General features: G+C 47.9%; 1 protein-coding gene across 5 annotated transcripts; it reads left to right on the forward strand.

Moving 5' to 3' along the window:
- Positions 1-259: 259 nt before the first annotated feature.
- nos1 (nitric oxide synthase 1 (neuronal)) lies at positions 260-234801 on the forward strand. Of its 5 annotated transcripts, none has more exons than XM_072496887.1 (29): positions 260-438; positions 101204-102089; positions 112725-112836; positions 115915-116052; positions 117668-117813; positions 124416-124578; positions 126041-126132; positions 144869-145010; positions 145127-145266; positions 146339-146513; positions 151102-151203; positions 151290-151484; positions 154865-154950; positions 158213-158357; positions 159755-159859; positions 163724-163782; positions 180928-181044; positions 181481-181655; positions 185015-185153; positions 185243-185321; positions 189679-189872; positions 191290-191459; positions 192853-193063; positions 196900-196987; positions 213609-213730; positions 214636-214784; positions 217923-218117; positions 220704-220822; positions 231015-234801. In XM_072496887.1, exons 2-29 carry the CDS (start codon positions 101380-101382, stop codon positions 231028-231030), a joined length of 4284 nt encoding a protein of 1427 aa, XP_072352988.1. In that variant the 5' UTR covers positions 260-438; positions 101204-101379; the 3' UTR covers positions 231031-234801. The 5 variants fall into 5 exon arrangements, with proteins under 5 accessions (XP_072352988.1, XP_072352958.1, XP_072352978.1 ...); XM_072496857.1 differs by lacking the exon at positions 260-438 and adding an exon at positions 1389-1618; XM_072496877.1 differs by lacking the exon at positions 260-438 and adding an exon at positions 1389-1603.
- Positions 234802-288358: the final 53557 nt, after the last annotated feature.

The raw sequence follows: 288358 nt of genomic DNA on the forward strand, positions 1-288358 counted from the left end.
TCCCATTTCTTTTTCAGCCCCGTGTTTCTTTCACAGCGAGAACCGTGTTGATGCAATGTTGCATTATTTATAACGTCGTTTGGGTTGACAACGATCCAATAACTTTCTGACCGCGCTGCTTTCTTAATGCGGGTTATATCGTTCTACACCAATCATAAAAGAAACTGCTTGGACGTCAAACTTAATTCGCTCAGTGATGACAGGGGGAGAGAGGCACATTAACTAATGCTTCCTCACGACCCTCGGCAAAGGGTGGAATTGCTGCATACTTATGCTGCTTCCAACATCTCGAGAGAGAAAGGCAAGGGGAGAGGGAAGGAGCTTGGTGAGTGTCAGGTTGACAGGACAGGCAAGTCCATCTGCACCAGGCTGGACCTCACAGGGGCGACTGAGGCGGCAGAGACAACTGGACATCACAGGATATCGCCGAGAAACTAGGTAGGTTGCTGCGGCACACCGGTATCTGGCCGTGTGTGTAAAGAAATGAAAGCGCCGACTATATTGTACTTTATTTCCCGCTTTTAGATCCCCCGCTGGAAGGCGAAGGAGGATGTGCAGGGGGCCAATACTGAGAGAGCACAATAGACAACACATGTTGACTGGTGGTCAATGTGAGGTTCCGTTTTGGCACTGGGAGGTTGGGCGATTCCGAACTCCAATTTTTGGAGTGAAATAGAGGGACGGATTAAAATTTGTGCAACCGTTATCCTGTTCAACTGGTCCTTCGTTAACTGGCCAGGAATGGGAGGATAAAACACGATTACATTATACAGCGAGGTGGTGATGTATTTGCGCCTGAAAACCCCAGAAGCAAAGCGCTGTTAGCACACACTTATTACAGTGCTGGGGAATGTGACACATTTGTCTCTTTTATTTGGGGGGGGGGGGGTGATTTATCCTTGTGCAAAGTTAAATTTTGAAAGAGCAGAACGTACTCCCGCAGAACACAGGGATGGCAAAGCTGTGGAAACATTCTACCCAAGTTTGCTCACTCCGTCAGGGGCTTTCATCATAAGAGTTGTCGAAAGAAGGGAACCTAGATTCCTTTCTGGTCACTTTTGCTTCACTCGATCTTGATGAGGTGTTACACACGCACACAGACACACAGAGAGATACACACACACAACCAGACACAGTCACACAGAGAGAGACAAACGCAGACACGCACACACAACCAGACACACACAGACACACACACACAACCAGACACACGCACAGCCACACACAGGCTGGGAAATTCATTATTTGGACCCAGCAGTATGATGTTGTCACTGGGGCTGAGAGTTCTCCTGCTGTAGGAGTGTCCGCTAACTTGGCCGTTCAGATGGTCCTGGGTCACTGCCTGCGGGGGATGGGCGGGGCATCAACTTCATAAACCTTCCCTCTGCAAAGGACAATGCTGAAGTTGATGTGCTGGCAGCTTCTGTCTTGCTGAGCCCCGGCTGCTTCCAGAGACGGTGGCATGTTGGCAATGAAGGCATGTTGCAAATGAACTGCGCCTGAATTTATTCTGTTGTGTTGCTAAACTTTCTGAAGGTGCCGGTACCCCAAAGAGGCCGATCTGAAAGGAAGACCGGGACATTTATTTTTGCACCATGTTTAAGTGAGTTTGCGGAAGGTAAGCCCGGAGCGGATCACTTTCTAGTTGCCAGCAAGTTGCATTTTTGTAGCGCCGGTGGTCTGAAATCTCCGATGGAGCCTCGGAGAAAGCGTTAACAACCAAAGAGGATATAGAGCCCAAACGACATGAGGGCAGGAACGCTAGAGTTTGGTCAGAGAGGTTGGCTTTAAGGAGTGCCTTCATTGAGGAGAGGGAGAGGAGGTGGGGGAAGCTTGGGGTCCAGGCACCCCAATGCGCCACCTGTGTTGGGGACATGGAATTGGCGATGACACAAGAGGTCAGGGTGGAAGGAAGGCAACGTTCCAGGTGGATTCTGAGAGGAGTCTGGAGATGACGGGGGGGTGGGGGGGTTCTGAACATGAGGATGGCCGTTTTAAATTCAAGGCGGTAAGTGAGAAACCCAGATGCGCCAAATTTGTACCCGGTACCATTGATGATCCTGTGTGTAAGTGTTTTTTTAAATGCCCTACGCCACACTGATTTTTGACCAGAAGTTTATTGAATCCCAGCCTTGCTGGGCCGTGGACTGAGCATCATTGTGTTGTTAAATTCACGGTCGGTTCGCAGTACATTCATTGTCCTGCGCAGCGAGTAGAATCGGTTTAAGATGCAGCTTTGAAAGTAACTTAAGTTCCAGGTACAAGGTGCAATTTAGCAGTTTTGCAATTTAATGTTGAATGAAAACAGGAGAGCACATCAGACACTATGTGCAGAAAGATACTAACATCAGACACTATGTGCGTGCAGAAAGGAGTCACACTTCATTCTGAAGATTAAACATAGACCTGCAGAAAATGTTGGCTTATTCTGAATAGCCAATCCCATCATTTCTCATTCGAATTCTTCCCCAATTGTTTGCACGTTTCCAGCATTCTTGCGGGTCACCTTTTCCAGTATGTTTGGTCACATTTTACTTGGCACCGGCTCACCGGATACCACACAAGATCTGGACCATTCTCAGCGGCGAGTTCAACCCCGCCAGCTGGCATTCAGCGTGACTCGCCAGATAGAATACACTAACAAAATCAAACATTCGGGTGCTCTTGCATTCCCCAGATCCTTCGAGGTTGTCAAGGATGTTGCTTACATCGAGATTGCTTCATAAAGGCAAACGTTTGGAGATATTTCTGACCGGTGGAAGTTGTGAATGGTGTCAGTGCTGTATAAATGAATGGGGCAGTCGGATAAAAAGCTCTCGGGATGGGCGGAATTGTTCCTCTTGCATAGAACCAGAGAGTAGCAGTGAAATTTTAAACCTGCCTATTAAGATGAATAGGGACAGGGTTAGGGCTAGTTGATGTCCAGCTTAGTCGAGTGTACAGGTGATACCATAACAGCGGGCATAGTTTGCGCCAAATTGACTGGCATTTCCGGGATTTACAGGTGACAAAGAGACGGGGGGGGGGGGGCCTTCTTGACTGTAATTACTTTGCAACTGTATAGTTAGAAAATCAATAATGGATTGTCAGGCGATCCATCAATTTATTTGAAAAGTTTACCTTTCAACCATGTTGTCCTGGGTCAAATTCAAAATTCTGCATTCTTCACTTTGATTTGACTACATTCTACACTAGCATAGAGGGCGATTAAAGGGCGGATGGTTTGAGTTTTCTCAGGTTAGGAAATACACACCGTTTAGGGGAAAACATTCCCAAAAGTGAACTTTTGCCTCTTCAGTAACAATGCGCCCTTGTGGCGAGTGGAAGATCAGGCGGAGTCTTCACGGGCTCCTTTCACACCGTCCTATCTTTTCCACACCATTTTTTAACCTGGTGTTGTAAGACTTCTTACTCTACTCCTTTCACACCGTGAGGGGTGGGCAACAGGTGCCAGCAACAGGATGCTGGGTGAACAAGGACATTCTGGTTTGAAAAGTTGTCTTTTCAAGTTAACGAGTGACTATTTTCGTGTGATTGGCAAAGGTTGCAACTGATGCTGTTCGGCAGGTGTCTTGGGAATGGAGCTGGTTAAACATTTATTCTAATTGCGGGAATGTACATTCTTAACATTTCGAAAGATGTTATTGCCCTTTAACAGAGATGCAAAATTTAACTCAACCCACACCGTTTCAGGGACATGTGTATTTGCCGTCTTACACCTGTATACATTTGCAATATGTTTATGCAGAGTAAAGCTGCCTGGACAGTGTACGATGATAACATTGAAGGAAGCATTGCTGCCACCAACTTTGGGAAAAGAGTTGAATTCTTATCGCAATGATAGTGCTTTCCACGGTGATTTAGTTAAAATCATTAAGATTAATTTTGAGAGATTAATCGAGGATAAATGGTTTCCGCTGGCAGAAGGGACAGTGCTCACCGGGCCACACATTTCAGGTAATTGACAAAAGAACCGAAGACGACACAAGGAGGTTCTTACTGGCAGCATGCTGTTATAATGTCGAATCTACTATCTGAAACGGTTGTGGCAACAAATTCGACAGCAGGTGGGGCAGTGGACTAATAATCTAGCAACCCAAGATAATGCTCTGGGAACGTAGGTTCGAATCCTATCAGGGCAGATGGTGAAATTTGAATTCCATAAAAATCTTGAATTTGAATCCACTGTTGTGAAAGCCCATCTGTTGCACTGATGTCCTTTCGTGAAGGAAATCCGTCATCCTTACCTGGTCTGACCTATATGTGGCTGTTGTTATGACCTCTCTTGGTGTTCCTACCAGAATGGAACAGTAACATCTCATTTAAAAACAACATGCAGGAACAAAGTCACAGGACTGCCAACCAGTGTTTTTTTGACAACGAAAAATAAATAAATATAAAAAGTGTTACGGATCCCTGGTCAGCTCTCAACAGTGGCTAAGACACTGAACCAGAGCCATAACTTTTTTAAGTTTTGACCGTGGTGTGGAAAGATCGATTCATTCCAGAAGTGATAACATAAGAAATAGGGGTTGGTTATATTATAAACAAACATTACTGAGACAAAAGAAAAACAATATTTCAACTTTTATAAGTCAACCCTAACAATAACAGATTACATGCAGTTTCTTAATCTTAATACACTAGTTCCCATTAAACAACACTTTAAATTAACACGCAGCTCTCACTCCACCTACACAGGCAGGCAAAGGCACAAAGCAATTTTTCTTCTGTTAGGGAAATTCTTTCAGAACCCTTTTCCAAAGCCTGCCTCAGTGGCAACTTTCATGACCTCTCTCAGTCGCTTTCCAATGCCTTCTCACTGTGCCTGTTCAAAAACAGGATTCTCTCTCTCTCTCTCTCACTCTCTCTTACCTCTCCCCAGCCCCACAAACAAAGGTTCTCTAATGGGGTTTCCAGACTTGAACCCACAGCTGTTTGATTGCCGACTCCCATTTATAGAAAAGAACAAAGCCATGCTATTGATATCCCATTAATGGGCAAACAGGCCATCAGACTCTGTTATGGGCTAATAATTGGTCAGATAGGAGTGTCCCAAAGGAAAATGGATCTTGAGAGACTCACCCTTGCTGAACAGGGACATCCTGTGCATTCCCACCAACGAGTTTAAGTCTGAATGGGACAATGTATCTCATGACAGATGTGGGAATATCCCTCGGACTATATGCTGGCAGTTTTCCCCCTCAGTCTACTTAACCCCTAAATTGCCTGCTACATCTTCGATCTCATTTCTGGATACAATTTCCTAATAGCTCCCTTGTGCAAAAAAGTTTGATTATAATATTGTACTCCTTCACTTCCCCTTAGCTTCACAAATGTACACATATTTCAAGGATAACACCACTCTCTGAAACCAAATAGCTGATGTCACTCAACCTATCTTCTGTGGATTCTCCTCAAATCCCCCGAAGCTCCAAAATTCACTCTCAAAAAAACATTGAGTGGGATTGCTGAGGGAAAGAGAGGGCATATGGACAATGTCCAGCACCACCATACTTCGCCAACAGTCATGCCGCTGGCCGGGGGATTTCTACCAGGGCCGGGAGGAGTAGTGGGGGTGGGCTGGAGGTGGGCTGTGGGGTCGGGGTGAACAGGTATGCAACACCATTACCGCAGCCGGCAAGGCAGCCATGCGGCTGACAGCCCTCTTTAAATCTGGTGCCCTGGGTCATACAGGTGACCGCGCAGGGCATCCCCGCAGTGCCCTCTGGCCCCAGCCAACCCATCAGCTGGATAGGCACTTCAACACAACCTGTCCCATCTTTTCATCTTTGATAAATGTGTGTGTGTGGGGAGTGTATGTGTAGCACGGCTGCAGCTTGTTAGCCCTGCGAGTGTATGGTGAATCCCGTACCGTTTTCCATGGGATTTGATGGTGTTCCATCTGGCACCAGCACTAGCCCCTCACTGGTAGTGGAATTGGGGCCGGTGCGGCGCCACTTTTCCTGTTGTAGAAGTCCACGGATTCTCCGTTGGCGTCAACTCTTAGTCACAGAAATGGAGAATCTGGCCAATTGCTTTAAAATCTTCATCCAAACCAATGCTTTCTCTCAGCTGTTTCATCAAGAATCCAGATTTTCCAAATCTGCTTTCAGGATTCCTTTGTCCTGAATGCTTTTACACAAACTCTGAGATATTTCTGCCGATTGCCCCAAAGATGTGCAGGTTAGGAGGATTGGCCATGCTAAATTGTCCTTTAGTGTCCCAAAGGTTATGTGGGGTTACTGGGTTACGAGGGTAGGGTGGAGACGTGGGCTTAAGTGGACGGTGCTCTTTCCAAGGGCCAGTGCAGATGCGATGGGCCAGATGGTCTCCTTCTGCACTGTAAATTCTATGATTCTATGAATTATTTCAACTAATGTCTCGCAAACTGTAATAATATATCACAAACCTTAGAACCACATCAGATTATGTTCTGGCTTCCCCTAGCCAAACTCTTCTCATCACTGCCTGTGACTTTATTGAACAGTATCATGTTCTACTTTCAGTTTGTTCTGTTCCTTTAAATTCACGCTTTCTGAAAACTTGTCTTCATTTCTTTAATTTCCTTCACTAGCTGTCCTTTATGTTTCTGGCACTTGCCTTATTTGTCCCTTACTCCATTGTATGGCTTTTCTTCTAGCAGCTCTGAGGGATGTTCCCTCCCTTCCTGTGAAGCTCCTGCTCCTCTGGCTTCCAGTTAAAAATTAAACTAAAAGAGTTATTTTTCCTAAAGATGTCCAGGTTGCTAAGAAATATCTCTTTCCTTCTCCAAACGTTTATTTACTTTACACACCATAAACACTTGCAGCACAATAGAAGCACAGTTTTAACTGAAACCAAACCCCCACACATGCAAAGACCTTTATCCAACATGAATATAACTATAGTTTTACCCTTCCTAACACAGGAACACTAAATTAAACCTACTTAAATCTATACATGATTTCTATCATGTAACAATAGAAATATAGAGCATTTAAAACTACCTCTATTTTCCTAACATTCCAGCAATGTGGTTGACCCTCAAATGTCAGCAAGCCACTCAGTTCAAAGGCAATTAGGGAGGCACAATACTTGCTGTCTCAGCTAGCCACAACAACATCCCAAGAAAGATTGAACAAAATAAGAACAGAAGCCTGGATTGGAGGGTAGGTCTTATGAGGAAAGGTTGAGGGAGCTAGCGTTTTTCTCATTGGAGCGAAGGAGGATGAGAGGTGGCTTAATTGAGGTGTATAAGATGATGAGAGGGATAGAGTGGACGTTCAGCTACTTTTTCCTCGGGTGCATGTAGCTGTTACAAGGGGGCACAACTATAAGGTTCATGGTGGAAGATATAGGAGGGATGTCAGAGGTATGTTCTTTTCTCAGAGAGTGGTTGGGGCATGGAATGCACTCCCAGCTATGGTAGTGGAGTCGGACACTTTAGGAACTTTCAAGCGGCTATTGGATAGGCATATGGAGTGCACTAGAATGATTGGGAATAGGTTGATTTGATCTTAGTTTCAGACTAGTTCGGCACAAAATCGGGGCAGCACGGTAGCATTGTGGTTAGCACAATTGCTTCACAGCTCCAGGGTCCCAGGTTCGATTCTGGCTTGGGTCACTGTCTGTGCGGAGTCTGCACATCCTCCCCGTGTGTGCGTGGGTTTCCTCCGGGTGCTCCGGTTTCCTCCCACAGTCCAAAGATGTGCGCAGGTTAGGTGGATTGGCCATGATAAATTGCCCTTAGTGTCCAAAATTGCCCTTAGTGTTGGGTGGGGTTACTGGGTTATGGGGATAGGGTGGAGGTGTTGACCTTGGGTAGCGTGCACATTCCAAGAGCCGGTGCAGACTCGATGGGCCGAATCGCCTCCTTCTGCACTGTAAATTCTATGATAATCTATGACAACATCGTGGGTCGAAGGGCCTGTACTGTGCTGTGCAGTTCTATGTTCTAAGAGAATCTTGCATATCGCCAGGATATGCAAAGTACTTTGCAGCCAATTAAATACTTTATAGAAGTGTAGCACTATAGTAAAGTAGGAAATGCAGCAGACAATTTGTGCATAGCAAGATCCCACAGACAGCGATGACACAATTATCTGACAAGTCTGGTTTTTTTCAAGGGATGTGCGTTGAGCGGTATTAGCCAGGACACCAGCAAGAGGCTGTCTGGTTGTCTTCAAATAATGTCATGCCATGTTTTATCCATACTTGAGACGGCAGATAGAGCCTTAATTTAACGTCATATCTGCTGACATTGACACACTCCCTCAGTACTGCTACAATGTCAAGGCACTGCTTTATTCCAAATGCTGCTCCCTCCACTCACCCCAGCAGAAGCAATGTTGAAATATTTTGGACAGTTGACCCCACAAATACATGCATATTAACTGTCTCTCACTGGCCACTCCTGGTGGCCAATATCCTTCTTAGGCTTTGTTTTAAGGTTGCTTTTCTTGTTTCTGAAAGATAACCTTGGGGAAATCTACCCTGTGTCTCTGCTGCTCCATTCTCAGTTGTTCAGATTTGGGTGAGGGAGGGGTGACTGGGTGTTATTGTGGCCCCATCTAGGCTACACTCTTGTGCAGTACTACAATGGATGCAAATTCTTCGGTCACAAATCCAATGAACAACTTCTTTGCAGCAATCTAACAATTATAATATTGGCTAACTGATTTGCATAGCGAGGTTACCTGCTTCTCTGAAAACAGCTGTGTGAGATGTATTGGAAACTAACCAGAGAAAACGTTTAACCAGTAGTATAAATTGCATTCCATAGAGAGTGTTTTGCGAGGCACTTCAAAGTTAGTCTGGTTATAAAAAGGATTCAGGCCATTCTTGAAACCAAGAGGTTTTGTCAGTTGCAAGATAATATATATCTTTTAAAAATCTAACTGTCGTGAATTAAATGGAAGAAGGGAATAAGAAGGGCGGCACAGTGGTTAGCACTGCTGCCTCACAGCTCCAGGATCCCGGGTTCAATTCCAGCTGTGTGGAGTTTGCACTTTTCCCCTGTGTCTGCGTGGGTTTCCTCCGGGGGCTCCAGTTTCTTCCCACAGTCCAAAGATGTGCAGGTTAGGTGGATTGACCATGCTAAATTGCCTCTCAGTATCGAAAAGGTTAGGTCGGGTTACTGGGTTACTGGGATAGAGTGGAGGCGTGGGTTTAAGAAGGGCGCTCTTTCCAAGGGCTGGTGCAGACTCGATGGGCCGAATGGCCTCCTTCTCCACTGTACATTCAATGGTATGCCAGGAAACTAGTTAATTGGCAGACGTTCTGACGGTGAAAGATCTGGCGCCACAGCTGCTGCCTGACCTGCCCAGATTTTGCAGTATGTTCTCTTTTGTATTTTGGCAGATTTCCAGCATTCGTTTGCTTTTGTTTCATTGTCAGACAGTTAGACCTGTGCAACTTGCTCCAAAGACGGATATGGAAAATATGCCTTTCGAACAGATTACCTGAGTGAACCTTGGCAGATGTTGCCACGCCATTGAAATTGCGAACACGAAAATCCAATCAGTCCCTTTGGTTTCGACCGATGAATGTGACGTAGCATCGTTTATTTATAATGAGGACTTTTTTTCGATATGCGCATTAGCTACATGAAAATAATCCTGACAAATTTTGATCCCTGGATAAACTTTTCTATGTTCCAGTGCCTTATTTTGTAGGAGCAAGGGTTCCTGACGTAAGAGCCACACTGAGGTGTACAGCAAAATATAACCAAACCTACAAAATGCTTCTCTTTCAGGAGAGCTTTTTAGGAGGAGGAACAATGGGTAAATTGCAAAAGGAGCAGAGGACGGATTTAGAGCTAAATAGGTGTCTGGGCAGCTGTTTTGAGCCGTGCAGTTTTGGCATTTTGAGGTGTCCAGCATCCAGTCATGTGGGAACTTGGTAACGCCTCAATTGCCCGGCTGTCAGACATTTACAAATCTTTGTTTCGGTCTTTAGATCTGATGCGACCATCAATTCATTCGAGACAAGAGTGAACCGTGACTTTAATCAACTTAGAACAGTGCCTGCCTGCGACTGATCCAATACTGAGAACCGCTTACAGGTCGACTGCTCTTTATACCTCCCTTCAAGGGGAGGAGCCATGAGCGGAGCCCATACAGGCCCCAACATGTTCCCTTATGGATAATGCCATACAATGGCCCATAGGAGGAGCCCACAAGGGCAACAGCATAGCACAGATACAGATACAATGGTGGCTTATTGGCATAATACATTCACCGCATTCACCCCCTGTTAAAAAAATGAAGTTCGGCGGGGGTGACGGGTTCATAAGTTCAGCCGGTCTGGTGCACGGAATGTGCGCTGTCATCGCTGAAGCTCTGGCGTTGTTGTTAGTCCGGGTGTCGAGCTCGTCGGTGCTGGCATCGGTAGTGAGGGCGCCGGTGCAGGTACAGATGTGGACACCGGGAGTGTCTCTTCTGGAGCTTCATTCCTGTGGACCGGTGAAGGGGGGATGGCGGGCGGGAGGGGGCACGGGAGCCATATAGGGGCGGGGCGCTGGTCATGGTAGGTTGGTCGGGATATGGTGGAGGGGCAGTGGTGGTGGTGGTGGTGGTGGTGGAACTGGCGGGCGCCAGGTCCCGGTGGTGGAACTGGCGGGCGCCAGGTCCCGGAGGGAGACCGTATCCTGTCGGCCATCGGGGTGTTCAATAATGTTGATTTGGCCCCGCTGCGTATTATCGAACATGAAGGCTACCGATCGTTGGTCGGTGACGAGGGTAAACCTCCTACCAGCGAGGTAGTGCCTCCAGTGCCGTACGGCTTCCACGATGGCTTGGGCCTCTTTTTCGACTGAGGAGTGCCGAATTTCGGAGGTGGTGAGGGTGCACGAAAAAAACACCACCGGTCTGCCTGCTTGATTGAGGGTAGCGGCGAGAGTGACCTCTGATGCGTCGCTCTCCACCTGGAAGGGGACGGACTCGTCCACCGCGTGCATCACAGCTTTGGCGATGTCCGCCTTGATGCAGCTGAAGGCCTGGTGGGCCTCAGTCGCCAGTGGGAAGATGGTGGCCTCGATTAGTGGGCGGCTTTGTCCGCATAGTTGGGGACCCACTGGGCATAATATGAAAAGAACCCGAGGCACCTCTTCAGGGCCTTGGGGCAGTGGGGGAGGGGGAGTTGCAGGAAGGGGCGCATACGGTCAGGGTCGGGTCCTAGAACCCCATTTTCCACGATGTAGCCGAGGATGGCTAGTCTGGTTGTGCGGAAAACGCATTTCTCCTCGTTGTACATGAGGTTTAGGGTTTGGGCGGTTTGGAGAAATCTGTGGAGGTTGGCGTCGTGGTCCTGCTGATCATGGCTGCAGATGGTGACATTGTCCAAGCACGGAAATGTGGCCCGCAGCCCGTACTGGTCCACCATTTGGTCCATTGTTCATTGGAACACCAAAACCCCGTTCGTGATACCAAAGGGGACCCGGAGGAAGTGGAAAAGGCGGCCGTCTGCCTCAAAAGCTGTGCAGAGGCGGTCCTCCGGGCGGATTGGGAGCTGGTGGTATGCAGACTTCAGATCCACCGTGGAGAACACCCGGTAGTGTGCAATCTGGTTTACCATGTCTGCAATCCGGGGAAGTGGGTACGCATCGAGTTGCGTGTACCGGTTTATGGTCTGGCTGTAATCTACAACCATCCGGTTCTTTTCCCTGGTCTTGACGACCACCGCCAGAGCTCTCCAGGGGCTATTGCTGGCCTCGATGACTCCCTCCCGCAAGAGTCGCTGGACCTCGGACCTGATAAACGCCCTGTCCTGTATGCTGTACCTCCTGCTTCTGGTGGCAACTGGTTTTTAGTCGGCGGTGAGGTTTGCGAAGAGTGGGAGAGGGTCGACTTTTAGGGTCGCGAGGCTGCATATGGTGAGTGGGGGTAGGGGCCCCCCGAACTTCAGGGTTCGGCTCCTGAGTTTGGATTGGAAATCTAGTCCCAATAGGAGAGGAGCGCAGAGGTCTGGGAGCACATATAATTTAAAATTGGCGTACTCGGCGCCCTGTATTGCTAGGGTTGTGGTAGTGCACCCTCGGATTTGCACCGAGTGCGACCCAGAGGCGAGGGAGATGGTTTGGTGTGCCGGGAAGATTGGGAGCAACCAGCGTCTTACCATGTCCAGGTGAATGAAGCTCTCTGTGCTCCTGGAGTCGAAAAGGCAAGGCGTCTTGTGCCCGTTTACCCGGACGGTCATCATGGAGCTCTGGAGGTGCTTGGGTGCGACTGGTCCAGGGTGACCGCGCTGAGTTGCGGGTAGCCGGCGTGGTCGGAGGTGCTGGGGCGGCTCCGTGATGGCTGCCCTTGTTGATCGTACGCATCGAGCAGTGTAGCAGATGGCGGCCAAGGTGGCGGCCAAGGTGGCGGCCCCCATGGATCGCACGTGGCCGGCCGCGTGGGGGAGGATGGCCAAGATGGCGGCCCCCGTGAGTCGCACGTGCTGTGAGGGCTGGAAGATGGCTGCCCCCACGGATAGCACGAGACTGATGACGCGTCTACAGGGGGCGGAGTCGGCAGACACGCTGCCACACTGCGGGGTCTGCAGGCCTGTGACCCTGAGGATTGGGCCTGCGAGTTAGAGTTCTTGGACCTGGCCAGGCCAATTTTGGCGAAATGTCCTTTTCTGCCGCAGCTGCTGCAGTTTGCGGTACGGGCCGAGCAGTGCTGCCGGGGATGTTGGGACTGGCCGCAGAAATAGCAGGGTAGCCCCCCCATGGTGGGCAGGCGGCCGCGCGGCACAGGCCTGCGGTAGTCTTTTTTCTTGGGTCCACGAGGGGGTCGTGTGGTCAGCCGGGAACGCGTTAAGGATCTGGAACGCTACTTCCAGAGTGGAGGCTAACTTTACCGTCTGATCCAGGTCCAGGGCCCCCTTTTCGAGTAGGCGCTGTCTCACGTAGTTGGACCGGACTCCCACCACATAGACATCTCAGAAGGGCTTTGAGGTCACGTAGGTAGTCTTCTAGCGATGCCCCAGGGCGCTGGTGGCGAGTGGTGAGGATGTGTCGCGCGCAGACATGGTAAGGCTCAGACCTCGTTCACGGGGCGTACATAGAGGCGTTCAAGCATCGCAATGGCATCTGGCTAGGAGGAGGCCTTGTCGAGTTGATCAGAGATTCAATGGCTCACCCGTGCATGGAGGAGGCTCAGCTTCTGTTCGTCGGTGATGGAAGGCGTGGAGGAGGCTGCGAGAGAGGCCTTGAAGCAGTAGAGCCAGTGCGAAAAAATTTATTTCGCCTCCGCGGTCTGCGGATCGAGTTCCAGTCGGTCAGGCTTGAGGGCCGATTCCATAGTTGCGTTTAAGTTGATTAAATTGATGCGACCATCAATTCACTCGAGACAAGAGTAGAAGTAAACCGTGGCTTTAATCAACTTAGAACAGTGCCTGCCTGCGACTGATCCAATACTGAGAACCGCCTACAGGTCGACTGCTCTTTATACCTCCCTTCAAGGGAAGGAGCCATGGGCGGAACCCATACAGGCCCCAACATGTTCCCCTATGGATAATATAGAACATAGAACATAGAAAATACAGCACAGAACAGGCCCTTCGGCCCACGATGTTGTGCCGAACCTTTGCCCTAGATTAATCATAGATTATCATTGAATTTACAGTGCAGAAGGAGGCCATTCGGCCCCCTGAGTCTGCACCGGCTCTTGGAAAGAGCACCCTACCCAAACTCAACACCTCCACCCAACACCAAGGGCAATTTTGGACACTTAGGGCAATTTATCATGGCCAATCCACCTACCCTGCACATCTTTGGACTGTGGGAGGAAACCGGAGCACCCGGAGGAAACCCACGCAGACACGGGGAGGACGTGCAGACTCCGCACAGACAGTGACCCAAGCCGGAATCGAACCTGGGACCCTGGAGCTGTGAAGCAATTGTGCTATCCACAATGCTACCGTGCTGCCCTTAAGAACAAATAAATCTACACTATATCATTTTACCGTAATCCATGTACCTATCCAATAGCTGCTTGAAGGTCCCTAATGTTTCCGACTCAACTACTTCCACAGGCAGTGCATTCCATGCCCCCACTACTCTCTGCGTAAAGAACCTATCTCTGATATCCCTCCTATATCTTCCACCTTCACCTTAAATTTATGGCCCCTTGTAATGGTTTGTTCCACCCGGGGAAAAAGTCTCTGACTGTCTACTCTATCTATTCCCCTGATCATCTTATAAACCTCTATCAAGTCGCCCCTCATCCTTCTCCGTTCTAATGAGAAAAGGCCTAGCACCCTCAACCTTTCCTCGTAAGCCCTACTCTCCATTCCAGGTAACATCCTGGTAAATCTTCTTTGCACCTTTTCCAAAGCTTCCACATCCTTCCTAAAATGAGGTGACCAGAACTGTACACAGTACTCCAAATGTGGCCTTACCAACGTTTTGTACAGCTGCATCATCACCTCACGGCTCTTAAATTCAATCCCTCTGTTAATGAACGCGAGCACACCATAGGCCTTCTTCACAGCTCTATCCACTTGAGTGGCAACTTTCAAAGATGTATGAACATAGACCCCAAGATCTCTCTGCTCCTCCACATTGCCAAGAACTCTACCGTTAACTCTTTATTCCGCATTCATATTTGTCCTTCCAAAATGGACAACCTCACACTTTTCAGGGTTAAACTCCATCTGCCACTTCTCAGCCCAGCTCTGCATCCTATCTATGTCTCTTTGCAGCCGACAACAGCCCTCCTTACTATCCACAACTCCACCAATCTTCGTATCGTCTGCAAATTTACTGACCCACCCTTCAACTCCCTCATCCAAGTCATTAATGAAAATCACAAACAGCAGAGGACCCAGAACTGATCCCTGCGGTACGCCACTGGTAACTGGGATCCAGGCTGAATATTTGCCATCCACCACCACTCTCTGACTTCTATCGGTTAGCCAGTTTGTTATCCAACTGGCCAAATTTCCCACTATCCCATGCCTCCTTCCTTTCTGCGGAAGCCTACCATGGGGAACCTTATCAAATGCCTTACTAAAATCCATGTACACTACATCCACTGCTTTACCTTCATCCACATGCTTGGTCACCTCCTCAAAGAATTCAATAAGATTTGTAAGGCAAGACCTACCCCTCACAAATCCGTGCTGACTATCCCTAATCAAGCAGTGTCTTTCCAGATGCTCAGAAATCCTATCCTTCAGTACCCTTTCCATTACTTTGCCTACCACCGAAGTAAGACTAACTGGCCTGTAATTCCCAGGGTTATCCCTCGTCCCTTTTTTGAACAGGGGCACGCCATTCGCCACTCTCCAATCCCCTGGTACGAAAAGATCATTGCCAACGGCTCTGCAATTTCATCTCTTGCTTCCCATAGAATCATTGGATATATCCCGTCAGGCCCGGGGGACTTGTCTATCCTCAAGTTTTTCAAAATGTCCAACACATCTTCCTTCCTAACAAGTATTTCCTCAAGCTTACCAGTCTGTTTCACACTGTCCTCTCCAACAATATCGCCCCTCTCATTTGTAAATACAGAAGAAAAGTACTCGTTCAAGACCTCTCCTATCTCTTCAGACTCAATACACAATCTCCCGCTACTGTCCTTGATCGGACCTACCCTCGCTCTAGTCATTCTCATATTTCTCACATATGTGTAAAAGGCCTTGGGGTTTTCCTTGATCCTACCCGCCAAAGATTGTTCATGCCCTCTCTTAGCTCTCCGAATCCCTTTCTTCAGTTCCCTCCTGGCTATCTTGTATCCCTCCAATGCCCTGTCTGAACCTTGTTTCCTCAGCCTTACATAAGTCTCCTTTTTCCTCTGAACAAGACATTCAACCTCTCTTGTCAACCATGGTTCCCTCACTCGACCATCTCGTCCCTGCCTGACAGGGACATACATATCAAGGACACGTAGTACCTGTTCCTTGAACAAGTTCCACATTTCACTTGTGTCCTTCCCTGACAGCCTATGTTCCCAACTTATGCACTTCAATTCTTGTCTGACAACATCGTATTTACCCTTCCCCCAATTGTAAACCTTGCCCTGTTGCACGTACCTATCCCTCTCCATTACTAAAGTGAAAGTCACAGAATTGTGGTCACTATCTCCAAAATGCTCCCCCCCTAACAAATCTATCACTTGCCCTGGTTCATTCCCAAGTACTAAATCCAATATTGCCCCTCCTCTGGTCAGACAATCTACATACTGTGTTAGAAAAGCTTCCTGGACACACTGCACGAACACCACCCCATCCAAACTATTTGATCTAAAGAGTTTCCACTCAATATTTGGGAAGTTAAAGTCACCCATGACTACTACCCTGTGACTTCTGCACCTTTCCAAAATCTGTTTCCCAATCTGTTCCTCCATATCTCTGCTACTATTGGGGGGCCTATAGAAAACTCCTAACAAGGTGACTGCTCCTTTCCTATTTCTGACTTCAACCCATACTACCTCATTAGGGTGATACTCCTCGAACTGCCTTTCTGCAGCTGTTATACTATCCCTAATTAATAATGCCACCCCCCCCACCTCTTTTACCACCCTCCCTAATCTTATTGAAACATCTATAACCAGGGACCTCCAACAACCATTTCTGCCCCTCTTCTATCCATGTTTCCGTGATGGCCACCACATCGTAGTCCCAAGTACCGATCCATGCCTTAAGTTCACCCACCTGATTCCTGCTGCTTCTTGCGTTGAAGTATACACACTTCAACCCATCTCCGTGCCTGCAAGTACTCTCCTTTGTCAGTGTTCCCTTCCCCACTGCCTCATTACACGCTTGGGTGTCCTGAATATCGGCTACCTTAGTTGCTGGACTACAAATCCGGTTCCCATTCCCCTGCCAAATTAGTTTAAACCCTCCCGAAGAGTACTAGAAAACCTCCCTCCCAGGATATTGGTGCCCCTCTGGTTCAGATGCAACCCGTCCTTCTTGTACAGGTCCCACCTTCCCCAGAATGCGCTCCAATTATCCAAATACCTGAAGCCCTCCCTCCTACACCATTCCTGCAGCCACGTGTTCAACTGCACTCTCTCCTTATTCCTAGCCTCGCTATCACGTGGCACCGGCAACAAACCAGAGATGACAACTCTGTCTGTCCTGGCTTTTAACTTCCACCCTAACTCCCTAAACTTGTTTATTACCTCCACACCCCTTTTCCTACCTATGTCGTTGGTACCAATGTGCACCACGACTTCTGGCTGCTCCCCCTCCCCCTTAAAGATCCTGAAGACACGATCCGAGACATCCCTGGCCCTGGCACCCGGGAGGCAACATACCTTCCGGGAGTCTCGCTCGCGACCACAGAATCTCCTATCTATTCCCCTAACCATTGAATCTCCTACAACTATTGCTTTTCTATTCTCCCCCCTTCCCTTCTGAGCCCCAGAGCCAGACTCAGTGCCAGAGACCTGGCCGCTAGGGCCTTCCCCCGGTAGGTCATCCCCCCCAACAGCATCCAAAACGGTATACTTGTTTTGAAGGGGAACGGCCACGAGGGATCCCTGCACTGTCTGCCTGTTTGTTTTTTCCCCCTGACTGTAACCCAGCTATTCTTGTCCTGTACCTTGGGTGTGGTTACCTCCCTGTAACTCTTCTCTATAACCCACTCTGCCTCCCGGATGATCCGAAGTTCATCCATCTTCAGCTCCAATTCCCTAACACGGTCTTTGAGGAGCTGAAGTTGGGTGCACTTCCCGCAGATATAGTCAGCGGGGACACCGGTGGTATCCCTCACCACCCACATCCTACAGGAGGAGCATGCAACTGGCCTAGCCTCCATCCCCTCTTACCTGACAGAATATAGCTGCCCTGTGGACTAACTAGATCTCTGCCCTCTGACTCTGCTCCCAGTCAGCTACACTTTCTGTAAACTCCTAGCTCTCTTCTCACTCTTTGCGGAAACGTCGGAAACAAAATGAAAGGAGCACCTTACTCCCTCCTCACCTAACTCCCTCGGTCACCAAACTCTTACTATAGCACTCAAAGTGCACCAAATTCAGCACTCAGTGCAAACAAAGTCTGCACTGTCGGGGATAACTTTTATACTGTGAATCTAGCCTCTGAAAACTTGCCTAATCCAATTCACTAATTAACAAGCTCCAGCTGCAAGTGCCTACAAGTAGAAGCTTGTTTAAAGCTGATTAAAAATTCACCTTCTTCTAAACCAAACAGCAACTTTTAAGTTAATTAACTAAATAAAAGAAAGACGGAACTTTAGATAAAAAGGAAGCCTTATATTCCCTCGGTCACCAAACTCTCACTATCGCACTCAAAATGCACCAAATTCAGCACTCAGTGCAAACAAAGTCTGTACTGTAGGGGATCACTTTTATACTGTGAATCTAGCCTCTGAAAGCTGGCCTAATCCAATTAACTAATTAACAAGCTCCAGCTGCAAGTGCCTACAAGTAGAAGCTTGTTTAAAGCTGATTAAAAATTCACCTTCTTCTAAACCAAACAGCAACTTTTAAGTTAATTAGCTAAATAAAAGAAAGACGGAACTTTAGATAAAAAGGAAGCCTTATACTCCCTCGGTCACCAAACTCTCACTATCGCACTCAAATTGCACCAAATTCAGCACTCAGTGCAAACAAAGTCTGCACTGTAGGGGATCACTTTTATACTGTGAATCTAGCCTCTGAAAACTGGCCTAATCCAATTAACTAATTAACAAGCTCCAGCTGCAAGTGCCTACAAGTAGAAGCTTGTTTAAAGCTGATTGAAAATTCACCTTCTTCTAAACCAAACAGCAACTTTTAAGTTAATTAACTAAATAAAAGAAAGATTAAACTTTAGATAAAAATGAAGCCTTATACTCCCTCGGTCACCAAACTCTTACTATAGCACTCAAAATGCACCAAATTCAGCACCCATACAATGGCCCATCGGAGGAGCCCACAAGGGCAACAGCATAGCACAGATACAGATACAGATACAATGGTGGATTATTGGCATAGTACATTCACCACAAGATCATTATCTCAAAATCCCAACCCCTCCCTACTTAATCAAAGCACTGCAATGTGGCAGTACTTGGCAAACCAGTTCAATCTGCTTTCTTCGGAAGAAAGAATGGCTTTTTAAACTGTAATCCTTCAACTAATTTAGGAGAAGGACTGCAATAGCGCCCCATCTTCCCACGGCATGTTTTGCAGTGACGGCCAGCCATTGGCCGGCACTGGGATCCTCCGGCCCCTCCACTGTCAACAGGAGTATCCCATTGCTCACACCCTTCACCGCTGGAGGATCTGCGGGACCGGCAGATCCCAACCCATGTTCCTGTCACACGGTAGGCTCCACACGTTGGCCCACACCAGAATTTCACTGACGAACAGAAATACAAGAGATATAAAGTCGCCTTACTCAATCCACCCTTAAGTGTATAATTTTGTCTGTGAACATGACAGTGCTTCCTGATCTAATCCATACGATTTATTCAATCACTGCAGTGGCGTTTTCACCCGCTATTCAGCTCTCCTGTATTCGTAGGGGCAACATAGGTCCTACAACAGATATCCGGCAATAAACGACTGCGCAACAACATTTTGTATTTGGAGAGTTAGGACACTCTCTGCAAGTGCGCTGTCAATTCCAGCCCCACTCCATCCGGAGTCACAACACAAGTGAATTAACCAATAATTCTTATAAAAATACCCCACGTTTTTGACCCTGAGCTTCCCAATAATTACAGTCACTAAGTTTGTACGTTTAAACGCAGTTACTGTTTATTTACAACAAGAACGATCGTGAAAAAATACTGTAAATACAACTGGTTAACTATCACCTAATCCCTGACTCCCACTTTAACTGCCCCATTCTCTGCTCACACACACAAGACAGACACACAGAGGGGTGACCGAAATAATAAAATGAAAGTCAAAAGATAAGAGTCTTTGCCACAGATGGTGGCTCATTAGCACACTTTCTTCACAGCAAGCACACTGATTAAAGTCTCTGGTTCACGGTCAGTAATGGTCTTCTCTATAGAGTCATTCTTTCAGAGTCCCTGTAGCTTAGAAAATGCAGTCCTCATTGGTAGCAGGCTTTCTGGAGAGACACTTCATTTCCCATAAAGTTGGGCCTCCAGCTCGAGGTTCACATTCAGGCCTCTATCTTTTAGGAGAGAGAGTCGGTCGGTTCTGGACTCTGCCTATAAATCGATTCATCCAGGCTCTCTGCCACTTCAGAAATACAGCCTTCCCGTAGGAAAATGAAAAGGAGACGATAGCAGCGCCGCCCATGGGGCTGCCAAGATCAAAGCTGAAGCCAAAACCTAAGCCTTGGGACTCAGAAAAACATTACAGTGGGACCAGATCCAATCACCAGCCGTCACCAGGCAGAGCACAGCTGTTTGGACCAATTCCTTGGCGACCAGTCAAATCAATCAAACCAAGTCCCAGCAATCTCTGTCATTGGTCCCAGTCAGTCCACATCTCCACTTTGAACCAGCGCAATGATCTCTCCTGTTGCTGAAATCCTCTGCTTGAATTTAAGGCATAGGCCACTTGCTTTACAGACACATGTCCATTAATCCTTCATTAATCCGAATCTAAAATGCAACAGCAAAATAAAAGAAAGGGAAAATAAGGGTATAAACAGGAAATAAATGGGAAGAATCCTATGGGAAGCTAAGACCAATGTCCCCCCAGTGGTTATTGTTGCCAATAGCTGGTATTTTAACCTTCTTTGGTCTTTTGTTGAAGGATATAACAATGTTTGTTGGGAGTGTTAACCTTCTGTAACAATTCTACAAAATGTTCAGGCAGTGGGCTTAAGTCACACCCAAAACAGGTAAAGTGCTCATGTAGCTGTTCTTTCAAACCATCCCTTCCAGTAATATTTACCTGTCCATGAGCATAAATGTTCAATAATACCCCCATGTGTAGTCTGACGATTGGAACTGAGGTAAAACAAAATGTTCCACCTGGAATGGGACAGCTCAGATCCTATGTTCTGCCATTCCCAGTGTATGGCCATCACTTAGTATTCCCACTTTCCTTTATCTGCCACGTGTTAAGAATTTCTCCCCTTGGTTCACCAGTATGGTACAATTGAATGCTTCATGATTACAAGTGAAGCCACACAGGATGGTGCTGAATTTGCAGTTACATGATACAGGAAAACAAAACAATCCCCTTTCCGAACACACCAAGACAAATATTGAGCTACCAAATGATCCTGCCCAATTGTGCCAGATACCTATTGTGTTGGTGGTCACAGCGTGATGTGTGGTAATGATTTTCACCCCAATAATGTTCAATTTGCAGAAGAGGTTTAAGTTTCTCCCTGCCCTTTAGCATGGGATTGTGTAGAACCAACCCATTGGAGGCCCATGCTACTGTTCCCTAGCGGGCACTCTTGTTTCATTGTGTAAACCCGTATCTGTCTTCTGATTTCACAGACTCCAGTGGTAGGTTGATAAGTGGACATGGTTCATGCTCCTCCCTCTGGGATATCGGAGTGGAGATAGTGAGCAGAAACTCTCAGGGTCTAACCTCTTCACCTCTTGTTCATCCTACCTGCCTCTGCTGTCTCACAAATAGCAGTGGGTTAACTTTTGCATTAGCTACATTATCCCCCCCCCCCCCACTGTTGTGGCATTTGTGGGGGCTCCTCACGATCCCACACAATTGGTATGATTTGACCCACCATGCATATAACAATTTCTGGATGACCAGGTTCCTTGCTTTGGGGCGTTGCTAACTTCATGTGGTTAACGTGGAACCCTTACCCACTGAGGCAACAGTAAAGTAAAGTCACCATAGTCCCAGACGGCTATAGGCTGCTGTCTCCTTTGAGGGGGAGAGCTGACTGGTGCTAATTTAACCTGGGGATCACCACACCTCAGGCAAGGGGCAAGGTTGAGAAGTTGAGGCTTTCATGAATAACCTCAGCCAGAACGGGAATTGAATTGAACCCGTGCTATTGGCCTCGCTCTGCATCACAAAGCATCTGTCCATTGGAACTGAGCTGAATCATTAAAATCAGCCTCCCGATGTACCAATGGATAAACTAGCGAATAAGGCATAAGGCCATGAAATCATGTTAAAATGGTGCACACCTTCACACATAGCTAATGCTCGTACAGCAAGCAAAAATCTCGGATAAGATCTTCGCGCTATGTTTGGGTGCACACCGAAACATATCTCCCCCAACTCCAGTCAGACCAGAGGCATCAATTACACATTATGATATCCTTTGAGTACCTTTGCAGAAACCAGTCAATGTTTCTTTATTTCCAAAATAATGAAGAAAAAAATGACAGAAAAGATTCACAAGGATATTAGAGGATATTTTATATTTATCCACAAGATGCAGAAAATCCCCCAAATCCGGCACAGTACAGAGCGATCATCATTCCACACATTTATACAGAGAGGACCAGCACACATTCATACAGTTGGTTCAGATTATAATTATTGCGGTCAGTGTTTCCCAACACACTAACAATGACAGGATTAAAATATACTACCAAGAGCAGAGGATCCAAGGATAACAGGACACCAGGATATAGTCATGAGCAGGTGGCCCCATAGTACATGTTCCCTCACCATAAGGCAAGAAAGGAAAATGCTGCTCATTCAAAACCTCACAGCCTCCCAAGACACACAGGCCAAGAAGGAACATCCCCAGCAAAGGGACAGAATACCAACCTCAGTGCAAGACAGGTCTTGGCATTGTACACTCTTGTATACAGGAGCCAGTAAACCACAATTACCCACACATGCTAAGGCTCACTACACAACTAACCTCACTCCTCTCTAGCCACATCAGAGGCACCGCTCTGGCCCCATCGACACTGGAAGATTTATACCACCCTCCACTGAAAAACCCCACCAACAAGGAGAAGAAGACACCCACCAACTGGGCATCTTCTGACTCTCTCCCCCTCGACAAGATAAGGGAAACCCTCTGAGACACACTATACTAAATTGGAGCCTATATTAGCACCCTACTTACCCAAGGAAAGGAAACTCCAAAAAGGGAGGAACACCCGGATTAGCTAAAGAACACCAGACAAGGTCTAGTACTGTACACTTTCGCAGAAAGGATACTGGGGCAGAACAGCATAGCCTCACCAGAAATATGATGCTGCATCCCCAGGGGAGCCCAAGCCCCAAGAAGGAAGGCAATCTGTAAGCCTCCATATAAGACCACTTGGAGGGGTGCACCTAATTTTCCTGTCCAGCCTCCTTTCGGACAGAAGGAAGACCCCAACAATGCTGATTCACAGAACTCACACTCAGACCCTGCAGCCCGCAGGTTACTGCCTCCCCATGGAACCCATCTTGAGAAAGAGAACAGACCAAGAGCCGCCAAAAGAGGACAATTCAGTGAAGGGTAACCTACTCCACCACCCAACATACCCTACACCCAACTCAGCTAAATAGTTACTTGTGCCCTCCTGCCCGAACCTACTTGATCAAGTGACTACCACCACTACACACACAGTCAAGTAAACATTGAAGACCAGCCCATGGAAGGCTAGTCAATCAAGGACAATCACAAGCAGGCATGCACCATTACATATTTCCCCTTCCTCCAACAATGCCAGAGATGCCAATCACAAAGAAGAATCATCAGGAACCCAGTCCACTCTAGGATACATGATCAGTCTGGACCTTTATTGGAGACAAGCCTCTGTGCCCATATATCATACACTCTTGTCATAAAAGACAATACACAAAATCAGCAGCAGAATCACAAGGGAGATAAAGTTCAGGATAAATGATGAACTACAAGAAAATATCACTGTCCACAAGCTTAGAAAGGCCAAAGCCATGATAGGATCGTTGAGCAGCATTCAGGATCCCTCCAAAGTTCCACTGAAGCCCCTGCATCTCCATCATCTCCTCAACCCGAAGCCCAGGTAGTGAGAACATAGGCAACAGCAGGAGGCAGTGACTCATTGCATTCAATCGCCTCCAACCGTACTTAACGAGCGTCGAGAGCAAGGCATGCCAGGTCCCGAATACCTGATACAATGTGTTCCGTTGTACTCGCAACGCCCAGCCTTCAAATCGGGATTGTGAAGCACAGCAGCCAACTCCCAAATTCGGCCGCGAGTTCGTCCCCAGCTCCCTTCAGAAGACTGAGTGCACGAACATTCCCTGTCTGGTCCCATCTCCCCAAATTGATCAGGACGTTGAGATACCGTGAGCCAGATTCTCCGACGCTGAGGCTAAGTGTGGAGGATCTGTGGTGTTTTACATGGAAAAATTGATGCTGCGACGGGAGGGGTTAGCAGCCACGCCACACAAAACGCCCGGCCTCCACAAAATAAGCGGTTGGAGAATTGCCGGCTCCGTGGCCGTGCATGCGATGACCTGCAATGGTAACACTGTGCATCATGGCGGACCCAACCTGCCAGATAGTGCCTCCCGAGACATTCGCTCGCCACCCCCTGGTGACCCCCCAACAATCCCCCCAGTCCTCACCGAAGCTCCCGCCACCCCCCGCGCCCCCCCCAAACCGGCTAGCAGCTCCCGCCACCCCCCGCGTCCCCCCCCCAAACCGGCTAGCAGCTCCCGCCGCCCCCCCCCCCCACCGGCTAGCAGCTCCCGCCACCCCCCCCCCCCCCCACCCACCCACCGGCTAGCAGCACGGCTCATGCCCGGTGTGGCGGCGTTGGATACAGTCCGCAGCCACCACGCTGAGTTCCCGCACGGTTGGACCACATGTCCCCCGCACCGTCATGAACCCGGCCCATTGGGGGTGGAGCATCGGGAGAGGGGCTTCAGGTGATGTCCTGAGGCCGTCCCAATGGCGTGCAGTGCATGCCACGATGATGCCGTTTTCGAGGGGGCGGAGCATGTGAAAATGCATAAAACAGGCGCCACTCCCGATTCTGTCATAAAAAGGGATTCTCCGCCCGATCATCAATTACGAAATCAGCATCGGGAAATGGAGAATCGCGCCCCATGTATCAGGACCTCGAAGGACAGCACGGTAGCATGGTGGTTAGCACAACTGCTTCACAGCTCCAGGGTCCCAGGTTCGATTCCCAGCTTGGGTCGCTGTCTGTGCGGAGTCTGCACGTTCTCCCCGTGTGTGCGTGGGTTTCCTCCGGGTGCTCCGGTTTCCTCCCACAATCCAAAGATGTGCGGGTTAGGTGGATTGGCCTTGCTAAAATCGCCCTTAGTGTCCAAAATTGCCCTTAGTGTTGGGTGGGGTTACTGGGTTATGGGGATAGGGTGGAGGTGTGGTCTTGGGCAGGGTGCTCTTTCAAAGAGCCAGTGCAGACTCGATGGGCCGAATGGCATCCTTCTGCACTGCAAATTTTATGATTCTATGACTGAAGGTGAGCCTCCACCAAGGAGACTGCTCCATTGACCAACAGGAATCTCCTCTCAGTCTCACCCACTCTCTTAAGGATATCTTGCAGTTCATCTATGTGGGCACCAACAACCTGCACCAAGAAACAAAGACCATTTCCCACTACATCGTTCACATTGGCAGCCATCATCTTGAAGCCAACAGTATTGCTGAAGTGTAAACTCGCTCACCAACAAATCCACCACTGCGAACTGCCTCAATCAAACAATTTAACAACACTCGGCTCCACTCTGGAACATTGCCAAATTCTAGCCAGGATCGTCCTGGAACCGGAGCACAGGACTTACACATCAGGAACAAATAAAGATGGGTTGTGCATTAGGATAAAATTAAAAAAGGATTAAAAGAGGAGTAGTGTGAGAGCTTGTTAAAACACCGCCACGCCCATGTCCACACCATCCAACCCCCCAAGCAAGATTTATTTAAGTTGTAGTGAAATTTTTTAACAATATCAGAGGAAGAACTCCAATGGTTCCCCCCAAAAACTATTAATTTCTGGAAAAGGACTCGAACCCAAGACCAGCCCAACACAGGTTTAATCATCATCACTTCCAACAACCCAAATCCCAATTTGTACTGTCTGTAGTCAGAATTCATCCCAGTGTTCTCCACACTCCATGGGCGCGATTCTCCACTCCCGCGCCGGTTGGGAGAACCGCCTGGGCCGCCAAAATTTCCCAGGACGCCGGTCCAACGCCCTCCCGCGATTTTCCCAAGCGGCGGGAACAGCCTGGTCGAGTTCCGCAGGCTGCAGGCCGGAGAATCGCCGGAGACACCCAAAATGACGATTCTCTGGCACCCCCGCTATTCTCAGGCCCGGATGGGCCGAGCGGCCAGGCCAAAACGGCGGGTTCCCCCCGGCGTCATCCACACCTGGTCGCTGCCGTCGGGAACAGTGCGCGAACGCTTTGGGGGCGTCCTGCGGGGGGGGGGGGGGGGCGCGAGGGGGGGTCCTGCACCGGGGGGTACCTCAAATGTGGGGTGGCCCGCGATCGGTGCCCACCGATCATCGGTCCATCCTCTCTGAAGGAGGACCTCCTTCCTTCCGCGGCCCCGCAAGATCCGTCTGCCATCTTCTTGCCGGGCGGACTTAGAGAGGACGGCAACCACGCATGCGCGGGTGACGCCAGTTATGCGGCGCCGGCAGCGTCATTTATGCGCCGCTGCCTTTACGCGGCGACAAGGGCTGGCGCATGTAGATGACGCGGCCCCGATCCTAGCCCATTGTCGGGGCCTGAATCGTTCGGGATCGGGGCCGTTTCGTGAACCTCGACAGCGTTGACGACGGCGTGGGCATTTCGGCGCGGGAGTGGAGAATCCCGCCCCATGTTCCTACCATCCTGTGAGCTCCACACGCTAGTCCATGCCACAATTGGGCATGTTTTCTTACAAACAGAAATGCAAGTGATCGCAACAAAGTCTTACAGAAGGAGTGTTAATTAGCTTATGTTACGGACAGGAGACAGAGGAAAACTGAGCTTCTCCAGTTTTCTCTCCATCTGTGCTTTAATGTTTGGAAATTGGAGCGTTACCCCAAACCCAGTCATTGTGAATTTGATTCCCAGCAAACTCTCTTTTGGGGTCATTTTTTAATTCATTTGTGGGATGTCAGTGTTGCTGTGTTGTCTGTAAAATGCCAGACACTTTGGCCAATTTATTACTCAAATGTTTTACCCAGGTGCCCTTATTTGCGAGATGAACAAAGGACAAATACAAGTTTTTTTTTTAGAAAATATTTTAATGAGGCATTTATAGGTTTAACAATTTTAAACATCAATTTTCAACAAAAACAAAATCACAATAATATAACCAACAAATCCCTAGAGCACAAACTCCAGCCAACATGGCTTACACAAACAGTGCCTCCTTCCCCAACCACCCCTCCATTGGTTCTCCTGCCCTTACTCATCTCTCCCTTTTTCCCCCCTGCCCCCTGCTGGCAGCTTAATTTTTCTCAAAGAAGTCGAGGAATGGCTGCTACCTCTGAGCAAACCTCTGTAACGAACCCCTCAAGGAGAATTTAATTTTCTCAAGTCTGAGAAACTCCATGTCGCTAACCCACACCCTGATTTTGGGGGTTCTGAGTCCCTCCATCCTAGTAAGATCCGTCTCCAGGCCATCAGGGAGGCAAAGGCCAGGATGTCGGCCTCTCTCACCCCCTGGGCTCCCGAGTCTTCCGACACACCGAAGATCATCACCTCTGGACTCGGCACCATCCTCTGACATGACATCATCAAACCCCCGCCCGAAACCCCTCAGCCTTGGACATGCCCCGAAACATATGGACATGGCACTCACATCTATCCTCCAACTCCTCAAAGAACCTGCTCATCCCGGCCACAGTCATGTGTGCCCTACGGACTACCTTAAACTGTATCAGGCTGAGGCTGGCACACGACGAGGATGCAATAACTCTCCTCAGGGCCCCTTCCCATAACCCGGCCTCCAACCGCCCCCCCCCCCCCCCCCCAGCTCTCCTTACCACTCTCTCTTCACCTCCACTATTGGGGCTCCCTCCCACTCCATTAGCTCCTTCTAGATCTCTGAGACCTTCCCCTCTCCTACTCTTGTTCTCAACACCACCTTATCCTGCAATCTCTGGGGTGGCAAGTGCGGGAAGGTCGATACCTGCCTCTGCACAAAATCCCTCACTTGCAGATACCGGAACCCATTCCCACCTGGCAACTCCAACTCCTCCTCTACCTCCTCCAAGCTCGGGAAACCCTGTTCAATAAAGGGACCCCCAAATCTCTCGATCATTGCCTGCTGCCACCTCCGAAACCCCCGGTCCAGGTCCCCCAGAGCGAACCAGTGGTTATCACATATCGGTGCCCTCACCGACGCCTCCATGTGCTGCCTCCGCTGTCCCCACACCCTCAGGGCTGCCACTACTACCTGGCTTGTGGAGTACCGAGCCGGCGAGAATGGCAGAGGTGCCGTTAACAGTGCCCCCAAACTTGTGTCCTTACATGATGCCACCTCCACCCGTTCCCATACTGAGCCCTCCCCCACGTCCTGACCATCGCAATGTTCACCGCCCAGTAGTAATTAATGAAATTTGGAAGAGCCAGCCCCCCCCCCCCCCCCCCAAGCCCCCGCTCCAGCAGCACCTTCTTCACCCGCAGGGTTTTACCCGGCCAAACAAATCCCGAGATCACTGCATTCACTTTTTTGAAAAATGCTTTGGGGCTATTGGGAGGCTCTGGAAAACAAACAAAAACCTCGGGAGGACCGTCATTTTAACTGTCTGAACCCGCCCCGCCAATGACAACGGGAGCACATCCCACCTCCGAAAGTCCCCCCCATCTGTTCTACCAACCGACCCAAATTCAGTTTATGCAGCTGCTCCCACAGCTGCGCTACCTGAATACCCAAATATCGAAAGCTCCCTCCCTCCACCTTGAACGGCATCTCACCCAATCTCTTCTCCTGCCCCCTCGCCTGGCGAGCAAGACCTCACTTAACCATATTCAATTTCTACCCCGAAAAATGGCAGAGCTCCTTTAATATCCCCATAATCCCTCCAATCCCCCCAGTGGGTCCGATATGTTCAGAAGTACGGGGCAGCACGGTAGCATTGTGGATAGCACAATTGCTTCACAGCTCCAGGGTCCCAGGTTCGATTCCCGGCTTGGGTCACTGTCTGTGCGGAGTCTGCACATCCTCCCCGTGTGTGCGTGGGTTTCCTCCGGGTGCTCCGGTTTCCTCCCATGATAAATTGCCCTTAGTTTCCAAAATTGTCCTTAGTGTAGGGTGGGGTTACTGGGTTATGGGGATAGGGTGGAGGTGTGGACCTTGGGTAATGTGCTCTTTCCAAGAGCCGGTGCAGACCTGATGGACCGAATGGCCTCCTTTTGCACTGTAAATTCTATGATAAATTCTATGATAAGTAGATTGTCCACGTAAAGCGAGACCCTGTGCTCTACCCCCCCCCCCCCCCCCCCCCCGTACTATTCCCTGCCTGACCCTCGACGCTCTCAGTGCCATTCCCAACAGCTCTATAGCCAAGGCAAACAACAGTGGGGAAAGTGGACATCCCTGCCTCATCCCCCGGTGCAACCTGAAGTAATCTGATCTCACCCGATTCGTCCGCACACTCGATACTGGTGCCTGTATAGCAAGCGGACCCAGTCTACAAATTCCTGCCCAAACCCAAACCGCCCCAGGACCTCCCATAAGTATTCCCACTCCACCCGATCAAAGGCCTTCCCTGTGTCCATGGCCACCACCACCTCAACCTCGTACCCCTCTGGAGGCATCATAATTACATTAAGCAACCTCCTAATGTTGGTCGCCAAAGGCCGCCCTTTAACGGACCCCGTCTGGTCCTCTCCTATTATCCCTGTGATGCAGTCTTCAATCCTCGTGGCCAGGGTCTTCGCCAATAGTTTGACATCCACATTTAACAGGGAGATCGATGCCTGTGACAACGTCGTGAAGAGCACTCCCAACTCCTTTGCTTTGTGGGCAGCACGGTAGCACAAGTGGATAGCACTGTGGCTTTACAGCGCCAGGGTCCCAGATTTGATTCCCCGCTGGGTCACTGTCTGTGCGGAGTCTGCACGTTCTCCCCGTGTCTGCGTGGGTTTCCTCCGGGTGCTCCGGTTTCCACCCACAGTCCAAAGATGTGCGGGTTAGGTGGATTGGCCATAATAAATTGCCCTTAGTGACCAAAAAAAGGTTAGAAGGGGTTATTGGGTTACGGGGATAGGGTGGAAGTGAGGGCTTAAGTGGGTCGGTGCAGACTCGATGGGCCGAATGGCCTCCTTCTGCACTGTATGTTCTATGTTCATTGAAGGCCCTTACCAACAGCGGTCCTAACACCCCAGAGAATGTCTTCTAAAATTCCGTACCCGTCCGATCCTGGGGCCTTGCCGATTGCATCTCCTTCAACCCCTCTACTACTTCTACAAGCCCAATTGGGGCCCCCAAGCCCTCCACCAACTCCTCATCCACCTTCAGGAACACCAGCCCTCCCAGAAACCGCCTCACCCCTCTTCTCAGGCTGGTGGTTCTGAGTCGAACAATTTGCTATAGAACTCCCTAAACACCCCATTCATTCTCACCGGGTCCAAGATCGTATTCCCGCCTGTGTCCTTCACTTTCCCAATCTTTCTCGCCGCCTCCTGCTTCCTCAACTGGTGCGCTAACATCCTGCTTGCTTTCTTACATACTCATTTACTGCCCCCTCTCACCCTTCTCAACTACCTTACCTATGGATAACAGCCTGAATTCCTTTTGCAACCTCTGGCGTTCCTTTGGCAGCCCTTCCTCCGGGGCCTCTGCATATCTCCTGTCTAACTGCATAATTTCCCCTAGTAGCCTTTCTACCTTCCCCCTATGTGCCCGAATCAAAATAAACTCCCACCTGACCACTGCCTTCATTGCCTCCCAAATTGCCGACACCTCCCATGTATCATTAATCTCTACATAGCCCCGAATGGCCTTCCTCACCCGCTCACACACCTCATCCTTCGCTAACAGTCTCACATCCAGCCTCCATTGCAGGTGCTGGGCCCCCTTGCTCACTCGTAAATCCACCCAGTGCGGGGTATGGTCCAACACCACTATTGCTAAATACTCAACCACTACCACCCCTGCCAACAACGTCTTATCCAATATGACAAAATGTATTTGGGAGTACTCCTTGTGCACATGGGAGTGAAACAAAAATTATTTCGCCCTCGGCCTCCCAAAACTCCGCGGATCCACCCACCACCCATGTGCTGCATGAACCCCAAAGCTCCTTAGCTGCAGCCGACACCCTGCCCAACCTTGAGCTCGACCGGTCCAGCCTCGGATCCAGGACCATGGTGAAGTCCCCCCCCATAATCAGCCGATGAGAGTCCAGGTCCGGAATCCTCCCCAGCACCCGCCTCATAAATTCCACATCGTTCCAGTTCGGGCAAAGATGTTTACCAACACCACCGGCATCCCTTCCAATTTCCCGCTTACCATAACGTACCTTCCCCCAGGGTCTTGTCCAACCCATCCCTTCTTCAGCCTAATCTGGCCCCGCCTTCAGGTGGGTCTCTTGTAGCATGGCCACATCTGCCTTCAATCGGTTTAAGTGTGTGAGCACACGGGCCCTCTTGACTGGCACATTCAATCCTCGCACAATCCATGTGATCAGCCTGGTCGGGGGGGCACCCTGCACCACCCTCCCCTGCCAATCAACTATAGTCCCACTTAGGTCAGCCTCTGGCCCGCGTCCCGCCCCTCCCCAGGTCCGCCCTCTGCTATTGATCCTCCTCCCCTTACACTTTAAATGCCCTATCCCTTTCAGCAGGTCTTTCCCCCCCCCCCCCCCCCCCTCACCCCACCACCCCAAAATCCCCCAGCAACAACCCCTGCCTGCATCCCCCCACAGGCCGTCCACTAACCCCCCATTGCGCTTCTGTGAACTAGCCCGCCCAGCTAGCCTGGCAGCCCCCGCCCACGGCGCCTAGCACCCTACCCCCTATTGATTCCCCTCACGCCCCCGCTCGAACATTAGTGCAAACAAGCAAAAACAAAAAGAAGCAAAAACAACCCCTCCCCAAGGCCAAACAAAGAGACCAACCCCCCCATCCCTGAACAAAGAACAAAAAGAGCAAACTTGAAGCCGAAAAATAAAGAAATGACCCTAACATAAGGTAACAGCAAGAAGTCTTACAACACCAGGTTAAAGTCCAACAGGTTTGTTTCAATGTCACTAGCTTTCGGAGCGACATCGAAACAAACCTGTTGGACTTTAACCTGGTGTTGTAAGACTTCTTACTGTGCTCACCCCAGTCCAACGCCGGCATCTCCACATCAAGGTAACAGCAGCATCACAGCATCTCCACCAAAGTTCAAAGTCCTCATTCTCCTGCCAGTCCATTGTCTTTTACAAATTCTACTGCCTCCTCCACCGAACCAAAGTACAATTCCCGGCCTTCGTAGGTCACCCTCAGACCTGCTGGGTATAATAGCTCAAACTTCACCCCCTTCTTGTAGAGGGCTGCCTTGGCCTTATTAAGACTCATTCTCTTCTTGGCCAGCTCTGCACCCAGGTCCTGGTACACTCGGATTTCACTGCCCTCCCAGGTGCAGTGCCTAGTCTGTCTGGCCCACCTCATAATTTGCTCCTTGTCCAGGAACCGGTGCAACCGCACCACAATCGCCCTCGGCGGCTCATTCCCCTGGGGCCTCCTCATGTGAGCCCTGTGCGCTTGATCCACCTCCAAAGGCCGTGCAAACGCACCCTCTCTGAGCAGCTTCTCCAGCAGCCTCCCACATACGTGCCATCATCAGCTCCTTCACTCCCCTCCGGCAGGCCCACGATCCTTATCTTCTGCCTGCGCGATCGGTTCTCCAGATCTTCAACCTTCTCCTGGAGCCGCCTCTGCTGGTCCCGCATCAGCCCCATCTCCACTGCCATCGAGGCAAACTGCTCCTCGTGTTCCCCCGCCATCTCTTCCATCTTCTGGATCGCCTGACCCTGGGCCGGCAACTTCGTTTCCACGCAGACGACCACCGCCTTGATCAAATCCACCGCCCGGGCCAGGTCCTCCAGACTCTCCTTTCGTTGCTGGGTGAACGTCTCGGAAAGGGGAAACTATGATAAATCCATGTAAATAGTTAAAACTGATCTCGATGTAAATAACGCTATTGGCACTCCCTAAATACTCTCTTGCGTAACTCTCACTGTTCTGTTCGTAGTTATATTTGTTATGTACACCAAAAAAAAGCATTTATCTAAAATTATAATTGCCCTTATTTAAGTTCAAGACACTGGTTATGGACCTATGGCACTCACCCTCAAACTGTATCTGGAATTCTATCATAATGTGGTCACTACCTCTTAGGATATCATTCACCTGAAGATCCCTTATTAATCCTTCTTCTTTACAAAATAGCCCTTCCCAGGTGGTTCCACAATGTACTGCTCTAAAATGTAATCCCTAATGCCGTCCACAAATTCTTCTTCTACGCTACTCTTGCCTATCTTGTTTGTCCAAACAATATGCAGATTAAAATCGCCCATGATAATTGCAGTTCCCTTCAAACATACTCTTGATATTTCCCCATTTATGTTCTGACCTCTTGAGAATCATATTTTGGTTGTGTTTTGACTTCGCCCACCCTTGTCACTGTTCCCCTGCTTTTCATGATTTGAACCCAAACCAATTCTACATCCCTATCCATTGCCTTTATATTACTGCTCAGCACTGCTCTGAAACCTTCCTTGATTATCAACGTTCCCACACCTCCTTTGGCCTGTTCTTTTGAAACATTGCTTATCCTGGACTGTTGAGCATCCAGTCTTGGTGTTCCTGCAACTAGGTTTCTGTAAGAGCTAATGAATCATATTCATATGTTGCAACCTGTGTCATCAACTCATCCATGTCCTGGCAAATGCTTTGTGCATTCAGATAGAGAAGTTGTTTACAACTCTGGATTTTCTCTGTGTTGCACATTTTTGTTTGCTTTTCCTGCCCCGGCCTGTTACAGTATGACAGTCAAGATCCCCCTCACTATCCTGTGCCACCATTTCCTCATATACCTCTGATGTTTTTCAACCTTTTTCCTCAGGTCCTTTCCCCCTCCTAGTTAGGGCTCTTGTGTGAGTCATCGGTGTAATATAATGTTCATATGATCTGTCCCTACCTACTGTTTTCTGTTGACAGACTGTTCACTAACCTGCACACCTACCTTTCATTCTGAACCCTCACTCCCATTCTTTAGTTTAAACCCCGCTCTACTTCCCTGGTTGTACACTGTTCAAGAGCACTGGTCCCAGCATGGTTCAGATGCAGGCCGTCCCAACGGTACATCCCCACTAGCCCCAGTACTGATGCCAATGTCCTACAAACCGATACACACTTTTCCCACACCAGCCTTTGAGCCACGTATTCATCTCTCTACGTTTAAGTGCCCTTTGCCAATTTGCACGTGGCTCAGGTAATACTTCAGAGATTATGACCTTGGAGGTTCTGATCTTTAATTTAGTTTCCTAACTGATCTGCTGGGCTTTGCCATCATTGAGGATTGGGATATTTGTGGAGACTCCTCCTCTAGTGAGTTGTTTAATTGTCCACCACCATTCATGACTGGAAATGGCACGACCGCAGAGTGTAGATCTGACCCATGAGTTGTGGGATTGCTTAGCTCTGTCTATTACTTGCTGCTCCTACTCTTTGGCATGAAAGTGTTCCTTTGTTGTAGCTTCACAAGGTCTTGTAAAAAAATTGTTTTTATTCAAAAATGTTCAATACTTTCAATACAAACCACTACAAAAAGAAAAACAACAAAAAGAAAACATAGCAATAAAACTGAAAACAACTTAACCATTTAACAATTTAACAAAACAAGGTGGGGTATCTGCCCGTTACAAATTAAATCCATCCACCGCCCAAACCAGCCACCCCCCCCCACAGCCCCTCTGGTTTGCTGCTGCTGCTGACCTCCACCTAACGTTCCGCAAGAAAGTCAAGGAACGGTTGCCACTGCCCGGAGAACCCCTGCAAGGACCCTCGCAACGCAAACTTTATCCTCTCCAACCTGAAAAATCCCACCATGCCACTGACCCAAACCTCTATGCCTGGGGGTTTCATGTCCCTCCACATTGACAAGAGCCTTCTCCGGGCTACCAAGGAGGCTAAGGCCAGGACTCCGGCCTCTTTCGACTCCTGCACTCCCGGATCGTCTGATACCCCAAATATCGCATCCCCCAGCTCGGTTTTACCTGAGTATCCAAGACCTTGGACAAAGCCTTTGCGAAGTCTTTCCAAAATCCTGTAAATGCCGAGCATGCCCAGAACATAGGGACATGATTTGCTGGGCTCCCTGAACACCTCACACACCTGTCCTCCACCCCAAAGAACTTACTCATTCTCGCCACTGTCATATGCGCCCGGTGCACCCCCTGAAACTGAATCAGGCTGAGCCTGGCGCAAGATGAAGAGGAATTGACCCTGCCCAGGGCGTCAGCCCACAGGCCAGCTCCTCCTCCCACTTGCCCTTCAGCTCCTCCACCGGGGCCTCCTCCACCTCCTGCAGCTCCTGATATATTTCCGATATCTTGCCATCCCCTACCCACACGCCCAAGACCACCCTGTCCTGTAGCCTCTGGGCAGGCAGCAGCGGGAATTCCTCCACCTGCTTTTTCACGAACGCCCGAACCTGCATGTACCTAAAGGTATTCCCTGGGGGCGACCCAAATTTCTCCTCCAGTGCCCTCAGACTAGCAAAAGTCCCATAAATAAACAAGTCCCCCATCCTTTTGATACCCGCTCCGTGCCAGCTTAGGAACCCACTATCTATTCTACCTGGAACGAACCTGTGATTGTTACATATCGGGGCCCAGACTGAAGCCCTTGCCTCCCCCCAGTGCCGTCTCCACTGCCCCCAGATCCTCAATGTTGTCGCCACCACCGGGCTCGGGGCATACCGCGTCGGCGGAAGCGGCAACGGTGCCGTTAGCAGTGCCCCCAAGCTAGTATCTTTACAAGACGCCGCCTCCACGCCGCCCCCTCTCCCTCCATTACCCATTTCCGAATCTTAGATATATTCGCTGCCCAGTAATAGCTGCAAAAGTTCAGCTGCACCAACACCCCCCCCCCCCCCCCCCCCCTGCGCTCCAAGAACAGTCTTTTAACACGTGGGGTCCTGTTTGCCCACTCAAATCCCGTAATAATCCTATTTACCCGCTTGAAAAAGGACTTGGGGATGAGAATGGGAAGGCACTGGAAGATGAACAAGAACCTGGGGAGGACCGTCATCTTTACGGACTGCACCCTGCCTGCCAGGAAAAGTGGCAGCATGTCCCACCTCCTAAAGTCCTCCTCCATCTGATCCACCAGCCGCGCTAAATTGAGCTTGTGCAGGACACCCCAGCTCTTAGCCACCTGAATGCCAAAGTAGCGAAAGCTCCTCTCCACCATCTAAAGCGGTAGCGCTCCCAGTCTCTTTTCCTGGACCCTCGCATGTATCACAAAAAGCTCGCTTTTTCCAACATTCAGCTTATACCCCGAAAAGTCTCCAAAATCCCTAAGAATCTGCATGACCTCCCCCATCCCCTCCACCGGATCCGCAATGTACAGGAGCAGGTCATCTGCATACAGTGAAACCCGATGCTCCTCACACCCCCCCCCCCCCCCCCCCCCCCGCCCCCGAACCAGCCTCCTCCAGTTTCTGGACTCCCTCAACGGCCAGCGGCTCGATCGCCAGGGCAAACAACAGGGGGGACAGGGGGCACTCCTGCCTCGTCCCTCGATGTAATTTAAAGTACCCCGACCGCAGCCGGTTCGTCGACACACTCGCTACCGGGACCTGATGCAACAATTTGACCGAAACCTCCCCATTATCATTGGTCTCCACATAGCTTTGGATACACCTCCGAACCCGTCCACAGACCTCCTCATCCGCTAGTAGTCCCACGTCCATTCTCCACAGAGGGCGTTGGCCTCTCTCCTCCCCCAGCCCCAACTCCACCCAATGCGGGGCATGGTCCGAGATCGCAATGGCCGAATACTCCACCCCTTCCACTCTCGGGATTAGCACCCTACTTACCACGGAAAAATCAATCTGCGAGTACGCCTTGTGCACATGGGAGAAGAAGGAAAACTCCTTCGCCCTTGGCCTGGCAAATCTCCACGGATCCACTCCCCCCATCTGGCCCATGAACCCCCTCAGGACCTTGGCTGCTGCCGGCCTCTTACCCGATCTCGACCTAGACCGATCCAGTGCCGGGTCCAGGACTGTGTTAAAGTCCCCCCCCATTACCAAACTGCATGACTCCAGATCCGGAATCCTACTCAACATCCGCTTCATGAACCCTGCATCGTCCCAGTTCGGAGCATACACATTCACTAGCACCACCCGGGCCCCCTGCAACCTGCCACTCACACCACCCGGGCCCCCTGCAACCTGCCACTCACCATAACATATCGACCCCCTTTATCCGCGACAATACCCTGCGCCTCAAATGCCACCCGCTTGCTCACCAGAATTGCGACCCCCCTGTTCTTCGCATCCAGCCCTGAGTGGAAAACCTGTCCCACCCATCCCTTCCTCAGCCTGATTTGATCCGCGATCTTCAGGTGCGTTTCTTGTAGCATTTAGCCCCTTTAAGTGCGAAAACACACGGGCCCTCTTGACACCGGCCCATTCAGGCCTCTCACGTTCCATGTGATCAGCCTGGTCAGGGGGCTTCCTCCCCCCTCCCCCCTCCTTCCCCCGACTAGCCATCTTCTTTTTTAGGCCAGCCACGTGCCCGCGCCTCCCGCACCCTCCAGCCCCCCAGGCGGAGGCTCCCCGACCCGACTCTCCCCTTTAACATCGATTCCCCCTCAGTCAGCACAGCAGCATCCCAGCCCCCCCCTTAACCCCCCCCCAATCAAGCATCCGCTTAACCCCCCTACCCCCCCATTGCACTCCCGTAAGTCAGCTGACTCATGCTGACCGTGGCCGGTCCCGCCTCCACCTCCAATCCCCTGTGGGTTCCCCTTACAAATCTCCAACCCCCCCCCCCCCAACCTAAGTGGGGCAGACAGAGTCCCCCCCCCTACACCCCGTGTGAACAGAGAAAGAAAAACAAAACAAAGTGCCGTACACTCAAACCCCCAGCTTCAGGTGCCACCCCCACCATTGCGTGGGTACACCGCGCTCCCTGTCTGGGCTGACCCCACCTCCTGTGACGCAGCTCTTCCCAACTGCGACCTCGCCCAAAGCCCCGAGGGCCCAGGGCAAAGGGGCCACAATAACACAAGAAAACACGGGGAAAACCCCAACATAACACCGCCTCCTCCCCCCACCAACAACCCCCACAACATACTGCAGTCCATTAACTGCAGGTGGATTGGCCATGATAAATTGCCCTTAGTGTCCAAAATTGCCCTTAATGTTGGGTGGGGTTACTGGGTTATGGAGATAGGGTGGAGGTGTTGACCTTGGGTGCTCTTTCCAAGAGCCGGTGCAGACTCGATGGGCCGAATGGCCTCCTTCTGCACTGTAAATTCTATGAAATTCTATGAAACTCGAGTCCAGCTCTCATTCTTGATGAAAGTCCACCCCTCGTCCGGCGTGTCGAAATAGTGGTGCCGGTCCTGATATGTAACCCACAGCCTCGCCGGTTGTAACAGCCTGAACTTCACCCCCTTTCCGTGGAGGACCGCCTTGGCCCGGTTGAATCCCACACGTTTCTTGGCCAGCTCTGCACTCTAGTCCTGATAAATTCGGATCTCGGTGTTCTCCCACCTGCTGCTCCGCTCCTTCTTCGCCTATCGCAGGACACACTCCTTGTCGGTGAAGCGGTGGAATCTTACCACCATAGCTCTCGGCGGCCCGTTCGCCCTCGGCCTCCTTGCCAAGACTCTGTGTGCCCCATCCAGCTCCAGGGGCCGCGGGAAAGCTCCCGCGCCCAGCAGCGTACCCAGCATCGTGGTCACATACGCCCCAGCATCCGACCCCTCCACGCCTTCAGGGAGACCCAGAATCCGCAGGTTCTGCCTCCTCGACCTATTCTCCAGGTCCTCCAGCTTCGCCTGCCATTTTTTGTGCAGTGCCTCATGCGCTTCCACTCTAACCACCAGGCCCAAAATCTCATCCTCATTATCAGAAGCCTTCTGCTGCACTTCCTTGATCGCCGTCCCCTGCATCTTCCGGGTCTCCACCAACCTTTCAATCAACGCCTTCATAGGGGTCAGCATCTCTGCCTTTAAATCCGCAAAGCAGCTTCTTAAAAACTCCTGCTGTTCCCGTGACCACTGGGCCCACGCTGCCTGATCTCCTCAAGCTGCCTGCTTGCTTTTTCGCGCCCGTTCTCCTCTCTTCTCTAAAGCTGCTTTTTTGACCGCCCCACTCCTGGTCCACTCCATACAGCGCTGGGGGACCCTCACTGTTTCCTTCCCACACCGGGAATCATCGTCAAAGTGCCGCTGGAGCTCCTTAAAAGGGCCCAAAAGTCCGTTATCGGCGGGAGCTGCCGACCGTGCGACCTACCTAGGCATAACCCAACCGGAAGCCCGTAGCTTCACAAGGCTAACACCTCATGTCTGCTTTTGCTCCTGACTTGCTCGTCAACATTCTTCATTGTACCAGGGTTAATTCACTGGCTTGGTGATAATGATAGAGTGGGGAATAGTTTGAGCCATGAGATTACAGATTGTGGTTGAGTACAATTCTGCTGTTGTGATGGCCCCCAGTGACTCATGTTTTGCCAGACGTGTGTTGCTAGACCTGTTCAAAGTCTATCCCATTTGGCACGGTTAGTGCCACACAATACAACCAGGGGTGTCCTCAATATAAAGGCAGGAACTTGTCTCCACAGGCACTCATGGCAGGGATGTTGATGGTGGTGTCTGGAACATTACCTGCAACATATGGGGAGGGATTCTCTTGTATCCGATGCCGAAATTGCGTTCGGCGATCGGGCGGAAAATTCCCATTCACAACCGAATTGGGGGCAGTGCCGCATTTGCGATGCTTCGCCCCCTCCAAAGCAGCGTACTCGGAGAGTACAGCACGCAGCATATCGACAGCCTCAGGCCATTGCCTGAGGCCCACCCACTGATGCTCCGTCCCCGACCGGCCAAGTTCCCTACGGTGTTGGTCACATGTGGTCTTATCCGTTGGGAGCTCAGCCTAGCGGCTGTGGACTCAGTAAGGCGCTGCCACAGCTGGGGGAGGGCCGATCCACAGACAGGGCGCGGTAGCTGAAAGTCTGGCGCACATGCAACTGGCCCTGGACAAAGCCGAAAGCGACTGGAGGCCCAGCAAGCGACGATCATAGACCTGGAAAGGGCCGCAACGGACCAGAGCGACCGGATCATTGCCCTGGAAGAAGAGGTGGCGAGGCTAGTCATGACACAAGACAGCCTGAAAGGAAATGTCGAAGACCAAGTGAATCGGTCAATGTGACGGAACTTGCGAATCGTGCGCCTACCGGAGGGGATCGAAGGTAGGGACCCCACAGATTATCTGGCCCAAATGCTGGGCAACCTGGTGGGAAGGGAGAGCTTCCCCAATCCACCAGAAATAGACAGAGTACACCAATTGCTCTGACCAATGCCCAAAGCCATGGACCAGTCAATGGCGATAATTGCGAAAATGCACCAGTACCAAGACCAGGAGAGAATTTATTTGAATATTTTTAGAATTTACAGTGCAGAAGGAGGCCATTTGGCCCATCAAGTCTGCACTGGCCCTTGGAAAGAGCACCCTGTTAAGCCCACGACTCCACCCAATACCCATAACCCAGTAAGGGGGAAAGTGCCAGGCCGAGGGGGGACAGATAACGGGGATGGGGAGGCAAGTGGGGAAGAAGCAGGGAGAAGGAGGAAAGGGAGGAGTGGGCTAAGGGAGGGGGGGAAGAGGATGGGGGTGAGGGGAGTGAGGCACCATAAGAGAGAAATAGGCAGGGACAGATGGAAGACGGTAGACTAGCTACAGCAGGTCACATGTGGCGACTTGGAACAAAATGGCGCTGCAAGCAACCACCTAGAAGGGTCCCTGGGCAAAGGGAAATCCTGGAGTGCAGGGACTTATCCATATGGAGGACGCACAGTTGGTGGCCATTTTGGGTGCCCCTGGACAAAGGGGAACCCCGGAGCCTCCAGGTAAGTATGATTAATCCCATAGGAGCAGGGGGCCAAAACGCCCCCATCAGGATAGTCACCTGGAACGTTAGGGGACTTGATGGCCCAGTGAAAAGATCCAGAGTCTTCACCCACCTGAGGAATATGAAAGCCGACATAGTCTTGCTCCAAGAGACGCACCTGAGGGAGAAGGACCGACTGCGGGTAAGGAAGGGCTGGGTGGGACAGACCTACCATTCCTGCTATGGGACGAAGGCCAGTGGTGGTAGCTATTTTTCTAAATAAGAGGATGATGTTTACGGTGACAAGGACAGTTCCGGACACCATGGTCAGTGGTGTCCTGGACAGGGCACCTGTAGTTCTCGTTAACGTGTACGCGCCCAACTGGGACGACATGGGGAGATTATAAAGAAGACCATGGCGGAATTCCCCTACGTAGACACGCATCGACTGATCACGGGAAGGGACCGTAATTGAGTACAGGACCCACGGACGGATAGGTCGAATCCCAAAACAGGAAAGACCTCCAACGAGGCAAAAAAACTCGGCCTTTTTATGGAGCAGATGGGGGCAGTGGACCCATGGCATTCACCCACCTAGGGAAAAGGAGCTTTTCTTCTTCTTCGTATTCTCCCAAGTGCACAACGTCTATTCATAGATACATAGAAGATAGGAGCAGGAGGAGGCCTATTGGCCTATCGAGCCTGCTCTGCCATTCATCACGATCATGGCTGATCATCCAATTCATTAGCCTAATCCTGCTTTCTCCCCATCGCCTTTGATCTCATTCTCCCCAAGTGCTATATCCAGCCGTCTCTTGAATATATTCAATGTTTTAGCAAAAACTGCTTCCTGTGGTAATATATTCCACAGGCTCATCACTCTTTGTGTGAAGAAATGTCTCCTTATATCTGTCCGAAATGGTTAACCCTGAATCCTCAGACTGTGACCCCTGGTTCTGAGCACATCCATCATTGGTAACATCTTCCCTGTCTAGTCCTGTTAAAAACTTCATAAGTCTCTATGAGATCGCCCCTCTTCTTCTGATCTTCAGTGAGAACAATCCCAACATAGAACATAGAACATGACAGCGCAGTACAGGCCCTTCGGCCCTCAATGTTGCGCCGGCCTGTGAAACCACTCTAAAGCCCATCTACACTATTCCCTTATCATCCATATGTCTATCCAATGACCATTTGAATGCCCTTAGTGTTGGCGAGTCCACTACTGTTGCAGGCAGGCATTCCACGCCCTTACTACTCCCTGAGTAAAGAACCTACCTCTGACATCTGTCTTATATCTATCTCCCCTCAACTTAAAGCTATGTCCCCTCACTCTAGACATCACCATCCGAGGAAAAAGGCTCTCACTGTCCACCCTATCCAATCCTCTGGTCACCTTGTATGCCTCAATTAAGTCACTTCTTAACCTTCTTCTCTCTAACGAAAACAGCCTCAAGTCCCTCAGCATTTCCTCATAAGATCTTCCCTCCATACCAGGCAACATTCTGGTAAATCTCCTCTGCACCCTTTCCAATGCCTCTGCATCCTTCCTATAATGCAGCGACCAGAATTGCACGCAATACTCCAAATGCAGCCGCACCAGAGTTTTGTACAGCTGCAACATGACCTCATGGCTCCTAATCTCAATCCCTCTACCAATAAAAGCTAATACACCGTACGCCTTCTTAACAACCCTCTCAACCTGGGTGGCAACTTTAAGGGATCTATGTACATGGACACCGAGATCTCTCTGCTCATCCACACTGCCAAGAATCGTACCATTAGCCCAGTACTCTGTCTCCCTGTTATTCCTTCCAAAATGAATCACCTCACACTTTTCTGCATTAAACTCCATTTGCCCCCTCTCAGCCCAGCGCTGCAGCTTATCTATGTCCCTCTGTAACTTGTAACATCCTTCCGCACTGTCCACAACTCCACCGACTTTAGTGTCATCTGCAAATTTACTCACTCACCCTTCTACGCCCTCCTCCAGTTCATTTATAAAAATGACAAACAGCAGTGGCCCCAAAACAGATCCTTGTGGTACACCACTAGTAACTGGACTCCAGTCTAAACATTTCCCATCAACCACCACCCTTTGTCTTCTTCCAGCTAGCCAATTTCTGATCCAAACTTCTAAATCACCCTGAATCCCATGCTTCTGTATTTTCTGCAGTAGCCTACCGTGGGGAACCTTATCAAAAGCTTTACTGAAATCCATATACACCCCATCAACTGCTTTACCCTCATCCACCTGTTTGGTCACCTAGTCAATCTCTCCTCATATGAAAGTCCCGCCATCCCTGGAATCAGTCTGATAAACCTTCGCTGCACTCCCTCGCGAGCAAGAACATCCTTCCTGGATCGACTTCTTTGTAGTCGGGAAAATGGTGCTTCCATTGCTGGTTGGGGCGGAATACTCCGCGATTGTAATCTCCGACCATGCTCCACATTATATGAATGTGAGGTTGGAGACAAGCAGTGCCCAACACCCCTCATGGAGGTTGGATAGGGCCCTCCTGGCCGACAAGGTTTTTAGTGAGAAAATATCACAGGCCATAGACGAGTATACTACTAACAACCAGAATGCGGAGATCTCGCCCTCCACATTCTGGGAGGTGCTAAAAGCTGTGATCTGGGGAGAAATTATCGCTTTTAAAGCACGAAGAGACAGGGAAGAGCGGGCGGCTAGGCAACAGCTAGTTGACTCCATACTAGAGGTGGACTGGCAATGCACCAAGGCCCCAAGGGCAGCATGGCGGCGTAGTGGTGGCACTGCAGTCTCACGGCACCGAGGTCCCAGGTTCGATCCCGGCTCTGGGTCACTGTCCGTGTGGAGTTTGCACATTCTCCCCGTGTTTGCGTGGGTTTCGCCCCCACACCCCAAAGATTTGCAAGGTAGGTGGATTGAACACGCTAAATTGCCCCTTAATTGGAAAAAATGAATTGGGTACACTAAATTAAAAAAAGTAAATAAATACCCCGAGGCCCTGACCGTACAGTTCCTGGCAGAGAGGGAAAAGCTACAGGTGGACTTTGACCTGCTCTCCACGAGGAACCTATGCGAACACAGAGACAAGGCCAGCTGCCTGCTGGTGCACCAGCTGAGAAAGCAGGCAGCCACAAGGGAGATTGCACAAATTAGTGATAGTGGAGGCACACTAGTAATGGGTCCAGACAAGGTACCTTTGAGACCTTCTATGAGGGGCTGTACACCCTGGTAGACTCTAAACACCTTGGAGCCCCCAGCAGGGGACTCGGGAATGAAGCAGTTCCTTGATGGACTGGACATGCTGGTCATGGGGGAGGACAGGAAATGGGGCCTGGAAGCACCACTAGAACTGGGAGAGGCCATGGAAAGTATTAGCTCCATTCAGGCGGGGAACGCGCCAGGACCGGATGGTTTCCCGGCGGACTTCTACAAAAGATTTGCGACAGCGCTGGCCCTGCACCTGCGGGAGATATAAACAGACTCGCTGGCGAGGGCCACACTGCCGCCTATGCTGGCACAAGCCTCAATCTCGCTGATACCTAAGAAAGACAAAGGCCCAACACAGTGCGGTTCCTACAGACCCATCTCGCTACTAAATGTCGATGCAAAAGTACTGGCCCAAATCCTAGCCAAAAGGCTAGAGGATTGTATAGCAGAGGTGGTTGCAGAGAACCAGAAGGGCTTTGTCAAAGGTAGACAGCTAACCTCAAACATCAGGCGCATGCTGTACGTGATCATGACCCCATCCGGGGAGAGAACACCTGAGGTGATCATCTCCCTGGACGCAGAATAGGCCTTCAACAGAATCGAATGGAAGTACCTCATAGAGGTACTGGAACGGTTCGGGTTCATCTCCTGGGTGAAACTCCTGTATAATGCCCCCACCGCGAGCATACGGACAAACACCACCAGCTCTAAGTACTTCCAGTTGTACAGGGGCACGAGGCAGGGATGCCCGTTATCCCTGCTGTTGTTCACCTTAGCGAGCGAGCCATTAGCAATCGTGCTCAGAGCGGCAAAGAATTGGAAGGGGATCCGAAGAGGACGCAGATGATGACCTACCCCTCGACATCTTGGACCCACAAAGCAGCATGGAAGGAATCATGGTGCCCCTGAAAGAGTTTGGAGTATTATTGGGCTACAAATTCAACGTGAGCAAAAGCTAGATCTTCCCGGTGAACCCACAAGGAGGAGGGGCAGAGCCGGAAAGGCTGCCATTTAAACAGGCCCGGCACAAATTCCGCTACCTGGAGATCCAAATCGGCCACGACAGGCTAGGGGGTCCACAAATGGAACCTGGCCAGCCTGACGGAGGAAGGAAAAAATGAACAGCAGAGATGGAACACACTCCCACTTTCCCTGGAGGGGAAGATGCAGACGATCAAAATAAACGTATTGCCCAAGGACCTCTTCCTGTTTCGAATCATCCTGATCTATATCCCCAAGGCCTTTTTCAACTCATTGGACAAACTGATTATGACGTTCTTGGGGGGGGGGGGGGGGGGGGGGGGGGGAACTGGGGGGGGGGGGGGGGGGGCACCTATCCACGGTGGCACTCTCGTCCCCACCCAAGAAGCATTCAACCAACCCAGTGGTGCTGACAACACTCCATCGTGGAATCAACTGCGACAACATTTCGGCCGAACTGAAATGTCCGACAAAGCCCCCATCTGCATCCGCAATAACCTTGGCAGGTTCATGCCAGCGCTCATTGACGCCTTCTTCAAAAGGTGGAGACAAGACGGGGATCGCTGACAGTTATGGGCCTGTACACCAACAACAAGGTAACAGAAGAGCTGCCAGAAGATTCCAACTACCAGGGGGCAATGACTTCAGGTATCTACAACTCAAAAAGTTTCTGCAAAAAGAAACAAGGACGTACCCACGACCACCATGACAGTCACCACTAGAAGAACTGCTGGACGAGGCCATCTTAGGGAAAGGGAACTGTAGTGACATTACGGATGACTGCTAAGGAGGGCCGACATTCAACTGGGCAAGACAAGGGAAAAGTGGGAGGAAGACTTGGGGTTTGAAATAGGGTGGGGACTCTGGAGCAAAGCACGGCACAGGGTCAACTCCACTTCACATGCGCAAGGAGCAAGGATTAACCTAACACAGCTGATGGGGGGGGGGGGGGGGGCGGGGATGGGGTTGTTTTAGCACACTGGGCTAAATAGCTGGCTTTGAAAGCAGACCAAGGCAGGCCAGCAGCACGGTTCAATTCCCGTACCAGCCTCCCCGAACAGGCGCTGGAATGTGGCGACTAGGGGCTTTCACAGTAACTTCATTGAAGCCTACTTGTGAGTCATCGGTGCAATATAATGATATGATCTGCCCTACCTATTGTTTTCTGTTGACATTCAGACTGACCACTAACCTGCACACCTACCTTTCATACTGGACCCTCACTCCCACTCTTTAGTTTCAAGCCCCCTCTACTTCCCTGGTTGTACACTGTTCAAGAGCACTGGTCCCAGCATGGTTCAGATGTAGGCTGTCCCAACGGTATAGCGCCCACTTTCCCCAGTACGGATGCCAATATCCCACAAGCTGAAATCCACTTCTGCCACACCAGTCTTTGATCCACGTATTCATCTCTCTATGTTTAAGTACCCTTTGCCAATTTGCACATGGCTCAGGTAATAATTCAGAGATCATAACCTTGGAGATTCTGATCTTTAATTTAGTGCCTAACTCCTCAAATTGCCTACACAGAACCTCCTTCCTCATTCTACCTATGTTGTTGGTGCCTACATGGACAATTGGAACCTCCCCCCCTCCCACTGCAAGTTCCTATCTAACCCAGAGCAGATCATAGGTCATAGAATTTACAGTGCAGGTGGCCATTCGGCCCATCGAGTCTGTACCGGCCCTTGGAAAGAGCACCTTACCGAAGCCCATGTCTTCACCCAATCCACATGACCCAGTAACCCAACCTAACCTTTTCGACACTAAGGCTCAATTTAGCATGACCAATCCACCTAACTTGCACATCTTTTGGCTGTGGCAGGAAACCCACGCAGACGCTGGGAGAAAGTATAACCTTCACACAGACAGTCACCTGGGGCCGGATTTGAACCGGGGATCCTTGAGCTGTGAAGCAGCAATGGGCAGCATGGTGGTACAGTGGTTTGCACAGTGTGTGGAGTCTGCACCTTCTCCCCGTGTCTGCGTGGGTTTCCTCCGGGTGCTTTGGTTTCCTCCCACAAGTTCCGAAAGACGTGCTTGTTAGGTGAATTGGACATTCAGAATTCTCCCTTGTGCACCCGAATAGGTGCTAGAATGTAGCAACTAGCGGCTTTTCATGGTAACTTCATTGCAATGTTAATGTAAGCATACTTGTGACAATAAAGATTATTATTCAAGTAGTCATAGTTGTGGATAGTATAGTCAAGGGAATAGACATTGTTCTCAGTAACCAGGGCCAAGAGTTCTGAAGGTTGTGATGCCTGTCCAGTGGACATCAGGATGGCACAATAGCACAGTGGTTATAATAATAATAATCTTTCTTGTCACAAGTAGGCTTACATTACACTGCGATGAAGTTACTGTGGAAAGCACCTAGTCGCCACATTCATAGAATCATAGAATCATGGAATTTACGGTGCAGAAGAAGGCCATTCGGCCCATTGCGTCTGCTCAGGCCCTTGGAAAGAGCACCCTACCTAAGACCACGCCTCCACCCTATCCCCGTAACCGAGTAACCCCACCTAACCTTTTTGAACACGAAGGGCAATTTAGCATGGCGAATCCACCTAATCTGCACATCTTTGGACTGTGAGAGGAAACCGGAGCAGACTCCGCACACACAGTGACCCAAGCTGGGAATGAAACCTGGGACCCTGGCGCCGTGAAGCAGTAGTACTAACCACTGTGCTACTGTGCCGTCCTTGGAAACATGGTCGCTGTGAAACGCAATGGAGTCCACCAGCTCCCACATGTTGCAGCTACAACAAATCGACTGGCCCTGCACCCTTATTTAATTTAATTAGAATTTATTTAATTTAGTTTATACTTATACCACTAGATTTTACTTCTGTAATTTTGGTTTTCCTACCTAGCCTTCACTTCCAAAGTCAGAAAGGTAGAGGAGGGAAATACTCATCTACTTACCTGTGACATTGCATATAATCAACCTGTTTGGCCACGTTACGAAGACACCTTTCATGGCCATAAAGTCCTGGAGTAGGCCTTGGACCTGGAGCTTCTGGCTAAGAGGTCGGGATACTACCCACTGCACCATTAGACCCTCTAGATGTGGCATTTACTAACCTTTGCCACTTTTGTAAAGGTATTGAACTTATTATAGCACTGGATTCATGTCCTTGGGTCTTGACTCCTGACATTGAGTGTCATTGCTCTTTGGTTCCATTACCTCCACAAGGTTATCTGCAGGGACGCCTGGTCCCCGCTACATGAGTAACTCCTCTCATTCCCTCCATCTCCAGCACCCAGTGCAGTGTTGGAGTATCTTGGATCCCACTCTCTACTATGTGCTGCCATTATTGAATGTTCTCTGTGTCAGCCACAATGCACCTCCCCTATAAGTAGTGCAGGCTGGGTAAATAGTGCTGACATCTCGTCATTTGAGGCCCCTGCTCAGGAAGGAAGCCAATAATCAATGGCGTACTGAACACTGGCTCATGCTACCTGTGCTAGTATTCAAATTTGTAACTGCCTTTACTGGAAGGAACAGATGCGGAGTAATATCAAAATGTGATCGACCACCTGCTTTTGGGCCCTGTTTGATGTCATGACCTGAATGTCAAGGCAAACAAAATATTATGTAATTCCAGTGACATTTTCTGTACATTGTGTTTGTTGTATCAGATTGTGACAACCTGTTGCCTGTTGGTACCCAGTGCAACTATCCTCCCACAGTCCAAAGATGTGTAAGTCAGGTGGATTGGCCATGCTAAATTGCCCTTAGTGTCGAAAAAGGCTAGATGTGTTTACTGGGTTAGGGGGATAGGGTGGAGGCGGGGGCTTAGGTAGGGTGCTCTTTCCAAGTCTAGTGCAGACTCGATGGGCCGAATGACCTCCTTCTGCACTGTAAATTCTATGAATCAATGATTCTACGAATATAGCGATTAGGAGCTTTTCACAGTAACTTCATTGCAGTGTTAATGTAAGCCTACTTGTGACAATAAAAATTATTATTATTATAACCACTGTGCTACTATACCGTCCTGATGGCCCGAACCCTGGCACTGGACAGGCAACACAACCTTCAAACCTCTTGGTCCTGGTTACAAAGAACAATGTCTATTCCCTTTACTATACTTTCCACAACTATGACTACTTGAACTTCTCCCCCAACTTGAATGGCTCCCTGAACCACGGTGCATTGATCAGTTTGCTCATTCTCCCTACAGTCCCCTCTGTCGTCCACACAAGGAGCAAGAATCTCGTACCTATTGGACACAGACAAGGTCTAAGGCTTCTGTAGTATTATCCCTTAGATCCCTCCAACTGCTTCAAATTGCAGTCACACCCTCCTGTCCCTGACTATTGACAGAATTTAAGGTGTTAATCTAAAGTATGTGACTGCCTTCTGAAACACTGAAAACAGGTAACTCTCCCGCACCCTGATGTGTCGCAATGTCTCAAAGTCAGACTTCAGCTTATTAATTCTGAGTCAAAGTTCCTCAAACAACTAACACTTGATACAATAACAATCTTTATTGTCACAAGTATGCTTACATTAACATTGCAATGAAGTTACCATGAAAAGCCGCTAGTTGCTACATTCTAGCACCTATTCGGGTGCACAAGGGAGAAATCTGAATGTCCAATTCACCTAACAAGCACGTCTTTCGGAGCTTGTGGGAGGAAACCAAAGCACCCGGAGGAAACCCACGCAGACACGGGGAGAAGGTGCAGACTCCGCACAGACAGTGACCCAAGCTGGGAATCAAACCTGGGACCCTGGCGCTGTGAAGCAGCAGTACTAACCACTGTGCTACCGTGCCGCCCTTGGTCACATGGTCGCTGTGAAACGCAATGGAGTCCACCAGCTCCCACATGTTGCAGCTACAACAAATCGACTGGCCCTGCACCCTTATTTAATTTAATTAGAATTTATTTAATTTAGTTTATACTTATACCACTAGATTTTACTTCTGTAATTTTGGTTTTCCTACCTAGCCTTCACTTCCAAAGTCAGAAAGGTAGAGGAGGGAAATACTCATCTACTTACCTGTGACATTGCATATAATCAACCTGTTTGGCCACATTACGAAGACACCTTTCATGGCCATAAAGTCCTGGAGTAGGCCTTGGATCTGGAGCTTCTGGCTAAGAGGTCGGGATACTACCCACTGCACCATTAGACCCTCTAGATGTGGCATTTACTAACCTTTGCCACTTTTGTAAAGGTATTGAACTTATTATAGCACTGGATTCATGTCCTTGGGGCTTGACTCCTGACATTGAGTGTCATTGCTCTTTGGTTCCATTACCTTCACAAGGTTATCTGCAGGGACTCCTGGTCCCCCCTACATGAGTAACTCCTCTCATTCCCTCCATCTCCAGCACCCAGTGCAGTGTTGGAGTATCTTGGATCCCACTCTCTACTATGTGCTGCCATTATTGAATGTTCTCTGTGTCAGCCACAATGCACCACCCCTATGAGTAGTGCAGGCTGGGTAAATAGTGCTGACATCTCGTCATTTGAGGCCCCTGCTCAGGAAGGAAGCCAATAATCAATGGCGTACTGAACACTGGCTCATGCTACCTGTGCTAGTATTCAAATTTGTAACTGCCTTTACTGGAAGGAACAGATACGGAGTAATATCAAAATGTGATCAACCACCTGCTTTTGGGCCCTGTTTGATGTCATGACCTGAATGTCAAGGCAAACAAAATATTATGTAATTCCAGTGACATTTTCTGTACATTGTGTTTGTTGTATCAGATTGTGACAACCTGTTGCCTGTTGGTACCCAGTGCAACTATCCTCCCACAGTCCAAAGATGTGTAAGTCAGGTGGATTGGCCATGCTAAATTGCCCTTAGTGTCGAAAAAGGCTAGATGTGTTTACTGGGTTAGGGGGATAGGGTGGAAGCGTGGGCTTAGGTATGGTACTCTTTCCAAGTCTGGTGCAGACTCGATGGGCCGAATGACCTCATTCTGCACTGTAAATTCTATGAATCAATGATTCTACGAATATAGCGATTAGGAGCGTTTCACAGTAATTTCATTGCAGTGTTAATGTAAGCCTACTTGTGACAATAAAGATTATTATTATTATAACCACATGTGCTACTATACCGTCCTGATGGCCCGAACCCTGGCACTGGACAGGCAACACAACCTTCAAAACTCTTGGTCCTGGTTACAAAGAACAATGTCTATTCCCTTTACTATACTTTCCACAACTATGACTACTTGATCTTCTCCCCCAACTTGAATGGCTCCCTGAACCACGGTGCATTGATCAGTTTGCTCATTCTCCCTACAGTCCCCTCTGTCGTCCACACAAGGAGCAAGAATCTCGTACCTATTGGACACAGACAAGGTCTAAGGCTTCTGTAGTATTATCCCTTAGATCCCTCCAACTGCTTCAACTTGCAGTCACACCCTCCTGTCCCTGACTATTGACAGAATTTAAGGCGTTAATCTAAGGTATGTGACTTCCTCCTGAAACACTGAAAACAGGTAACTCTCCCGCTCCTTGATGTGTCGCAATGTCTCAAAGTCAGACTTCAGCTGACTAATTCTGAGTCAAAGTTCCTCAAACAACTAACACTTGATACAATAACAATCTTTATTGTCACAAGTATGCTTACATTAACATTGCAATGAAGTTACCATGAAAAGCCGCTAGTTGCTACATTCTAGCACCTATTACGGTGCACAAGGGAGAATTCTGAATGTCCAATTCACCTAACAAGCACGTCTTTCGGAACTTGTGGGAGGAAACCAAAGCACCCGGAGGAAACCCACGCAGACACGGGGAGAAGGTGCAGACTCCGCACAGACAGTGACCCAAGCTGGGAATCAAACCTGGGACCCTGGCGCTGTGAAGCAGCAGTACTAACCACTGTGCTACCGTGCCGCCCTTGGTCACATGGTCGCTGTGAAACGCAATGGAGTCCACCAGCTCCCACATGTTGCAGCTACAACAAATCGACTGGCCCTGCACCCTTACTTAATTTAATTAGAATTTATTTAATTTAGAATTTCAATTTGTTTTTACTTATACCACTAGATTTTACTTCTGTAATTTTGGTTTTCCTACCTAGCCTTCACTTCCAAAGTCAGAAAGGTAGAGGAGGGAAATACTCATCTACTTACCTGTGACATTGCATATAATCAACCTGTTTGGCCACGTTACGAAGACACCTTTCATGGCCATAAAGTCCTGGAGTAGGCCTTGGATCTGGAGTTTCTGGCTAAGAGGTCGGGATACTACCCACTGCACCATTAGACCCTCTAGATGTGGCACTTACTAACCTTTGCCACTTTTGTAAATGTATTGAACTTATTATAGCACTGGATTCATGTCCTTGGGGCTTGACTCCTGACATTGAGTGTCATTGCTCTTTGGTTTCATTACCTTCACAAGGTTATCTGCAGGGACTCCTGGTCCCCTCTACATGAGTAACTCCTCTCATTCCCACCATCTCCAGCACCCAGTGCAGTGTTGGAGTATCTTGGATCCCACTCTCTACTATGTGCTGCCATTATTGAATGTTCTCTGTGTCAGCCACAATGCACCTCCCCTATAAGTAGTGCAGGCTGGGTAAATAGTGCTGACATCTCGTCATTTGAGGCCCCTGCTCAGGAAGGAAGCCAATAATCAATGGTGTACTGAACACTGGCTCATGCTACCTGTGCTAGTATTCAAATTTGTAACTGCCTTTACTGGAAGGAACAGATGCGGAGTAATATCAAAATGTGATCAACCACCTGCTTTTGGGCCCTGTTTGATGTCATGACCTGAATGTCAAGGCAAACAAAATATTATGTAGTTCCAGTGACATTTTCTGTACATTGTGTTTGTTGTATCAGATTGTGACAACCTGTTGCCTGTTGGTACCCAGTGCAACTATTCTCCCACAGTCCAAAGATGTGTAAGTCAGGTGGATTGGCCATGCTAAATTGCCCTCAGTGTCGAAAATGGCTAGATGTGTTTACTGGGTTAGGGGGATAGGGTGGAAGCGTGGGCTTAGGTAGGGTGCTCTTTCCAAGTCTGGTGCAGACTCGATGGGCCGAATGACCTCCTTCTGCACTGTAAATTCTATGAATCAATGATTCTACGAATATAGCGATTAGGAGCGTTTCACAGTAATTTCATTGCAGTGTTAATGTAAGCCTACTTGTGACAATAAAGATTATTATTATTATAACCACTGTGCTACTATACCGTCCTGATGGCCCGAACCCTGGCACTGGACAGGCAACACAACCTTCAAAACTCTTGGTCCTGGTTACAAAGAACAATGTCTATTCCCTTTACTATACTTTCCACAACTATGACTACTTGAACTTCTCCCCCAACTTGAATGGCTCCCTGAACCACGGTGCATTGATCAGTTTGCTCATTCTCCCTACAGTCCCCTCTGTCGTCCACACAAGGAGCAAGAATCTCGTACCTATTGGACACAGACAAGGTCTAAGGCTTCTGTAGTATTATCCCTTAGATCCCTCCAACTGCTTCAACTTGCAGTCACACCCTCCTGTCCCTGACTATTGACAGAATTTAAGGCGTTAATCTAAGGTATGTGACTTCCTCCTGAAACACTGAAAACAGGTAACTCCCCCGCTCCTTGATGTGTCGCAATGTCTCAAAGTCAGACTTCAGCTTACTAATTCTGAGTCAAAGTTCCTCAAACAACTAACACTTGATACAATAACAATCTTTATTGTCACAAGTATGCTTACATTAACATTGCAATGAAGTTACCATGAAAAGCCGCTAGTTGCTACATTCTAGCACCTATTCGGGTGCACAAGGGAGAATTCTGAATGTCCAATTCACCTAACAAGCACGTCTTTCGGAACTTGTGGGAGGAAACCAAAGCACCCGGAGGAAACCCACGCAGACACGGGGAGAAGGTGCAGACTCCGCACTGACAGTGACCCAAGCTGGGAATCAAACCTGGGACCCTGGCGCTGTGAAGCAGCAGTACTAACCACTGTGCTACCATGCCGCCCTTGGTCACATGGTCGCTGTGAAACGCAATGGAGTCCACCAGCTACCACATGTTGCAGCTACAACAAATCGACTGGCCCTGCACACTTAATTAATTTAATTAGAATTTATTTGATTTAGAATTTCAATCCGTTTTTACTTATACCACTAGATTTTACTTCTGTAATTTTGGTTTTCCTACCTAGCCTTCACTTCCAAAGTCAGAAAGGTAGAGGAGGGAATTACTCATCTACTTACCTGTGACATTGCATATAATCAACCTGTTTGGCCACGTTACGAAGACACCTTTCATGGCCATAAAGTCCTGGAGTAGGCCTTGGACCTGGAGCTTCTGGCTAAGAGGTCGGGATACTACCCACTGCACCATTAGACCCTCTAGATGTGGCATTTACTAACCTTTGCCACTTTTGTAAAGGTATTGAACTTATTATAGCACTGGATTCATGTCCTTGGGGCTTGACTCCTGACATTGAGTGTCATTGCTCTTTGGTTCCATTACCTTCACAAGGTTATCTGCAGGGACTCCTGGTCCCCCCTACATGAGTAACTCCTCTCATTCCCTCCATCTCCAGCACCCAGTGCAGTGTTGGAGTATCTTGGATCGCACTCTCTACTATGTGCTGCCATTATTGAATGTTCTCTGTGTCAGCCACAATGCATCTCCCCTATAAGTAGTGCAGGCTGGGTAAATAGTGCTGACATCTCGTCATTTGAGGCCCCTGCTCAGGAAGGAAGCCAATAATCAATGGCGTACTGAACACTGGCTCATGCTACCTGTGCTAGTATTCAAATTTGTAACTGCCTTTACTGGAAGGAACAGATGCGGAGTAATATCAAAATGTGATCGACCACCTGCTTTTGGGCCCTGTTTGATGTCATGACCTGAATGTCAAGGCAAACAAAATATTATGTAATTCCAGTGACATTTTCTGTACATTGTGTTTGTTGTGTCAGATTGTGACAACCTGTTGCCTGTTGGTACCCAGTGCAACTATCCTCCCCCAGTCCAAAGATGTGCAGATCAGGTGGATTGGCCATGCTAAATTGCCATTCGTGTCCAAAAATGTTAGGAAGGTTTACTGAGTTACAGGGATAGGGTGGAGGCGTGGGCTTAGGTAGGATGCTCTTTCCAAAGGCCAGTACAGACTCTATGGGCTGAATGGCCTCCTTCTGCACTGTAAATTCCATGATTCTATGATTCTATGAATGTGGTGACTCGGAGCTTTTCACAGTTACTTCATTGCAGTGTTAATATAAGCCTGCTTGGGACAATAAAGTTTATTATTATGATAACCACTATGCTCCAATGCCGTCCTGATGTCCCGAACCCTGGCACTGGACAGGCAACACAACCTTCAAAACTCTTGGTCCTGGTTACAGAGAACAATGCCTATTCCCTTGACTATACTATCCACAACTATGACTACTTGAACTTCTTCCCTTACGTGAACGGCTCCCTGAACCACGGTGCATTGATCAGTTTGCTCATTCTCCCTACAGTCCCCCCTCTCGTCCACAGAAGGAGCAAGAATCTCGTACCTATTGGACACAGACAAGGTCTAAGGCTTCTGTAGTATTATCCCTTAGATCCCGCCAACTGCTTCAACTTGCAGTCTCACCCTCTTGTCCCTGACTATTGACAGAATTTAAGGCGTTAATCTAAGGTATGTGACTGCCTCCTGAAACACTGAAAACAGGTAACTCTCCCCCTCCTTGATGTGTCTCAATGTCTCAAGCTCAGACTCCAGCTTACTAATTCTGAGTCAAAGTTCCTCAAACAACTAACACTTGATACAATAACAATCTTTATTGTCACAAGTATGCTTACATTAACACTGCAATGAAGTTACCTTGAAAAATCGCCACGTTCTAGCACCTGTTCGGATACACGAGGGAGAATTCTGACTGTCCAATTCACCTGACAAGCACATCTTTCAGGACTTGTGGGAGGAAACCGAAGCGCCCAGAGGAAACCCACGCAGATACAGGAAGAAGGTACGGACTCCGCACGAACAGTGACCCAAGCTGGGAATCGAACCTGGGACCCTGGCGCTGTAAAGCAGTAGTACTAACCACTGTGATCGCTGTGAACTGCAATGGGGTCCACCAGCTCCCACATGTTGCAGTTGAAACACATCACCTGGCCCTGCACCCATATTTTATTTAATTGGAATTTATTTAATTTAGAATTTAATTTAGAATTTCAATTAGGTTTTACTTATACCACTAAATTTTACTTCTGTAATTTCTGTTTTCCTACCTAGCCTTTCTTCTATTACACTCCTGTATCATCTTTTATTACACTTATTTGTGTGTTTTGATATACTACGGTGTGTAATCTGTGTTACTCAAACCTTGGTTGCTGATGAGGTTTTCTGAATCTCGATGAAGAAGACTCGAACTCGTCCAATAGTAACAAAAGGTTTATTGAGTAACTATAACAGTAATTGCGTGTGTTCTTTACTTTAACATTGATACTAGTGATAAGATTAACAAGATGTAACTACAGTAACTATGCTTGACTACACTAACCATCTGAGCTAATCTGATACTCCTGTCCTGATCACAGTACATCCAAAAGAGAGAGAAAGAGCCACAATGTGGTTGCTTTTATACCCCTCAGGTGGCCCGGAGGAGTAAATTCTTCGGGCTGGAGGACAAGTGTGCCAGATGTGCCAGTAGGCCGGCTAATGACGTGCACATGTTCTGGTTGTGCCCTAAACTCAGGGGGTACTGGCAGGGATTCGCGGCCATCATGTCCCAGGTTTTGAAAACCGGGGTGGTAATGAGTCCTGAGGTGGCAATCTTTGGGCTGTCAGAGGACTCGGGAGTCCAGGAGGAGAAGGAAGCCGACGTCTTGGCCTTTGCTTCCCTGGTAGCCCGGCGACGAATACTGTTGGCATAGAGGGACTCAAGGGCCCCGAAGACCGAAGTATGGATATCGGACATGGCGAACTTTGCCGGTCTTGAGAAAGTTAAGTTCGCCTTGGTAGGTTTACTATCAAGGTTCGCCCGGAGGTGGCAGCCATTCATTGACATCTTCGCGGAGAATTAATCGTCAGCAGGGGGGGGGGTGCTAGGATGGAGTACAGTAGGGTCCTTGCGAGAATGGAGTTGTGATTTGTACAATGCATTATTTGCTTTTCTTTTTTGTATGGTACTACACAATTTAATTGTTTTATATGCCAAAAATACCTCAATAAAATTGTTTATTAAAAAAAAGTATCAAAAACAATTAGACAAATCATATATAGAATATAGTTGAACAAACATATTTATTATATAAGCACACGCATGTATATATCCATATATATGTGTTAGAAACAGCTCCAGAACTAATAATTATGCCAGCGATAATACTAATAAAGTCATTTTGGAACAAATGAAGAGGGCACAGCAAAGAGCATATCTCCGCCATGTTGTTAATTCAATGTTATTACAATCACATGGCTTGAGAATTTTCCTGACTGGTTGATGCTCTGTAACTACGAGGCTGTCAAATGAAAGATTTTATTAAGAAATTCCGTTTCACAAGGGAAAAACCTGCACTGAAAACTCTGCCCACATTTTGATAGCTTTGACATGGTCCACCACAACAAGTGCAACAATCCACACTATGCTAAAATGAGCAGAAATATTGTTTATTCATATATTCACCCCTGGGTGATGATCGTTGCAACTACGTACACACACAAACAAGCACGCAAGAAGGAGATAGGAAAGTAAAGAGTTTTATAACTAGGAATAAAAACAAAAACAGAAACAAAGATAGGGATCTTAACACACATGAATGTTAGAGTCCAGAATGTCAAAGTCTAGTTAGGGTTCCTTCACATAGGCGTTCAAGTTCAGATAAGTTCAGCAAGCTGAAAGTAGGAGTTGCAAAATTCCGACACTATTGTTGATAACACTGACACAGCAGGATGAGGTTGGCATACAGAGACTTGGTCCGCTCTACAGGCGATGGCAGTAATTTTCCAGAAAAGTAGGTTTTGTGGGGCTTAGACTTGAGATAGGCTTTGTTGTCAGACTGGAGTCTTGCTTCAGTGTTGACAAGCTGGATGTTCACAGCAGACTGCTGTGGGAGTCCAAGAATTCTTTTTTTTCATTCATGGGATGTGGGCATCGCAGGCTGTGCCAGCATTTATTGCCCATCCCTAATTGTCTTTGAGGGGGTAGTTAAGAATGAACCACATTGCTGTGGGTCTGAAGTCACATGTAGGCCAGACCAGGTAAGGACGGTAGATTTCCTTCCTTAAAGAACATTAAAGACCCAGATGGGTTTTTATGACAACCAACAATGGTTTCATGGTCATCATTCGACTTTTAATTCCAGATTTTTATTAATTTGGATTTTACCATCTGCGGTGACGGGATTTGAACCTGTGTCCCCAGAGTATTACTCTGCGTTTGTGATTTACTAGCCCAGTGATAATATCACTACGCTACCGCCTTCCCAAATGTAACATTAAAACCTTTCCAAGGTCAAAGGATCTTGGGTCATGTGTTAGTTTCAGGTTAACAATGTCGCTGGTCAAAATCCATTGCTCACCTTATGAGATAGATGCTGGATTTTGGTGCTTCCGTGGGTACATGAGATTTGATGGCTCTCTCAGGCTGCATGATAGCACAGTGGCTAGCGCTGTTGCTTCACAGGGCCAGGGACCCAGGTTCGATTCCCATCTTGGGTCATTGTCTATGCGGGGTCTGCACGTTCTTCCCGTGTCTGCGTGGGTTTCCTCCGGGTGCTCCAGTTTCCTCCCACAAGTCCCAAAAGATGTGCTTGTTCGGTGAATTGGATATTCTGAATTCTCCCTCAGTGTACCTGAACAGACGCCGGAGTGTGGCGACTAGGGGTGTTAATGTAAGCCTACTTGTAACAATAATAAATGTTATTATCTTTGTTAAAAGTCCAGGCCGGGGAGACAGACCGTCTGCTGCTCCCTTGTTTTATTGATTGTATTGGGTCCACACAATGATATCTGTGAGATTTCACAAGGATGAGGGCTGAACTTTGCCCGGCAATTCTACTTGGATGTTTCCAGAACTGGAGTCAACTTAAGAAATGAGGCAACATTGGTCACCTCAATTTCTCTGCTCCACTTACCCACTCCAGCCTGTCTCCTTCTGAAGTTGCTGTCTTCCGTTCCCTCAAATCCAACTCCGACATTGTTATCAGACCTGCCAATAAGGGTGGAGCTGTTGTTATCTGGCGTACTGACTTTTACCTTGCAGAGTCTGAGTGCCAACTCTCAGACACTTCCTGCTACCTGCCCCAGACCAGGGCCCCGTCACAATACATCAACCATTGTTTCCAGGACTGTCACTGACTTCATCAACACTGGTGATCTTCTCTACACAGCTTCCAACCTCAGTCTCCCCAACCTTACTAAGCCTGCTTCTGACTCATTCCTAAAATCCACAAACAGGACTGCCCAGGTAAACCCATCGTATCAGCCTGTTCCTGCCCTATTGAACTAATTAATTCCTATCTTGACTTCATCCTCTCTCCCCTTCTCCAGTCACTTCCAGCCTACAATGATAATACCTCCGATGCCCCACCGCACATCAATAATTTCCAGTTTCCAGCCCTGACCACCTTCTTTTCTTTCGGGACATCCAATCCCTCTACACCTCCATCCTCCCTCAAGCAGCGTCCTGAACAATCCACATCTTCCATTACTCTCTTCCACCTAGCTAAATTTGTTCTCTTACCTAATTTCTCCTTTAACTTGTCTCACTTCCTGCAAATAAAAGGCGTGGTTATGGGTACCTGCATGGACCCCAGTTATGCCTGTCTTTTTGTGAGGTACTTGGACATTCCTTGTTCCAAAGTTACTTTAGCCCTCTTTCACAACTCTGTGTCCTTAACATTGATGACTGTATTGGTGCTGCATCATGCTCTCATCCGGACATGGAAAAATTAATCAATTTTGCATTCAATTTCCACCCCTCTCTCACCTTCACATAGTCCACCTTTGACACTTCACTTCCCTTCCTTGGCCCTCTGTCTGCATTTCTGGCGATACACTGACCACCAATATTTATTACAAACCTACTGACTCCCACAGTTATCTCTCACTCCGCTCCCTGTAGGAACTCCATCCCAATCACCCAGTTTCTCTCCCTCTACTGCATCTGTTTAGATGATGCCACCTTCGAAAACAGCACTCCTGACATATCTGCCTTTTCCCTCAATTGGAGATCCCCTCCCCCGGTCACACTGTGGTTGACAGGGCACTCAACCATGTCTGACCTATCTCCCACACCTCTACCTTCACACCTTTCCCTCCCTCCCAGGCCCATGACAGGGTCCCCTTTGTCCTTACTTTCGACCTCCACTGCCTTCACATTCAAAGGAGCATTCTTTATCATTGCTGCCAACTCCAGCATGATGCTACCACAAAACACATCTTCTTCTCAACCACCCCCACCCCCCGTTCCCCCAAGTCAGCATTCAGCAGGGACCACTCCTGCCACAACATCCAGTTCCACTCCTCCATCATTCCCAACCCTCCTTCCCCTTCCCATGGCACTTTTCCATGCCATCGCAGAAGGTGCAACACCTGCCCCTTTACCGCCTCCCTCCTCACTGACCAAGGGCCCAAACATTCCTTGCGGGGTAAGCACAATTTCACTTGTGTTAAGAACCCAACTTCTGTCACCAGTAAAAGTGTCTCAAAACCCCAAAGGATAACTCGAAACACTGGTTCTTAGTGGTGCATTTTTGTTTGGAATGGCGTGAGGATCCATGTGCAACCCAATGAGGAACCAGCCCAATCGTTGTGTAAACAATTAATGCAGAATATGTCTTCAAGTAAAAGAAAAGAAAAAACACACAAGAAAAGGCTAATATACACTATGACACTTCAATGTATGAATAACTAAACACACCATTTTACCTGAAGTTACCTCATGTTCCCAAAATATACCCACTTTCCTTGAACTCACTCAGACTCCCTTTTCCCCAAGCAATATCCAATTTTAATAACTCCGTATGTCAAATCCAGCTAACAGTACCGCTTAGGTGCCCAAGTCTGGGAAAACATTACTTCCTGGTTCAGCGAATACACAAAACTGTGTCTTTTAAGGGGAAGTATCTGCAATCTGACGTGGCTCTAAACGTTAGATGGAACAGGCCTCAGTGGCTCGGATCACAGATGGAACTGGTCTGTCTAAATGTTGGATGGAGAACTAGCCTCCTTCTCCAATGAGGTTGCTAACAGTTATACTGATCAGTCTTTTTGATTTTCCTCTCTGCGGATTCTGCTGTCCACCTCTCTCAAATTCCTTTCCTTTAGAAGTTACCAATTGTGTAGCCCGACTGATCCTTGGTAAAGGATTTTCTTTTCTTCCCTTTTCTTCCCATGTACCTAATGATCTGTTGAGCTGCTCGCAGAAAAATACTTTTCACTATACCTCGGTACACGTGACAATAAACAAATCCAATCCAATCCAATGTTTTTGATATGGCCATTAATGCCTCAATGTCTCTAGACTTCTGCTTGTTGTTACTGGGCAACTTGCATCCCATTATTTCTCTAGGTGTCTGCTAGTGTTGTTACTTTTTTGTTATTTTATTTTCATCTCAAATTCACTGTTAATCTCATTAACCTTCCATATTCCTGACACTTGCACCTCCTCCTACTGTATTCGCTGCTCCCAACATTGGGGAGACTAAAATCAGACTGGGTGACCGCTTTGCGGAAACCTTCACACTATCCGCAAGCATGACTCCAATCTTCCTGTTGCTTGCCATTTCAATATAGCATCTTGCTCTTATGCCCACATGTCAGTCCCAGACCTGCTGCAAAGCCCCAGTGAAGCCCAATGTAGACTGGAATAACACCTTATCTTCCAATTAAGCACGTTACAGCCTTTTGGACTCAACACAGAGTTCAACAGCTTTAGACTGTGAACTTCCCCTTCATCTTGACTACCTGCCCCCCTCTTATTCCCTGTATTCAGTTTCCCTGGCCTGCCCCAAACTGTAACCACCCTTCCCCCACATGGCCACTGTTCCTTGTCTTTCGCCCACTGAGGACTAACCTGTTTAAAAAAATATTTTATTGGCAGTTGGAATTAGGACAACAGGATTTTGTGTATAAATAACAATACAACACAACAGTAATGGCAAGTGATAAAATAGAAAGAGCAAAACACGAGCCTCTCGCTGTCACCATAATAGTGGCAGAGGTCCCAATACTATTTTACATTTTTACAGTAGTGTTAATTTTTACAGTGTTTTGATGGGTTCTTACTGGGGCTCCTTTCGTTCAGCAGCAGGAGTTGCACCCAGTGTTACACATATATTTACACATATTGCTGGGATCCTTCCCCTCACTTACCAGTTGTTTTCATTTCGCTGGTGTGGGGGAGGGGGGGGGACCTATTCCCCCCTTGAGCTTTTGAGGAAGGTTGGGTTGGTTTGTTTCCCCGATTCAGCCCGTGTGGGAGGGGTTTGTGTTCCCTTCTGTGGGAGCCCTCCTCCCCGCTCCGTCTCTGTTCTTCGCGAGCTCCCCTACTTCCAAGCAACATTCCCATCCCCCTTTTCTACCCCCCCCCCCCCCCCCCCCCATTCTTACCCCACTTCACTAAAAAAAATTTTAAAATTAGTGTTTTAGGCGGGAACAGGAAGTCGACCCGCGGACGTCTGGGAAGACCCTCACCAATAAATTCTGGTGGAGAGGAAACCCGAGACCCTACACGTGTAGTGTCTCCCACCCGCCCTCCTCCTCTAACCTAATAATAAAACCCATTGGTCTGAGGTAAGTACCATATTTTATTATATTATTATTTTTTATAAAAAATTTAATTTAGTTGTTAGCCAGATCTTGGTAGAAAGTTAGAGGAATGGCAGGGAAGGGAGTGCAATGTTCCTCCTGCAGGATGTTTGAGGTGAGGGATGCAGTTAGTGTCCCTGCTGATTTTACCTGCAGGAAGTGCTGCCATCTCCAGCTCCTCCAAGACCGAGTTAGGGAACTGGAGCTGGAGTTGGAAGAACTTCGGATCATTCGGGAGGCAGAAGGGGTCATAGATAGCAGCTTCAGGGAATTAGTTACACCAAAGATTGGAGATAGGTGGGTAACTGTAAGAGGGACTGGGAAAAAGCAGTCAGTGCAGGGATCCCCTGCGGTCGTTCCCCTGAGAAACAAGTATACCGCTTTGGATACTTGTGGGGGGGGGGACTTACCAGGGGTAAGCCATGGGGTACGGGTCTCTGGCACGGAGTCTGTCCCTGTTGCTCAGAAGGGAAGGGGGGAGAGGAGCAGAGCATTAGTAATTGGGGACTCTATAGTCAGGGGCACAGATAGGAGATTTTGTGGGAGCGTGAGAGACTCACGTTTGGTATGTTGCCTCCCAGGTGCAAGGGTACGTGATGTCTCGGATCGTGTTTTCCGGGTCCTTAGCGGGGAGGGGGAGCAGCCCCAAGTCGTGGTCCACGTTGGCACTAACGACATAGGTAGGAAAGGGGACAAGGATGTCAGGCAGGCTTTCAGGGAGCTAGGATGGAAGCTCAGAACTAGAACAAACAGAGTTGTTATCTCTGGGTTGTTGCCCGTGCCACGTGATAGTGAGATGAGGAATAGGGAGAGAGAGCATTTAAACACGTGGCTACAGGGATGGTGCAGGTGGGAGGGATTCAGATTTCTGGATAACTGGGGCTCTTTCTGGGGAAGGTGGGACCTCTACAGAGAGGATGGTCTACATCTGAACCTGAGGGGCACAAATATCCTGGGGGGGAGATTTGTTAGTGCTCTTTGGGGGGGTTTAAACTAATGCAGCAGGGGCATGGGAACCTGGATTGTAGTTTTAGGGTAAGGGAGAATGAGAGTATAGAGGTCAGGAGCACAGATTTGACGTCGCAGGAGGGGGCCAGTGTTCAGGTAGGTGGTTTGAAGTGTGTCTACTTCAATGCCAGGAGTATACGAAACAAGGTAGGGGAACTGGCAGCATGGGTTGGTACCTGGGACTTCGATGTTGTGGCCATTTCGGAGACATGGATAGAGCAGGGACAGGAATGGATGTTGCAGGTTCCGGGGTTTAGGTGTTTTAGTAAGCTCAGAGAAGGAGGCAAAAGAGGGGGAGGTGTGGCGCTGCTAGTCAAGAGCAGTATTACGGTGGCGGAGAGGATGCTAGATGGGGACTCTTCTTCCGAGGTAGTATGGGCTGAAGTTAGAAACAGGAAAGGAGAGGTCACCCTGTTGGGAGTTTTTTATAGGCCTCCTAATAGTTCTAGGGATGTAGAGGAAAGGATGGCGAAGATGATTCTGGATAAGAGCGAAAGTAACAGGATAGTTATTATGGGAGACTTTAACTTTCCAAATATTGACTGGAAAAGATATAGTTCGAGTACAATAGATGGGTTGTTTTTTGTACAGTGTGTGCAGGAGGGTTTCCTGAAACAATATGTTGACAGGCCAACAAGAGGCGAGGCCACGTTGGATTTGGTTTTGGGTAATGAACCAGGCCAGGTGTTGGATTTGGAGGTAGGAGAGCACTTTGGGGACAGTGACCACAATTCGGTGACGTTTACGTTAATGATGGAAAGGGATAAGTATACACCGCAGGGCAAGAGTTATCGCTGGGGGAAGGGCAATTATGATGCCATTAGACGTGACTTGGGGGGATAAGGTGGAGAAGTAGGCTGCAAGTGTTGGGCACACTGGATAAGTGGGGCTTGTTCAAGGATCAGCTACTGCGTGTTCTTGATAAGTATGTACCGGTCAGGCAGGGAGGAAGGCGTCGAGCGAGGGAACCGTGGTTTACCAAGGAAGTGGAATCTCTTGTTAAGAGGAAGAAGGAGGCCTATGTGAAGATGAGGTGTGAAGTTTCGGTTGGGGCGATGGATAGTTACAAGGTAGCGAGGAAGGATCTAAAGAGAGAGCTAAGACGAGCAAGGAGGGGACATGAGAAGTATTTGGCAGGTAGGATCAAGGAAAACCCAAAAGCTTTCTATAGGTATGTCAGGAATAAGCGAATGACTAGGGAAAGAGTAGGACCAGTCAAGGACAGGGATGGGAAATTGTGTGTGGAGTCTGAAGAGATAGGCGAGATACTAAATGAATATCTTTCGTCAGTATTCACTCAGGAAAAAGACAATGTTGTGGAGGAGAATGCTGAGCCCCAGGCTAATAGAATCAATGGCATTGAGGTACGTAGGGAAGAGGTATGGCAATTCTGGACAGGCTTAAAATAGATAAGTCCCTGGGACCTGATGGGATTTATCCTAGGATTCTCTCGGAGGCCAGGGAAGAGATTGCTGGACCTTTGGCTTTGATTTTTATGTCATCATTGGCTACAGGAATAGTGCCAGAGGACTGGAGGACAGCAAATGTGGTCCCTTTGTTCAAAAAGGGGAGCAGAGACAACCCCGGCAACTATAGACCGGTGAGCCTCACGTCTGTAGTGGGTAAAGTCTTGGAGGGGATTATAAGAGACAAGATTTATAATCATCTAGATAGGAATAATATGATCAGGGATAGTCAGCATGGCTTTGTGAAGGGTAGGTCATGCCTCACAAACCTTATTGAGTTCTTTGAGAAGGTGACTGAACAGGTAGATGAGGGTAGAGCAGTTGATGTGGTGTATATGGATTTCAGCAAAGCGTTTGATAAGGTTCCCCATGGTAGGCTATTGCAGAAAATACGGAGGCTGGGGATTGAGGGTGATTTAGAGATGTGGATCAGAAATTGGCTAGCTGAAAGAAGACAGAGGGTGGTGGTTGATGGGAAATGTTCAGAATGGAGTACAGTCACAAGTGGAGTACCACAAGGATCTGTTCTGGGGCCGTTGCTGTTTGTCATTTTTATCAATGACCTAGAGGAAGGCGCAGAAGGGTGGGTGAGTAAATTTGCAGACGATACTAAAGTCGGTGGTGTTGTCGATAGTGTGGAAGGATGTAGCAGGTTACAGAGGGATATAGATAAGCTGCAGAGCTGGGCTGAGAGGTGGCAAATGGAGTTTAATGTAGAGAAGTGTGAGGTGATTCAGTTTGGAAGGAATAACAGGAATGCGGAATATTTGGCTAATGGTAAAGTTCTTGAAAGTGTGGATGAGCAGAGGGATCTAGGTGTCCATGTACATAGATCCCTGAAAGTTGCCACCCAGGTTGATAGGGTTGTGAAGAAGGCCTATGGAGTGTTGGCCTTTATTGGTAGAGGGATTGAGTTCCGGAGTCGGGAGGTCATGTTGCAGCTGTACAGAACTCTGGTACGGCCGCATTTGGAGTATTGCGTACAGTTCTGGTCACCGCATTATAGGAAGGACGTGGAGGCTTTGGAGCGGGTGCAGAGGAGATTTACCAGGATGTTGCCTGGTATGGAGGGAAAATCTTATGAGGAAAGGCTGATGGACTTGAGGTTGTTTTCGTTGGAGAGAAGAAGGTTAAGAGGAGACTTAATGGAGGCATACAAAATGATCAGGGGGTTGGATAGGGTGGACAGTGAGAGCCTTCTCCCGCGGATGGAAATGGCTGGCACGAGGGGACATAACTTTAAACTGAGGGGTAATAGATATAGGACAGAGGTCAGAGGTAGGTTCTTTACGCAAAGAGTAGTGAGGCCGTGGAATGCCCTACCTGCTACAGTAGTGAACTCGCCAACATTGAGGGCATTTAAAAGTTTATTGGATAAACATATGGATGATAATGGCATAGTGTAGGTTAGATGGCTTTTGTTTCGGTGCAACATCGTGGGCCGAAGGGCCTGTACTGCGCTGTATTGTTCTATGTTCTATGTTCTATGTTCACGGAATCACTGAATAATACAGTGCAGAAGAGGCCCTTTGGGCCATTGAGTCTGCACCAATGCATGAAAGACACCTGACCTGCCCACCTAATCCCATTTGCCAGCATTTGGCCCGTAGCCTTGTATGTTATGACGTGCCAAGTGCTCATGCAGGTAATTTTAAAGGATGTGAGGCAACCGGCCTCTGCCACCCTCCCAGGCAGTGTGTTCCAGACTGTCGCCACCCTCTGGGTATAAACATTCTTCCTCAAATCCTCCCTGTCATGTACGTGTCCCTTTAAGGAAGGTTTAGTCTGTTTCATGTGACTTGTAGCACATTGGGCTGTGGCTGTGAGGTGAGAGGGGGTTGCAGTTTCAGTTTGACTGCTTTGGACTGCAGAAGGAGAAAGTGTTTTCCCTGTTTTTCTCTGTCTTTGTTTAAAAGGCTGTTCCAGTAAAAAGCCCATTGGTTGTGGCTAACTGCCTGGGTAACTTTAAAGATGTAGTTGCTTTGCGGAAGGAGTTTCAATCTGCTGGTTGAAACTGGATCCGAATTTCAGGAAAAGAATCAAACCCACTCAAGTGAGCAGACAGGGTGCTGGGTCACGCCCTTGAAAAGGGTTTCTGGTTTAATTGGATTTTGTTATTGAATTGGAACAGCTAAGGGAAATTCATTAAGTGTTATGTACATAGATTACTGTAGCTGTGTGGTGTCTTTATGTTTGTAATTGATAGAAATTCTTGCTGTGTTTATATATATATATATATATATATATATATGGTAACTACATTCTTGGAATAAACCTTGTTTTGATTAAAGTGTCCAGGAAGTCTGATGAATCACACCTGCAGTGAAGGCTCGTGTGCTCATCCTAGCCAAATTCAATGTAAAGGTTGAATTCAACGTAAAGACCAAACGTATGAAGCTCTCAGAGAAATTATACTTTTGGAGGAGTTTAAAAATTCAATTCCTGATGCAGTGAGAACTCATGTGGAAGAGCAGAGGGTTAAGACTGCGAGATTAGCAACAGAAATGGCAGATGATTATGTATTAGATCATAAATCAAAGTTTGGTTTCCAATATCAGTTTCGGCCTGTGAGGGAATGAAACTGGGGAAAAGCAAAATACTCAGGTGTTTAAGGTAAAGGAGATCAAATGAGAGATAATAAGGAGAGTGTACCTCAGATTAAAAAAGAAATCCAGGAGGGTGGAAAAGAAATGAAAAGTTTCACATGTTTTTACTGTAATAAACTAGGCCATGTAAAGTCACAGCGTTGGTGGTTGAAGAAATGCACAGGGAAGGCTGATGTGGTAAAACAAGATAAGCCAATTGGGTTTGTTAAAGTGGTAAAGGAAAGATGAATTGAAGCGAAGGAGGCGCAAAAGAATGTAAAACCTGATCAAGAGGTGATTGATAATAAGGTGCCAGATCTCTTAAAAAAATTTACTTGTGTGGGTAATGTTTACGCATATGTACCAGGAGGAGTAGGTAAGGAAGTCACAATTTTAAGAGGTACGAGTGCCAGTCAATCTTTGATGGTAAGAGATGAAGAGATACGTAGTTTGGGAGGAATACTGCCAGAAAAGGTGATAATATGTGGAATTCAGGGTGAGAAGAGTAGTGTTCCATTATATAAGGTGAGGTTGGAGAGTTCAGTGAAGAGTGGTGAAGTGGTAGTAGGAGTAATAGAGAAATTATCTTGTCCAGGAATACAGTTCATCTCAGGTAATGATACAGCTGGATCGCAGGTGGGAGTGATGCCTACTGTGGTTGATAAGCCAGTGGAAAATCAAACAACTGAATTGTTGAAGGACGATTATCCTGGGATTTTTCCTGATTGTGTAGTAACAAGGTTGCAAAGTCACAGGTTAAGACAAGAGGAGAAATCAAAGGGTGAAGATAAAGTTGAAGTTCAATTATCAGAAACAATTTTTGATCAGATGGTTGGAAAAGAACAAGAACAGGTGGAGGATGAGGCGGATATTTTTTTCAGGAAAGTTGGTAGAGTTACAACAAAAAGATATAAAAATAAAACCGATTTATCAGAAAGCATATACGGAAGAGGAATCTGAGTGTATACCAGAATGTTATTACTTGAAAAATTATGTCTTAATTAGAAAATGGAATGTTTCTGGAACATACCTCTTCATTCACCTGAGGAAGGAGCAATGCTCCGAAAGCTAGTGTTTGAAAAAAACCTGTTGGACTTTAACCTGGTGTTGTAAGACATCTTACTGAGAAACTGGAGACCTTTACACATGCAGGCGGATGAAAGGTGGGCAGAAGTTTATCAAATAGTATTGCTGGTAGGGTATAGAAAGGAGGTGTTGCGAGTAGTACATGAGATACCAGTAGGAGGTCATTTGGGAGTATTGAAAACTCAAGCTAAAATACAAAAACATTTTTATTAATCACCGGTTTGCCCCGGGAAATATGGCAGGTGGGTTCCAAGCATGGTGGAGGGCTGGACTTGAGAGGATGGGGGATTTGTTCTTGGAAGGGAGCTTCCCGAGCATCAGGGCGTTAGAGGAGAAATTTGGGCTGGAGAGAGGGAATGAGTTCAGGTACTTGCAGGTGTGGGACTTTCTACACAGACAGATTCCATCCTTCCCACACCTGCCACTTAGGGGGATCCAGGACAGGGTAGTGTCCAGTGGATGGGTGGGGGAGGGGGATGGTCTCGGATATATATAAAGAACTTATGGGAGCAGAGGAGACGCAGATCGAGGAGCTGAAGCTTAAGTGGGAAGAGGAGCTCGGGGGTGAGATGGAAGAGGGCTTATGGGCGGAGGCGTTGAGTAGGGTAAACGTGACTCAACATGCGCTAGGCTCAGCCTGATTCAATTCAAAGTCGTCCGGATGAGTAAATTTTTTGGATTGGAGGACAGGTGCGCCAGATGTTCGGGAGGACTGGCGAACCATGTCCACATGGTCTGGGCATGTCCAAAACGCAGGGGGTACTGGCAGGGATTCGCGGACATTATGTCCTGGGCACTGAAAACAAGGGTGGCTATTTTGGGGGTTTCGGAGAACCCGGGAGTCCAGGAGGAGAGAGAGGCTGACCTTTTGGCCTTTGCTTCCCTGGTCGCCCGGCGACGAATTCTGTTGGCATGGAGGGACTCAAAGCCCCCGAAGTCGGAGGCCTGGCTATCGGATATGGCGAGCTTCCTCGGTCTGGAGAAAGTTCAGTTAGCTTTGAGAGGGTCACTGTCAGGGTTCGCCTGGAGGTGGCAGCCATTTATCGACTTCTTCGCGGAAAATTAATCGCCAGCAGGGGGGGGAGGGGGGGTTAGAGTAACGTAGATTAGGGGGGTAGTTAGGCTGGTTCTTGTAGGAGGGGAGCTGGTTTCCTTGCGCTATATTGATTGTTCTTTGCACACTGTTTTATATTGTTGTTGTTTACTATGCCAAAATGTCTTAATAAAATTGTTTATCAAAAAAAACACATTGTTATTGGCCTGGACTACATAAAGATGTAATTAAATTTTTTTGATCATGTCTGGTTTAGCACAGTGGGATAAACAGCTGGCTTGTAATGCATAACCAGGCCAGCAGCGCGGGTTCAATTCCCAAACAGGCACCGGAATGTGGCGACTAGGGGCTTTTCATAGTAACTTCATTGAAGCCTACTTGTGACAATAAGCAATTATTATTATTATTACATAGACGATCTGGTAATTTTTAGTCTGACATTTGAAGCATCTGATGGAGTTCTTCGATCAATTTCAGGAGGCGGGTTTGGTGGCAAACCTAGCCAAAAGTGAGTTTGGAAAAGCCCAAGTCATGTTCCTTGGCCATACAATTGGACATGAACAAATGGTCCCAAGGGATGTGAAAACAAAAATTATTGGGGAGTTCCCAATACCCTCGACATGAAGGGAAATAATTAAATTTCTTGGCATGTGGTTTTTAAACCATAAATTTGTGCCGAATTTTAACAGCGTGGTTGCTGCACTGATGGACTTTGCTTAAGAAGCATAGCAAATTTCAGTGGACGGCGGGGTGTGAACAGGTATTTGATGGCCTGAAGGCTGTGTTAATCATTGCTCCAATGTTGTCCACCCCAAATTACACAAAACCATTCAAGGCTATCGATGTGAGCGTCGGTGCTGTGCTCTTGCAAGAAGGTTGCAATGAAGGAATAGAGCGGCCTATTGGGTATTTTTCCAAAAAAATAAATGATCACCCGAGGAAGTATTCAACAATTGAAAAGGATACTTTGAGCTTGGTATTGGCTTTGCACCATTTTAACATTTATGTTACCAGCAATTTGTATGAAACAATTATATATACTGATCATAATCCATTACTGATCATAATCCATTAACGCTTTGGGAGAAATTCAAGAATAAAAATGCCAGACTGTTTCGATGGAGTTTATTATTACAGATATTTAATTTAAAACTTATACATGTGGCAGGACGAGAAAACATCATAGCCTATGCTTTGTCACGAATGTCATGAAGAGAAGCAGGCTTGATGGTGGAAGACAAAGAACTAAAATGGAATGTATTATTGTAAATGTTTGCATGTTTTGATGTTTTTAAATGTATGTATGTTTATTGTCAAGTGTTAGGAATGGGCAAGTGAAAAGGTGAAAAATGAAACCATCTTTGAAGTTAATGGTTTATTTTGTTTTCTTGGGGGGAGGTGTCATGTGAATGTCCCTTTAAGAAAAGTTTCGTCTATATCATGTGACTTGTAGCACATTGGGCTGTGGCTGCCAGGTGAGAGGAGGCTTCAGTTTCAGTTTGACTGCTTTGGACTGCAGAAGGAGAAAGAAGTGTTTTCCCTGTTTTCATTTAAAAAGCCCATTGGTTGTGGCTAACTGCCTTAGTAACTTTAAAGATATAGTTGCTTTCCGGAAGTAGTTTGAATCCGCTGGTTGAAACTGAATTTCAGGAAAAGGACCAGTCCCATTCAAGTGAGAATACTGTGTGCTGGGCCACATCCTTGAAAAGGGGTTTTGGTTTAATTGGATGTTGTTCTTTATTGAATTGGAAGAGCTAAGGGGGAATTCATTAAGTGTTATGTACATAGATTACTATGTACTAAGTGGTGCCTTTGTGTTTGTAATTGATTAAAAAAATTCTTACTGAGTTTATATTGTTATGGGCAAGGTATTTTCAGAACCCCAAAATGTATCATGGAGTTCAATCAACCTCTCCCTTTAATGTATTTGTTGCTAGTCCTCGCACAAGGCTTTTTCCCTAGGTGTGGTATTACAATTATGGACACATGGGTTTTTAAACACAAAACACTGTTTATTCCATGAACTTAACTTAACATCTTAAATAAACATTGGATCTCTTAACACCCCTTACTTCAAAGATAACTCAGAAAATATTGCAACAGTAAATAACTCCTTAAAATGTTCCTTCAAACTTCCAAGAGAAGTAACACCTTTAAACAAAATCACATCAGGTTAAAGGCTTCACTATTATAAGTTTAAATCATCCAAATGATCCAGAGATGGTCTTTTATGGGAGAGATCCAGCTCACTGCAAAACACGGACACACACCCAGCTCTTTTCCAACTGGCTTTCTCCCTGCAAGCAACACACAGCAAATCAGAACTTCTCAAGCTGCTGTTTCAAACTGGCTTTCTCCTTTTAATCAGCTCACAGCAAAACAGCCAGGCACTTTTAAACTGCTCTCAGCAAAACCAGCCAGGCACTTTTCAAAACTGCAAAAACTCCAAAATGGCTGAACTGAGCTGAGCTCCACCCACTCTGTGACATCACTGGTTTCTTAAAGGTACATTGCTTAAATATCGTGTCTTAAAGGTACCCTCACATGACACCTCGTCCCAAGAAAAAAAATGAACCATCGCCTTCAAGATGGTTTCATTTTTCACTTTTGCACCATCCACTATGAAATGCACACAGTAAATATACATTTTCATTGCAAGAAAACAACACATGCAAACAGGTATAATAATATAGTCCATTTTTCTTTGTTCTTCTTCCTCAAACCGAAATCCTTCCTGGTTGACAGTCTCTTCGAACAAAGTCTCTACACGATCCATCCATTCCTCTACCCCTCGGCATTTCTCTTCAGAATCAGATAATTTAGTTCAATCTGACCACAGAGTCCCTTGTAATTCTCCAATACAGGAGCATTGGTGATCACAGCTTTCAGGCAGTCAAATGCCTGTTGAAAGTCCGCTGTCCATTGAAATTTTTTACATTTCTTCAGCAATTCCATCAGTGGAGTAATCACGCCACAAAACCTTTGCACAAATGTTCAATCAAATCCACTCATGCTAAGAAATCGCATTATTTCCCTTTGTCTTGAGGATAATGGACACTGCACAAGGAAAGTGATTCGGGCTTCTCCAAATTCACTTTCGGCGAGGTTCATCACTAAACCGCCTCCTGAAGTCGATCGAAGAACTCCATACGATGTTTTAAATGTTCTTTCCATGTCTAGAAGTTGGAAATAAAAGCAGATTGTCCCACTTTCTCCATGCAATCCTTCATTGGTGGGACAGGATAAGAGTCCGTTCTTGTAACTGCATTCACCTTTCGATAGTCCACATACAACCGTTGGATACCGTCTGGTTTAGGTACCATCACTATGGGTGAGCTCCATTGGCTGCAACCCACTTCAATTATGCCATTCTTCAGCATACTCTCAATCTCTTTGTTAACCTGTGCCAATTTTAAAGGGTTAAGTCAATATGGATGTTGTTTGATAGGAACAGCATTTCCCACATCTACATCATGTGTAGCCATTTTAGCACTTCCCAATTTATCTCTACAAACTTGCCATTGTGATATCAATAACTCTTTCAGGTCAGTTCATTTTTTCTCTGGAAGGTAACTTAACAATTCATCCCAATTTTTAAGAACATCCTCATTTTCCAATTTAATTTGAGGTATGTCAAATTCACAGTCATCTGGATTTGCTTCATCACTTAGAGTTAGAATCATTAAAACCTCCTCCCTTTTCTCTCCTTCCCTTTCAAAGAACCTTTCAAGCATATTCACATGACACACTCGGTGAGTCTTCATTCTATCTGGTGTTTTTACCACATAATTCACCTCACTTAATTTCCTTTCAATCTGATATGGTCCACAAAACCTAGCTTTTAAAGGCTCCCCTACCACTGGTAACAACACTAAAACTTTATCCCCACTCGCAAAACTACGAACTTTGGATTTCTTGTCCGCTAACCGTTTCATCACATTTTGTGCAACTTTCAAATGTTGTCTAGCCAATTCGCCTGCTCTATTTAATCGTTCCCTAAAATAGTGTAATTTCCGATTTCTCACCCACCAATTTTTCCTTAATCAATTTAAGTGGTCCTCTTATCTCATGACCAAACATTAGTTCAAAAGGACTAAATTTGGTAGACTCATTAGGTGCATCCCTAATTGCAAACAATACGAATGGGATTCCTTTATCCCAATCCTCTGGATAATCTTGACAATACGCCCTCAACATTGTCTTTAATGTCTGATGCCACCTTTCTAACGCTCCCTGCGATTCTGGATGGGTCGCAGTTGATTTAAATTGTTTTATTCCTAAGCTATCCATAACTTCTTTGAATAACTTTGAAGTAAAATTTGTTTCTTGATCCGATTGAATTTCTGTGGGTAGTCCATATCTAGTAAAGAATTTAAGTAACTCCTCCACAATCCTTTTAGCTGTAGTATGACATACTGGAATGGCCTCTGGAAACCTACTAGACACATCCATTACAGTCAAAAGATATTGATTTCCACTTTTTGTTTTAGGAAGCGGTCCTACACAATCGATTAGGACCCTTGTAAAAGGTTCCACAAATGCTGGAATGGGTATTAAGGGCATTGGTTTTATCACTGCTTGAGGTTTCCCTATCACTTGACATGTGTGACATGATTGACAAAATTTAACTACATCTACATCAGGGGCTGTTTAGCACAGGGCTAAATCGCTGGCTTTGAAAGCAGCCCAAGGCAGGCCAGCAGCACGGTTCAATTCCCGTAACAGCCTCCCTGAACAGGTGCCGGAATGTAGCGACTAGGGGCTTTTCACAGTAACTTCATTTGAAGCCTGCTTGTGACAATAAGCGATTTTCATTTCATTTCACCTTCATGTAATCCAGGCCATTAAAAATGTTTCTGGATTTTATCTTGAGTTTTCCTTGTTCCCAAATGACCTCCCACTGGTACCTCATGTGCAACTTCTTTCTATACCCTCCTTTCTATACCCTACCGGCAATACTACTTGATGAACTTCTGCTCACTTTTCATCCGCCTACATATGTACAGAGAACATAGAACATAGAAAATACAGCACAGAACAGGCCCTTCGGCCCACGATGTTGTGCCGAACCTTTGTCCTAGATTAATCATAGATTATCATTGAATTTACAGTGCAGAAGGAGGCCATTCGGCCCTTAGAGTCTGCACCGGCTCTTGGAAAGAGCACCTTTCAGGTCTCCATTTTCTCATCAAGGCATAATTATTATGGTAATAACACTCTGGTATACTCTCAGATTCCTCTTCCGTATATGCTTTCTGATATATCCGTTTTATTTCTACATCTTTCTGTTGTCACTCCGCCAATTTTCCTGAACTAAAAATATCCGCCTCATCCTCCACCTGTTCTTGTTCTTTTTCAACCATCTGATCAAAAATCATTTCTGATAATTGCACTTCAACTTCATCTTCACTCTTTGATTTCTCCTCTTGTCTTAACCTGTGACTTTGCGACCTTGTTACTACACAATCCGGAAAAATACCAGGATATTCATCCTTCACCACTTCAGTTGACTGATTTTCTAATGGCTTATCAACCACAGGAGGCATCACTCCCACCTGCGATCCAGCTATATCATTACCCAAGATAAACTGTATTCCTGGACAAGATAGTTTATCTATTACCCCTACTACTGCTTCACCAATCTTCACTGGACTTTCCAACCTTACCTTATATAATGGAACGCTACTCCTCTCACCCTGAATTCCACATATTATCGTCTTTTCTGGCAACATTCTTCCCAAACTACATAATTCCTCATCTTTTACCATTAAAGATTGACTAGCCCCTGTATCTCTTAAAATTGTGACTTCTTTACCTGCTCCTCTTGATACACAGGAGTAAACGTTACCCACACAAGTAAATTCTTTGAAGAGATCTGGCACCTTCTTAACAATTACTTCTTGAACAGTCTGTACAATCGTTTGCACCTCCTTCGCTTCCCTTGGGCTTTCCTTTACCACTCTAACAAATCCCACTGTCTTATCCTGTGTTACCACATCAGCCTTCCCAGTGCTTTTCTTCAACCACCAACACTGTGACTTTACATGGCCTAGTTTATTACAGTGAAAACATCTGAAACTTTTCATTTCTTTTCCACCCTCCTGGATTTCTTTATTAATCTGAGGTACACTCTCTTTATTGTCTCCCATCAGATCACCTTTACCTTTACCACTTGAGTATTTCTCATGTCCCAAGTTTCTATCCCTGATAGAAACTGATGTCGGAAACTAATCTTTGATTTATGAACTAATTCATAATCATCTACCATTTCCGTTGCTAATCTCGCAGTTTTAACCCTCTGTTCTTCCACATGAGTTCTCACTACATCAGGAATTGAATTTTTAAACTCCTCCAAAAGTATAATTTCCCTGAGAGCTTCATACGTTTGGTCTATTTTCAAAGCCCTTATCCACCTATCAGAATTACTCTGTTTGAGCCTTTCAAACTTCCATGTATGTTTGACCAAATTCTTTCCTTAAATTTCTAAACCTTTGTCTGTAAGCTTCAGGCACTAGCTCATATGCACTTAAGATGGATTTCTTGACCTCCTCATATGTTCCAGATACCTCCTCCAGTAGTGATGCAAACACTTCACTAGCTCTACCTACCAGCTTTGTTTGAATCAGTAACACCCACATGTCCTGTGGCCACTTCATTTGTTTAGCTACCTTCTCAAATGAAATGAAAAAGGCTTCCACTTCCTTCTCGTCAAACCTTGGCAATGCTTGGACATATTTAAATAGATTCCCACCAAGTCTTCGACTATGATGCTCTTTCTTACTTTCCTCATCACTATCATCCAACTGTACGTTTCCCTTTACGTCTGCCAATTTTAACTGATTGTCATGTTTCATGGCCATTTTCTGAAGTTCAAACTCCCTCTCTTTATCTTTTTCCCTGATCTGTATCTCCCTTTCTTTTTCTTTTTGTTCTGCTAGGGCTATTCTTTCTTTTCTCCTTTCTTCTCTCTCCTTTTCTTTTTCCTCTCCCTCTCTTTCTCTTTCTTTTTCCTCTCTCTCACCTCTTGTATGCCAGCCTCTTTAATTCTTTCTCATGTTCCATTTGTGTAATTTGCAACTGAATTTGTGCCATTTCCAATGAGTCAAACTCTATCTCAGGCAACTTTAAATGCTTAACCACCGTCATAATTACCTCATCTTTTCGCATTTTGTCAGGTAATGTTAACTGCAATGTTCTTGCCAAATCTAACAGTCTGCTTTTCGTTTCTGTCCCTAAACTACTACGTGTGACATTCTCCACCCCCACAAACTTCTGAGCCTCTGAAAGAGCCATTGTTCACAACACTCTCCCCACTTAAACTAAAATACCACACTGGAAAAGCAACAATCCTTCACTGTCTTTAAGTTCACAAAAGCCAATCCAATAAATAGACTTTTATTCCCCTGGAGCCCCCAATTGTTATGGGCGAGGCGTTTACAGAACCCCAAAATGTATCATGGAGTTCAATCAACCTCTCCCTTTAATGTATTTGTTGCTTTTCCTCGCACAAGGCTTTTTCCCTAGGTGTGGTATTACAATTATGGACACATGGGTTTTTAAACACAAAACACTGTTTATTCCATGAACTTAACTTAACATCTTAAATAAACATTGGATCTCTTAACACCCCTTACTTCAAAGATAACTCAGAAAATATTGTAACAGTAAATAACTCCTTAAAATGTTCCTTCAAACTTCCAAGAGACGTAACACCTTTAAACAAAATCAAATCAGGTTAAAAGGCTTCACGATTATAAGTTTAAATCACCCAAATGATCCAGAGATGGTCTTTTATGGGAGAGATCCAGCTCACTGCAAAACACAGACACACACCCAGCTCTTTTCCAACTGGCTTTCTCCCTGCAAGCAACTCACAGCAAACCAGAACTTCTCAAGCTGCTGTCTCAAACTGGCTGTCTCCTTTTAATCAGCTCACAGCAAAACAGCCAGGCACTTTTAAACTGCTCTCAGCAAAACCAGCCAGGCACTTTTCAAAACTGCAAAAACTCCAAAATGGCTGATCTGAGCTGAGCTCCACCCACTCTGTGACATCACTGTTTTCTTAAAGGTACATTGCTTAAACATCATGTCTTAAAGGTACCCTCACATGACAATATATATATGTTAACTACATTCTTGCTGTGTTTATATATATATGTATGTTAACTACATTCTTAGAATAAACCTTGTTTTGATTAAAGTGTCTAGGAAGTCTGATGAATCACACCTGCAGTGAAGGCTTGTGTGCTTTCCTAGCCAAATTCAACATAAAGGTTGCAGGCCAGGTGAACTTCATGATACACTTTGGAGTTTCAAAGATCTGGCCCATAACACCTATAAACCTCCTGCCCCTCACCATGAACTTGTGCTCCCTCGTAACTGACCCTTCAACTTAGGAGAACAGCTCCCTATCCACCCTGTCCATGCCTCTCATAATCTTGTACGCCTCGGGCAGCACGCGGCACAGTGGTTAGCACTGGGATTACGGCGCTGAGGACCCGGGTTCGAATCCTGGGCCTGGGCCATTGTCCGTGTGGAGTTCGCACATTCTCCCTGTGTCTGCGTGGGTTTCACCCCCACAACCCAAAAGATGTGCAGGTTAGGTGGATTGGCCACACTAAATTTCCCCTTAATTGGAAAAAAATAATTGGATACTCTAAATTTTTTTTTAAAACCTTGTACACCTCAATGAGGTCACCCCTCAGTCTGCACTGTTGCAGCGAAAACTACCCTATCCTATCCAACCTCTTGTCACATCTTAAATACTCCATCCTAGACAACATCCTGGTGAATCGCCTCTGCATCCCCTCCAGTACAATCACATCCTTTCTATAATATGGTGACCAGAATTGCACAGAGTACTTCAGCTATGGCCTCACCAAAGTTCAATACAACTCCCTGCTTTGGTAATCTATACCTCGATTAATAAAGACAACTGTCCCATATGCCTTTTTCACCACCCTGTTAACCTGCCCTTCTACCTTCAGAGATCTGTAGACAAACATGCCAAGGTCCTTTTGATCCTCGAAACTTCCCAGTGTCAAGCCATTCATTTTTTACTTCCTTGTAAAATTACTCCTTCCAAAGTGCATCTCACCTTTTCAGGGTTAAATTCCATCTGCCACTTTTCTGACCATTTAACCATCCCGTCTATATGTCCCTGTAACCCAAAACACTCAACCTCACTATTAACCTCACTATTAGGGGCTGGTTTAGCACACTGGGCTAAATAGCTGACTTGTAATGCAGAACAAGGCAGCAGCGCGGGTTCAATTCCTGTACCAGCCTCCCCGAACAGGTGCCAGAATGTGGCAACTAGGGCTTTCACAGTAACTTCATTCAAGCCTACTTGTGACAATAAGCGATTATTAATTAACCACCTGGCCAATCTTTGTGTCATCCACAAACGTAGTGACCCTACCGCCCCCCCCCCTCCCACATAGTTATCTATATAATTTACATAAATGACAAACTATAGGGGTACGAGCACAGATCCCTGTAATACACTACTGGACATTGGCTTCCAGTCACTAAAGCAGCCATCTGTCATCACCCTCTGACTCCTATAGTTAAGCTAATTTTGAATCCATTATCAAGTTATCCTGTATCCCATGTGCATTTGCCTTCGTTATGTGCCTCCCATGTGGGACCTTGCCAAAGGCTTTGCTGAAATAATAATAATAATAATAATCGCTTATTGTCACAAGTAGGCTTCAATGAAGTTACTATGAAAAGCCCCTAGTCGCCACATTCTGGCACCTGTTCGGGGAAGCTGGTACGGGAAATGAACACGCGCTGCTGCCTTTATCTGCACGTACACACCTTGTCACATGCTCAAAAAATTCAATCAAATTTATTAGGCATGACCTCCCTCTGACAAAGTCACGCTGACTATTCCTGATCAAACCTTGCCTCTTCAAGTGGAGATAGATTCTCTCCTTCAGAATTTTCTACAATAGTTTCCCGACCACTGATGTGAGTCTCACTGGTCTATAGTTCCCTGGCTTGTCTCTACAACATTTCTTAAATAGTAGACCACATTAGCTGTTCTCCAGACCTCTGGTACCTCCTCCGAGGCCTGAGAGGAATTCAAAATTTGGGTCAGAACCTCTGCAATCTCCTTCCTCGCCTCCCACAGCATCCTTGGACACAATTCATTCAGACCTGGAGACCTATCCACTTTAAAGCCTGCCAACACCTCCAATACCTTGTTACTCCCGATGACAATTTGCTCAAGAACCTCAGTCTCTCTTCCTGAGTTCCATATCTACCTCCTCATTCTCTTGGGTGAAGACAAATCTGAAGTATTCGTTCAACAGCTTACCAATGTCCTCTGACTCCACTCACATAATTCACCCATGGTTCCTAATGGGTTCTACTCTTTCCCTGGTTATCCTCTTCCCATTGATATACTTATAGAATATCTTGGGATTTTCCCTACTTTTACCAGCCAGAGCATTCTCATATCCCCTCTTTGCTCTCCTAATTGCTTTCTTAAACTCCATCCTGCACTTTCTGTACTCCACCAATGTCTCCGTTGATTTGCTCCCCTTGTACTTGCTGAAAGCCTATTTTTTCCTTCTCATCGTATCCTGAGTGTCTCTGGTCATTCATGCTTCTCTGGGCTTGTTACTCCTTCTTCTTATTACACCAGAGGGAACATGTTGAGTCTGTACCCTCCCCATTTCCTTTTTGAACTCCCCCCATTGCTCGTCCGTGGATTTCTCCACAAATAACTTTTTCCAGTCTATCTTTGAAAGATCCTGCCTTATTTCACTAACACGGCACCCCCCATGTCCAAAACCTTTTTAAAACTTGTCTATTTCTTTGTCCACAACAAACTAAAATTGTACCATGTTGTTGTCACTATCACCAAAATGCTGCCCCTCAACATATCAACCACCTGTCTGGCTTCATTCCGCAGAATTAGGTCCAGAACTGCACCGTTCCATGTTAGACCCTCTACAAAGCTCTCCTGTATACACATTAAGAACTCCAGTCCATCTAAGCCCTTAATACAATGACTATTCCAGTTAAGTAAGAAGTCTTACAACACCAGGTTAAAGTCCAACACGTTTGTTTCAAATCACTCGCTTTCGGAGCACTGCTCCTTCCTCAGGTGAATGAAGAGGTAGGTTCCAGAAACATATATACAGACAAAGTCAAAGATGCAACACAATGCTTTGAATGTGAGCATTAGCAGGTAATTAAGTCTTTACAGATCCAGAGAGAGGGGTAATCCTAGGTTAAAGAGATGTGAATTTTCTCGAACCAGGACAGTTGGTAGGATTTTGCAAGCCTAGGCCAGATGGTGGGGGGTGAATGTCAGGTGCCTGCCCTTTACAAATCCCGTCTGATCCTCCCCAATTATCTCCGGGACACAATCCTCTATTCGAGTGGCCAGGATCTTTGCCAATAATTTGGCATCTACATTCAAGAGGGAGATTGGCCTGTACGATCCACAGCTCTCCGGATCCTTTTCATGCTTCAGGATGAGAGAAATTGATGCCTGTGATAATGTTGGGGGGAGTACTCCCAGGACTCGTTGAAAGCCTTAACCAGGAGCGGCCCCATTAACCCTGAGAACTTCTTATAAAATTCCACTGGGAATCCATCAGGTCCTGGGGCTTTACCCAATTGCATCGCCCCCTGTCCCTCTATCACCTCCCCAAGCCCAATCGGACGCCCAGGGCCTCCACCAGCTCCTAATTTTCCTTCAGGAACTCGAGCCTCTCCAGAAATTGATTCATGCCCTCCTCCCCAACCGGGGGTTCTGACTCGTATAGCTGGCTATAAACTTCCCGGAATACTTCATTCACCGCCCCTGCGTACATCACCGTCTTCCCCCCTCAAATCCTTTATTTTCCCTATTTCTCTCACTGCCTCTTGTTTCCTCAGCTGATGTGCCAGCATCCTGCTAGCTTTCGCCCCATGTTCATGTATTTCCCCTTTTACCCTCCTCAGCTGGCCCCTCCGCCTTTCCTGTGAAAAGGAGCTCAAACTCCACTTGAAGTCTCTGACGCTCCTTCAGGAGCTCCTCATTTGGAGACTCCGAGTATCTCCTGTCCACCTATAAGATTTCTTCTATCAACCTGTCCAGCTCCGACCGCTCAGTTTTATCCCTGTGGGCTCGAATCAAAATACATTCCCCTCTAATGACGCTTTCAGTGCCTCCCAGGCCACCCCAGCTGCAGTCTCTCCCGTGTCATTGATCTTCATGTATCCCGAATGGCCTCTCTCACTCGCTCACAAATCTCCTCATCCGCTAACAGCCCTGTATCTAGTCTCCACTGTGGGCATTGGGACATTCCCGTGTCTGCCTGTAGGTCTATCCAGTGTGGTGCATGATCTGAGACCACAATTGCTGAGTACTCAGTGTTCTCAACCCTGCTAACAGTGTTTTATCTAGCACGAAGAAATCTATCCTGGAGTACGCTTTATGTACATGGGAGTAGAATGAATATTCCCTGCTCCTTGGTCTGTCAAATCTCCACAAATCCACCCCTCCCATGCGCTCCATGAACCCCCGCAGTACCTTTGCCCTTGCTGATAGCTTCCCCGACCTAGCATTCGACCGGTCCAACCTCGGGTCCAGGACCATATTAAAGTCACCCCCCCATGATCAGCCGGTGCGAGTCAAGGTCTGGGATCTTCCCCAGCACCTTCCACATCATCCCAGTTTGGGGCATATATATTCACCAGCACAACTGCCATTCCCTCTAGCTTCCCGCTAACCATAATAAATCTGCCTCCCAGGTCTACCTCTATCCTCCCCACCTCGAATGGCACCCTTTTATTAATCAGGATAGCCAACCCCCTTGTTTTAAAGTCCAGTCCTGAATGAAACACTTGCCTGACCCATCCCTTCTTTAATCTAATTTGGTCTCCCAGCTTCAATTGTGTCTCCTGTAACATTGCCACGTCCGCTTTTAACTGTCTCAGGTGTGCGAACACACGAGCTCTCTTAACCGGACCGTTCAGTCCACGAACATTCCATGTAACCAGTCTGGTCGGGGGGGCTTTCCCCCCCTCCCCTGTCGGTCAACCATGATCTTTCCTAGGCCAGCTCCTAGCCCATGTTCCGCACCTCTTTTGAGGCGCCCCTCGTCGGCGACCGCCATCTGATCTCCATCTCCAGTCTCCTAACTGTCCCTTACCCGTCAGCAGTACCCCCCTCCCGCACCCCCTTCCCCCCCACTTCGTCTTTCCTCATCTCTCCCCCCACTTTGCTCCCGTGAACCAGCCATCCAGCTACCTCAGCATCCCCCACCCTCTGGCGTCAAAAAGCCTGCCGACTGCCAGATTCAATCACACCTAGCAATAACATATGCACTCAACACAGTAACAACAATCCAAAAAGCAAACAAATCATCCCCCAAGCACAGGCAACAAGGCCAACCCCTCCCCCTTTAACCGATTCTTATCAGTCCTATCACCTTCAAACAGAATCCAACACAAAAGAAGAAGCTTCAAGCAGCTTAAGCAAAATTATGCATGAAAGAATCAACCATCCTACTTGCAGAAACTAAAACACCCCATCGCATCTTGAAAGTTCTTTCCTCTGTGATCCAGTACATAAAGCAATAAATCAAAATAAAATTACACAAGAAGAGAGGAAAGAAAAATAAATAAAACACCAAAACCCTTTTCTTCCCGAACATCGCAACTTAACTCACAGAATTAAAAGACCAACATTTTAAACAAGACATAGCAAAACACAGAACCATTTTCTTCACCTCCCCGCCATCCTGTCCCTTCCCCCAAACTGAGACCACCACAGTTTGAGTTTAAACGTCGTTACACCAGATTGCCAGGTTCTACCCCTCCCCCTTTGACCAATTCTTATCAGTCACATCACCGTCAAAGAGAATCAAACACAATAGAAGAAGCTTCAAGCAGCTTAATCAAAGTTATGCATGCAAGAATCAACCATCTTTGTTTCAGAGAATAAATCAAAATCAAATTACACAAGACGAGAGAAAAGAAAAGAGAGAAAAACACTTTAAAAAAAAAATAAAACACCCAAACTCTTTTCTTCCTGAACATCACAAATTAACTCACAGAATTAAAAGACTTAAATTTTAAACAAGATAAAGCAAAACACAGAACCATTTTTCTCTCCTCCCCGCCACTCCATCCCTTCCCTCAAACTCAGCCCACCACAGTTAGAATTTAAGAGTCTTTAAGCCAGATTATTGTCTTTCATGAAAGTAACCTCCTCTTCCGGAGAATTAAAGTTCTCGTAGGTCACCCAAAGACGCGCCGGGTATAATAGTCCAAATGTAATGTCTTTCTCAAACAGGGCCGCCTTAACTTTGTTGAAACTTTCTCTCCTCTTTGCGGGTTCTAGTCCCCAGTCTTGGTACACCTGGATCTCTGATTCTTCCCACATGTACCGTTTCGTCTGCCTGGCCCACTTCATGATATGCTCCTTGTCGAGGAATCAATTTGGCCCACCACCATGGCCCTCGGGGGCTCACGACCCTGGGGCTTACGTACGAGCACCCTGTGCCCCCGGTCCACCTCCAGCGGCTTGTCAAACACATCAGCCCCGACCATCTCCTGCAACACCTTCCCCACATACGCTCCCACATTTAATCCCTCCTTCCCCTCTGGCAGTCCGACGATTCGGATATTTTGCCTGCGAGACCGGTTCTCCAAGTCTTCCACTTTATCTAGCAGTCGTTTCTGGCTGTCCTGTAGTATGCTAATTTCCAAAGCCATTGCAGTGGACTCCTCCTCTCGTTCAGTCGCCAGCTTCTGCAACTTTGGAATCTCCTGTCCCTGGGTCGTCATTTTCTCCTTTACGCGATCAACCACCTCCTTAATCGAGGCTATCATCTGGGTTACATCTTCTGTACACTCCTTGCGATGCCTGACAAACTTCTAATCCAGGTACTCGACCCATTGCTCCATCGACCAGTGAGCTGGCGTGGACACGCTTTGTCTCGTTACCATTGAGCTCGATGACCTCTGATTCTTGCTTTCGCTCATCTTTTGGTTTCTCCATTTTCGACTCTTATTTGGACACAATTCCATAAATTGAGGGTCACCTCCTTTTCCTCTCCCTTTGATCAACTTGTGTTGAGAAATTTTCTGAAAAATCCGACTTAAACACCATTAAAAAAAACACTAAGGGCGAGAGCTGCTGAATGTGTGACCGTTTACTCATTAAAGTGACAGAGTGACAGTGGTGGGAGCTGTCTGGGCCGGCTGGCTAACTGAGAGACAACAGCAAGGACAGTGACAGAGTGACAGTGGTGGGAGCTGTCTGGGCCAGCTGGTTAACTGAGAGACACCAGCAAGGACACTGACAGAGTGGCAGTATGAAAATTCTGGGCCAGCTGGGAGACTGGAAGTCCTGGGAGTCTATAATAAACACCTCGCAATGAGGAGGCGGTGGCATAGTGGTATCATCACTGGACTAGTAAACCAGAAACTCAAGGTAATGCTCTGGGGACCCGGGTTCAAATCCCACCACTGCAAATGATGACATTTGAAATCAATAAAAATCTGGGATCAAAAGTCTAATGATGACCATGAAACCATTGCCGGTTATCATAAAAGCCCATCTGGTTCACTAATGTCCTTTAGGGAAGGAAATCTGCCATCCTTACCTGGTCTGGCCTACATGTGACTCCAGACCCACAGCAATGTGGTTGACTCTTAACTGCCCTCAAGATCAATTAGGGATGGGCAATAAATGCTGGCACAGCCAGCAACGCCCATGAACGAATTTTTTTTTAAATGTGGCTGTTTTTTTTATTCCTAAACTCTACCCACAAAGCTTCATTTCATGCCCCCTTCAAGATATCATCTCTCCCTACTGCAGTAAGTGAGTCCTTAACTAATAATGCAATGTCTCCTCCTCTTTTATCCCCTCCCTGAGTCTGGGGCAGTACCAGAACATGTGGGTGTGGTTGGCTGGGCTCCCCCTGACACTGCTCGCACTTATCCACCTCCAGAAAGAACCCACTCCTGCATGTCTTAGTAATGTGCGCTCTGTGCACTACCTTGAATTGCATCAGGCTTAGCCCAGTGCGTGAGGAGGTGGAGTTGACTCTGTGCAGCGTCTCGATCCAGAGTCCTCCCCCTATCTCCATGTCCATTTCCTCCCCCATTTCCGTCTGGTCTTATCCAGTAGGGTCCTGATCTTTTCTATAAGGCAGCACGTTAGCACAGTGGGTAGCACTGTTGCTTCACAGCTCCAGGGTCCCAGGTTCGATTCCCGGCTTGGGTCACTGTCTGTGCGGAATCTGCACGTTCTCCCCGTGTCTGTGTGGGTTTCCTCCCACAGTCCAAAGATGTGCAGGCTAGGTGGACTGGCTATGCTAAATTGCCCTTAGTATTCAAAAAGGTTAGGTGGGGTTACTGGGTGCTGTTAGGTGAATTGGACACTCTGAATTCTCCCTCTGTGTACCTGAACAGGCGCCAGAGTGTGGCGACTAGGGGCTTTTCACAGTAACTTCATTGCAGTGTTAATGAAAGCCTACTTGCGACAATAAAGATTATTATTATCATCATTAAGTTATGTTAGATGTTGCCACACTTGTTGTCTCCTAACCGGCCCAGCCTATCATTTGTCTAGAAATGTGTGTTTGTGTCTCTGGGAGAACGTTTTTGTCTCCTTGCAGAGGAAGTTATGCAGGTACCTAAACCCATTCCCTTTCGGGAGTCGGAGCCTCTCTTTGATTTCCCCCAGGGTCACCAGTCTGCCGTCCATGTACATGTCCTCTACCATCAGTGTCACTCTTGTCCTCTCTCCGCATTCCAAATATGGCATCTATCCTTTCCGGTGTGAGCCCGTGATTGTTGCAAATGGAACATACGGCAGGGCAAGGTTTATAACTGGAGGAAGGGTAATTACGATGCGATTAGGCAAGAATTGGTGAGCATAAGAGGGAAAGAGGAACTATCAGGGATAGGCACAGTTGAGATGTGGAGCTTGTTCAAGGAGCAAATATTGCATGTCCTTGAGATGTATGTCCCTGTCAGGCAGGGAGGAAATGGTCGAGTGAGGGAACCATGGTTTACAAAAGAGGTTGAATGTCTTGTCAAGAGGAAGAAGGGGGCTTACGTAAGGATGAGAAAACAAGGTTCAGTTAGGGCACTTGAACATGGTAAAATACAGCACAGAACAGGCCCTTCGGCCCACAATGTTGTGCCGAACTTTTGTCCTAGATTAAGAACAAATTAATCTACACCCCATCATTCTACCGTAATCCATGTACCTATCCAATAATCGCTTGAAGGTCCCTAATGTTTCCGACTCAACTACTTTCACAGGCAATGCATTCTATGCCCCCACTACTCTCTGGGTAAAGAACCTACCTCTGACATTCCCCCTATATCTTCCACCATTCACCTTAAATTTATGTCCCCGTGTAATGCTTTGTTCCACCCAGGGAAAAAGTCTCTGACTGTCTACTCTATCTATTCCCCTGATCATCTTATAAACCTCTATCAAGTTGCCTCTCATCCTTCTCCGTTCTAATGAGAAAAGGCCTAGCACCCTCAACCTTTCCTCGTAAGACCTACTCTCCATTCCAGGCAACACTCTGGTAAATCTCCTTTGCACCTTTTCCAAAGCTTCCACATCCTTCCTAAAATGAGGCGACCAGAACTGCACATAGTACTCCAAATGTGGCCCTACCAAGGTTTTGTACAGCTGCATCATCACCTCACGGCTCTTAAATTCAATCCTTCTGCTAATGAACACTAGCACACCATAGGCCTTCTTCACAGCTCTATCCATTTGAGTGGCAACTTTCAAAGATCTATGAACATAGACCCCAAGATCTCTCTGCTCCTCCACATTGCCAAGAACCCTACCGTTAACCCTGTATTCCGCATTCATATTTGTCCTTTGGGGCAGCACGGTAGCCTTGTGGATAGCACAATTGCTTCACAGCTCCAGGGTCCCAGGTTCGATTCTGGCTTGGGTCACTGTCTGTGCGGAGTCTGCACATCCTCCCCGTGTGTGCGTGGGTTTCCTCCGGGTGCTCCGGTTTCCTCCCACAGTCCAAAGATGTGCGGGTTAGGTGGATTGGCCATGATAAATTGCCCTTAGTGTCCAAAATTGCCCTTAGTGTTGGGTGGGGTTACTGGGTTATGGGGATAGGGTGGCGGTGTTGACCTTGGGTAGGGTGCTCTTTCCAAGAGCCGGTGCAGACTCGATGGGCTGAATGACCTCCTTCTGCTCTGTAAATTCTATGAAAAAAAAATGGACAATCTCACACTTTTCAGGGTTAAACTCCATCTGCCACTTCTCAGCCCAGCTCTGCATCCTATCTATGTCTCTTTGCAGCCGACAACAGTCCTCCTTACTATCCACAACTCCACCAATCTTCGTATCGTCTGCAAATTTATTGACCCACCCTTCAACTCCCTCATCCAAGTCATTAATGAAAATCACAAACAGCAGAGGACCCAGAACGCCACTGGTAACTGAGCTCCAGGCTGAATATTTGCCATCCATCACCACTCTCTGACTTCTATCGGTTAGCCAATTTGTTATCCAAGTGGCCAAATTTCCCACTATCCCATGCCTCCTTACTTTCTGCCTAAGCTTACCATGGGGAACCTTATCAAATGCCTTACTAAAATCCATGTACACTACATCCACTGCTTTACCTTCATCCACATGCTTGGTCACCTCCTCAAAGAATTCAATTAGACTTGTGAGGCAAGACCTATCCCTCACAAATCCGTGCTGACTATCCCTAATCAAGCAGTGTCTTTCCAGATGCTCAGAAATCCTATCCCTCAGTGCCCTTTTCCATTACTTTGCCTACCACCGAAGTAAGACTAACTGGCCTGTAATTCCCAGGGTTATCCCTATTCCCTTTTTTGAACAGGGGCACGACATTCGCCAATCCCCAATCCCCTGGTACCACCCCTGTTGACAGTGAGGACGAAACAGCTCACCATAGAAAGCATCCTATCAGGCTGCATCACAGCCTGGTATGGCAACTGCTCGGCCCAGGACCGCAAGAAACTTCAGAGAGTCGTGAACACCGCCCAGTCCATCACACGAACCTGCCTCCCATCCATTGACTCCATCTACACCTCCCGCTGCCTGGGGAAAGCGGGTAGCATAATCAAAGATCCCTCCCACCCGGCTTACTCACTCTTCCAACTTCTTCCATCGGGCAGGAGATACAGAAGTCCGAGAACACGCACAAACAGACTCAAAAACAGCTTCTTCCCCACTGTCTCCAGACTCCTAAATGACCCTCTTATGGACTGACCTCATTAACACTACACCCCTGTATGCTTCATCCGATGCCAGTGCTTATGTAGTACATTGTATACCTTGTGTTGCCCTATTATGTATTTTCTTTTATTCCCTTTTCTTCTCATGTACTTAATGATCTGTTGAGCTGCTCGCAGAAATATACTTTTCACTGTACCTCGGTACACGTGACAATAAACAAATCCAATCCAATCCAGTCCAATTTCATCTCTTGCTTCCCATAGAATCCTTGGATATATCCCATCAGGCCCGGAGAACTTGTCTATCCTCAAGTTTTTCAAAATGCCCAACACATCAGCTTTCCTAACAAGTATCTCGTCGAGCTTACCAGTCTGTTTCACACTGTCCTCTCCAATAATATGGCCCCTCTCATTCGTAAATACTGAAGAAAAGTACTCGTTCAAGACCTCTCCTATCGCTTCAGACTCAATACACAATTTCCCGCTACTGCCCTTGATCGGACCTACCCTCGCTCTAGTTGAGGGATACAAGATAGCTAGGAAGGAGCTCAAGAAAGGGCTTAGGAGAGCTAAGAGGGGGCATGAGAAGTCTTAAGCTGGTAGGATCAAGGAAAACCCCAAGGCTTTTTACACTTATGTGAGGAGTAAAAGAATGACCAAGGTGAAGTTAGGGCCGGTCAAGGACAGTAGTGGGAACGTGTGCATGGAGTCTGAAGATATAGGAGAGGCCCTAAATGAATACTTTTCTTCAATGTTCACAAAGGAGAGGGACCATTATTGTTGAGGAGGATAGTGCGATACAGGCTGGTAGGCTGGAGGAGGTAGATATTCGGAAGGAAGATGTGTTAGAAATTTTGAAAAGCCTGAGGATAGGTAAGTCCCCTGGGCCTGATGGGATATATCCTAGGATTCTTTGGGAGGCGAGGGATGAGATTGCAGAGCCTTTGACTTTGATCTTTTTGTCCCCACTGTCTACAGGAATAGTGCCAGAAGACTGGAGAGAGGCGAATGTTGTCCCCTTGTTCAAGAAAGGGAATAGGTATAACCCTGGGAATTATCGGCCAATTAGTCTCACTTCGGTCATCGGTAAATTATTGTAAAGGGTCCTGAGGGATAGGATTTATGATCATTTGGAAAGATACAGCTAATTCCAGGATAGTCAGCACGGATTTGTGAGGAGTAAGTCTTGCCTCACAAGTTTGATTGTATTCTTTGAGGAGGTAACTAAGTACATAGATGAAGGTAGAGCAGTTGATGTCGTATACATGGATTTTAGTAAGGCGTTTGATAAGGTGCCCCATGGTCGGCTCATGCAGAAAGTGGCATAGAGGGAAATCTGGCCAATTGGATCAGTAAATGGCTATCACATAGTGGTGGCAGATGGTAAATTGTCATCCTGCCCAGTCACCAGCGGTGTACCACAGGGATCAGTGCTGGGTCCTCTGATATTTGTGATTTTTATCAATGACTTGGATAATGGAGTTGAAGGTTGAGTTAGTAAATTTGCTGATGACACCAAGATTGGTGGAGTAGTGGATAATGTGGAGGGCTGTTGTAGGCTGCAAAGAGACATTGATAGGATGCAGAGCTGGGCTGAAAAGTGGCAGATGGAGTTTAACGCTGATAAGTGTGAGGTGATTCATTTTGGGAGGACAAATTTGAATGCGGATTACATGGTTAACGGTCGGGTTCTGAAGAACGTGGAGGAGCAGAGAGATCTCAGAGTTCTGTCCATAGATCTCTGAAAGTTGCCACCCAAGTGGATAGAGTATGAAGAAAGCCTATAGTGTGTTAGCATTTATTAACAGGGGGATTGAGTTAAAGAGCCGTGAGGTTATGCTGCAACTGTACAAGACCTTGGTTAGACCACATTTTGAAAATTGTGTGCAGTTCTGGTCACCTCATTATAGGAAGGATGTGGAAGCATTGGAAAGGGTGCAAAGGAAATTTACCAGGATGCTGCCTGGATTGGTGGGTGGGTCTTATGAGGAAAGGTTGACGGAGCTAGGGCTTTTCTCATTGGAGCGAAGGAGGATGCAAGGTGACTTAATTGAGGTGTCTAAGATGATGAGAGGGATAGATAGAGTGGGTGTTCAGCGACTTTTTCCTTGGGTGGATGTAGCTGTTACAAGGGGGCATCACTATAAGGTTCATGGTGGAAGATATAGGAGGGATGTCAGAGGTAGGTTCTTTACTCAGAGAGTGGTTGGGGCGTGGAACGGACTCACAGCTATGGTAGTGGAGTCGGATACTTTAGGAACTTTCAAGCGGCTATTGGATATGCATATGGAGTGCACTAGAATGATTGGGAGTAGGTTGATTTGATCTTAGTTTCAGACTAGTTCGGCACAACATCGTGGGCCGAAAGGCCTGTACTGTGTTGTACAGTTCTATGTTTCTATGGACACCTCACCAAGTTCAAAGTGGCACCTAAATTGGTTCCATGACCTTAGGGTAGCTACCACTGGGCTCCTGGGGTACCTGTGAGTGGGGGCCAGGAGTGGCGCAGTGACCAGCGCTTAGAGAGACCCTGCAGGAGACCTCCTCCATGTAGACCCAGTCTGCCTCCAGCTCCTTTAGCCACCCCCTCACCCTCTCCACGTTTTCCGCCCAGTGATAAAAAGAATGTTCAGGAGGGCCATGTCTCCCAAGTACCGCCCTCGCTGTAAAATAGAATTACATAGTCGAGGAATTCCCCCTCCCCACAGGCGAAGGCCATGATTAGCTTGTCGAGCATGGTGAGGAAGGATTAGGGGATGAAGATCAGGAGCGATCTGATCACAGAGAGAAACTTAGGAGCACTTCAATTTTGACCGTCTGTACCCTTCCGGCCTGCAAATGAGGGACTTATCTTTGCAGGTCCCTCTTCACCTCCTTCACCAGGCTGGAGAGGTTACGTTTTTGGAGCCTCTTCCATGTGTGTGCCACCTGGATCCCCAGGTACCTGAAGTTGGTCTGGGTTCCTTTAAACGGCAGTTCCTCCAGCTCTGCTTGTCCCTCTCAGGGGTTTATCGGGAAGATTTTGCTCTTTCCCAGGTTTTGTTTGTGAAGGGGCCGAACTCCCTAAGGAGCCTGGTTATCTTTCTCATTCTGGCCAGGGGGTTCGACACGTAAAGGAGCAGGTCATCCTTGTAGAGCGATACTCTATGTTCTCTGCCCCCTCTCCGAATGCTCATCCACTGGTCCGCTGATCTGAGGGCGATAGCCAGCAGTTTGATTGCCAGTGCGAACAGGAGCTTGGATACCAGGTACCCCTGCCTATTTCCCCTGTGCGGCCGGATGCATTTTTAGCTGATGGCATTCATCCTTATGCTCGCTGCAGGAGCACTGTACAGGAGTTTCACCCAAGTGGTGAACCCTGCTCCAAACCCAAACCATTCAAGCACCTCCATGAGGTACCTCCATTCTACTCAATCGAAGGCTTAACAAATCCAGTCTGACCTTCTGTAATCATGTCTGGCAAGCAACTCTCCAGTCACCTCGCCAGTGCTTTCGCTGGGACTTACGCATCAGTATTTAAGAGAGAAATGGGTATGTATGATCCACACTCTGTCAGGTCTTTGTCCTTTTTGGGAGCAGTGAGATCAAGGCCTGGGCCAGCGTGGGCGGCAGAGTCCTTTCCACAGTGAGTCGTAGAACGTCTCCCACAGGTGCGGGGTCAGCGCTGCTGAGAATTCTTTGTAAAGGTCTGCTGGGAACCCATCTGGTCCCAGGGCTTTCCCTGATGGCATGGAGTTGGTGCACTCCACAATTTCACCCAGTCCTAGTGGTGCTTCCAGCCCTAGTTTCCTGTCCTCCCCTACTACTAGTATTTTCATTCTGTCGGGGAACTGTTCCATCTCCCAGTACCCCTCCAGGGACTCGCAGGTATACAGCCCCCAGTAAAACTTTGTAAGTGCCTTGTTGGCCTTGTTTGTGTCCGCTACCATCCTATCTTCTCTGTCCCCAACTTGAACTATCTCTTTTGTGGCCGTCTTTTCTCAACTGGTGTGCCAGCATCTGGCTGGCCTTGTTTCTGTGTTCGTAAAGGGTCGCCCGTGCCTGGCAGAGCTGGTGGACTGACATTTGTGTGCAAAGCAGGGCAAATTCCATCTGCAGCTTTTTCCTTTCTGCTAGCAGTTCCACAGTTAGGGCCATGGAGTACCGCCGATCTACATCCATTACGCAGTCGATCAGCTGCTGCTTGGCTGCCCTTTCCATCCTGTCCCCAAGGACCTGAGAGGCTACGATTTTGCTCCTGATCACCGCCTTCAATGCCTCTCAGAACGTGGAGGGTGAAACCTCCCTGTTCTGGTTGCAGGATACGTAATCGCCGATGGCTTGGAATATTTTAATACCAAATTCCATATCGGTGAGGAAAGCTGTGTCCAGCCCCCATGCGGGGGTGTTGTGCCCGTCCCTTCTCCAACCACACATAGAACATAGAACATAGAACAATACAGCGCACTACAGGCCCTTCGGCCCACGATGTTGCACCGAAACAAAAGCCATCTAACCTACACTATGCCATTATCATCCATATGTTTATCTAATAAACTTTGAAATGCCCTCAATGTTGGCGAGTTCACTACTGTAGCAGGTAGGGCATTCCACGGCCTCACTACTCTTTGCGTAAAGAACCTACCTCTGACCTCTGTCCTATATCTATTACCCCTCAGTTTAAAGTTATGTCCCCTCGTGCCAGCCATATCCATCCGCGGGAGAAGGCTCTCACTGTCCACCCTATCCAACCCCCTGATCATTTTGTATGCCTCTATTAAGTCTCCTCTTAACCTTCTTCTCTCCAACGAAAACAACCTCAAGTCCATCAGCCTTTCCTCATAAGATTTTCCCTCCATACCAGGCAACATCCTGGTAAATCTCCTCTGCACCCGCTCCAAAGCCTCCACGTCCTTCCTATAATGCGGTGACCAGAACTGTACGCAATACTCCAAATGCGGCCGTACCATAGTTCTGTACAGCTGCAACATGACCTCCTGACTCCGGAACTCAATCCCTATACCAATAAAGGCCAACACTCCATAGGCCTTCTTCATAACCCTATCAACCTGGGTGGCAACTTTCAGGGATCTATGTACATGGACACCTAGATCCCTCTGCTCATCCACACTTTCAAGAACTTTACCATTAGCCAAATATTCCGCATTCCTGTTATTCCTTCCAAAGTGAATCACCTCACACTTCTCTACATTAAACTCCATTTGCCACCTCTCAGCCCAGCTCTGCAGCTTATCTATATCCCTCTGTAACCTGCTACATCCTTCCACACAATCGACAACACCACCGACTTTAGTATCGTCTGCAAATTTACTCACCCACCCTTCTGCGCCTTCCTCTAGGTCATTGATAAAAATGACAAACAGCAACGGCCCCAGAACAGATCCTTGTGGTACTCCACTTGTGACTGTACTCCATTCTGAACATTTCCCATCAACCACCACCCTCTGTCTTCTTTCAGCTAGCCAATTTCTGATCCACATCTCTAAATCACCCTCAATCCCCAGCCTCCGTATTTTTTGCAATAGCCTACCGTGGGGAACCTTATCAAATGCTTTGCTGAAATCCATATACATCACATCAACTGCTCTACCCTCGTCTACCTGTTCAGTCACCTTCTCAAAGAACTCAATAAGGTTTGTAAGGCATGACCTACCCTTCACAAAGCCATGCTGACTATCCCTGATCATATTATTCCTATCTAGATGATTATAAATCTTGTCTCTTATAATCCCCACCAAGACTTTACCCACTACAGACGTGAGGCTCACCGGTCTATAGTTGCCGGGGTTGTCTCTGCTCCCCTTTTTGAACAAAGGGACCACATTTGCTGTCCTCCAGTCCTCTGGCACTATTCCTGTAGCCAATGATGACATAAAAATCAAAGCCAAAGGTCCAGCAATCTCTTCCCTGGCCTCCCAGAGAATCCAAGGATAAATCCCATCAGGTCCCGGGGACTTATCTATTTTCAGCCTGTCCAGAATTGCCAACACCTCTTCCCTACGTACCTCAATGCCATCTATTCTATTAGCCTGGGGCTCAGCATTCTCCTCCACAACATTATCTTTTTCCTGAGTGAATACTGACGAAAAATATTCATTTAGTATCTCGCCTATCTCTTCAGACTCCACACACAATTTCCCATCCCTGTCCTTGACTGGTCCTACTCTTTCCCTAGTCATTCGCTTATTCCTGACATAACTATAGAAAGCTTTTGGGTTTTCCTTGATCCTTCCTGCCAAATACTTCTCATGTCCCCTCCTTGCTCGTCTTAGCTCTCTCTTTAGATCCTTCCTCGCTACCTTGTAACTATCCATCGCCCCAACCGAAACTTCACACTTCATCTTCACATAGGCCTCCTTCTTCCTCTTAACAAGAGATTCCACTTCCTTGGTAAACCACGGTTCCCTCGCTCGACGCCTTCCTCCCTGTCTGACCGGTACATATTTATCAAGAACACGCAGTAGCTGATCCTTGAACAAGCCCCACTTATCCAGTGTGCCCAACACTTGCAGCCTACTTCTCCACCTTATCCCCCCCAAGTCACGTCTAATGGCATCATAATTGCCCTTCCCCCAGCTATAACTCTTGCCCTGCGGTGTATACTTATCCCTTTCCATCATTAACGTAAACGTCACCGAATTGTGGTCACTGTCCCCAAAGTGCTCTCCTACCTCCAAATCCAACACCTGGCCTGGTTCATTACCCAAAACCAAATCCAACGTGGCCTCGCCTCTTGTTGGCCTGTCAACATATTGTTTCAGGAAACCCTCCTGCACACACTGTACAAAAAACGACCCATCTATTGTACTCGAACTATATCTTTTCCAGTCAATATTTGGAAAGTTAAAGTCTCCCATAATAACTACTCTGTTACTTTCGCTCATATCCAGAATCATCTTCGCCATCCTTTCTTCTACATCCCTAGAACTATTAGGAGGCCTATAAAAAACTCCCAACAGGGTGACCTCTCCTTTCCTGTTTCTAACTTCAGCCCATACTACCTCGGAAGAAGAGTCCCCATCTAGCATCCTCTCCGCCACCGTAATACTGCTCTTGACTAGCAGCGTCACACCTCCCCCTCTTTTGCCTCCTTCTCTGAGCTTACTAAAACACCTAAACCCCGGAACCTGCAACATCCATTCCTGTCCCTGCTCTATCCATGTCTCCGAAATGGCCACAACATCGAAGTCCCAGGTACCAACCCATGCTGCCAGTTCCCCTACCTTGTTTCGTATACTCCTGGCATTGAAGTAGACACACTTCAAACCACCTACCTGAACACTGGCCCCCTCGTGCGACGTCAAATCTGTGCTCCTGACCTCTATACTCTCATTCTCACTTACCCTAAAACTACAATCCAGGTTCCCATGCCCCTGCTGCATTAGTTTAAACCCCCCCAAAGAGCACTAACAAATCTCCCCCCCAGGATATTTGTGCCCCTCAGGTTCAGATGTAGACCATCCTGTCTGTAGAGGTCCCACCTTCCCCAGAAAGAGCCCCAGTTATCCAAAAATCTGAATCCCTCCCGCCTGCACCATCCCTGTAGCCACGTGTTTAAATGCTCTCTCTCCCTATTCCTCATCTCACTATCACGTGGCACGGGCAACAACCCAGAGATAACAACTCTGTTTGTTCTAGTTCTGAGCTTCCATCCTAGCTCCCTGAAAGCCTGCCTGACATCCTTGTCCCCTTTCCTACCTATGTCGTTAGTGCCAATGTGGACCACGACTTGGGGCTGCTCCCCCTCCCCGCTAAGGACCCGGAAAACACGATCCGAGACATCACGTACCCTTGCACCTGGGAGGCAACATACCAAACGTGAGTCTCTCACGCTCCCACAAAATCTCCTATCTGTGCCCCTGACTATAGAGTCCCCAATTACTAATGCTCTGCTCCTCTCCCCCCTTCCCTTCTGAGCAACAGGGACAGACTCCGTGCCAGAGGCCCGTACCCCATGGCTTACCCCTGGTAAGTCCCCCCCCCCCACAAGTATCCAAAGCGGTATACTTGTTTCTCAGGGGAACGACCGCAGGGGATCCCTGCACTGACTGCTTTTTCCCAGTCCCTCTTACAGTTACCCACCTATCTCCAATCTTTGGTGTAACTAATTCCCTGAAGCTGCTATCTATGACCCCTTCTGCCTCCCTATACATCTATGTAGTGTGGCACGTGGTTGGAGATTACAATTGCGGAGTATTCCACCTTTGTAGCCCCTGGAAGCACCCTCTCCCCTACCACAAAATACTCTCTCCATGAGTGTGTCTTCTGCACATTGGAGAAGACAAATCCTTTTTCTCGCGGATGGTGAAACTTTCACGGGTGATCCCCCCCCCTTTCTGCTCCATAAAGGTGTTCAATTCTCATGACATGCCTGACACATTACCTGTCGGGTCCTGTACACAGTTAAAGTAGCCCTCCATGATCAGTCAGTGGGTGTCTAAATCCGGGATTTCGGCCATTGCTTTCTTGACGAACTCTACGTTGTCCCAGTTCAGGACGTATATATTTAACAAGCCTTTTGGGGCCCCTTCCAAGGTCCTGCTGGTCATCATGGATCCCCCCCCGGCCTGCCCCGGGTCCGTCACTGTGCCCATCGCCGTAATTGAAAGTGTCCTGTTCATTATTATGGCCACCCACCTTGTCCTAGTGTCGATGCATGAGTGAAATGTTTTTCCCACCCAGCCCTACCTTATCAGTTGTCGGTCCCTCTCTCTTAGGTGTGTTTCCTCCTTCCCGGGAGGCATGCCGCGGCCTCCTCCTTCATTGTACTCCCATACACCAGCTTACTCACTAGTGTAGTGGTTCCCCTATTGATCAGGTTCCCTTATTTACCCCCAGTCAGCCTCTCCCTTCACACCCCCACTTTTTCCACACCTTTACCTGTGTTCGTCCCTGCCCCTCTCTTTCGCAGCCCGCGTTTTGTCCATTGAATTCTATCCCTGTTTTCCTAGACCGTACCTTTGGACAAACCTGTTGGCTTCCTCTGGGGCGTCGAAGTAGTATTCCTTCCCCTGGTGTCAAAGTATGTCAAACCGCACCTTATTTTTATTGAGGACGGATTTGACACTGTTGAATTCAGCCTGATGCTTGGGTAGGTCTGCCCCAATGTCTTGGTATAAGCGAATGGAATGTTTTTCCCACTTGTACCCTCTCGTGCCTTTCACCCACCTCAGGATATGCTCTTTGTCCTGGTATTTGTGGAGCCTCACGGTTATCGCCGCAGTGGCTCACCTGCTTTGGGCTGCTGCCGAAGCGACCTGTGCCAGTGGTCTACCTCCAGGGGTTTGGCAAAGCCCTCCTCACCAACCAGTTTCCTGAGCCGCTTTGAACTCCATGGGGTTTCTCCCATCTGTTCCTTCCAGCAGACCCACGAGTCTTAGCTTCTGTTGACGCGATCTGTTCTCCTCGCCGTCGACTTTTTCTCTTAGCCACTTCTGGGTCCTAATCAGGCTCGCCACCTCAGCTTCGAGTGCTGCGATCCAGTCTCCTTGGTCCATGGTGGCCTTCTCGAGGTCTCTTGCCAATACTTCCTGAGTCTCAAGCCTCTGCTTCATCTTGGCCATTGCTTCCCTCATGGAGGCCATCGCAGATTCCACTGCTGTCTCAACGGCTGCCCGGAGTTCTCATCTCAGCTCCTCCTGTGGAGGAGGTGATTAAGCCCGTGAGCTTGTCCATCAGTGCCTGGGTCTGTGCTGGGAGTTCAGTGGGATCAGCTCTTCCCAGTTCCGTGTCACCCCGTGTTGCTGCCGTCTCCGAGGCTGAGGTTTCCCTCCCCTCATCTGTGCTGGCTTTTCGACTGGGTGGCTGACTTTTCCCCATTTTTTCTTGTTGGTTCGGTTAACAGGGGTTAGGCTGGGGAGTTGTAGATATTTTTGGTGCCCATTTGCTGGAGTTAAAAGGTCATAACCGTGGTTTCCATGTGAGTGCCACCTTTTGTGCGACCGCTCAGCTCATGGCCGCCACCCGAAGTCTAACCTCTGACAGATTCTGCTGTCCTATCTTTGCCACTATTAACACTCTTCAGCACCTAATGGCACCATTAACAGCCCCCTTTGTCTTATGTCCATAACACCTTTGCCACTCTCTCCTTTGCTACAACCAATCACTGACTGTCCATTCTGCCCATCGCCCGTCGCATTTCTATCCCTTTCCAGTTCTGTAGAAAGGTCATATGGACTTGAACCCTTAAATATCTTTCTTTCTCCACAGGTGGTGCTGGATTACCCAGCATGTTCTGCTTTTATTCTAGATTTCCAGCACCTGCAGTATTTTGCTGATTACAAATTATGTGACCTGTAGCAGTCATGTTTGGTTGCCCAGAAAGTCCATTTTTAAATAAGCCTGAAGTAAGGTTTATTTTTTTTTAAATTTAGGGTACCGAATTATTTTGTTTCCAATGAAGGGGCAATTTAGCATGGACAATCCACCTACCCTGCACATTTTTGAGTTGTGGGGGTGAGACCTACGCAGACACTGGGAGAATGTGTAAACTCTGCATAAAGGAAGTAAGGTTTAAATTAAAACAGTTTAAGATTTCGTACATGTCCTCTAGGCATGATACTTACAAGAAAGGTGCAGATTGATACTTAAGACAGCGCCCCACCCAATCCCTCCCACTACACTGAATGAAAAGGAGCAGGAAAGTTCTCGTAGAGCAGTATTTCGAAGTCTCAGTCGGAGCACCGAGAAGAATCTACCCGGGATCCACCTAGGACACGTAAGAAATATGTCACCCAGAGATTTTCAACCCTCTATTACCCTCATCTCTGTTTTTCCAAACATATCATTACTCTTCAAACCAAGAAGATGGTTTTAAGATCTGCTTTAACGATTCAAATTCCATGTTGTTTGATCCCACTTTCCTCTCTGGGATTGTTTGCCAAACAACCTGCCACAAGTGAAAACATTTACAAAATTCTGAAATTGCTCAGCCACAGGCTTTACTGCTTAATTCATCTGTATTTTTAAAAAACTGTTGAAAAATATGCAATGCAGTATCTTCTTCATTGTGTTCTCTGGCACTAGTGTTTCAGGAGCTTAGCTGAAGTTTATCATTCTCAGGAGGTTTTGGGCATTTTTCACTAGACTTAAATTGAAATGAAAATTGTAAATTTATTTTGATCAACGCAGATAGCAGGGTACCAAATTCCCACCAAGCTATACTGCTCCACGGTCCCACATTCAATTCCCGGCTTGGGTCACCATCTGTGCAGAGTCTGCACATTCTCCCCGTGTTTTCGTGGGTTTCCTCCGTGGTGCTCCAGTTTCCTCCCACAAGTCCCCAAAGACATGCTGTTAGGTAATTTGGACATTCTAAATTCTCCCTCTGTGTATCCGAACAGGCGCCGGAATGTGGCGACTGGGGGCTTTTCATAGTAACGTCATTGGAGTGTTAATGTAAGCCTACTTGTGACAATAAAGATTATTATTATTTCATGATAGCGACTGCTCATCGCAGAGAAACTACTAATCTGGCAGTCAATGCTCATTTTCAAAGCCTTGTTGGACCGGCCAGCCTCCCTTTTTTAAAATCTTGTACTTTTTGTGTCAGTTCCATGAAGTGACGGCCAACTAACCTACTCTCTGGCCAACAAAGAGTCATCCAGACTCGAAACGTCAGCTCCCTTCTCTCTCTCCGCAGATGCTGTCAGACCTGTCGAGGTTGTCCAGCATTTTCTGTGCGTGTTTTAGATTCCAGCATCCGCAGTAATTATACTTTTTACCAATTTCTGTTGTTAGCCTGCGGACATACTGCGGGAGGGCGGAATTAACAGTAAAGAATTACGGAGATAACAGAACAAAGTGATCCTCAGTCCCAAGTAACCTCAACGATTGGAGCAAATGGTTGATTTGTGGACACTGTTTTCTCTGGAAATAACTTTTATTTTTGTAAAAATATAACTGGGATAGAAAAATCGTACTGTCGAAGTTGTTAGGGATGTACTTTCACCGAGTTTCAGGAAACAGCTCTTAAATGAAAACATTCTCTTTTTATTGCAGCAAGGACAGTTGCTATTTGCATCCATCAACTCACACTGTAACGTGTCTTTAAGTGAACAAGAAACTTCATGAGGAATGGAAGAACCCAAATCTTAATTGCGTTGGATGAAAGCTCAAGATACTTGGAGATTTGGTAAAGTCCAACAGTAGCTTATCTCCCGAGAAACGCACGAATCATGGAAGAGAACGAGTTGCACGTGCAGCAGTTGTACCCGAACATCCTCTCTGTCCGGCTGTTTAAACGCAAGGTGGGTGGTCTTGGATTTTTAGTGAAACAGAGGGTGCGCAATCCCCCTGTGATCATCTCAGATATAATTCCCGGTGGCACAGCAGAGGAGAGCGGTTTGGTGCAGGTTGGAGATATCATTGTGGCTGCCAATGACAAGCCCATGGTCGATGTAACGTATGAACATGCACTGCAGATGCTGACCAACATAGCTCCAGAGACTTTTGTTGTGTTGATTTTGAGGGGTCCGGAAGGATTCTCCACTGGCCTGGAGACTACCTTTACTAGCGACGGGACACCTAAAACAGTGCGTGTTACCAAGCCTTTGGTTCCTGTTTCCAAGCCGAATGATTCACCCACTCAAGGTGCCCAGGTCGAAGGCAGCCGCAAAGGCGAAGAGAGAAGGATGAGCGGCACCTGTAATCCAGTATCTGAGATCCCACAGGAGCTCAATCCCCTAATTCAGACCACAGCAATGATGTCTTTAGATAAGGAAAATTCTTTGAAGGGATCAGATACTTGCTTTACCAACACAAACAACTCGGTGAAGGATGGAACAGCTGAGAACGACGAACTTCTCAAAGAAATTGAACCTGTACTAAACCTACTAAAGAACAGCAAAAAGGCAGAGAATTTGGCCGCTGAAGTCCAGAAGAACAGGTAGGCAAACCGTACAATTTGGCCCAAATATTTTCCCAGTTTGTTGTTTATCCTTGAAATGGGCAGAAAAACCATGGGTAGGATTCTCCGCTGCCCGACGCCGATATCGTAATCGGCGATTGGGTGGAGAATATCTTGACGCCGGTTTGATGCCGGCTTTCCAGTTTCCACCCCTCCGAAATGGCAGCATCTCATTGCGCGCTGCACGCCGTTGGAATGGCGTTGGTACATCATCGGGAGGCCCTCTCCCGATGCTGCGCCCCTGATGGGCCAAGTTCCCGGCCGTGCAGTTGATGTGTGGTCTGAGCAGTCGGTAACCCGGCATGGCGGCCACCGACTGTGTCCAACGATGCCACAGTCGGCCGGGAGCCATGCCATTGGCCTGGGTGGCTTCCGTGAGGGGTAGGGGACTGGTGGAGGGTGGCCTGCGGAGCAGTATTTGGCAGGCCGGCGCCATGTTGTATGGTCTGACAGCTGCAGGTCATCACACGGCCATGGACCCGGCCTTTTCTATGGCCATTTTTGGCGTGGGAGCCGGGGGGTTTACCTGGCACCGCTGCTAGCCCCTCACCGGTGAGGGTTCGGCGTGGATTTTGGCGTTCAGCACTTAGCCGCTGAAACGGAGAATCCAGCCCCATATTTATGATTTTCCTACATTCAGTGCACTGAGGGAAATTTCTCCAAGTCAGCTCCAACACATCTATCATTTTCTTCCTACAGAACATAAGGAAATGAGTAGTCCATTCAGCACTTCAGTGAGATCATGACTAATCTGTATTATCTGAGAACACGCACTAACAGGTTCAAAAACAGCTTCTTTCCCACTGTCCAGACTCCTGAATGACCCTCTTATGGACTGATCTTTCCACATATCTTCTCTACTGAATAGTAGTGCACTCCGTATGCTTCACCCGATGTCTTTGTCCATGTATTTACATTGTGTATCTATCGTATGTCCAATGGTTTTGCATGTATGGAACGATCTGTCAGGACTCTACGCGAAACAATACTCTTCACTGGACCTCAGTACACGTGACAATAAACCCAAATCCAAATCATAGAATCTCGACAGTGCTGAAGGAGGCCATTCAGCCCATCAAGTCTGCATCAACTCTCTGAAAATGCACCCTATTCTAACTCCAGCCACCCAATTTGCCTTCATATCTCTTAGTGCCCTAGGCTAGTAAAGTATCTGTCAATCTCTGATTTGAAACTTTGAATTGAGCTAACGTCTATTGCTTTGTGTGGAAGAGGGTTCCACACTTTCTTTGAAGAAGTGTTTCTAACTTCTCTCTTCTGAAGATGGTTCAGATTTTAACTTTATGTGGAAATTGCAGAGCGACTAAATCCTCCTTAGGTACATGGGTGGGGCCAGAGGACTGGAGAATTGCATTTTTTTTCCAGGATCCACCAGTTCAGTCCATTATATTTAAAATTATTTTTCTCTTGAGATTTTTGTCATCTCTGACAAGAAAACTCAACAAATTCAAAAGGTTCAATTTCAATGTCAGAAAAGATGTTTCTCAATGTCCTCGTTTATGAAAGAGAAAACATGAGAATGTTCTGAGTGTTTACTTGTTGCAGCTGTTGTTTTATGCTTCATGCAGTTTTAGCTGCAACTTTTTAATTCTGCATTTTTAGACTTTCACATCTAAAACAAGCCAGCTCACTCTCAACATTAAAAGTTTAATTTTAGCTCAGCTGCCCAAAATCAAAGACCATACCATAAGACAGAGGAGCAGAATTAGGCCATTCGGCCCATTGAGTGTTCTCCACCATTCAATCATGGCTGATATTCTTCCCTGTCTTAAAGACACTCAGTGATTTGGCCTCCACAGCTTCTGCAGCAAAGAGTTCCTCAAATTCAATACCCTCCGGCTGAAGAAATTCCTCCCTATTTCTGTGTAAAAGATTCAACCCTTCAATCTGAGGCTCTGGCTCTAGGTTTTCCTACAAATGGAATCATCCTCTCCACGTCCACTCTATCCAGGCCTCGCAGTATCCTGTAAGTTTCAATAAGATCCCCCTCATCCTTCTAAACTCCAGTGAGTACAGACCCAGAGTCCTCACCGCTCCTCATACGACAAGCTCTTCATTCCAGGGATCATTCTTGTGAACCGCCTCTGGATTCTTTCCAAGGTCAACAGATCCTTCCTTCAGGGGCGGATCTACTATGAAACTAATGAAGCTTAAGCTTAAGGGCCCCTAATCCCGGAGGGGCCACAGAAGCGACTTTAGTCCACATTGCTTAAAAATTTTGGGTCTACTGTATGAGAAGGGGATTTAAAAAAATAATAATATAGTGTAATTCAATACAAAATAATAGTTAAAATTAAAATTAAAAGGTTATTAAAGTGTCATGTAGGCTAGCCGTAAATGAAAAAACATTCAAATTAAGGATGTTTCATTCTAAATTTATTTAATATAAAATAATTATAAAATTTAAAACACTATTAACATTTATGACAGAAATACAAACAGTAGATGACGTGTCATAACAAAAAAGGGGAGCTGTTGAAAAGGCAATCACAATGCTAACGTGAATTTTCAACGTGATAGCACTCGTGGTAGCGATCTAGACAAGAATTTTTTTCAATAAAGTGTTCATCAGGATACAATATTTTAATTACCCCTACTCAAAAATAAATGTTATATTTAGAAAAGTAAGGTAAGTAATAAAGGTGAAATAGTGTTGGGTTAGGGTTAGGATTAGAGTATTTTGTAAAATGTGCTTCATGTTGTATGTATTCTCATAGGTGTCTAAATTAAAAGATTATATTGACTGTGGTCTTTTCTATGTTTTATTTCATCATTCTATGATGCATCATGCATGTATATAACATTTCCCTAATTTTCATCCCCCCATAACTCGAAAACTATAAGGCATAGGAAAATTTTGTTCACACCAGTGACTTTGACATGCGAGATAATCCAGTACAGCAATTTTAATCAAAATCTGAGATGTAGTGGTTACATTTTAAAAACATTTGTGGTGATCTTTTTACACAGACACAGAACATACAGTGCAGAAGGAGGCCATTCGGCCCATCGAGTCTGCACCGACCCACATTAAGCCCTCACTTCCACCCCATCCCTGCAACCCAATAACCCCTCCCAACCCTTATGGACACTATGGGCAATTTAGCATGGCCAATCCACCTAACCTGCACGTCTTTCGTGGAACAACTCCATTGAAGAAGATAACAGTGGTTACCCAGACCTCGTTGCTGGTTGCGAAGGGGCCCCCATAACAGTTCAAGCTTCAGGGCCCCAAAAATGTAGGTCCGCCATTGCCTTCCTTAGATACAGGTTCCAAATGGGGTCTGACCAGAGCCTTATACAACCTCAGAAGTACATCCCTTCTCTTGTGTTCTAGCCCTCTCGACATGAATGCTAACATTGTATATTTTTACTATTCAAGGAGCCAATGAGCACATTTCAGAAAGATAAGGGGAGGAAACCTCCCCCAAAATTTCTAAGCATGGTGCCTGGGGCGGGGGGGGGGGGGAACGAGGTGTGATTCCCGTCGGGTGGATCAGCACAATCCAGTTCACAATCTAACCACACTTAGAATTTTTTGGGGGCCAGAAGTGGGACCCGTAACAGCGTCCAGTTCTCAGAATAACACTACAACCTACCCCCCCACCCAAATCACTGGCATGACCCCCCAAATCCCTGGCAAGGTCCCCCCCCTCAAAAGGTCCTTCCCATCAGGCACCTCTTCCACTCAGTCGGCCTTCAGGTCCCCTACCTTGGCAGTGCCAACCTGGCACCCTGGCAGTGGCAACCTGGTATGACAGGTTGAAACTGTCAGGGTGCCGCGACTGTGCCAGGTTGGTACTGCCAGAGCACTGGGGGCAGCACTCAAACAGAGCATCTGGTATTTCTAGGAAGGACCTCAGCAGAAAAAAACTGTGGTTAGAAACAACATCTGGACTTTCTAGGAAGCACTTCAGAACAAAGAAAAAGCCTCTATGAAAAAACCATGGTTAGAAACAACACCTGCTCAAAAGAGGAAGCACTTTAGAGTTAATTATCATGAAGAGCTACGAAATCGAACAGAGCTAACTCTTTCTTTGAACGAGCCTGTACCTGCCAATCAAGAGGCTTCTAAAAGATAATGGACTTTGAAATTGAATGTAAACAGTGCAGCTCAAAGCTTTTAGGCTTCTCAGCAAGCCCAGAGACTTGAAAAGATTAAAGGGAAATGAAACCGAATGTGAACAAAAAGCACTTCAAAGGTTTCTAACGCATAAAAGGGGAGACTTTTACCTTCATCTGACAGATCTTTGAACTTGACATGCTGGGGGATAATTTAAAGGTTTCCATGGCTCCAGAGGGAAGACTAGCCACACAACACCCATCCTGGGCAAGACCCACAATGTGAGCCTCTCTAGCCCAGCCCAACCACCCCGCCACCCACCTCCCATTAAAGATCCTCTTCAGCACCCTAGAGGGAAGACTAGCCACACAACACCCATCCTGGGCAAGACCCACAATGTGAGCAAGGGTGAAATTGTGATCATGCCAACTGGAGTTGGCTGGGAGAATGGGAAACTGTGCCCGGTGCAAATCCTGTTTTGGTACTTTCTTGCAATTTTTCCAACACAGCAGCCAGAGAATCGCCCCCAACATTTGGCAAAACAATAAACAACATTGTTTTTAAATTGAGGTTTTAAGGAAAGAAACAAATGCTGATCACAAGTCCAGCAATGCCACAGCGATAAATAACTAAAATAACAAAAATGAACACAGTGTGAGAGGGTCAGTGTATGTGGGTGGGTGAGTGTGTGTGCATGTGTTGGTGTGTGTGGTGAGATTGAGGGAGAAACCTGAGACTGCACATATGCCAGACTCCCACTCACCCCCCACCCCCCCACCCCACCCACTCACTCAGTCAGTCCCAGTCATGTCCCAGACTGCACCGCATCTGAGACTGGGCTGGGTCCAAGGCCATTTCTGGGTCCAATGCCTCCACCCTCTCTTGCTCCAGTGCCTCCACCCTCCCTTGCTCCAGTGCCAAACTCCCATCATTCCCCTATCCCCCACACACTTCTAACTCCTCTTCTAGCCCCATCCCCCTCGCTAAAGTGCCAAACTCCCTTCTCCTCCAGCTGCTCACCCGCTACAGTCCCCCACAGCCCACCAGCTCTGACCCACCTAGAACAAAGAGCAAAGGAACAGGCCCTTTGGCCCTCCAAGCCTGTACCGGTCATGATACCAACCTTTGCTAAAACCCTCAGCACTTCCTTGTGCCGTATCCCTCTATACTCATCCTATCCATGTGTTTGTCAAGATGCCTTTTGAACGCCATTAATGTATCTGTTTCCACAACCTCCTCTGGCAACGCGTTCCAGACACTCACCACCCTCTGTGTAAAAAATCCTGCCTCACACATCTCCTCTAAACTTTGCCTCATGGACCTTAAACCTATATCTCCTGGTGACTGACCCCTCCACCCTGGGAAAGAGTAACTGCCCATCCACTTTAACCATGCCCCTCATAATCTTGTAGACCTCTATCAGGTCACCCCTCAACCTCCGTCTTTCTAATGAAAACAGTCCGAGTCTATTCAGCCTCTCCACATAGCTAACACCCTCCAGAACCGGCGACATCCTGGTAAACCTCCTCTGCACCCTCTCCAAAGCCACCACCTCATTCTAGTAGTATGGCGACCAGAATTGTGCGCAATATTCTAAGTGCGGCCTTACCAAGGTTCTATACAACTGTAATATGACTTGCCAGTTTTTATACTCGATGCCCCGTCCAATGAAGGCAAGCATTCCATATGCTTTCTTGACTATCTTGTCCACTTGTGTTGCCATCTTCAAAGATCTGTGGACCTGCACGCCCAGATCTCTCTGACTTTCTATATTCCTCAGAGGTTTACCATTTGCGGTATATTTCCCCTCTATGTCAGACCTACCAAAATGCATTTCCTCATTTGTCTGGATTAAACTCCATTTGCCATTTCTCTGCCCAAGTCTCCAACTTATCTACGTCTTACTGTATCTTCTGACAATCTTCAACACTATCTGCCACTCCACCAACCTTAATGTCATCCGTGAACTTACTAATCAGACCGGCTACATTTTCCTCCAAATCGTTTATGTACACCACAAACAACAGAGGCTTGAGCACCGCTCCCTGTGGAACACCATTAGTCACAACCTTCCATTCAGAAAAACACCCTTCTACTGATATCCTTTGCCTTCTGTGACCAAGCCAGTTCTGTATCCATCTTACCACCTCACCTCTGATCCCATGTGACTTCACCTTTTGTACCAGTCTGCCATGAGGCACCTTGTCAAAGGCTTTACTGAAGTCCATGTAACAACACCCACTGCCCTCCCCTCATCAATCATCTTTGTCACCTTCTCCAAAAACTCAATCAAGTTAGTGAGGCACGACCTCCCCCTCACCTGCACCGCATTAAACTCCCCTTTCTGCTTTGAGCTCCCGAAGCCAGAAACCATGATATCAAAACAGGTGATGATGTGTGCTCATCCAATCTAGGATGGTTTCTCTGTGCATTGTCTGCTGGTAGGCTCACAAGTGGCTGCCCATCAGAACCCAATACAAGCGGAAACTAGCCTGTGATTGGATGAGCAAGCACGGGGCATTAAAAAAAATTTGGTCAGGGAGGTTTTGGAGTTGGCTGGTTGCCTACACAACAATGACATGGTGGGTCACATGGAAATGCCTTGCGGGCTACAGCCGGCCCGCAGACCAAGCTTTGGTTAAGCCTGGCCTAACACATGCTTGGATAAATCTGATGTTATGCCTCTCACACTTTGTTTCAAATGTTTATGACTCATCTGAATTTCATCATGTCATCAATAATCTTTTCACCAGTTTTATCCTGTTGTCCCACACGTTCTGGTGTCCCAAAATACGTTTTGGGATCATAGAACCTTGCAGCACAGAGCAAACTATTCAGACCGTTAGGCCAGTGTAACCCCTTTGAAAGAGCTGCCTAAATTAATCCTTTTTCTCTGAGACAAATGAGTTCCCTTCAAGCACATTTCCAATTGCCTGTTGAAAGTTCTGATGGAACCTGACTCCAAGGCCCTTTCAACTAGTTCTATATCTTAAAAATCCTCTATGTAAGAAAAAAAATCCCCCCCGCCACGTACTTAGTTCATCAAAAGCCCTTATTATTTTGAAAGAAAAATATTACGGGCGCAATTTAATTAGAACAATGAAAGTCTGTTCTGGATGGGATTGGCAGAGTTGTTCCTGACGCTTGTAGTGACAGGAACGACCCGCTATCTAACGGCACTGTGTTTTGTTTTTGTGCCCCGGGGAGGGAATGCCCTCCGAAGTCGCACTTTAGCATCATTTCCTGCTCTGTTCCACTCGCCAGTGCAGGATGAGATCGGGCACCATCTTTCTCCAACCCCCCCCGATGTGACCCCCCCAACACCCCAATTCACATAAAAGGTGGTACATGGGCAGGGCACCTCACATGGGCAGGGCATCCCGGGCCCAATCCTAATGTGGGCAAAATGCCAGCCTTTTGTGACAGTGTTTGGGACACCTTGGCACTGCCAGCCTGGCAATGCCAGACTGGCACATGGGTAGCACTACCAGGATGTCCAGGCGGTGCCAGTCTGGCAGTGCCCAGGTGGCATAAACAGTTCCAAGGTGCCACCCGGCCCAGAGGCTGATCTCCCGGGGGCTTCCGATCATCTGGGAGACCCCTCCTCCAAGTGCCGTTCTACCTGGTCCCCCCATTTGTGAGGGCCAGTGCTAAATGGCGCCCGGCTGGGTTCTCCTCGGCGAGGCCGGTAGATGCCGGGTGGCTGATTAATCTAGCATTTCCACAGTTAAGTGGACTTTTAAGCGGATTACCAACGGTTGTTACGCCTCGCAAGGTCCAACTAGATCACCCCCCAAAATGTACTTTTGCATTAATCATCTTAACTGTGCTTGTGTGTTTTCCGAGTCTGTCTTTTTTATCAGCTAACTAGTTGAACCATGTTAACTTAACACCGTTGTTATTTATTTAATTGCTTTCAAATGCATTTCTGAACGTATTCCAGCCTTGTTCGATGTCTATTGCTTCAAATGGTTGAATCCTAATTTATTGAGCTGGACTATTGTCTTTCACCTCTGCAACATGGGTGCTCGTGCAGAGTAGACTGATAATAGAAATCTTCTATTAGTGTACATTTCCTATTGTGTCACGTGATAACTTCCTGTTATCACATTTTGGTGTTGACCTATTTGTTCATGAATCCCAAGGTGCACATTTAGAATGAAAAATGAATGTCTAATCTTCATTGGACACAATCTGACCACCAGGCTGAACAATCTAGCCAAATGGGTTCTGATCTTCGCACGTGCTCTTTGACATCCCCATCTTTTCTTCAACTGCAATAAAGAATTCAAAAATATAAATGCATATTTCACAAATAATATGATCGCATTTATCTTGAATTATTGAATTGTCTTTTGTGTTTCTCAATGCCTCCATTGAAGATTTTACTTGAAAATCTCAGCATCTCTGCCAAGTGTGGACTTTGACTTGACACTTACAGTCAGTGCTGTGACCTGGTCAGCTGAATTCTGCCAAAATTGCCTGAGCTTGAGGCAGCATAGTTCTAAGATAGCCAAGGAAACTTTGATATTTGACAACTGTGGGTAGTTTAACATCGAGCAGTCACTGCAGTTGAGTTCAGTACAGATGTAGGAAGTTATTTACACTGCTTGGGCTAAATTATTCTTCAGAAGGATGTTAAGAGGCTGCCTGGGTTTGCCTAGTCCACACTGTTTATTATTTTGTACACTTTTATAAGATCTCACGTGTATTGCTTTCTTTGAAGTTTTCTCAGTGTTACCTCATAATTTTTTAATACCGCTCCATTCCTTGTCACCATGGAAACTCCTTGATAATCTCTGTCACTCATTAACCAACTCTCCAATGCATGTTCTTCATTTTCCTCATTCTAAAGATGAACATTTCCATCTGATGGGAATAATTTTCAACAATATCTCTGGCACAATCCTAGATAGCTGACTGGAAGACAAAATAAAACCGATCAGCACTTGGCCGCAAGGCCTGTATAGGAAAAACTGCATAGCAATGGGACTATTTAATTGTTAGGAATTTTAGCATATTACCTACCCATGTGTGACCCTGCTTAATTGTAAAATTAGCTATTTTTGTCACGGTCGTTCTGTCCCATTATTTATTATCAGCTCCATGACCAATATCGGGCAGCACGGTAGCACAAGTGGATAGCACTGTGGCTTCACAGCGGCAGGGTCCCAGGTTTGATTCCCCGCTGGGTCACTGTCCGTGCGGAGTCTGCATGTTCTCCCCATGTCTGCATGGGTTTCCTCCGGGTGCTCCGGTTTCCTCCCACAGTCCAAAGACGTGTAGGTTAGGTGGATTGGCCATGATGAATTGCCCTTAGTGACCAAAATCGTTCAGAGGATTATTTTGTTACGGGGATAGGGTGGAAGTGAGGGCTTAAATTGGTCGGTGCAGACTCGATGGGCCGAATGGCCTCCTTCTGCCTGTATGTTCTATGTTCTATATCTCTAATGACAGCAGGTCAGCTCCCAATGACCAGTTGTGCATCCTACAGTCAGTCTTTCTCAGCTTAATCCAATAACAAGAGCCAGGAGCCCAAAGGGTGAGGCATAATTTGTTGTAAGGAAGAACTGACCTTACGTCTAATTATGATCCATGCTCATTGATAAACACATTTCAATTTTTCCTATTTAAAAAGTAATATGTCATTTTGTGTTATAGACTTATTCCGTCAGGCAGGTGGGATGGCAGGTATAAGCCCCCACCCGGTTTTACCATATTTAAAATGTCACTTTTGACTTATTTGGCAATCACATTCATTATTGTATAGCATTACTGTATCATTAAATATATTCTGGTGATTGCAGTATACAATCATTGCTTCAAGATTATACTTTTTGGGCGAGATCTCCCAGACGTTCATGCTGGTGGGATCTTCGGATCCCGCCAATGGAGCACCCTGCCGCTGGTTTCCTAGGAAATCCCATTGTCAGCGGCAGGACCAGAAGATCCAACGTTGGGCCACTTCCCACTGCCGAGAAACACACCACGGGGAGACAGAGAATCTCTCCCACTTGAAATAATGTGGTAAATGTAACTGTGCACTTGGTGCTCACCTCTCTTCAACTGATTCCCTTCGTGACCATATATTTATTTGGCATATTATGTAAATATTCTCTCTCTCTCTCTCCCCCAGTCTTCCTCTGTCTCTCCCTCAGTCTCTGCTTTTTCCCACTGAAGCCATCAAGTCCACCCCGTCCACACATGGTACAACCATGTACACCATTTACCTGCTTGAGAAAAAGACAATCTCCCGAAAGAAGCCTGAAAATAAAGAGCTAAGAAAAGGAATAGAATTTCCATGGGGATTTTCCTGATCTCATTCGAGCAAGATCAGTTGAAATCCTTGGTGAAATGGTATAAATGACAGTCATACATACATACAATATCTATATACACGCACATTCTAAAATAAGTTGCACTGAAGTTTAGTTTTAAATTTGAGTTCTTCCATAAATAATTGATGAATCAGAAAAGGTGTATAATATTGTTTTATTATCAATGAAGTGTTAAAAAATGATTTTCACACACAGGGATGAGGTGGACAAAAGCCAGCAGTGTTTGCAACTTCAAGCCAACAATGACCATGATTCACGCAGAAACGAAAATGTGCCAACTGTCCTTCCTATTACTAAACCTGTAAAGGTAAGAAAATTTACTGACAACATTGGCTGACACCTTAGATAAATTAAATGTTGATGATGTGTCAGGTGACAAAAATGGTATTAAGTAAGTGCGTGGATCATTCCTGATTGATTATCTATTAACATTTTCTTAAAATATGCAATGTTCAGACTGAATTATCAATGCAAAAGTATTTGATCCAGTTGATTGCAGCATAGGAATAAGCTTTGAGGAAACGTATTTAATTATCTTAAACTCTCCCTGAGTTACACAACCTGAATCAACTTATCTCAACTATCACAATTCTTTTTGGTATCCATGGGCTAAAGAGGGGGAGAATGATCTGCCAGAACCCCATCTGCTCACTAACCAATGACTGATAGTTGAATGGCTGTACATCGCATGAGGTTATGACTGGATTCAGCTGTTACATCACGGTGGAGTAGTTTATTGTCACTCTGACTGGGATTTCTGGGCAGGACCTGTCGCAGATGAGAATGGAAAATGTGGAGAATCAGCCAAAAGTCTATTGACCTTTGGCGGTATTGGAAAATCCCGGCTGCAGGCTCACAGTGGGTGGGATTTCCTGCCCACCCTGTGCCGTGTTTTCCGGAGGCAGAAGTGACTCACCATTGGCTGCCGGTGGAATCCTTCTGTCCCGTTGATGACAAAGTCGTTTTGCTTGGCTCGCCAGTCCCACCGTGGGGTGTGGGAGTGGCTCACCTTTGCCAGGGCCAGATGATCCCACAGGTGGGAAGGGTGTAAAATCCCGCCCACACACTTAAAATATAAAATAGGCATTTGGGTGAGATAGTAGAGCGTGGCTAGCCTTCATTCAACCATAATTCAATCTTAAAGAGATGGGAGAAAATGTTAAGGTGTAAAATTGTCATGCATCTGGATTCCTCCCACTGGCACTGAAAGTGGGAGTTGACCCTGCTTCAATAGGCACCAGGACACAGAGGCAAAATCCTGCTGATGGCCAAGCAACCCATCTACAAGAGCTGTTGGCAGAGGGGTGGCAGCTCAGCATCCTCGCAGCTAATGGTGGCTTTGCTGAGACTGCAGCTCGACGAGAGGATGGAAAATGGTTGAGGCACCCTTGAAGAGGAGTAGGGTTGCTGGTCCAGGCAGGCAAACCTTGCAAGCTGGGGGGCATGGTAATCACAGAGCATGGTAATCACAGGGTTCTCCTGTAGGTCACGGTATCCAGAAAGAAGGTCACCTCCATACCAGCCACCCATGTTTCACTGGACAATCCCCTCACATGGCAGTGGGAACCCGAGAAGGCCCTTAATTGGCAAGCTAAGTGGCTCAATTGATCTCTGTGTGGGTGGCCAGCCTGCCACTGGCAAAATGATATGGGTTACGAGTCAGATGCCTCCACAGGCCAGTTTGCCAGTCTTGCCGCCTCACAGCCTCTTTGCCAAGGGATTGTTAAACTGAAGCCTTAATGAGAAATTGGAGGATTGTTTTGATTGACTGCTCAATGGTTTGCTATCCCAATGCTCGTGAGGTTCAATTTAAAACCTGAAATGATCTGATCTGCAGGAGATTGGTGCCCACTACGTTATTACTCCACAATTATTCCTGCGATTCAGTTAAACTTGCAGCAACAAATGGGAAACATGCCAAGATACTTCGCAAGAACATTATCAGACAAATGTGATCCCAAGCCACATAAAAATATATTAGGACAGGTGACCAGCTTGGTCAAAGTGATAGGTTTAATTGGGAGAGAGAGAGGAAGACAGGCAGAAAGATTTCAAGATGAAATTCCAGGCACACCTGCCTAATTCTGGAGCAATAGAAATCAGGATGTTCAAGAGGTTTCATGCAAATGAAGTTGTATTTCTGAGCGCTGGACAAAATATGAAAAGAACTTTTGGCAATGCTAGACAATAGCATTTGGCTCTGACTGTTTTTCCATCTGTCCCTTCAGTGCACACCCAAGGAAAGTACCCTTATTCTGAATGTCAGTGTAATCAATCTCTTCAAATTGACCATTTTTTTTTACTTCGTTTTCGTCTCGCGACATTACGAATTGTTAGCAAAAATGATACAAATTCAAAATTTTAAATCAGCTTCAATGTAAAATATTTCTCATTGTCCCTGCTTTAAAGAGAATTGTATGCAGAAATTTAAGGCTTTCATTTTCAGCTAGTTATACCAGTTCGGAATACCTGCGTAACATAATAAATGCAGCTACAGCTTTAGGGCGGCACAGTGGCTAGCACCGCTGCCTCACAACTCCATGGTCCCGGGTCCAATTCAGGCCTTGGGTGGCTATATGTGTGGAGTTTGCACTTTCTCCCCGTGTGTGCGTGGGTTTCCTCCGGGTGCTCCGGTTTCCTCCCACAGTCCAAAGATGTGCAGGTTAGGTGGATTGGCCGTGCTAAATTGCCCTTGGTGTCCAAAAGGTAGGTGGAGTTACGGGGATAGGGTGGAGGCGTGAGCTTAAGTGGGGTGCTCTTTCCAAGGACCGGTGCAGACTCGATGGGCTGAATGGCTGCCTTCTGCACTGTAAATGCTATGATTCTATTATTTGCATTTAAATTATCTGTCAACCTGTTTGTCTGCCAGAATGTTTTCAGGACAAAGATTGAGAAATCAAAATGTTTCTTTTCTTGTTTGCAGTGTACTTGTTTGTCTTTATTTCCATACCTCTAATTTTCTTTATCCACCAACTGTCTCCTTAATGGTGCACGATGGGGGTCACTGTAAATGTTAATTTCAGAAAACCTCATCTAGTCTGAAACTACCCTGCATAGTCTTGCTAAATCATAGATCTGTTTTCTGGCCTTTCGGCTCAGGTTAAGCGTCATATCACGGCAACGGTGAGATGCAGTGCCTTTTCTTGTCAGCTTGGAGTTTGCATGTCTCTCTTGTAGAGACCATGAATAGGATTCAATTTGAATTTGAATGGTTTTTGGAGCAAACAATGAGATGGATTAAAGCCTTTCCCTGTCCACTCTGCACATTAGTTTTGTACCTTTCAGAACTGGGTCAAACTCGGATTCCTTTTTAATGTCATGATATTTGGTAACTTTGCTTTGCATTTATATGTATTGATTTCAACAAATTTTTCATTTATTTCAGATAATCCCATCTGGAGGAGTGTCACCTGTGAAAAGTTTGTCAAATAACAGCCCATCCAAAAGCCCCCGTTTTATTAAGATAAAGAACTGGGAAACAGGCGATGTTTTAACCGATACATTGCATCTGACCTCTGGAAGGGTAAAGCTTAGCTTTTCAGATCTTCAAACAGTAGCCTTTGGTGGCAACCTTCAAACAGTTTTGGTCGCTTTATTTAAGGAAATATGTAAATATGTTAGAGATGGTTCAGAGAAGGAGGTTTATTAGATTGATACCTAGAATGAGCAGATTGTCTCATGAAGATTGTTTTGGAAAGGCTGGGCTTGTTTCCATTCAATTTTATAAGAGTGAGGGGTGACCTGATTGAAGTAAAGGAGATCTTGAATGGTATGGACAAGGTAGATGTGGAAATGATGTTCCCTCTTGTGGGTGTTATGGACAACAGACTAGATCCCAACAATGGCTAAGAAACTGGACCAGAACTAATTGTGCAGAAAGATCGATTCACTCCACAAGTGATTCATGAGAAATAGGGCTTTGTTATTTTTACAAAGAAAACTTTATTACAACAAAAAATAGATGGTTCCATCCAGGCATGTCTAAACTTGAACTCATTATCGCAATCTGGACTTTTGATTATCTACTCCCATTTACACGGTAACATAGTGGGCAGCAAGGTAGCATAGTGGTTATCACAGTTGCTTCACAGCTCCAAGGTCCCAGGTTCGATTCCCGGCTTGGTCACTGTCTCTGCAGAGTCTGCACATTCTCCCCGTGTCTGCGTGGGTTTACTCCGGGTGCTCCAGTTTCCTCCCACAGTCCAAAGATGTGCGGGTTAGGTGGATTGGCCATGCTAAATTGCCCTTAGTGTCCAAAAAAAAGGTTAAGTGGGGGTTACTGGGTTACGGGGATAGGGTAGATACGTGGGCATGAGTAGGGTGCTCTTTGTAAGGGCCGGTGCAGACTCAATGGGCCGAATGGCCTCCTTCTGAACTGTAAGTTCTATGATTCTATTCTATAATACACAAAAGAATAGGGCCATTCTATGATTATGCAACTAACTCCAATTTACTGACAAAAGAAGCCATCAGACTCTGTAAGGGCTAGTGGCTGGCCAGGTCAGAGTGTCCCAGAGGACAATGGATCTTGAGGGAATCACCCCGGTATCCTGTTTATTCCCATTAACAAATTTAAGTCTGAATGGGACTCCAATTAACGAGTTTAAGTCTGAATGGGGCAATGTAACTCAGACCAGGTGTGGGCATATACCTCTGACTCAGTGCTAGCAACTTTACACTCAGGCTGTGAACCCCAAAATTACCCACTGCATCTTCGATCCAATTTCCTAACATCTTCCTGTCGTCACATGGATGAATCCAAAACGATGGGGCACTGGTTTAAAATTAGGTGTCGGCCTTATAGAGCAGAGATGAGGAGAATTTTCTTCTCTCAGTGGATTGTGTGACTTTGGAACTCTCTACTTCAGAAGGCATTGGAGGTGGGGTCATTTAATATTTTTAAGGCAGAGTTAGATAGATTCTATTAGGCAAGGGAATCAAAGGTTAGCAGGGATATGGGAATGTGCAACTCAACGCAAACAGATCAGACATGATCTTATTGAATGGCAGAGTAGGCTCGAGGGGCTGGGTGGCCTATGCCTGTTCCAACTTCATATGTCCGTATGTATCGTCTTATTTCTAATGCAAAGAAGTGCGTTACAATTCTGGAAAACGATCAACATGTTTTGTGCTTACAGGAAAGTGGGTGCGCCAAGCAGATTTGTATTGGATCAGTTATGTTTCCAAATCATCTAGTAAGAAAACAACATGAAGCGCCAAAAGATGAGACGCTACTTCCATTGGCAACCGACTTTATTAACCAGTACTATACATCCATCAGAAGGCAATTATTTAATTTACAGCTTTTAAAATTATTTTTTTAAATATTTAAAACTCTTCATTTCTTATATTCTAAAATGACCTTGGCTGATTCAAATTTCATTGAGCAAGATTCTTTTGAGAGGTCATGTGCTTGTATACAATGGGCAACTCATTAGTTGGCTATCCACTGTAAACTGGGCAGAGCTGTTAATGGGTAAAGTGACAACGTACCAGTTGGCGGTGTTCAAAAATTAATGTAACCTGATTCAGAACCAGTTTATACCTCGAAAGGGAAGGAGCTCTACTTACCAAAAACATGGGTCACTAAAGAGGTAAGGATCTGTCACAAAGCACGCTGATGTTATCTGCGAGGGTGTCCCAATTTGGAACATCAGTTCGTGGGGGTGTATAGTTTTGTTTTGTTTTGAAGTGAGGAGACACATGAAACCCCAAGCAGAATAAGTAGCCCAGTCATTGTGTAACAATTATTCACGACTGTTTATTAAAGTAAAGAAAAGACACATACACACGAACAGGACTACTCTACGACAATTAAGGTATGTGAATTACTAAACAAATACACAGGTTATGATGAATGTTCCCCTTGTTCCAAAATATATCAGCGATCCCTGAACTCCTTAAGACTTTCCTGTTTCGACTTCCAGTGGTGGCTATGAAGGAGTAGGTCGCACATTTGGTGGCTCCCGCTCTGGTCGGACTTTTGGACCTTTCCCCCGTTTTTCTACCGGACTTGAATTGTAAAACGGATGTTCGTGGCAATTGTTTACTGAATTCCCACTTCGGTGCATGGAGAGAAGGACTAGAAGTGTTTGTAAGGGCAGAAACAAAAAGATAGAGGAGGCCTGGGCTGTAGCTGCAACAGAAGACAGCATGGCGGAGGACCGGGCCTCTGGCTTGTCGACCCAGCAGTCTATGGAGCAGCTGATGCAAGTCATTCAGGAAGGCTTTGCTACGCAGAAAAGGGACTGCTTGGGCCCGATAAAAGAGTCAATTGAGCGGTTGGAACATAGATTGGACACCCAGGATCGGGTGATCAAGAAGGTGGAGAAGGTGCTGGCTGAGCAGGAGGAGCATCAGACTGCGGTGGAGCTGGAGGTGGGGATGCTGAGGGACCAGCAGAAGAAGCTCCTGGAGAAGGTGGAGGATCTAGAAAATAGCTCTCGCCGGCAGAATCTAAGAATCATCGGGCTCCCGGAGGGGTCCGAAGGAACGGACACTGGGGCATACATCGGAGACATGTTTGTGAAGCTGCTGGGGGATGGGGCATTCTCCCGGCCCTTGGAGGTGGATAGGGCTCACAGAGCACTCGCGAGGAAGCCGCGAATGGGAGACCCCCCCCCGAGGGCAATGGTGGTGAGATTCCACAGGTTCTCGGATAAGGAGCGCATTCTGCAGTGGGCCAAGCAGACACGGAGCTGTAAATGGGACAGTAGCATCCTGCGGGTTTACCAGGACCTTGAGTGTAGAGGTGGCCAGGAGGAGAGCAGGCTTCAACCAGATCAGGTCGATCCTTTTTAAGAAAAAGGTGAAGTTTGGACTGTTATACCCAGCCCGTCTCTGGGTCATGCATGAGGATCAGCACTTCTACTTCGAGTCGCCTGAGGATGCGTTGGACTTTGCGAAAAAGAAAGGGCTGGTGATGGATTGAGAACTTTTGAACTTGGCTGCAACGCTCATGTTTTTGTTTTTTCTTTTTGTTTCTATGTTTTTGTAAAAAGTTTCTCGTTTTGCGTTTCATGGAAGATGTTTGTGATGCCGTTTGCATTGATTTTGAACCAGCGGTAGAGCTGAGTGAGTTAAGGTTTTCATTTGCACTGTTGGGGGATGGAGGGGTGCTTGTTTAGATGTTGGTGTTTTTCTGTTGGGCAATTGTGTGGGGATTGTTTGATGTTGGAGTTTGTTTGTATGAGTGGGGGGGGAGGGTGGAGAGGTGGGAGACTATCTGGCGCTGGGGATAGAGGCCACCAAGCTAGCTGGGCGAGCTAGCTCTCGGACGCACAGTGTGGGGTGTGCATATGTTTGGTTTAGTGAATGGGTTGGGTTACAGGGTGTTGTTACTGGGGGGGGAGGGGGGGTGGATGTTCTGCTGACGAGGGAGGGACTTGGGCTGAGGGACAGAGAGGAGGTTGGGGGCGGGGGCAGCCTGGGGATGGACCGGTGGAGGCGTGGAGCATGGGCTGGAGGCGGGACCAAAAAAGGGTATGGCTGATCGGCGGAGGGGGGCAATGAGCCCCCCAACTAGGCTGATCACTTGGAATGTTCAAGGGTTAAATGGGCTGGTCAAAAGGGCACGTGTGTTCGCGCATCTTAGGGGATTGAAGGCGGACGTGGTAATGTTGCAGGAGACGCACCTTAAGGTAACGGACCAGGTTAGATTGAGGATAGGCTGGGTCAGTCAGGTCTTTCACTCGGGACTAGATTCAAAGACTAGAGGGATCGCAATCCTGATCAATAAACGGGTGGTGTTTGAGGCGGGTAGAATAGTCTCGGATGTGGGAGGTCGGTACATTATGGTCAGTGGGAAGCTAGAGGGGGTGCAGGTAGTATTAGTAAATGTGTATGCGCCAAATTGGGATGATGTGGAGTTTATAAAGAGGATGCTGGGGAAGATACCGGACCTGGATTCGCACAGGTTGGTCATGGGAGGGGACTTCAACACAGTTATTGACCCTGGCTTGGGCCAGTCAAGCTCAAAAACGGGAAGGGTGCCAGCAATGGCAAAGGAACTAAAAGGGTTTATGGAGCAGATGGGGCGGGGGGGGGGGGGGGGGGGGGGGGAACCATTGAGATTTGGGCAGCCGAGGGTGAAGGAGTTCTCCTTCTACTCACACATACATAAAGTGTACTCCCGGATCGATTTCGTTATTTTGAGCAGGGCTTTGCTGGCTGGGGTGGTGGACACGGGGTAGTTGGCGATCACAATCTCAGACCATGCTCCGCACAGGGTTGACCTGCAGGTTAGTAAAGACAGTAACCAGCGCCCGCACTGGAGGTTAGACGTGGGGCTTTTGGTGGATGAAGGGGTGTGCGAGCGGCTGAGGAAATGTATTCAGAGCTACCTGCAGGTCAACGACACGGGGGAAATTTCAGCAGCGGTGGTCTGGGAAGCACTGAAGGCGGTGGTCAGGGGGGAGCTGATCTCGATCCAGGCCCATAGGGAGAAGGTGGACAGGGCAGAGACGGACCGACTGGTAAAGGAGATACTACAGATTGATAGGAGGTATGCGGAGACCCCAGAGGCAGGGCTTTTAAGGGAACGGCGGAGGTTACAGGCGCAGTTTAGCTTGCTGACCACAGGGAGGGCGGTGGAGCAGCTGAGAAAAGCAAGGGGGGTGACCTATGAACATGGAGAGAAGGCCAGCAGAATGCATCCACAGCAGCTTAGGAAGAGGGAGGCAGCTAGGGAGTTAGGGAAAGTAAAGGACGGAGATGGGAACTTGGTTGGTGATTCAGTAGGGGTGAATAAGGAGTTTAGGGATTTCTACAGTAGGCTGTATGGGTCGGATCCCCCAACGGGGCCGGAGGGGATGAGGCACTTCTTGGAGGGGCTGACTTTCCCAAAGGTGGAGGGGGAGCGGGTAGAAGGGCTGAGGGCCCCAATCGGGCTTGAAGATTTAGAGGAGGGCTTGAAGGTCATGCAGGCGGGTAAAGCCCCGGGTCCGGACGGGTACCCAGTGGGTCAACGTTCTTGGGGATATTGGAGCCGGTGTTGTTGAGGATGTTCAATGAGGCAAGGGAAAGAGGGGTGTTGCCCCCGACGATGTCACAGGCAACGATTTCGCTGATTCTTAAGCAGGACAAGAACCCGGAGCTGTGTGGGTCCCACAGGCCGACCTCCCTGTTGAATGTAGATGCCAAGTTGCTGGCCAAAATCTTGTCCTCCAGGACCGAGGATTGTGTTCCGGACGTTATTGGGGAGAACCAGATGTGGTTTGTTAAGGGCAGACAGTTGGTGGCCAATGTAAGAAGGCTGTTAAATGTGATCATGATGCCCCCGGAAGGTAGGGAGGTGGAGGTAGTGATCGCAATGGATGCTGAAAATGCTTTTGATCGGGTAGAATGGGACTATCTGTGGGAGATACTGGGACGGTTCGGATTTGGGCGGGGCTTTATTGACTGGGTCAGGTAACTGTATCAGGCTCCTGTGGCAAGTGTACGGACGAATAGGACAACATCAGACTATTTTAGACTGCACCGGAGGATGAGACAGGGATGCCCCCTCTCCCCACTGTTGTTTGCGCTGGCTATAGAGCCGTTGGCAATTCCTCTGGGAGCCTCGAGGGGCTGGAGAGGGCTGGTCTTGGGGGGGGGGGGGGGCGGAGAACAGGGTTTCGCTCTATGCGGATGACCTGCTGCTGTACATTTCGGACCCAATAGAGGGGATGGAAGAAATCATGACGACTCTAGGGGAATTTGGTCAGTTTTTGGGGTATAAGCTTAATATGGGAAAGAGTGAGATGTTTGTGGTCCAGGCGAGGGGACAGGAGAGGTGACTGGGAGAGCTGCCATTTAGGTTAGTAGTGGGAAGCTTTAGGTACCTAGGCATCCAGGTGGCGTGGGAATGGGACCGGCTGCATAAATTGAATCTGGCCCGGCTGGTGGACCAAATGAAGGACGATTTTCGGAGATGGGACGCGCTTCCGCTGTCTGTGGCTGGGAGGGTGCAAACGGTGAAGATGACGGTCCTCCCGAGATTCCTATTTGTATTTCACTGTCTACCCATCTTTATTCCGCGGTCCTTTTTTAAGCGGGTCAACAGAGTGATCATGGGCTTCGTTTAGGCAGGCAAGACCCCGCGAGTAAGGAAGGTAATGCTTGAGCGGAGTCGGGGAGAGGGCGGCTGGCACTGCCAAATTTGAGCAACTATTACTGGGCGGCTAATATAACCATGATCAGGAAGTGGGTGGTGGGGGAGGGATCGGCATGGGTGCGCATGGAGGCGGCTTCATGTAAGGGCACCAGTCTGGGGGCGTTGGTAACTGCGCCTCTGCCGTTCCCGCTGGCACGGTACTCCACCAGCCCGTGATGGTGGTGGCCCTGAGAGTTTGGGGCCAGTGGAGGCGGCATATGGGAGCAGTGGGAGCATCGGTCTGGGCCCCAATCTGTGATAATCACCGGTTTGCCCCGGGGAGTATGGACGGGGAGTTCCGGTTATGGCGGAGAGCGGGGATCGAGAGGATGGGGGATATGTTCATAGAGGGGAGCTTTCCAAGTATGAGGACGTTGGAGGAAAAGTTTGGGTTGGCGAGGGGAAACAAATTCAGGTATCTGCAGGTGCAGGACTTCCTTCGTAAACAGGTGTCAACCTTCCCGCTCCTACCGCTAAGGGGGATTCAGGACAGGGTAGTTTTCAGAGGGTGGGTAGGAGAAGGGAACGTCTCGGACATTTATAAGGAGCTCATGGGTTCGGAGGAGATGCAGGCCGAGGAGCTGAAGCACAAGTGGGAGGAGGAGCTGGGAGGTGAGATAGAGGATGGTCTATGGGCAGACGCGTTGAGTAGAGTCAGCACGTCCGCAACATGTGCCAGGCTCAGCCTGCAACAATTTAAGGTTGTTCACCGGGCTCCCATGACAGTGGCCCGGATGAGCAGATTCTTTGGGGTTGAGGACAGGTGCGCAAAATGTGCAGGAGGACCGGCGAACAATGTCCACATGTTTTGGACATGGCCAAAGCTTAGGGGATTTTGGCAGGGGTTTGCGGACGTCATGTCCACGGTGTTAAAAACAAGGGTGGCACCGAGTCCAGAGGTGGTGATTTTCGGGGTGTCGGAAGACCCGGGAATCCAGCAGGAGAAAGAGGCAGACGTTCTGGCCTTCGCTTCCCTGGTAGCCCGGAGACGGATACTATTAGCTTGGAGGTACTCAAAGCCCCCGAAGTCGGAGAACTGGCTATCAGACATGGCTAGCTTTCTCTGTTTGGAGAAAATCAAGTTCGCCTTGAGAGGGTCACCGTTAGGGTTCACCCGGAGGTGGCAACCATTCGTCGACTTCTTCGCGGAAAATTAATCGTCAGCAGACGGGGGGGGGGGGGGGGGGGGGGGAGTAGTTTAGATTAGAGTAGGGGGTCAATAAGGGTGGGACCTGTACGAGAGGTAAATGGTTTTTGCACTATGTTTATGGTTTCATTATACCTTTGTTCTACTTTGATTCAGCCTTCTGTGTATTTGGTTGTCTAACCTTATTAACCTCTGACTTTAGACATTATCTATGTATACCTCATTGATCTTCCCGATTGTCTAGGTAAGAACACAGAAATTGAAAACTTTTGTCGCCCAACTAAACATTCAGTTATGTTGGTACCTGTTCTACCCCTCACGAGAGTCACGGGGTGTGGACTGTCAGGTTCCCCGTGACCTCGAATGAATACGAGCTTCCCCATTAAAGGAGCGGGCTTTCCCTTGACAAAAGAAGCCTACCAGACATAGAAACCCTGACCTGAATGGGGGTCGGGGTGGGAGACCCTTGGGGGAGTGGAGTTGTATATCATAGTTGATCATGTAATTAAAACGTTTGTTGCTTTCATCGCATCCTAGCAACCCTAGCTCTGTCTGGATCTACAGTGCAATTTATTACAAACATAAAGCTCTTTGCTTTGAATTATAGACTTGGGTCTAAGGCCCACCTTCAGAGGATTGAGGAAATGACGAAGGAAATTGAAACAACAGGCACTTACCAGCTTAAAGACACCGAGTTAATTTATGGGGCCAAGCACGCCTGGAGAAATGCTGCCCGCTGTGTTGGGAGGATCCAGTGGTCTAAGTTACAGGTATTTTCCAGGGGTTGTATGCATATGTAGTTATTGGCATTTTCTAATTCATCACAAATGGAGGTGTATGGCACAGGCAGATTTAAGGAACAGAGAAAAGGCGAAAGTGGTACAAAAAAATGACCATTTATTTTGCAATCTTTAGAAGGCATGTAATTGTCAAATATACAATTGCAAATATACATGAGGTCAGTGCCCATTACTCACTGTTATACACAGGACTTCAGTTTGTACATACGTCATGAAAATAATGGTGTTAAATGAACAGTTCCAAGTTCACAACAAACAGGTGTAGGAGACTGTAGCACCAATTCTCACGTCTAAATCAAGCACAGCTTCCCCAGAAATACTTCAGGATTTTCTTTTTAGCATTTTATAATTAATCAAAATCCGGTTAATCAATTTCACGTGGTTACTTTCAACAGTGTATTTTTAAAAAATCTTTCATGGGATGTGGGCATGGATGTTACTGGCATTGCCAGCCCTTGTTGCCCATCCCAATTGCCCTCAAGCTTAATTGCTAGGCCATTTCAGAGGGCAGTGAAGGGTCCACCAGATTTGGAGTCACATGCAGGCCAGGCCAGGTGTGGATGGCAGGATTCCTCTAATGAAGCAGATGCATTTTTAAGACAACTGATGCTGGATTTGTGGCACTATTACTGAGACTAATGTTCAATTCCAGATTTGATTGATTGAATTTAAATTTCACCAGCTGCCAAATTGTGATTTGAACCCATCTCCCCAGAAAATTAGCTGGGGCCTCTGGATTCCGGGTCCAGGGATATTCCCACTATGTTACCCTGGTGTATAATGGATGATACCGAATTGGCAGCTCATTTTTCATTTCTATCGATATCTTTTCCATCAAAGAGGCATGTGGCTTGCGATACCCTGTTTTACACTATCACCCGATGCCAACCTCTACCTTGTCACGTTTCTACCAGTTGATAAATAAAACTCAATGACCAAGAAGAAAACTAAAACAATACAATCCTGTGGCATTGTTGAGGACTTGTGTTAATAATTTTAATTTAAAAAGAAAACACAATGTGCAGGAGAATGGCCAGCATCTGAAAGAGAAAGAGTTTTATGCGGAATCCTTTAACTGCTCTGGTTGGAGGCCCTACTCAAGGTATTAGTCTATCTTTCTCCAACAAATGCTCATAACCTGATTGACATTATTTCAGAAGCCTATTCAACACGTGGGAATAGGTAACTCTGGTGCCAATAATAGTTCCCTTGCGAACGCTGCAGAACTATGGTACAGAAAAATCCTACAGCTGTGTGTTTTTATAGTACTATGTGCTACCAGATATTATGTTGGTGCAGGAGGACTGAATATTATTACCAGAAGAAAGAAGGCAAATTATGAAATAATAGAGGACAAAAGTTTAAAATAAAATAATAGCATCTGATCGATTGCCTTTTTACAGGTTTTTAAATTTTGATGTATTGTTTGCAGGTTTTTGATGCACGTGACTGTACCACTGCTCAAGGAATGTTCAGCTATATTTGTAATCACATCAAATATGCAACCAACAAGGGGAATCTCAGGTTGGTGCCATGGGAGATCATCAGCTTTACCTGCTGATCCATGCATAGGTTGAAAATTAGTCACAGAATCATAGAATTGCTACAGTGCAGAAGGAGGACTTTTTCCCCAGCCCATTGCTCATGGTTTCTATACAAATCATCATCTAATGCCCTCTTGAATGCCTCAATTGAGCCTGCCTCCACCACACTTCCAGGCAGTGCATTCCAGACTTCAACCACTCGTTGTGTGAAAGCGTTTCTTAATCACCTCACATTTACTTCTTTCGTAAATCACTTTAAATGTGTGCCCTCCCGCTCGTGATCCTTCTATGAATGGGAACAGTTTCTTTCTGTCTATTCTGTCCAGCCCCCCTCATGATTTTGAACATCTCTACCAAATTTCCTCATAGCCTTTCATTAAATACGTTGATCAGGAACATGGGGCGGGATACACCGTCGGCCTACTCCGAAATTGGGAAAGGCAATTCAGCAGAAAATCGATCGTGAAGCCAATATCATGGCCGGTGCCGGGCACTCGCCAGAACGCCATGCTCTAGTCCCGCGACAGCAGTGTCAATGCGCTCTACACCATACGTACAGTAAACGGTGTTCGCATATCATTAGTGGGCCTGACCCGGTATTCTCCAAGGCCTCCGCGATGCTCTGCCTCCGCCGAGAGGAATTACCAACGCCGTGTTTCACTTTTGGTTTCAAAAATCGGGAAACAGGCACTGTGGCCGATGAGGGATAGAGAGGAGGTAAGACATGCAGAGGCACAATCGTGGCAGGACTGCCTGGGGAGGGACAAGGGGACATCTGCCAGGCCCGGGAAGGGCAGCGGTGTGGGCTGATGGTGTGTGACCAGGGGATGGGCCATGGGGTCGGCGTGATCCCCCCCATGGAACTGGGGCGCCTAGGCACAGACCGCCATTGCTGCAACCTGCAAAGCAATCATCTTGCTGCGCACTGCCCACTGTGACCCGTTGGTGTGCAGAGTGACACCCGCCGTCTTCTGGGGCGACTGGGCCTGGATGTGCCCAGCTGCTGCTCGGGTGTTCCAGGTGGTGTAGTGAAGCCCTGTTCCACTGCCAATCGGTATGCACCAGGGACAGGGGGGAGTGGAGGTGGGGTAGAGGTGCTGTGGTGTACCGGCAGCTCCTCTCTGGGAGTCACCAGCAGGGGCCCTCGCCTCCTCCTCCCTCAGGGTGCCCGATAGCCCCCGAGTTGCTCCATGAGATGTGGGCGCAAGCGACGCGAACCCCTGAGACTCCCCCGACACTTGGCACTACCAGTCCTGGAGGCCCATTCCCATCATGACCAGGCCATGGAGCACAGGGAGTGGACCACCTCCCTCTGGGACTGCGCCATATCAACCTGTGACTGTGCCACCTTCTTCTGGGTCTGTGCCACGTCAGCCAGCACCTGGGCAGTGCTGGCAACGCCCTCAGCCATGACCCGCTGTGACGGTGCCATGCTCTGGAGTGCTGCTGCTACGTCCAGGTGGTCCAGGTAGATGGTTGCCAGGGCCTTGGCCACTGCCTGCACAGAATGCCGCAGGCCTTGGACATCTTGACCCATGGCCGATACCTTCGCACCCAAGGCCTCCAGCGCAGACGCCACCCTTGCGGTGTTGGCCTGGGTGGCACGCATGGTCGTTCCCATCTCCTGCTCCTGCAGGAGCTGCTGTCGTCCTCTAACTGCACCCACAGGCACTGGATGATTGCTGACACCCTCTCATGCAGTCCCTAGCTCTACTACTACAACTCCACTATTGATGGGCCAGTCTGTTCCAGAAGCCTGAAACCAGTCTGGAAGGCAGCTAGTCCCTGGGGTCAGGCCGCCCCATGACCGTCCGTCCCCTTGGTGGTTCCTGCCTCCACCTGTTGTGCTGCAGCACGTGCATGGTGCGCACCAGATAGAGACCCAGCAGCCTCTTCATTAAAGTGCCCAACCGAGGTGAGTGTCTCTGGGATGGTGGAGGGTGTTGGAGAAAATTGTGATGGCAAGTCAGTGTCGTCCCTGGACTTGTGCTCCGGGATGTCTCAGGCTGCGGGTTGAGGGCTCATACTCGCTGCTATCCACATGGGGCTGGGGTTGCCATTGGGGTCGGGGGCGGGGGACACCATAGGGGTCCGCCTCATCACCAGGAGATCCTGCAAGACACAAGACATGACACATGATTGGATAATGGGTTGTCGGGTCAGTGGTGCTGGAGGGGTTGGTGATGGTGGAGGGGATGTGTGGGGTGGTGGTCGTGGTGGCGGGAGGGATGGTGTTTGGGGAGGGTGTGTGGGTGGTGGTGGGGGTAGCGACACATGCTATGGGGAACCGCAACTCAGCGGAGTCTCACTTACTCACCCAATTCCAACGGGGACTGCCCTCTCTTCGGGCCCACCAACCAGCTCCAGTGCCTGATGCTGCGGTGAGGGGTCGCAGGTCTGGTGGTCCCCCTCCAGTCTTTTCTCTCTCCCAGCGGTTGTGGGCCGCCTTCTCCTGCAGTGGGGGGAAGGGGGGGGGGCGGGGGGGGGGGGGGGGGGGGAGGATAGAGAGAGAGAGAGAGAGAAAACACACAGTGTTAGACAGTCGGACGCATGCAGCACAGGGGGTGGGTAGCTGGTGGCCTTTGTGGCCAGGGCACCTGACTATGGCTGATGTGTTAAGTAAGTTGGTTCAACATTGACTGCAACTGGATGCAGTGAAACTAGAAACAATCTTCTGACACAGGAAATGGTCCAACACTGTTTTATTGAACTTCCTGATTGCTGTACATAGAGTGTCAACTCACAGCAGACTATCAATCTAACTGATAACCTCCTACTGGCTTGACCAGACTAACTCTCTACCTCATGGTGATAGTGCTCACTGGTTTGTGCACTCTTACTATCTCAGTAGCTGTGTCCTGTAGAGAGAGGGAGAGTCATAGTGCCCTGTGTGCTTTATAGTGGTGGTGTCCTGTCTGGTGATTGGTTGTTATGTGTCGTGTGTGTTCATTGGTTATCCTGTGTGTCAATCACTGCCTGTCTGCATCTCATTATATACAAGAGTGGATATTATGACAATGGCGGCCAGGATGGCTGCTTGCAGGGTGGGGGTTCGGTCACCGTCCGGGTGGGAGGGGTGGGCTTACAGGTGTGTGGGACGAGGTTGTTGCCAGGGACACAGTGCTGCCTACTCACACTGGCCACCCTGAGGAGGTTGTGCAATTTTTTTCCGGCATTGCTGTCTGGTCGTGACGGTGGAGCCCTCAGCGCTCACAACCTCTATCACCTGCGCCCAGGCCCGGTGTACAGTGGCAGGTGGCAACCTCCTTCCCATCCCGGGGTACAGAGTAGCCCGCCTCCCCCCCCCCCCCCCACCGGGTCTAGGAGGGTCTTGAATCTTTCGGGGTGCCGCTCTTCGTGCTGCCATCTTGTTGGCTGGGATGAGTGTGTGTGGGGAGTGGAGCGCTAATATGCAACTGCAGCTTGTCAGCCTCTTGACTGTCAATCCTGACCCCGGCAAATCCGACACAGTTTTTCATCTTGTGTTCCACATGTCGCTGGCTCGAGCCCATTAATGGTTGATGAATTGGTCCGGGAGCGGCACCAACTCTGCTGCCGTAGAAGTCCACCGATTCGGTCCTGGCGTCAACACTTAGGGCGGGATTCTCCATTGTCCGATGCCGATATGGCAATCGGGCGGAGAATCCCTTTTGGCGCCAAAATCGGGGCACCGCCTGTTTGCTGATGCTCTGCCGCCTCCAAAACGGCATCATCAGGGAGTACGACGCACGCCATTGGGGAGGGCCTTCAGCACGTCACCTGAAGGCCCTCCCCCGATGCTTCACCCCCGATGGGCTGACTTCCCGATACCGCGGGACACGTGTGCTCTGAGCTTTCATCAACCTTGCATGGCGGCTGCGGACTGTGTCCAGCGCCAGCACAGTCGGGGAGGGAAGCCGTTCCGCTGGCCGGGTTGGGGGGGTGGGGGGGGCTTGGTGGGGGTGGGGGGGCGGCGAGGGGGTAACAGGGCGGCACTATCTGGAAGGCCAGGTCCTCGCGGGGCCCGTACCTGTTGTACGGCGCAGCAGCTTGTGGTGGTATGTATTAGAATTTAAATTGGAGGAAACGACGTGGGAACATGGAGCTCCGAATCACCCCGGAGTGCCTGCGCATCATACCCCAAGCAGCTAACTCGGCCTCTATCTTCAAGCACTGGATGGCATGCTTTGAGGGCTACCTCCGAACGGCCCCTGGCACACCGACAGACGAACAAAAGATGCAGGTCCTCTATTCCAGGGTGAGCCCTGACGTCTACTCCCTTATCGAGGACAAGGACGGTTTCACCGGTGCCATCGCCGCGCTGAAGGATATCTACATCCGACCCGCCAACCAGGTTTTTGCTCGCTACCAGCTCGCCACACGACAGCAATTTCCGGGGGAATCGCTGGACGAGTTTTATAACCCCCTGCAGATCCTGGGTCGAAACTGCAACTGCCCGGCGGTAACAGCGAGTGAACACACAGAGCTCCTGGTCCGCGATGCGTATGTGGCAGGTTTGGCCTCTTCCCAGATCCGCCAGAGGCTTCCGGAGAAAGAATCTCTGGGACTTACAGAAGCTCGGGCCCTGGCGGCAACCCTCGATGTGGCCTCGCGTAATGCCCGCGCCTATGCCCCCGACCGCACTACAGCCCCTTGGCTCCGTGGATCCCCGCTGCGGTCGACTCTCCGACAACCCCCCCCACCCTCGCAAACCTGCGCGGCCAAAACACCAGACCAACCGGGGGGGCCCCGCTGCTATTTTTGCGGCCAGCCGAAACACCCTCGGCAGCGCTGCCCGGCCCGCGTGGCTACCTGCAAAAGCTGCAGGAAGAAGGGCCACTACGCGATGGTGTGCAAGTCCCGCGGGGTCGCCGCTATCTCCGGGGAAGAAACGGGACCACAGACCCAGCCCCCCCAGCGATCCACGTGTGATCAACGGACGCCGCCATTTTGGACCCCGGACGCCACGAGGGAGAGATGGGCGCCACCATTTTGTCCACCCCCGACCGCGCTCGATCCGTGGACGCCGCCATCTTGGCTGAAGGACCCCGACACAGACGCCCACATACTGCCTGATTACGATGCTCAACTTCAACAACCACGTCTGGCTTCGACGACCCTCGACCAGCCGCGACCCCGGACGCTCCAGACTGCAACCACTACAGTCCTAGTGAATGGCTACGAGACGCCGTGTCTTATCGACTCTGGGAGCACGGAGAGCTTCATTCATCCGGACACGGTAAGGCGCTGTTCCCTCGTAATTCGGCCAAGCACCCAGAAAATGTTCCTGGCGGCGGGATCCCACTCCGTTCAGATCACGGGGTTCTGCATCGCTAACCTAACGGTGAAGGGGAGGGAGTTCCGAAATTACCGGCTGTATGTCCTCCCCCATCTCTGTGTGCCCACACTCCTAGGGTTGGACTTCCAATGCAACCTCCAGAGTTTAACATTTAAATTTGGCGGCCCTATACCCCCACTGACTGTCTGCGGCCTCGCGACCCTCAAGGTTGAAACGCCTTCCTTGTTTGTGAACCTCACCCCGGATTGCAAACCCGTCGCCACAAGGAGCAGACGGTACAGCGCCCAGGACCGAGCATTTATCCGGTCCGAAGTCCAGAGGCTGCTGAAGGAAGGCATCATCCAGGCTAGCAACAGTCCCTGGAGAGCCCAGGTGGTAGTTGTTAAGACCGGGGAGAAACAGAGGATGGTCATCGACTATAGTCAGACCATCAACAGGTACACTCAGCTAGATGCGTATCCTCTCCCCCGCATATCCGACATGGTCAATCGGATTGCACAGTACAAGGTCTTTTCCACCGTGGACCTCAAGTCCGCCTACCACCAGCTCCCCATCCGTCCCGGTGACCGCAACTATACCGCCTTCGAAGCAGACGGGCGGTTATACCACTTTTTAAGGGTTCCATTCGGCGTCACGAACGGAGTCTCGGTCTTCCAACGAGAGATGGACCGAATGGTTGACCAGCACGGTTTACGGGCCACGTTCCCGTATCTCGACAACGTCACCATCTACGGCCACGACCAGCAGGACCACGACGCCAATCTCCAAAAATTCCTCCAGACCACTCACGCCCTGAACCTCACTTCCAACAAAGAAAAATGCGTGTTCCGCACCGATCGTCTAGCCATCCTGGGCTACGTAGTGCGTAATGGAGTGATATGCCCCGACCCTGAACGCATGCGCCCCCTCATGGAGTTCCCTCTCCCCCACTGTGCCAAAGCCCTGAAACGTTGCCTGGGCTTTTCTTATTACACCCAGTGGGTCCCCCAGTATGCAGACAAGGCCCGTGCACTAATCCAGTCCACTACTTTTCCCCTGACGACAAAGGCATGCCAGGCCTTTAGCCGCATCAAAGCGGATATCGCAAAGGCCACGATGCGCGCCATCGACGAGTCCCTCCCCTTCCAGGTCGAGAGCGACGCATCGGATGTAGCTCTGGCGGCCACCCTCAACCAAGCAGGCAGACCCGTGGCCTTCTTCTCCCGAACCCTCCACGCTTCAGAAATCCGCCACTCCTCAGTGGAAAAGGAGGCACAAGCAATAGTGGAAGCTGTGCGACACTGGAGGCATTACCTGGCCGGTAGGAGATTCACTCTACTCACTGACCAACGGTCGGTTGCCTTCATGTTCGATAATGCACAGCGGGGCAAGATCAAGAACGACAAGATCTTGCGGTGGAGGATCGAACTCTCCACCTTCAATTATGAGATCTTGTATCGTCCCGGAAAGCTGAACGAGCCACCCGATGCCCTATCTCACGGCACATGTGCCAATGTACAAGTGGACCGTCTACAAGCCCTCCATGAGGACCTCTGCCACCCGGGGGTCACTCATTTCTACCACTTCCTTAAGGCCCGCAACCTCCCTTACTCCATCGAGGACGTCTGAACAGTCACCAGAAACTGCCAGATCTGCGCTGAGTGCAAACCGCACTTTTTCAGGCCAGATAGAGCGCACCTAGTTAAGGCCTCTCGACCCTTTGAACGCCTCAGTTTGGATTTCAAAGGCCCCCTCCCCTCCACCGATCGCAACACGTACTTCCTGAACGTCGTTGACGAATACTCCCGTTTCCCTTTCACCATCCCCTGCCCCGACATGACAGCGTCCATGGTCATTAAAGCCCTCGGTACCATTTTTACACTGTTCAGTTTCCCCGACTATATCCATAGCGACAGGGGGTCCTCCTTTATGAGTGACGAACTGCGTCAATTCCTGCTCAGCAGGGGCATAGCCTCGAGCAGGACGACCAGTTACAACCCCCGGGGGAACGGGCAGGTAGAAAGGGAGAATGGAACGGTCTGGAAGGCCGTCCTGCTGGCCCTCCGGTCTAGGAGCCTCCCAATTTCCCGCTGGCAGGAAGTCCTCCCGGATGCCCCTCACTCTATCCGGTCCCTGCTGTGCACCACCACGAATCAAACGCCTCATGAGCGCCTCCTCCTCTTTCCTAGGAAGTCCTCCTCTGGAACGCCACTTCCGACCTGGCTAGCAGCTCCAGGACCCATTCTGCTCCGGAAACATGTGCGGGCGCACAAATCAGATCCGTTGGTGGAACGGGTGCATCTCCTTCATGCCAACCCGCAATACGCCTATGTGGAGTACCCCGATGGGCGACAGGACACGGTCTCCCTGCGAGATCTGGCGCCCGCCGGAGCTACCCACACCCCCCCAATGCCAATCACCACCTCCTCACTCCCACCGGTTCATCTCGCAGCCACCCCCTTCCCAGGGGGTTCGGTTCTCCTCCCAGACCCGCCTAGGAGTAAGGACACAGGGGACAGCGCTACGCTCCCAGAGTCGATGGGACTCGAGCCAGCGCCATCACCAACACGCCCGAGACGATCAGAAAGGACGACCAGGGCACCCATCCGGCTCATCGAATCACTTTAACTCTCAACGTTTTCAGTTATTGTGTCTTGTTATAGTTATGGCATCATGCCGACCCTGTTTGGCCCGTTGGCCCAGTTGAAGCGATAATTTTGTGTTTTGTTCAAAGTTACGGCACAGTACCGACTCTGTAAACCCCTACCACCATGCGAACCACCATCCCGCCGGGTTTTTTTTCAACAAGGGGTGAATGTGGTGGTATGTATTAGGGGTAATACGGTACACCACGTGTCGACAGGCTATTGGTGGAGGGATGCCAGGTCCTGATAGGATCTGCCACCTACTGGACTTCACCCAGAAATGCCGGTATAAGAACCCAGTTTTCCCTCCATTTCCCTCAGCAGCTGCATTCTGTAACCACGGGATAAAGTTCTGCTTAATAAAGCCTTCAATTGACATTACCTCAACCTGCCTCACGTCATATTGACGGTGCTACACAGCTGCAGGTCGGCACCGTGCAGATGCGTGGCCATGGATCTGCCAATTCTCGGGCCACTTCTGTCAGGAAACATGGGAGTTTTAACGTGGTGCGGCTGCTAGCCTCCCACCGGGCGGAGCATCAGTGCGGGGGCAGCGCCAACTTTTTCATCATGAAATAGATACTTCCTCCGGACATAACATCAAAATCGGAGAATCCAGCCCTTAGTTTCTGGAACAGAGAATCTCATCCATGATCTTTTAAACATTTTTATTGTTTTTGGTTGAATAATAATAATAATATTTCCCTTCCTGGTTCCTATGTTCCTGGTCATTGTTAATGGTTCTCTCTCCCTTTCCTCTCCAAAGTCCTTGAACATGTCACATCCTCAATTTGTGCGCCTCTTTATCCCTTCAACCAGCTTTCCACCTTGCGCAGTTAGATATTACATCCTCTGTGACTCAACAATGGTAAACTATCCTTCCTCATTTATCACAACCTGTCTGCAGCCTTTGTCAGGGTTGATCATACTATCCTCCTCCAATGCCTCTCCATCATTAGTTTGGGTACGACAGCACTCAGATGGTTCCATTCTTATCTGCAAGGCCACTGTCAGGGAATCACCTGCCATGGCTTCTATTCTCACTCCAGCACTGTTACCATGCGGGGACCGATTTGGCCCCCTCCTATTTCTCATCTACACGTTACCCCTCGAACACCATAAGAAAACATGTCAGCTTCCATCTGTACGCATAACCATTCTACCTCACTACCATCACCTTTAGCTGCCCCAATGCCACTAAATTAGGAGATTCCTTATCTAGCATTCAGTAGGATGAACCGAAATGTCCTCAATTAAGTATTGGGAAGCCCTAAACCATTAGGCCCCATGGAATGTTTTCTGGCGGAGGAGGTGGCTGGGGCAGTGGTATAGTTGCTCGACTGGTAATCCCAACACCCAGGGTAAGGTTTTGGGCACCCATGATCGAATCCCACCATGGCAGATGGTGACATTTAAATGCAATAAAATATCTGTAATTAAAAGTCTTGTGATGACTATTGTCATAAAACCCATCTGGTTCATTAAGGAAAGCTGCCGTCCTTACCTAGTCTGGCCTACATGTGACCACATGCCAGAGGTGAAGTGCGAGTGACTGCCTTTGACATCAAGACAGCATTTGACCAAGTATGGCATCAAGGAGCCCTAGCTAAACTGGGATCAATGGGAATCAGGGGGAGAACTCTCCGCTGGTTGGAGTCATATCTGGCACAAAGGAAAATGGTTGTGGTGGTTGGAGGTCAATCATCTCAGCACCAGGACATCATTGCAGGAGTTCCTCAGTGTAGTGTCCCAGGCCCAACCATCTTCAGCTGCTTCATCAATGCCTCCCTTCCATCATAAGGTCAGAAGTGGGGCCGTTTGTGGATGACTGCACAATGTTCAGCATCATTTGCGACTCCACAGATAACGAAGCAGTTCATGCCCAAATGCAGCAAGAGCTGGACAATATCCAGGCTTAGGCTGACAAGTGGTAAGTTACATTTGCGCTACACAAGTGCCAGGCAATGCCCATCGCCTACAAGAAAGGATCTAACCACCGCCTCTTGACATTCAATGGCATTACCATCGCTGAATCCCTTACAATCAACATCTTGGATTACCATAGATTAGAAACTGAACTGGACTAGCCACATTACTACTGTGGTTACCAGGGCAGGTCAAATGCTAGGAATCCTATGGCTAGAGACTCGCCTCCTGACACGCCTCCTCGCCCCCCCCACCACCCCCCCACCCCTCCCCCCACACCCCCCCCCACACCCCCAACCCCCCCACCCCCCCACCCACCCCCCCCACCACCCCTCCCCCACCCCCCACCCCCCCACCCCTCCCCCACAACCCCCCCACCCCTCCCCCACCCCCCCACCCCTCCCCCCCACCCCCACCCCACCACACCCACCCCCCCCACCCCCCCCACCCCCCAACCCCACCCCCCACCCCCCCCACCCCCCCCACCCCCCAACCCCACCCCCCACCCCCACCCCCCCCCAACCCCACCCCCCACCCCCACCCCCCCCACCCCCCCCCCACCCCCCACCCCCCCCACCCCCCCCACCCCCCACCCCCCCCACCCCCCCCACCCCCCCCACCCCCCCCACCCCCCCCACCCCCATCCCCCCACCCCCACCCCCCCACCCCCACCCCCACCCCCACCCCCCCCCCACCCCCACCCCCCCAAAGCCTGTCCACCATCTACAAGGTACAAGTCAGGAGTGTAATGGAATACTCTCCACCTGCCTTGATTAGTGCAACTCCAACAACACTCAAGAAGCTCAACACCATCCAGGACAAAGCAGCCCGATTGATTGCTCCCCCTTCCACAAACATTCAAACCCCCCACCACAGTGGCAGCTGTGTGCACCATCTACAAGATTCACTGCGGTAACTCACCAAGGTCCTTAGACAGCACCTCCCAAACCCATGACCACTGCCATCTAGAAGGACAAAAGCAGCGGATACATGGGAACCCCACTACCTGGAAGTTCCCCTCCAAGTCACTCACCACCCTGACATGGAAATATATCGCCATTCTTTCACTGTCTCTGGGGCAACATCCTGGAACTCCCTCCCTAACAGCACAGTGGGTGCACCAACACCTCAAGACTGCAGCGGTTCAAGAAGGCAATCCACCACCGTCTTCTGAAGGGCAACAAGGGCTGGGTAATAAATGCTGTCCAAACCAGCGACACCCACATCCCGTAAATTAATTTTAATAAGCTCCAGTTCTAAGGCATTGTGGTTGACTCTTAAATGCTCTCTGAAATGGCGGAGCAAGCCACACAGTTGTACCAAATGACTACAAAGAAAACAAATTCGAATAAAACTGGATGGACCACCAGAGATCGGCCTAGGCACTGGAAATGACAACGACAAACTGAGCCTGACATAGTCATACTCACGGAATCATACCATACAGATAATGGACAGGATTCTCCGACCCTCCCCGCTGGAATCTCGGCCGGCGCAGGGGCGGGAAATAGCCGGAAATCCAGCGAGACGCCGCTTCCGCGATTCTCCGCGGACGCCACCAGTCCCGGGCGCGCAGTCGACACGGCACCGGTCGGGGCCCATTGGAACAGGCCCATGCGGCGATTCTCCGCGGTCGACTGGCCGAACTCCCGCCGGTGTGGTTTACATGTGGTACTACCAGTGAGAGCTGGGACCGCGGCCGCGGTGGCGGTCCTGGTGGAGGGCGGGGGGTATCTGACTCCGGGGGGGCCTCAGCAGTGGCCAGGCCTGCTATCGGGGGCCACCGACTGGCGGGCCATCGCGATCTGGGAGGGTCCTACCTTCCTCCTTGCGGGCCCACTGTGTGGCTCCGCCATGTTGGCGGTGGACATGCCGAGGTAGGCCGCTGCGCACATGCGCGGACCCGCTTGCGACCGCCGTGCGCATGCGCAGCCGCGCGGTCTGGCTAGCAGGGCACCGCCGGAAGCCAGAGCTGCGGGACGCACGCCGGGACTCTGCTAGCGTCCTGGAAAACGGAGAATCACCCTCAACCTTCGACGTAAAAGTCTGGAGTGATTCTCGCCCATTTTCCAGCGGGCGACTTAGTCCCCAGAAGGGAAAATCCCGCCCCATGTCTCAGACACCACCATCACCATCCCTGAGTATGTCCTGTTCCACCGCAAGGACAGATCCAGCAGAGGTGTTGTCAAAGTGGTATACAGTTGTGAGGGCATTACCCTGGAGTCCTCAACATCGAATCTGGACCCCACAAAATCTGATGGCATCATGGGTAAACATGGGTAAGGAATTCTCATGCTGATTACCATGGACCGTCCCCCCTCAGCTGATGAATAAGTAGTCTTCCATGTTGAACACCACATGGAGAAAGAGCTGAGGGTGGCAAGGGCACAGAATGTACTCTGGGTGGAGACTTCAATGTCCTCCACCAAGAGTGGTTCAGTAGCACCGCTACTGACCGAGCTGGCCGGGTCCTAAAGGACATAGGCTGGGTCTGTGGCAGGAGGTGAGGGAACCAACAAAAGGGAAAAACATACTTGACACCATCCTCACCAAGTTGCCTGCCGCAGATGCATCTGTCCAAGACTGTATCAGTGGGAGTGACCACCGCGCAGTCCTTGTGGAGACAAAGTCCAGTCTTCACATTGAGGATACTCTCCATTGTGTTGGGTGTCACTACCATTGTGCCAAATGGGATAGATTCAGAAGAGGTCTAGCAACTCAAGACCGGGCATCCATGAGGCGCCTTGGGTAATCAGCAGCAGCAGAATTGTATTCAACCACAATCTGCAACCTCATGGCCCAGCTTATACCCCACTCTACCATTACCACCAAGCCAGGGGATCAACCCTGGTCCAATGAAGAATGCAGGGGGACATGCCAGGAGCAAAACCAGACATGGCTAACAATGAGGTGTCAACACAGGACTACTTGCATGTTAAACAAGATAAGCAGCAAGTGACAGAACTAGGCAATTCTACAACCAACACATCCTAAGCTCTGCAGTCCTGATACATCCAGCCATAAATGGTAGTGGAAAAAACAACTCGCTGGAGGAAGAGTCTCCACAAATATCTCCATCCTCAATGATGGTGAGCACAGCACATCAGTGCAAAAGCTAAGGCAAAAGCATTTGCAACAAGCTTCAGCCAGAAGTGCCGAGCAGATGATCCATCTCGGACTTTAGGTCCTCTTTAGGTCCCCAGCATCACAGATGTCAGCTCTTAACCAATTTGATTCACTTCATGTGATATCAAGAAAAGACTGAAGGCACTGGATACTGCAACGGTTATGGGCCCTGATCATATACCGGCAATTGTATTTAAAGCTGCATCACTCGCATATACCCGGCAATGTGGAAAATTGCCCAGGTATGACATGGACACAAAAAGCAGAACAAATCCAACTCGGCCAATTACTGCCCCATCAGCCTATGCTTGCTCATCAACAAAGTGATGGAAGGGGTCATCAACAGTGCTATCAAGCGGCACTTACTGAGTTGTTCCTTCTCGTTGATGCTCAGTTGGATTTTGCCAGGGTCACTCAGCTCCTGACTTCATTAAAGACTTGGTTCAAACATGAACAGGGAATGCTGCCCTTTGTCTTTCTCCTCACGACGCAATCCATTCCGTAGCCATTAGCTCCATTCCTCTCCCTGCCAATTAATTGTCTGAGGCTGAGCCAAACTGCTCACACCTTGGTTTCATATTTAACCCTGAAGACATCCTCCAGCCACGAGTCTAAGCTAGCACATTTTCCACCTCATTAACATTGCCCGATTCTGCCACTGTCTCAGCTCATTGACTGCTTGATGCACTATCAATTACGACGAGACGAAAGTAGAATGTAATTGAGGCTTTATTACACAGAGATGTGTGGCCTCCTACAGCAGCTGATGAAATGGCTGCTGTTCGGAGAGCACACACATTTATACCCTGCCTACTGGGCAGAGCCAGCAGGCAGGGATCTACCCCTGTACCTGTAGGACAAGGGCCTTACCGTAATACCCACATATACACTATAATACAACAGCGGTGACTACCACATTCACCCGCTGTTAAAAATGAGTCCAGCGGGGGTGGTGGAAAACTATATACATAGAGACTGGTTTTAAAATTACAGAGAAGGTTACGAATTGAGACGATCGGGTGCCTTGATCTGTTGTTGAGAGCGCCGCAGTGCTGATGGCGACTCAGGCGTCGGCTTGGTCTTCGGTGACTCCGGGAGCGTGTCGAAATCCTCTTCATCCCCGGGTGGGAGCAAGGGGAGGACGGATTGTCCCGGAGCGGGGGCTGTGGTGTGGGGACCCAGCTGATGCCAGATTCCTGAGGGAGACTGTGTGTTGGCGGCCGTCAGGGTACACTACGTAGGCGTAATGCGGGTTCACATGGAGTAGCTGTACCCTCTCAACCAACGGGTCCACCTTGTGGAGCCGCACGTGCTTGCGGAGGAAAACGGGTCCTGGAGCTGCCAGCCACGTTGGGAGCGAAACCCCGGAGGTGGATTTCCTGGGGAAGGCAAAGAGACGTTCATGGAGGATTTTGTTAGTCGCCGTGCACAGGTGCGACCGAATGGAGTGAAGTGAGTCGGGAGGACCTCCTGCCAGCGGGAGGCCGAGAGATTTCTGGACCATAGGTCCAGCTGGATGGCCCTCCAGACCGTCCCATTCTCCCGCTCCACCTGCCCGTTTCCCCGGGGGTTGTAGCTGGTCATCCTGCTCAAGGCAATGCCCCTGTTGAGCAGGTACTGGCTCAGCTCATCACTCATAAATGAGGATCCCCTGTCGCTGTGGACGTAGGCGGGGAAACCGAACAGAGCGAAGATGGTGTTGAGAGCTTTGATGACGGTGGCAGACGTCATATCGTGGCATGGGATGGCGAAGGGGAATCGGGAATACTCGTCGATCACATTAAGAAAGTACGTTTTGCGGTCGGTGGAGGGGAGGGGCCCTTTGAAGTCCACGCTGAGGCATTCAAAGGGGCGGGAGGCCTTCAACAGGCGCGCACGGTCTGGCCGGTAGAAGTGCGGTTTACACTGGCTGTCTCTGGAGATAGCGATGGAGTAGGGCAGATTGCGGGCCTTAATCAAGTGGTAAAAGCGGATGACTCCTTGGTGACAGAGGTCGTCGTGCAGGGTCCGGAGTCGGTCCACTTGTGCGCTGGCACATGTACCTCGGGACAGGGCATCGTGGGGCTCATTGAGTTTACCGAGGGGATACAAAATCTCGTAATTGTAGGTGGAGAGCTCGATCCTCCACCTCAAGATTTTATCATTTTTGATCTTACCCCGCTGTGTGTTGTTAAACATGAAGGCAAGCGACTATTGGTCAGTGAGGAGAGTGAATCTCCTGCCGGCCAGTTAATGCCTCCAATGTCGCACAGCTTCAACGATCGCTTGGGCCTCCTTTTCAACGGAGGAGTGCCGGATTTTGGAAGCATGGAAGGTGCGGGAAAAGAATGCCATGGGCCTGCCTGCCTGGTTGAGGGTGGCGGCCAGAGCGATGTCTGATGCATCGCTCTCGACTTGGAAGGGGAATGACTCGTCGACCGCATGCATCGCGGCCTTGGCGATGTCGGCCTTGATACGGGTGAAAGCCAGGTGAGCCTCAGCCATCAGTGGGAAAGCAGTGCATTGAATGATTGGGCAGACCTTGTCCGCATAGTTTGGGACCCACTGGGCATAATACTAAAAGAACCCCAGGCATCGTTTGAGGGCCTTGGGGCAGTGGGGGAGGGGGAGTTCCAAGAGGGGGCGCATGCAGTCGGGGTTGGGCCCTAGAACTCCGTTCTGAACCACATAGCCGAGGATGGCTAATTGGTTCGTGCTGAACACACACTTCTCCTTGTTGTAAGTTAGGTTGAGGAGTGTGGCGGTGTGGAGAAATTTGGAAAGGTTAGCGTCGTGGTCCTGCTGGTCGTGGCCGCAGATGGTGACGTTGTCCAGGTACGGGAAAGAGGCCCGCAGCCTGTACCGGTCAACCATTCGGTCCATCTCCCGTTGGAAGACCGAAACCCCGTTGGTGGCGTCGAAGGGAACTCTAAGGAAATGGCAAAGGCGGCCGTCTGCATCAAATGCAGTGTATAGGCGGTCCACCTTACGGATGGGGAGCTGATGGTCGGCAGATTTCAGGTCCATTGTTGAGAAGACCCGGTACTGTGCAACCTGATTGACCACATCAGATATGCGTGGGAGGGGGTACGCGTCGAGCTGCGTGTACCGATTGATGGTCTGACTGTAGTCAATGACCATCCTGTTTTTCTCCCCCGTTTTCACCACTACCACTTGGGCTCTCCAGGGGCTGTTGCTGGCCTCGATGATACCTTCCCGCAGCAGCCGCTGGACCTCAGATCTGATGAAGGTCCTGTCCTGGGCACTGTATCGGCTGCTCCTGGTGGCGACGGATTTGCAATCCGGGGTGAGGTTTGCAAAAAGGGAAGTCGGGTCAACCTTAATGGTCGTGAGGCAGCAAACAGTAAGAGGTGGTAGGGGCCCGCCAAATTTCAGGGTTAGGCTCTGGCGGTTGCACTGGAAGTCCAGGCCGAGTAGCAAGGCAGTGCAGAGGTTTGGGAGGACGTAGAGCCGGAACCGCTGAACTCTATGCCCTGGATGGTGAGGGTGGCGATGCAGTACCCCCGGATCATCACGGAGTGGGATCCAGAGGCCAGGGAGATTCTTTGGTTGGCGGGGTGTACCGCGAGGGAGCAGCGCCTTACCGTATCGGGGTGGATGAAGCTCTCAGTGCTCCCGGAGTCCAGAAGGCAGGATATCTCGTGCCCGTCGACCTTCACCTTTGTCGAAGCTGTCACGTGGTTGTGCGGTCGAGACTGGTCGATTGTGACCAAGGCGAGACGTGGCTGGTCGTCGGCGGTTGCAGGCAATGAGCGGCCCGATGAGGTGCCCGATGGGCAGGAGTCCTGAGGCGGGTAAGATGGCAGCGGCCATGGGCTGCACGGGTCCTGGGGCAGGCAAGATAGCGGCGCTCTCGGGCCGCACATATCCTGGGGCAGGCAAGATGGCGGCGCCCATTGGTTCTGAGGTCGCCCATGGGACGCATGCGTTGTGAGTGGAGCAAGATGGCGGCGCCCACGGGCCTCACGTGGTCGGAGGAGAGGAAGATGCGGCGCCCACGGCCGCACGTGGGGGTTGCTGGGACAATAGCGGCGATGGAGCGGACCTGGCACACTGCAGCGAAATTTACCTTCTTGCCACAGGCCTTGCAGAGCGCGCTCCACGCCCGGCAGCGCTGCCGGGGGTGTTTTGTCTGTCCGCAGAAGTAGCACCTGGGTCCCCCGGGGTTAGTTGTCTGCCATGCGGCGCAGGCGTGGGTTTGGCTGAGGGCGGTCGCTGATGGGCTGGCCGCTGGCGGGGTCCACGATGCACAGGGGGCTGGGCAGTGCGGTCGGGGGCATAAGCCTGTACGTTGTGTGAGGCGACCGTGAGCTAGAGCGCAAGTTTCTTGGTTGCCGCGTGGCCCCTTCTAAGAGGCGCTGGTGGATGTAGACAGACCCTATGCCTGTAACAAATGCGTCTCTTATTAACAGGTTCGAATGTTCAGTGGCCGAAACGGCCTGGCAGTCACAGTCTCTCACCAGGGCGAGCAGGGCACGTCAGAAATCTTCCATAGACTCACCGGGAAGTTGGTGCCGCGTGGACAGGAGGTGCCTGGCGCAGGTCTTGTTGGTTTGCTGAGAGTAATTCTCCTTCAGTAGCACCTTGGCCTCTGTGTAGATAGGCGCGTCCTGGACGAGGGGAAAAACTTTGCAGCTCAGCCGTGTGTACAGAATCTGTAGCTTCTGGAATTTCGTCTGGCGCAGACCCAATGTATGCTTCAAAGCAAGCTAACCAATATTCAATGTCCTTTTTGGCGTTGTTTGCCTGAGGATGCAGCTGCAGGCGATCCGGCTTGATGCGGAGATCCATCTCTGAAAAATCTCTGTGTAATAAATTGATGCACTATCAATTACGACGAGACGAGAGTAGAATGTAATTGAGGCTTTAGTACACAGATGTGTGGCCTCCAACAGCAGCTGACGAAATGGCTGCGGTTCGGAGAGCACACACATTTATATCCCGCCAACTGGGCGGAGCCAGCTGGCAGGGATCTACCCCCGTACCTGTAGTACAGGGGCCTTACCGTAATACCCATATATACAATATAATACAACAGTGGTGACTATCACACGACTGTAACCCTTTTCCATGGCAATTGTACCTCTAGATTTGACTGTCCAAACACACTCCTGACCAGTCTCCCACATTTTGCACTCAGTAAGCATGAGGTCATTCACATCTTTGCTGCCTATGTCCACTTGCTCCAAATTCCATGCACCCATTGACCTCTGCTGTCTCCCAGTTAAATAATGTCTGCATTTTAAAAACTCTCATCTTTGTTTTCAAATCTCTGTAAATCTCCCCCCCCGCGCCCCCCCCGCGCCCCCCCCGCCCCCGCCCCCCGCCCCCCCCCGCCCCCCGCCCCCCCCCCGCGCCCCCGCGCCCCCCGCCCCCCCCGCGCCCCCCCCCGCGCCCCCCCCCGCGCCCCCCCCCCCCGCGCCCCCCCCCCCCGCGTCCCCCGCGTCCCCCCCCGCGCCCCCCCCCCTCCCCCCTCACACATGCTTGAAGCCTATCTCTGTGACAATGCTTTTGACCATTTGCCCTAACATCTCCTTCTGTGGCTCAGTGCAATATGCTGTCTCATAATGTCTCGGTGAAGCAGCTTGGGATGTTTAATTATGTTAAGGGCACTATTTCAAAACAAGTCACCGTCCTAACTTCATTCCAATGAAAGTCCAGATTTAATTAAGAGGTCAGAAGTTATTTTCAAAAAAAGTTTCATTTTCAATGAATGTCAATGGCTGTCAGTGTAACATCAGTCAACAGTGATGGTTTTTCAGGTCTGCTATCACCATATTTCCACAACGGACAGATGGCAAGCATGATTACAGAGTCTGGAACAACCAGTTAATCCGGTATGCTGGGTACAGACAACCTGACGGCTCAGTCATTGGAGACCCTGCCTCTGTGGGGCTAACTGAGGTCAAGTATATCAAATAACTGCTTGCTTCAACCTAGAGCATTCAATTTTATTTATGGATGTTTCCATATTGCTTGTCTGAATGTTATATTTTCTTTGCGAACTCTGGTTGATGCAGGTTTGTATGCAACAAGGTTGGAAAGGACTTAAAGGCCGTTTTGACATCCTCCCACTTTTGCTTCAAGCCAATGGAAATGACCCTGAACTATTTCAGATTGCCCCAGAACTAATCCTGGAAGTACCTTTCAAACACCCGAAGTACGTACGGCTTTGTTGAGGACATTTGATCATTTACAATTCAGATATTGTTTTAGTTTTCATTATGAGACGTGGGGTTAAAATAGGCGTTGGTAAACTCTCCGAATGAACATTCTTTCAAAATAAATTTAGAGTACCCAATTCATTTTTTCCAATTAAGGGACAATTTAGCGTGGCCAATCCACCTACCCTGCACATCTTTGGGTTGTGGGGGCGAGACCCAAGCAAACACAGGGCCCACCGATCCGCGGGCGGGCCTGTGCCGTGGGGGCACTCTTTCCCTTCCGCCTCCGCCACGGTCTCCACCATGGCGGAGGCGGAAGAGACTCCCTCCACTGCGCATGCGTGGGAAACTGTCAGCGGCCGCTGACGCTCCCGCGCATGCGCCGCCCGGGGATGTCGTTTCCGCGCCAGCTGGCGGGACAACAAAGGCCGTTTCCGCCAGCTGGCGGGGCGGAAATTCCTCCGGCGTCGGCCTAGCCCCTCAATGTTGGGGCTCGGCCCCCAAAGATGCGGAGCATTCCGCACCTTTGGGGCAGCGCGATGCCCGTCTGATTGGCGCTGTTTTGGGCGCCAGTCAGCGGACATCTCACCGTTTCGGGAGAATTTCGCCTATTGTTTTCACTCCAATTCATATTCAAAAAGTAGCCAGATTTGTTCATTTAGCTGCAGTAATTTTTTTTGTTCACATTTTCGCCATTAGACTTGCTGTTACTGGGTGGAAACCGAAATAGGTTGCAGTTGCCCACATGGAACAGGACATAAAATGTGGCACTAGTCGTTGCGTCTCCCAGCCAGTGGAAGGGGCAAGTGATAGGTAGAGCCAATAGTCTCTGGTGGTCCTGTGTTTCTAGCTACAGGTTCAATTCCTAACCTGCCTGAGAGCCAGCTACATTCCTGTTCCTTGGTCCGGGCAGCAAGAATGTGGGTGAAGAAAAGGATTGATAATTGTGAAAGAGGGGGAACATTTATTCAAATAAGAATCTGGAATCATAATACAGCAGTTAAAATAAAAATGGAGTCTTGAACCTTTTGGTGTTTGCATTTCTGTAACCCTTGGAAATTCCTTTAGGTTTGAATGGTTTAAAGATATGAACCTGAGGTGGTATTGCTTGCCAGCTGTTTCAAACATGCTTCTCGATATCGGAGGCCTCGAGTTTCCAGCCTGTCCGTTCAATGGATGGTATATGGGAACAGAAATTGGAGTCCGTGATTTCTGCGATACCTCCCGGTATTGTGTTCTCGAGGTAACCTATTTCCTTTTTACAACAATCTAGACATATTTCTGTCTGACTATTACCTTTATCACAGAGTGAAATTAATCACTTTTTAAAAAAGCATACAAGAATGGATGACAGAGCCTTCCTTGTCCTCAGGACATCAGTTTACTTAAAACCTATCTCTTTGATCAGGCTCTTGGCCATTTGAATTACATTTGAATGTACAGTCCTGCATTGTTTTGCCTGCATCCAGTGAACAAAATATAGACAATATTAAGGTTTTGGCCAAAGATGGTATAACCGGTACAGGGTTGGAGGGCCGAAGGGCCTTTTCCTATGCTGTATTGTTCTTTGTTCTTTTCTCTATGTTCTGCATTATAGCATTATTTAGAGCAAATGATTTTCTATAAGGACAATTTATTTTAATTCAAGACTATTTAATCATTTATACATCTTAGTCCAAGTCTTTCAATTTCTCTAGAGCAAGTGATTCTAACAAACAACATTCTGCCATTTGATTGGCTCCAGAAGCCAATTCAAATATTTCTTGTGGATATCATGTATACCTAAAACCTTTCAAAGATTAACTTGCTGTTGAAATCCCATTGTGTCCACGAATCAAAGCATTGACCTTAAAATGGTTCCATATCGCCCCATTCTATATCCTTGAGTCATGGCGGCTGATGGTGACATTTCTCAATACCATCCGATTTATACTCTTTCCAGGACAGGTAAGGTTGTTCTAAATCTCATAGCACTAGAGTGCACATTAAGGGAATGTGACAAATAGCACAGATTTTACATGCTCCTGACTGCAGAATTACACAGTGAATCTCAAATGATTTGAACTTCATATATGCAACCTAACAAAGTAGTAAAATAACAGCCAACAGTCCAAACAAAAATCTGACAGTCAATAATCACCCTGAATAAAGAAGTTATTTCTTATGGGGCAGAATTCCACATTCCCCTACCAGCAAGTTTGTAGGCAGGGAGTGAGTGTAAAAGTTTTTAAATGGCATTGCCAGTATGTTCCTGCCCAACATCTCCACAGTTCTACGCTGAGACAGGCAAGGCCCCAGCCGCCCTTGCCTCAATTTAGCCTGAGGGTCACCCACCACACCTCAGGCGAGGGGCAAGGTTGAGAAGGCGAGGCCTTCGTGAATAATCTCAGCCGGTACTGGAATTGAACCAAGCTGTTGGCATCTCTCTGCATCACAATCCAGCCATCGAGCCAAGTGAGCTAACTGACCACCCCCCGCCCCCCCCTCAATTTTCAGATTGGCGGGAGGGGTTCAGCAGCAAGGTGGCAGCCCGAATATTAACCCTGTTCAGACCTCAGGTGGGAAGGGGGAGGGGGGCTCCAACAGCAGCCTCTGTTTAATGTTGGGAAGCCCCTCCTCCACCCTACCCCACCCAACCCAAAAAAGGCCTGACCCCTGTAGGGGCTTCTCCCCCCAACCCCTGCCCAACTGACACCTCAACCCTCTCTGCCCACCTTCCCTGGGCCTCACCTCCCTTCCCCAGCCTGAGACCACCAAAACGTACCTGGTCCTGGACTCCTGGGATTTAAGCTGACTGCTTGCAGTCAAGGTCCTGTTATTTCTTATGGGGCAGAATAACCTTTGGCGCTGCAGGGATTAGAGAACTGCTAACCAATCAGATTGGTTGGCAGCTCTCTGATGCGGGACTTCCTCCTGAGTGAGGGTGGTGGAGCACCTTGACTGAAGCCATTGAGCACTTGTTTGAGCATTAAGTGGCTGAGGTCCAGGCATTATCGGAAGCATCAGCGCAAACTCTTCAGATGGCGGGAAGGGGAACCATGCCATTCGAAAACTCCTGGCCAAAGTTACAGATACTGGTGTGCCATCAGTATCTTCCTGGCATCAGTGGTATCAGTTATTCACATAAGTGGTCTAAGCAGCTTACTCTTCTGGAAGTTGCCTCACATTATCTGCTTGTGTAACAGTATAGATGAGCGGTGTAAAAATAGTAACTTTTGCAACCTTGAGCAACTTTTGCAACCTTGAGCAAATAATTATATCTTTTCTTTGATCTCTTTGAAAGTAGGCCAACTAAAGATTTGGTGAGGCAAGACTTATTACAAATCATTATTTTATTTTCAAATTGGCAAAAAGCCCAGACTATTAACCCTCTAAATCTTCACAGATTCTGCCTTACCTGCTGAGTATTTCCAGCATTTCCTGTTGATATTTCAGATTTCTAGCATCTACAGTATTTTGCTTTTGTAGCCCATAGCATTCCCTGTCAGACGATTTAGGATATAATAATAATCTTTATTGTCGCAAGCAGGCTTACATTAACACTGCAATGAAGTTACTGTGAAAATCCCCTAGTCGCCACACTCCAGCATCTGTTCAGGTACACTGAGGGAGAATTCAGAATGTCCAATTCACCTAACATGCACATCTTTCAGGACTTACGGGAGGAAACCGGAGCACCCGGAGGAAACCCACTCAGACACGGGGAGAACGTGCAGACTCCGCACAGACAGTGACCCAAGCCGGGAATCGAACATGGGGCCCTGGAGCTGTGAAGCAACAATGCTAACCACTGTGCTATCGTGCCGCCCATAATGAACATTGGCCAATTGAGACAACATTAAAGGGCTCATCCGGGACTTGAACCCTGGATCTCTCGCAAACTCCCTCACTGAAGCACTCAAAGCGAGAATCATACCCCTAGACCAACGAGCCGAAAGGATGTTGTTGGTGACGTTTGGATGAATACTGGTGTATGGGAAGTGGAAGCTAGGAAGCCTGGCCAGGAGAACATTAAAAGCACCTATTCACAAGACTCTCATGTGCATTCCAGAACGTTCCATTCTCTTCATAAGATAGTGCTTGATATGCCATTAAATTTATGCTGGATGTGAAGTTCGGTTGGGATAGCAGTGCCCAAATCATGAATAGACTTCAGAAAACTGTAGGTTTTAATATCTTTTCCAAAAGTCTTCCTTCCCTTCTCTCTTGAAGGTTCTGCCACACGCTGCCATTTAGCGCCAAAGCATAAACCATCCTCCTTATTCAAGTACAAAATCCTCATGACTAAATTTAGTTATGGATGCATCAAAACCAAATACATTCCATTCCTCACCCAGTGTCCATGTAAGTGCACTTTCAGCAAGAAGATTCAGATGGCAATTAGGACCAGAATGAAGATTGATCTTCATCCCACCGCTTCTGGTCTAACCAATTAGGGCATTTAACCTGTTGTCCTGTTTGAATTCAATGAACTTAGCACAGACTGAACCTGGGACTCCTCTGGTCCACATGGTGGAATTTCACACCCTCTGGTGCTCATACCAACTGAGGCATCAAGAAGTTGCACATTGGTCCTCTGTATACAGTGTGAACAAACCAAGAAGAAAATTGTAAACTAAGAAGCTTTCTGTGATTCTCGCTCATAAGTATAGAAAAAAATCCAAGAATATCATATAACACGGGTGGATTACTGTACCTATTTCCTACTGTTAATCATTGTTCTCTCAGTTTTTTCAGATTTTCTCCTTTCAGCTCTTCATCTTTCCTGATTCTTCCAACCTTTCTTACTTTCCTGTTGTTCCTGTTTCTTTTGTGCAATTTTGCTTCTCTTCTGTTTCTCCATGGCTCACTGCTCCATGACCAGACACCAAACTCAAACCTGTGCAATGTTCAACAAATGGCCAAGAGTTTTCAAGGAGCCACCTTCAATATTTTCAGAAAATTTCTGATAATCTTGGTGTTATGTTGTGAGGCGATTGACGAGCCCGTGTTGAATCACAACAGAGGTTTATTGAACTAAGAAGAATTATATACACAATACACAGGACAGCATAACTACTGCACAGATTTTGTTCTCATAACTCCCAAGCTAACTCTGACCAAGTCCCAACAGCCAGAACCGCACCTAAATCTGATAAGCTTACAGTCATGCCGTCCCCATAGGCTCTAGGCCCACCACGTGAGAAAACAGTCAGGAAACAGTTGAAAAGGGCCAATGTTGATAATACCAAGGATCCACCTTGTATACCGAATTCAACAAGTGCGCACTTGAAGAATCCTGGTATCACGGAATCAAAAACCGCCAGCAATATGAAAACAATTTCATTGAATGGTTACTTCTAAACATACAGAAAGGTGAAAAAAGACTATCAAGTAATGTTTACCTCATCAATTCAGCTGTGAAACCTAATACACTGCCTGTGCAATTTCAAATCTCTTCCTCAGGTATTGGTGCACTAAGACAAACTTTTGTCTATTTCCATTTCTAGTAATTCCCAAAACAAGTGGCTAGTCTGTCGCCGGGGTTTATATCTTGAGGGGCGCCCCTCCACATCAAGCATAGCTGACCAGGAGTCTCTCCCACTCTTGCCGGCAGCCATTGGCGTGTTGGAAGGTTTTTCAGGTTGACCCACTCAACCTGTTTGGCAGGGTTATGAACGCACCTTTCTTGGCCATCAAGTCCTGGAGTGGGACTTGAACTCGGAGCTGCTGGCTCAGAGGCAGGTACACGACCCGTTGCAGCACAAAACCTCCCCTGTCCAATTGCTAATGTTTAATTGGATGTTAACAGGAATATGTTATTAAATTATTGGCATGTGATCATCTTGCAGAATGTAGGAAAACAAATGGGACTTGACACTGGAAAGACATCTTCCCTTTGGAAAGATAAAGCATTAGTTGAAATAAATATTGCTGTCCTGTACAGCTTTCAGGTAAGTACAAGCTTCCTATAATACCATTTCTTTGCAACTACATACACAGATTACGTGCTCATTGAAAGTTTTTTCTCCCTATTTAGGTTGATAAAGTGACAATTGTGGATCACCATTCTGCTACAGAATCCTTCATGAAACACATGGAGAATGAGTATAGGTGCCGAGGAGGGTGTCCTGCAGACTGGGTGTGGATTGTTCCCCCAATGTCAGGAAGCATCACACCTGTGTTCCATCAAGAGATGCTAAACTATCAGTTAAACCCATCATTTGAGTATCAGGTAAGCTATTGAGAAGAATGTAATTTCCTTTGCCTGTTTTTTCCAGCTTAGTTTTGAACCAATTAGTTAAGCTTACCTTTTATTTCCAAGTTCTTTATCAGCAATTCTTGATGCTTGGCGATTTAGAGTATATATTCTTTAGGATGAATGCATTACTCACCTATATGGGCAGCACGGTAGTGCCTCATAGTACCAGGGACCCAGGTTCAATTCCGGCCTTGGGTGACTGTGTGGAGTTTGCACGTTCTCCCCATGTCTGCGTGGGTTTCCTCTGGGTTCTCCAGTTTCCTTCCACAGTCCAAAGATGTGCAGATTAGGTGTATTGGCCATGACAAATTGCCCCTTAGTGTCCAAAGAAGATATGTAAGGTAGATTAAGGGGTTGTTGGAATAGGGCTGGGGAGTGAGCTTAGGTGGAGTACTCTTTCAGAGAGTCGGTACAGACTCGATGGGCCGAACGGTCTCCTTCTACACTGTAGGGATTCTATAAAATATCCCAATGACATGGAAATCAAAGGGGACTCATTTTACCATTGTCAAGATGGGAAAGCCTCAAGTGCTGAACTAAATGCAGCTGCTTTCCATGTTCAGTTCTCAGGCTGATGCAAATCCTGTGTGTTAGCATTGAGTAGACATCTGCCATTAAGTTTGGAGATATGGAGGGCAGCACGGTGGCGCAGTGGTAGCACTGCAGTCTCATGGCGCCGAGGTCCCAGGTTTGATCCCGGCTCTGGGTCACTGTCCGTGTGGAGTTTGTACATTCTCCCCGTGTTTGCGTGGGTTTCGCCCCCACAACCCAAAGATGTGCAGGGTAGGTGGATTGCCCATGCTAAATTGCCCCTTAATTGGAAAAAATGAATTGGGTACTCTAAATTTAAAAAAAATACATATATATAAGTTTGGAGATATGGGCAGGGATCCTCCCCTACCCGGCGGGGTAGGGGGTCCCGGCGGGATGGAGTGGCGGGAACCACTCCAGCATCGGACCTCCCCAAAGGTGCGGATTTCTCCGCACCTTTAGGGGCCAATCCCTCACCGTGAGGGGCTAGGCCCGCGCCGGAGTGGTTTCCGTTCCACCGGCCGGCGAGAAAGGCCTTTGGCGCCACGACAGCCGGGGCCGAAAGGACTTCGCCGGCCGGCGGAAGTCCGCGCATGCGCGGGAGCGTCAGCGGCTGCTGACGTCATCCCCACGCATGCGCAGGGGGGGGGTCTCTTCCGCGTCGGCCATGGTGAAGGCTATGGCCGAGGCGGAGGGAAAAGAGTGCCCCCACGGCACAGGCCCGTCCACAGATCGGTTGGCCCCGATCGTGCACCAGGCCACTGTGGGGGCACCCACCGGGGCCAGATCACCCCTTGCCCCCCCCGCAGGACCTCGGAGCCCCGCCTGCACCGCCAGTCCCGCCGGTAAGGTAGGTGGTTTGATTCACGCCGGCGGGACTGGCATGACAGCAGCGGGACTTCGGCCCATCATGGGCCGGAGAATCGCTTGGGGGTGGGGGGGGGGGGGCGATTCTCTGGCACCGGATATTCGGTGGGGGCGGGATTCACGCCAGCCCCCGGCGATTCTCCGACCAAAACCTGCCCAAGATTCCAGGAAAGGTCTGTTTAATTCTGAGGAACTGACAAAGGCGTGTTGATACTTGAAAGTACTAACCACAGTGAATGGAACGTATGAGAAGCCTTTCAACTATTATTAGATCACCGTAGGAAAAAAACAGAAACTGACATATTTGGAAGAGAAGAACAAGGAATAGATTTCATGTTGTTGGAGCTGCTGGACCGGTTTATAGTTAATTGTTGCTCAGAGCTGTGTTCTCTCAATAGTCACGTTTTGTAATTTATATACTGTGGCACAGGTGAAATAGGCACATGCTACAATGTCCTTCAATAATTTGTCTCATTGAATTTAAGTGGTTTGAGGAGCATAAATCGGTCAACAGACAAGCTACATGATCTAGATGATTTCATCCAAGAGAGAAACTAAAGCAAGCATAATTGCACAAATTACAAAGTCACAGTGATAGTTGAATTATTTTTCTTTTAAAACTTGTAAATAATTTACTAGTTGATCATTGGGCAGGATTCTCTGGTCCCCCAACCGTGTGTTTCAAGGTAGCACCCTCCGCTGGCGGTGTGATTATCTCTTCCCACCGCTTGTCTTTGGGACTTCCCATTGAAATTACCCCATGCTGGCAGGAAAAGAGAATCCCAATGGCCGTGGAATTCCGGCCACATTTTTAACAATGGGATAATGTGAGAAACAAACAGAATATTACATTGAACCTTTCACGTCCCCAGCATTTCGTAAAATGCCAATGAAATACCTTTCTTTTACAATGTAGACACTGTTATTTTGTAAATGTAATGGTCATAATGCATGGCGAATTCCAACAAGCAGTGATGTATTAAACAACCAGTTAATCTGTTTTGGTGGTGTTAAAGGGTTAAAGACATTGTAAAATCTCCAAAACATCAGGCTGTAATCTGAAATGGAAAAGTACAGCAGGAAATTATTCTGCAACCATATTTAAGGTACTGGGAGTCCACCGAGTAAGAGTAAAATAAATTTATTTAAACAACAAGTATACACACGAGACCCGGTTAAACCTCTCTTCGGCAGTCTATTCCACACTGGCTGAACTTCTGTACAAGTACGGATAAACTAGCCCGCCCCTAGCAGGGGAGCTCGAACTCCTTGAACAGCAAGGGGAAAACAATCATCCCCACACCGTGTGTCACATGCTGATTATTACACATAGCCTTGCACAATTTAATAAAACAGTCTGAGTAATAACTGTGGCAACTTATTAGTTGGTAACTGATGTATATCATTGGCTCCATGTGCAGGCAGAGAGGAAGAATTTTAGGCAGATGTAGAATGTGATAGGAAGCTGAGAACATCCTTAATCATTGTTAAATTTAATTATAGAAAGCATTGGTGGTGATCTAGAAAGCATGTTTGTTAAAACAAATTAAGTAAACCAAGTCACACTTCACACTTGACAAATCATGCTTTATTAACACCCATCGTGTTTTGGTGAAGTTTCCATATCATCTTGCATCATGCAAGTACTCAACAACAGAGTACAAAGGCACTGTTTTCAATGTTATTCCAGATGTATAATGCCACCTCAAAAGTAATTTTTCCACAGTGACCTGATTGAAAATCAATTGGACATTGCCTGTCAGTAATGCCAGTAGAATTGTTCTGCTGCCAGAGTGAAAACTAATTGAGATGTCTTTTGCAAACTTAAAATGTGTTGCCTGTGAGTTCTCACCCTGAGAAATAGTCTCAGAATCAAAATCCCATGTTTCTGGCTATAATGTGTGCATCACGTCATGTTCGTAGATCAACTGTGTTTACTTCTGTTTCCAATGCAGACAGATCCCTGGTTGAATCATGAGTGGAAAGGAGTTAATGGAACTCCAACCAAAAAGCGAGCCATTGGATTTAAAGAGCTAGCAAAGTAAGTTTATTTTATTCAACGCGCCATAGTTTATAGGAGCCACATATTGTTCGAAATGTAGCACAATAGTTCCGTTGGATTTAACAGTTATACTTCAGTACATGCTAACCATTTGGGACTATGAAAACATAATAATTTCTGTCTTGTTTTTGTTTGGTGGCTGTGCCTTTACATCCAGCCATTAACCGTGTTAATTGAACTAGTGACAGCTAGAATCTTGGTCCAAGGTTGAACCACGATAGTGTTTGCAAGTTCTATTAACTTTGAGAGAGGAATGATTCAAAATTCAATAATGGTGTATGACTGAGATATCTCCCTTTTAAATTTGAGTGGGTGATTATACAAAATCCAGAAAATCCTGGGAACTCTTTCTGCAATATAAATAAGTTCTTTGAACTGAAGAGTTCACTTGAACATAACTGAGAAGGAAGACGTGTGGCTGAAATTTCTTGTTGAGAGAAGGAATTGGTTTGAAACTGGAAGAGAGCATTTATATTAATGCTCACACAGGTGGTGAGAGCTACATGACGAAAGATCGCTTAAATCATTTACAAAGGATAGTTTAGATTTTTTGTTTCCGATACTTTTTATTATTTTTCCGTTTAATGGATGCGGTGTGAATATATCATTGTTATACACTTGGTTGCTTTTTCTTAAACACATTTTCTTGGTTATTTTTAATCTAAAACCAGAGGCTGTTAACTTCTGGCCCTTGAGTTAAAAGGAAAACAAGTGGCATTACCATATTTAAAGACTTCTGGTAGCCTTTTAATATACTTTGACTGGAAGTTTGGAGAAGTTATTTAATCTATTCCTCATAATATTAAGTAATTTTGCTAGTGCATAGAAACATGCGTGCATTGAAAATAGAATCAGGAGGAGGCCATTCAGCCCTTTGCACCTGCTCTGCCAGTCATTATGATCATGGGTGATCATCATGTTCAATACCCTGATTCTGACTTCCCCAATATCCCTTGATCCCTTTATCCCCAAGAGCTATATCTAGTTGCTTCTTGAAATTAGGTTTAGCACACTGGGCTAAATAGCTGGCTTTTAAAGCAGACCAAGGCAGGCCAGCAGCACGGTTCAATTCCCGTACCAGCCTCCCTGAACAGGCGCCGGAATGTGGCGACTAGGGGCTTTACACAGTAACTTCATTTAAAGCCTACTTGTGACAATAAGCGATTTTCATTTCATTTCATTACACAATGTTTTGTCCTCAACTACTTCCTGGTGGTACTGAATTCCACAGATTCACCACTCTCTGGGTGAAGAAATTTCTCCTCACCTCAATCCTAAAAGGTTTACCCCTTATTCTCAAACTATGACTCCTAGTTCTGGACACACCCACCATCGGGAATATTCTTTCCGAATCTACCCTACATCATCCTGTTAGAATTTTGTAAGTTTCTATTCAATCCCCTCTCACTCTTCTAAACTCCAATGAATATAATCCTAACCGAATTAGTTTCTCCTCATATGACAGTCCCACCATCCCAGGAATCAGCCCAGTAAACCTTTGCTGCACTGCTTCCATAGCAAGAACATCCTTCCTCATATAATGTCACCAAAACTGCACCCAATACTCAACAATGCCTGATACAATTGCAGTAAAATGTCTCTATTTCTAGACTCAAATCCTCTCGCTATGAAGACTAACATACCATTTGCCTTCTTTACTGCCTGCTGTACCTGCGCACTTACTTTCAGCGACTGATGCACGAGGACACCAAGGTCCTGCTGAGTATTCACGGGCGGGATTCTCCGTGAACCGGCGGGGCGAGCCACTCCGGCCCTGATTGCAGGCCAGGCCACCGTGAGGGCACTCCCCGGGGCCAGATCCGCCCACCCCCCCCACCCCCCCCTGCAGGCCACCTGTGGAGCCAGGTCCCGCCGATACGGACCTGTTGTGATTTACGCCGGCGGGACCCGCCGAAAATGGGCGGCCACTCGGCCCATCGTGCGCTGGAGAATCGCCGGGTGGGCCGCTGCCAGCGCCCGCCGACCAGCGCGGTGCAATTCCCGCCCCCGCCAAAACCCCAGAGCCAGAGAATTCGGCAGCCGGCGGGATTCACGCTGCCCCTCGGTGATTCTCCGACCCAGCAGGGGGTCGGAGAATCCCACCCCACGTCTCTCAATTTACACCCATTCAAATAATAATCTGCCTTCCTATTTTTGCTGCCGAAGCAGATAACTTCACATTTATCCACATTATACTGCATCTGTCATGCATGTGCCCACTCACTCAGCCTGTCCAAATCCCCCTGAAGCATTTCTGCAGCCTTCTCACAGCTCACCCTCCCACCCAACTTTGTATCATATGTAAATTTGGAGATAATACATTTAGTTCCCTTTTCCAAATCATTAATATATAATGTGAGCATTTAGGGCCCAAGCACAGATCCCTGCAGTACCCCACTAGTCACTGTCTGCCAATCAGAAAAAGACTCATTAATTCCAACTTTTTGCTTCCTATCTGCTAACCAGCTTTCTATCCATCTCAAGACACAACCGGAATCCCATGCGCTTTAACTTTACATATTAACCTGCTATGTGCGACCTTGTCAAATGCCTTCTGAAAGTCTAAATAAACCACATCCAGCGGTTCTACCTGGTCAACTCTAATAGTTACATCTTCAAAGAATTCTAGTAGATTTGTCAAGCATGATTTTCCTTGTGTAAATCCAGGCTGACTTTGTCTGATTACACCACTGCTTTCCAAATGCTGTGCTATAATGTCCTTGATAATGGACTCCAGCAACTTCCCTACAACTGACGTCAGCCTCACTGGTCTATAGTTCCCTGTTTTCTCTCCCCTTCCCTTTTTGAATAGCAGGGTTACATTCGCTACCCTCCAATCTGTAGGAACCATTCCAGAGTCCAAAGAATTTTGGAAAATGGCCACCAATGGATCTGCTATTTCTAGGGCCACTTCCTTCAGTACTCTGGGGTGAAGATTATACACATCGTTCTTTAAAGTTTAGTAAAACATTGCCTATGCAGAACTTTAAGCATGCACTACACCATTAATAATCCCAAGCACTATTGGGAAAACGAGCCAACTGGCACCTTGATACTTGACAGAACAAAATTTATGGCAGAAGGAACTTGCCCGAACTTGCATCTGAATCTTTAGCTTAAAGAAATGGGTGGGTGCCTGCCTTTTAGGATCCTCTCCAAAAAAACCTGTTATAGTATGTTGTCATTATTTGCACATTGAAGACATCCAGTCCTAATACTCTGGCATTTTTGTTTTGAAAAGGGCGGTGAAATTCTCTGCTAAGTTAATGGCACACGTAATGGCCAAAAGAGTAAAAGCCACCATCTTGTATGCCACAGAAACTGGAAAGTCCCAAGATTACGCAAAAGCATTGTGTGAAATCTTTAAGCACGCCTTTGATGCAAAGGTGAAAAATAAGTTTGTTTTCATTGTATTCATTTCCGTTATTTCACAATGATATGTCACAATAATTGGGGAGATTTTCTTGACTGTGTTTGGATTCAACAGTGCAGTGAATATCAAAGAACTGCAGTGGCTGAATAGGAATATGTTGAATTTCCTCAATGTAAATTAAAGGAAGAAAATCAGGGCCATTGTCTGCAGAAGCTTGTACTCCCACCTGTCCAGTTTTCTATTAATCTCAACATTCTCTTCAGTGAGCCTTTCCTCATCTCCCCTTTAGGAATGATACACATATGCACACGCCTTTTGTTTACTTCACCATGATGGAAATAAAAGTACCTATTTTTCAGTAGCTCAAGTGGACAGCATCAAATTCAAACTAGTTCATTTGCACAACCTTCTACCCAGGGGAAAGCAGAGCACTGAGACCGCCACCCAATGCAATAGAGGTACCCGGATTGGTTTGGTAACATCTCATTGCCAGTGACCCTTGTAATGCCAGAGAAAGTCACCTTGGGACATTTGACCCTTGGTTCACATGACCAGGATTCTTTTCAGCTGAAAGTAAAATGTCACCAGATGCTGTTGACCAATACAGGGGGCTAATGAGGCACTAGGCTACATGCTCAATACTGAAGTGATGTGCTTATGGTTATTCTGACATTTCCACATGGATGTGAAAGAAGCACAAATGGCTGTGGGTGGGTGAATGGGATGGGGGAGGGGGGTGCTTTGGGAAGGTGAGGAGGGGTAATGTGTGATCGTGGGAGTTTTGGCTTTGGCTGATGGTGGGAAACAAGTCTGTGTCTTGTTTTACCGCCCTTTTGATTTTCATATCCATTGAAGTCAATATAATGAAGAATCAGTGGAAAATGGTCTGTCATCTCACTATCATCCATTGTACATTATCAGACAAAGCCTTGATTTCCCACAAAATTGTGCAATTTATTGACAATTCCTTAAACTAAGAATATTATGGCCAACTTTGGTGAAAATGAAAGTGCAAACTAGACACAACTAGCTATTAAAAAGTGAAGCACATCACCCAGCATTGTCAGGAAATTAAACATTTGACAGGAAAGTTTAGGAATTCTTTAATTTATATCATGCAGTGGATACTGAACTCAGATAATCTTTTTTCATGAAAGATTCTTAAATGATGAGCATTGCTTATTGCTGTCTATGTTTTTAACTTACAAATTGTTTGATTCAAACACAATTGAAGAGGTGGCAATGGGAATCTGTAGTGTTATTAATTAGTTCCAACTTTTTGCAAATCACGGTTAAAGGTCGTGTTTTATAAATAAAGTACAGATTTAGATGTGGAGGCAAAATAATTCAATCTGGAAAAGAATGGAGCTATAGTTTGGTGTGACTGCCTAAATTCCATTTCTTTTGCAGGTTGAGGCCATGGAAGAATATGACTTTGTGCATCTGGAGCACGAGGCACTGGTGTTGGTAGTTACAAGCACTTTTGGCAATGGTGATCCACCTGAGAATGGAGAAGTATGAAATAAATAAAAGCCATTTAAGTGTGTTTCCAAAAGGCTAGCAATAAATGTTAAGATCAGCAGAAATCAAAATGTAAACATTTGACTCTAGTTTTCCTTTATGCTGGCACAACCTGAGCACCAGTTGAGCCAACACGTGTCAACTAACATTCTTTTTTAAAATTCTGAAGAAGTATCAAAATATTTTTGTGTGTTTTCAATGACCAAGTGTCCTGCAGTGTGACTTATGCACTCAACCTAATGGGGTGTTACAACACATTAATGCAAAAGCCCTGGGGCAATCCCTGTGCTCAATTTGACTGCAACACGAATGGATGACCATTGCTGGTGGAAAAGCCACTTTCCACTTGGATGAATAAGTAGTGCCAACCTGGCACCATCGCAGTGCCCCTGCCAGCCAGGCACCTTGGCAGTGCCAGGCTGGCACCCAGGTGGAGACCAGTACTGAATGAAGCTTGCCCGAGTCGAAGGGGATAGATCCTTACGCCTCAGGTGCCTCAAGAATCTGCATATTACAGTAGGACTAGCTGTCTCGCTCTAATATGCAGATTTTCAAAATAGCAATAACAATCGCACCATTTTATGAGCCTAAAATTAGACTCCTCAGATCGCTGACATCTTAATAGGTTGAGATAACCAGTCGATTAAGTAAATTCAAAGTTAACAGCGTTTCTGGAGCTTGTATAACCTTGTCATTAAGGGCTGGTATGAATGAACCGGCTGCTTTGCTTGCTTTTGGGAAGTGGCATTAAATGCCAAAATGCCAGAATGCTGAATCCTAACCCTAACCCTATCCATTCCATGTGGATCATCCACTCCTTGGTTAATTCATCATTTAGATTGATAGCTGTATCTGGAACCAGCTGTCTCAAATCTCTCCTTTTTTTGATCATGGTGGAACGTGTACAGCTGTGGGCCAGAATCTTACCAGAACTTCACAGGGTATCAGATTCAACTGAAAACTGACCCGGAACTCTCCAGTTGCACAGATCAGCTTTCTCGACAAATATTGAGCCTCTTGCAGGAAAAGAAAATGAATGGGCGTGGTTTACACCATTACTATGGCGACAATCGGCTCTACTGAGATCGGGCGCCATCTTTAAAGGATGTTGTGATCATCACTGCAGCCTGACGACTCCCAGCCCCACATTACGGAGGTATCGGGGCCTCTTCCCCCACCTGCATGGCTAACACGGGCTCAAAATCACCCCTTATATCATCCTGTATCTGGCTAGTGTGGCTGTGTAATCCTAACCAAGAATCTTTCAGTCTCTCTGTTGGAGATGCACCAACCCCAGAGCCCTTCATAGTCCATCTGTCAATCTATGCTCTTGGACACATTCCTTTGGCCCTTTATAACCCCTCTGCCAACTTAGTGCCATCTCATTCCCCCCACCCTTTACCTCTTGCACCCTCCATGCCAACCCACTCAGTATCCATCATAAGTATACCTCAGGACCCATGCAATGATTAAATATAATAAAGTTATATGAAGTGAAATTCTAAGTGTCGATTGCAGACTTCACTATATTGAAAAAATACTCCAACCCATAAAAACTGTATACTACATTTACCTCCTTCAACTAGGGGAGGTCAAGTGCCCTCTGGGGGAGGTCAGGTGTCCCTTTGGGGAGGTCGGGTGTCGTTTTGAAGTTTTAAAAGTAGGCATGGGTGTACATAAATTCATTGACTGTCAAGCTCATTGGAACTGTCAATAGATCTGTCAAAATCAATGGTCAAAACTGTTAGAAACACCTGTCAAAGGACCTTTTAAGAAAAAATATATCATTCAAGTGCATGAGGTGGTGGTGCAGCGGTTAGCACTGCTGTTTCACGGCACTGAAGACCTTAGGTTCGATCCTGGCCCCAGGTCACCATCTGTGTGGAGTTTCACATTCTCCCCATGTTTGCGTGGATCTCACCCCTACCACCCAAAGATGTGCAGAATAGGTGAAGTGGCCACACTAAATTGCCCATTAATTGGAAAAAAAAGAATTTGGTCATTTAAATTTTTAAAAAAATAATTCAAGTGCACAATCCTTAGGCTTATAACAACAAGCATTCGAGTCCAAAATTCCACTTCAAAAAGTCTATAACCACTTAATCAAACTGTGAAATGACAGGCATCCTACTGTAAAATGGATAGTTGTAAAAGCAACATGCATCATTGATCCCATAAAGGAAACCCAGAGATGCATGCCAACAGATAGAATGAAATGGCAAGCAATATTTTTTTTAACGCCCTGCAGACAATGTTTTCAAAGATTTAAATGGCAGGATTTTTAAATGCCTTCGGCACTTGACAGCCCCTTTTGACAGTGGTTTTGAGATTTCTCTGGACACTTTTGACATGTCCTCTTGGCAGTCCGCTTGACATTTGTGACAGGTGATCTAAACGCTTTCGACACGTGTTTTTGACAGTTCCTCTTTAGACTTTGACAGGTCCACTTGACAGGTGTTTTTATCAGTTTTGACCATTAGTTTTGACAGATCTGTTGACAGTTCCAATGAGCTTGACAGTTAATGGGTTTATGGACTCTTTATGTACATTCATGCCTGCTTTGAAAACTTCTAAAGGACATCCAACCTCCCCCAAAGAGCACCTGCCCTCCTCTAAAGGGCATCTGACCTCTCCCGAAGGGCACCTGACCTCCCAGAAGGAGTACCCTACCTCTCCAAATGGGTATCCGGGCAATTCAGATGAATCCACAAATTTTCGACCCAGGCCTATTCTGTACATTTTGGATTTGACACTCTTGGGTTAACAATATCTGCCTTCAGTGGGAGCAGATGATGATTTAAATGACCCTGCATACGTAAACTGAGCATGCATAAAACACAAGCTGTCATCATTCCCTCCACTGTGAAAATGGAATGTTTGGGCGTGGGACTTATGGTTTTCCAGCAGCTCCACCATTTTCACCAAGATACAAAGGCTCTGCATCATGGTAAAAATCTGGGCGGCCATCTTACATAGTCTCCATTTCCAAAAACATCTCATTCTATTGGTCAACCCAAGGGCTGTATGGGCTAGGAGAAATCATGGACTGGGTTCTCCGTCGACGGGATCCTCCATTTCGCCGGCAACGACTCACGCCCGCAGATTTCCCGACGGCATGTGGGTGCCCACAATGGGGAGCCCCATTGGCTGGCTGCCAGGATGGAGAATCCCGCTGCCGTCGGGGGGCATGTCGCACAAGAAAATTAGTGTGGCGGGATAGAGAATCCCGCCCCATTTCTTTTGTGCCAATCACCTCAATTAGCCATGTTGGCACTACCAAAACACCTCTAAATCAGAGGCAGAGGTACTGGTATATCTCACTTCAGCAACTCTTCCTGGGCTTGAGGTCTTGCTAACCTGTCTTCTATCAACAGTAAGCAATGTATTATTTGTATAACTTTTCATAGTTTAATTAGCATCATGTTTTTCCTTTCCTAGCTTGCAGTCTGACTGCTGACTCCATTTTTAAAATTCAAAACAATTCCTGGGGTATTTTTCCTTCTAGTGTTCCACCTTGTGGACCATACCAAATCAAGGGGTATGGGGGAATGCTGGAGTACGGTGTTGAGATAGAGGATCAGCCATGATCTTGTTGATCGGTGGAGCAGGGTCGAAGAGCCAAATGGCCTACTCCAGCTCCCATTTCTATTTCCATTCATCTAGGTTTCTCGATAATAAAAATATTGCTTTTATATCATTTAAAGCAACACTAGCTTTATGAAAAGTTTGTTTGTGATCATTCTCTTCATAATGCAGAAGTGATATGATGAGGCACACGGATGCAATTATTGCATTGTGTCCTTGTAAATAAATGGTTCTTCAAAATGGAAGTATAACTTTCTCATCTCTTTCTTCTAGAAATTTGCATCTGCCCTGATGGAATTGAGACATCCTAATTCAAATTCGCCAGAAAAAAAGTGAGTGAAATTGAAATATCGGGTGGAATACTGCGGTCTGTCAGCCACGTGTTCCTCTGCCGCATGCCATTCGCTAGCGGCAGGATTCTATCTTCCTGCTGATTGTCAATGGGATTTCCATTGTAACCACCCCATGCTGCCACAAAACCCACTGGCGGAGCTGCGTTGTCAGCAGGAAAATTGAATCATAGTGGCCAGAGAATTCCTGTGATCATTGCTAATTGCCCAATATATTATTAAGCTGAGGTAATCTCTCACCTATTGGCAGAAAATACAATTCCTGAGCCAATACCAAGCTTGCTTTTATTTTGACCTCTTAGTGAAGGTGCTCCTCGGTAGCAGTGATCGCTGCTTCACATTTAGTTTGAGGGAGAGAGGAGATCTAAGACTGGCATTTTAAACTTAAAAGGGCAGTTATTAGGGCACAGAGCTGGCTAAAGTGAAGTGGGAAATTAGGTTAAGGGATACATCAGTAGAGATATGGGGCGAAATTCTCCCCAAACGGCGCGATGTCCGCCGACTGGCGCCCAAAACGGCGCCAGTCAGATGGGCAACGCGCCGCCCCAAAGGTGCGGAATGCTCCGCATCTTTGGGGGCCGAGCCCCAACATTGAGGGGCTAGGCCGGCGGCGGAGGGATTTCCGCCCCGCCAGCTGGCGGAAACGGCTTTTGTTGCCCCGCCAGCTGGCGCGGAAATGACATGTCGGGGCGGCGCATGCGCGGGAGCGTCAGCGGCCGCTGACATTTTCCCGCGCATGCGCAGTGAGGAGAGTCTCTTCCGCATCCGCCATGGTGGAGACCGTTGCGGAGGCGGAAGGGAAAGAGTGCCCCCACGGCACAGGCCCGCCCGCGGATCGGTGGGCCCCGATCGCGGGCCAGGCCACCGTGGGGGCACCCCCCGGGGTCAGATCACCCCGCGCCCCCCCCAGGACCCCGGAGCCCGCCCACGCCGCCTTGTCCCGCCGGTAAATAGGTACTCTAATTTACGCCGGCGGGACAGGCAATTTATCGGCGGGACTTCGGCCCATCCGGGCCGGAGAATCGAGCGGGGAGCCCGCCAACCGGCGCGGCCCGATTCCCGCCCCCGCCGAATATCCGGTACCGGAGACTTCGGCAACCAGCGGGGGCGGGATTCACGGCGGCCAACGGCCATTCTCCGACCCGCTGGGGGGTCGGAGAATGACGCCCATGGTGGCAGACATTTAAGGTGATATTTCAGAATACTCAGAAAAGATACTTTCCAGTGAGAAAGAAAGACTCCAAGGGAAGGAGTAGAAAATTGAAAGAAAAAGCGTTGATCAGAAGATTGGACAGACTGCAAAGAAAAGCAAAGAATGACTAAAAGATTAATAAAGAGGTAGAAATTAGAGTTCAAGAAACAGCTCATTGGAAATATAAAATAGATACTCAAAGTTTTTACAGATTATTTAAAAAGGAAAAGAATAAGTAAACTGAGAATGGGGAGTTAATAATGGAAAATAAGGGAATGGCAGATGAACTGAACAGATAGTTCATGTATGTCCTCACTGTAGAAGATACAAATAACATTACCAAAATAATTGTGAATCTTGAGGTGAAAGGGGGCAACTTAAAACAATTACCATCGCCAGGAAAGGGTACAGAGGAAATTATTATAACTAAAAGCTTAAAAGTCCCCAGGTCCGGATGGACTTCATCCTCGGGTCTAAAAATAAGTGCCTGCTGAGATAGTAGGTTCAGTGGTTTTAATTTTCCAAAATTCTCTAGATTCTGGAAAGGTTTAATCAGATTGGAAGATAGGGAGTGTGACTCCTCCGTTCAAGAAAAGAGAGAGAGAGCAGGAAACTGCAGGCTAGTTAACTTAACATCCGACACAGGAAAGCATTTGGAATCTATTGTTCAGGAAGTTCTCACAGGGCACTTAGAAAATCTCAGTGCAATCACGCAAAATCAACATGGTTTTGTGAAAGGAATCATGTTTGACAAATTAATTGGTGTTCTTTCGAGGAAGTCAACATGGTTTTGTGAAAGGAATCATGGGCTGCCGGGTCGGAGAATCCCCTGCCGGGTCGGAGAATCGGCGGGGGGCAGCGTGAATCCCGCACCCGCCGACCGCCGAATCCTCCGGCACCGAAAATTCAGCGGGGCGGGAATCGCGCTGTGCCGGTCGGCGCCCCCCCCCCCCCACCCCCCCCCCCCCCCCCCCCCCCCACCCCCGGTGATTCTCTGGCCCGTGATGGGTCAAAGTCCCGCTGCTGTCATGCCAGTCCTGCCGGCGTGAATCAAACCACCTACCTTACCGGTGGGACTGGCAGCGCGGGCGGGCTCCGGGGTCCTGGGGGTGGCGCGGGGCAATCTGGCCCCAGGGGGTGCACCCACGGTGGCCTGGCCCGCGATCGGTGCCCACCGATCTGCTGGCGGGCCTGTGCCGTAGGGGCACTCTTTTCCTTCTGCCTCGGCCATAGTCTCCGCTTTGGCCAATGCGGAAGTGACCCCCCGCGCATGCGCGGGGATGTCACCAGCAGCCGCTGACGCTCCCGCGCATGCGCGGACTGCTGCCGGCTGGCGAAGTCCCTTCGGCCCCGGCTGGCGTGGCGCCAAAGGCCTTTCCCGCCGGCCGACGGCACGCCAACCACTCCGACGTGGGCCTCGCCCCTCAAGGTGAGGGCTTGGCCCCTAAAGTGCGCAAAAATCCGAACCTTTGGGGCGGCCCGACGCCGGAGTGGTTCCCGCCACTCCATCCCGTCGGGATCCCCTGCCCCGCCGGATAGGGGAGAATCCCGGCCCATGTTTGATGAATTAATTGGCATTCTTTCGAGGAAGTAAAAACAATGAGGATATAGGGGGATTTTTGGTGGTGCTGCATTTAGATTTCCAGAAAGTTATTAACAAGGTGCCAGATCAGATGTTGGAAGATGTTGGAAGATGTGACTGGTGGAATGGTGTGTCAATTATTTACAATTTACATCAAAGACTTGGATGAAGGGCCGAATGTTTGTTTGCTAAATTTTCTGATGTCACAAAATTAAGTCAGAACGTAAGTTGTGAAGGGACGTAAGGGCCAGAATTCTCTGGCCGTAGGAATTCTCTTTTCCTGCTGGCAACGTACCTCCACCTGAAATCCCATTGACAAGGGACGGGAAGAGTGAATCCCACCTGTTGCTAACTTTGGCTGTGTTTCTTAATTTGGCTCTGTTTAATTACGTTTGCTCAAGAGTAGCCAGGTATCTTTCGACACCGCCACAAGGTTCAGAACCAAATACTGATCAATGACTCGATACACCAGTTAGTAAGTTCAAAAGCAATGCCCATTTCTTTACACACAGTCAAATCTACTCATGCATAAACTCTACGAACTAAACTACCACTATTACTAAAGCCTATACTTAGCTTCAGGTGCCCACTCAGTCAGAGGAACAATGGCCGTTGCTCGGTTCTGAGGCTGCTGGGTTGAGCTGTTTACAGGGAAGCAACTAGGAGCGTCCATCTCATAGCGTGCGTTGACTTGGAACTTACTTGATCTGATGTAGCTGTTAGGCTGGTCTCTCTCTTCGCTGAGAGCTAAAGCCAAAGGAGAAAGATTCTCCCTTGGGGAATACCTTTTATATTAAAAAGGGCTTTGCGCGCTTTTGCGCGGGCCTTGAACTTGGCCTCAATTAATTGGTCTTTCGCCAATCATTTGTATCGATCTTTCTCCAATAGAGGGGTGGCTCCCTGATCGCTGGGCGTGTCCTAGGTGACCGTTGGTCTGCTTTGTTTTAGTCTCTTCTGGCGCCGGGGTGTCTGCCTTAACATTGTGTATCTAAATATTTCCCTTTTGTCCCTGGAGATGGCTCATTAGTATGTAGATTGCTTGCAGTTTCTGTCCTGTCTGAGAGCTTATGGTTCTAATCAACAGACCGACCTTGCACCTGCTCGTTTCTTAGTATTGTCCAATTTTCCCTGCATTCTTTGCAAGTGTCCATTTTGTAATCGGATGTGGCCATCCCAGATGGCTACACTCCACCAGCAAATGGCACGCCGCCAAGAAACACATGGCTGGGGACAGGAGAATCCAGCCCAAAGAGGCAAAGATAGCTTGACTGAGTGAGCAAAAATTTAACAAATGAAGTATAATGTGGGAAAATGTGAACCCGTCCATTTTGGAAGGAGGAATAGAAAAACAGCATATTATTTAAAGAGGTTGCAGAACTCGGAGTTACAGAGGGATCAGGGTGTCTTAGAGCAGTGCTTTTCAAAGCTTTTTGCCAAGGATCCATTTTTACCACCGGCCATCCTTCAGGACCCATGCGGGCCGGCCTTCATGACCCCCACTGGCCAACCTTCACAACCCACGCTGCCCGAACTTTGCGACCCACCGTTTTTAAAAATGTTTTTATTGAGGATTTTTTGTAATATACAGAACAAATGGAAGCATGAACATACATTGAAAACAAAAGAAAAATTAAAGAAATATATATATATCGGTCAACTTCTGTTACTTACATCGGTTATCTTACATTATTTACAATGGATACAGTTTCTTGTTTCTCGTTTTCCGGTAGGCGTTTGGTTCTAATTGGATCTCCATCTCCCCTCTCCCCCCTTTCTTCCTGACCCCCCTCCCCCTCTGGCTGTCTGGTGTGCCTTCTTCCCTCGTCTGCTCTTATGCCATGTTCCAGCTGGTTTGGCGTAAAGCTGTGTATTTTGCTATTTACTAGGCATGGTTGGGTTTCATGCCTCCTTATTCACCCCATCCCCCCTCTTGCTCCCCCCCCCCCCCCCGCCCTCATTGTTATACAGTGGCTACCCTCTCCCTTCATTTGGCTTATTGGCTGTTGGCAGCAAACGGGTCTTGAGGAAACTAACTGAGTGAATGGCTCCCATGTTTTGTGGAAGCTCTCTTTCGACCCCCAAATGGCAAATTTAATTTTCTCCCTTTGGAGAAATTCCGATAGGTCGGACAGCCAGTCTGCAGCTTTGGGCGTTGCTGCTGATCGCCAGCTGAGCAGGATTCTCCGGCGGGCGATTAGGGAGGCAAAGGCAAGGGCTTCGGCCCTCCTCCGGATGAAGAGATCTGAATGTAATGTTCTTGTCAGATGGCCTGATTTATATTACAAGAACACTTGTAGCTAAAGCTATAAATGATTTATTAACACCATCTGTGGGTCAAATATGAACAAGCACAAGCAACCCCTCGCTCAGCTTCCTAGTCAGTCTGAGGTCACCTGACTTTAACATTCACTTATATACTAATGAGACTCCTAGTGGTCAGTCGGTGAATTACAACACAACCATGACATCACTCCATCTCCTTTCCTTTGAAGGAATAAATTAATACATTATCATCAGTATATTTACATGTGATATTATTAGCTTGTGAGTCTAACAGTATTAATTTTTTTCTTTAATGTTTTAATACTGGTTTAACAAAGAACATATATATATATAACAAGAACAGCAAGCATAGTGTGCAGAAATAGTCTAAATCTACAAATTGAGTCGATCAGGTTTTCTTCTGACTCTGGTTGATCTTCTCAAAGTTTGATCTTGGTGCTCGGAACTTGTAGATTCAATGTTCTCCATGACATTCTCATGCTCAGGAACTGCTGAACTGTCTGACACTGCAGCTGACATTGATCCTGACATAGATTTGTCATCCATCACATAGTTGTGAAAGCCTTCCCTGGTTTTCAAGAGCACGCAATGATTTCTCCTTCAAACCAACCCTTCCTCTGTCAGTACATTGTAGGAACGAGGTGCTATTTCTTCAAGTAACTAATTGCCTGAATCTTCTATTCTCACAATGTCATCATTACCCAGAGGTGGTAAAGTTCTAAACACTCTGTCACAGAACTGCTTTTGTTTTGCTTCAATGTTTTTCATTTCCTGCAGTACCACTGCATTCTCCTCCTTCTGTTCCAAGTATGGATTGATTGATTGATTGATTTATTGTCACATGTACCCAAGTACAGTGAAAAGTATTTTTCTGGTCATCGATTTTCCGCTTCAGGCTCCCCTGCATCATGACCAGCCTTGCCACTTCTTCTTCTGGGGCGATGATCCGGTCACCCTGATCTGGTGCGGCTTACTCCAGCTCTGTAATGGTGTTTTTCTGCATTTCCAGTTACCTCTCTGACTTTTCTAGGGCCACCTGCATGGTCACCAGAGCTTCTGCAACCACTCCCCTGACCGCAGCTTGAATATCCATTTTTGTCTCTTTCCGGTGTTCTCTCAGTTCCCTTGTGAGAAACGTCCTCCACCCATCCCCTGGTGTGGGGGGGGGGGGGCTCCTTGTACGGCAGGCTGGTCCTTCTTGGTCTGGTGAGGCCCAAGCCTCGTGCGTCGGCCAGCTCGGCCGTATGTTTCTCCAGACTTTTTCAGGTCCTCATTTCCATGTGGTCTCTGGAATGGCTGTTGTTTGGCATTTTCCCTTCATATCGTTGCTGGTAGAGGTGTGGGTGATGCGCAATCAATTGCACAAAGACGCATATTGGGTACAACTGTGGCTTTATTGCAGCCAGATGCATGGCCTCCTGCTGCAGCTGGCGAAATGGCAGAGCAATGGAGGTCACACATATTTATACAGATCTTAGTGGGCGGAGCCAGCTGGCCGGGGCTACCGGCGAACCTGTAGTGCAAGTCCTACCTTATATCCCATAATACAGTGGTTCACCACATTCACTCCGTTAAAAATGGGTCCGGCGGGGGTGATGTGAAACTATATACAAATAGTGCAATTATGTACAGTGTTAAGAATGGGGAAAACAGGGAAGAAAAGAAAGAAAAGTCCATGTTGACGGTCCGGAGTCCGTCAAAGGTTCAGCCGATCCGGTGCTTTGGTGCTTCGTGGGGAGCGGCGTAACGGTGGCGGTGAAGTCGGTGCTGGCGGTGGTGAAGGTGGCACCGATGGCGGTGGTGGCGGTGCTGATGCTGGCCAGTCATCGGGGAACTCCGGGAGCGTGCCGAAGTCCTCTTCGTCCTCTTGTGCGGGAAGGGGGGGGGGGGTTGGTCTGGTGGGGTCAATGTTGGCGGCGCGGTGGTAGGAAAGGGGACGCATGGGTGGGGGAGTGTGTTGGGGTGGAACCTGACGGTGCCAGGTCCCTGAGTGAGACAGTATCTTGGTGGCCGTCGGGGAACTCCACGTAGGCATATTGAGGGTTGGCGTGGAGCAGGTGAACCCTGTCCACCAAGGGGTCTGCCTTGTGGAGTCGGACGTGCCTACGGAGAAGGACCGGTCCTGGAGCTGCGAGCCAAGTCGGCAGCGACACCCCGGATGTGGACTTCCTGGGGAAGGTAAAAACACGTTTATGGGGTGTGTTGTTAGTGGCGGTGCACAATAGTGACCAGATGGAGTGTAGAGCATCAGCCAGCGAGAGGCTGGGAGGTTCCTGGACCATAGGGCCAGCTGGACGGCCCTCCAAACCATCCCACTCTCCCATTCTACTTGCCCATTTCCCCGGGGGTTGTAGCTGGTCGTCCTGCTGGAGGTGATACCCCTGCTGAGCAGGAACTGATGCAGCTCATCGCTCATGAATGAGGACCCCTGTCACTGTGGATGTAGGCAGGGAAACCGAACAGAGCGAAGATGGTGCTGAGGGCCTTGGTGATGGTGGCAGACATCATATCGGCAAAGGGGAATCTGGAGTACTCATCGACCACACTGAGAATGTACGTGTTACAGTCGGTTGAGGGGAGGGGCCCTTTGAAATCCACGCAGCGGCATTCAAATGGGCGGGAAGCCTTCACCAGGCGCGCACGGTCCGGCCGGTAGAAGTGCGGCTTGCACTCCGCACAGACCTGGCAGTCCCTGGTGACTGTCCTTACTTCCTCGACGGAGTAGGGCAGATTGCGAGCTTTGACCAGATGGTACAATCGAGTGACCCTTGGGTGACAAAGGCTGTCGGGTAGGGCCCGGAGTTGGTCCACTTGTGCGCTGGCACATGTACCTCGGGAGAGGGCGTCTGGGGGCTCGTTGAGTTTACCGGGGCAATACAAATTCTCGTAATTATAGGTGAAGAGCTCGATTCTCCACAGCAAGATTTTATCATTTTTGATCTTGCCCCGCTGTGTGTTGTTGAACAGAAGGCTACCGACCGTTGGTCAGTGAGCAGAGTGAATCTCTTACCAGCCAGGTAATGTCTCCAATGCCGCACAGCTTCAACGATAGCCTGGGCCTGCTTTTCGACGGGTGAGTGTCGAATTTCAGAGGCATGAAGGGTGTGGGAAAATAATGCCACGAGTCTGCCTGCCTGGTTTAGAGTGGTGGCAAGGGTGACGTCTGAAGCGTCGCTTTCTACTTGAAAAGGCAGTAACTTGTCCACTGCGCGCATCCCGGCCTTGGCGATGTCTGCTCTGATACGGGTGAAAGCGTGTTGTGCCTCGCCCGCTAGAGGGAATTGGGTGGACTGAATGAGTGGGCGGGCCTTGTCCACATAGTTTGGGACCCACTGGGCATAGTAGGAAAAGAACCCCAGGCAGTGTTTGAGGGCCTTGGGGCAGTGGGGGAGGGGAGCTGCATGAGGGGGCGCATGCGGTCGGGGTCGGGCCCGAGAAGTCCGTTTTGGTCTATATAGCCGAGAATGGATAACCAGGTTGTGCTGAACACACACTTCTCTTTGTTGTAGGTCAGGTTGAGAAGAGTGGCAGTGCAGAGGAATTTATCGAGTTTGGCATCGTGGTCCTGCTGGTCATGGCCGCAGATGATGACATTATCTAAGTACGGAAAGGTGGCCCGCAAACCGTACTGGTCGACCATTCGGTCCATTTCCCTTTGGAAGACCGAGACCCCGTTTGTGACACCGAAAGGGACCCTAAGGAAGTGATAGAGCCGACCGTCCACCTCGAAGGCAGTTTATGGACGGTCCGACTTCCGGATGGAGAGCTTGAGCATATCAGATATGCGTGGGAGGGGGTACGTGTCGAGCTGCGTGTACCGATTGATGGTCCTCACAGACCGCATGGTTCGGTTGGAGCAGCAATTGGATGCACTGAAGAGCATGCAGGTGGCGGAAAGCGTCATAGATCGCAGTTATATAAATGTGGTCACACCCAAGGTGCAGGCAGAGAAATGGGTGACCACCAGAAAGGGCAGGCAGTCAGTGCAGGAATCCCCTGTGGTTGTCCCCCTCTCGAACAGGTATACCCCTTTGGATACTGTCGGGGGGATAGCCTATCAGGGGAAAACAGCAGCAGCCAGAGCAGTGGCACCATGGCTGGCTCTGATGTTCAGAAGGGAGGGTCAAAGCACAGAAGAGCAATAGTAATAAGGGACTCTATAGTCAGGGGCACAGATAGGTGCTTCTGTGGACGTGAAAGAGACTCCAGGATGGTATGTTGCCTCCCTGGTGCCAGGGTCCAGGATGTCTCCGAACGGGTAGAGGGCATCGTGAAGGGGGAGGGCAAACAGGCAGAGGTCGTTGTACATATTGGTACTAATGACATAGGCAGGAAGGGGCATGAGGTCCTGCAGCAGGAGTTCAGGGAGCTAGGCAGAAAGTTAAAAGACAGGACCTCTAGGGTTTTAATCTCGGGATTACTCCCTGTGCCACGTGCCAGTGAGGCTAGAAATAGGAAGATAGAGCAGCTAAACACGTGGCTAAACAGCTGGTGTAGGAGGGAGGGTTTCCGTTATCTGGACCACTGGGAGCTCTTCCGGGGCAGGTGTGACCTATATAAGAAGGACGGGTTGCATCTAAACTGGAGAGGCATAAATATCCTGGCCGCGAGGTTTGCTAGTGTCACACGGGAGGGTTTAAACTAGTATGGCAGGGGGGTGGGCACGGGAGCAATAGGTCAGAAGGTGAGAGCATTGAGGGAGAACTAGGGAATAGCGACAGTGGGGCTCTGAGGCAGAGCAGACAGGGAGAAGTTGCTGAACACAGCGGGTCTGGTGGCCTGCAGTGCATATGTTTTAATGCAAGAAGTATTACGGGTAAGGCAGATGAACTTAGAGCTTGGATTAGTACTTGGAACTATGATGTTGTTGCCATTACAGATACCTGGTTGAGGGAAGGGCAGGATTGGCAGCTAAACGTTCCAGGATTTAGATGTTTCAGGCAGGATAGAGGGGGATGTAAAAGGGGTGGCGGAGTTGCGCTACTGGTTAGGGAGAATATCACAGCTGTACTGTGGGAGGACACCTCAGAGGGCAGTGAGGCTAGATGGGTAGAGATCAGGAATAAGAAGGGTGCAGTCACAATGTTGGGGGTTGACTACAGGCCTCCCAACAGCCAGCGGGAGGTAGAGGAGCAGATAGGTAGACAGATTTTGGAAAAGAGTCAAAACAACAGGGTTGTGGTGATGGGAGACTTCAACTTCCCCAATATTGACTGGGACTCACTTAGTTCCAGGGGCTTAGACAGGGGGGAGTTTGTAAGGAGCATCCAGGAGGGTTTCTTAAAACAATATGTGGACAGTCCAACTAGGGAAGGGGTGGTACTGGACCTGGTATTGGGGAATGAGCCCAGCCAGGTGGTAGATGTTTCAGTAGGGGAGCATTTCGGAAACAGTGACCACAATTCAGTAAGTTTTAAAGTGCTGGTGGACAAGGATAGGATAAGAGTGGTCCTAGGATGAATGTGCTAAATTGGGGGAAGGCTAATTATAACAATATTAGGTGGGAACTGAAGAACATAGATTGGGGGCGGATGTTTGAGGGCAAATCAACATCTGACATGTGGAAGGCTTTCAAGTGTCAGTTGAAAGGAATTTAGGACCGGCATGTTCCTGTGAGGAAGAAGGATAACGAGAGATATTGTAGGCCTTGTCAAAAAGGAAAAGGAGGCATTTGTCAGGACTAAAAGGCTGGGAACAGACGACGCCTGTGTGGAATATAAGGAAAGTAGGAAGGAACTTAAGCAAGGAGTCAGGATGGCTAGAAGGGGTCACGAAAAGTCATTGGCAAATAGGGTTAAGGAAAATCCCAAGGCTTTTTACACGTACATAAAAAGCAAGAGGGTAGCCAGGGAAAGGGTTGGCCCACTGAAGGATAGGCAAGGGAATCTATGTGTGGAGCCAGAGGAAATGGGTGAGGTACTAAATGAATATTTTGCATCAGTATTCACCAAAGAGAAGAAATTGGTAGATGTTGAGTCTGGAGAAGGGTGTGTAGATAGCCTGGGTCACATTGAGATCCAAAAAGACGAGGTGTTGGGTGTCTTAAAAAATATTAAGGTAGATAAGTCCCCAGGGCCTGATGGGATCTACCCCAGAATACTGAAGGAGGCTGGAGAGGAAATTGCTGAGGCCTTGACAAAAATCTTTGGATCCTCACTGTCTTCAGGTGATGTCCCGGAGGACTGGAGAAAAGCCAATGTTGTTCCTCTGTTTAAGAAGGGTAGCAAGGATAATCCAGGGAACTACAGGCCAGTGAGCCTTACTTCAGTGGTAGGGAAATTACTGGAGAGAATTCTTCGAGACAGGATCTACTCCCATTTGGAAGCAAATGGACGTATTAGTGAGAGGCAGCATGGTTTTGTGAAGGGGAGGTCGTGTCTCACTAACTTGATAGAGTTTTTCGAGGAGGTCACTAAGATGATTGATGCAGGTAGGGCAGTGGATGTTGTCTATATGGACTTCAGTAAGGCCTTTGACAAGGTCCCTCATGGTAGACTAGTACAAAAGGTGAAGTCACACGGGATCAGGGGTGAGCTGGCAAGGTGGATACAGAACTGGCTAGGTCATAGAAGGCAGAGAGTAGCAATGGAAGGATGCTTTTCTAATTGGAGGGCTGTGACCAGTGGTGTTCCACAGGGATCAGTGCTGGGATCTTTGCTGTTTGTAGTATATATAAATGATTTGGAGGAAAATGTAACTGATCTGATTAGTAAGTTTGCAGACGACACAAAGGTTGGTGGAATTGCGGATAGCGATGAGGACTGTCAGAGGATACAGCAGGATTTAGATTGTTTGGAGACTTGGGCGGAGAGTTGGCAGATGGAGTTTAATCCGGACAAATGTGAGGTAATGCATTTTGGAAGGTCTAATGCAGATAGGGAATATACAGTGAATGGTAGAACCCTCAAGAGTATTGAAAGTCAAAGAGATCTAGGAGTACAGGTCCACAGGTCACTGAAAGGGGCAACACAGGTGGAGAAGGTAGTCCAGAAGGCATACGGCATGCTTGCCTTCATTGGCCGGGGCATTGAGTATAAGAATTGGCAAGTCATGTCGCAGCTGTATAGAACCTTAGTTAGGCAACACTTGGAGTATAGTGTTCAATTCTGGTCGCCACACTACCAGAAGGATGTGAAGGCTTTAGAGAGGGTGCAGAAGAGATTTACCAGAATGTTGCCTGGTATGGAGGGCATTAGCTATGAGGAGCGGTTGAATAAACTCGGTTTGTTCTCACTGGAACGAAGGAGGTTGAGGGGCGACCTGATAGAGGTCTACAAAACTATGAGGGGCATAGACAGAGTGGATAGTCAGAGGCTTTTCCCCGGGGTAGAGGGGTCAATTACTAGGGGGCATAGGTTTAAGGTGAGAGGGGCAAGGTTTAGAGTAGATGTACGAGGCAAGTTTTTTAAGCAGTGGGTAGTGGGTGCCTGGAACTCGCTACCGGAGGAGGTGGTGGAAGCAGGGACGATAGTGACATTTAAGGGGCATCTTGACAAATACATGAATAGGATGGGAATAGAGGGATACGGACCCAGGAAGTGTAGAAGATTGTAGTTTAGTCGGGCAGCATGGTCGGCACAGGCTTTGAGGGCCGAAGGGCCTGTTTCTGTGCTGTACATTTCTTTGTTCTTTGTTCTTTGTTGTCTGGCTGTAGTCCACGGCCATCCTGTGTTTCTCCCCAGATTTAACCACGACCACTTGGGCTCTCCAGGGGCTGTTGCTGGCCTCGATAATACCCTCCTTAAGCAGCTGCTGGACTTCGGACCTGATAAAGGTCTTGTCCTGGGTGCTGTACCGTCTGCTCCTGGTGGCGACGGCCTTGCAATCCGCAGTTAGATTGGCAAAGAGGGAGGGGGGTCAACCTTGAGGGTCGCGAGGCTGCAAATGGTAAGGGGGGGGTGGGGTTCTGCCGAATTTGAGGGTGAGGCTCTGGAGATTGCACAGGACGTCCAGGCCCAGCAAGAGTGCAGTGCAGAGATTAGGAAGGTCATAGAGGCGGAAGTTACAAAATTCTACGCCCTGGACAGTGAGGGTGACTGTACAGAAACCTCGGATCGGGACGGAGTGGGATCCGGAGGCTAGGGAAATCCTTTGATTGGCAGGATGGACCGCGAAGGAGCAGCGCCTTACCGTATCTGGGTTTACGAAGCTTTCGGTGCTCACGGAGTCCAACAGGCACGAGGTTGCGTTGATTTTCACCGTCGTCGACGCAGTGGCCAGGTTGTGCGGGCGAGATTTGTCCAGCGTCATCGAAGCGAGCTGTGGGTAGTTGTCAGATGCTTCGGATGGCGAGCATGTGCGGTTCCGATCTCGGGATGTCCGGAGACCCTGTGGGGAACAAAATGGCGGCGCCCATGGTGCGCACATTGCGGGGTCGGGACAAGATGGCGGCACCCATGGGGCGCACGTGGCCGAAGTGGGACAAGATGGCGGCGCCCTTTGGTCGCAGATGGCCCCGGGAGGAGAAGAAGGCGGCTCCCATCGTGCGTTTGGCGTGGGGGAGGGGGCAATAGCGGGCGCGATCACAGCAACTGCGCGGGCCTGGCACGCAGCCGCGAGGTGGCCCTTCTTATTGCAGGATTTACAAACGGCAATGCGGGCCGGGCAGTGTTGGCGGGGGTGCTTCTGCTGACCACAGAAGTAGCAGCGGGGACCCCCGTGGTGTGCGGATTGGCATGCAGCGCAGGCGTATTGGGAAGGCAGGGCCCCAGCTGAGGAGGTCGTCGGCGGGGTCCAGGAGGGGTAGGAAGGGGTAGAAGGGTGGGCAGCACGGCGGGAGGGGTAAGACTGTACATTACGGGATGCGACCGTCATATAGAGCGCCAAGGTTTTCGTCTCCGCTAGTTCGAACGTGGCCCCTTCCAGTAATCGTTCTCTGATGCGGTCCGACGCAATCCCCATTACAAAAGCATCACGCATGAGGAGATTAGCGTGTTCAGTGGCCGTAACGGCCTGATAGTCACAGTCCCGGATGAGTGGAATGAGGGCGCGCCAGAAGTCTTCGATGGACTCACCAGGTAGTTGCGAGCGGGTGGCGAGTACATGCCTGGCAAAGAGCATGTGCGTCTTCTGAACGTAGTGTTCTTTAAGGAGTGCCATTGCTTTCGCGTAATTCGAGGCGTCTTGGATCAATGGGAACACACTGGAGCTCAGTCTGGAGTACAGGACGTTTATCTTCTGAGCCTCCGTAGGCACGGGATTCGCAGCGTTGATGTAGGCCTCAAAAAAAGCTAGCCAGTGATTAAAGTCTTTTCTGGCGTTGGGTGAGTGCGGATCCAGCTACAGTCGATCTGGTTGGATTCTGATATCCATTCTGTGGAAAGAATCTGACTGCAATAAATTGATGCGCAATCAGTTGCACAAAAATGCATATTGGGTACAACTGTGGCTTGATTGCAGTCAGATGCGTGGCCTCCTGCTGCAGCTGGTGAAATGGCAGAGCAATGGAGGTCACACATATTTATACAGATCTTAGTGGGCGGAGCCAGCCGGCCGGGGCTACCGGCGAACCTGTAGTGCAAGTCCTACCTTACATCTCCTATTACAGTGGTTCACCACAGTGGGTATGTTTTTCCTTTGTATTAGCGGGCTATTTCAGGTGAAAAGAACCTATTTTCAGGTTTGTGGGAGGAGAGCCACCTGATGTGCAACTTATCAGCACATCCCCGTCACCGATCTACCATTTCCGCTTACCTTTAATGTGACAGGTGAGCCTGCTTGGTCCTCACGATCTCACTTGCTTTGCCATTCAATGACATTTCCGATAATGACTTCAGCTGATAATTTAAATTCTCACTTCATCCTTTGCAAAATATGAAGACGTTTGTCCTCGAATTCGCCATGCTTAGTCTTCAAATGCCTTTGGGGTTTTGAGGGTTTTCATTTGCCAGTACTCCCCTGCAAGTAACACACATGGGGCTGGATTCTGGGGCTATATCCCCACGCCAGCATGGGAACGGTGGTGTTTTCCGCCACTGGCACTGATTCCCCGTTTTGCTGGGGGCTAGCAGAACGGCAGTGTAGAGCACCCGGAGAATTTCTGTGTCCGTGGCCACGCATGCGCACGGCGGCAGCCTGCAGTGGTCACGCCATGCTACATGGCGTACGCAGTCTGCGGACCCGGTCCCCAAAATAGTGCCGCCCCCTTTTGGCCTGCTCGCGCGTCCCGGACTACCCCTCCACAATGCCCCCAGCCCCATATAATGTCCTACCTGCCCGTGGATAGGCCCTCCCCCAACTGTGGTGGTGCTGGATTGAGTCCGCAGCCGCCACACCGATTTCCCAACGGATGAGACCTTGAGAGACCCACGCCATCGGGAACTCGGTCAGTCGGGGGCGGAGCATCAGGGGGCGGACCTCAGGCAATGTCCTGAGGCTGTCGATACGTGGCGTGGCGTACTCAGAGAGTACGCCGCTTTTAGGGGGCGGAGCATCGTGAAAGCGGCGCCGCCCTCAATTTGGTCGGAAACATGAATTCTCCGGCCGTTCGCCCAAAGCGAATCCAGCCCATGAGTTTGCAAGCAGATTTGCACAATTATTAAACCCTGACCTCAAGAAATTATCTGTATCCTGCTTTGTCCCTGATTTCAGTTTGTTCTTAATGGGTTATTCAGGAAGTACCCTGGAGGTCACACCAGCATGGCTGGCAGCTACAAAATGGGGAATTTCTCTCATGCCCAGAGCATATGACGTCAATGTATGAGGGACGCATGACCTGCTCTCTGCCCCCACTTCTGGAGAGAAGATTCCATCAAGAATCAGTGGCGAGATTCTCCGACCCCCCACCGCGTCGGAGAATCGCCGGAGGCTGGCGTGAATCCCTCCCCCACCAGTTGCCTAAATCTCCGGCACCGGATATTCGGCGGGGGTGGGAATCGCGCCGCGCCGGTTGGCGGGCCCCCCCACGCGATTCTCCTGCCGCTAAAATGCCTGTCCCGCCGGCGTAGATTAAACCACCTACCTTACCGGCGGGACAAGGCGGCGCGGGCGGGCTCCTGGGTCCTGTGGGGGGCGCGGGGCGATCTGGCCCCGGGGGGTGCCCCCACGGTGGCCTGGCCCGCGATCGGGGCCCACCGACCCACGGGCGGGCCTGTGCCGTGGGGGCACTCTTTCCCTTCCGCCTCCGCCACGGTCTCCACCATGGCGAAGGCAGAAGAGACTCCCTCCACTGCGCATGCGCGGGAATGCCGTCAGCGGCTGCTGATGCTCCCGCGCATGCGCCGCCCGGAGATGTCATTTCCGCGCCAGCTGGCGGGGCACCAAAGGCCTTTTCTGCCAGCTGGCGGGGCAGAAATTCGTCCGGCGCTGACCTAGCCCCTTAAGGTTGGGCTCGGCCCCCAAAGATGCGGAGCACCTTTGGGGCGGCGCGATGCCCGACTGATTTGCGCCGTTTTGGGCGCTAGTCGGTGGACATCGCGCCGTTTCCGGAGAATTTCGCCCCTGCTCCTGGGTCAGGAGGAGACGTTCTGCCTCGCTGGACTCCGGGCCTGTGTACTGCTGAGGGCGCACACATGCGCGGGACAGCCGGCATTCTGAAAGCCGGTCGCAACCGGCATTTTTAAAAGCCAGGTTGCAGCCATTAGGCACTTCTTCCTGCAATCAGGAACGGCGCGACCAATGATGGCCCCACGACCTCCCCGTCACCTGCCCGCAACCCACAAACCTGAGTTTGAAAATGACCGTCCTAGAACATGCATCAAGGAAAGTTAGTATGCAGGCATACCAAGGTTTAGGAAGGAAAATTGAAAGTTGTTGTTTAGTGCAAGGGAAATGGAATATAAAAGAAAGGACCTTTTGCTACAGTTGTAGAGGGCGTTGTTGAGACCACATCTGCAGTACTGTGTCCAGTTTTAGTCTCCTTATTTAAGAAAGAATATAAATACATTTGAAGCAGGTCAGAGAAAGTTCACTTGATAAATACCAATATGGGGAGGGTGTGTGTGGTTGAGGTCAGCCATGATCTTATTGAATGGCGGAGCAGGTTCGAGTGGCAGAATGGCTTAGTCCTACTCCTAATTCATATGTTTGTATTGTATATAAAACAAATGTATCTTATTTCCTCTCTGTCTAGGAGCTACAAGATTCGCTTTAACAGTGTGTCCTCATGCCCAGATGTTCGAAAATCTTCAAGTGATGAAACAGATCACAACGATACCTTTGAGAGTGCTGGGCCTTTAGCTAATGTTAGGTAAGTGCTTTCCAAACTTATTCAAGTTGCATTAATTTCACAACGCTGCAAAATGAACAGCACTGTAAGATAAATTCTTGCATCACAGAGTCCCAGCTTAAAGATGACTCATTCCCTAGAACTGGGGAAAAATATCTGCTGCAGGCAATGCAATGAACACCACTGATTATAGTCGCGATTGTGACCCTGGTATTTTGTAAATAGCTCATTTAAAATAAAGTGCTCGTCAAATTGCTTTAATCAATGCCCCAGAACTAGAAGACAGAAAGTGAAATCCTACAATGCATTGACAGCACATGTCAACCTTGATTATACACATTGCTGTAAAGTTATTTTAAAATGCCACACCTAAAGTAAACACATCAAGCTGGTTAAAGAGGTTTTGGTTGAAGTATTTCTAAACTGTAATATCAAGTTTGAACACATTGTTTTGCAGATTTTCAACCTTTGGTCTTGGATCCCGGGCCTATCCACATTTCTGTGCGTTCGCTCGAGCTGTTGACACTCTAATGGAGGAACTTGGAGGAGAACGGATTCTGAGGATGGGAGAAGGGGATGAACTCTGTCGGCAAGAGGAGTCATTCAGGAATTGGGCTAAGAAAGTTTTTAAGGTTATTAATGTTTAGGAACTTACTTCTGAGTTCATAACACTAACCAGGGCTCATGTGGCAACCTCTCAGTTTCCTTGGGGATAATATTCAATTTGACCATTCATGTAAATCAATATAGGGCAATATTGGAATGTAATGGAAATGAAATCGGGGAGATATATCAGGGGCAGATGAATTGATACCATCTAGTTCAAGCTATTGACCAAAGTCAAAGTTTAAGGTAAAAGGGGAGAGATACAAAAGGGTCCAGAGGGGCAATTTTTTCACACAGAGGGTGGTGAGTGTCTGGAACGTGCTACAAGAGGCAGTAGTAAAGGCGGGTACAATTTTGTCTTTTAAAAAGCATTTAGATAGTTTTATGGGAAAGCTGGGTAGAGAGGCTTATGGGCCAAATGTGGGCAATTGGGACTAGCTTAATACACAGCATGGACAAGTTGGACCAAAGGGCCAGTTTTCATGCTGTGAACGTCTGTGATTACCCTCATTGCTTCTTTCTCACATATACTCATGGTGCTGCAGTAATTTTGACAAAGTATTGATTACAGTGTGGCCAAAGTATGTCAAAGTAGTAGCAAAGCATACAGAATATTGAAAATTCTTGGTAGGATATTTAAAAAATTGAGGATTTAGAAAAGTAACAACAGAGAGCGCATAGAACATAGAACATAGAACAATACAGCGCAGTACAGGCCCTTCGGCCCACGATGTTGCACCGAAACAAAAGCCATCTAACCTACACTATGCCATTATCATCCATATGTTTATCCAATAAACTTTTAAATGCCCTCAATGTTGGCGAGTTCACTACTGTAGCAGGTAGGGCATTCCACGGCCTCACTACTCTTTGCGTAAAGAACCTACCTCTGACCTCTGTCCTATATCTATTACCCCTCAGTTTAAAGTTATGTCCCCTCGTGCCAGCCTTATCCATCCGCGGGAGAAGGCTCTCACTGTCCACCCTATCCAACCCCCTGATCATTTTGTATGCCTCTATTAAGTCTCCTCTTAACCTTCTTCTCTCCAACGAAAACAACCTCAAGTCCATCAGCCTTTCCTCATAAGATTTTCCCTCCGTACCAGGCAACATTCTGGTAAATCTCCTCTGCACCCGCTCCAAAGCCTCCACGTCCTTCCTATAATGCGGTGACCAGAACTGTACGCAATACTCCAAATGCGGCCGTACCAGAGTTCTGTACAGCTGCAACATGACCTCCCGACTCCGGAACTCAATCCCTATACCAATAAAGGCCAACACTCCATAGGCCTTCTTCACAACCCTATCAACCTGGGTGGCAACTTTCAGGGATCTATGTACATGGACACCTAGATCCCTCTGCTCATCCACACTTTCAAGAACTTTACCATTAGCCAAATATTCCGCATTCCTGTTATTCCTTCCAAAGTGAATCACCTCACACTTCTCTACATTAAACTCCATTTGCCACCTCTCAGCCCAGCTCTGCAGCTTATCTATATCCCTCTGTAACCTGCTACATCCTTCCACACTATCGACAACACCACCGACTTTAGTATTGTCTGCAAATTTACTCACCCACCCTTCTGCGCCTTCCTCTAGGTCATTGATAAAAATGACAAACAGCAACGGCCCCAGAACAGATCCTTGTGGTACTCCACTTGTGACTGAACTCCATTCTGAACATTTCCCATCAACCACCACCCTCTGTCTTCTTTCAGCTAGCCAATTTCTGATCCACATCTCTAAATCACCCTCAATCCCCAGCCTCCGTATTTTTTGCAATAGCCTACCGTGGGGAACCTTATCAAACGCTTTGCTGAAATCCATATACACCACATCAACTGCTCTACCCTCATCTACCTGTTCAGTCACCTTCTCAAAGAACTCAATAAGGTTTGTGAGGCATGACCTACCCTTCACAAAGCCATGTTGACTATCCCTGATCATATTATTCCTATCTAGATGATTATAAATCTTGTCTCTTATAATCCCCTCCAAGACTTTACCCACTACAGACGTGAGGCTCACCGGTCTATAGTTGCCGGGGTTGTCTCTGCTCCCCTTTTTGAACAAAGGGACCACATTTGCTGTCCTCCAGTCCTCTGGCACTATTCCTGTAGCCAATGATGACATAAAAATCAAAGCCAATGGTCCAGCAATCTCTTCCCTGGCCTCCCATAGAATCCTAGGATAAATCTCATCAGGTCCCGGGGACTTATCTATTTTCAGCCTGTCCAGAATTGCCAACACCTCTTCCCTACGTACCTCAATGCCATCTATTCTATTAGCCTGGGGCTCAGCATTCTCCTCCACAACATTATCTTTTTCCTGAGTGAATACTGACGAAAAATATTCATTTAGTATCTCGCCTATCTCTTCAGACTCCACACACAATTTCCCATCCCTGTCCTTGACTGGTCCTACTCTTTCCCTAGTCATTCGCTTATTCCTGACATACCTATAGAAAGCTTTTGGGTTTTTCTTGATCCTTCCTGCCAAATACTTCTATGTCCCCTCCTTGCTCGTCTTAGCTCTCTCTTTAAGCTACATGTGTGATGTAGCTGGCCACAGCCTTTTCAAGAGCAATTACGGATGAGCAACAATTGCTGGCCTATCCAGTGAGGCTCATGAACAAACAAAAGGAAATCATTAACATCCAATTGTAATGCATGTCGGAGGTGACAAAGAAGGTACTGTAGAAGAATGGGCAGCACAGCAGCTCTGAAAATTCATTTGAGCCATACCAATGATTAGAGTGTGTGGCAACATAGAGGACGCCTTTTGTGGCTCCTCAAACTCTTCCCTCCACCCAGAAGTTCCCAATTTTACCCACAAGCCACATAGGGAATAGAGAGAAAAGTGCCAGGTGCAATGCACAGCAAAAAGGGGGAAAATCAGAAGACAAGAAGTTACTCAGAGCTGCTCATGTGCTTACTAAAATCTGGAGTTTTGTGAGAGGCTATGTAAAAGCATAAAACATTTTGTAAAAACAAAGCATTGTGTTTGTGTTGAAGAAATGTCATAAACTCCAGTGTTCTCCCAACTAAATTCTCAAGACAGGGCTGCTATCTTCCCATATCTGGCTATACATTTGTAGAATGACATTAACATAGTAAAATGCGCCAAGGTGCTTCACAGGACCTTCAGCAGACAAAACCTTGACCTCAAGACACAAGACATTAGTAAAGATGCCAAAGTTTTGGTCAAAGAGGTGGGTTTTGCGACGTGATTTAAAGGAGGAGAGAGAGCAAGGTGGAGAGATTTAGGAAAGCAAATAGCCATCAGTACCCTTTTCCCTAAAACACCAGTTAATCACCAGTTGCCAGGGTTTATCTGGGCCAGTTGGTTACACACATTAACATATAACTGCACTGATTTTTAGGCAGCCTGTGATGTATTCTGTGTGGGGGATGATGTGAACATTGAAATAGCCAACAACTCCTTAATAAGTAATGATCGCAGCTGGAAGAGAACAAAGTTCCGCCTGGCCTACCAGACTATGGCACCCGACCTCACGGAAGGTGCGTGTTATTATAATTAACTTGAGCATATTTAAGATTGTTTTGGATTATTGTAAGTAATCTTTTGTGTTTTTTCTCTTCTGGAAAAGCTCTCCACAGAATTCACAGAAAGAAAGTTTATGCTGCAAGGTTGTTAATGCGAAACAACTTGCAAAATCCAAAATCCAGGTATAAAATGTTTTACTTCGTTATTGTAACTTTAGGGGGAAGAACAACTTGAGTGGAATGATGACTTCATGTTGAAATGTTTTTTTATAATTTAGAGTGCCCAATTAGTATTCTTTCCAATTAAGGGGCAATTTAGCATGGTGAATCCGCCTACCCTGCACATCTTTGAGTTGTGTGGTGAGATCCACACAGACACTGGGAGAATATGCAAACTCCACACAGACAGTGACCTGGGGCCGGGATTGAACCCGGGTCCTCAGCCCTGTGAGGCAGCAGTGCTAACCACTGCAGCATTGGGTCGCCCCTTCGTGTTGAAATGTCAAGTAATTGTTGCTTTTTGTCCCACCGATTATGTGGATTTTGTTTTAGATACAAAATTTCCAGTAAACGTTTGGCATTCATATAGTGCCTTTTATGACCTCAAGATTTCTCTAAGCGTTTTGCAGCCAATTACGTACCTTTAAAGTGCAGTCACAGCTGTAATGTATGAAATCTGGCAGCCAATCTTCACACAGCTGAAGAGTGCAGGAGGGCATGCCAGGAGCAGCACCAGGTATAACTAAACACCAGTGTCGACCTGGTGAAGCTACAACACAAGGTTACTGGCATGCCAAACAGTGGAAGCAGCAAGTAATAGACAAAGTGAAGCAATCCCACAACCAATGGGTCAGGTCTGAGCTCTGTGGTTTTGCCGCATCGAATACTGAATGGTGGTGGACAATTAAACAATTCACTGGAGGAGGAGGCTCCATAAATATCCCCATTCTCAATGATGGGCAAGCCCTACATATCAATGCAAAAGATGAGGATGAAGCATTTCCATCTTCAACTGGCAGTGACGAATGAATAATCCATTTCAGCCTCCTCCTGAGGTCCCCATAATCACAGATTCCAGTCTTCAGCCAAGTCAATTCACTCCATGTGATGTTTAGAAACAGCTGAAGGCACTGGATATTACATAGGCTATGAGCCCTGACAATATTTCAGGAATAATACTGAAGAATTGTGCTCTAGAACGTGCTGTGCCCCAAACCAAACAGTGCCAGTACAACACTGCTACAGCACTGGCATCTACCCAGCAATGCGGAAAGTTGCCCTATGTCCTATCCACAAATAGCAGGAGGAATCTAATCTGGCCAATTACTGTGATGAACGGTTACTGCCTTATCATCATGTAAGGTGATGTCCCCTTTAAGACCGGGCTTGGAACCCTGGGCACTCCGCCTCTGGCTCCGCCCATCTGGGAGCCATACATAAAGGGCTGCCTCATGGGCTGTGCAGCAGTCAGCTCTCGTCTCTAGCTCTAGCATAGTTATTAGTCTAATAAATCCTTCTTTGCAGTTTAATCTCTAAGCGTCATTATTGAGGGTACCTCACTGCCCCCATCAGTCTACTCAATGTTCATCAGCAAAGTGATGGAAGGTGTCATCAACAGTGTTATCAAGCAGCACTTACACAAGAAAAACCTGATCACTGATGCTCAGTTTGGGTTCCACCAGGGCCACTTGGCTCCTGACCTCATTGCAACCTTGATCCATGAACATGGACAAAGGAGCCAAGAGGCCAGGTGAGAGTGTGGTATTGCTCCAGCTGCCCATTCCTAATTGCCCTTGAACTGAGTGGTTTGCTAAACCATTTCAGTGGGCAATTAAGACTCAACCACATTGATATAAGTCCAGAGTCATATTTAGGCCCAATCAGCAGATTTTCTTCCCTAAAGAACATTAATGAAGCAGATGAGTTTTTACAATCATCAATGTTAGTTGAATTGGTCATCATTACTGGAATGTGCTGTATATTCCAGATTTATTAATTGCGTTCAAATTCCACCCAGCATGGTGGGATTTGAACCCCAGTCCCCAGAGCAATAGGCTGGGCCTCTGGATGACTAGTTAGTGACATGACCAATACGCCACCATCTTCCCCTAATACAGGAATCTAATCATTTCCCTTTTGTCATTCAATTGTATTAGCATTGTTTAATGCCCCACTATCAACATTACCATTGACTAGAAATTAAACAGGACTAGCCATACAAATACTGCAGCTACAGGAGTAGTTTGGGGGCTGGGAATTCTGAGGCATGTAACTCACCTCCTGACTCCCCAAAGCTTGTCCACAATGTACAAGGCACAAATCCAGAATGTGATGGAATACTTCCCAGTTGACTGGAAGAGTGCAGCCACAACAACACTCAAGAATCTCATCCGAGACAAAGCAGCCCATTTGATTAGCACCCCATTCATCACCTTAACATTAAGTGGCAGCAGTGTATGCCATCTACAAGATGCTGTGCGACAACTCGTCAAGGCTTCTTTGGCAGAATCATCCAAACCTGTTACCACTGCCTGCTAGAAGGACAAGGATAACAATGCCTGGAAACAACACCACCTGTAAGTTCCCTTCCATGACACACATTAATCTGACCTGGAAATATATTCTTCGCTATCACTGGGTCAAAATCCTGAAACTCCCATTCTAATAGCACAATGGTTGTACCTACACCACACGGACTGCAGAGGCTCACTGCTGCCTTTCCAAGTCAATGGGAATAAATGCCAGCCTATCCAGTGATAACACATCCTATGAAAGAATAAATGAATGAATAAAAATAATAAGATGATATGATTTAGTGATGTTTATTGAGGAAAAAGTATTGGTCAGGGTACCAGGGAATACTCCGCTGTTCTCCTTTGCATTGTGCAGTGAGATCATTCAGGTCCACCTCAGAAGATAGACAGGCCTTAATTCAATCTCATCCAAAAGACAGCACCTTTGACTCTTCAGCACTCCCTCAGTAATGCATTGGCGTGTCAGCGGAGAGTATGCGCTTTGGTCTCTAGAATGGGACTTGAACCCACAACGTTTTGATTCTGAGGCAAGAGTGCTACCACTGAGCCAAGACTGATATAAATGTATCAGTGTCAAAGATAAGGTAATCTGTCCATTACCAGATTTAGATAGGGTTTTAGAAACATATTGGGAGTCATTACATTTCTGTAGGTTTTGAGATCCACTGCACAGATTCAGGCCCAAAGTAGAACTCAGATCGGCCTTAGATTATACCAGGTTATCTTCCAGTGAATTCACTTACCTCAGCTGAGATGATGGTGGTGATGCTTCAATTTCCGTCCCAAACTGAATGTAAGGGAACAACCATTGTTCCCTCTCTCATTAGTAATTCAGTAACCTTTATTAGAAATTGGGTTCCCGTGAACAATGTCTGGGGTTGGGATTAACTCAGCTGTGGTGCCCTCTGTAACTGAGTAGATTGTTCACAGTCTAGGATCACATACTGGAGAATGGCCATTGGGATGGCTGGTGACCCTGGAGACTTACCCCAGCAAAGTGTCATGAGTGAAGATGAAGGGAAATAAAAGCATGTAGATTTGGGAAAGGAAAAAAGAGGGCAGGGTGGTCTGGTACCCTTAAGCTTGGGGAAGGGAATTATATTCTCATCTGTTTGTGGAAACTAAATAACCAGATACCATCACTGGTTAAGCAGCAGTTCTCGAGGTTATGCATTAGTGTGCTTACAGGTAACTATCACTGGCCGCGCTTTTGTGACTTTGTTTGCCACAAGCTCAAACGGCGACACGGGCACCAAAATAGTGTGAGACTGAGAACTTGAGAATCTCGCCGGCGAGATCTCACTTTATGATTTTCCCTGCCGCTCACTGGCAACGTAACGAGGTTCCCGTCCTCAGAAAGGTCGGGAACCTCTTTTCAATAAATTAACGTATAATTAAAGGGCTTCCCCGCCATCTGTTCCCACCACATTAGAAATTCCCCTCTCGCTGGCATGACGTCATGTCAGCGATGTTTACAACTGCTACTGCAAAACGTGAACCCGGGCAAAGGGACGCCACCTTGAGCGCACAGGTAAGTATAGCTCCCGGGGGAGAGGGACATGGTTGGGGAGTACACTGGCACTGCCCCCGGTATTGCTCCCAGGCACAGTGTCAGGGGACGTGCTAGGAGACCCCTCTGGAGAGCTCTATCCGGGAGGGGGGCTCCCTTATCTGGGGAGGGGGGTTTCCCTTGTGCATGTTGGGGGGTGAGGGTACCCTTATCCGTGGGGGGGGGGGGTTGTCCTTGTGCGTGTTTAGGAGGTTTCCCCATATCTGTTTGGGAGAGGTTGCCCCTGTATATCTTTGGAGGGATTTCCCAGAACACCACTTGGGGTTGGCACATGACGAGGCATTGTTTGGTGGGCCATGGAATCATATTCCAACAAGAGTCATGAGGTCATGGAAAACGTTTTGAGGGCAGAGTGCAATGAGAAAAAAAAAGAAATGTAGGTTTTGTGACATCTTTAATCTGAGTAGTTGAAGCACCATTTTGTCTTTCCCTTTAGCCGTTCCACAATTTTACTCCGGATCCACACAGATGGGCAGAAAGAGTTACAGTACCAGCCCGGTGACCACCTTGGCGTCTTTCCTGGTAACCATGAAGATTTGGTCAATGCCTTGATTGCTCGGTTAGAAGATCCGCCTCCTGATAATCAGATCATAAAAGTTGAGTTTCGAGAGGAGAAAAGAACAGGTTCAGGTAATTATAGAACATATCTTTTGGATTTTCATAGAAAGGTATCTACACGCTTGGATAAAACTCTGTGAAAATATCAGGCATATTGGTGTGTTCAATGTAGTGTTTCGAGTCATTTGAAATGTATTGAAGAAAATTAGAAATATCCATATCTAATTGTCTTAATGACTGCTGTGATTTATATTTATATTTTACTGGCATGATACCCTACGGGGCCGGTTCAGCTCAGTTGGCTGGACAGCTGGATGATGATGCAGAGCGAGGCCAACAGCGTGGGTTAAATTCCCATACCAGCTGAGGTTCTTCATGAAGGCCTCGATTTCTCAACTTTGCCCCTCGCCTGAGGCAGCACGTGGCACAATGGTTTGCATTGCTGCCTACTGCATTGAGGACCCGGGTTCAAAAAATCCCAGCCCTGGGTCACTGTCCGTGTGGAGTTTGCACACTCTCCCCGTGTCTGCGTGGGTTTCACCCCCATAACCCAAAGATGTGCAGGTTAGGTGGATTGGCCACGCTAAATTGCCCCTTAATTGGGGAAAAAAAAATAATTGGGTACTCTAAATTTAAAAAAAAAAGGGGGAAAAAACTCTGTCGCTCGCCTGAGGTGTGGTGATCCTCAGGTTAAATCATCACCACACTCTCCCCTCAAAGGGTGACTTTATTTTAATTCTGATACCTTCATGGTTAATAACCATGGAGAGACCATGCCCAGGAGCATACAGGTAAATAGAGCCCAGAGGGGTGAGAGGGACATGGCAGTGCCTAGAACAGAGTCAGAGGAGTTTCTCTGGGGAGCTCCATGGGGAGTTCCTGCATGTGTGTGGTGGTGGGGGGGGGGGGGCATGTACATTTGGGGGACACTTCCCCCCCCCCTCCCCCCCCCCCCGTAGGGCATGCCCCTGTACTTGTGGGGAAGGGGGAGTCTCCATGTTCTGTGAGTGGGTTCTTGGCTTTTTTTAACCGGAGATCTCTGGAAACCCGACATTGCTGGCTCTTTCAGGCCCTGCCCAGCCAGCATGATGATGTGACACACACCTCCAGGACTTTTTTCTTCTCAGTCCTAGACAATATGCAAGAGCAGCTGGCAGTGCAGATGCGTACCATTTTCCTCGCCTGGTCCAGCATTTGGAAGAGCAAACGGAAAATTCTGTCCAATTTATTTCCTCCTCGACCTTCACTTTCTGCCCATCAGCGAGAGCGTCAGAAGGCCTCACATTTGGTGGCCGGGTGCATAGACCTTCAGCTTTGCAACAACTCTCCTGTTTTCCAGCTCCTCCATCCTTACTCCAATCCCAGTTCTGGGCTCTGCCAAAAAATCTGGGCAGGCTCCCCTTACGTACATGACCTGCATGGTCCATTGGGCACTTAAATGTTCCTGTATTCGAGGTTGCAGCTTGTAAAGTCTCTTCTGTCTACTCAGGTGTTACCAGCAACTGGACTGAAGAGAATCGCATTCCGCCCTGCCCCATCTTTCAAATTTTCCAATACTATTTGGACCTCACAACCGCCCCCAGTCCACTCTTGCTGCAGCAGTTTGCTCTCTTGGCCAAAAATGAGGATCAAAAGAGAAGGCTTGAAGTCCTCAGCAAGGTGAGTCTCTTGATACTCTTTCCTTTTGTTTTAAGTCATTAAATTATTTTGGCTGGCTTTATATTTTGAAAAGCTAATGAATGAGCCTCTTGCCAGGGGCAGCACGGTAGCATTGTGGATAGCACAATTGCTTCACAGCTCCAGGGTCCCAGGTTCGATTTCGGCTTGGGTCACTGTCTGTGTGGAGTCTGTACATCCTCCCCGTGTGTGCGTGGGTTTCTTCCGGGTGCTCCGGTTTCCTCCCACAGTCCAAAGATGTGCAGGTTAGGTGGATTGGCCATGCTAAATTGCCCTTAGTGTCCAAAATTGCCCTTAGTGTTGGGTGGGGTTTCTGGGTTATGGTGATGGGGTGGAGGTGTTGACCTTGGGTAGGGTGCTCTTTCCAAGAGCCGGTGCAGACTCGATGGGCCGAATGGCCTCCTTCTGCACTGTAAATTCTATGATAATCTGTGACATCTACTTCCCATAAATACCCCTTCCCATAAAGAATAATATGTCTCGAACTCAAAATGCACCTTAAACATAAATGCCAACTCTAAATCGACAAATGGCTGGTTCCCTGCTACGCACCACACTTTTGAATTCTCACAGGCGAGAAAACCTCTATACTTTGCGCAATAAAATAATTTTTAAATTCCTGTACGTTTAAAAAAAACACTTAGCAATTGAAACTTACATTGAAGGGATTGCCTAAAACTCTGCATATATACACAGTACTTGGCCATGAATGCCGTTCAAAATTGGTCTTGGGATTTCACCATCGCTTCACTGGTTAAACCCGTTATATCCACATTAGCTGGAGATACAAATATTTGGGTCAGTCTGTACTGCAAGTGTGCATAAGATGATGCTAGTTTTGTCCGCAGTGAGCAAAATCAGTCTTTGTCAGGGAGGAACCAATCATAGGCATATTCTCCAACCAGCCATCGCTGCAATCTTAAGCATTATTATCTGAGTGTGTGCTATCTCTCCTCGTGAGGTTAAAAATAATATGGTATCTCAGGGCAGCACGATGGCACAGTGGTTAGCACTGTTGCATCACGGCGCCGAGGTCCCAGGTTTGATCCCAGCCCTGGGTCACTGTCCGTGTGGAGTTTGCACAGTCTCCCCGTGTTTGCGTGGGTTTGGCTACCACAACCCAAAGATGTGCAGGGTAGGTGGATTGGCCACGCTAATTTGCCCCTTAATTGGAAAAAATGAATTGGGTAATAATAATATGGAACCCTGTCTGGTCCAGCATAAGCCTCTTTCCCTCTTAAAGCCAGAAACATTTGGTTTACACCAGCCCTCTGTAGCGTGTGAAAGATGCACCTTTGGAGCGCGGAACACTTCTTAATATAAAAGCTATACTTGTGGTGAAAGGTTTAATAAAGACCATGAATTCTATTGTTAGGGATTGCAGGAATATGAGGAATGGAAGTGGTACAATAACCCGACCATTGTGGAAGTGCTGGAGGAGTTTTCTTCAGTTCAGGTTCCAACAACCCTGCTCCTTACCCAGCTTCCTCTGCTGCAACCTCGATATTACTCCATCAGTTCATCTCCCGACATGTGCCCGGACGAGATTCACCTTACAGTGGCTGTTGTTTCTTATCGTACAAGAGGTATACGCTTCAACTGTTTGAGATATATTCGTCGCTGCTATTGTTGTAGGATAGTTTTTTTCTTGCAGATGTATTCCAATATATAAGTGGCAGCAAAGTTATTCCCAAGTGTAAGGATGAAGAAATGAAGTTATGTTCAATAGTGGCTTTGGGACACTATCTGATGTGTGATTTCAAGCAATGTTTTACCAGTATGTTGGCTAGTACAAGCTCCACATCATGCATTTGTCTACTATGAAACATTAGGGGCTGGTTTAGCACAGTGGGCTAAACAGCTGACTTACAATGCAGAACAAGGCCAGCAGCGTGGGTTTAATTCCCGTACCAGCCTCCAAGAAACAGGTGCCGGAATGTGGCAACTCGGGGCTTTTCACAGTAACTTCATTGAAGCCTACTTGTGACAATAAGTGATTATTATTATTATAAAAGAACATAGGAGCAATGACGGACAGGAAAAGACCCTCTGGTCCACCAACCAGCCTGTTTTACACAGTTCCGATTCCCTCCAATATGAGATCTCTGCCCTCCACCCAAAACTACATGATCTCCTGAAAGTTAATAAAAGGTAAAAATCAAGGCCAATTGGGAGAAGGAAAACCACAGGGAAATTCCTCCCTGACCTATTTAGGCAATTCAACTTAACCCAAAATATCACTTTGGCCTAAGAATACAATGCTGTTTCGACCTTGTGTATGAGGGGTTCGCTGCCCCAGTATGGAATCCTCAGTCCCAATCCTAGCTCTTACTTGAAGGTTCAAAATCCATTGTGCAGGGCACTGTGGATATTGAAAAGAGCAGAAAAACCAACAAGATAATTCAAGTTGGAAAAATTGGGTGGCACCACGTCTGAGTTTTTGAAACCTCACAATTATGGATAAATACCAAAGAGGTTACAATGTTCTGTGGCCTTGGGGCAGAATGATTTAAATAGATTTTGGTGCAATGAGTCCTAATTTCAATGCAAAATGGAACAGGAAGCATGAACAAGATGGCATATTTCGAGCTCAGGAGGAAATCTGGACGAAAGTTGAAAGGAAGTTTACCAACAGATAGCATTGGCATGCAAAACCGTGATTGAATATAAAATGTATTAATTTGTCAAAATGTGCAACTATCTGTGCTGGTACAGAAGCATAACGAAAAGGGGACAATTACAATTACGGGATTGCAATCTACTGGTCCTGTACCGGAGTCGGTTCTTGACAGGACACGAGTTAGTGGAAGAAGATCATTTATATTTTAAAGAGAGCAATCTAATTTCTGTTGCTTAGTACTTGTTTTACATTAACTGTTCCATGTTATGGTTTAGTAGCAATGCACCTTGCATTCTATTCAATGGTAGGTGTCATAATATACACCAGTATATCATGGTGCAGACACACACACACACTGATGGACATGCAGTGGGACCAATCAGCATACACAACACCACAGCCAATCATCAGTGAGAGCACACGCACTATAAAGACAGGGGACAGGAGAGTTCCTGCTCATTCTAGTAGCAGCCAGCTCGGAGCACAGAGCTCACAGCCTGCAACATAGACATTCACCATGTGCTGAGTGCATCACCTGGTTAGGACTGGCAAGGGTCAACAGTTAAAGCTGGTATTGCATTTACCCACAGTTCAAGTATGTTAATATAGTAAAACCTTATAATAAAATAGAGTTGCACCACTTCTGGTGTTGGTGACCTGTTTGTGATCCAGAACACCCAACACATCAGTAGGATGTGATCAATTCCATAATTCCACAGGGTATTTCACAGGATATTTCAAAGGATATGTTTACCGAGACTCTTGCTCCAGTCAATTGATGAACACAACAACTTTATCTTTAAACCAAATCACGTCTTTATTAGGAAAATATATAAAAACGTACATATTTATGTCTAAGACAAGACTGGTTCTCTTGCACCATATCACAAGTGTAAATGATTCTATTCCCCTCTACGTTTACCACTATAAGTTTACAAGTATAGATTTTAACTGCTAATTCTTATCTAATGGTCACTATCCACTCGTGCTGGCAGGACATAGAGAGGCATTGGACTTCGCCAAGCTCAGGGCTTGACGTTTCTTCCTTCTGCGCTGTTGTTCCTCGAGGTTACGCTGCTGTAATCTCTTTGTTTCTCCTTATTACACAGATCTCGGTGGCACTGATTTCATGCATCCAGTCACATGCTCACAGAGCAACACGACTCAATCACTTTTTAAAAATAACGTTTATTGCCACAAGTAGGCTTACATTAACACTGCAATGAAGTTACTGTGAAAAGCCCCGAGTCGCCACATTCCTACGCCTGCTCAGGTACACAGAGGGAGAATTCAGAATGTCCAAATTACCTAACAGCACGTCTTTCAGGACTTGTGGGAGGAAACTGGAGCACCCGGAGGAAACACACGCAGATACAGGGAGAATGTGCAGACTCCACACTGACAGTGATCCAAGCCGGGAATCGAACCTGGGACCCTGGAGCTGTGAAGCTACAGTGCTACCCACTGTGCTACCATGCCGCCCACTGTCCTTGAGTCACGAATGTTCAAAGATTCGTCACTCATTCAGGGATGGTATTTCTTCTAGAAGCCTGACACACAGGAATCTGTGTTCAAACCAGTTTATAACAGGATGCATGACCTATAATCTATCATCTTTATTATTGTCACAGGTAGGCTTACATTAACACTGTAATGAAGTTACTGTGAAAAGCCTCTAGTCGCCAGACTCCGGCGCCTGTTCGGGTACACAGAGGGAGAATTCAGAATGTCCAATTCACCTAACAAGCACATCTTTTGGGACTTGTGGGAGGAAACCGGAGGAAACCAACGCAGAAACAGGGAGAACGTGTAGACTCCGCACAGACAGTGACCCAGGCCAGGAATCGAACCTGGGACCTTGGCGCTGTAAAACAACAGTGCTAACCAATGTGCTACCGTGCTGACCTTGGGGCCAGTTGTCATTGATTGCTTTAGTATTTCCTTCCCTCTTCCTGTCTATTTGATTGATTAGGATAAGTTTATTATCAGGGACATATGTTACTTCCCATCCTGCTAATCTATCATGGTCAGTCTTTCCCTAGAAGACATCTATTTCTAGTATCCTGTTGATTCTTTATGGCCTGTCGTAAGATCAAAGACATTTGTGGTAAATCACATAGGCCACTTGCAGATTGTGTAAATCACATGCTCACAGCTGAAAGTAGTTAATTCTGCTGACCATATTCCTGAAGTTAGTTAGTCAAATTTCCTAACAGGCCATAGTAGTATCCTTGCTTTGCTTGGCTATCAATAGCCGGCTACAGATATTTCACTGACAACGGGGCAGCACGGTGGCACAGTGGTTAGACTGCTGCCTCACAGCGCCAGGGACACGGGTTCAATTGCGACCTTGGGTGACTGTCTGTGCAGAGTTTTGCCCCGTGTCTGTGTGGGTTTCTTGCAGGTGCTCAGTTTCCTCCTACTGTCCAAAGGTGTGCAGGTTAAGTGGATTGGCCAAGTTAAATTGCCGCTTAGTTTCCAGGGATGTGCAGGCTAGATGGGTTTATGGGGATGGGGCAGGGGAGTGGGCCTTGATCGAGTGCTCTTTCAGAGGGTTGGTGCAGACTTGATGGGCCGAATGGCCTCCTGCTGCACTGTATGGATTCTGCGACTCTAAGAGAATTGCAAAAATTGACCACTCCTTGCCTCACCCTAGTGACTAGTTCCAGAGACTGGAGAGCCCCGGCTTGAGTGATGGATTGAGGTGGGTGAAAGCTGAAAGAGAGTGGAGGGTAACCAGTAATTCAAGTAAAATTTATTGTGGTTGCCTTTGGTAATGAGCTGATGACTTTTTGTTTACAGATGGTGAAGGGTCACTACACCATGGAGTATGCTCATCCTGGCTGAACAGAATTGACGCAGATGAAATGGTGCCATGCTTTGTCAGAAGGTAATCAGTTTTATTTTCTCGAAGCTGTCTGGACTGTATTGGGTGGGAGTTTCCAATTCCAACACCGGGAGGCAGTGGTTAAAAGTAAACAGATCTCCAGATTTACCTGCCCACCTGCACCGATTCCTGCTGGACTGGAACATTCCGGTCCATAAGGACATGCTACAACCGTTACACAACTGTCGGTCCTTGAATTATGAAAATGTACTTTTGAACAAGATAGGTCAGATTTTACCATTCCCGGCTGCAATGGGCCATCTTCCCCACCCAATTTCCCTTTGGTGAGTTGCATCTATTCAATCCGGAAATTCCTGGATAATTGGAGAATAATGGCATTTTCACCTTCTCCAGAGCACTGTGCAAGTAAAGTTCATGTTGCAAAACGCCTAGTCGTGCTTGTAACTAAATCTGTTGCGGATTTAATGTTTTTGGAAATGTTACAGTCGGAGCTTAAACTGATCATTGGATGGGGCAGCCAATGAGGGGCGAGGTCACTGACACTTCAACTGCACACTCAGATGAAATATTTCACACATCATTGACTCCAGGCTGCACAAACATTCACCTAACCGCTTTTGAATTTTATCTTGTAAGTGAGGTAGGGCGCTCATTCAGAATTACTTTGGCGGACTGGCAATCAGAGTTGCTACTCCTTACTGAGCTTCAAATGAAGCTGCTCGTTTTGTCCCTCGACCTCCTGACGCGGGCCACGTGAGCGAGGGATAGTGCTGCGTGCTGCTGAGGCCTTGTGTCTAGGGCAACTGACTCGGAGGTATCGAAGACAAGAGCTGCCATGGATGAGGCACGCTTCGAAGTACAGCCGCTTTGAGAAGCCAGGGAGAAGACATGTTTGTAAATTAAGTTGGCAGGATGGGGTGGGGGATCATTGAGGGGGTATGACCAGTCGGAAGATTGGGTGTTCAGTGTGGGGGTTGTGGTCAGTGCAGATTGGGGAAGTGGACCAGGTGGTCATTGGAGAGGTTGGGTGGTCAGTGGAGAGGTTGGGTGGTCAGTGGAGGTCAGTGGAGAGGTTGGGTGGTCAGTGGGGAGGTTGGGTGGTCAGTGGAGTGGTTGGGTGGTCAGTGGAGAGGTTGGGTGGTCAGTGGAGGTCAGTGGAGAGGTTGGGTGGTCAGTGGGAGGTTGGGTGGTCAGTGGAGTGGTTGGGTGGTCAGTGGAGAGTTTGGGTGGTCAGTGGAGAGGTTGGGTGGTCAGTGGAGAGGTTGGGTGGTCAGTGGGGAGGTTGGGTGGCCAGTGGAGTGGTTGGGTGGACAGTGGAGAGGTTGGGTGGTCAGTGGAGGTCAGTGGAGAGGTTGGGTGGTCAGTGGGGAGGTTGGGCGGTCAGTGGAGAGGTTGGGTGGTCAGTGGAGAGGTTGGGTGATCAGTGGAGAGGTTGGGTGGTCAGTGGAGAGGTTGGTTGGTCGGTGGCGAGGTTGGTTGGTCAGTGGAGAGGTTGTGTGGTCAGTGGAGAGGTTGGGTGGTCCGTGGAGAGGTTGGGTGGTCAGTGGAGTAGTTGGGTGGTCAGTGGAGAGTTTGGGTGGTCAGTAGAGTGGTTGGTTGGTCAGTGGAGAGGTTGGGTGGTCAGTGGAGAGGTAGGGTAGTCAGTGGAGAGGTTGGGTGGCCAGTGGAGTGGTTGGGTGGACAGTGGCGAGGTTGGGTGGTCAGTGGAGGTCAGTGGAGAGGTTGGGTGGTCAGTGGGGAGGATGGGCGGTCAGTGGAGAGGTTGGGTGGTCAGTGGAGAGGTTGGGTGGTCAGTGGAGAGGTTGGGTGGTCAGTGAAGAGGTTGGTTGGTCAGTGGAGAGGTTGGGTGGTCAGTGGAGTGGTTGGGTGGTCAGTGGAGTGGTTGGGTGGTCAATGGAGAGGTTGGGTGGTCAGTGGAGAGGTTGGGTGGTCAGTGGAGAGGTTGGGTGGTCAGTGGAGAGGTTGGTTGGTCAGTGGAGAGGTTGGGTGGTCAGTAGAGTGGTTGGGTGGTCAGTGGAGAGGTTGGTTGGTCAGTGGAGTGGTTGGTTGGTCAGTGGAGTGGTTGGGTGGTCAGTGGAGTGGTTGGGTGGTCAGTGGAGAGGTTGGGTGGTCAGTGGAGAGGTTGGGTGGTCAGTGGAGTGGTTGGCTGGTCAGTGGAGAGGTTGGGTGGTCAGTGGAGAGGTTGGGTGGTCAGTGGAGAGGTTGGGTGGTCAGTGGAGTGGTTGGGTGGTCAGTGGAGTGATTGGGTGGTCAGTGGAGAGGTTGGGTGGTCAGTGGAGTGATTGGGTGGTCAGTGGAGAGGTTGGGTGGTCAGTGGAGAGGTTGGGTGGTCAGTGGAGTGGTTGGGTGGTCAGTGGAGAGGTTGGGTGGTCAGTGGAGAGGTAGGGTGGTTAGTGGAGTGGTTGGGTGGTCAGTGGAGAGGTTGGGTGGTCAGTGGAGTGGTTGGGTGGTCAGTGGAGGTCAGTGGAGAGGTTGGGTGGTCAGTGGAGAAGTTGGGTGGATAATGGAGAGGTTGGGTGGTCAGTGGAGTGGTTGGTCAGTTGAGAGGTTGGGTGGTCAGTGGAGTGGTTGGGTGGTCAGTGGAGAGGTTGGGTGGTCAGTGGAGTGGTTGGGTGGTCAGTGGAGGTCAGTGGAGAGGTTGGGTGGTCAGTGGAGGTCAGTGGTGAGGTTGGGTGGTCAGTGGAGAAGTTGGGTGAATAATGGAGAGGTTGGGTGGTCAGTGGAGTGGTTGGTCAGTTGAGAGGTTGGGTGGTCAGTGGAGTGGTTGGGTGGTCAGTGGAGAAGCTGAGTGGTCAGTGGAGTGGTTGTGTGATCAGTGGAGATGTTGGGTGGTCAGTGGAGAGGTTGGGTGGTCAGTGGAGAGGTTGGGTGGTCAGTGGAGTGGTTGGGTGTTGGGGAAGTGGTTGGGTGGTCAGTGGAGAAGCTGGGTGGTCAGTGGAGTGGTTGTGTGATCAGTGGAGATGTTGGCTGGTCAGTGGCGAGGTTGGGTGGTCAGTGGAGAGGTTGGGTGGTCAGTGGAGAGGTTGGGTGGTCAGTGGAGAGGTTGGGTGGTCAGTGGAGTGGTTGGGTGGTCAGTGGAGTGGTTGGGTGGTCAGTGAAGTGGTTGGTTGGTCAGTGAAGAAGTTGGGCGGTCAGTGGAGAGGTTGGGTGGTCAGTGGAGAGGTTGGGTGGTCAGTGGAGAGGTTGGGTGGTCAGTGGAGAGGTTGGGTGGTCAGTGGAGAGGTTGGGTGGTCAGTGGAGAGGTTGGGTGGTCAGTGGAGTGGTTGGGTGGTCAGTGGAGTGGTTGGGTGGTCAGTGGAGGTCAGTGGTGAGGTTGGTTGGTCAGTGGAGAAGTTGGGTGGATAATGGGGAGGTTGGGTGGTCAGTGGAGTGGTTGGTCAGTTGAGAGGTTGGGTGGTCAGTGGAGTGGTTGGGTGGTCAGTGGAGAAGCTGGGTGGTCAGTGGAGTGGTTGTGTGATCAGTGGAGAGGTTGGGTGGTCAGGGGAGAGGTTGGGTGGTTAGTGGAGTGGTTGGGTGGTCAGTGGAGAGGTTGGGTGGTCAGTGGAGAGGTTGGGTAGTCAGTGGAGAGGTTGGATGGTCAGTGGAGAGGTTGGGTGGTCAGTGGAGAGGTTGGCTGGTCAGTGGCGAGGTTGGGTGGTCAGTGGAGTGGTTGGGTGGTTAGTGGAGAGGTTGGGTGGTCAGTGGAGTGGTTGGGTGGTCAGTGGAGGTCAGTGGTGAGGTTGGGTGGTCAGTGGAGAAGTTGGGTGGATAATGGAGAGGTTGGGTGGTCAGTGGAGTGGTTGGTCAGTTGAGAGGTTGGGTGGTCAGTGGAGTGGTTGGGTGGTCAGTGGAGAAGCTGGGTGGTCAGTGGAGTGGTTGTGTGATCAGTGGAGAGGTTGGGTCGTCAGTGGAGTGTTTGGGTGGTCAGTGGCGTGGTTGGGTGGTCAGTGGAGGTCAGTGGAGAGGTTGGGTGGTCAGTGGAGGTCAGTGGTGAGGTTGGGTGGTCAGTGGAGAAGTTGGGTGGATAATGGAGAGGTTGGGTGGTCAGTGGAGTGGTTGGTCAGTTGAGAGGTTGGGTGGTCAGTGGAGTGGTTGGGTGGTCAGTGGAGAAGCTGGGTGGTCAGTGGAGTGGTTGTGTGATCAGTGGAGAGGTTGGGTGGTCAGTGGAGAGGTTGGGTGGTCAGTGGAGATGTTGGGTGGTCAGTGGAGAGGTTGGGTGGTCAGTGGAGAGGTTGGGTGGTCAGTGGAGAGGTTGGGTGGTCAGTGGAGTGGTTGGGTGGTCAGTGGAGAGGTTGGGCGGTCAGTGGAGAGGTTGGGCGGTGAGTGGGATGGCTGGGTGGTCAGTGGAGAGGTTGGGTGGTGAGTGGAGATGTTGGGTGGTCAGTGGAGACGTTGGGTGGTCAGTGGAGAGGTTGGGTGGTCAGTGGAGAGGTTGGGTGGTCAGTGGAGTGGTTGGTTGGTCAGTGGAGAGGTTGGGTGGTCAGTGGAGAGGTTGGGTGGTCAGTGGAGAGGTTGGGTGGTCAGTGGAGTGGTTGGTTGGTCAGTGGAGAGGTTGGGTGGTCAGTGGAGAAGTTGGGTGGTCAGTGGAGAGGTTGGGTGGTCAGTGGAGAGGTTGGGCGGTCAGTGGAGAGGTTGGGCGGTGAGTGGGATGGCTGGGTGGTCAGTGGAGAGGTTGGGTGGTGAGTGGAGATGTTGGGTGGTCAGTGGAGAGGTTGGGTGGTCAGTGGAGACGTTGGGTGGTCAGTGGAGAGGTTGGGTGGTCAGTGGAGAGGTTGGGTGGTCAGTGGAGAGGTTGGGTGGTCAGTGGAGTGGTTGGGTGGTCAGTGGAGAGGTTGGGTGGTCAGTGGAGTGGTTGGGTGGTCAGTGGAGGTCAGTGGAGAGGTTGGGTGGTCAGTGGAGAGGTTGGGTGGTCAGTGGAGAGGTTGGGTGGTCAGTGGAGTGGTTGGTTAGTCAGTGGAGAGGTTGGGTGGTCAGTGGAGAGGTTGGGTGGTCAGTGGAGAAGTTGGGTGGTCAGTGGAGAGGTTGGGTGGTCAGTGGAGAGGTTGGCTGGTCAGTGGCGAGGTTGGGTGGTCAGTGGAGAGTTTGGGTGGTCAGTGGAGAGGTTGGGTGGTCAGTGGAGAGGTTGGGTGGTCAGTGGAGAGGTTGGGTGGTCAGTGGAGAGGTTGGGTGGTCAGTGGAGAGGTTGGGTGGTCAGTGGAGTGGTTGGGTGGTCAGTGGAGTGGTTGGGTGGTCAGTGAAGTGGTTGGTTGGTCAGTGAAGAAGTTGGGCGGTCAGTGGAGAGGTTGGGTGGTCAGTGGAGAGGTTGGGTGGTCAGTGGAGAGGTTGGGTGGTCAGTGGAGAGGTTGGGTGGTCAGTGGAGTGGTTGGGTGGTCAGTGGAGTGGTTGGGTGGTCAGTGGAGGTCAGTGGAGAGGTTGGGTGGTCAGTGGAGGTCAGTGGTGAGGTTGGGTGGTCAGTGGAGAAGTTGGGTGGATAATGGGGAGGTTGGGTGGTCAGTGGAGTGGTTGGTCAGTTGAGAGGTTGGGTGGTCAGTGGAGTGGTTGGGTGGTCAGTGGAGAAGCTGGGTGGTCAGTGGAGTGGTTGTGTGATCAGTGGAGAGGTTGGGTGGTCAGGGGAGTGGTTGGGTGATTAGTGGAGTGGTTGGGTCGTCAGTGGAGAGGTTGGGTGGTCAGTGGAGAGGTTGGGTGGTCAGTGGAGAGGTTGGATGGTCAGTGGAGAGGTTGGGTGGTCAGTGGAGAGGTTGGCTGGTCAGTGGCGAGGTTGGGTGGTCAGTGGAGAGGTTGGGTGGTTAGTGGAGTGTTTGGGTGGTCAGTGGAGAGGTTGGGTGGTCAGTGGAGATGTTGGGTGGTCAGTGGAGAGGTTGGGTGGTCAGTGGAGAGGTTGGGTGGTCAGTGGAGATGTTGGGTGGTCAGTGGAGAGGTTGGGTGGTCAGTGGAGTGGTTGGGTGGTCAGTGGAGAGGTTGGGTGGTCAGTGGAGTGGTTGGGTGGTCAGTGGAGGTCAGTGGAGAGGTTGGGTGGTCAGTGGAGAAGTTGGGTGGATAATGGAGAGGTTGGGTGGTCAGTGGAGTGGTTGGTCAGTTGAGAGGTTGGGTGGTCAGTGGAGTGGTTGGGTAGTCAGTGGAGAAGCTGGGTGGTCAGTGGAGTGGTTGTGTGATCAGTGGAGAGGTAGGGTGGCTGGTCAGTGGAGAGGTTGGCTGGTCAGTGGAGAGGTTGGGCGGTCAGTGGAGAGGTTGGGCGGTGAGTGGGATGGCTGGGTGGTCAGTGGAGAGGTTGGGTGGTGAGTGGAGATGTTGGGTGGTCAGTGGAGAGGTTGGGTGGTCAGTGGAGTGGTTGGGTGGTCAGTGGAGGTCAGTGGAGAGGTTGGGTGGTCAGTGGAGGTCAGTGGTGAGGTTGGGTGGTCAGTGGAGAAGTTGGGTGGATAATGGAGAGGTTGGGTGGTCAGTGGAGTGGTTGGTCAGTTGAGAGGTTGGGTGGTCAGTGGAGTGGTTGGGTAGTCAGTGGAGAAGCTGGGTGGTCAGTGGAGTGGTTGTGTGATCAGTGGAGAGGTAGGGTGGCTGGTCAGTGGAGAGGTTGGCTGGTCAGTGGAGAGGTTGGGCGGTCAGTGGAGAGGTTGGGCGGTGAGTGGGATGGCTGGGTGGTCAGTGGAGAGGTTGGGTGGTGAGTGGAGATGTTGGGTGGTCAGTGGAGACGTTGGGTGGTCAGTGGAGAGGTTGGGTGGTCAGTGGAGAGGTTGGGTGGTCAGTGGAGTGGTTGGTTGGTCAGTGGAGAGGTTGGGTGGTCAGTGGAGATGTTGGGTGGTCAGTGGAGAGGTTGGGGGGTCAGTGGAGACGTTGGGTGGTCAGTGGAGAGGTTGGGTGGTCAGTGGAGAGGTTGGGTGGTCAGTGGAGAGGTTGGGTGGTCAGTGGAGTGGTTGGGTGGTCAGTGGAGAGGTTGGGTGGTCAGTGGAGTGGTTGGGTGGTCAGTGGAGGTCAGTGGAGAGGTTGGGTGGTCAGTGGAGAGGTTGGGTGGTCAGTGGAGAGGTTGGGTGGTCAGTGGAGTGGTTGGTTAGTCAGTGGAGAGGTTGGGTGGTCAGTGGAGACGTTGGGTGGTCAGTGGAGAGGTTGGGCGGTCAGTGGAGAGGTTGGGTGGTCAGTGGAGAGGTTGGGTGGTTAGTGGAGTGGTTGGGTGGTCAGTGGAGTGGTTGGGTGGTCAGTGGAGGTCAGTGGAGAAGTTGGGTGGTCAGTGGAGAGGTTGGGTGGTCAGTGGAGAGGTTGGGTGGTCAGTGGAGAGGTTGGGTGGTCAGTGGAGACGTTGGGTGGTCAGTGGAGAGGTTGGGCGGTCAGTGGAGAGGTTGGGTGGTCAGTGGAGAGGTTGGGTGGTTAGTGGAGTGGTTGGGTGGTCAGTGGAGAGGTTGGGTGGTCAGTGGAGTGGTTGGGTGGTCAGTGGAGGTCAGTGGAGAGGTTGGGTGGTCAGTGGAGGTCAGTGGTGAGGTTGGGTGGTCAGTGGAGAAGTTGGGTGGATAATGGAGAGGTTGGGTGGTCAGTGGAGTGGTTGGTCAGTTGAGAGGTTGGGTGGTCAGTGGAGTGGTTGGGTGGTCAGTGGAGAAGCTGGGTGGTCAGTGGAGTGGTTGTGTGATCAGTGGAGAGGTTGGGTGGTCAGTGGAGAGGTTGGGTGGTGAGTGGAGATGTTGGGTGGTCAGTGGAGAGGTTGGGGGGTCAGTGGAGACGTTGGGTGGTCAGTGGAGAGGTTGGGTGGTCAGTGGAGAGGTTGGGTGGTCAGTGGAGAGGTTGGGTGGTCAGTGGAGTGGTTGGGTGGTCAGTGGAGAGGTTGGGTGGTCAGTGGAGTGGTTGGGTGGTCAGTGGAGGTCAGTGGAGAGGTTGGGTGGTCAGTGGAGAGGTTGGGTGGTCAGTGGAGAGGTTGGGTGGTCAGTGGAGAAGTTGGGTGGTCAGTGGAGAGGTTGGGTGGTCAGTGGAGAGGTTGGGTGGTCAGTGGAGAGGTTGGGTGGTCAGTGGAGACGTTGGGTGGTCAGTGGAGAGGTTGGGCGGTCAGTGGAGAGGTTGGGTGGTCAGTGGAGAGGTTGGGTGGTTAGTGGAGTGGTTGGGTGGTCAGTGGAGAGGTTGGGTGGTCAGTGGAGTGGTTGGGTGGTCAGTGGAGGTCAGTGGAGAGGTTGGGTGGTCAGTGGAGGTCAGTGGTGAGGTTGGGTGGTCAGTGGAGAAGTTGGGTGGATAATGGAGAGGTTGGGTGGTCAGTGGAGTGGTTGGTCAGTGGAGAGGTTGGGTGGTCAGTGGAGAAGCTGGGTGGTCAGTGGAGTGGTTGTGTGATCAGTGGAGAGGTTGGGTGGTCAGTGGAGAGGTTGGGTGGTTAGTGGAGTGGTTGGGTGGTCAGTGGAGAGGTTGGGTGGTCAGTGGAGAGGTTGGGTGGTCAGTGGAGAGGTTGGATGGTCATTGGAGAGGTTGGGTGGTCAGTGGAGGGGTTGGCTGGTCAGTGGCGAGGTTGGGTGGTCAGTTGAGAGGTTGGGTGGTCAGTGGTGAGTTTGGGTGGTCAGTGGAGAGGTTGGGTGGTCAGTGGAGAGGTTGGGTGGTTAGTGGAGAGGTTGGGTGGTCAGTGGAGAGGTTGGGTGGTCAGTGGAGAGGTTGGGTGGTCAGTGGAGAGGTTGGGTGGTCAGTGGAGTGGTTGGGTGGTCAGTGGAGTGGTTGGGTGGTCAGTGGAGTGGTTGGGTGGTCAGTGGAGTGGTTGGGTGGTCAGTGCAGTGGTTGGTTGGTCAGTGAAGAAGTTGGGCGGTCAGTGGAGAGGTTGGGTGGTCAGTGGAGAGGTTGGGTAGTCAGTGGGCAGGTTGGGTGGTCAGTGGAGAGGCTGGGTGGTCAGTGGAGTGTTTGGGTGGTCAGTGGAGTGGTTGGGTGGTCAGTGGAGGTCAGTGGTGAGGTTGGGTGGTCAGTGGAGAGGTTGGGTGGTCAGTGGAGAGGTTGGGTGGTCAGTGGAGAGGTTGGGTAGTCAGTGGACAGGTTGGGTGGTCAGTGGAGAGGCTGGGTGGTCAGTGGAGTGTTTGGGTGGTCAGTGGAGTGTTTGGGTGGTCAGTGGAGAGGTTGGGTGGTCAGTGGAGGTCAGTGGTGAGGTTGGGTGGTCAGTGGAGAAGTTGGGTGGATAATGGAGAGGTTGGGTGGTCAGTGGAGTGGTTGGTCAGTTGAGAGGTTGGGTGGTCAGTGGAGTGGTTGGGTGTTCAGTGGAGAAGCTGGGTGGTCAGTGGAGTGGTTGTGTGATCAGTGGAGAGGTTGGGTGGTCAGTGGAGAGGTTTGGTGGTTAGTGGAGTGGTTGGGTGGTCAGTGGAGAGGTTGGGTGGTCAGTGGAGAGGTTGGCTGGTCAGTGGCGAGGTTGGGTGGTCAGTGGAGTGGTTGGTTGGTCAGTGAAGAAGTTGGGCGGTCAGTGGAGAGGTTGGGTGGTCAGTGGAGAGGTTGGGTGGTCAGTGGACAGGTTGGGTGGTCAGTGGAGTGGTTGGGTGGTCATTGGAGAGGTTGGGTGGTCAGTGGAGAGGTTGTGTGGTCAGTGGAGAGGTTGGATGGTCAGTGGAGAGGTTGGGTGGTCAGTGGAGAGGTTGGCTGGTCAGTGGCGAGGTTGGGTGGTCAGTGGAGAGGTTGGGTGGTCAGTGGAGAATTTGGGTGGTCAGTGGAGAGGTTGGGTGGTCAGTGGAGAGGTTGGGTGGTCAGTGGAGAGGTTGGGTGGTCAGTGGCGAGGTTGGGTGGTCAGTGGAGAGGTTGGGTGGTCAGTGGAGAGTTTGGATGGTCAGTGGAGAGGTTGGGTGGTCAGTGGAGAGGTTGGCTGGTCAGTGGCGAGGTTGGGTGGTCAGTGGAGAGGTTGGGTGGTCAGTGGAGAATTTGGGTGGTCAGTGGAGAGGTTGGGTGGTCAGTGGAGAGGTTGGGTGGTCAGTGGAGAGGTTGGGTGGTCAGTGGAGTGGTTGGGTGGTCAGTGGAGAGGTTAGGTGGTCAGTAGAGAGGTTGGGTGGTCAGTGGAGAGGTTGGGTAGTCAGTTTGGGGGATTGTGTGCTTAGTGGGGACTGGGTTGGTTGCAGGCAGGTTGGGTGGTCAGTGCAGGTTTGGGTGGTTAGTGGGGGGGTTGGGGGGTAGTGGGGAGGTTAGGTGTTTAGCAGGGGGTTGGGTGGTCAGTGCAGTGTTTGGTGGTTAGTGGGGGGGTGGTCGGGTGCTCCATGCGGGTGGTAAGGTGGTCATTGCGGTTAATCAGGTGATTAGTTGGGAAAGTCGAGGGATCAGTGGAGGTAGTTACATAAGAACATAAGAACTAGGAGCTGGAGTAGGCCATCTGGCACTTCGAGCCTGCTCCGCCATTCAATGAGATCATGGCTGATCTTTTGTGGACTCAGCTCCACTTTCCGGCCCGAACACCACAACCCTTAATCCCTTTATTCTTCAAAAAACTATCTATCTTTATCTTAAAAACATTTAATGAAGGAGCCTCTACTGCTTCACTGGGCAAAGAATTCCATAGATTCACAACCCTTTGGGTGAAGAAGTTCCTCCTAAACTCAGTCCTAAATCTACTTCCCCTTATTTTGAGGCTATGCCCCCAAAAGCTGGGTGGTCAGTGGCAAGTAGTCAGTGGGTGGGCCAGGTAGTTAGAGTGGCTGTGGTGGTGGGCGATGTCTGGATGGTCAGTCGGTCGTGGGATGGCCAATGAGGAGATTGTCAGTGTGGGTGAGCAGTTGAGTGGTCATTGCAGGAGTGATGGTCATTGGGGGAATGGTGAGTGGGGAAGTGATCAATGAGGAGGTGGTCAGTGATGTGTTGGGTACTCTGGATCTGTGGAGACTGCATTTACCTTAGCAGTAACATAGACAGGCTACCAACACTTGTCATAGTACAACTCTATTTTATTTAACTAAGAGCTGTTAAACATACTTGCACTGTGGGTCGACACTATGTTAGATTGACTGAAGACCTATGCCTAACCTGACCAGCCTATACTGCTAGCACATGGTGGATGTTTGTGCTACTGACTGTGGGCTCTGTCTGTCTCAGAGGCTGCATCCTGAATGAGCGGGTAAACTAGTGCCCTCTGTCTTTATAGTGACCGTGCCCTAACTGGTGATTGGCTGCTGTGTTGTGTGTGTTGATTGGTCTTGCAGTGTGTCAGTCAGTGTGTGTCTCTGCACCATCATATACTGATGTGTATATTATGACATCCCCCCTTTTCTAAATAAATGTGTGTTCGTGGCAATAAATAATGTAGTATGTGAATGTTCCTAACTATGTGTGGCACATGCGAGCATATTTACAGGACTATGTACAGAAACTCTAAGATATTTACATTGGACTGTCTAGTGCAGATGGACAGCATGTAACACAAAATATAACTAGAACAACAGTAGGTACAAACCAGTGAGTTAATCAAACAGGGTAACGAAACAATCAGTTCATGAGTTCAAAGAGTCCATGAATTCAGGCAGTTCATAAATTCAGTCTCTGAGGTGGGCGACGAATTCTGGTTGACCGCCTCAAGGGTGGGTCAGAGGCCGCCTGTTCTGGAATGGGCGGGACTATGTCAGACTCAGAGTGTGGCAGAGCGAAAGGGAGATCTGCAAAGTCCGTGACGGGTTCGGTGTGACGGCAAGGCAGGACATGATGATCTGGTGGCGAGCGAGGAAGGAGTCGTAGTGCCCGCCTATTTTTGCGAAGAAGAGAGCCGTCTTGTCGACGAACCAAAAATGACCTGGGGGCCACTTGTCTGAGCACCACAGCAGTGGCGGACCAACCACCATTGGGAAGTTGGACACGGACCTCGTCATCAGGAGCTAGAGCCAAGTACATGGATCAGGTCGATGCCCACTTTGGTCCAGGGGGACGTGACCAACTCATGGGGTTGCAAGGTCTCCCTTGGCTGAGCAGGCTGGAAACGCTGGCATGTTGGGCAGTTAAGAACGGCATTGGCAATATCCTCGTTGATTCGAGGCCAGTACACTGCCTCACGGGCCTGTCAGCAGCATTTCTCCACTCCCAGGTGGCCCGCATGGAGCTGCTCAGGGACGAGGTTCCGCATGCTGTGCGGAATTACGTTCCTGTCCAGCTTTAGTAGAATTCCATCTACCACCACCAAGTCATCTTTAATGTTATAGAATTGAGGGCATTGGCCCTTGAGCCACCCGCCTGTCAGGTGGCGCATGACATGTTGGAGCAGGGGATCGTTGGCCGTCTCACGACAAATCTGGAGGAGTCGTTCGTCCGTGGCGGGCAGATTGGATGCGGCGAATGCCACCTGAACATCAATTTGGCACACAAAGCCCTCTGGGTCGCAGGGTGTGGTGACAGATCGGGAGAGTGCATCGGCGACGATGAGCTCCTTAGCCGGGGTGTAGACGAGTTCAATGTCGTACCACCTGAGTTTAAGGAGAATGCGCTGCAGGCGAGGCGTCATGTCGTTAAGGTCTTTTTGAATGATATTGACCAGTGGCCTGTGGTCTGTCTCGACTGTGAACTTTGGGAGTCCATAGACATAGTCATGGAATTTGACGACTCCGGTAAGAAGGCCCAGGCAATTTGTGCATAGCGCTGTTCGGTGGGCGTCATTGCACGTGACGTGTATGTGACAGGAGCCCATGAGGAGGCGTCGTCACGTTGAAGGAGCACTGCTCCAATGCCGGACTGACTGGCATCCGTGGAGATCTTTGTTTCTTTGGTCGGATCGAAAAATGCCAACACCAGGGCCTTGGTCAGCTTCGCCCTGAGTTCCCGCCATTCTTGTTCGTGAGCGGGGAGCCATTGGAACTCGGTCGACTTCTTAACCAGGTTCCTGAGAGCCGTGGTGTGGGAGGCGAGGTTAGGGATGAATTTCCCCAGGAAATTGACCATGCCCAGGAAGCGGAGGACCGCCTTCTTGTCCTCCGGTGTCTTCATGGCCTTACTGGCAGATACCTTGTCAGCATCCGGCTGCACGCCAAACTGTGAAATGCGGTCTCCGAGGAATTTAATGTTCTGTTTGACCAAAGGAGCATTTGGCCCTGTTGAGGCGGAGGCCATGCTCATGGATTCGTCAAAAGACGCGTTGGAGGCGATCAATGTGCTCCTGTGGGGTGGTAGACCAGACGATGATGTTGTCCATATATACGTGAACCCCTTCGATATTTTCCATCATCTGTTCCATTATTCTGTGGAACACTTCTGATGCAGAGAAGATGCCAAACGGCATCCGGTTGTAGCAATACCGGCCAAATGGAGTGTTAAAGGTGCAGAGCTTCCGACTGGATGCGTCGAGTTGGATCTGCCAGAACCCCTTGGATGTGTCTGGCTTGGTGAAAAATTTGGCACGAGCCATCTCGCAGGTGAGATCTTCGCGCTTTGGAATGGGATAGTGTTCTCTCATAATATTGCGGTTGAGGTCCTTGGGATCAATACATATGCGTAATTCGCCGGATGGTTTTTTCACGCACACCATAGAGCTGACCCAGTCAGTCGGTTCTGTAACTTTCGAAATTATGCTCTGGTCCTGGAGGTCCTGCAGCTGCTGCTGGAGGCGGCCTTTGAGGGGTGCTGGGACCCTGCGAGGTGCATGCACCACAGGCGTGGCATTTGGTTTTAACAAGATTTTATAAGTGTATGGGAATGTGCCCATGCCCTCGAATACACCGTGGTATCGGGTGATGATGGCGTTCAGCTGTGTCTGAAAGTCATCGTCCTGAGATGCGGAAGCGTCAGCGGGTGACAGGGAGTGAACCCTTTGGACAAGGTTTAGAAGTTTGCACGCCTGAGCACCAAGCAGGGAGGCTTTAGTTGATCCCACTATTTCGAATGGCAGGTTAGCCTTTAATGACCAGTGCGACACTTCAAGCTGGCAAGAACCACTGGCAGCAATGGGATTACCATTATAGTCCAGAAGCTGGCAGGCGGATGGCAGGATGGTAGGCTTGACATGGAGGCTTTCGAGGTCAGACCACGTAATGAGGTTGGCTGAAGCGCCAGTGTCCAGGCGGAATCGGATGCGGGATTGGTTGACCGTGAGAGTGGCACACCACTCGTCGTCCGGATCAGTGCGGAATATTGGGAGAGACTTGGCTTTTGTCTTCTGGAGCATCTTGTGTTTGGTGATGATGCCCACCCAAAATGGTGCTTTAGAGTCCTCGGTGTCAAGGTCCGGAATCAAGCCGGAGTCGGAATCGGTGACCGGTGGCTGGATGGTTCGGACATCCCTGCGTGGCTGGTTGGAGTGACGAGAGGTAGTAGGTTGAGCAGACCTGCATAGGGCTGCATAGTGGCCAAGCTTGTCACATTGGAGACAGCGTCGGGATTTTGCAGGACATTGCCTCTTTAAGTGGACAGAGCCACAGTTGCCGCACGTCGTGACTTCAGAACGTTCGGTACGCCACCGCGCAAGCATGGTGCGGTCGTACGTAGTGCGCGCCTGCGCAGTGCGGTCTTCGGCCTCGCCGCCCCTCGGTCAGTGCACGCATGCGCGGGAACTCGCAAAAAGCGCGCAAAATGGCTGCCCTCATCCAGGCTTAGTCCCTGGAGTTGTTTAATGGCTTGCACCCGCTCTGCCTCGTGGGGACCTTGCCGCGCCGTTTCAGCTGCTTGAATGTGCGAGTATCGGTTAGTGGCGTGTTCATGCAGATGGCTATCTCAAGGGTGAGCTGTTTAACCTTGAGGAGCTGCTGGCGTAGGGGGTCCGATTGCCAAAAACGATCTGGTCACGGATCATCGAGTCGGAGGTGGAGCCGTAATTGCAGGACTGCGCGAGGATGCGAAGGTGGGTGAGGAAAAATTGAAAAGGTTCATCCTTACCCTGCAGACGCTGTTGAAAGACATAGCACTCAAAACTTTCATTTTCCTCGATGTCACAGTGACTTTCGAATTTGAGCGGACTGTCTTGAACTTGGACTTGTCTTCACCTTCAGCGAAAATGAGAGAGTTGAAGATATGAATGGCGTGGTCCCCGGCCATGGAAAGGAAGAGCGCAATCTTCCTGGCGTCTGAAGCAGCTTCCAGGTCTGTAGCTTCGAGGTATAGCTGGAATCATTGTTTAAAGATTTTCCAGTTCGCACCGAGGTTGCTGGTGATGCGGAGCGGCTGGGGAGGGTGGACGCTGTCCATACTACCGGATGGCTGATTGCTGGTCGAAGGCAGATCACTTGAAGGTAGGTCTATTAAACGCTAACATCACATACTGGTACCATGATGTGTTGGGTACTCTGGATCTGTGGAGACTGCGTTTACCTTAGCAGTAACATAGACAGGCTACCAACACTTGTAATAGTACAACTCTATTTTATTTAACTAAAAGATATTAAACATACTTGCACTGTGGGTCGACACTATGTTAGATTGACTGAAGACCTATGCCTAACCTGACCAGCCTATACTGCTAGCACATGGTGGATGTTTGTGCTACTGACTGCGGGCTCTGTCTGTCTCAGAGGCTGCATCCTGAATGAGCGGGAAAACTAGTGCCCTCTGTCTTTATAGTGACCGTGCCCTAACTGGTGATTGGCTGCTGTGCTGTGTGTGTTGATTGGTCTTGCAGTGTGTCAGTCAGTGTGTGTCTCTGCACCATCATATACTGATGCGTATATTATGACAGTGGGGTTGTCCAGATGGCCATTGGGGGATGTGTTCAATTTGCGGGAAGGGTAGGGGGGAGTGAACAATGGTAGAGGAGGTGGATGTTCACCGGAGGGCTGTTGAGTGGGGAGTGGGGATGATCATTGGGGTGTTGGTGAGTGAGCAGAGGCTGTGGTGGAGGGCAGTGGGAATCAGTTGAGGGGTGGGGAGGGTAGTCAGGCGTGTGCGGGTGCAGTCAGAGGGATACAGTGTAGTCACGGGGTGGGAGGTCAGTTGGAGGAGTGGGGGTATAGTCGGGGTAGTTAGGTGTGAGAAAGTCAGTTGGGGGAGTGGGGCTGTTGTCGGAAAGTGGTGTGTGTAGTCGATGTGGGAAGGCCTGGCCCATGGAAGATCAGAGGTTGGAGGTGGAGTTGGGAGGAGGGGTTACTATGGGGGTGTAGTTGGGGGATCCGGTGGAGAGTTCTGGGAGAGGTGGGCGGGGGGTAGAAAGGGGGCGGTGATCCCCCAGGTTTGGCGCCGGGGAACAGACATTATGGGCCAATGTAGTACAAATTTAGTTTCAAGGCTTCTGTGAGGCTTTCATTAAAACAAAAAGATGGCCATTTAATGACTTCTGGGGGACATACTGAACTCTCATTTCAGAATGGAGCTAGCAAATTTTCATAGAGTTGTTTAATATAACTGCTAAACTAAATTATTGTTTGATATGCTTTGGAGAAAGCATTAACTATTCTGGTTGTTCTCCTGCAAGTCGCTAAGCCCGCTCTCACTGGGCCAAGTGTCTCACGGGATTGAGAACATAAACCAACAACGCACTCCCTGTACTCTGCCCATACGGTGCCCAGGAGCCTCAGTTAAGGCATTTAATCTGATTTTCTTTCATTTTAACTGCACAATATATTACAAGAAACTAACCACTGGCCTTTCTGCAATTGCTGAAACTTCAAGAAGTTGAAGGGAGCGGCAATTGTACTTCTGAAAGAATATTCTGCAGCTCGAGCCTGTGATCACATTGTCAGTTTCTTGAAGAGACCAAAATACAATGTGACAAATTTCAAGTCCTTTATCAAAGTTCAGCAATCAAAGAATAGCAATCATAGTGTCCAATCACAAATACCTGTTTTAATCTGTTTTGTGCACCTGCATGCAGAGCACCTTCTTTCAGGTTGCCCAATGATCCAATGGTTCCATGTGTTTTAATTGGACCGGGGACAGGAATCGCACCCTTCAGAAGCTTTTGGCAGCAGCGTCAGCATGATATTGAGCATCAAGGTAAGTCATCGATAAAAAGAGAATTAAAAGAGGAGCTGAAGGCACACCAGCATTTCCAAAGCGGTTCATCCTGCAGGACTAAGCATAAATGTTACATTGAAAAAAAGTTATCAATTGCCTTGGACTGCTTAACTGGAGAAGGTAATTGAAATGACGGTAGAAAAGGGTATGAGAAAGAATAGGGGCTGGATTCTCCGGTGCCCTAGCCGCGTGTCTCACCGCTTGACAGTGGGATTTCCCAGTGAAGCCACCCCACGACGCTGTGATGCACTGCCAGTGGGAATAGAGAATCCCAACAGCCGGGGCATTTTGGCCTAGATTCCTTGGGGACCCTTTTTTCCTCTTCATGTCCCGTTCTTGGTCTCAAATTTGACTTTCAGAGGTTGTGTCCTCGGTGTCCACAGCCTCTTATGTCTGGGTAGTGCCTAAATTGCCTCCAAGACCTTCAATGGCAATGATGTGGAGATGCCGGCGTTGGACTGGGGTGAGCACAGTACGAAGTCTTACAACACCAGGTTAAAGTCCAACAGGTTTGTTTCGATGTCACTAGCTTTCGGAGCGCTGCTCCTTCCTCAGGTGAATGAAGAGGTCTGTCATTCACCTGAGGAAGGAGCAGCGCTCCGAAAGCTAGTGACATCGAAACAAACCTGTTGGACTTTAACCTGGTGTTGTAAGACTTCAATGGCAATGACATTTTCTCTTTCACTTATTTGGAAACATGGAGGATGAAATTTCCTGGTGACACAAAATGAGTCAAAGCAAATCCCAATCTGCAAATCCCAATCTGCAAATCCCAATGCCCTTCCATTGAAGTCAAGTATTGCAGGAAATCTGCTCCCCCTCATGTCTTATTTAACTTTAATAATGACCTCATAAAAGTTTGTGATCTCACTTCTATGTTTTAGGTTTGAAACCATGTCCCATGATGCTTGTGTTTGGTTGCCGACAATCAGAAATCGATCACATCTACAGGGAGGAGACCATTGAAGCAAAAAGTAAAGGTGTCTTTCAGGAACTCTATACAGCTTACTCCCGTGAACCAACAAAACCAAAGGTATTTAGACAATCTGCAATTTGTGTAGTGTATTATGTACTTTATTTATGTGAAAAGATTTAATTATATTTTTGTAAGTTTTACTTTTTAGAAATCATACCTATCTGCATATAAATAAAAGCCATTTGAAGTTTGTAAATAAGCTTTGGGGACTGTTCCAATCCCAGTTGATATTAAACTGGAAGATTCCAGAATGGAACCCTGGCTCAAAAGACTATGGACGGGATTCTACTGCCCGCCAACCACATTTTCCTCCGCGGCACGCCTTCGCCTGCAGCGGGATCGTCTGTTCCGGCAGCCGGCGAATGGTATTTCCCATTGTGGCCATCCCATGCCACCAGGAAACCCATGGGCGTGGGTGCGCTGCCAGTGGAGCAAAGGATCCCTGCGACAGAGAATTCAGCTGCGTAACTTTTTTTATAAAACGTGGAGGAACAGGATCGCTAATTAGTTTTAACAACAAGAAAAAAGCATTTATTAAACAAGAAAAAAGCATTTATTAAACATGAAAAGTTGAATTACAAGACAATATCCCTTTATTCTCCACCCCTAGCCTAACAAATGTACACTGATTTAAAGATTAACATGGATTATGAAGTACATCTTAAGCTTCAATGGTTTAATTAACACAAAGTCCCTTTTAAGCACACAAGATGACTGCAGTCAAATAAACGCACTCCGCTCTGAACCCAAGTTATGTCTGTGGATTTCTCCTCTGAATCCCCCCAGTTGATGCTCACATGAGAGTTTTGAATCTCCACTCCCAAAAACATGCTTTAAAATTTTCTCTCACAAGTATGCTTTCCCTTAGCAGTTTGCATTCTGAAATCTAGTCCATGTTTTACAAATGACTATTTTAACCAAGCTTCTGCTCCACTTTTAGCAGCAGATGCAGTCCAGGATTTTATAGCACCCTTGTTTGTGTTTCCTTTGCTTTAATGGCTTTTACTCAAACTCTGAGATCTAGCCACCAATTTCCAGTTATTTCAACTCGCATTCCTCAGCTGTAGTAAAGTGTCTGAAACCTAAAAATCACTTGAGATATCTTTATGGCTTCTCAACTCGGTATGACTTTACTGAATAGCTCTCTGTTCTAGTACCTTTACCTCAGACTTATTGGAAACTTTTCTTAATTTCTCTAGTTTCCTTAAATAGCTGCTCTTCAGATCTTTGCACTTGCTTTCTTAACCATTACTCCGTGATATGGCTTTTCTTCTAGCAAGGCTGGGAGAGATGTCCCCGCTCTAGCCTTCTGAACCAATTGCTTCCAGCAGAGCTGTGAGAGCTGCCTTCTCTCTCACTAACTATCGACAACTGCAGTCAAATTAGCTAAATTAAAACTTAAAAGCTTCGCTACCTTACAAGGCTCTAGTTGTTAAGTGACGACTTATCTTTCTCAAGGCATTTATTGACTTTTCAGACTGCAACCCTCCACAAGCACAATAGAATCATAGTCAGAACTTAACTAACCTCCACACATTCAAACACCATTGTCTAGCATGAATCTAACTAGGTTTTATCCTTATAGGCACAGGAACATTACATTAAACATACGTAAAACTATACCTTGGGTGCAATTTAACGGCCTTGCCGCGCCTAACTTGGTGTTGCGACGAGGCCGTTGAATCTTGTGACAGGCCTTGTGAGATTCTCTTGAGATGCAACCGAACTTTGTGAGACCTCGCAATATGAATCTCGCCCTCTCTGGGCGTGATCCAGATCAGCATATTTAAATGAGCAATTAAGCTTAGTCAAAAATGCAATCTACTGGATTCTCCGTGTGCCTGGGCTACCTAAACAAGGCACCGTTTAGCACTGGTTTCCACGAACATGGACCAGGCGTAATGGCACCTGGGAGAGAGGGGAGTCTCCCAGGCCATTAGAGACCCCCTGGGGTCGGGGACAGGGCAGGGTGGTACCCTGGCACTCCCGCTGGTGCCCGGGCACATTGGCACTGCCAGCTTAGCACCTTGGCACTTCCACCCTGAATGACCAGGTGGCACTGCCATGGTGCCAGGCTGACAGTGCCAAGGTGCCCAGGTGCCAGGTTACCCACTCCAGGGATCAGGCCCTGGGGTGCTTTACCCATAGGAGGTGGGGTGAAGGGGGGCATGAGGACCTCGGAGGAGATAAGTTGGGTGAAGTGTAGGGTTTTGGAGGCTGCGGTAAGGTCGGTGAGGGGGGGAGCGATTGAAAGATTGGGTTGGTTTTAAAAATGTCTCGTTGGTGCAGTGAATGACTAAGGTGGAGCCTCAACTTGGCTTTCCTTGCTGAAACCCCAAAAAAATGCAGAGTGCCATTGAATAGCGCGATCCAGCCCACGTATCGCGCCCAAAACTGGTCTCTGACTTTTTGTCATGAAATCGCACCCCTTATTTCTAATGTTTTCCAATGCAAATATAAATCCATTAAAACTACCTTTATTTTTTTTAACAGGACATTGGAAATGCTTATTGCTTTTTGAGATTGGAAATATTTAATGCTTTGGATTGCAAATCCCCGTTAATCAAAATACTTGGTCAATTTGTCTTCCAAAAAAACAGCTTTTTATTTAAATCCCCATCTCTCGGGGATTTCTAGCTTGCAGATTGAGTTTGTGAAATTACAGACAAGGACTCCAAAGGCTCTGTTGTGCACCTGCATTGGTCATTGGGAAAGTTTGAAATTTAGAAAATGTGATATTAGTTGCTGTGGAAGCTTTGGGCAAGGGGCTTTATTTTGGAGCATTTAAAATAAACTTTTAAAATATATTCTTTCACTGGGATGCAACGAGTCATGCGCATGACATAAGACCATCATGTGAATGAAAATACCATTGGCAAGGTTTTCCAAATACCTTGAGGTGCATTTAATGCTGTTCCAAACTTGAAATTTCAAACTGTAATTCATATTTGATCTTTGCTCCGGTTTCCTCCCACAGATATGCAGGTTAGGTGGATTGACCATTCTAAATTACCCTTAGTGTCCAAAAAAAAAGGTTAGGTGGGGCTGCTGCGTTACGGGGATAGGATGGAGGTGTGGGCTTAGGTCGGGTGCTTTTTCCAAGGTCCGGTGCAGATTCGATGGGGTGAATGGCCTCCTTCTGCACTGTGGATTCTATGATTCTATGAACAAACTGAAGTATCTGTCTGGTTTCAGAAATACGTGCAAGATATTTTACGTGAACAGCTTTCTGACCAAATATTCAAACTACTGCAAGAGCAAAGTGGACACATCTATGTTTGTGGTGATGTTACGATGGCAAGTGATGTGCTAAAGACCATTCAAAACATCTTGAAAACACAGGGGAAGATATCCTTGGAAGATGCCGGGGTTTACATCAGCAAGCTAAGAGTAAGCATTTATATAGTGCCACTCCCATACTTGCACTCAGGAAATCTTAAAATATTTCAAAACTAATGATTTTGTTTCAAAATATATGTAATATAGTAATAACTAACTAAATCCCAGATTGTGTTTCTAGCCCTGTTTCAGGAATAGATTAAGAGGTTGGGTACAAATTATGCGGAATTGCTCGAATGAAAATTCAGGACCTGAAAACTTGAGGAACAAACTGAATACTAAACACTTTACATGAGGATCTGATATGTTGGAACACGCAATTAAGTATATTTCAGTAGGGTGTATTTTGATGACTTTTGGACATATTTAGTTACATTTGAGTGCTCCCATTTGGTAGAAATTGAGTGGTAATGCCCTAATAATTGTGTAAGAGAACACACTACCCTATTGCTGGCACCAGTCTTTAATACAATGGCACAGAAATTGCAGGGAGAATAATGGCTAGATTAATACACACGCCACTATTTATGGAATCTGTGGCAAGTAAGAGATAAGTCAGAAATTGCGAATCACCACAAAATGTTGGATGATTCCTAAAAATGGGAGTTTGCCATCAACCACCACTGCCATTTAGGAACTGTACAATTGTTTAGGGCTGGAATTTTATGTCATTAAAAACTCTTGGCAGTAATTTAGTGTATGGTCATGACAAGAAACTCAAGCTGTCCAGCGCAGAAAGTGAACAATTAAAACCGTGGAATCTCACTCCACCAGGTAGTAAATAGTTCCTAAAAGCTTTGTAAACTTTGCATTTCCAAAAATGGTTGAGCCACGATAAATCACAATACTCGACTTTCTAATCCAGTTATTGATCCAGATTGACCACTGAGATCATAATGAGTCTTAAACAGCGATGCTAAACGAGGACAATCAGCGGGATCTTCCAGTCCCGCCTGCCAACAGGATTTACCAGTGTCGTCAATGGACGTTTGGTTGGTTCAGTGCATCCAGCAGGGCAGGGCTGGAAAATCCCACCCTATAACACAGAGGGCAGAATTTTCCAGTCGTTCCCGCCAGTGGGATCTTCCAGTCCTGCTGATGGCGAACCCCTGCTTTGGGATTCCCGGCAGTTGGGCGTGCATGCAACGGTGAACCCCGTTGACAGGTGGGCAGCCTCCATCGCTGGGAAACATGCCAAGGGGGCACACAGAAAATCCCGCCAAGAATCTCAATCCAACTCAGCGATTGATAGCTGACAGACCTGACGTTGAACTTTTTAGTTAGATTTATATAATCTAATTGATTTTCTTTCCCATGTTATTATTATATATATTTAGACATTTATGATCACAAAAGATATCGGGCGCGATCTAACAAAGGTTTCATTTGTGGCAGGTTTTGCTGGTAGTTTCCCGATGGCTCTTTCGGCACGTTCTCCACCGCTATCTAAACACGCTTAGTCAATTTTTGGGGCCATCGGGGGTTTCTTCCGGGCAAGCCCACATTTAGAATTACTTTCATCACTGGAGAGCTGAACTTGCTGGCCAGACCAGCTCCTCCAAGATCGGGCCACCATATTGAAAGGGTGCCCTGATCTCTGAGAGAGATTGTAGGTCCCCCACACCCTCATCCATGGCAATGTCACTCCCACATATATGAGCACTACCACCCCCCCCCCCCCCCCCAAGTGATGACACCCTGCTCAGGGGTCGCTGAGGGCCTCCCTTTACAGGCCTTCCCGGTCCATCAATCAGACATCCCCTTCAGGATCCCCATCCTTCACCCCACCAACTTCCCAGATACCCCATCATACCCACCCTAACCCCCCCACCCTTCATAAACCCCCCCCCCCCATCCTCCTTTCATAGGCATGGCTCCCCCAGGCCCTGATCTTTGGCAGTGCCACCATAGCACCCAGGCACCCTGACAGTGCTACCCTGACACCCTAGCAGTGTTCCTGCTGGCTTTTCATGCCCATCCGTGTACCTTGGCAGTGCCAGGGTGATAGTGCCAAGGTGCCAGCCTGGCAGTACCAAGGTGCCCACATTCCAACGGAGGGCCGTGGGGCTAGGCTGCCCAGCCCCTAACCACCCAGCGGCCTCCAATAGCCTAGAAGACTCCCCTGGTGCCATTCTGCCTGGTCCATGAATGGACCAGTACTTAATAGCGCCCGGCTGGGTACTCCCTGGGGAGGCCGTTAGATATCGGGAGCCCAATAGATCCCAAGTGAACATGGTTAAGTATGTTTAAATCCTACTTAGGTGCGTGAGGCTTGGTCATGACCATTGTGGGCGGGATCCTAAGCACGATGGTTCGCACTGTCTGGGTAGGTATTCTAACACATTAGATGCACATTTCAAGACTTAGAACTTGGAGGCATATTTGAGATATCATGGGCCCGAATGTAGCACAAAATAATCATAGAGTAAGAAATTGAATTCACAAGAATGCACTTTCTGCTTTATATGCCTTGTTCCTTAGTATTAAATAATAGTAAGTGAAAATTATTTTTAAAACAAAATGAAGTATTAATGTGACGATGGTCCCTGCCCTGCACCCCCCTCCCTTCCCCCTAAAATACTAGTCGGAATCTCTGGCTGGGTGTATATCTTATCAATGCCTAATTTAATATTTCAGGATCAAAAGCGTTATCATGAAGACATATTTGGTGTGACTCTCCGTACGCATGAAGTTACAAACCGCCTTCGAAATGAATCCATTGCTTTTATTGAAGAAAGCAATAAAGACGCAGATGAGTAAGTATGCCAATAAATAAGTAAGAAATTTCTGAAATGTGGCAGAAATAAGTTTGAGTTACTTGTAGAATCTCTTGGGATATCTGGCAGTGCAGTTTAAAACATCCAGGGGCTGGTTTTAAGTCAAAAATGTATTTCATCAGCCTTTGAAAGAGAATAAGATTCATATTATTAATAAAAACAGAAATGGAGAGTGTACAACATGGAACTAGCAATTATAGTTCTTAGATCTTAGAATTTACAGTGCAGAAGGAGGCCATTCGGCCCATCGAGTCTGCACGGCTCTTGGAAAGAGCACCCTACCCAAGGTCCACACCTCCACCCTATCCCCATAACCCAGTAACCCCACCCAACACTAAGGGCAATTTTGGACACTATGGGCAATTTAGTATGGCCAATCCACCTAACCTGCACATCTTTGGACTGTGGAAGGAAACCGGAGCACCCGGAGGAAACCCACGCACACACGGGGAGGATGTGCAGACTCCACACAGACAGTGGCCCAAGTCAGGAATCGAACCTGGGACCCTGGAGCTGTGAAGCAATTGTGCTATCCACAATGCTACCGTGCTGCCCACGGTTGAATTAGATCAATAAAATAAAGCTCATGAGAATGAGATTTAAATTGATTCCTAAGGCCGTAAAGTAGAATTTGGGGGGTAGAGGTTAAGACCAAAAGCAAAATACTGATTGATGGTGGTTGAGCTTGGTATAACTTCAAAGTGACTAACAAATGCACTAATGCTGTGGACGGCTTCTAATCCATCAGGCGCCAAAGATAGAATTGCTTTTTCTAATTTCAAATCTCCTATTTATACTTGTGTGTTTAATGGACACTGTGGTGTTGGGTGTTCTGACACACAGATGAGCCAACACAGTTGTATATGGTACAACGCTTCTTTATTTAAACTCACTATTTACAGTTTGGTCTTTGCACTCTGCACGTGGGGGGCTCCCTGCTTGTGGTGTTTCAACAGCTCTTTCTTGTTCCCTTCTCCCCAGACCAACTGCCCCCAGGTGTCGTGCTCGTGCTTTTTATGTGGTTGGTGTTCTTGTCTGTGATTGGTTGTGGTGTTGTGTACTCTGATTTGCCTGTTAGTGTGTCCATCATGATGTATGTGTTTGAATATCATGACATTCCCCCCTTTTTACAAAGATATGTGCCGACGTGGTAACAAATATGATCGTGACGTGAGTGCATCTAAGAGTGTGTGTGTGTCGTGTGCAGCATGTGCCTATGACGGAACTATGTACATGGGGCGATGTCGGGTGCGTCACATGAATCAAGTTGTACCATAACATAACAGAAATGCGAACGAGAGAAGAAGAAGAAAAAAAAAAAACTTGAACAGTTGTCCAGTCAGACGACATCTGGAACGATAAACAACAACAGGTTATCATGTAAAATCGTGGAACTTGTTAAACATATGAACGGTATTATAAGTCCAGTCTAATGGGTTTGCGACGAATTCGGGTTGACCGCCTCAAGGGTGGATCAAGAACCACCGGCTGCTGTGCAGGCATGGCCATGGGTGGCGATGGAAAGGGCGTGATGTGCGGCAGCTCCACAAAGTCATCCTCGGAAGCCTGTTGAGGATCTGGCGTGCTGTGTGGCTGTGAGCGTGGAAGTCGGCGAAGGGCGCGCCGATTGCGGCGACGCACGGAACCATCCGGCATGCGAACCAGGAACGAGCGGGGAGCCACTTGTCGGAGGACTTCGGCCGGTGCTGACCAGCCACCATACGGTTGATGGACGCGTACTTTGTCTCCGGAGGACAGGGGGGGCAGGTCCGTCGCTCGTGTGTCGTACCGACCTTTCTGGCGATCACGCTGCAGTTGCATGTTCCGAAGAACCGCCTCATGGTCTGTTGTCGGTGCCAGGACGGAAGGTACCGTCGTCCTGAGGGAGCGACCCATTAGTACATTAGCAGCTGCGCTGGCGAGAGGCCCGTGGATAACGGGGCCGATCGATAGGCCAACAAGGCAAGGTTAAAGTCCGATCCGGCATCAGCCGCCTTGCACAGGAGCCGCTTTGCGATGTGGACACCCTTTTCAGCCTTCCCGTTCGATTGTGGATGCAGAGGGCTGGATGTCACATGAGTGAAACCATATGCTGCGGCAAAGGACGACCATTCACGGCTGGCAAAACAAGGTCCATTGTCTGACATGACAGTCCTTGGAATGCCATGGCGAGCAAACGTTTCCTTGCAGGCCCCAATGACTGCGGACGACGTCAGATCATGGAGAGGCATGACTTCCGGGTAGTTTGAGAAGTAGTCTATAATAACAATGTAATCTCTGCCGAGCGCGTGAAATAGGTCAACACCCACCTTCGCCCAGGGGGACGTCACCATCTCGTGTGGTAGAAGTGTTTCCGGAGGTTGCGCCGGCTGAAACCTCTGACAGGTTGTGCAGTTGAGCACCATGTTGGCTATGTCTTCATTAATACCCGGCCAATATACCGCCTCCCGGGCCCTTCGTCTGCATTTTTCGACGCCCAAGTGGCCTTCGTGTAGTTGATGAAGAATCATCTGGCGCACGCTGTGTGGAATGACGATTCTGTGCGATTTCATAAGGACCCCGTCTATATTGGTGAGATCATCCCGCACATTATAAAACTGGGGGCACTGCCCTTTTAGCCACCCTTCCGTCATGTGGCGCATCACTCGCTGCAGAAGGGGGTCAGTCGCCGTCTCTGCGCGTATGTGGGCCAGACTAGGATCATCAGCTGGCAGATTTGCTGCTGTCAGAGTCACGTGTGCCTCAATTTGGCGCACGAACCCCTCTGCATCTGGTGGTGTGCTCACTGCTCGGGAAAGAGTGTCCGCCACGATGAGTTAGTTCCCCGGAGTGTAGATCAGTTCAAAATCGTACCTCCTGAGTTTAAGTAAGATGCGCTGGAGGCGAGGAGTCATGTCGTTCAGGTCTTTGTTAATGATGTTGACCAGGGGGCGGTGGTCAGTTTCGACCGTGAATCGTGGCAGGCCATACACATAGTCGTGGAACTTGTCCAGTCCAGTTAACAAGCCCAGGCATTCTTTTTCGATTTGCGCGTAGCGCTGTTCGGTAGGGGTCATGGCTCGTGAGGCATACGCAACCGGGGCCCATGATGACGTGCTGTCTTTTTGCAGGAGTACCGCTCCAATACCAGATTGGCTGGCGTCTGTTGATATCTTTGTGGGGCGAGTCGTGTCAAAGAAGGCCAGCACTGGTGCCGTGACCAGTTTGTGCTTGAGCTCCTCCCATTCCCGCTGATGCGATTGGTGCCAGTTGAATTCCGTCGATTTTTTTACAAGATGGCGCATATTTGTTGTATGAGAAGCCAGGTTGGGAATGAACTTCCCAAGGAAGTTGACCATGCCCAGGAATCTTAAGACAGCCTTCTTGTCAGCCGGTCGTGGCATGGCTGTGATGGCGCTAACCTTGTCTGCATCGGGACGGACCCCGGACCTTGAGATGTGGTCCCCGAGGAATTTCAGCTCCGTCTGGCCGAAAGCACACTTCGCACGGTTGAGACGCAGGCCATTTTGTCGGATGCGGGTAAAGACACGTCGTAGACGATGCATGTGTTCCTGCGGAGTGGTGGACCAAATGATGATATCGTCCACATATACCCGTACCCCTTCGATGCCTTCCATCATCTGCTCCATAATGCGGTGGAATACTTCAGATGCCGAAATGATGCCGAATGGCATCCGGTTGTAGCAGAATCTGCCAAAAGGGGTGTTGAATGTGCATAGTCTCCGGCTGGCCTGGTCCAGTTGGATCTGCCAGAATCCTTTGGACGCATCCAATTTAGTGAATATCTTGGCTCGCGCCATCTCGCTGGTGAGGTCTTCTCGTTTCGGGATGGGATAGTGTTCCCGCATGATGTTGTTGTTCAGATCTTTTGGATCTATACATATACGGAGCTCGCCAGAGGGCTTCTTTACACAGACCATGGAGCTGACCCATGGCGTGGGCTCCGTGACCTTGGATAGGACCCCTTGGTCCTGAAGAATCTGCAGTTGTGCCTTGAGGCGGTCTTTGAGAGGCGCAGGAACCCTGCGAGGTGCGTGAACGACAGGGATGGCGTCCGGTCTGAGTCGAATTTTGTACGTGTGTGGCAATGTCCCCATGCCTTCAAAAACCTCCTGGTTGTGAGCGAGGAGGGAATGGAGATTTGCGTGGAACTCAGCATCCGGGAAGTCGGATATCTCATCTGGAGAGAGAGACATAATACGCTGTACCAGGTGAAGGACCTTACACGCTTGTGCGCCCAGTAATGAGTCCTTTGATGGGCCAACAACTTCGAAGGGGAGTGTGGCCGTGTACCTCTTGTGAGTCACCTGTAGCTGGCAAGATCCTATGGACGGGATAACGTTCCCGTTATAGTCAACCATCTTAAGCCGGGATGGTGTGATGGGTGGTTTGACCTTCATGGCCTGGACTGCAGAGTAAGCAATCAGGTTGGCGGATGCGCCGGTGTCCAGACGGAAGGCGACGCGCGATCGGTTGACCGTCAGGGTGGCACACCACTCATCGGCTGGATTGATGGCATTGACCTTGTTGACATCAATGACGGAGACTCGGAATGCATCCTGGTCATCTGCATCACTTAACTGGAAGTCTTGATGCGTGGGCTGGACGGTCCTGACTCGTGTGCGAGGTTGTCGAGGATGCGCCGGATCCATGGGTTGAGGCGCACGACAGCGGGCTGCGTAGTGGCCCATCATGGCACATCTGTGGCACTGTCGGTTTTTTGCAGGACATTGCCCTTTTAAGTGTAGACCTCCACAATTGCTGCACGTCATGACGTCACGGCGTTCGTTGCGCCACTGCGCATGCGCAGTGCGATCTTGCGGTGGGCGCGCCTGCGCAGTGCGTCCCTCGTTGTGGCCGTTATTTTTGGCGCGCACCTGCGCGGGAGACCGCGAAAAGCGCGGGAAGCGGCCGCTGTCGTCCGGGCCGTGGGTCGGGAGGTAATCGACGGCCTGGATGCGTTCGACGTCGTGGGCGGCCTGGCTTGCCGATTCGACGGCTGGGGACCCCCTCCGTGCCAGCTCGGACGCCTGAAATCGGGCAAAACGGCAGGTAGCATTTTCGTGGAGGACACAGGCTTCCACAGCAGACGCTAAGGTGAGGCTTTTCATTTTAAGAAGCTGCTGGCGTAGGCCACTAGAGGCAACGCCAAAAACAATCTGGTCCCTGATCATGGACTCTGTAGTGGTGCCGTAACCGCAGGACTGCGCTAGAATCCGGAGGTGCGTCAAAAAGGGTTGAAAAAGCTCCTCCTTACCTTGCAGGCGTTGCTGAAAGATGTATCTTTCAAAACCTTCATTTACTTCAACTTGAAAGTGCTGGTCCAGTTTGAGGATGACCGTGTCATATTTGGCCTGGTTTTCGCCTTCTTCGAACACCAGTGAGTTAAAAACATCGGTTGCGTGCGGGCCTGCGTAGAAGAGGAGCATTGCAATCTTCGAGTCATCCGAGACATTCTGTTTTTCGGTGGCACGGATGTACAGGTCAAATCGCTGCCTGTAGAGCTTCCAGTTGGTGCCTAGGTTCCCCGTGACTTGCATCGGCTGCGGTTTGCCGGTGTGGTCCATGTCCAGAATGGCAGGTTGGTAGGCAGGTATCGATCCACTCCTGTACCATGTGGTGTTGGGTGTTCTGACACACAGATGAGCCAACACAGTTGTATATGGTACAACGCTTCTTTATTTAAACTCACTATTTACAGTTTGGTCTTTGCACTCTGCACGTGGGGGGCTCCCTGCTTGTGGTGTTTCAACAGCTCTTTCTTGTTCCCTTCTCCCCAGACCAACTGCCCCCAGGTGTCGTGCTCGTGCTTTTTATGTGGTTGGTGTTCTTGTCTGTGATTGGTTGTGGTGTTGTGTACTCTGATTTGCCTGTTAGTGTGTCCATCATGATGTATGTGTTTGAATATCATGACAGACACAATGTCATACAAGTATTGCTTGAATGCATGCACAGTGTGTGTGAATGGAGACTGAGGGGTAGATTGTGAATCAGCCGGTTTCTAGAATGCAGTGCTATCTGATCTGCAGCACCCATTTTGTGCGCCTAGTGGGCCAATTAAAAACCTACCTCAGAGCTACAAAGAAATAATTATTGCCTACAAGGCACGCAGAGACAGGGAAGGGAGGGCGCCTAGGCAACAACTGATCAACTCCATACTGGAGATAGACAGGCAATATTCCGAAGTCCCGACCGTAGAGCTTCTGGCGGAGAGGAAAAAGCTACAAATGGTCTTTAACCTGCTATCCACCAGGAAAGCAGTGCACCAACTCTCCTAGACACAGGGCACCTTCTATGAACATGGAGAAAAATCCAGCCGCCTGCTGGCTCGCCAGCTGAGAAAGCAGGCAGCCACAAGGAAGATAGCGCAGGTAGACTGATAGCCGAACCAAAAAAGTTCAATGAAGCATTCAAGGCCTTCTACCGAGGGCCGTGCACCTCTGAATGGGGCTCGGGCATGAAACAGTTCCGCGATGGTCTGGACATCCCAGTTGTGGGATGATAGCAGGAGGGAGCTGGAAGCACCCCTAGAACTGGGAGAAGTCATGGAGAGCATCGACTCCATGCAAGCGGGGATGGGTCCAGGCGCATTTGGGCTCTCGGCGGACATTTACAAAAGATTTGCGGCCGCACTGGCCCCGCACTTGCAGGAGATGTTTGCAGACCGCTATCGAGGGGCAACGCTGACACACGCCACCATATCGCTGATACCCAAGAAAGACAAAGATCCTACAGAATGCGGATCCTACAGACCCATTTTGCTGCTCAATGTGGATGCAAAAATACTCTCAAAAATCCTGGTCAGGCGACGAGAGAACTGCGTGCCAGAAGTGGTCAATAGAGACCAGACGGGCTTTGTTAAGGGTATACAGCTAACTGCGAACACCAAGCGACTGCTGAACATGATAATGACCCCATCTGAGGACAGAACATCAGAGGTGATCATCTCCCTGGATGCAGAAAAGGCCTTTGACCGAGTCGAGTGGAAGTACCTGATTTGGTACTGTGGTAGTCTGTGTAGAGGTATTACGGTACCTAGTAATGCTGGAACACCATTGGTAGATATTGTATGTTTCCCATTGGTCAAGCTGTATGGTAGCTCTGCCCTGCAAGGCGGGGTATAAGAGCCTGTGCCGCTCCAGCAGCCTTCTTTCTATACCTGAGCTGCTGGGGGAAACATCTAGCTTATTAAAGCCTTCAGTTGGACTACAACCTCGCTTTAGTAGTCATTGATCGTGCATCGGGCACTAGAATGGTTTGGGCTGGGGACAGGGATCCCCTCATGAGTGAAACTCCTGCACAACGCCCCATGGTGAGCGTAAGGACCAACACCACCAGTTCTGAATACTTCCAGCTGCACAGAGGCACAAGGCAGGGATGCCCTCTGTTCCCACTCCTATTTGCCCTGGCAAGTGAGCTGGAAGGGAATCTGAAGACCAGACAAAGAGCACAGAGTCTCACTCTATGCGGATGACCAATGCTCCTCTACATCTTGGACCCACCAAGCGGCATGGAATGGTTTATGAAGCTCCCAAGAGAGTTTGAAGCCTTTTCGGGCTGCAACTCAACCTGAGCAAGAGTGAAATCTTCCCTGTGAATCCGAGATGGGGAGGGACAGAGCTCGGGGGATTCCAGTCAAACTAGCCCAAATAAATTCCGCTACCTGGGCATCCAGATTGACCATGACTGGGCACGGATCCACAAGTGGAACCTGACCAGTCTGGCGGAGGAAGTTAAAAAGGACTTGCAGAGATGGGATGCACTCGCACTCTCCCTAGCGGTTCCTCATCCTGTTCAGATCCATACCGATCGACATCCCCAAGGCGTTCTTTAACTCGGTCGATAAAATGGCGTTTGTGTGGTGGGGGCAGAACCCAAGGATCCCCAAAAAGGTGCTACATAGAAAAAGAAACAAAGGGGGGCCTGGTGCTCCCATACATACAATACTAACGCTGTGCAGCCACAGCAGAAAGAGTGGGGGGATGGGTGAAAGAACCCAAAACGGGAATGGGTGAGGATGGAGGAGAGTTCCTGTACAGGGCGACCATCCGAGCCCTCGCCATGGCGGCACTGCCATCTCCGCCAGCCAAACACTCAACAAGCCCAGTGGTGATAGCCACACTGTGAACCTGGAATCAAATGAGACAGCACGTCGGCCTATCTTAAATGTCCACTCTAGGCCCCATCTGCAGCAACCATAGGTGCATGCCAGCCTTTAAGAGGTGAAGATAGGACGGGGGGATGCTGTCTGTTGGGGACTTCTTTTCAGAGGACAGACTAGTGACTTTAGAGGACTGACAGGAAAAACTATAATTACCCAACGTGAATGAACTGCGACACCTACAGACAAAAAACTTCCTCCGCAAGGAGACAACATCATACGCATGGACCCTGAGACACGCAATGTCAGAGGAACTACTGGACGCGGGCAATCTGGGAGGGGGAACTGCAGGGTCCTATATGGACAAATACCAGAAAGGGCTCGCTCCGCACTGGATAAGACCTGAGAAAAATGGGAGGGAGAGCTAGGGATTGAAATAGGGTGGGGACTCTGGAGCAAGGCACTGAACAGGGCCAACTCCACCTCCACTTGCGTAAGACTAAGCCTCATGCAACTGAAAGTGGTGCACAGAGCACACCTAACCAGAACCCCAATGAGAAGGTTCTTCCTGGAGGTGGAGGATAATTGTGAATGGTGCCAAGGAGGTGCAGTCAACCACACCCACATGTTCTGTGCATGCCCCAGAATTGTTGGGTTCTGGACAGCCTTCTTTGTCCATGGGGGTGAGGGTGAGGGTGGAGCCAAGCTGTCTTCAGGGTATCAGACCAGCCAGACTATTTATGGGGAGGAGGGCCGATGCCCTTGATGTGCCATCAATTAACACAAGACGAGTAGTGAACAAAACTGTGGTTTTAATAAGCTAAACAGAAAGTCTCCTGGCCACTGATCCCGAACTGGGGCAGGGCCGGAGGTCAGCCACCTTTATACCGAGGCCGAGGGGAGGCGGAGCCATCAGGCAGTGGTTTACCACAATACATGTAGTACAGTAACAGTTTACCACAATACATATAATACACTAACAGTGGTTTACCACAGCCCTTGCCTTTACTTCCCTCATCACCCATCGAAGAATCCTGCTGGTTGGCAATCAGCAGCACCACCAAAAGCTGCAGATTGGTCGGCCGACCTTGAGAATATCAAAGTCACCACCTGACGATCGGAGGAGGACTTCCACAAGACATGGAAGCCGTTCAGTAAATTGTTCCAGGACCTGTTTGAAGCCAAAAGCCAATGGAGCAGGGGGAGGGGGCCACATGGGGGCCACTAAGACACCAAAGACCAGGAAGGGGGAGGAAAGGAGGGAGGTTAGGCAGAGGGGAGAGGGGAAGTGGGGGGGCATGGGAACAGCCGGAATAAACAACAGGGGAGGGGGGCAACAACGAGGCCACAATGACAGGGCCCTGCAGCAGGGATGAAGGGCTGCAGGTCAAAATGGGGGCAGGCCAAGGCTGAACCGCCAAGTACAGGGAGGGGTACCAATCCCCGCCCAACCCCCCGGGCAGAAAAGTCCATTCTAACCGGTAGACTAACAGAACTAGTTACAGGACCTAGGGCCCTGCCAAGCCAGCACAAGCAAATAAGGCAAAATGGACAAAGACGCGAAGAGAACACCTAAACAAGGGAGGGGGAGGATATGGAGGGTGGAGCTCACTAACAGGGGGGAGGAGAGGGAAGGGTGGAAGGAACTATACATATGTGAATACACGATGATCACTTTAACTATATATAAACTGCAAAATTCCTCAAAATTATTGCAAAAAAAAGAGCTACAAAGAAATAATCAACACCGATGGTCATTCATCATGTAACAGGCAAAAGGAACTTCATCAACATTTCAATGCCAAGATTAAAGGTAAAACATTCTGGAGTACCATAGTTATAACTCCTGGTTTATAATGCTTGTCGCTAGACGTTCAGACAAAATTATGGCTTAGCATTTAGAAAGGTTAATGTTGAAAGATTCAGTGAATGCTTTGAAAAGGCCATAACATGACAATTTTATGTATTATAAGATGCACTAAACATCTTGTGGTTAAAATATATCCACAAAGTCATTCCTCTAGTTTTACTAATGCTACAATTTTCCCTTCTTCCTCTAATCTTCCACAGAGTGTTCTGTTCTTGATTGAGAAGTTCACATGGCAATGAAACATTTGATCATGGCCTTTGGAAGAAGTTTCATTCTATTGTGAAGACTTCACTGAGCATCAAAGTCCAAACGAGTGTGGATGCTGACAGGATATAGTGAAAGCCTACTTAATCTTTTATATTTTTACACACGGGAGATTGTTCTGTAATTTGTTATATGGTGTCGCTATTGGTGTGTTAATTTTTCGCCAACTTGTTGCTTTTAAGTAGCTGCAAGGTCCGCTGCAAGCAAATGGGAAACCTTTCTTCAGACAAAAAAAATTGCTGCATGAAATAAAAACAACTTTACCACTTCCTTAAAAAATATTAAGAGTTCAGCATACACAGGCTTCATTTTACAACACCAATACATTAATTCAGTAAAGATCTACAGGAGTTACCTCCTTAATGTTTCAAAGAATGCAGGCCTTTAACTTGTTTTGTGTATCTCTTACAAGTTAGCAAAAAGCATAAAAACAATCATGTGTTTCTTCTTTGTGAAAGTGCAGTCCTGTTGTTTGCATGCTCTGAAGATGTCAAATGCGATAATTCCTAAATATGGCAAGTGGAGGATGGCTAAATGAGATTCGTTTAAGAACGTAACAATATGCAATCACTTATTCATGAGGGCCGGGTATCAGCTGGACTGCTGGTGCAGCATAATAGTGCTATTACTTCCTGTGCCTTGACGGGCTCTCCCCGGCTGTTCCATTAATAGAGAGGTTACAGTTTTAGCCAGAGGCCCAGATTTTCATGGAGTCTGGCTGGGTTGCGAGGCTCCCAAGACTGGGATTCCTGCCCCAATGCTTGCCAGCACAGGATAAGGATACCTATACCCAGCCTGCATGCATCTCTTCCACCCTTGCAGGCTCCAATAAATGTTGGAAATTTCAACCCCTCCGCCCAATAATTTTGATTGAGCTGGCCCATTCTGTTAATTGATCTGGTTCATAATACCTCAGAGGATTTGTAAACCTTGGGCGGAGCATTAGTCTCAAGTTGGAAACACCCAAAAAGTTCATTCAGCATTCCCATTGAAATACCTTTCTCCTCTCATGATCTTATATAGCTCTCAATCCAACACAGCCATTCGTAGTTTTAATGTAAAAACAATTATCCACTTCACATCTCTTAACCATGTAAGCACTTGGGTATTGTAAAAAAAAACACTCTTCAAAGAATGATCAGGTTATTACAAACAACATGTCAATCAACCAATGTTATCATCTCCTGTAAGCTGTGTCAAAATTGCCTACAGGGCTGAATGCATTCTTGAAGCTCAGTCAAACATTCATATTGAGACCATCTGGCAACTGTATCAACAAAGCAGGCTGAGCAGTTGACGAGACACCTTCCATCTCATTCACAAAAATCCAGCCGAGTCTTAGATATAGCAAATGAAGACCATCTATTTCTAGGGACTGGGGGGGATTTCTAGTAAAATATAGGGATGTGACTCAAATAGATTTCATTCTCAGTGGCAAGCTCAAGAGAGACAACCTAGGCACAGAACTAGGGAGTGGGAAGGTGAAAAGGAAAAAGATTTTTGAAGGAGCAAGGATCTGATTGAATCTGAAAATTAAGTGTTACTTTGATATTCAGATTAAGCCAGGATTTAACTAGTTCCAGAATGCAACGCTAACATTGTGCCAATGATGGTTTTGGTCATGTCATTTCACTTTGAAAACTAAATATACTTGAGAACAGCTTCACGGAGGGTTGTCTTATGATACATTTTAATGTTAACCATGATAACGCTAAATTGAAGAAATATGTGAAATCTTTCTACAAATCAAAATGACTTATTAAGATCAATTGTTCCATAGTTATGTAGTGTCAGGTAAAAAAGGCAATAGCAGGGTATTTTATCGATACGTGGCGGCATCAGGTAATTAAGGTTTTTGTGTGAACATGATGTGATTAATAACCAGTCGTTGCTAATGGAAATTCAAGCTCTCTGTCCTTCTTTTCGCATTATTTGACATCCACCTTCAGCCTGAGGGATTTCTGCCCCGCCAGCTGGCGGAAATGGCGTTTGTTGCCCCGCCAGCTGGCGGAAATGGCGTTTGGTGCCCCACCAGCTGGCGCGGAAATGCGGCGCATGCGCGGGAGCGTCAGCGGCCGCTGACAGTTTCCCGCGCATGCGCAGTGGGGAGAGTCTCTTCCGCCTCCGCCATGGTGGAGGCCGTGGCGGAGGCGGAAGGGAAAGAGTGCCCCCATGGCACAGGCCCGCCCGCGGATCGGTGGGCCCCGATCGCGGGCCAGGCCACCGTGGGGACACCCCCCCGGGGCCAGATCGCCCCGCGCCCCCCCCAGGACTCCGGAGCCCGCCCACGCCGCCTGGTCCCGCCGGTAAATAGCAGCTTTGATTTACGCCGGCGGGACAGGCAATTTCTGGGCGGGACTTCGGCCCATCCGGGCCGGAGAATTGAGCGGGGGGTCCCGCCAACCGGCGCGGCCCGATTCTTGCACCCGCCCAATCTCCGGTACCGGAGACTTCGGCGGGGGCGGGATTCATGGTGGCCAACGGCCATTCTCCGACCCGGCGGGGGGTCGGAGAATGACGCCCCTGATAACTGTCTCCATTTAATTTGAGGTATTGATTCATCAATTATAACATGTCAGATAAGGACAGTCCTTTTAAGGTGGTTTTCTTTCCATTGCCATCTGATCGTACAGAAAACAAAAAAAATAGGAGGAGGAGGAGCCCATTCCGCCCTTCGAGCCTGCTCCACCATTCATTATGATCACGGCTGATTTTAAAGTATGTTTAGTGTAAAGATTTTTCAGCGATGTATTGACAGGTGGCAACTTCAGCAAAAATGGCTTGAAAAAAGCGTCAGGGCTGAGTGAAGGGCCTTTCAGCTCTTCCAGTTTCCACATTTGAACCAATCCAATATTTTTTTGTTTCTGGTACCCTTGTTCTAACTTTTGAATAGAGACGACCTCCTGATATTCTTTTTAAAAATTCAGTTTCCACTAATTGCGATTGAAGAAATCCCACCTCGTCTTCCTTTCCTGACTTCCCAATGTTTGATAAGGTGCTCCCTCGGCTGATTTCAATTTAAATAATGCGAAAACGTCTCTCATCTCCCCTCCTTACATGTTTTCAAGTGAGTAATGTGACAGATTCTGTAGTGCAGCATTTTTTTTTAAAAGGGCACTCGTGAAAAAGCTACGACATGTCCCAATTACCATCAAATAATGTATTTCTAGGAGAAATGGGTAATTAGAGCGCTTTAAACTGACTTTTGAACTATGACTAAGAATGGCATTGCATGTTAAAGTGTATACTGTGCTGAGGTAAGCTATATTGAATGACATTAACATAACTATGTAACTTAATGGGCTTCACTAAATTTGTGCTTCAGTAAAACCTCTTTTACAAAATTGCTTTTCTGTATCTTTCCGAAATGCTTTTGACTTGCCAGCATGACACAAGATGTTCATTTTCTTGAAATTTAAGATACTTTAAAACGATTCTGGGTCCTTTACTGTTTCTGATCACGAGAACTGCACTTTGTGAAAGTATCCTTTTCTCTGCATAATCAATTCTGCATCATATATAATCCATTTACACACAATGTACACCGCTCAACAAATAATGAAAACTGATAATGACTTTATTGACATTTGTCATTGAGAATTTTTTTTTCTGTTTAAATGCGTTTGATCAACAACCCAACAATGCAGGAATTAAGAGTAACTTGACAAACCTGTTCTATGATTTGCGTTATATAATCAATAAAGACGCTCATGCAAAGCTTAATTATTCCCAGTGTGCTTGGTTCTTTCTTTAAGCAGCACACAGGAATGGAAGTATTTTACATCATTAATGTAGTAGGTACATGTCCATCATGAGGGTCCTATAAACCAAGGCTTGCAAATGTGTGTGTACATGCACAACCACTCTTTGGATTAACCATTCAGTGAATGTTGAACTATTTACTAGTGCCCAACTTGACCTTGACTGTAACCAGCTGTATTTCTGATTTTCTGCATTTTAAATATGTAAATATATTAAATATTTAAATATATAATGGGACTGGTTTAGCTTAGTGGACTAAACAGCTGGCTTGTAATGCAGAACAAGGCCAGCAGTGCGGGTTCAATTCCCGTACCAGCCTCCCCGAACAGGCGCCGGAATGTGGCGACTAGGGGCTTTTCACAGTAACTTCATTGAAGCCTACTTGTGACAATAAGCAATTATTATTATTATGTTTGAATGAATGCTGGACAGATCCACAACCTTGGAATTGGCACTCACCGCATACCAGAGAAGGTAAGTTGTAGATTAGCGGCGTATTAAGAGCACAAATTCAAAGGGAGTTTATGGCCTGCTGATTAAACTGGTCAGAGCAGCAAAGTGGCCTCCAGTGCTGCCAGGGTGCTCCAAACTGGCCCCAGCAAAATGGTCCCCCACTCACCTTCTAATCTAGTTCTACCGATAATTGTAATAATAATCTTTATTATTGTCGCAAGTAGACTTAATTAACACTGCAATGAAGTTACTGTGAAAATCCCCAGAATCCTAGGGGAATTTGGCCGGTTTTCGGGGTATAAATTGAACATGGGTAATAGTGAGGTCTTAGTGATCCAGGCAAGGAGGCAGGAGAGGAGATTGGGAAGGATGCTGTCAAGATTGTGGTGTTGGGTGTTCTGACACACAGATGAGCCAACACGGTTGCATATGGTACAACGCTATTTTATTTAAACTTACTATTTACAGTTTGGTCTTTGCACTCTGCACGTGGGGGTTCCCTGCTTGTGATGTTTTAACAGCTCTTTCTTGTTCCCTTCTCCCCAGACCTACTGACCACCAGGTGTCGTGCTCGTGCTTTTTATGTGGTTGGTGTTCTTGTCTGTGATTGGTTGTGGTGTTGTGTACTCTGATTTGCCTGTTAGTGTGTCCATCATGATGTGTGTGTTTGAATATCATGACATCCCCCCTTTTTACAAAGATATGTGCCTACGTGGTAATAAATATGATCGTGTCGTGAGTGCATCTAAGAGTGTGTGTGTGTCGTGTGCAGCATGTGCATATGACGGAACTATGTACATGGGGCGATGTCGGGTGCGTCACATGAACCAAGTTGTACCATAACATAACATAAATGCGAACGAGGGAAGAAGAAAAAAAAAAAAAAAACTTGAACAGTTGTCCAGTCAGACGACATCTGGAACGATAAACAACAACAGGTTATCATGTAAAATTGTGCAACTTGTTAAACATATGAACGGTATTATAAGTCCAGTCTAATGGGCTTGCGACGAGTTCGGGTTGACCGTCAGGGTGGCACACCACTCATCGGCTGGATTGATGGCATTGACCTTGTTGACATCAATGACGGAAACGCGGAAGGCATCCTGGTCATCTGCATCACTTAACTGGAAGTCTTGATGCGTGGGCTGGACGGTCCTGACTTGTCTGCGAGATTGTCGAGGATGCGCCGGATCCATGGGTTGAGCCGAACGACAGTGGGCTGCGTAGTGGCCCATCTTGCCACATCTGAGGCACTGTCGGTTTTTTGCAGGACATTGCCCTTTTAAATGTAGAGCTCCACAATTGCCGCACGTCATGACGTCACGGCGTTTGTTGCGCCACTGCGCATGCGCAGTGCGATCTTGCGGTGGGCGCGCCTGCGCAGTGCGTCCCTCGTTGTGGCCGTTATTTTTGGCGCGCACCTGCGCGGGAGACCGCGAAAAGCGCGGGAAGCGGCCGCTGTCGTCCGGGCCGTGGGTCGGGAAGTAATCGACGGCCTGGATGCGTTCGACGTCGTGGGCGGCCTGGCTTGCCGATTCGACGGCTGGGGACCCCCTCCGTGCCAACTCGGACGCCTGAAATCAGGCAAAACGGCAGGTAGCATTTTCGTGGAGGACACAGGCTTCCACAGCAGACGCTAAGGTGAGGCTTTTCATTTTAAGAAGCTGCTGGCGTAGGCCACTAGAGGCAACGCCAAAAACAATCTGGTCCCTGATCATGGACTCTGTGGTGGTGCCGTAACCGCAGGACTGCGCTAGAAACCGGAGGTGCGTCAAGAAGGGTTGAAAAAGCTCCTTACCTTGCAGGCGTTGCTGAAAGAGGTATCTTTCAAAACTTTCATTTACTTCAACTTGAAAGTGCTGGTCCAGTTTGAGGATGACCGTGTCATATTTGGCTTGGTTTTCGCCTTCTTCGAACACCAGTGAGTTGAAGACGTTGGTGGCGTGCTGACCTGCGTAGAAGAGGAGCATTGCAATCTTCGTGTCATCCGAGGCATTCTGTTTTTCGGTGGCACGGATGTACAGGTCAAATCGCTGCCTGTAGAGCTTCCAGTTGGTACCTAGGTTCCCCGCGACTTGCATCGGCTGCGGTTTGTCGGTGTGGTCCATGTCCAGAATGGCAGGTTAGTAGGCAGGTATCGATCCACTCCTGTACCATGTGGTGTTGGGTGTTCTGACACACAGATGAGCCAACACGGTTGCATATGGTACAACGCTATTTTATTTAAACTTACTATTTACAGTTTGGTCTTTGCACTCTGCACGTGGGGGTTCCCTGCTTGTGATGTTTTAACAGCTCTTTCTTGTTCCCTTCTCCCCAGACCTACTGACCACCAGGTGTCGTGCTCGTGCTTTTTATGTGGTTGGTGTTCTTGTCTGTGATTGGTTGTGGTGTTGTGTACTCTGATTTGCCTGTTAGTGTGTCCATCATGATGTGTGTGTTTGAATATCATGACAAAGGTGGTGGGAGGGAGTTTTTGATACTTGGGAATTCAGTTGGTGCGGGGGTGGCAGCAGCTACATAAATTAAATTTAGCTCGATTGGTGAAGCAGATGAAGGAGGACTTTCGAAGGGATATGCTCCCGTTGTCGCTGGCGGGGAGGGTACAAACCGTAAAAATGGCGGTTCTCCTAAGATTACTGTTCATATTCCAGTATCTCCCTATTTTTATTCCAAAGGCCTTTTTTAAGAGGATCGTTGCGGTGATTTCTGGGTTTGTGAGTAAAGAAGGTGCTGTTGGACTGGGGCTGACTGAATTTTAGGAACTATTATTGGGTGGCAAATATAGCTATGATCAGGAAGTGAGTAGCGGGGGAGGTGTTGGTATGGGAGTGGGTGGATGCGGCATCATGTAAGGGCACAGGTTTGAGAGAATTGGTAACGGCACCTCTGCCGTTCTCGCCGGCTCGGTACTTCACAAGCCCGGTGGTAATGGCAGCTTTGAGGGTGTGGGGACAGTGGCGGAAACAGATGGGAGTAGAGGGAGCATCGGTATGGACTACAATTTGTGGTAACCACCAGTTTGTGTCGGGGAGGCGAAATGGGGGGGTTCCGGAGGTGGCAGTGAGCTGGGATCGAGCGGATAGGGGACCTGTTCATTGACGGCAGCTTTCCGTGCTTAGAGAACTTGGAGGAGGAGTTTGAGCTGCCAGGTGGGAATGGGCTCTGGTATCTGCAGGTGAGGGACATTTCACGGAGGCAGGTTTCGACCTTCCTGTTTCCACTGCCTCAGGGAACACAGGAAAAGGTAGTCTCGGAAGTGGGGGAGGGGAAGGTCTCGGAAATTTATAAAGAGCTCATGGAGTGGGAGGAAACCCACATAGGGGAGGTAAAGCGTAAATGGGAAGATGAGTTGGGCAAGGAACTAGAGGCAGGTCTGTGGGAGGATGCTCTGAATAGAGTCAACAAGTCCTCATCGTGTTCCAGGCTCAGGCTGATACCAATTCAAGGTGATCCACAGGACACATATGACGGTGGCCCGGATGAGCAGGTTTTTAAAAGGGGTGGAGAACAGGTGTGGCCGGTATGTAGGAGGGCCCGCGAATCATGTCCACATGTTTTGGGCATGTCCGAAGCTTAGGGGATTCTGGCAAGGATTTGCCAATGTCATAACCACGTTACTAAAGACAAGTTTGGCGCCGAGTCCAGAGGTGGCGTTTTTAGAGTGTCGGAAGACCCGGGGGTCCAGGGGGCGAAAGAGGCTGACACTTTGGCCTTTATCTTTGTGGTAGCCCGGAGACGGATCTTATTGGCGTGGAGGGACTCAGAGCTCCCAAAATTGGGGGTATTGGTTAGTGACATGGTCGGGTTTCTCAGGCTTGAGAAGATTTAGTTTACCCTGAGAGGATCGACATAAGGGTTCTCCCGGAAGTGGCAGCCGTTTATCTTGCTTAATGATCTGTTGAGCTGTTCGCAGAAAAATACTTTTCCCTACCCCTCTGTACAGGTGACAATAAACAAAATCCAACCCAATAAAGAAAATCCAATTATCGACTTCTTTGGAGAAAATTAAGCTGTCGGCAGATTCGATAGAGGTGGTGTTAGGGAGGGGGGAGGCAGGGGGGAAGTAGCTTAGGCGGGATCAGTGAGAGGAGGTGGGAGGGATGGGGAACTGTGTATGTAAGCCATGTATGGTTGTTCGTTTGGGGGGGGTGCTATTTAATGTGTTATGTTTGATTTTGAAATTGGTGCTTAAAATCACAAATGCCTTAATAAAATGTTTTTTTAAAAAAAAAAGAAAATCCCCAGGATTGGGGCAGGCGCAGCTTGTCAGCCCTGCGCATGCACGGCCCGGGACTCGGCGATTCTCCGCGGGTATTTCACTCGCCACCGGTGCTAGCAATCTCAGCAGAGGCTACTGCACCATTGACGGAAGGTTTACAGTCTAGAAACAGGTCAATTAGCCCAACTTGTGTTTAAACTATTGGTTAGGCCCCAGTTTGCGTATTCTGTCAATTCTAAGCACCAGAGCTTAAGGAACTGTGTCCTTAAGCCCAGACAGAGAGTGCATGGAAATTTAGTAGAATGGTGGTAGGGATGAAAAGACTGGTCATCCACATCCCTAAACAAAAAATAAAAGTTGCCAGTGTTCCATTCTGGGACCTGGCTGTCCTGTAGTAACATTAGCTGGGATCATAACACATTGTCCTACTGGGGGCTGTCATCCCTCTCATTTCTGTTTAGTTTATTGCTTTTTTGTTTTATAAAAGTCTATAAGGGGAAGTTTTGGCTGTCAACAGGTCCAAAGCGTGTAGTGGAGGGAGCCATCTGACTCAACTGTCTGCCTCTCTACCATGGCTACATTCAGCAGCTGTGTGGCCTTGGAGAGGGTGCCGTGATGCCCACCAGTACACTTCAATCCGTGACCAGTGGGTGCTGTGGGGAATGGGGTGAGTCATCACGCCCGGTAAAGATTTTTTCCTTTGATATTTTGCTTTTGTTACAGTGTCCCACCCAGATGGTCACCCCTCTCAATTTAAATTTTAAAAATAAAATAAAATTTCGAGTACCCAATTCATTTTTCCAATTAAGGGGCAATTTAGCGTGGCCAATCCACCTACCCTGCACATCTTTGGGTTGTGGAGGCGAAACCCACACAAACACGGGGAGAATGTGCAAACTCCACACGGGCAGTGACCCAGAGCCGGGATCGAATCTGGGACCTGGACCACCTCTCAATTTTGATCATTTATTTAATCTATTCATTATTGTTTCCTCAGTAGAGTATACTCCTCAGTTGGGTAGATCAAATCAGGGCAGGACCTATTCAGTTAATGGTAGGGACTTGGGGATAGTTGCAGAACAAAGAGATCTAGGAATACAGGCTCAAAGCTCCTTGAAGGTGGAGTCGCAGGTGGACAGGATGGTGAAGAAGGCATTCAGCATGCAAGGTTTTATTGGTCAGAATATTGAATACAGGAGTTGGGACGCCTTGTTGAAGTTGTACAAGACATTGGTAAGACCACACACGGAATACTGTGTTCAGTTCTGGTCACCCTATTAGAGGAAGGATATTGTTAAACTTGAAAGAGTGCAGAATAGATTTACAAGGATGATACCAGGACTTGAAGGTCTGAGTTATAAGGAGAGACTGGATAGGCTGGAACTTTTTTCCCTGGAGCGAAGGAGGCTTAGGGATGAGCTTATAGAGGTCTATAAAATAATGAGGAGCATCGATAAAGTAGACAGCCAACATCTTTTCCCAAAGGTAGAGGAGCCTAGAGCTAGAGGGTATAGATTTAAGGTGAGAGGAGAGAGATACAAAAGAGACCAGAGGGGAAATTTCTTCACACAGAGAGTGGTGAGCATCTGGAACGGGCTGCCGGAGGCAGTGATAGAGACGGGTACAATTTTGTCCTTTAAAAAGCAGTTAGACAGTTACATGGGCAGGGTGGGTATAGAGAGACATGGGCCAAATGCAGGCAAGTGGGACTAGCTTAGTGATAGAAACTGGGTGGCATGGACCAGCAGGGCCGATGGGCTTGTTTCCATGCTGATGAGCTGTTGATACTTGTATATTTAAACCTGAACTGTTTATTGTTAGTCTTTACTATTTACAGATCCCAGATATTCGCGGAACTTTCCCCAAGACTGGAAATTCCTCCTCGAGGTCAATGCACCTTTCAATGGTCCAACAAACTGTCCGTCCCACCCATGACAATTCACGTAGTGGGCAGGATCGGTAAATTTACCCCAACCTTGTTCAAAGCATGCACGGGGCATGATTTCAGATGTTGAGCCTCTGGTCTCTGTACTCTCACAAGAGGTCAAACACTCACGTATCAAGCAAACACTCTACAACTGAACTTATGGGCAGCACGGTAGTACAAATGGATAGCACTGTGGCTTCACAGGTCCCAGGTTCGAATCCCCGCTGGGTCACTGTCTGTGCGGAGTCTGCAAGTTCTCCCCGTGTCTGCGTGGGTTTCCTCCGGGTGCTCCGGTTTCCTCCCACAGTCCAAAGACGTGCAGTTTAGGTGGATTGGCCATGATAAATTGCCCTTAGTGACCAAAAAGGTTAGGAGAGTTATTGGGTTACGGGGATAGGGCGGAAGTAATAGCTTAAGTGAGTCGGTGCAGACTCGATGGGTTGAATGGCCTCCTTCTGCACTGTATGTTCTATGTTCTATGTCTTGCACGATGCTGCCTTGCAATGCAAGTACTACTCATAACTGCCTCACTGCATCCAACATCATAATCCATCATAGTTGGCAAGGGTAGGCACTCCAAAAAGATAGTGGTGGAACACAACATAGTGAGCATCAGTGGTGATGTGAAAGGTGGCATTTTATACGATGAACCCAGAACAGAATCCCAAGATATGAAAAATTAAAAGCAGCTAAAACAGGACCGGAGAGACATGCACGTCAGAAGAAAAATTGAAGAAACAGTTGAAGAAACTTTGCTCCAGATGTAGAAGTCAAGGAATCCACCAGAGTGAGTGGAAGTCTATTATGTGACCACCCCCCCCCCCCCCGCCTAATGACACAGAATAGAAAAGAAGCTAGATAGTTCACAAGATGGTAAGAAAAGTCACAAAGAAAAAACTGTAATTACATTATAGAATAGGTAGCAGTCCCAGGAGCTCATCAGATTGTAACATTGGTGGCAATGCTGCACTAAAGTTTAAAAAAAAGTTAAATAAAAATAGTCTGGCAGATTCAAAGTTTAAGAAGGAAAACTGCAGAGTATAGAGAAGGACTTGCAGAGTTTGGGAGTGAGTTCATTCGGGCCCCTGGCTTCTTGTATGGAAGAGAAAAGTGCTGTCACTTTAAGTTGAAATAAAAAGGAGTCAATATCGCATTATGAACCCAGCAGAATTGCCAATAAATTGCTGAGGGCAACAAGAGACCCCAGAGAGTGGGTAACTCCCAATAAAGCACAGAGGGCAACTTCTAATAAAGCATTGAAGATGTCATGAGACCCCAGGAGGAGAAGAACTACGGATATTGGCGGGAGAACAGCTGGTGAGTCAGTTTCAGCGGGAGCAGTGCGGTAGTGGCTGCTGGGAGGTAAGTCTGTCCTTTAAAAGCACTTGTCTTTGCAGGGGCAGGCCAGTCGATTTCGGCAGGAGAACAGCTGGTGAGTCAGTTTCAGTGGGAGCAGTGCGGAAGTGGCTGCTGGGAGGTAAGTCTGTCCTTTAAAAGCACTTGTCTTTGCAGGGGCAGACCAGTCGATTTCGGCGGGAGAACAGCTGGTGAGTCAGTTTCAGCGGGAGCAGTGCGGAAGTGGCTGCTGGGAGGTAAGTCTGTCCTTTAAAAGCACTTGTCTTTGCAGGGGCAGGCCAGTCGATTTCGGCGGGAGAACAGCTGGTGAGTCAGTTTCAGTGGGAGCAGTGCGGAAGTGGCTGCTGGGAGGTAAGTCTGTCCCTTAAAAGCACTTGTCTTTGCAGGGGCAGGCCAGTCGATTTCGGCGGGAGAACAGCTGGTGAGTCAGTTTCAGTGGGAGCAGTGCGGAAGTGGCTGCTGGGAGGTAAGTCTGTCCTTTAAAAGCACTTGTCTTTGCAGGGGCAGGCCAGTCGATTTCGGCGGGAGAACAGCTGGTGAGTCAGTTTCAGTGGGAGCAGTGCGGAAGTGGCTGCTGGGAGGTAAGTCTGTCCTTTAAAAGCACTTGTCTTTGCAGGGGCAGGCCAGTCGATTTCGGCGGGAGTGGAGCTGGCTGGTTAGTCAATTTCAGCAGGAGCTGAGAATTTTTCTTTTTTTTTAATTAGTGTTTTAGGCGGGAACAGGAAGTCGACCCGCGGACGTCTGGGAAGACCCTCACCAATAAATTCTGGTGGAGAGGAGATCCCCTGCGGTCGTTCCCCTGAGAAACAAGTATACCGCTTTCGATACTTGTGGGGGGGGGGACTTACCAGGGGTAAGCCATGGGGTACGGGCCTCTGGCACGGAGTCTGTCCATGTTGCTCAGAAGGGAAGGGGGGAGAGGAGCAGAGCATTAGTAATTGGGGACTCTATAGTCAGGGGCACAGATAGGAGATTTTGTGGGAGCGTGAGAGACTCACGTTTGGTATGTTGCCTCCCAGGTGCAAGGGTACGTGATGTCTCGGATCATGTTTTCCGGGTCCTTAGGGGGGAGGGGGAGCAGCCCCAAGTCGTGGTCCACATTGGCACTAACGACATAGGTAGGAAAGGGGACAAGGATGTCAGACAGGCTTTCAGGGAGCTAGGATGGAAGCTCAGAACTAGAACAAACAGAGTTGTTATCTCTGGGTTGTTGCCCGTGCCACGTGATAGTGAGATGAGGAATAGGGAGAGAGAGCATTTAAACACGTGGCTACAGGGATGGTGCAGGCGGGAGGGATTCAGATTTCTGGATAACTAGGGCTCTTTCTGGGGAAGGTGGGACCTCTACAGACAGGATGGTCTACATCTGAACCTGAGGGGCACAAATATCCTGTGGGGGAGATTTGTTAGTGCTCTTTGGGGGGGTTTAAACTAATGCAGCAGGGGCATGGGAACCTGGATTGTAGTTTTAGGGTAAGGGAGAATGAGAGTAGAGAGGTCAGGAGCACAGATTTGACGTCGCAGGAGGGGGCCAGTGTTCAGGTAGGTGGTTTGAAGTGTGTCTACTTCAATGCCAGGAGTATACGAAACAAGGTAGGGGAACTGGCAGCATGGGTTGGTACCTGGGACTTCGATGTTGTGGCCATTTCGGAGACATGGATAGAGCAGGGACAGGAATGGATGTTGCAGGTTCCGGGGTTTAGGTGTTTTAGTAAGCTCAGAGAAGGAGGCAAAAGAGGGGGAGGTGTGGCGCTGTTAGTCAAGAGCAGTATTACGGTGGCGGAGAGGATGCTAGATGGGGACTCTTCTTCCGAGGTAGTATGGGCTGAAGTTAGAAACAGGAAAGGAGAGGTCACCCTGTTGGGAGTTTTTTATAGGCCTCCTAATAGTTCTAGGGATGTAGAAGAAAGGATGGCGAAGATGATTCTGGATAAGAGCGAAAGTAACAGGGTAGTTATTATGGGAGACTTTAACTTTCTAAATATTGACTGGAAAAGATATAGTTTGAATACAATAGATGGGTCGTTTTTTGTACAGTGTGTGCAGGAGGGTTTCCTGAAACAATATGTTGACAGGCCAACAAGAGGCGAGGCCACGTTGGATTTGGTTTTGGGTAATGAACCAGGCCAGGTGTTGGATTTGGAGGTAGGAGAGCACTTTGGGGACAGTGACCACAATGCGGTGATGTTTACGTTAATGATGGAAAGGGATAAGTATACACCGCAGGGCAAGAGTTATAGCTGGGGGAAGGGCAATTATGATGCCATTAGACGTGACTTGGGGGGGATAAGGTGGAGAAGTAGGCTGCAAGTGTTGGGCACACTGGACAAGTGGGGCTTGTTCAAGGATCAGCTACTGCGTGTTCTTGATAAGTATGTACCGGTCAGGCAGGGAGGAAGGCGTCGAGCGAGGGAACCGTGGTTTACCAAGGAAGTGGAATCTCTTGTTAAGAGGAAGAAGGAGGCCTATGTGAAGATGAGGTGTGAAGTTTCGGTTGGGGCGATGGAGAGTTACAAGGTAGCGAGGAAGGATCTAAAGAGAGAGCTAAGACGAGCAAGGAGGGGACATGAGAAGTATTTGGCAGGAAGGATCAAGGAAAACCCAAAAGCTTTCTATAGGTATGTCAGGAATAAGCGAATGACTAGGGAAAGAGTAGGACCAGTCAAGGACAGGGATGGGAAATTGTGTGTGGAGTCTGAAGAGATAGGCGAGATACTAAATGAATATTTTTCGTCAGTATTCACTCAGGAAAAAGATAATGTTGTGGAGGAGAATGCTGAGCCCCAGGCTAATAGAATAGATGGCATTGAGGTACGTAGGGAAGAGGTGTTGGCAATTCTGGACAGGCTGAAAATAGATAAGTCCCCGGGACCTGATGGGATTTATCCTAGGATTCTATGGGAGGCCAGGGAAGAGATTGCTGGACCTTTGGCTTTGATTTTTATGTCATCATTGGCTACAGGAATAGTGCCAGAGGACTGGAGGACAGCAAATGTGGTCCCTTTGTTCAAAAAGGGGAGCAGAGACAACCCCGGCAACTATAGACCGGTGAGCCTCACGTCTGTAGTGGGTAAAGTCTTGGAGGGGATTATAAGAGACAAGATTTATAATCATCTAGATAGGAATAATATGATCAGGGATAGTCAGCATGGCTTTGTGAAGGGTAGGTCATGCCTCACAAACCTTATTGAGTTCTTTGAGAAGGTGACTGAACAGGTAGATGAGGGTAGAGCAGTTGATGTGGTGTATATGGATTTCAGCAAAGCGTTTGATAAGGTTCCCCACGGTAGGCTATTGCAGAAAATACGGAGGCTGGGGATTGAGGGTGATTTAGAGATGGGGATCAGAAATTGGCTAGCTGAAAGAAGACAGAGGGTGGTGGTTGATGGGAAATGTTCAGAATGGAGTACAGTCACAAGTGGAGTACCACAAGGATCTGTTCTGGGGCCGTTGCTGTTTGTCATTTTTATCAATGACCTAGAGGAAGGCGCAGAAGGGTGGGTGAGTAAATTTGCAGACGATACTAAAGTCGGTGGTGTTGTCGATAGTGTGGAAGGATGTAGCAGGTTACAGAGGGATATAGATAAGCTGCAGAGCTGGGCTGAGAGGTGGCAAATGGAGTTTAATGTAGAGAAGTGTGAGGTGATTCACTTTGGAAGGAATAACAGGAATGCGGAATATTTGGCTAATGGTAAAGTTCTTGAAAGTGTGGATGAGCAGAGGGATCTAGGTGTCCATGTACATAGATCCCTGAAAGTTGCCACCCAGGTTGATAGGGTTGTGAAGAAGGCCTATGGAGTGTTGGCCTTTATTGGTAGAGGGATTGAGTTCCGGAGTCGGGAGGTCATGTTGCAGCTGTACAGAACTCTGGTACGGCCGCATTTGGAGTATTGCGTACAGTTCTGGTCACCGCATTATAGTAAGGACGTGGAGGCTTTGGAGCGGGTGCAGAGGAGATTTACCAGGATGTTGCCTGGTATGGAGGGAAAATCTTATGAGGAAAGGCTGATGGACTTGAGGTTGTTTTCGTTGGAGAGAAGAAGGTTAAGAGGAGACTTATTAGAGGCATACAAAATGATCAGGGGGTTGGATAGGGTGGACAGTGAGAGCCTTCTCCCGCGGATGGAAATGGCTAGCACGAGGGGACATAGCCTTAAACTGAGGGGTAATAGATATAGGGCAGAGGTCAGAGGTGGGTTCTTTACGCAAAGAGTAGTGAGGCCGTGGAATGCCCTACCTGCTACAGTAGTGAACTCGCCAACATTGAGGGCATTTAAAAGTTTATTGGATAAACATATGGATGATAATGGTATAGTGTAGGTTAGATGGCTTTTGTTTCGGTGCAACATCGTGGGCCGAAGGGCCTGTACTGCGCTGTATTGTTCTATGTTCTATTGTACAAAAGGCAACAAGGCACCACCAGAGGGAGGGCAGCAAAAAAATCCCAGAGCGAAGGAGCCAATAGAACGAGCGAGATAGAAAACCCCAGAGCGAGGGACACAATATTCAATCAAACCACAAGATGGATGTCAACCATGCCAGTACAATGAAATGCATATGACAAAGTATTTAGAACAGAAGAAACAAATAGTTGAGAAGCAGCTAAAAGGGTAAAAAATGGTTGAAAATGCTGTCACAATACTCAACTGCAACAGCAGATGGCAGTGCGGAGTTCACCGATTGCTGTGAATGATAGATGCTATCTGAGGTAACTCTAAAGAAGCAAAACATGCAAAAAGTAAATGAAGCTGTTCCACAGGAAAACTTTTGCATCAAAGCTGAACTGGAAGGTTTGAAATGCAAGATTCAAACTGTGTCGAAGAAACAATGCACTGAAGCCCAGCGTGATTTACCAAGAGGTCAACAAGAACCTTGGATCGTCCTTCAAGATCAAACGCAAAAGGAACACGTAACCATTCAGCAATATGAAGAAATGAAGACTGTCTTAAGCAGTAGAATGGAACAGAGTAGAAGGAACACGAGGAGACTTTTTAAAAATAAATTGAGATACCCAATTCATTTTTTTCAATTAACGGAGGATTTAACATGGCCAATTCACCTACCCTACACATCTTTTTGGGTTGTGGGATGAGATTCATGCAGACACGGGAGAATGTGCAAACTCCACATGGACAGTGACTACTCGGGGCCAGGATCGAACCAGGGTCCTCGGCGCCATGAGGCAGCAGTGCTAACTACTGCGCCACCGTGCTGCCCAAACACGAGGAGACTTTATTGAGTTACAGGAAAGCTCAAGATGAAGCAAGTGAACTTTGCAAAGAAAAGGAAAACCTGTTGAAAGATCTTCACACGCTACAAGGATCCCCGAGGACAAAGGGTGTTCCTCTGGACAATTACAACGAGAAGCGGAATGAATTTAACATCACTCTGAGCAAACTGCAGAGTCAGTTGGCACAGAAGACTCAGCAATGTTCAATATTCCAGGAGGATGCCAAAAGCTCCAAGAAACACACTGAAGAGCTGAAGAAGCAGTTTAATGGCAACGAGGAGGCATTGAAAGGAAAAGCCGTGGAGCTTTCCAAGGTGCAGATAATGAAAGAAAATGCAAAAATGTGATCGGAAAGTATAAATTTGACCATGATGCACAAGGCACTAGCAGAAGAAAAAGCTCTGGATGCCTCAGACGTGCTGAGAACCATTGAGCTGGATGAAAAGGTTCATAAGCTTGCAAAGTAATTTGAGAAGGGGAGCGGATATAAGTGCTGGGGACCCCGATCGGGTTGGAAGAGATAGTGGAGGGTCTGAAGGCCATGCAGGCGGGTAAAGCCCCGGGGCCGGACGGGTACCCAGTGGAGTTTTATAAAAAGTTCTCTGGGCTATTGGGGCCGGTGTTGATGAGGATGTTAAATGAGGCAAGGGAAAGAGGGGTGCTGCCCCCGACAATGTCACAGGCCACGATGTTGCTGATTCTGAAGCGGGACAAAAACCCGGAGCTGTGTGGGTCCTACAGGCCGATATCCCTGTTGAATGTGGATGCCAAATTGCCGGCCAAAATTTTGTCCTCCAGGATTGAGGATTGTGTTCCAGACGTTATTGGGGAGGACCAGACGGGGTTTGTTTTACAAAATATATATTTTTATTAAAGTATTTGCAAATTTATGTAACAATAACAAAACAATGACATTGACATGATAAAATAAACATTTCCCCACCCGGCCCAATCTTCACAAACCACAGCCATCTAACACCTATCTGCCCGACGCCCCTCCCCCCCCCCCCCCTCTTTGGAATGCTGCTTCTGCTGACATTTTAATTTTCCCCGAGAAAATCGACGAACGGCTGCCACCTCCGAGAGAACCCCAACATTGACCCTCTTAAGGCAAACATTATTTTCTCAAGACTGAGAAACCCACCCATGTCACTAACCCAGATCTCTACACTCGGGGGGCTTCGAGTCCCTCCACATTAAAAGGATCCATCTCCGGGCTACTAGGGAGGCAAAGGCCAGGACATCGGCCTCTTTCACTCCCTGAACTCCCAGATCTTCTGACACGAGAAAGATCGCTACCTCCGGACTCGGCACCACCCGAGTTCCTAGCACCGTGGACATTGTCTTCGCAAACCCCTGCCAAAACCCTCTGAGCTTCGGGCATGCCAGGAACATGTGGACATGGTTTGCTGGGGTTCCCGCGCATCTCACACATCTATCTGCTACCCTGAAAAACGTGCTCATCCTCGTCGCCGTCATATGTGCCCAGTGGACCACCTTAAATTGTATTAGGCTAAGCCTGGCACACGAAGAGGAGGAATTGACCCTGCCTAGGGCGTCCGCCCATAGACCTGCCTCTAACTCTCCACCTAGCTCGTCCTCCCACTTGCCCTTAAGATCCTCCACCGGGGTTTCCTCCGCCTCCAACAGCTCCTGGTAGATATCCGACACGTTCCCCTCCCCCACCCAGGTAGTAGTTGCAGAAATTCGGCAGCGCCAACCCACCCTCCCCCCGACTACGCTCCAACCACATTCTCTTCACCCGCAGGGTTTTATTCGGCCACACAAAGCCCGAGATGATGTTGTTCACCCGCTTTAAAAAGGCCTTAGGGATGAAGATGTGAAGGCATTTAAAGACAAACATAAATCTGGGGAGGACCGTCATTTTCACGGCCTCTACCCTCCCCGCCAGTGACAACGGGAGCATGTCCCATCTCTTAAAATCCTCCATTTGCTTTACCAACCGGGACAGATTAAGCTTATGCAGTGCCTCCCATTTCCGAGCCACCTGGATTCCCAGATAGCGAAAGCTCCTCCCTACCATTCTAAGCGGCAGCTTCCCCAGTCTCTCCTCCTACCCTCTGTCATGATATTCAGATAAACATATCATGGTGCAAATACACATACACACTGATGGACAGATCAACGGACCAATCAACACACACGCAACATCACAGCCAATCACCAGTGAGAGCACACGCACTATAAAACAGGGAACACCACAGTTCCCGCTCATTCCAGCAGGAGACAGCTCAGGGCACAGAGCTCACAGCGTGCCACTCAGACATACACCATGTCATGACGTCATGGCGTTCGTTGCGTCACCGTGCATGCGCAGTTCGGTCCTGCATAGAGCGCGCCTGCGCGTCACGTCTGTATGTATCGGACCCAATAGAGGGGATTGAAGAAATCATGAGGATTCTAGGGGAATTTGGCCGGTTTTCTGGGTATAAGCTAAATATGGGGAAAAGTGTGATGTTTGCGATCCAGGCGAGGGGACAGGAGAAGCGATTGGGGGAGCTGCCGTTTGGATTAGTAGGGGGAAGCTTTTGGGTACCTAGCTATTCAAGTGGCACGGGAATGGGATCTGCTGCATAAATTAAATCTGGCCCGACTAGTAGACCAAATGAAGGACGATTTTCGGAGGTGGGACGCGCTTCCGTTGTCATTGGCTGGGAGGGTGCAGACGGTGAAAATGACGGTCCTCCCGAGATTCCTGTTTGTGTTTCAGTGTCTCCCCATCTTTATTCCGCGGTCCTTTTTTAAACGGGTCAACAAAGTGATCGCTGGCTTCGTTAGGGCAGGCAGGACCCTGCAAGTAAGGAAGGTAATGCTTGAGCGGAGTTGGAGAGAGGGCAGGCTGGCGCTGCCAAATTTTAGTAACTATTACTGGGCGGCGAATATAGCCATGATCAGGAAGTGGGTGGTGGGGGAGGGGTCGGCATGGGTGCGTATGGAGGCGGCTTCATGCAAGGGCACCAGTCTGAGGATGTTGGTAACTCCGCCTCTGCCGTTCCCACCGGTACGGTACTCCACCAGCCCCGTGGTGGTGGCGGCCCTTAGAGTCTGGGGGTAATGGAGGAGACATGTGGGAGCAGAGGAAGCATCGGCCTGGTCCCCAATCTGTAATAATCACCGGTTTGCCCCGGGAAGTATGGATGGGGGGTTCCGGGTATGGTGGAGAGCAGGGATTGAGAGGATGAGGGATATGTTTATAGAGGGGAGCTTTCTAAGTATGAGGGCGCTGGAGAAGAAGTTTGGGTTGGTGAGGGGAAACAAATTCAGGTATCTGCAGGTGCGGGACTTCCTACGTAAACAGGTGTCAACCTTCCCGCTCCTACCGCCAAGGAAGATTCAGGATAGGGTAGTTTCCAGAGGGTGGGTAGGAGAAGGGAGAATCTCGAACATTTACAAGGAACTTATGGGATCAGAGGAGACGTAGACCGAGGAGCTGAAGCGCAAGTGGGAGGAGGAGCTGGGAGGAGAGATAGCGGATGGTCTATGGGCGCGTCCGCAACATGTGCCAGGCTCAGCCTGATACAATTCAAGGTCATTCATCAGGCTCACATGACAGTGGCCCGGATGAGTAGATTCTTTGGGGTGGAAGACAGGTGTGCAAAATGTGCGGGAGGACCAGCGAACCATGTCCACATGTTCTGGGCATGCCCGAAACTTAGGGGATTTTGGCAGGGGTTTGCGGATGTCATGTCCACGGTGTTAAAAACAAGGGTGGCACTGAGTCCAGAGGTGGCGATTTTCGGGGTGTCGGAAGGCCCGGGAATCCAGGAGGAGAAAGGGGCAGATGTTCTAGCCTTTGCTTCCCTGGTAGCCCGGAGACGGATACTATTAGCTTGGAGGGACTCAAAGCCCGTGAAGTCGGAGACCTGACTATCGCACATGGCTAGCTTTCTCTGTTTGGAGAAAATCAAGTTCGCCTTGAGAGGGTCACTGTTAGGGTTCACCCGGAGGTGGCAACCATTCGTCGACTTCTTCGCGGAAAATTAATCGTCAGCAGAAGGGAGGGGGGGGGGGGTTTAGTTTAGAGTAGGGGGTTAATAAAGGTGGGACCTGTAAGGAAGGGAGACGACTTTTGCACTATGTTTATAGTTTCATGTACATTGTTTATTTTGTTGTTGTTACAATACCAAAAATACCTCAATAAAATGTTTATTGAAAAAAAAAAATAATTTGAGAATAAAACATCATAAGACCATAAGACATAGGAGCAGAATTAGGCCACTCAGCCCATCGAGTCTGCTCCGCCATTCAATCATGGCTGATATTCTTCTCATCCCCATTCTCCTGCCTTCTCCCCATAACCCCTGATCCCCTTGTTAATCGAGAACCTATCTATCTCTGTCTTAAAGACACTCAGTGATTTGACCCCCACAGCCTTCTGCGGCAAAGTGTTCCACAGATTCATCACCCTCTGGCAGAAGAAATTCCTCCTCATTTCTGTTTTAAGGGATCGTCCTTTTAGTCTGAGATGGTGTCCTCTGGTTCTAGTTTTTCCTACAAGTTGAAACATAGTCTCCACGTCCACTCGATCCAGGCCTCGCAGTATCCTGTAAGTTTCAATAAGATCCCCCTTGTCCTTCTAAACTCCAACGAGTACAGACCCAGAGTCCTCAACCGTTCCTCATACGACAAACTGTTCATTCCTGGGATCATTCTTGTGAACCTCCTCTGGACCCTTTCCAAGGTCAGCACATCCTTCCTTAGATATGGGCCCAAAACTGCTCACAATACTCCAAATGGGGTCTGACCAGAGCCTTATACAGCCTCAGAAATACATCCCTGGTCTTGTATTCTAGCCCTCTTGACATGAATGCTAACATTGCATTTGCTTTCTCAACTGCCGACTGAACCTGCACATTAACTTTTAGAGAATCATGGACAAGGACTCCCAAGTCCCTTTGTGCTTCTGATTTCCTAAGCATTTCCCCATCTAGAAAATAATCTATGCCTAAAGTGACTAACCTCACACTTTTCCACATTGTATTTCATTTGCCACTTCATTGCCCACTCTCCTAGCTTGTCCAAATCCTTCTGCAGCCCCCTTGCTTCCTCAATACTACCTGTCCCTCTACAGATCGTTGTATCATCGGCAAACTTAGCAACAGTGCCTTCAGTTCCTTCTTCCAGATCATTAATGTATATTGTGAAAAGTTGTGGTCCCAGCACAGACCCCTGAGGCACACCACTATCCACCGGCTGCCATCCTGAAAAAGATCCCTTTATCCCCAATCTCTGCCTTCTGCCAGTCAGCCAATCCTCTATCCATGCCAGGATCTTCTCTTTAACACCATGGGCTCTTAACTTATTTAACAATCTCCTTTATGACACCTTGTCAAAGGCCTTCTGGAAATCTAAATAAATCAATTTGAATGGTTCTCCTTTGTCGAACTTCCTTGTTACCTCCTCAAAGAACTCTAACAGATTTGTCAGACATGACATCCCTGTGACAAAGTTGTGCTGACTCAGTCCTATTTTACCATGCACTTCCAAGTACTCCACAATCTCATCTTTAATAAAGGACTCTAAAATCTTACCAATGACCGAAGTCAGGCTAGCCGGCCTATAATTTCCTGTCTTCTGCCTCCCTCCCATCTTAAACAGGGGTGTTACATTAGCCACTTTCCAGTCCTCTGGGACCCTTCCTGCCTCCAGTGATTCCTGAAAGATCACCACCAGTGCCTCCACAATCTCCTCAGCTATCTCTTTTTGGACCTTGGAATGTAGTCCATCCGGTCCAGGTGACCTATCCACTTTCGGACCTTTCAGTTTCCCCAGAACCTTCTCCTTAGTGATGGCGACTGCACTCACCTCTACCCCATGATTCTCCTGGAGCTCTGGCATCCCACTGGTGTCTTTCACCGTGAAGACTGATGCAAAGTAACTATTCAGTTTGTCTGCCATTTCTTTGTTTCCTATTATTACTTCTCCAGCCACGTTTTCCAATGGTCCAATGTCTGTTTTTGCCTCTCTCTTACTTTTTATATATTAAAAGAAACTCTTCCTATCTTCTTTTATATTACTAGCTAGCTTGCACTCATATTTCATCTTCTCTCCCCTTATAGCTTTTTTAGTTGTCCTCTGCTCGCTTTTAAAGGATTCCCAATCCTCTGGCTTCCCATTAATCCTTACCACTTTGTATGCTTTTTCTTTTGCTTTTTTGCTGTCCGTGACTTCCCTCGTCAACCATGGTTGCCTTGTCCTGCCCTTAGCATGTTTCCTCCTCCTTGGGATGAATTTCTGCTGTGCCTCCCGAATAACCCCCCAAAACCCCAGCCATTGCTGTTCCACGGTCTTCCCTGCTAGGCTCCTTTTCCAATCAACTCTGGCCCACAACATCGTATCAGCCAAACATCAAACAAATGTTTGGCCGAGATTGTGAGACAAGTGGAATTGAAGGCTCCATTTGTGAAACTTCGACAAACTCAAGATTGTCTGAATTCATAAAGTCAGAAACCTGAGGTGGGGGAAGAAGGGATAACACGTAAAGATTATATCAGAATACTCTGTTGGAAGGGAGAAATATCTTCCAAGGAGAAGAAAAGGGGATCTTGTATTATGCTATTGTAATGAAAAGATGCTCGGCAGAGCAAGGATCAATGTGGGACTAGAATAGCACAACCCACTGTATGATGTATAGAGTGATATGGCAATAGACTCAGAGAGGTCACTCTGGAAGCAGCCTGCATGGCGAAACAGACAATATCTGGGATCTGTTAATAGTTAAAGATGAACAATAAACAGTTCATGTTCTAGCATACAAGTCTCAAGATCAGCCTTTGAGACATCCAAAGAACCCAGATTACAACAAAGTACAATGCTACCACCAAACATATCCCTCCTTTCTCTTTTATCATTCTGAAAGGACCACTTCTCCATGGCACCTTGATTGTTTTTCAATCATTCCCAAAACTACCTCTCCATACCACAACAGCTTCCCAGAGAACTGCAGAAAATGCAACATCTGCCTTTTCATCTCCTCTCCATACTATTGTTCAGGACCCAAACCCGCCTTCTAGGTATAACATTGATTTACCTGTACCTCTTTCAATTTAGTATATTTTATTCACTGATCACGATCCCATCCCTCCTACACTGAATGGTGGCTTTTCTTCATTCAGGAACTTAGGAAAGTACAGCACAGGAACAGGCTCTTCGGCCCTCCAAGACTGTGCCGACCATGCTGCCCATCTAATCTAAAACCTTCTACACTTCCGAGCTCTGTATTCCTCTCTTCCCATCCTATTCATATATTTGTCAAGACGCCCTTACACATCATTATCGCACTTGCTTGCACCACCTCCTCCGGCAGCGAGTTCCAGGCACCCACTACCCTTTGTGTAAAAAAAACTCCCTCAACATCTCCTCTAAACTTTGCCCCTCGCACCTTAAACCTATGTCCCCTAGTAACTTACTCTTCCACCCTGGGAAAAAGCTTCTGACTACCACTCTGTCCATGCCCCTCATAGTTTTGTAGATTTCTATCAGGTCACTCCTTAAGCTCTGTCATTCCAGTGAGAACCACCCACGTTTATCCAACCTCTCCTCATAGCTAATGCCTCCATACCAGGCAACATCTGGTAAACCTCTTCTGTACTCGCTCCAAAGCCTTCACATCCTTCTGGTAGTGTGGCAACCAAAGTTGAACACTATATTCCAAGTGTGGCCTAACTAAGGTTCTATCTCGGGTGGGACGGTGGTGTAGTGGTTAGCATTACTGCTTCACGTGCTGAGGGTCTGGGTTCGGTCCCAGCTCTGGGTCACTGTCTGTGTGGAGTTTGTACATTGTCGCCGTGTCTGCCTGGGTCTCACCCCCACAACCCAAAGATGTGCAGGATAATGGATTGGGCATGCTAAATTGCCCCTTAATTGGAAGAAAAGAATTGGGTACTCTAAAGTTATTTTTAAAAAACTAAGGTTCTATACAGCTGCAGCATGACTTGCCAATTTTTATACTCAATGCGATGAAGGCAAGCATGCCGTGGGCCTTCTTGACTACCTTCTCCAGCTGTGTTGCCACTTTGTGGCCTGTGGACCTGTACACCCAGATTCCTCTGCCTGTCAATACTCTTACGGGTTCTGTAATTTACTGTATATTTCCCATCTGTATTAGACCTTCCAAAATGCATTACCTCACATTTGTCTGGATTAAGCTCTCTGCCCAAGTCTCTGACCAATCTATATCCTGCTGTATCCTCTGACAGGCCTGGTTGCCATCCACAATTCCACCAACATTTGTGTCATCCACAAACATACTCATCCGATCAGTTGCATTTCTTCCAAATCATTTATATATGCTGCAAACAGAAAAGGTCTCAACACTGATCCCTACGGAACACCATTAGTCACAGCCCTCCATTCAGAAAAGCACCCTTCCACTGCTACCATCTGTCTTCTATGACAAAGCCAGTTCTGTATCCATCTTGCCAGCTCACACCTGATCCCATGTGACTACACCTTCTGTGCCAGTCTGCCATGAGGTATCTTGTCAAAGGCCTTACTGAAGTCCATGTAGACAATATCCATTGTCCCATCTTCATCAATCATCTTTGTCACTTAGAATAAAGAACAAAGAACAAAGAACAATACAGCACAGGAACAGGTCCTTCAGCCCTTCATGCCTGTACCGGTCATGATACCACCCTTGGTAAAATCCTTAGCATTTCCTAGTGCTGTATCTCTCTATACCCATCCTATCCATGTATTTATCAAGATGCCTTTTGAATGCCGTTAATATATCTGCTTCCACAACCTCCCCTGTCAAGGCATTCCAGGCACTCACAACCTCTGTGTAAATAACCTGCCTCACACATCTCCTCTAAACTTTGCCCCGCAGACCTTAAACTTATGCCCCATGGTGACTGACCCCTCCAGCCTGGTAACGAGTGCCCGCCCATCCACTCCATCCATGCCCCTCATAATCTTGTAGACCTCTATCAGGTCACCCTCAACGTCCGTTGTTCTAATGAAAAGAGTCCGAGTATATTGAGCCTCCCCGCGTAGCGAACACTCTTCAGACCAGGCAACATCCTGGTAAACCTCCTCTGCACCCACTCCATAGCCGCCACATCCTTCTGGTTGTGTGGCCACCAGAATTGTGCGTAATATTCCAGGTGCGGCCTTACCAACGTTCTGTACAACTGTAGCATGACTTGCCAGTTTTATATTCAATGCCCCGTCCAATGAAGGCAAGCATTCCGTATGCTTTCTTGACTACCTTGCCCACTTGTGCTGCCACTTTCAAAGATCTGTGGATCTGCTCGCCCAGATCTCTCTGACTTTCTATATTCCTTTGCGTTTCGCCATTTACGGTACATTTCCCCTTTATGTTAGACTTACCAAAATGCATTACCTCACATTTGTCTGGATTAAACTCCATTTGCCATTTTTCTGCCCAAGTCTCCAACCTATCTATGTCCTGCTGTATCCTCTGACAATCATCAACACTATCTGCCCCTCCACCAACCTTAGTGTCATCCGCGAATTTACTAATTCAGAACAGCTACATTTTCCTCCAAATTGTTTATATACACTAGACAACAGGCAACAAAGGGTCCAGCACAGATCCCTGTGGAACACCACCAGTCACAACCTTCCATTCAGAAAAACACCCTTCTACACCTACCCTTTGCCTTCTATGACCGAGCCAGTTCTGTATCCATCTTGCCAGCTCACATCTGATCCCATGTGACTACACCTTCTGTACCAGTCTGCCATGAGGTACCTTGTCAAAGGCCTTACTGAAGTCCATGTAGACAATATCCATTGTCCCATCTTCATCAATCATCTTTGTCACTTAGAATAAAGAACAAAGAACAAAGAACAATACAGCACAGGAACAGGTCCTTCGGCCCTTCATGCCTGTACCGGTCATGATACCACCCTTGGTAAAATCCTTAGCATTTCCTAGTGCTGTATCTCTCTATACCCATCCTATCCATGTATTTATCAAGATGCCTTTTGAATGCCGTTAATATATCTGCTTCCACAACCTCCCCTGTCAAGGCATTCCAGGCACTCACAACCTCTGTGTAAATAACCTGCCTCACACATCTCCTCTAAACTTTGCCCCGCAGACCTTAAACTTATGCCCCATGGTGACTGACCCCTCCAGCCTGGTAACGAGTGCCCGCCCATCCACTCCATCCATGCCCCTCATAATCTTGTAGACCTCTATCAGGTCACCCCTCAACGTCTGTTGTTCTAATGAAAAGAGTCCGAGTATATTGAGCCTCCCCGCGTAGCGAACACTCTTCAGACCAGGCAACATCCTGGTAAACCTCCTCTGCACCCACTCCATAGCCGCCACATCCTTCTGGTTGTGTGGCCACCAGAATTGTGCGCAATATTCCAGGTGCGGCCTTACCAACGTTCTATACAACTGTAGCATGACTTGCCAGTTTTATATTCAATGCCCCGTCCAATGAAGGCAAGCATTCCGTATGCTTTCTTGACTACCTTGCCCACTTGTGCTGCCTCTTTCAAAGATCTGTGGACCTGCACGCCCAGATCTCTCTGACTTTCTATATTCCTTTGCGTTTCGCCATTTACGGTACATTTCCCCTTTATGTTAGACTTACCAAAATGCATTACCTCACATTTGTCTGGATTAAACTCCATTTGCCATTTTTCTGCCCAAGTCTCCAACCTATCTATGTCCTGCTGTATCCTCTGACAATCCTCAACACTATTTGCCACTCCACCAACCTTGGTGTCATCCGCGAATTTACTAATTCAGAACAGCTACATTTTCCTCCAAATTGTTTATATACACTAGACAACAGGCAACAAAGGGTCCAGCACAGATCCCTGTGGAACACCACCAGTCACAACCTTCCATTCAGAAAAACACCCTTCTACACCTACCCTTTGCCTTCTATGACCGAGCCAGTTCTGTATCCATCTTGCCACCTCACATCTGATCCGATGTGACTTCACCTTTTGTACCATCTGCATAGGGCACCTTGTCAAAAGTTTTATGAAGTCCATGTAAACAACATCCACTGTCCTCCCCTCATCAATCATCTGTGTCACCTCCTCAAAAAACTCAATCAAATTAGTGAGGCACAACCTCCCCTTCACAAAAACAAGCTGCCTATCGCTAGTGAGTCCATTTGTTTCCAAATGGGTATATATCCTGTCCTTGAAAATTTCCACCAATAATTTACTAACGACGTGAGGCTCACCGGCCTATAGATTCCTGGATTATCCGTACCTTTCTTAAACAGCGGTACCACATTAGTTATTCTTCAGTCCTCTGGGACCTCATCTGTAGCCACTGAGGATACAAAGATGTCAGTTAAGGCCCCAGCAATTTCCTCCCTTGCTCCCCTCAGTATTCTGGGATAAAGCCCATCCAGCCCAGGAGACCTATCTACCTTAATGTCTTTTAAAACACCCAATAGCTCCTTCTTTTTGCTGTCAACATGACCCAGACTGTCCACACGCCCTATCCAAGAATCATCTTACACAAAGTCCTTTTCATAGAATTTACAGTGCAGAAGGAGGCCATTCGGCCCATTGAATCTGCACAGGCTCTTGGAAAGAGCACCCCACTTAAGCCCACACCTCCACCCTATCCCCATAACCCAGCAACCCCACCCAACCTAAGGGCAATTTAGCATGACACTTCTACCAAACCCTGCACATCTTTGGACTGTAGGAGGAAACTGGAGCACTCGTAGGAAACCCACGCAGACACGGGGAGAACGTGCAGACTCCACACAGACAGTGACCCAAGCCGGGAATCGAACCTGGAATCCTGGAGCTGTGAAGCAACTGTGCTAATCACTATGCTACTGTGCTGCCCACCCTTTGGTGAACACTGATGCAAAGTACTCATTTAGATCCTCGCCCATTTCCTCTGGCTCAACACATAGATTCCCCCCACTGTCCTCAAGAGATCCAATCCTTTCCCTGGCCACCCTCTTGCTTTTACATATGAATAAAAAACTTTGGAATTCACCTTAATCCTACTTTCCAAGGACCTTTCATGACTCCTCCTCGCCCTCCTAATTTCCCGCTTCAGTACCTTCCTACTTTCTTTATAGTCCTCAAGGGTTTTGACTGCCCCATCCTTCTAGACCGTACAAAAACCTTGTTTTTCTTTTTAACGAGGTTCACAATATCTCTCGTTATCCAAGGCTCCATAAACTTCCCACACTTATCCTTTGTTCTACAGGAATGTGACTTTTCTGAATCCAAATCAACTGTCGCTTGAAAGGCGCCCATATGTTTGATGTTGATTTACCTTCCAACAGCCACACCCAGTCAAATAAATCAAATCAAATCCATCCAAATTCTTCAATTCCTTTCTAATGTTACCGTAATTTGCCTTTCCCCAGTTTAGCACCTTAATGCGAGTGTTACCCTCATCCCTCTCCAAAAGTACCCTAAAACTCACAGAATTGTGGTCACTACTCCCAAAATGTTGCCCTACTGAAACCTCAGCCACCTGTCCAGGCTCATTCCCCTAATACCAGGTCTAGTACTGCCCCTTCCCTTGTCAGACTGCCCACCTATTACATCAAGAAGCCTTCCTCGATACAACTTACAAACTCTGCCCCATCCAAGCCCCTAGCACTAAGTGAGCCCCAGTCAATATCGGGGAAGTTAAAATCCCCTACCACAACAACCCTGTTACTTTTGCACCTATCCAAAATCTCTCTACCTATCTGCTCCTCTATCTCTCGCTGGCAGTTGGGGGGGGCCCGTAATAAATGCCCAACATTGTGATTGCCCCCTTCCTGTTCCTGAGCTCTACCCAGATTGCCACATTTTATGAGCCCTCCGAGGTGTCCTCCCGCAGTACAGCTATAATATTGACCTTAATGAGTAATGCTACTCCGCCACCCCTTATACATCCCCCTCTATCTCTCCTGAAGCATCTATATCCACCAACGTTCAGCTGCCAATCCTGCCCTTCCTTTAATCACTGTGATAGCCACAACATCATAGTTCCAAGTATTATAATAAGTGCTCTAAGATTCCCTCCCCTGTCTTTGAGTGGGCCAACCCTTTCCCTGATAGCCTCTTGCTCTTTATATACATATAAAAACCCTTAGAATTTTCCGTAATCCCGTTTGCCAATGACTTTTCGTGACCCCTTTTAGCTCTCCTGATTCCTTGCTTAAGTTCCTTCCTAATTTCCTTATATTCCTCACGGGCTTCGTCTGTTCCTGCCTTCTAGCCCTTGCAAATGCTTCCTTTTTCTTTTAGACTAAGCTCACAATATTCCTCATTCTCCAAGGTTCCGAAACTTGCCATACTTATCCTTCTTCCTCACAGAAATATGCCGGTCCTGAATTCCTATCAACTGACATTTGAAAGCCTCCCACATGCCAGATGTTGATTTACCCTCAAACATCTGTCCCCCGTATAGATTCTTCAGTACCTGCCTAATATTATTAAAATTAACCTTCCCCAAACTTAGCATCTTCACCCGAGGACTATTCTTATCTTTATCCAACAGTATCTTAAAATCTATTGAATTATGGTCACAGCTCCCGAAGTGCTCCCCTAATGAAACTTCGACAACCTGGCTGGGCTCATGCTCCAATACCATGTCCAGTATGGTCCCTTCCCCAGTTGGACTATCCACATATTGTTTCAAGAATCCCTCCTGGATGCTCCTTACAATCTCTGCCCCTTCTATTTAGTTTGCAAACACGACTTTTGTGCTTCTGCTCCCCTGTCATGTTCATTCTCCATCCCACTCACTCTAACCTCTCTGCCTTGGCCTCCTGTATTGGTCTAATGAAAGCTCAAGCAAAGCTCAAGGAACAATACTTCATGTTTCAATTAGGCACTTTACAGTCATCTAAGTTTAACATAGTAATTGCTCAGCTGTTGCCATTTAAAACTCCTCTAGACTCATCTTTTATTTCTTTACTTGTCTCTTTACCCCCACTTGTTGCATTGCACCATTGTCCCTTTTGTTATTTAATCTCTCCTTCCTTCCACCATTTCACATTCCTTTCGTTCTTTCCTACCATACTACTTTCCTCGCCTCTGTAAATGGGCAACTACCTGTTACAACAACAATATTTTCCAGCTCTGACAAAAAGTCATTGCCTTGAAACATCAGCTCTGTTTTTCTCTCCACATTGATTCTGCCTGACTTGCTGAGGATTTTCAACAATTTCTGTTTACATCGCCTATCACATAATTTAGTACCAGAAGCTGAAACTATGGTTCTGTTTTATTGGTACTGCAGAAATGCTACTGGCACTAGAATTGGTTAATGAGCTGAAACTGCCCTGCACCCAACATTATCTCCAGTCACTGACTGGCAGGGAAGCACTTTATGCCCTTATTTACAGCTGCACCTTAAATAGATTAGATCTGATTTTGGTTTGATCCGTTTGAAGGACAAGGCACCCAAGGGTTTCTCTGGAATGTGTAATTTGATCCTGCATGCTGTCCAGTAAGTAATTCTGGGTCTCTGCAATGTGTGATTTGACCCAGTCACTGTCACAGGCAGGCTCTATGGACCACATTGCTGACACAACCGTACTGCTATCAGAGAACAGACAGGCAGAGGGTTCACGCTACCTTGTTCAAAGCAAGTATCTGATTTCAGATGTTGAGCCTCTGGTCTCTGTACTCTCACAAGAGGTCAAACACTCACATATCAAACAAACTCTCTACACTGAACTTATGGGAACTTATGGGCAGCACGGTAGCTCAGTTGCTTCACAGCTCCAGGATCTCAGGTTCGATTCCCAGCTTGGGTCTCTGTCTGTGCGGAGTCTGCACATCCTCCCCATGTCTGCGTGGGTTTCCTCCGGGTGCTCCAGTTTCCTCCCACAGTCCAAAGATGTGCAGATTTGGTGGATTGGCCATGATAAATTGCCCTTAGTGTCCAAAAAGCTTAAGTGGGGTTACTGGGTTATGTGCTTTACCCAGCATATGTAAACGTTTCCAATTTCTTACTCATACATTATTTCTAATGTAACAACACTCTGGTATACACTGAGATTCTACTTCTGTGTATGCTTTCTGATGCAACTGCGTTATCTCTGAATCCTTCTGTTGTAATTCTGCCAACTTCCTTGAACTAAAGATATCCGCTTCATCCTCCCGCTGCTGTTGTTCTTTATCAACAATATGCTCAAAGATTGTTTCTGATAACTGAACCTCGGCCTCCCTACCTTTACTCCTTGATATCTCCTCCTCCTGTCTAAACCTGTGGCTTTGTGATTTTGTCACCACACAATTTGGAAACAGCCCCCAGGATAGGCTTCTTGCAATACTTTAGTTGTTTTATGGCTTCATCAGCTTTTCAACCACAGTAGGCATCACTCCCACCTGTGATCCAGCTACATCATTACCTAGGATAAACTGTACTCCTGAAAAAGGTAATTTCTTTCTACCACCACTTCACCACTTTTCACCAGAGTCTCTAACCTTACTTTACATAATGAAATACTATTATGTGGAGGACTATTGCCTTTTCTGGCAATACTCGTTCTGAACCACATATCTCCTTATCTCTCACCATTAAAGATTGACTTGCTCCTGTATCCCATAAGATTTTAACCTCCTTACTTACTCCACCTTGTACACATGCGTAAACCTTACTCTCACAAATAAAATCTTTAAAAACATCTGACACCTACGTATCAACCAGACTCTGAACAGACTGTATAAAAGAGCACCTCTTCAGCTGCAGCCATGGTTTATTTTTGCCACTTTAATAAACCCCATTGGCTTGTCTTGTTTTAAACATCAGGGGCTCGATTACGGCCCGGAAATCGCGCCAAACCCTCACCGATTTCAGGACCAGTGAGGGGCTAGCAGCAGCGCCGGGTAAAACTCCCGTCTCCCACGCTGAAAATGGGCGGATAATGGCTGGGTCCCTAGTCTCGCATGCGCACAGCGATGCCCTGTAGCGGTCACGCCATACAACATGGCGCTGCTGTGCGTGGACCCGACCTGCCATCCGTGACCCCTCAGGCCACCCCCTGGCCACCCCCCACCAGTCCCCCCAGCCCTTGCGGAAGCCCCCCGGCCAGTGGCACGTATCCTGGCCGAGTGTGGCGGCGCTGGACACAGTCTGCAACCGCCACGCCGGGTTCCAGACCGCTGAGACGGTCACCTACGCGGTCAGGAACTCGGCCCATCGGGGGCAGAGCATGGCGGAGGGCCTGCCGATGACATGGCAACAGCGTTGCAATGGCATGCGTCGCGCAAAGCGATTACACCACTTCCGAGGGGGTGGAGCATGGCTGACCGACATCAAACCGGCGCCGGCCCCGATTTGGGCGTTGGAGTGGATTCTCCACCCAATCGGCGATTACGGTATCGGCGTCAGGCAACGGAGAATCCCGCCCCCTGTCCTCCCATTACTTTACTTAAGCCACCAACACTGCAGCGTTGTGTGTCCAACTTTATTACAATGAAAACATTTACATTTTCTTATCTCTCTTCCACCCTCATAAGTTTCCATTTTAACCTGGGGCAAAATCTCTTTAATATCTCCAACTAAACCTCCTTTACCTTGACCATCTGTGGATTTCACATTTGCCCAGTTTCTATCCTGCAAGGACTGAAATTGGTGTTGAAAACTGAAACTTGATTTCTGAACTAATTCAAAACCATCTGACATTTCTGCTGCCGGTTTAGCAGTTTCATCCCTTAACTCTTACACGTGAGTTCTCACTATGTGAGTCTTTAAATTCCTCAAGAATAACCTCCCTAAGAGCTTCATGTGTTATGTCTATTTTTAATGCTCTTAGCCACCTATCAAAATTATTTTGTTTAATTCTTTCAAATTCTATATATGCCTGGCCTGATTCTTTCAGTAGATTTCTAAATGTCTGTCTCTAGGCTTCTGGCACTATTCATATGCACTAAAAATGTTTTTTCTCATCTCATCATAATCTCTAGATAGCTCCAATAATAATGATGCAAACACTTCACTAGTTCAACCAATTTGTTTTGATTGAACCAACAATACCCTCATGGTTTTTAGCCAATCAAATTGGTTAGCTACTTTCTCAGATGAGATATTTAAAAAAACGCTTCCACATCTTTCTTATCAATGCTTGGCAGTGATTGAACATATTTAAACATATCCCGATTAGGATTTTGACTAGGAGGGATTATTCTTTCATTTGGACTTTCCTCAATATCTGCCTTTACCTGCAACCTTTTAAGTTGATATTTTCCTTGCCTTTCTTACTCCCACTCATTCAGTTCCATTTTATGAAGTTCAACTTCTCTCTCTTTCTTTGTCCTCTCTCGTTTTCTCCTGCCATTGTCTCTCTTTCCTTTACATCCAACATTGCTGCTTTTCCTTATCTTTTTCCTTTGCTTTTAATTCCAATTCAAGCTGTCTCAGTTCTTTATTGTGTTGCAACTGTTTAATTTGTGACTGGATCCTAGCTAATTCCAATTATTCAGATTGTGTCTCTTCCAAATTTAAATGCTGAGCTATTGCTTTAATTATCTCCACCATCTTCACCCCTGCAGGTAGTCAAATGCAGTTTGTACAACAAATCCAAAAGCTTTGGTTTGACCACCATTGTAAAACACCCAGAGTGAGATCTTCAACACCCAGGAAACTCTTAGCAGCTGAAAGGGCCATCTTACAAGTAACACCCTATTAAATTGACAGAGTTGAGGTAGATAGGTCCCCAGGGCCTGATGGGATCTATCCCAGAATACTGAGGGAGGAAATTGCTGGGGCCTTGACAAAGATCTTTGTATCCTCATTGGCTACAGGTGAGGTCCCAGAGGACTGGAGAGTAGCTAATGTTGTTCCTTTGTTTAAGAAGGGTAGCAAGGATAATCCAGGAAATTGCAGGCTGGTGAGCCTTATGTCAGTGGTAGGGAAAGTATTGGAGAGGATTCTTCAAGACAAGGAATACTCCCATTTGGAAGTAAATTAACATATTAATGAGAGGCAGCATGGTTTTGTGAAGAGGAAACTGTGTCTCACTGATTTGATTGAGGTTTTCGAGGACTGACAAAGGTGATTGATGAAGGTAGGACAGTGCATGTTGTCCACACCTTTGACAAGGCCCCTCGTGGCAGAGTGGTGCAGAAGGAGAAATCACATGGGATCAGAGGTGAGCTTGCAAGATGGATATAGAACTGGCTTGGTCATAAAAGACAGAGGATAGCAGTGGAAAGGTGCTTTTCTGAATGGAAGGCTGTGACTAGTGATGTTCAGTGCTGGGACCTTGCGGTTTGTAGTATATATAAATGATTTGGAAGAAAATGCAACTGGTCTGATTAGTCAATTTGCGGACAATACAAGGTTGGTAGATTTGCGGATAGTGGTGAGGACTGTCCGATGATACAGCAGGATATAGATCGGTTGGAAACTTGGGTGGAGAGATGGCAGATGGAGTTTAACCCAGACAAATGTGAAGTAATGCATTTTGGAAGGTCTAATATAGGTGGAAAATATACAGTAAATGGCAGAAGCCTTTCGAGTATTGACAGGCAGGGGGATCTGGATCCTGCTGTACAGGTCCACAAGACACTGAAAGTGGAGAAATAGTCAAGAAGGCATATGGCATGCTTGCCTTCATCAGCCGGGGCATTAAGTATAAAAATTGGCAAGTCATGCTGCAGCTGTATAGAACCTTAGTTGGGTCACACTTGGAATATAGTGTTCAATTCTGGTTGCCACACTACCAGAAGGAAATGGAGACTTTGGAGAGGGTACAGAAGAGGTTTACCAGGATATTACCTGCCATGGAGAGCGTTAGCTATGAGGAAAGCAATATTGGGGGCAGCACGGTAGCATAGTGGTTAGCATAATTGCTTCACAGCTCCAGGGTCCCAGGTTCGATTCCGGCTTGGGTCACTGTCTGTGCGGAGTCTGCACATCCTCCCCGTGTGTGCGTGGGTTTCCTCCGGGTGCTCCGGTTTCCTCCCACAGTCCAAAGATGTGCAGGTTAGGTGGATTGGCCATGATAAATTGCCCTTAGTGTCCAAAATTGCCCTTAGTGTTGGGTGGGGTTACTGGGTTATGGGGATAGGGTGGAGGTGTTGACCTTGGGTAGGGTGCTCTTTCCAAGAGCCGGTGCAGACTCGATGGGCCAAATGGCCTCCTTCTGCACTGTAAATTCTATGATGAAAGGTTGGATAAACGCGGTTTGTTCTCACTGGAACGTCAGTGGTTGAGGGTTGACCTGATAGAAGTCTACAAAATTATGAGGGGCATGGACAGAGGGGATAGTCAGAAGCTATTTCCCAGGGTGGAATAATCAATTACTAGGGGACATAGGTTTCAGGTGTGAGGGGCAAACTTTAGAGGAGATGTGCGAGGGACTTTTTAACACAGAGGGTAGTGGGTGCTGGAACTTGATGCTGGAGGAGGTGGTGGAAGCAGGGACGATAGTGACATTTAAGGGGTGTTTTGACAAATTCCTGAATAGGCTGAGAATAGAGGGATACGGACCCCGGAAGTGTAGAAAGGTTTAGGTTAGACGGGCAGCATGGTTGGCACAGTACTGGAGGGCCGAAGGGCCTGTTCCTGTGCTGTACGTTTCTTTGTTCTAGTATCAACACCTGAAAGAAAGGAGCAGCTCCTCACACTCGCTGTCTTTAAATTCAATAATGCAAAGCTAAACAAGGAACTATGGGCGGGATTCTCCACTCCCACGCCGAAGTGGCCGCGCCGTCATGAACGCCGTCGAGGTTCACGATGGCGCGGAACGGCCCCGGTCCCGACCGATTCAGGCCCTGACAATGGGCCAGTATCGGGGCCGCATCATCAACACGCGCCAGGCCTTGTCGCCCGCGTAAAAGCGGCGCTGCATAGATGACGCGGCCGGCGCCGCATAACGGGCGTCATCCGCGCATGCGCGGGTTGGCCGGCGCCAACCCGCGCATGCGTGGTTGCCGTCCTCTCTAAATCTGTCCCGCAAGAAGATGGGGGACGGATCTTGCGGGGCCGCGGAAGGAAGGAGGTCCTCCTTTAGAGAGGACGGCCTGACGATCGGTGGGCACCGATCGCAGGCCACCCCACATTCCAGGTGAAGCCCGGTGCAGGATCCCCCCTCGCCCCCCCACAGGCCGCCCTCTCAGCGTTCACGCACCGCCCATGACTGCAGCGATCAGGTGTGGACGGCGCCGGGGGGAACCCGCCGTTTTGGCCTGGCCGCTCGGCCCATCCGGGCCTCAGAATAGCGGGGGTGCCGGAGAATCGCCATTTTCGGTGTCTCCGGCGATTCCCCGGCCTGCGGCCCGCAAAACTCGACCGGGCCGTTCCCGCCGCTTGGGAGAATCGCGGGAGGGCGTCGGACCAGCGTCCCCGGAAGTTTTGGCGGCCCAGGCGATTCTCCCAACCGGCGTGGGAGTGGAGAATCACGCCCCATACCATTTAAATCCTGGCAAAAGAGTTCCCAATTTGTGTTAGGATCCCAGACGAAAACCCAACAATTAGCAATTTGTAAAACTGTGAGGAAAAAATATTTCGTCACAGGAGTGATAACACTGGCCAATAGATATCTTTTTTGATAAAACAATCTTTAACTTAAAAACAGAATCAATCACATTAGCAACAAAGTAACAGCCTCAAAGTTAAACAGTTAAAACAGTTCTTAAATAAAAGGAAAAGCTTGAACTTACTCCCTACATCTACAACTCTACAATCATTGACTTCAGGAAGCAAAGTATTATACACACCCCTGTCTGCATCAATGGTGCTAAGGTGGAGGTGGTTGATAGCTTCAAATTCCGAGGTGTGCACAGCACCAACAATCTGTCCTGGTCCACCCACATCGACGCTACCACCATGAACGCACAACAGTGCCTACACTTCCTCAGGAAACGTAGCAAATTCGGCATGTCCAATTTTTACAGATGCACCATGGAAAGCATCCTATCTGGCTGTATCACAGCCTGGTATGGCAACTCCTCGGCCCAAGACCGTAAGAAACTACACAGAGGCGTGGACACAGCCCAGTCCATCACGCAAAACCGTCTCCCATCCATTGACTCTGTCTACACCTCCTGCTGCCTTGGGAAAGCGGGCAGCATAATCAAAGACCCCTCCCACCCACGTTATTCTCTTCCAACCTCTTCCATCGGCAGAAGATACGAACGTCTGAGAACACGCACTGAGGAAGGAGCAGTACTCCGAAAGCTAGTGTTTGAAACAGACCTGTAGAACTTTAACCTGGTGTTGTAAGACTTCTTACTGTGCTCAACCCAGTCCAACGCCGGCATCTCCACATCATGGCTACCATCGACACCGCAAACTGCCAGCTCAAAGTGGAGAGGATCTCCAGGACTGAGAAAGGAGCAGTGCTCCAAAAGCTTTTGTTTGAATCAAACCTTTTGGACTTTAACCTGGTGTTATAAGACATCTTACTGTGCTCACCCCAGTCCAACACCGGCATCTCCACATCATGCCTACTGCCCATGTTCTTCTAAATAACTGAGGCAACGAACTTGAGAAAGTATTATTGAAGGAGTCTGGACAAATTTATGCAGTGCATCATGTACATGGCAGATGCTGCAGCCACAGCACTATCCATATTAATACTGTGGCTACCAGGTCAGGTCAAAGGCTAGGAATCCTACAGCGAGTAACTCACCTCCTGACCCCCCAAAGCCTGTTAACCATATATAAGGCACAAGTCAGGAGTGTAATGGAATTCTCTCCACTTGCCTGTTTGAGTGCAGCTCCAACAACACTCAAGAAGTTCGAAACCATCCAGGACAAAGCAGCCTGCTTGATTTCTCCCCCTTCCACAAACATTCAAACCCTCCACCACCGATGAATAGTGGCAGCCGTGTGTACCGTCTACAAGATGCACTGCAGTAACTCCTTAGACAGCACCTTCCAAACCTACGACCACTACCATCTGGAAGGACAAGGGCAGTGAATACCTGGGGACCCCACCACCTGGAGGTTCCCCTCCAAGTCACTCACCACCCTGACTTGAAAATATATCGCCATTCCTTCACTGCCGTTGGGACAAAATCCCGGAACTCCCTCCCTAACAGCACAGTGGGTGTACCTACACCCGAAGGAATGCAGCGGTTCAAGAAGGCAACTCACCACCACCTTCTGAAGGGCAACTAGGGATGGGCAATAAATTCTGACCTAACCAGTGATTCCCATATCCTGTAAATGAATTAAATAAAGTAAGAGCCATTGTGACTGATGGAGCATTGTGTGTGGGTTATGGATTGTGAACAAACCTATTGGGCAGAAGATCTGGGTGTGGGGAGCATGTTTTACATTATGAATTGAATAATGACATTTTCATGACTTTCTGGTCTGTTCCAGCCTGATGCCACTTGCCTCAGATGCAGTGTACCTGTTGCGAAATCACTGCTGTTGGGACACAGAGCTAGCTTTATATAATCTTTATTTCATAGAATCATAGAATTTACAGTGCATGAGGCTATTTGGTCCATCAAGTTTACACCGGCCCTTGAAAGAGCACCCTACTTAAGCCCACACCTTCTTTTGACACTACGGGGCAATTTAGTGTGGCCAATCCACCTGACCTGCACATTTTTGGACTGTGGGAGGAAACTGGAACACCCGGAGGAAACCCAGGCAGACACGGGGAGAACGTGCAGACTCCACACAAATCGAACCCAGGTCCCTGGCGCTGTGAAGCAAGTGTTAATTACTGTGCTACCGTACCACCTCTATTTGTTGTTGGGTATTAGAAATAATGTAGAGATTTAAGTATGGTTAATTTTTGTTTCTGTGTTAAAAAGGGTTAAACTTCAATTAGTTTGTCTTAAACACAGGTACTTGCATTTATGCGGGTTGTTTTAGGCCAGGGTTTAGAGAATGCCAAAGTGTATCATGGTGTTCACCTGACCCACAACTTTTAATAGATTGTGGTATGGGGAGCACACGGCCCACTCTACAGGTATGGGACAGCAGAAATGGATCAGTATTTTTTAAAAACAAAACAATGTTTATTCTATGAACACAAGTTAACCTTTTCAAAACAAAGAGTGAACATCTAAGCAACCATTAATTCAAATACAACCCCAAAGACTATAACACTAAGTAAACCTGTAAGCTGTCCTTTTAACATCCAAAAGACTTAACAAACCTTCAAACAGGAGCACATTAGGTTTACTTTCAATACTGAGACCTTTTACAATTCTGGGTTCACCAAGTGATCCATAGATAGACTTTGGATGGCAGAGATCAACCGTACAGCTCTTTGTTTAAACTTCAGATGCAGCTCACTGAAAAACACAGACACACCAAGCTTTTTCTCAAACTGAAACTAAAAAGCAGAAGTAGAGCTCAGCTCCACCCACAATCTGATATCACTCCAGTAACATAGCAGCTCCATTTCTTTAAGGTACATTTCTTAAACACCCATTTCCTAAAGGTACTGTCACATGACACCTCCCCCATCCTTTAAGAAATGCACACAGTAAATATACTTTATCGTTTCAAAAAAACAACACATGCAAATAGGTATAATAATATAGTCCAACTTTTCTGTTTTTCTTCCTCCAACTGAAATCCTTCTCGATTGACAGTCTCTTTGAACAAGAAAGTCTCTGCATGATCTGTCCATTTCTTTATGCCTTGGCATTTCTCTTTAAAGTCAGATACTTTAGTTCAATCTGATCACAGAGTCCCTTGTAATTCTCCAACACAGGAGCATTGGTTATCACAGCTTTCAGGCCACCAAATGCCTGTTGAAAGTCCGCTGTCCACTGAAATTTTTGGCGTTTCTTCAGCAAGTCCATCAGTGGAGCAATCACGCTACAAAACGTTTGTACAAATGTTCGATCAAATCCACTCATGCCAAGAAATCGCATTATTTCCCTTCGTCTTGAGGGTATCGGAAATTCCTCGAGGAAAGTGACTTGGGCTTTTCCAAATTCACTTTTGGCTAGGTTTATAACCAAACCCGCCTCCTGAAGTCGATCGAATAACTCCATCAGATGTTTTAAATGTTCTTTCCATGTCTGGCTGAAAATCATCAGATCGTCGATGTATACCGCACAATTGGGTAATCCTGAAACGACTGTGTTAGTTAACCGTTGAAATGTGGCTGGGGTGTTTTCCATGCCAAATGGCATAACTTTGAATTGGTATATACCATCTGGAGTCACAAAGGCTGAAATCTCCTTTGCCCTTTCGGATAAAAGTACCTGCCAGTGACCTTTAAGTAAATTCAATTTGGAAATAAAAGCGGACTGTCCCACTTTCTCAATGCAATCCTCCAAACATGGGCTAGGATAAGAGTCCGTTCTTGTACCTGCATTAACCTTTCTATAGTCCACACACAACCGTTGGGTACCATCTGGTTTAGGTACCATCACTATGTGTGAGCTCCATTGGCTGCAACCCACTTCAATTATGCCATTTTTAAGCATACTCTCAATCTCTTTGTTAACCTGTGCCAATTTTAAAGGATTAAGTCTGTATGAATGTTGTTTGATTGGAACAGCATTTCCCACATCTACATCATGTATAGCCATTTTAGTACTTCCCAATTTATCTCTACAAACTTGCCCATGTGATATCAATAACTCTTTCAGGTCAGTTCATTTTTCCTCTGGAAGGTAACTCAACAATTTATCCCAATTTTTAAGAACATCCTCATTTTCCAATTTAATTTGAGGTATGTCAAATTCACAGTCATCTGGATTTGGTTCGTCACTTTGAGTTAGAATCATTAAAACCTCCTCCATTTTCTCTCCTTCCCTTTCAAAATGCCCTTTAAGCATATTCACATGACACACTCAGTGAGTCTTTCTTCTATCTGGTGTTTTTAACCATATAATTCACCTCACCTAATTTCCCTTCAATCTGATAAGGTCCACAAAACCTAGCTTTTAAAGGCTCACCTATCACTGGTAACAACACTAAAACTTCATCTCCACTGGCAAAACTACGAACTTTGGATTTCTTGCCCGTTTTATCACATTTTGTGCAACTTTCAAATGTTGTCTAGCCAATTCACCTGCTCTATTTAATCATTCCCTAAAATTTGACACATAATCCAATAATGTAATTTCCGATTTCTCACCCACCAATTTTTCCTTAATCAATTTAAGTGGTTCTCTTACCTCATGACCAAAGATTAGTTCAAAAGGACTAAATTTGGTTGACTCATTAGGTGCATCCCTAATTGCAAACAGTACGAATGGAATTCCTTTATCCCAATCCTCTGGATAATCTTGACAATAAGCCCTCAACAATGTCTTTAATGTCCGATGCCAGCTTTCTCACACTCCCTGCGATTCTGGATGGTACGCAGTTGATTTACATTTTTTATTCCTAAGCTATCCATAACTTCTTTGAATAACCTTGAGGTAAAATTTGATCCTTGATCTGATTGTATTTCTGTGGGTAGTCCATATCTAGTAAAGAATTGAAGTAACTCCTCCACAGTCTTTTTAGCTGTAATATTATGTACTGGAATGGCCTCTGGAAACCTAGTAGACACATTCATTATCGTCAAAAGGTATTGATTCCCACTTTTTGTTTTCGGAAGTGGTCCTACGCAATCAATTAGGACCCTTGTAAAAGTTTCCTCAAATGCTGGAATGGGTATTAAGGGCGCTAGTTTTATCACTGCTTGAGGTTTCCCTATCACTTGACATGTGTGACATGGTTGGTAAAATTTAACTACATCTTTATGTAGTCCAGGCCAATAAAAATGTTTCTGGATTTTAGCTTGAGTTTTCCTTATCCCCAAATGACCTTCCACTGGTACCTCATGTGCAACACGCAACACCTCCTTTCTATACCCTACCGGCAATACTACTTGATGAACTTCTGCCCACTTTTCATCCACCTGCATATGTAAAGGTCTCCATTTTATCATCAAGACATCACTTTTACGGTAATAACACTCTGGTATACACTCAGATTCCTCTTCCGTATATGCTTTCTGATACATCCGTTTTATTTTTATATCTTTCTGCTGTAACTCCACCAATTTTCCTGAACTAAAAATATCCGCCTCATCCTCCACCTGTTCTTGTTCTTTTCAACCATCTGATCAAAAATTGTTTCTGATAATTGCACTTCCACTTCATCTTCACTCTTTGATTTCTCCTCTTGTCTTAACCTGTGACTTTGCGACCTTGTTACCACACAATCCGGAAAAGCCCCAGGATATTTGTCCTTCAACACTTCAGTTGTCTGATTTTCCAGTGGCTTGTCAACCACAGTAGGCATCACTCCCACCTGCGATCCAGCTATATCATTACCCAAGATAAACTGTATTCCTGGACAAGATAGTTTCTCTATTACTCCTACTACCACTTCACCACTCTTCACTGGACTTTCCAACCTTACCTTAAAAAATAGAACGCTAGTCCTCTCACCCTGAATTCCACATATTACCACCTTTTCTGGCAACATTCTTCCCAAACTACATAACTCCTCATCTCTTACCATTAAAGATTGAATAGCTCCCGTATCTCTTAGAATTGTGACTTCTTTACCTACACCTCCTGATACACATGAATAAAATTTACCCACACAAGTAAATTATTTAAAGAGATCTGGCACCTTCTAATCAATCACCTCTTGAACAGTTTGTACAATCTTTTGCACCTCCTTCGCTTCCCTTGGGCTTTCCTTTACCACTCTAACAAACTCCACTGTCTTATCCTGTTTTACCACATCAGCCTTCCCAGTGCTTTTCTTCAACCACCAACACTGTGACTTTACATGGCCTAGTTTATTACAATGAAAACATTTGAAACTTTTCATTTCTTTTCCACCCTCCTGGATTTCTTTATTAATCTGAGGTACACTCTCTTTATTATCTCCCATAAGATCACCTTTACCTTTACCACTTGAGTATTTCTCATATCCCCAGTTTCTATCCCTCACAGACTGAAACTGATGACGGAAACCAAGCTTTGATTTATGAACTAATTCATAATCATCCGCCATTTCTGCTGCTAATCTCACAGTTTTAACCCTCTGCTCTTCCACATGAGTTCTCACTACATCAGGAATTGAATTTTTAAACTCTTCCAAAAGTATAATTTCTCTGAGAGCTTCATATGTTTGGTCTATTTTCAAAGCCCTTATCCACCTATCAAAATTACTCTGTTTGAGCCTTTCAAACTCCATGTATGTTTGACCAAATTCTTTCCTTAAATTTCTAAACCTTTGTCTGTAAGCTTCAGGCACTAGTTCATATGCACCTTAGATGGATTTTTTCACCTCCTCATACGTCCCAGATACCTCCTCCGGTAGTGATGCAAACACTTTACTAACCCTACCTACCAGCTTTGTTTGAATCAATAATACCCACATGTCCTGTGGCCATTTCATTTTTGATTAGCTACCTTCTCAAATGAAATGAAAAAGGCTTCTACCTACTTCTCGTCAAACCTTGGCAATGCTTGGACATATTTAAATAGATCCCCACCACGCCTTCGACTATGACGCTCTTTCTCACTATCCTCATCACTGTCATCTAACTGTACGTTTCCCTTTATGTCTGCCAATTTTAACTGACTGTCATGTTTCATGGCCATTTTCTGAAGTTCAAACTCTCTCTCTTTATCTTTTTCCATGATCTGTATCTCCCTTTCTTGTTCTTTTTGTTCTGCTAGGGCTATTCTTTCTTTTCTCCTTTCTTCTCTCTCCTTTTCTTTGTCCTCTCTGTCTCTCTCTCATTCTTTTTCTTTTTCCTCTCTTTCGTATTCAAGCTGCTTTAATTCTTTCTCACGTTCCATTTGTTTAATTTACAACTGAATTTTTGCCATTTCCAATGAGTCAAACTGTATCTCAGGCAACTTTAAAAGCTTAGCCACCGCCATAATTACCTCATCTTTTTGCTTTTTGTCAGGTAATGTTAACTGCAATGTTTTTGCCAAATCTAACAGTCTGCTTTTAGTCTCTGCCCGTAAGGTACTGCGTGTGACAGTCTCCACCCCCAAAAACTTCAGAACCTCTGAAAGAGCCATTGTCCACAACACACTCCCCACTTAAACTAAAATACCACACCTGAAAAGCAACCACAATATGCTCACCCCTCACTGTCTTTAAGTTCACTAAGCCAATCCAATGGATAGACTTTTATCGCCCTCGAGCCCCCAATTGTTATGGGTCAGGGTTTAGAGAATCCCAAAGAGTATCATGGAGTTCACCTGACCCGCAATTTTTAATAGATTGTGGTATGGGGTGCACACAGCTCACTCTACAGGTATGGTACAGCAGAAATGGATCAGTATTTTTAAAAAACAAAACAATGTTTATTCTATGAATGCAAGTTACCCTTTTTAAAACAAACAGTGAACATCTAAGCAACCATTAATTCAAATACAACCCCAAAGACTACAACACTAAGTAAACCTGTAAGCTGTCCTTTTAACATCCAAAAGACTCACCAAACCTTCAAACAGGAGCACATTAGGTTTACATTCAATACTGAGACCGTTTACAATTCTGGGTTCACCAAGCAATCCATAGCTAGTCTTTGGATGGCAGAGATCAACCGTACAGCTCTTTGTTTAAACTTCAGATGCAGCTCACTGAAAAACACAGACACACCCAAGCTTTTTCTCAAACTGAAACTAAAAAGCAGAAGTAGAGTACAGCTCCACCCACACTCTGACATCACTCCAGTAACATGAGCAGCTCCATTTCTTAAAGGTACATTTCTTAAACACCCATTTCTTAAACGTACTCTGACATGACAGGGTTTTGATTTCATTTCAACTTGTAGGGCAGCATGGTAGCACAAGTGGCTAGTACTGCGGCTTCACAGCGCCATGGTCCCAGGTTCGATTCCCCGCTGGGTCACTGTCTGTGCGGAGTCTGCACGTTCTCTCCGTGTCTGCGTTTCCTCCGGGTGCTCTGGTTTATCCCCATAGTCCAAAGAATTGCAGGTTAAGTGGATTGGCCATGATAAATTGCCCTTAGTGACCAAAAATGTTAGGAGGGGTAATTGTGTTACGGGGATAGGGTGGAAGGGCTTAAGTGGGTCGGTGCAGATTCGATGGGCCGAATGGCCTCCTTCTGCACCATATGTTCGATGTTCTATGCTGTGCCTGCATTGTGATTCAAGGGTTTATGACATGGAAACAAACAAGGATTAAAGAATGACTCAGCTGTTGCTTAGCAACAAGGGGTCACTTTACGGTAGAAAGAAATGTTGAGTTTAATTTTAAGCTGGACCCAATAGCAGTTAGAATTAGATAGCTGGAGAGGAAGCAGTACTCACAGACACTGCAAGAAGACGAGAGGCAGGATTATAGAGTAATGGCAATAAAACATGTCCCAGAAGTTAAAGAACAGAAAGTGCTGGAAACCAAAGAATGGAAAGAGAGCCCAGGAAGACGAGATCCAAAGGGTTAAAGGAACTGTAAATTGAACAAGGTACCATTCACTGAAGTTAAAGAAAGGGGCAGAGATAGCGAGGCTTGCAGTTAAAAAGTAGATATATTCTATAACTTGCGTTACCCTTCAAAATTAGCGTGCATTTGAGAAAATAGAGGTGGGATGAAGGAGTATTGTGTTATAGTTTGAGACATCCTGGGTGAGTACATGGTCAATTCCAAACCCACAGGCCCTGGAGTCCCAACATAAATGAATTAACCAATAATTTAATATGATAATTTTTACTGTCACATGCATGCTTACATTGCAATGAAGTTACTGTGAAAAGCCCCTAGTCGCCACTTTCCAACGCCTGTTTGGGTACTCGGAGGGAGAATTCAGAAAGTCCAAATTACCTAACAGCATGTCTTTCATGACTTTTGGGAGGAAACCAGAACACCCAGAGGAAACCCACGCAGAAACAGGGAGAACGTGCAGACTCCACACAGACAGTGACCCAGCCGGGAATCGAATCTGGGACCCTGGCGCTGTGAAGCCACAGTGCTAACCACTGTGCTACCGTGCTGATCCGTATAAATGTTTGGTGCTATGCTGCTCCAATGGCTTACAGGCATCAGTTTTGTAAGTAAAACACAAAATATGTTTATTTACAAGAGAAGAGGTAAACATGTAATGCCGATAACAGAATGGTCTGCTCATGTAATTATTTCCCCCTCTGCCCTCTACCCACACACACACACAAAGACTGACACACAGTGGGGTGGGAAGGATTAAAATAATGGGGGAGTTAAATGGGGAAGTGAGATGAGTATCTTCGCTGCTGAGGTTGTTGTCTCTGTAGTCGACTATCTTTTCGGAACATGGATTGTTGTAACCACCAGCTGGTTTCTAGCTAAAACAATCAGGCTGGATTCTCAGGCTGTGAGATCCTCTCTAGGATGACACTTTAACTTGTGTTGAGCTGAGCCCTTAGAGTGGTAGCCTTACAGGGAGAGAAATCTGGAAAGTCACTCTCAGTTCTGCCTTCAGGCTTTAAATACTAGCTAGATAGAGAAAACACTGGCTGCTCTGCCTATCTGGACTGAGCTTGAACTGGGATATCAGAGAGAGAGTTCCACCCTGTCTGGGAGGGTCATTTAACAGACTTCTACTCAACTGCTAGGTTCAGATCAAACTGAAACCCACACAGATAGAGTCACATAGCCAGGACCCTTCCAGAACAATTCGGACCAATCCGCATTGAGTATTTCCCAAGTCCCGGGATTCCAATGGTGCCAACTGGCTGTTTATCAAGTCCATCAAAATGTGACATCACTGGACCAAACCAAATAGCATATTGCTCTGGGGGTCTCCTTGGGCCAGACCACATAGTACCTTGTACCGAATGTGTTTCAGTAATCGTCCAGATACAAAAGTTAAATCTAAAAGGGCAGAAATTACAAAGGAAAACAAGGGGGCTGACAAGGATTTACAAGAGGTTCCTTACATACCTCTCCCTGAAGGAATTAAACTTCAAGGTTTCAACGTTTTATTATGAGGCATGCAAGAATACAATACCCCACATACCTGTCTAAACTAGCCCCATCATACAAGTCCCTTGCCCGGTTTTAACATTAGTAATAATTTAGCTCTTAAACACATGACAAAGTAATTGCAATCACATTATCATTTTCAGGAAATACGTACAGTTTTTACATCAAGCTATTGCAACAACAGCTGTGACAGACAAATCTTGCGTTCTGGTTTTAAATTTTGTCTATAAATGCAACAGTTTGGATAATGGTTTGGAAAGGTCCGTGGCAGCCAGCACTGATCCATCTTCCAACATGGTGGTCAGTCTCTCAGACTCTCCTTGACATTTGGTGGACAACAGTTTTGCTTGTTTCTGCAACATGTCCATCATGCATTGCTCCTTAGTCTCTAATTGAGCCAGTCTCTCTGGTTTCTGTCAAGACAAATGTGGCTTTCGTGGTTCAAAAGGTTTGAGATCCACACCATGGGTAGTTAACTGAGTGGCCCCTGGTGCTTTCCTACAACATCGTCTACACTCCTTTAGTACCTTCACTATACCAGTCTCTTTCTGTGTTACCATCAGGCTTTCCTCATTGTCCAATGAATACTTAATTAAATTTCAAGGATATCTTATAACTAAACTACAAGTAGGATTGTCAACATTGAAATAAGTATTGGATCACTTTTAAACCAATACTCTTTTCAACCCTCCAGCTGTACATTCTTCCTTGACCTGCACATGAAATGAAAAATGAAAATCGCTTATTGTCACAAGTAGGCTTCAAATGAAGTTACTGTGAAAAGCCCCTAGTCGCCACATTCCGGCGCCTGTTCGTGGAGGCTGTTACGGGAATTGAACCGTGCTGCTGGCCTGCTTTGGTCTGCTTTCAAAGCCAGCGATTTAGCCCTGTGCTAAACATACTACCATCAACAAGGAAAGGGGATGGGTCGATCCTCTCAGGGTTGGTGGACTTGACAGGCACTGTCCTTGGAGTGATAATCCCCATCGGAGTTTTTGAATCACCGCCTGCATTTCCACTTTCAGAATCAGAGTATGGTACATCACTAACTCGATGAACGGTTTGGTTTTTGCTAGCCTCTGCGGTTGCAGAACGACTATAGGATTCTCCATCCACCTTTCCCTTCACTCTCAAAAGGGATTGATTGCTAATTACTTCACCTCCCTTGCTATCTATCTCTGCTACCTCGAAGAGGCACTGTAGGCCTTCAAAAGGATGTGGGTCAACCAACTGCTTGCTTGGAATCACCTCACAGTCCTCGTCCTGGCTAACCGATGCCATGCAGTCAGGCACCCTTTCATAGAATTTACAGTGCAGAAGGAGGCCATCGAGTCTGCACCGGCTCTTGGAAAGAGCACCCTACCCAAAGTCAACACCTCCACCCTATCCCCATAGCCCAGTAACCCCACCCAACACTAAGTGCAATTTTGGACACTAAGGGCAATTTATCACGGCCAATCCACCTAACCTGCACATCTTTGGACTGTGGGAGGAAACCGGAGCACCTGGAGGAAACCCATGCACACACGGGGAGGATGTGCAGACTCCACACATTCAGTGACCCAAGCCGGAATCGAACCTGGGACCCTGGAGCTGTGAAGCAATTGTGCTATCCACAATGCTACCGTGCTGCCCAAAGGGAAAGCCTGCTCAGGAAACGTCCTTCACCTGAAGGGAATGGTGAGAAGCTGTAACAAATTACTTTTAGGCAAATCTAATTTACCTACGTCTTCTGGGTTGTTAACTCCCTTAGCTCCCATTTTAGTTCAACTTGGCTAGACCATGAGTTCATGATGCAGAGCAAGGCCAGCAGTGCAGATTCAATTCCAGTATTGGTTGAGGTTATTCATGAAGGCCTGCCTCACTTGAGGTGTGCGGATCCTCAGGTTAAATCACCACCAGTCAGCTCTCCTTCAAAGGGAGTAATGCCGACAATAGAACAATGGTCTGCTACTGTAATTATTCCCCCCTCCGCCCTCTGCCCACACACACACACACACACACAAAACACTGACACACAGTGGAGTAGGGAAGGATTAAAATAATGGGGGAATTAAATGGGGAAGTGGGATGAGTATCTTCGCTGCTGAGGGTGTTGTCTCTGTAGTCGACTATCTTTTCGGAACGTGGAGTTTTGTAACCACCAGCTGGTTTGTACCTTCTAGCTAAAACAATCAGGCTGGATTCTCAGGCTGTGAGATCCACTCTAGAATGATACTTTAACTTGCGTTGAGCTGAGCCTTATCACTGAAGATGCACTTCAGGACTGTTTAATTGCTTATCTGTTGTCAGCTTCAGCAGACATGACCAACAGCTTGTCTCAGTCAAACACAGTATCAGAGCAGCAGCTTTCATGTGGCCTTAGAGTGATCTGGTAACCTTACAGGGAGAGTGTGGAAGGGAAATTAACATAAATGAAATACTGCTGAAATATTCTGGTTTTGGCCTTATTATGAAAACACATTGTCCTCCGAAAGATAACAAAGCCAAGGGCAAGAACATACGTACTACGTATTTCATTGTACGTACTTTCCAAGGTCTATTTAATATAAACATGCCTGTTTACTTTAGATTATAAAAACATGCTGTCTTCAATCGAATCTCAGAGTGCAGTGCACTAGCTTTTGCAGCTGGAACACTCTCTCTCCGCAAATATATTTGTGTAAATAAATTTCCTTAAATAGAACCTCGAGGAATTTGTCTTTATTATGATTCACACGACAAATTGGCGTAGTCGTTGCAATTTCCCTAATTTAATGGGAAGTGAACCCCGAAATGAATCTCTAAACAGGACTCTCTCAGCTGAAAGGGAGAGAGCCATAGCGCGACCCCAGCTGAAAGGGGGGTCTGCGGCTCGGCAGCCTTAATTACTGGCCAGTGACTCATGCTAGGAGAGTTATCTTAATTAATAAATTAATGATAGCTGCATGGGACGAAAAGGGTGCCTTAGAGACTAAATTTTTTAAAAAGACTTTGAGGTTCGTGAAAGGAGAAACACCAGTGTGCGCTCCCTGTAGTATTTGTAAACGATTTCCACGGTCGTTGTTATTGTTATGTATATGTTCTAAAGTATTTTGCAGAAGGAACGATGAGCAATAAACTCGACGCCCCCTCACAGGTCGTCCCGAAGCCTCGGTAAAGACATTTGGAGCGAGAAAGAATGTGAACTCCTTAAAGAGGACAGATAAGGGAGTCAAAATGAGTAAGAAAATGAAAAGAAACAATCGTAAAGCAACGGAATGAGGTAGGAAAACCTATATGCCCCGCATAGGAATCTAATGAAGCTGACCCCCTCTCAAAACAAAAAACAGGGGAGTAAAAGTAAATAGAAGATTAAGGTAAAAGCATAACAGATGAGTTCCTGGAGAGAAAGGGAATTCAGATTTGTTAACTGTGAGGTTTGTGAGCTGTGAGAATCTGTGTGTTTTGTTTAACCAATTAATTTTAGACAAAGCATTGTCTTCATTGTGAGTCTGAGATTATAACTTAAGTGATTTTTGTTCAGATTTCTCTCATGAACTGAAACATATGGAAATTAAAATCAGTTTAAAAGAAAGAAAGTGCCTTTATGAATAAAAGTAATTGAATATGAATAAGTTAGATTACGTGAAAAAACGTAAATGGCATCATGCCAAGTTCTCCACCTCTTAGATTCTGCAGGAAACATTAACCATTTCAGCAGACAGTTGATCTTTTCTCAATTGACAAAGAAAAAATATATGTCTCTAAGAATAGCTAATGCCTATAAAATCAATCATTGGAAATTGACTTAAATGTGTGCTATTTATAGTCCCCTCCCAGGGGATGTTTTGCTGCTTCTAAAATACTCTTATGGTGCATCTTGGTCAGCTTTGAATGATGGGATTGCAGTCCCATCCGGCATAGATGGGGGCTGGATTCCCAATAATGATAATCATTTGAATGAAGGAAATGAGTCCCTTGAACACTGGTTAGCAAATAGAGGGAAAGAGGCTATCATGCAAGGGATCAAGAAGCATTTAACCCCCCCAGGAAGGATGTACCCCACCTAGCGACACCTTCCCCTATTAGGCAGACAGACACTCTGCAAATTAGGAACGGTAATACATCGCATTGATAATGGAATGTTTATAGAACTGTCTCAAATACGAGCTCACCAGCTGAAAAATTTAATAACTTCTGAGCCTGTGCCCGATTGCTCTGTGTCTGTGTTCTATGCTGGCAGCTGAACCACTTACAGCACCACTGTTAAAAAATTTTTTTATATAAACTGCAGGAAGTCTTACAAAAGGTTAATGACCCTTGGGCACAGCTATTAAAACACCTGATAGAGTCCAGACGAGAGAATATAGTGACCCATTGCACGGCTTGGTATGCTCATGAGGATGAACACGCACAAAGTCACTAAGGAAAGCAGACCTTATTGCATATCACTCCTTTTATTTTTCGATGTTGTGGGATTAGGAATGTTAGTACAGTTGACCCATAGTCAGAGGGACCTTTTTAGGATGGGTTTAACTTCAGAACCCCATTTAACATTGGCCATAAGACATCCCGCTAAGGCAAAACAAATAGGAAAAGTGATCAAAGAGACCAAAGGAAAAAAGTAATACATGGGATTTCTATTGAAATGGACGGACAAAATTGCCTGATAGATTTTTATGGCAAACAGGAGGGCAAAGTGATCTGGAAAGAGGAGCAAGCCCCGCTACATTTGAAAGACAACAACCTCCCCGAGAGAGCCATCATTTACTCCCTTCAATCCTAGCCCAGGTACTGGCACATCTATGGGCCCAACATAAAAAGCATGTTGTAAAAGTACATTCTGCCCCAGAGCATAGGGTGCAGTTACAGAAGATCGTTGCCCTGCCCTGCTTAAAACTATACAGGTTGGCACTGGAAGAGAAAAAGGGATAGGGGGAGTGATCAATGCACTATTACAGCAAGGGATGCTGAAGAGAACACAAAGCCCCTGTAACACCCCTATACTCCCCATTCCAAAGGTAGGAAGACCCAACGAGAGGTGGTTTGTGCAAGATCTTAGAACCATCAATAAAATTGTTATCACTATTGCTCCATTGGTGCCGGACACACGTCATTTTTGTCTTCTATGCCACCAACAACGGACACTTTCTCAGCCTTTTTCTCCATACCATTGCACCCGGAAAGTCAATATCTATTTGCCTTTACATACCGGAATTAACAGTATTAAAAGAGACTTGGACGAGTCTGCAGGCTCAACATTCCCTCAATATGATGACAATTTAATGATAGCCTCAGAGGGAGGGTTAGTTTGTCAACAGAATACCCTTTTGTTATTATCACATCTGGCAGAAAGAGGGCATAGGGTCTCAATGGACAAGCTGCAATTCTATCAGGAGACAGTTCAGTATTTGGGATTTCAGCTGCAGTAAGGACAGCGGAGGTTTGGGTCTGGAAGCGTACAGGCTGTAGCAAGGGTACCAACTCCGCACATGAAAAAGGAAACCTTTACCTTCCTTGGAATGGTGGGCTATTGCAAGCAGTGGATCCCGGACTATAGAGAGATGGACGCATTACTGCGCAAGGCTACCCTACAGAATGCCCCTTCAGTTATTACCTGGATCCCAGAGAGGGAGCAAGCATTTCGTAATTTGAAACAAGCCATGATTAGCGCATCTGCCTTGGGACTTCCTAATTTCAGCAAGCCCTTTACTCTTTATGTGAATGAAACAGGGGGATTTGCAACAGGGGTCCTTGTGCAAGAGCATTGAGGAGGGAAAAGACCCCTTGCATATTACCCGGTGTGGTAAAGGGTATGCCAAATTGCTTAAGAGCAGTAGCAGCCACAGAAGGGGATGTTTTGCTGCTAGTAGAAAAAAATCAGTTTTGTTGCTGCTTAATTCATCCACAACATAGCATTTTACTGTGGCTCAATACACTGGGTACGAAGTAATCCTCTCTTCAACCAACTTTACCTACCAGCGAGTGCCAGCTGTCAACCCTGCAACACTCTTGCCCACACCCTCGGAAGCAGAACATATGTATGATCATGACTGTTTACAATTGGTTGAAACCACCTTTACCTGATTTATTGAGTCACCCACTAGAAAATCCAGACATCATCTTTTTCACCAATGGGTCAGCAAACCGACCAAATGATATGACCCTCCTGGCCGGCAATGCAATAGTAACTCCATTCAAGATAGTGGAAGCTTTTGCTCTGCCTTCGGGAACGTCTGCTCAAGCGGCCGAATAGTTTGCCCTTACTAAAGCATGTATTCCAGCTAAAAATAAAACAGTCAATATTTATATGATTCCCGATCCACTTTTGGGGTAGTACATGATTTTGGCCAACAGGGGATTCATAACTTCCTCTGGCCAACCTATTAAACATGCTAAATTGGTTTTAAATTTACTCGATGCTGTTCAGCTGCCCAGCAAGATAGCTGTTTTAAAGTGTGAAGCGCATACTACCGCAGACAATGAAGTCCCATGCGACAATAGATTTGCTGATAAAATAGCAAAGGAATTGGCTCTCAAACAGCAGCCACAACTGCAAGCGGCTGCGGTTGAACTTCCATCCACCATAACAGAACCAAAGTTAAAACAGGCACAGGAGCAAGCCTCCCTACAGGAGCATCGCTCTTGGCTAAAAGCAGGTTGCTATCAAGACAATTTTGATAGGTGGATACGGGCTTTGAAAATAGACAAAACGTATGAAGCTCTCAGAGAAATTATACTTTTGGAGGAGTTTGAAAATTCAATTCCTGATGTAGTACGAACTCATGTGGAAGAGCAGAGGGTTAGAACTGCGAGATTAGCAGCAGGAATGGCAGATGGTTATGAATTAGTTCATAAATCAAAGCTTGGTTTCCAAACATCAGTTTCAGCCTGTGAGGGATAGAAACTGGGGACATGAGAAATACTCAAGTGGTAAAGGTAACGGTGATCTGATGGGAGATAATAAGGAGAGTGTACCTCAGATTAAAAAATAAATCCAGGAGGGTGGAAAAGAAATGAAAAGTTTCAAATGTTTTCACTGTAATAAACTAGGCCATGTAAAGTCACAGTGTTGGTGGTTGAAGAAAAGCACTGGGAAGGCTGATGTGGTAAAACAGGATAAGACAGTGGGGTTTGTTAAAGTGGTAAAGGAAAGCCCAAGTGAAGCGAAGGAGGTGTAGAAGTTTGTACAGCCTGATCAAGAGGTGATTGATAAGAAGGTGCCAGATCTTTTTAAAGAATTTACTTGTGTGGGTAAAGTTCACGCATGTGTATCAGGAGGAGCAGGTAAAGAAGTCACAATTTTAAGAGATACGGGAGCTCGACAATCTTTGATGGTAAAAGATGAGGAGTTATGTAGTCTGGGAAGAATGTTGCCAGAAAACGTGGTAATATGTGGAATTCAGGGTGAGAGGAGTAGTGTTCCATTATATAAGGTAAAGTTGGAAAGTCCAGGTTAAGACAAGAGGAGAAATCAAAGAGTGAAGATGAAGTTGAAGTGCATGGATGATTTGTCAAAGGAATAATCGGTGATAGTGGGCATGTTTTCACGGTGGGTAGAGGCTTTTCCAACAAGAGAGATGATGCTAGAACAGTGGTAAATATTCTGTTGTAGGAAATAATATCTCAGTTTGGGATACCAATGGGTATTAACAGTGACAGGGGAACTCATTTCATGAGCAAAGCCCTTACAGAAGCCATGGGATTTGATTGGAAATTGCATATACCATATCAGCAACAATCCTTAGGAATGGGGAAAGGGCGGATGGAATAATTAAAACTGCAGTTACAAAAGTGTGTCAACAAAATGGGCTGCTATGGCCAGATGCCATACCCATAGTAATGTATGCACTGCAAAATCAGAGAAATCTTAATACGGGTTTAACCCCGTATGAGATATTAATGGAACGTCCCATGACAACTGGAACTAAACCCCCAATGACTCCAGCGGCAGTAGCCTTAATATAGGCAGATGAGGCATCACTAAAATATGCCCAGGCCATGTGTGAAACCGCTGAAAAAAAACCATGAAACGTGCGACAGGCTCAGATGCATCCAAAAGAGGGAAATACACACCCTTTAAACCTGGAGATCAAGTATATGTGAAAGCACTGTGGTAGTCTGTGTAGAGGTATTACGGTACCTAGTAATACTGGAACACCATTGGTAGTTAATGTATGTTTCCCATCGGTCAAGCTGTATGGTAGCTCCGCCCTGCAAGGTGGGGTGTAAGAGCCCGTGCCGCCCCAGCAGCTTTCTTTCTGTACCTGAGCTGCTGGGGGAAACATCTAGCTTATTAAAGCCTTCAGTTGGACTACAACCTTGCTTTAGTAGTCATTGCTCGTGCATCAATTTAATAAGCTAGATTTAAAAATATGGAGCTCCGAATCAAGCCTGAGTGTCTGCGACTCAGCCCCCACACTGTAAACTCGGCGGCGACTTTCAAGCACTGGCTGGTGTGCTGCAACGGCTACCTCGGAACGGCAGAAAACACACCCACAGGAGAACAGAAACTGCAAATCCTGCACTCGAGGGTAAGCCCAAAGGTCTACACCCTTATCGAGGACACGGACGACTTCGATGCCGCAATGGAGTTGCTGAAAGGACACTACATTCGCCCTGTAAATCAGGTCTATGCCCGGCATCTACTAGCGACGAGGCGACAAATTCCTGGTGAGTCACTAGAAGAAATCTACCGTGCACTCCTGGTGTTGGGGAGAAACTGCAGCTGCCCGCAGGTTTCAGCAAACGACCACACTGAACTGTTGATTCAGGACGCTTTTGTGGCGAGTATGCGGTCCTTTATAATCCGCCAGCATTTGCTGGAAAAAGAGACTCTAGGCCTCAAGGAGACATGGGCCCTTGCCGGCTCCCTGGATGTGGCCTCCCGAAACGCCCGCACCTATGCCCCTGACCGCGCTGCAGCCCCTGGGCAGCGTGGATCCCCCCTGCAGCCGACTCCGAGGCATCCCACATCCCCCCACAAGCTTGCGCTGCAAGACGGCCCGGCAACCCCGGGGGGCCCCGCTGCTATTTTTGCGGGCAAGCCAAACACCCCCGACAGCGCTGCCAGCCCGTTCGTCCACATGTAAAGGATGCGGCAAAAAGGGCCATTTTGTGGCGGTATGTCAGGCCCGGGCGGTCGCTGCGGCCTCCGGAAGCGAATGCGGGCCACCACCACAACTCCCTCCATGGACCCCGTGCGGCCAGCGAGCGCCGCCATCATCCTCCCCCAGGGCCACGTGTGGCCTCCGGGCACCGCCATCTTGTCCCGCTGATGCCACGTGTGATTGATGGGCGCCGCCATTTTGTGCACCCATGTCCATGTGCGACCAGTGGGTGCCGCCATCTTGGATCGACTCCCAGGACCTCGGTGCCGATGACCACACACCGCCCGGCGAGATCACCCAGCTGCTGCCGCAATTAGCCTCGGTGACCCTGGACCAGTCCCGGCCTCAAACACTCTCAACTGCTACAACAACGGTACTAATCAATGGGCACGAGACGTCCTGCTTAATCGACTCTGGGAGCACAGAGAGATTCA

This window comes from Scyliorhinus torazame, chromosome 1 (genome assembly GCF_047496885.1).
Source record: "Scyliorhinus torazame isolate Kashiwa2021f chromosome 1, sScyTor2.1, whole genome shotgun sequence".
Classification (NCBI taxonomy): domain Eukaryota; kingdom Metazoa; phylum Chordata; class Chondrichthyes; order Carcharhiniformes; family Scyliorhinidae; genus Scyliorhinus; species Scyliorhinus torazame.

Coding starts and splice junctions, on each gene's coding strand:
- nos1 (XM_072496887.1), top strand. CDS start 101,380: ATGGAAGAGAACGAGTTGCACGTGCAGCAGTTGTACCCGAACATCCTC. Junction 102,090..112,724: donor GCTGAAGTCCAGAAGAACAG/GTAGGCAAACCG, acceptor TTTCACACACAG/GGATGAGGTGGACAAAAGCC. Junction 145,267..146,338: donor GTACCTTTCAAACACCCGAA/GTACGTACGGCT, acceptor AAATTCCTTTAG/GTTTGAATGGTTTAAAGATA.